The 288,358-nt window shown below is 41.4% G+C and overlaps 4 protein-coding genes across 4 annotated transcripts; 2 read left to right on the top strand and 2 right to left on the bottom strand.

The window, feature by feature from the left end:
* Window positions 1–53,423: 53,423 nt before the first annotated feature.
* Window positions 53,424–63,073, bottom strand: RBM43 (RNA binding motif protein 43; the record flags this gene model as incomplete). The annotated part of the gene is made up of 6 exons (XM_080689395.1): window positions 53,424–54,182; window positions 55,430–55,518; window positions 60,337–60,538; window positions 61,589–61,624; window positions 62,554–62,621; window positions 62,914–63,073. 6 exons carry the CDS (start codon window positions 63,071–63,073, stop codon window positions 53,424–53,426), a joined length of 1,314 nt encoding a protein of 437 aa, XP_080545521.1.
* A 4,040-nt stretch (window positions 63,074–67,113) lies between these two features.
* On the bottom strand, window positions 67,114–166,568 carry NMI (N-myc and STAT interactor; the record flags this gene model as incomplete). The annotated part of the gene is made up of 12 exons (XM_080689394.1): window positions 67,114–67,314; window positions 70,972–71,078; window positions 76,007–76,193; window positions 76,508–76,614; window positions 80,152–80,314; window positions 84,302–84,397; window positions 85,187–85,273; window positions 107,138–107,219; window positions 108,677–108,884; window positions 108,997–109,059; window positions 130,894–131,003; window positions 166,501–166,568. The coding sequence occupies 12 exons, from the start codon at window positions 166,566–166,568 to the stop codon at window positions 67,114–67,116; spliced, it is 1,479 nt and encodes a 492-aa protein (XP_080545520.1).
* A 5,269-nt stretch (window positions 166,569–171,837) lies between these two features.
* Window positions 171,838–196,019, top strand: TNFAIP6 (TNF alpha induced protein 6; the record flags this gene model as incomplete). Its single annotated transcript, XM_080689122.1, has 6 exons — window positions 171,838–171,931; window positions 179,304–179,441; window positions 184,175–184,336; window positions 186,259–186,487; window positions 191,513–191,553; window positions 195,850–196,019. The coding sequence occupies 6 exons, from the start codon at window positions 171,838–171,840 to the stop codon at window positions 196,017–196,019; spliced, it is 834 nt and encodes a 277-aa protein (XP_080545248.1).
* An 8,105-nt stretch (window positions 196,020–204,124) lies between these two features.
* RIF1 (replication timing regulatory factor 1) lies at window positions 204,125–280,743 on the top strand (the record flags this gene model as incomplete). The annotated part of the gene is made up of 35 exons (XM_080689771.1): window positions 204,125–204,228; window positions 204,857–204,932; window positions 206,900–206,996; window positions 209,688–209,815; window positions 209,905–209,999; window positions 213,468–213,657; window positions 218,714–218,806; window positions 225,210–225,348; window positions 226,701–226,852; window positions 229,173–229,290; window positions 230,471–230,644; window positions 230,867–230,977; window positions 231,957–232,019; window positions 232,151–232,251; window positions 235,405–235,506; window positions 236,017–236,087; window positions 237,194–237,374; window positions 240,565–240,672; window positions 241,034–241,183; window positions 251,236–251,335; window positions 254,258–254,522; window positions 256,313–256,355; window positions 262,886–263,088; window positions 265,246–265,345; window positions 265,880–265,996; window positions 267,372–267,523; window positions 268,418–268,501; window positions 268,595–268,649; window positions 269,682–272,870; window positions 274,894–275,037; window positions 275,335–275,412; window positions 275,502–275,617; window positions 277,330–277,483; window positions 279,820–279,928; window positions 280,529–280,743. The coding sequence occupies 35 exons, from the start codon at window positions 204,125–204,127 to the stop codon at window positions 280,741–280,743; spliced, it is 7,377 nt and encodes a 2,458-aa protein (XP_080545897.1).
* Window positions 280,744–288,358: the final 7,615 nt, after the last annotated feature.

Here is a 288,358-nt window from a genome sequence, read left to right as displayed (position 1 = left end):
CGTACATCATGTGTTTTAAAGAGATTCCATCTTCCCCCATCCCATCCCCTCTGATTGGTCACCTTAATTGCTCCTCCATAGGGCCCTTTCTTCAACTAAATTTCTTCCTATTACCCATTTCTTCCTAGTTTTTGCATATTAGGGAAAGCATCTAATTTTTTATTTTCTGTGATATTTCTCTGTGCATACCGCATTGCAAGTTCAGATCCCACTCTTGAAGGCCCCGGCACTGGCCTGGCCACCTGGCAGACACTGATTCTGGCCTCACTGGCTCCAGCACCAGCCTTGACTCATGGCAAGCTCCAATCCCAGCCTCAGAGGCCCCAGCACCAGCCTTGCCTCATGGCATGTCCCAACCCCAGCCTCACTGGCCCTGGCGCCGGCCTCACCCCCTCAGCAGGCTCTGATCCCGGACTCAGAGGCCCCAGCACTGGCCTTGCCTCACAGCAGGCTCTGATCCCAGCCTCGCTGGCCCTGGTACTGGCCTCACCCCTTGGCAGGCTCTGATCCCAGCCTTGAAGGCCCCAGCACTGGTCTTGACTCACAGCAGGCTTCAATCCCGCCCTCAGAGGCCCCAGAACTAGCCTTGCCTCATGGCAGGCTCCAATCCCCACCTTGCTGGCCCTATCACCAGCCTAGCTGCCCGGCAGGCTCCTATCCTGGCCTCAGAGGCACCAGCACCGGCCTTGCTGTGCATCGGGCTCTGGTTTCTGTCACTATAAGCAGGTCATCTACAGATGTTACCTTTTTTCTTCCTTTTTTTTTTTTTTTTTTTTTTTTTTTTTTGGTGGTACTGGGGTTCCTGGAAACCCTTCTACCTCCGGGCTACACTCCCAGAGACCTATTTTTACACATATTTTTATTTGGAAACAGGGTCTCTTAAGCCAGCGAGAACTGGCCTCGAACCTGTGTGATCCTCCTGTCTCCACCTCCCAAGTGCGGGGATTACAAGCGTGTGCCACCACGCCCGACGTTCTTCAATTTTTTTTTTTTTTTTTAATGAGAGTACATGTCTTTTGCGAAAGCTGGGACCCCAAATACCTAGTGGCAATGAATTTTGTCTTCCTTCCAAAGGCAGAGGTCCACAGCTTCACTTCTGAGAGCAGGCTCTGCTGCTCCACGTGCACCCTGGCCTCCAGCTCTGCGCAGAGGAGCACAGTGGCCATGAGAGCTTATGACTCCCAGAACACACAGTGTGGTGGCCCATCCCAGCTATGCAGGGCTCTCTCTGAAACCCCCCCAAACCCTTTTACCACTTAGCATGTTGTCCAGAATTCCCGAGCATGTGTGGCAGGAGCAGTCTACTTTTGGGGAGATTTCCTCAAAAGTTCAAGGTGGACTGGACTGAATATGTCTGCCCCTCCAAATTCTGGTCAACCACCACCACTGCCGCCACTGCCATCTTGGTTCTCCCCTGCACACCTTTCCCACACAGTTTGTTTTCCAGAATTCCCGAGCATGTGCAGCAGTAGCAGTATACCTTTGAGGATATTTCTTTAAAATTATGAGGTGGATTGGATTGAATCTTTGCCTCTGCCAAATACTGACCATCGCTGCCACTGCCACAGCCATCTCAGTTCTCTTCCGAGCACCTTATTCAAACAGCATGTTGTCCCAAATTCCCGAGCATGTGCAGTGGTAGCATTCTAACTTTGGGGCGATTTCTTCAAAAGATCAAGGTGAATTGAGTCAGATCTCTGCCTCTCCTGAATACTGGCCACTGCCATTGCTGCTGCCTCCACCATCTCAATTCTCTCTCAAACACTTTTCCCACACTGCATGTTGTCCAGAATTCCTGAGCATGCGCGCGGCAGTAGCATTCTACCTTTGGGGCAATTTCTTCAGAAGATCAGGGTGGGTTGGATCAGATCTCTGCCTCTCCCAAATACTAGCCTCCACAGCCACCGCTGCCACCGCTGCCACCACCACCTTCCTCCTGGTCCTCCCCTGAGCTCCTTCCTTGCATGATATGATGTCCAGAATTCTTAATCATGTGTGGCAGGAGCTGTCCCCTTCACAGGGATCTTTTTTTCCAAAAGTTCCAGGTGAATTGGATAGGATTTGTCTATATCTCCTGAATCCTGGCTACCGCTGCCACCATCTTAGCCCCTCTCCAGTATTTTTTTTAAATAAGAGAAGACAGTATGTGTGTTTTGAAGAGGTTGTGGGATTGAGTACTCAGCAGCAATGAATTTTATCTCCCCTCCAAGAGTGGAGGCCCACAGCCTCACCACGAAGAGCAGGATCTGCTGTTCCAAGCACAACAAGAACCCCAGCGCAGCATAGAGGAGCTCGGCAGCCAGGCGCACTGAGCTCCCCCGGATGCACGGCTCAGCTTCCCACCTGGTGCTTCAGGGCTCCCTCCACCACGTTCAGATCATTTTTCTTACAAGGTATGTTGTTATGAGTCCCCAGCATTCACGGCTGGAGTGTTTTTTTCTCTAATCCCTTCTGGGATGTTCTTCCAAAAATCACTTTTCTTGCGTGGCGGGCGCCTCCTTGTCATCTTGCTTCTAATTCCACTGTTATCCACTCTCTCTCCTGTATTCTAGATAGGAAGTCATGGCTGGAAATGTCTCCTTAAGTTGTCCCACTCAGATGTTAAACCAAAATCTGGTGTCCAGGGCTTCTCCAAGGAATGCATGTTTTTTCCCATGGCCGCAACTGCAGCCGCCGCCATCTTGACCGTCTCCCTCATTGGTAAATCTGACCATAAAATGTACACAGGCAGGAACCCTGCCTACCAGGCACCCCGTGCACCGTGCACTCAGAAGCTGTACACAGCAGACCATCTACAGTAGCTGAAGGAAAGGACCAGAGGTTACAATAACCCCAGGGCTGCCAGGTCTGGGGCAGGCCGCTGCATCCTCGCACAGGTGAATATGTAACAGTTATTCTTCACCGGAACATTGCTGGAGGGGAGAAAGAGATAGATATTCACACTGCTAGGGGTCCAGCCCACCCATCCCAGAAGGCAGGCCTGAAACTTTTAAATACTGTAGCTGAGACATTTGAGAATCTATGAATAATGTAGAATAATGTTTCTTTCCTAATGAAAAAAAAGAACAGTGAATTCTGGCCTGGTGGCACACACATGTGATCTCTGTACTGGTGGCACACACATGTAATCTCTGAGAGGCTGAGACAGGATGATTGCACATTTGGGACCAGTCTCAGAAACTTAGCAAAAACATGTTGGAAAATTTAAAGAAAAAAAAAATAGGGCTGGGGTCTAGCTCAGAAGTAGAACAGTAGAACACCCCTGGGTTCATTCCCCAGTGTGTGTGTGTGTGTGTGTGTGTGTATATATATACATACATATATATATGAGATAGTGTATATATATGCATATATATATGAGATAGAGATAGAGATAGAGATAGATAGATGATAGATGATAGATGATAGAGAGAGAGAGAGAGAGAGAGAGAGAGAGAGAAAGAGAGAGAGAGAAACAATACAATTTAAGCAAATCAAATTTTCTTTTGTTCCAGAATGTAAGAAAGAGGACTACTGGTTTAAGCTTCCTTTTTTTGTTTTTGTTTGTTTTATTTTGGTACTAAGGATTGAACTCAGAGACATTCTGCCTCCAGGTTATACTCTCAGCCTGATTTTTTTTTTAAACAGTCTCACTAAGTTGCCAAGGGCTTCACCATGTTGCCAAGACTGGCTTCAAACCTGCGATCTTTGTGTCTCATCCTCCCAAGTACTGGGATTATAAGCATGAACCACCACACCCAGCTAAGCCTCCTTTTTTTAATCACCAATATGTCTCAAGCCAATTTTTTTTTGAAAAAAGAAATAGGTTTTTTTAAATGGTTCTTTGGAGTTGATTTGACAATTACTGAAAACCAATTTTAGGCAAATTTTGGTAAATCAAATTAAAGAAAAAATAATATTGGAATACAACCAAGAAAACTAATATAATGATAAATACTATTATTTTAAGATAATATAACTATACCAGCAAATTTGAAGATCTAGATAAAAGGAATTATTCCTACGAAAATATAAATTAACAATACTAACTCAAGTAGACTTATTAAACTTAAAGGAATCTATAAACATAAAAACAGTTAAAAAAAAAAGTAGTAAAATACGTATCCCATTCTAAAGGCAGAACAAGATAGTTTTATAAGAAGGTATTGTGAAATCCTCAAGAAATGAGCAATTTCTATTTTTTATAAACCAAGTGGAATTTTTGCAAATAATACAATAGTCAACATTAATAAATCTATGAATACAAACTATATGCATTAAGATATTAAAAGAGAATTGTTTATGAGAGTTACTTCAAATAGGTTTAATAAATTTAACATTGATTTTCAATGTAAAAAATCTTATTAAGTAAAGAATAAGCGAAAATTGCTTAAATTTGATGAATGGCTTCTATCTGCAAACTGTATCAAACTTCATACTTGATGAAATGTAAAAAACATTCAAATTAATGTTAGGAATGAGACCACCATGTCTACCACCGATGCCCTTCCACAAGTGTCCTGTTTCACCTTCCCAAGCCAGGGCTTGTTATGTCTCTGTTGTGAGCATTGGTAGTTTACATCATTGAAGGTATATAGTCACATCATGAAGACCTCAGGTTGGAAAAAAAATAGTTGAAAAATGCAAACAACAAATATATAGAGATCAAACAGACAGAGAGAAGCAGACAGACAGAGAATTATTATCATTTTGCTTTGGTTTGTTTTTGTTGTTGTTTTTGTTTTCTGGTACTGAGGACTAAACCCAGGGGGATTCTATCTCTGAGCCATACCCCTAGTCCAGTTTTTTGGGTTTTTTTTAAACAGGATCTTTCTAAAATGCTGAGGCCACCCTCAAAGTTCTGATCCTCTTGTGTCAGCCTCCCAAGTACTGGGATTACAGGTATGTGCCACTACACCCAGCAATAATAAATATATTTTAAAAAGAAACATTGAAAATTCAGTATCCAAGTATTTGTTTTGGTTTGTTTGTTGTGGTACTGGGGCTTGAACCCAGGACCTTCTATCACTGAGCTACTCCTTCAGATCTTTTTGTTTTTTTTGTTTCTGAAACAGGGTCTTGCTAGGTTTCTGAGTCTTACTACATTGCTGAGGCTGGTCTCGAACTCAAGCACTGGGATTACAGGAGTGCATCTCTATACCCAATTAGTATCTAAATGTTTTGAGGTTTATTTTCTTCCTATAAGCCTGCTTAAGAAACTCTATCTACACGACATATAGTTCTTTGCTGTAAAGTTATTTAAAAATTAAATAAAATAATTTTCTTAAATAGAGTGCTTGACAGGAATATGAATCCAATGACAATTAGCAGAGTAAGAGCATTTTAATGCCTCGGGCTCCATCGAGGTTAGGTTAATGGCAACATAATTCATGGCAACGGAGCTAATTCAGGGGAAATGTTGTTACAATAAGAGCAGAGATCATAAGATCCATGGACATCAGGCCCTCCGCAGAACGGTGCTCATTGCGAACAGAAAATGCTGTCTGCACTTATTTTAATAAAAGCCTGTGACTTGTGCACAAGTAGGGGAGGTTTTTTTTTTTTCACTACATCAATTTTATGTATTTTAGGATTTAGATGGGAAGAAAGACAATTAGAATATTCTGGGTCTTTGCGACATAGCACCTCTGAAGTGTTTTAGAAAACACAACAAAAGAAATCTAGCAATATCGAATTATAACCCAAAGTAGAAAATAAATGTTTAGGAGTTAATATTGATATAAAACAGCTGGGCACAGTGGCTCACACTTGTAATCCCAGTACTTAGGAGGGTGAGGCAGGAGGATCGCAGGTTGGAGGCCAGTGCCGCAGTAACTTAGCAAGATCCTCGGCAACTTAACAAGACCCTGCTTGAAAATAAAAAATAAAAAGGGCTGGGGTGTACATATAGCTCAGAAGTAGAATGCCCCTGGGTTCAATCCTCAGTAGCCCACCCCCCAAAAAATTACATGCATAAGTATGAATACACATATGTGATGTATATAAAATAATTGAATAAATAATTACGGAGAAAGGACATATCTACCATGCAGAAGAATTCTAAATATTCTGTGCAGCTATCTGTGCGCAGGAAGGAGCATCACCCCCTCACCACGTGAGCTGCACATCGTGACTTCCTGCTAATATATGTAGTAAGAGAAGAGGCCAGGGACTCACATTCCAGGGGAGACGCCTAGAACACATCACCTCCTCCAGGTGGTCAAGGTCAGCGTCGGCAGGGCTAAATCGTGTTGACAACACGGCGCCTGTGGCCAGGCGAGGAGAGTGGCACTTCCCCTCTGCGCTCTTCCTCCCCAAATCCAGAACTCCCGTCCAATCGTCCAATTGTGAGGAAAACCTCCTCCGCAGGTCTCAAGGGAGGAGCTTTATACAAAACACCTGAGCAGAATTCCTCAAAATAGTCAAGGTCCTCAAAACAAGGACAGGCTGTGAAACTATCACAGCCAAGAAGAGGCTAAGAGGCATTACATTGACATCTAAATGTAACGTAGTCTCCTGGGTGAAATCTGGAACAAAAAAGGACATTAGACAAAAACTAAGGAAGTCTGAATAAAGCATGGACTTCAGTTAATTTATCAATATTGGTTCATGAACTGGGACAAGTGTGCCCTAAAGTAAGATGTTAATACTAGTGCAAACTGGGTGTCATGTAGTGGGAACTTTGGACTTCTTCACAATTTTACTGTAAATCTGAAACTGTTCTACAATTAAAAGTTCATTTTAAAACAACAACAACAATGCCAGGCATAGTGGTGCACCCCTGTAATCTCTATATTTGAGAGGTTAATCTCAGTATTTGTTTCTTTTTTTTTTTTTTTTTTTTTTTGGTGGTACTGGGGTTCCTGGAAGCCCTTCTACCTCCAGGCTACACTCCCAGACCACACACACACACACACACACACACACACACACACACACACACACACACATATAGATAGATAGATAGATAGATAGATAGATAGATAGATAGATTTTTTTTTTTTAAAACAGGGTCTCTGAAGCCAGCGTGGCTGGCTTCGAACCTGCGCGATCCTCCTATTTCTACCTCCCAAGCGTGGGGATTACAAGCGTGCGCCTGGCTAATCTCAGTATTTGGGAGACAGGAGACTGCAGGTTGATCCTGTGATCCTAGTATTTGGGAAGTGGAGATAGAAGAATCACAGTTTCAAAGCTAGTCTCAGCAATTTAGAAAAAAAAAAAAAAAAAAAAAAAACCTCAGCAACTTAAACCTTATTTCAAAGTAAAAAGTTAAAAAAAAAAAAAAGACTGGGGGTATAGCTCAGAGGTAGACAACCCCTAAGTTGAATCCTCAGTACAACAATAAATAAATAATAATAATAAATAAATAGGGCTGGGGTTGTATCTCATAGGTAGACTGCTCCAGAGTTCAATCCCCTAGAGGGGGGGGGCTTAAATTTGATGAATGGCTTCTGTGACCTATAGAAAACTTTATATTTGATTGTATGAAACATTCACCTTAATGTTAGGAATAAGACAAACACTTCTACATTGCTCTGTTTTTGTTTTTAATTATCCGACAGTCCCCAGAAAGTAAAATGACAAAGTAGACCCTTGACAAACACAAATTTAATATTCATTAGTTACTTTGACTAACAAATTAGCTGGGTAAAGAATTTTAAATAGGAGATCATTTTCCTTTATGGTTTTAAAGGTCTGTTTCCATTATCTTAGTCTCTAGTATTGCTGTTATGATAACAATGCCTTTTTAATTTCTAATTCTTTTTTCATTCCTCTTTCTATAAAGAGAGGGTGTTCTTATTGTCCCTGATGTCCTGAGATTTCATGATGAAATGCATTATGCAGAAAATAAGGTGGGTCCTTCACTAAAATAATCTATATGCTCTACTTCTGCAGTGTGTGTGCATGCGTGCATGCGTGCATGCGTGCGTGCGTGCGTGCGTGCATTACTGAAGATTGAACCAGGGCTTTTTTTTTTCTTTTTTTTTTTTTTTTTTGGCAGTACTAGAGATGGAACTCAGGGGCATTCTACCTCCAAGCTATACCCCCAACCCTATTTTTAACTCTTTATTTTGAAACAAGGTCTCACTAAGTTGCAGAGAACCTCACTAAATAGCTGAGGCTGGTTGCAAACCTGCTATCCTCCTATCTCAGCCTCCCAAATACTGGGATTACAAGCATGAGCCACCATGCCCAAGTTTCATTTTTTTTTGTATTTGTTTCTTTGTTCTTTGTGGTGCTGAGGATTGAACACAGGAGCATTATACATCCCAGATACACCCCCCAAACCCTATTTTTATTTGGGAAGAGAGTCTTGCTATGACACTGAGCACCTTGCTAAATTGCTGGGGGTGGCTTTGAACCTGAGATTGTCCTGTCTCAGTTTCCCAAGTACTGAGATTACAGGAATGCACCACCATGCCCAGCTATTTGTTATTTTGAAACAGGGTTTAGGTTTTTAAGCACTGAACTCAAATCTGTAATCCTCTTGCCTCAGCCCTCCAAGTACTGGGATTCTAGGTGTGTGCTGTCATGCCTGGCTCTGCATAACTTTTGTATATCTTTTTTTATGTGGGGGTCTAGGGATGAAATCCAGGGGCATTCTACATCTGAGCTACACCCCCTGCCCTATTTTTTATTCTTTATTTTGAAACAGGGTCTCACTAAGTTGCGGAGAGCTTCAGTAAATAGCTGAGGCTGTCTGTGAACCACGATCTTCCCAGTCTCAGCCTCCCGAATGCTGGGATTACACACGTGTGCCACCACGCCCAGCTTTGTATATCATTTTGTTGATGATTTTTCTCCTCTTCATTTTCTCTTCTATTTTAGAAACCTTATTGTTTTGCATTTGGACCTCCTGACCTGTTGCTCTAACTTTCCTGTCTTTTTTTCCTCTCCTTTTCCATTTGTTGTTTTCCCTCCACTTTCTGAGAAATTTCCTCAGCTTTATATTCGCATATTTTTTAGAGATTCCCCAAGAACAACCAACAGGAACAACTTAGAGGATGGGAGATTTATTTTGGTTCATGGTTTCAAAGGATTGAGTCCACACTTAGTTGACTGCTTTACTTTGAGTCTAAGATGAGATAGAACATCACGGCCAAGGAGTGGAGAGGAGGAAAGCTGGAAGCAGATGGCAGCCAGGAAGCAGAGAGAGAGAGAGAAAAGGGAGGGAAGAAGGTCCACCCTCCAGGACACCCCCTCCCCGTGACCTACTTCCTCCAACAAGGTCCCACCCACCTCTCAGTAGTCATTCAGCCACCAGTAGATTAACTCACCAGAAGGAGCCTCCTCATCTACCCACTGCCTAAAAGCCCCACCGTTGAACCTTGCCACGTTGGGGAACCTCGCTCTCAACACTTCAAGGGACATTCAGACACAAATCATAACACCCACTGCTTTAAGAGATGACTGTGTGTGTGTGTGTGTATGTGTCTGTGTGTGTGTGTGTGTGTGTGTGTGTGTGTGTGTGTGTGTGGTACTGGGGGTGGAACCCAGGGGCTTTTCTACCTCCAGGCTATACTCTCAGACCTATTTTATACTTTGTTTGGAAACAGGGTCTCACTAAGTTGCTGAGAGCCTCAGGAAATAGCTGAGGCTGGCTTTGAACCTGTGCAATCCTCCTGTCTCAGCCTCCCAAGTGCTGGGATTACAAGTGTGTGCCACCATGCCCGGCCAATTCAGATGACTTTCTTTGCACTTGCAGAGGCATCTGCTATAACTGAACCTCAGAGATTCCACAACAAAAATTAATTTGTTGAATTACACTGTTAGCTTGGGATTCAGTCATTTCAGAAAACGTTAGCCAGTGACCACTTTTTTATCTACTTACCAATTTTCTCATAGTTTCACCCATTTCCTCTCCCATCCTCTTGTCCTCCAGTGTTTACGATTTTAAGAAAAATACTGTTGTTGGGTGGGCATGGTGGTACATGCCTGTGATCCTAGTTACGTGAAAGACTGAGGGGAAAAGATCACAAGTTTGAGGCCAGCCTGGGCAACTAAAAATTTTTAAAGGGCTGGGGGTGTAACCAACGGGTGGAATGTTCCTGGGTTCAATTCCCAACATTAAAGCAATAATAATTACTCTTGTATTAGAGGGTTTTAGAGTTTGACAAAAGTGTGGTAGCTATCTACCATCCTTACCCAGAAAAAATGGCTTATTTCCTATATTTTCAAATTTAATGTCTAATTCCTTATGTCGGAGGTGACACAGTAGAAAGAGTGGGGATTTGGAATCAGTTGACCTGATCCAAATCCTGGATCTGTCACTTTCTTATGCGGCCATAAGTTAACTAACTTCTCTTCATTTCTATTTCTCTATTTATAAAATGAAAGCGTTAACACATGGACCTATTTTGAGGATAATATGAAAAAATTAAAGGCATCTATACAACTCATGTGAGATATAATGCTTAATAAATATTAGTACCTTTTCTCCATGATTAGTTGTTCAACTTGCCTTTCAGTAGCAGCTGTAACAGTCTGGTAATAACCTAATTCTGAACTCAGTTTCTGTAATGATCCATCAAATCACTCACTAGCCATCCTCTCCTGGATGGATCCTCTACACTTACCTGAGGATTTATTCCTGATGATGGCACTCTGGACCAGTTGGAAGCTATGCCATTCATTTGGAAATAGGCGCAAACTTTCAAATATTTTATTTTTAAAAAGACTGCATTGTTATTAGTCTTTTAGACAAACCTGCTTTTACTTTACTATGTCATTGATATTTTCAAATTTTCTCTTACAGAGTAAAATGAACTTTGGTTAGCTATCAGGACCTGGAAGACCATGTAGAATTTTGACCATCTGAGTGAGAGTTCTGTCCATGTCCTTGGAGATAAGAGAGCAGCTGGCTGCTGTCCTCTGAGTAATTACACTTTTTCCCAGCCCGCAGTGATGACATACCCAAGCCACCTGCAGCAAAAACATGCCAAGATTATAGAGTGAACTGAGCACCAAACGTTGCTGCATGCAATCAAGAAATGCAAATGACAGTGGCTTTTTAAATGCATTCATTGAATACCTAAACATTTCTTAAGCACCTATGATGTTTTAGGAATTGCCCTAGGTTGATCAGCAAATATGAGTCAGTAAAATCACATTTCAGTAAGAAGCCTATATTCTAGTTTGAGGAGATAAACAGGAAAATTACAAAGTGTATTTTTTTAATAGAGCAGGAAAGGGAGGATCATAACTATAGGAAAAAGGAATGTCATTTAAACAGACTGAACATGTCAGTGTGATCCCGAGAGCTCTCGGGAGTCAGAAACCAATTCTACACTGAAGACAAAGGTGCTAGATAGACGCTAGGTAACACACACAAGTGACGGTGAGCCTGGAGAAGCCTGGCAAAGATGGAGAGTCAGGAGTGCTGCCAGGCAGTGGATCTCATAGGCCCTCTCATCAGGCACCATCCCTGGCAGGCAGGGGGCCTCCTGCCATCTTGAACCCTTTCTGCATGCTCCAGACAATACTGGAGGTTCAGAGAGTCTGATTAATCAAGCTAGAGCCACATGCCTACTTAGAGGATAGATAACCTCCAAAATGCACAGTTGTCCAGAGGGGTAATTCTTTAACGGGAAATTAGTGTTTGTGCCAAAGTAGGAGAAATATGTAATCAACAAGCAAAACATAATACATTTCCAGTACAATAAGCACCAGCTCCCAAATGTCCTCATAGAAGAAGGTTAAAGGTATCAATCTGATTGAAGAGGCAACAGACTAATTCCTATTTTTCTTAATTCTTTGTTTTGGTAGCAATCACATTGTTTTCACTTCACTTATACACATGGAGAAGGATACTGGAGACTGAACACAGGGGGCGTTCTATCTCCAAGCTATACCCCCACCTCTTTTTATTTTTTATTTTGAAACAGGGTCTCACTAAGTTGCTAAGGGTCTTACTAAACTGCTAAGGCTGGTATTGAACATGTGATCCTCCTGTCCCAGCCTTCCTAATACTGAGATCATAGGAGTACCACCATACTTAAATATTTGAGTAGTGTTGAGGGTTTGCTGAAGATTTTTCCAGCCACACTTTAACCTGTTTACTAATCACAACCCAGATATCCCTGATTTCTATCACAGTTTGTTTAACCTTATTCTGAAATCCCCAGTAGAATTAGCTTAGCGAGATACTCACATGGACTCATTTCACTACATGCTTTATGTCATTAACATCTATTATTTCTGATGGAGATATAGATTTAACCCTTCAAAACATAAATAAAGCTAGGCGTGGTGGGGCATGCTTGTAATCCCAGTATTCGGGAGGCTGAGACCAGAAGATGATGGTTCGAGGACAGCCTCAGCTACTTAGTGAGGCCCTCCGTAACTTAGTGAAACTCTGTTCCAAAATAAAGAATAAAAAATATGGCAGGGAGTGTAGCTCAGAGGTGGAATGTCCCTGGGTTCCATCCCCAGATCCACAAAATTAAATAGATAAATAAATATTTTATATTTCTTAACTAAATGGGAAGTATAAGTATGAATCCACAAGGTTTTTATCTTCATACACACATTTATTTTTTTTGAAGATTTAAAGAAGTTTATTAAAAGATAGAAATACAAAGGATAGGTACAGCTCCATACCAGACTGGCATGGAGGGGTGACTCGAATGAATACACCAAAGGGATCACATGTGGACCAGACTTTTTATACCCATGACCTCCATCTTCACACACACATTTAACTACATAATATATTCACATTATATATATTTTTTTTTTCAAATTTTCAACTCTGTTAACTGAAAAGTTCTAGAAGCAATGAGCAACCCAGTAGCAAAGAGCACCCCTAACACATAGATTGTGGTCTTGAAATTCAGTTTCCTATAGGACAAATCAAGAATTCCTAAGGAAGTGACTTATTCCAGGTTAGGAGCAAGAAATGGACTGGGTAAGTAGAAAAAACATTATGGTACCTGATGGTAAATAACCCATCAACAACTGCTAGGATCGTGTCAGAAGAACTTGGAAAACAAATTGAAGAAGACCCCACTAGCAGAAAGGAGAATGCTTAATAGATATTGAGGGAATAAAGGCACCGAATTTCCATATGTCCACATTTCTGGGCTTTTAATTTTATTCTTTTTTTTAATTTTTATTGGTGCATCATATTCATACATCATATTGGGGTAAAAAAAACTTGTGTGTAGAGACATGCACACATCACTGATTTAACCCCTACCCAATTCCCACCCCATTCCCTCCCCTTCCCTCCCTCCCTTGCTTGGCTTAGTGGTTGACTTCGATATGTTTAAGTACATTGTGTGTTTTAGAGATTTTCCTCTTCCCCCCTCCTTACTCCTCATTTAGGTTGTCTTGTTTGCTCCTCCATAGGATTTCCTTTTTCATCTAGAGTTCCTCCTATGACCCAATTCTCCCTAACTCTCACATATTAGGGAAAGCATCCCATTTTTTTTGATGGCTGAGTAAAATTACATTGTGTACATATTCCACAGTTTTGTAATCCATTCATCTGTTGATGGACATCTTGGCTGGTTCCATAGTTTGGCTATGGTGAATTGTGCAGCTATGAACATAGATACACGTGCATTAGTTTGGTAGTTTGGTTTCCTTTCTTTTGGGTAGATACCCAGAAGTGGTATTGCTGGATCAAATGGTAGATTTGTTCCCATTCTTCTGAGGATTCTCCATCCTGTTTTCCAAAGTGGTTGCACTAATTTGCAATCCCACCAACAATGTCTTAGAGTTCCCACTTCTCCACATCCTCACCAGCATCTGTTGTTGTTTGTGTTTTGAATGATTGCCATTCTAGTTGGAGTTAGGTGAAATCTCAGGGTAGTTTTGATTTGCATCTCTCTGATTGCCAGTGATGTTGAGCATTTTTTCATGCATTTATTGGCCATTTGAATTTCTTCTTTTGTGAAGTGTATATTTAGTTCACTTGCCCATTTTGTTATTTGCAGATGATATGATACTAAGAAAACCCAACAAACTCAACAAAAAGGCTTATAAAACTGATCAACAAATTCAGCAAAGTATCTGGATACAAAATCAACCTTAAAAAATCAGAAGCTTTCCTGTACACCAACCATGAATCCACTGAAAAAGAAATTCAGAAAACGCTTCCACTCAGGATCTCCCACAAAAAAATAAAATACTTAAGAATAAATTTGACCAAGGAGGTAAAAGATCTCTACAAAGAAAAGTATAAAACACTGAAAAAAGAAATTGAAGAAGATCTTAGAAGACGGAAGGATCTTCCATGTTCATGGATTGACAGAATAAATATCATTAAAATGGCCATCCTCCCAAAAGTGATCTACAGATTTAATGCAATGCCCATTAAACTACCAAGATCATTTCTCACAGACATAGAAAAATCAGTCCTTAAATTTATCTGGAATAACAAAAAGCCCAGAATAGCCAAGGTAGTTCTCAGCAACAAAAACCAAGCTGGAGGAATCACAATACCTGACTTTAAACTATACTACAAAGCCATTGTAATAAAAATAGCATGGTACTGGCAAAAAAAAAAAAAAAAAAAAAAAAAAAACAGATATATAGACCAATGGAGTAGAATAGAAGACCCAGAAACAAGTCCACACACTTTCAGCCAATTGATTTTTGACAAAGGGGCCAAAAACGTACACTGGAAAAAAGACAGTCTCTTCAACAAATGGTGTTGGCAAAACTGATTAACCATATGCAGAAAATTGGAAATTAATCCCACTTTCTTACCCTGCACAAAAGTCAACTCAAGATGGATCAAAGACTTGGAAATCAAACCAGAGACCTTGAAGCTCCTTGAAGAGGGCATAGGTCCAACATTGCAACACATAGGCACAGATAAACACTTTCTCAACAAGACCCCAAAGGCACAACAAATTAAAAGGCGAATCAATACATGGGATTGCATGAAACTGAAGAGCTTCTGTTCAGCAAAGGAAACTGTCAAGAACCTCAATCGAGAGCCAACAGAATGGGAGATTTTTGCCACCTACCCCTCCGATGGAGGACTAATATCTAGAATATAGAGAGAACGCAAGAAACTTAACACTAAGAAAACAAAGCATCCAATAACAAAATGGGCAAGTGAATTTAATTTTGTTCTTAAGGTCTGTCTATTCCTGTATGAACCATACATGTTTTAATTTCCATATTTAATAGCATATTTTAAGGTATAATAGCATATTTTAAGGAACTAACCTTGATATTTGGTAATAAGACTTCTTTACTTTTTTTAAATATTCTTATTCTGGGATCTCATTTCATAGAAAAAAACTATCAATATTTTCTTTTGAGTTCTATTTTTAGTAAATTAGAGACAGCTGCCATATGGTATTAAGTAAACTCATTCATGAACAGAGAGTGATTCTCACTTATTTAGATCTTCTTTAATATTATTTAATAAATTTGTATCATTTTAGAAATACAATTGAATGCCCGATATGGTGGTGCACGGTTGTAACCCCAGTACTTGGGAGGCTGAGACAGAAGGACCTCAGGTTCAAGGACAGCCTCAGCAAGTGGTGGGAATCTAATCAACCTAGTGAGATCTTGCTTCAAAATAAAATAAAATAGAGCTGTGGTATAGCTCAGAGATAGAATGCTCCTGGGCTCAATTCCCAGTGCCACAAAAAAAATAAGATTTTATATATTCTTTGTTAAATTTATTCCTTAGTAGGATTCTTATAATTTGTGTTGCCATTGTACATGGGATCTCTATTCTAGTTTCATTTTCCTAATGCTTTTTTTATCTCTGAATAAAATGTCATGAACTATTTTATAATATGATATCTAACAACTTGTTTTCTTTTTAGTCCCAATTCTTTTGCCTTATCTACAAAGACAATCAATCATCTACAATTACCAGCCTTTTTTTTTCTTGACTTCCGATCTCTATACCTGTTTTATTTCTTTCTTACATGGTACTCTAGCAGGAGTCTGTGTGTAATGTCCAGCAGTCCTTGCTATCTTGTGACATAATTTAATGGCAGTGTCTCAGGAATAGACATTCCGATGACTTCAGGCTTTATTTATATATGGATAAGCTCTTGTACAAAATGTATACATAATAAGATTTAGCAAAAGTTTAAGCTGGAATGCTCTAAAATATAAGCAGTCCATCTTTGTCTGCATGTCAAAACTAAACATCTAGGCTCAATACCTGGAAGGGCTTGAATGAACTGCTTGACACCTAAGAATAAACTATTTGTAGATCACAGCTTTCCTGACACAAGCTGCACTTTATCACTTAGTAGAAAAGTTTTCAAATATAGAGTTTGGGGAGATGCAAAAGAGAACATACCTCAGTCTTCCGAAATCAACTCCAAATAAACAGCATGTCTGCTGAGCTGAGCTCAGTCTGGCTTTTATTTTATTTTTTCCAAACATGTCACTGCTAAGCACGGTGCTTACTGGGTGTTTGACAGATGCCCTCCTCCAGCTCAAGGAGGAGTTCTTGGTTTTGTAAATTACATTTACATTTTGTCTGTGGTTAATGTCTTTTGTTTCTGGAGTCAAATCGATTTAGACATGGTGGATTTGATCATAGCAAGCCGCTGGAAATTATGTTTGCTGATATTTTATTTAGTGTGTTCAGTTCATAAATGTTCTTGTCCTTGTACATTTTTATTTTTATCAAAATTATACAGTTGCCATAAAATGAGTTTGTGAGTAGAAAATTCTTTTTTATGCTTTTCAGTCATTTGTATACATGTAATCTGTATCTTAAGGATTATTACAGTTCATCCTTAAAACAGCTGAGCGAGGCCTGTAGTTTGCATTTTTTTTCAGGGTACTGGGGTTAAACCCAGGAGTATTTTTAACCACTGAACTATACCTCGGCCCTTTTTTTTTTTTTTTTTTTTCCTGTAACTGGGGGTGGGACCCAGGGCATTCTATTCTACCTCCGAGCTATACCCCTGGCCCTATTTTTCTTTTTTATTTTGAAACAGGATCTCACTGAGTTGCAAAGGGCCTCACTAAGTAGCTGAGGCTGGCTGCGAACTACAATCCTCCTGTCTCAGCCTCCCAAATGCTGGGATTACAAGCACACACCACCATGCTTGGCTGTTTTATTTTTTATTTTGAAACAGGGCTTCACTAGGTTGATGAGAGTCTCACTCTATTGCTGAGGCTGTCTTTAAACCAGCGATCCTCCTGTCTCAGCCTCCCAAGTACTGGGAAAAGTCATGGGCCACCATGCCCAGAAATTTTGCACTTCTTTATATGGGAAAATTTACTTTACTGATTGTTTTTGGTGCATATTGGTTTGTTCCAATATTATATTTCTTTAATCCAATTTGAATTTTTTTTAGAGAATTGTTTCTTTAAAGTTTCAAAAGCATTAGTCCGTGATAATCTCAGAAACATGTTAAACCTCTTCAGCATCAACATTTACAGCTCTCTTCTTCTCCCTAATATTTTATTCTGCATTCTCTCCTTTAATGATATGTATCATTTAGTAGTTCTTAGTAAAGTTATGGGCGTATGTAATTGTTCCAGTCTTGCATCTTCTGTTGGGAGTGAAGGTTTAGCTTGACACCGAAATCTAGGTTAATAGTTTCTCTTGGTGATTCCAATATTTTATATATATATATATATATATATATATATATATTTTTTTTTTTTTTTTTTTTTTTTTTTTTTTTGGTGGTACTGGGGTTCCTGGAAGCCCTTCTACCTCCGGGCTACACTCACAGACCTATTTTTTATACTTTTTTATTTGGAAACAGGGTCTCCTAAGCCAGTGCGTGCGGCTGGCTTCGAACCTGCGCCATCCTCCTGTCACCCCCTCCCAAGCGCAGGGATTACAAGCGTGCGCCACCACGCCCGGCCTAGATTCCAATATATTGCTTCACTATCTTTTTGGCTTCTAAATCTGCTGGTGTGAAATTTATTGTCTTTCTACCTATTGTTCCTTTGTAAATAATCTTTCCTTCTAGATTGTTCTGTACATTTTTTCTGTCTTTGGCAATGCACAATTTTATAATTCTATGTCTAAATGGAAAAGAGAAAATTAAAAAATAAAGAAAACATAAAAGCTATCTTCAACTAAAATAATGGCAGAAATTTTCCATAATAAATGTCTCCTTGGACTAAGAAGCATAACAATGCTCCAAACAGAATAATTAAAAATAAGTCCACTACACAGACTGTCAAAGTAAACAGAAATAACAAAAAGGTCACAAAACAGAGTCAGTATAATTTTAAAATAAAATTTGGCCGGGCATGGTGGCACACACTTGTAATCCCAGCATTTGGGAGGCTGAGACAGGAGGATCGTGGTCGAAGACAGCCTCAGCTATTACTTGGTGAGGCCCTTTGCAACTCAATGAGTCCCTGTTTCAAAATAAAGAATTAAAAAATAGGGCTGGGGGTGTAGCTCAAAGGTAGGATGCCCTACTGGGTTCCATCCCCAGAACCACAAATAAATAAATAAATAAATAAATAAATAAATAAATAAATAAATAAATTTAATTTGTATTTCTTTGATAATTTTTTAGAAATACCATTTATACTACCATCCCCCCCCAAAAAAGAAACAACCAAATGATTTAAATAAATTCAACAGAGCCGGGCGTGGTGGCGCACGCTTGTAATCTCAGTGCTTGGGAGGCTGAGACAGGAGGATCACAAGAGTTCGAAGCCAGCCTCAGCTGCTTAGTGAGTCTCTCAGCAACTTAGTGAGACCCTGTTTCCAAATAAAATATAAAAAAGGTCTGGGAGTATAGCCCAGAGGTAGGAAGCCTCTGGGTTCCACCTCCAGTACCACCACCAAAAAAAAAAAAAAAAAAAAAAAAAAAAATTCAACAAAAATAAGTGAGACCTCCACGTAAAAAGTACCATGAGCTGGAATTTGTGGCACACACCTGTAATCCCAGTACTTGGGAGGCCAAGACAGAAGAGTCATAGGTTTGAAGACAGCCTCAGCCATGTAGGGAGTCTCTCAGCAACCTAGCGAGATCTTGTTTCAGAACAAAAAATAAAATCAGGCTGAGAGTGTAGCTCAGAGATAGAATGCCTCTGAGTTCTATCCTCAGTTCCCTCTCCTCCCCCCCACCAAAAAGAAAAATCACAACTAGCAGATTCTATTGGCAGTTTACAATTAACAGCTGTAGCTGAGGAGATCTTGGCATCGATCCAGCCCTCCCTCTTGATATTTTGGTGACCTTAAATAAGGCCTCTTTAAACCTCAGACACTCCGTCTAGAGATAGGAATAAAACTAACCCCACAAAACGGCTGTGAAGAATGAATGGCATAATCCAGAACCCGCCCGTTTTCAGAATAAAACCAAAACTCCTAGCTGGACTAGGAGGTACACTTGGGAGTCTGAGACAGGAGGATTACAGGTTCAAGGCTAGCCACAGCAATTTGGCAAGACCCTATTTCAAAATAAAAAAGGCCAGGGGTGCAGCTCAGAAATAGAATGCCCCTCATTTCAACCCCCCGTAAAAAAGCACTGAGCTTCTTGATGTTTCGATCAGCTCAGAACCAATCTCTGCGGCCCCTGAAGTAAAACACTGACGGGCTTAACGCCCAAGTTATTTGACCCCACCATTCAAGCAAATGAGATAATATTACCCTGATTGATTGGTTTTGATCCCACTTTTGGGGCTCCCCTAGTCCCTATAACAGCTATACAGGGAGGAATGACCTGGTAAAAATCAGAGACACAAGTATAAAATCTACTTTATTTGAGTTACATGTCCCCAAACATTTGCTTACACAGTTTGCTCTTTGAACCCAAGAACAGGACTCTACACTAATTTCTCCTAAAGTTAGGAGACTTTTCCAGTTCTTCAGAAGAATTGAGGATTGTCAGTGTTGCTTTGTCTTCATATATCAGTGCCTACTTCCCATTTTCTGCTTTTTATAAATAATTAAATTTTCTCTGGGCATGGGGGCACATACCTGTAGTTCCAGTACTGGGAGGCTTGAAACAGAAAGATCACAGCTTCAAAGGCAGTCTCTGCAAAAAGTGAGACTCTAATCAACCGAAAAAGACTGTTTCAAAATAAAAGTAAAAAATAGGCTAGGAGTGTAGCTTAGAGGTAGAATGCCCCTGGGTTTGATCCCAATACCACAAAAAAATTAATTTCCTTCTAGATTTCTATTACTATGTCAAACACTAAAGACCTGATCAAAGTCTTACCAAATTTGGAGCTATATTTGGAATCTCCTAGACATAAAAAAATAAGTATTAAAATGTTTATTAAGCATGTCTGGCAAGACCCTAGAGAACACATCAAAACCATAGGCTATCACTCTTAAATGCACCTGAGATGTAAGCATTGAATACTAAGTTGATTAATGGTCTGAAAAACATCCCCTGTGGGTGGAAGAATTCTTTGAATAGAGAAAATAAACTATGGTTTCAAACAAGACCCACAAATCAAAAGTCATAAAGTTAAACTGTACAAATAATAGAGGCATTGGTTTGCAGCGGGGCTGTTTGTCATATGAGCAACTCTATGCACTGCACTGAGACATGACTGACAGCGGGAATTTATTTACTTGATAATGATTAAAGATATCTCTTAGCTTAGATGAGCCTACCATCTAGTAAGAAAATTTAAATGACTAACATCTTGCATTGCTGCCCTTTTTCTAAAATGTATTTTTTTTTCTTACTCTAATCCTTCATAACCTATAGTGATGCAGATGGCTGTATCATTTTGCTCACAGAGCACAATTTAGACATTGGCAATTACCACTAAGAACTAAATTCTTTATTTTGCTATGTGAAGTGCTTCATAATTTTTCAAAAAAAATGATAGCCCAATATAAATGGCTTTGGTTAAAATTAATTGTCTATTAAAAGTAATACCTATTGCAATTAATACAAAAGTAGAAGCAATATGCCAGCCTGTCATTATAGTTAATATTTATATCTTTGAAGGCTTAGGTATTTCTTTTTAAAGAACTACATGAAACAGTTTCCTTAACTTGAGACTTCAGGAGAGAAAAAAGAATCCATTGAAATTATTAAAAATAACTTCACAAAGCCGGGCGTGGTGGTGCACGCTTATAATCCCCGCGCTTGGGAGGCTGAGACAGGAGGATCGTGCAGGTTCGAAGCCAGCCTCAGCTGGTTTAAGAGACCCTGTCTCCAAATAAAATATAAAATAGGTCTGGGATTATAGCCCGGAGGTTAGAAGGCCCCTGGGTTACATTCCCAGTACCACCAATAAATAAATAAATAAATAAATAAATAAATAAATAAATAAATAAATAAAATAAATCGTCACAGAATATATTTGTATCGGCATATATTTCTCCATGTGTACTCAGTAATCAATCATTCTTTAAGTAACTACATTGTCTGCACAGACCAATAGTCTTTATACCACAGCTATCTTGTGGTCAATAATGACCTCGCACCTTAGGAGATTTGGGTAATAAAATTCCTTTCAGGCAAAATTTTGTTAAGTTTGCCTTGGAGGAAATCAATAAGGTGCTTCCTACTTATCTACTCTTTCAGGGCAACAACAGCAAGAAATAAAATAAGCCTACTTAATGTGCAAAGGATGAGCCTCATTTTTATTTTTTTTTCTTTCCTAGGTATTTTTTTTTAATTTTTTTTATTAATTTATTTTTTAAATTGGTGCATTGTAGTCATATATCAATCACATTGGAGTACAAGACTTGAGAGGATATACAAGCACACATCATCCAATTAGCCCTCCTCCAGCCCCCATCCCATTCCCTCCGCTTCTTTGGTGATTTACTTTGATACATTTGTTTATGTACCTCCTGCATTTGAAGAGGGCTCCGTCCTCCAGTATTACATACCCTCTGATTGGTCACATTAGTTACTTCACTATAGGGCCCTTTCTATAGCTCAACCTCTTCCTGTTGCCCTTTTCCTCCTAGTTATTGCTGATTAAGAGAAGCGTCTGATTTATATTTTCTGGGATATTTCTCAGTGCATGCTGCGTTGCAAGTACCGATCCCACTCTTGATGGTCCCAGTAGTGGCCTGGCTACTCAGTGGACTGATCCAGACCTCACTGGCTCAAGCAGCGGCCTTGCCTCATGGGAGGCCCCAGTTCTGGTCTCGCTGGCCCCTGCACCGGTCTAACCCCTAAGCTGGCTTTGGTCCCGGCCTTGGAGGCCGCAGGAGTGAACTTGCCTCATGCCAGGCTCCAATGCTGGCCATTGGCCCCTGCACCGGTCTAACCCCTTGGCAGGATTCCAATCCCGGCCTCGGAGGCCCCAGCACCGGCCTAGCCTCACGGCAGGCTCCAATGCCGGCCTCGTTGGCCCCAGCACCGGCCTAACCCCTCGGCAGGTTCCGTTCCCGGGTTAGGAGGCCCCAGCACTGGCCATGTCTCACGGCAGGCTCCGATGCCGGCCTTGCTGGCCCCAGCACCAGTCTAGCCCTTCGGCAGGTTGTTATCCTGGCCTCGGAAGCCCCAGTACCGGCCTTGCCTCACGGCAGGCTCCGATGCCGGCCTCGCTGGCCCCAGCACCGGCCTAACCCCTCGACAGGCTCTTATCCCAACTCGGATGTCCCAGTACCGGCCTTGCCTCACGGCAGGCTCCGATGCCAGCCTCACTGTGAGCCTCATTTTTAAATGCTGCTAGTCCAAATGAGAAACCAGTTTTTTAAAAGCAGTTTCAAGTCTTTTAACATTTTCTTGCCTATAGGGCAGGTTATAGTCTTCATATGTGAGTTTTTTACCAATTTTCCAGAGCGAATGTAAAACATCAGTTGTTTAGCATAAAGAGCAAATACCTGCAAGTCAAACTGTCTGGATTCAAATCCCAGCTCCATTGCTGATCTGCCACTTAATATTATATGTCTTAGCATATTCATGTAAAAGTATATTAAATGTGTATCTAAAATGGAGGTAATATGCCGTTCTCCTAAGTCAGTTCTTCTGGTAACTATCAAAGTCTCCTTGATGTCTCAGAATCATAGAGCATACACATAATTTTTTGTACCTATTTTCTCTCTTAGGGGCTACAGTCATGATTTGGCCAGACAATTCTGTTTCTATAGAGAGTTGCTATCTCAAGTTTACTTGCAATCAGAAAACTCACAGTCCTGATTAGAACTAACTAAAAGTCTGTAGACATTTAGAATCTGAAAACTTGTTTGCATGAACGTGCCTCTGGAAGTTATAGGTTTTTTCTGGAGAATCCATAAGGCATAGCACTGAGATGAAATTATGCATGCGGTCCATAGTCACAATAAGAGACTTGAAACGGGTGACCCAAAAATTTCAGTCCAAAGTTACAAAATGCGAGAATTTAATTTGTCTCTCACAGGTACTCTGTCACAGTGTACAAGGAGTCCAACTTTTCGTTTCACAAACTACAAGAATGAAACAAATTTTCATAGCTGAGCCCCAAATAATACCATATCATATAAAAAAATATTAGCGTGTTTGCAAATATCTTTATCTATACTGTGTCAAATATTGAGACTTGTCTTCTGATCACCATAAATGCTGAGCATCAAAAAATACACCAAGCCGGGCGTGGTGGCGCACGCTTGTTAATCCTCGTGCTTGGGAGGCTGAGACAGGAGGATCGCACAGGTTCGAAGCCAGCCTCAGCTACTGAGTGAAGCTCTCAGCAATTTAGTGAGACCCTGTTTCCAAATAAATTATAAAAAAAAAAAACACCAGGGAAAACTAAAAGGATTACTTTGGGTTACAGCTTATAGACTGTCACTTTTTCTTTCTTTCTTCCTTTCTTTCTTTCTTTCTTTCTTTTTTTTTTTTTTTTTTTTGGTAGTACTGGGGATTGAACCCAGGGGTGCAACCTCTGAGTGCAAATTCAGTCCTATTTTATTTTTTATTTTGAAACAAATTCTTCCTATGTTGCTGAGGGCTTCACTAAATTTCTGAGACTGGCCTTGAACCTGTGATCCTCCTATCTCAGCCTCTCAAGCACTGGGATTCCAGGTGTATGCCACCACATTTGGCTGCCAGTTACTTTAGTTTGTAATGAGATGTGTGTGTGTGTGTGTGTGTGTGTGTGTGTGTGTGTGTGTGTTGCTGGGGATTGAACATGGCATTATACCTCCAAGCTACAACTCCAGCCCTATTTTTTTATTCTTTTTTAAAACAGATTCTCACTAAGAGGGCCTCACTAAGTAGCCAAGGCTGGCCTTGAACCTGCAATCCTCCTGTCTCAGCCTCCCAAGTACTGGGATTAGACGTGTGTGCCACCATACTCGGCTTGTAATCAGATGTTAATGGTACAAATAACATGTCAAATCTCTACTCCCGTTTTTCCCTAGCCCCACCAAGAAAGAGGCCCAAATGTAAATTTTCTAAGGATGAGAATATTCAATACCCTCAAAAGAACACAGGAACTTGGTAGAGTGAGTTGTTTGGATGACTAGACACTCCGTATCTACAATTCAAATAAGCAATTGGCCTCTATGACCCCACACTGGGATGTAACAGGTTGCGGTTATAAATCAGGCCTTGGGCCATAATAAGTGTTGCTCAGAAAAATGGCTCTCGTTGCTGAGCTGTGACATGATACCTCAAGAAGAATAGATATGCTCTGTTACTTATCTCATGCCCTGAGCCATTTTCAGGCACATGGATATGATTACATGAAATGTTATATGCAAATGCCTAATGCCGTGCTGGGTACAGAATAGATTTTCAATAAATAAATGTTGAAATTGGCGATGACAATAATGATTAGTATTGGCAGAGACACAGAGGTCATGGCTGAGCCTTGAGTAAACCAGACTTCCTCCAACTACCTACTCCCAGGAAAAATGGGTTAAATCTAGTGGGAAACTCCCATGAAGTCTCTTGGTCCTTAGGATCCAATTGAGCTTTTTCCTAATTTAATTGTATGCCCTGAGACTATGACAATTCTATCGCTCTTGTCCTAGGACTTGAGGGCTAGTCCTTCAAGCTTCCTACTCAACACTTAAAGGTTGCATGAAATGTAGTCCTATACCTTCCAATCCCTTTCATGTTCCCCGTGACCCAATATGTGCAAAAAATGCACAGTCCAGAGCCTCTTTCAAGGAAGAACTTTCTCTTGGCTTTCAGTCCGCTGGTACTCCAACTACTGGCTGTCTCAGAGTCTCCCTGGGATGCAGGGAGCCGCCTTGCTATAGATAACAACTATCTGGTTTCTGAAGAAGGTGGGAGCATAAATGCTTGACCATTGTGGCCCATCGCAGGACAATTTGACAGCAACTGGCCTTAAGTTGGTCAAGGTTTGATGAAGTTTGCATCACAATACAATTTTTTCCTCTGCTCTTAAATGTTTTCTTCCTCAAGTCTCAGTCCCTCATATTTTTGCAGCCCAGGCTGATTTTTCAGTGCCTGATTTTAGAGAATCCAACCTGAGACAGCAAGGCTGCTCTGATAAACAAAAGAACAGTCCTCCTCCATAAGGTCTGTAACCTAATCCTTGGAATCTATGCGTATTTTAAATTACTGGCAAAAAGAACTTTGCTGATGTAATTAAGTTTTGTTTTGTTTTGTGTGGTTCTGCGGATTAAGCCCAGGGGCATTCTACCTCTTAGCTACACTCCAAGTCCCATTTTATTTTAAAATAGTGTCTCACTCAGTTTCGGAGGGCCTCACTAGGTTGCTGAGGTTAGCCTTGAACCTACAATCCTCCTGTCTCAGCCTACCAAATGCTGGGATTACAGGCATACACCACCATGCCAGACAACTAAGGTTTTTCAAATGATGATATTATCCTGGATAATTCAGGTGGAAACAATATGATACCAAGGATATTTATAAATTAAGGAAAGATAAGAGAGTCAGAATCAGAAAAGGAGATGTATCAAGGAAAACAGAGGTCAGAATGATGTGGTGGTCAGAAGGAGGCTATGATCTGGTAAGCATAGGAAGCCTCTAGAAGATGGAAAAATCAAGGGGTAAATTCCCCTCCAAAACCTCCAGAAGAATTGCAGGTCTGATGACACCTTGATTTTATCCAAATATGATTTATTTTATGCTTCTGATCTCTAGACTGTAAGAAAATTAATTTGTGTTGTCTTAAGTCATTAAGTTCTTGATAATTCATTGCAATAGCAATAGAAAATGAATACAGATGTTGATGCCTAGAAGTGAGGTGCTGTAAAACATACCTCGAAATATGAAAGTGGTTTTGGAATTTCAGCAATGGACAGAGGCTGAAAAAATTTCAAAGAACATCATAGAAATAAAACCTAGATTGCCCATAGTCTACTAATAGAAATAATAATGTTAATAGTAAGGATTCAGGAGGAAATGGGGACCATGATAGAGAAAACAAATATAATCCCAGGGAGTATGTAAATTGTTATGAAGAGACTATTGGTAGAAATAAGGACATTAAGCTAGGCATGGTGACACACACTTGTAATTCCAGTACTTGGGAGGCTGAAGCAGGAGGATTGCAGATTCAGAGCCAGTACCAGCAACCTAGCAAGACCCTGTTTTAAAACAAAAAATTAAAAAGGTCTAGCCAGGCGTGGTGGCGCACGCTTGTAATCCCAGCATTTCGGAGGCTGAGACCAAGAGGATCACGGTTTGCAGACAGCCTCAGCTACTAAGTAAGGCCCTCTGCAACTCAGTGAGACCCTGTTTCAAAATTAAGAATAAAAAACAGGGCAGGGCGTGTAGCTCAGAAGTCGAATGCCCTGGTGTTCCATCCTCAAAAACTCAAAAAATTAAAAATTAAAAAGGGCTGATGGTGTGGCTTGGAGGTATAATGTCCCTGGGTTCAATCCCTAGCACCGAAAACAGGAATATAAACATTAAAAATACTACCATGGGGGCTCATCTGGAAATTAGAAATGTATCACTGGAAACTATGGGGTCTTTTTACACAGTGCCAGAAAGACCAGGTAAATTCCATCTTGCCATTGAGTAGGAAGCAAAGTTACCAACAATAAGCTTGCATATGAAGTTAAGCTCTCCAAACCAAGTGGTGAAGATGCGTTCCCTCCCTCGCTTCTTAGAATAAGAGAAAAGAGGAAAAAGATTGAAGGAAGAATTGTTACAGAAAAAAGAGAAACCAGTTCTTGGTGAATTGAGAAACTCAACCTACTCAAATTTCAAAAAGACACCAAAATTAGTAGATTCACTATCACTGTGCTCTGGAAAGAATGCAAATGGCATGAGTGGACAAGTCCCTGTCACTGCTTTAGAAAGATCAGGTGGCCAGGGTATTCGGTCATGGAGAGATTTCTTTGAACAGATTACTCTTGCCACTCATGGGTCCCTTGAGCCATCTCAACATAAGTGAGGAATATCTACAGAGCAGCCTTTTGCCTAATAGGGTAAATTGCCATAACATACACTGTGGACCTGCAAGGTTCTTGAGAATATTAAAGCAGCAGGAAGACTGCATTCTTAAGCAAAAAGAAACTGCTACAGTGTGGATCTGGAATGTTCCCCCAAAGGCTTGGTCCCCAGGGTGGCAACACTGGGCGGTGGTAGGGATATAAACACAATGAAATTTTACTCAGCCATAAAGAAGAACAAACTTACATCATTTACAAGGAAATGAATGGAACATTAGGCTAAGTGAGATTAGTCAGTCACAAAAAGTAAAAATCAGATGTTCTCCCTAATATGTGGAAGCTAGGGAGAAAATGGGTCATAGGAGGAACTCTAGACAAGGAAAGAGAAACCATAAATGAGCAAATAAGACGACCTAACTGAAGAGGATGGGAGGAGGAAGAGGGAAGTTCCCTAATGTACATGATGTACATTCACAAACATATCAAAGTCAATCACTAAGCCAAACATGAGAAGGAGGGAGGGGGAGGGAGTGGGGTGGGAATTAGGGAAGGGCTAAATGAGTGATGTGTGCATGTGTGCCTCTACCATCTTGTATTTCATTAAGATATATAACTATAATGCACGAATATAAAAAAAGAAATGATGAGGCAAGATGTGTGGCCTAGTGGGAGAGCTTAGGTCACTGAGGTCCTTCTCTTTAAAGGGAACTATAGGATCCTGGTCATTTTCTCTTTCTCCTTCTTCTTCTTCTTCTTCTTCTTCTTCTTCTTCTTCTTCTTCTTCTTCTTCTTCTTCTTCTTCTTTTTCTTCTTTTCTCTCTCTCTCTCCCTCTCTCTCTCTCTCTCTTTCTCTCTCTCTCTCTCTCTCTCTCTCTCTCTCTCTCTCTCTCTCTCTCTCTCTCTCTCTCTCTCTCTTTTCCTGGCTGCCATGAGGTAAGCATCTTCCTCTACCTCACACTTCCCTCCAGAATACACTGCTTGACCACAGACCCTAAAGCAACAGAAAAAACAAATCATGCACTGACACCTCCAAAACTGTCAATCAAAATAAACCTTTTCTCTTTATAAAGAGATTATCTCAGGTATTTGTTATAGCTACAAAAAGCTGACTGACACAATTCATAAACATATATCTTCAATTTTCTCTCTGAAAGGGAAGAAAGAACTCAAAACTATCTTCATGAAAAAGAAAGGCTGATTCCTAGGGCAGAGCCTGGAGCCCAGAGGGCAGAGCTGCAAAACACAGAGGATTATTCCCAGGCCTTGAAAACTTGCATCCTTTTCGTCATGGATTTCAAAGTTCCTTAGGCTGGTGACTCCTTTGTTCCTTCCATGTCCTCTCCTTTTGAACTGGGCTGTTTTCCTTTGCTTGTCCCACTGTGTCGAGGGAGCAGACAACTTGCTTCTCATGTTTCACGGGTTCACAAGTAAAGATAGATTGTGCCTCAAGATGGGGTGTTCCCAGAGCCTCAGCCAGGTCTGATGAGAGCAGGACTTTTGCAACGATGAGAACTAGATGAGATTTGTTTTGTTTTGTTTTGTTTTGTTTTGTTTTTGTGGCACTGGGGATGGAACCCAGGGGCATTCTACCTCCAAGCTACACCCCCAGCCCTATTTTTTATTATTTATTTTGAAACAGGGTCTCACTGAGTTGCAAAGGGCCCTCACTAAGTAGCTGAAGTTGTCCTCGAACCGTGTTCCTCCTGTCTCAGGCTCCCAAATGCTGGGATTACAAGTGTGTGCCACCATGCCCAGCTAAATTATAATTTTTTTTTTTTTTTTTGGTGATACTGGAGATGGAACCCTTCTACCTCCGGGCTACACTCCCAGACCTATTTTATATTTTATTTGGAAACAGGGTCTCTTAAGCCAGAGAGGCTGGCTTCGAACCTGCATGATCCTCCTGTCTCTGCTTCCCAAGTGTGGGGATTACAAGCATGCGCCACCACGCCCAGCTAAATGAGACTTTTAAGTCTATACTGTAATTGTTTGAGACCTTTGGAGATAGGATGCGGTGAATATATTTTACACATGAGATAGACATAACTCTTTGGAGAACAAAGGTGGACTATGGTAGATAAAATAATGGCCCCCAAAGATGTCCACATCTTAATCTCCGAAACCTGTAAATATATTAATTATATATATATATATATATATACATATATATATATATATATATATGACTTTACAGATAAGAATAAGTAGAGGATCTTATGAGATAAGAATTGTCCGCATTATCTGGGGACACAATGTAATCACATTAATAGCAACATAAGAAAATAATACAGGTGCTTACCCAAGACATTTTTAAAAAATACTTTAGTCTGAAAGGTTTGCGTTAAATAGTAGTGTGTGATCAATTGATTTATAAATTAGTCGTGTTTTTTCCCAGAAAGTACTTGAACCACTAAAGCTTTAAAGTATGAAGTTACGCTGGGCCCCGGGCCGAACTGCGCGTAGCACGCCAGACCCCTGGAGAAACCAGGCCCAGTAAGACGCTGGGTTCTGGGTGGGGGTCGCGGGCTGGGCACGCCAGATGGGGCCCGGGTCGCGGGACTCTGGGCCCCAGGCAGAACTGCGCGTAGCACGCCAGACCCCTGGAGAAACCAGGCCCAGTAAGACGCTGGGTTCTGGGTGGGGGTCGCGGGCGGGGCACGCCTAATGGGGCCCGGGTCGCGGGACTCTGGGCCCCTGCCGAACTGCGCGTAGCACGCCAGACCCCTGGAGAAACCGGACCCAGTAAGACGCTGGGTTCTGGGCGGGGGTCGCGGGCTGGGCACGCCAGATGGGGCCCGGGTCGCGGGACTCTGGGCCCCTGCCGAACTGCGCGTAGCACGCCAGACCCCTGGAGAAACCGGACCCAGTAAGACGCTGGGTTCTGGGCGGGGGTCGCGGGCTGGGCACGCCAGATGGGGCCCGGGTCGCGGGACCCTGGGCCCCGGGCCGAACTGCGCGTAGCACGCCAGACCCCTGGAGAAACCAGGCCCAGTAAGACGCTGGGTTCTGGGTGGGGGTCGCGGGCTGGGCACGCCTAATGGGGCCCGGGTCGCGGGACTCTGGGCCCCTGCCGAACTGCGCGTAGCACGCCAGACCCCTGGAGAAACCGGACCCAGTAAGACGCTGGGTTCTGGGCGGGGGTCGCGGGCTGGGCACGCCAGATGGGGCCCGGGTCGCGGGACTCTGGGCCCCAGGCAGAACTGCGCGTAGCACGCCAGACCCCTGGAGAAACCAGGCCCAGTAAGACGCTGGGTTCTGGGCAGGGGTTGCGCGCGGCGCACAAAAGCCGGGCCCTGGGTCGCGGGACTCTGGGCCCCTGCCGAACTGCGCGTAGCACGCCAGACCCCTGGAGAAACCGGACCCAGTAAGACGCTGGGTTCTGGGCGGGGGTCGCGGGCTGGGCACGCCAGATGGGGCCCGGGTCGCGGGACCCTGGGCCCCGGGCCGAACTGCGCGTAGCACGCCAGACCCCTGGAGAAACCAGGCCCAGTAAGACGCTGGGTTCTGGGCGGGGGTCGCGGGCTGGGCACGCCAGATGGGGCCCGGGTCGCGGGACTCTGGGTCCCGGCCGAACTGCGAGTAGCACGCCAGACCCCTGGAGAAACCGGGCCCAGAACAGAAAAAGATAAAGAAAAATATCGGAGAGGTGGTAAGAAAGCCGTTATGGATGCCAGGACACTGGAGATGCAGACAAAACTTATCTAAATGCACTGGAACTTATGGAAAAATTCGCCGTGAAAGAGGACTGCTATTTCTCTATATTGTTAAGAATCTCAGACATCACATATAAGGAGAGAGTTTAGCGGAGACCAAGGAGAAATGCGGTGTTGAAAGAGTTCTTCGCGATGGTGGTGGAGACTTGTATTCAGGAGAAGCAGAAACCGGATCTTACCAACTTTATTTTTTTGGAGAAATTACACTAAATGTCGAATGCTACCATCACGCATGCTTAGGAACACTGGACAACTTTCAGAGTGGAAAAAGAGCCTGGGAAGGATTTGAAACGGTGGAGGCAGTGACAATGCCAGTGGCCAATATTCGGGGGAGGCAGAGATCTGATACATTACAACTGGAACCTTTGAAATAATAACCACAGAGACAGTGATCGGAACCTGCTGAGGGGTTAGGCGGGCGCTGGGGCCAGTGGCCGACATCTGAGCTTGCTGTGAGGCAAGGCCACTACTGAGGCCTCCGTGGCCGGGATTGGAACCTGCAGAGGGGTTAGACCGATGCTGGGGCCAGCGAGGCCGGCATTGGAGCCTGCCATGATGCAAGGCTTGTGCTAGGGCCTCCGAGGTCGGGTCCGGAACTTGCTGAGGGGTTAGGCCGGTGCTGGGGTCAGCGAGGCCGGCATCGGAGCCTGCCGTGAGGCAAGGCCAGTGTTGGGGCCCCCGAGGACGGGACCGGAGCCTGCTGAGGGGTTAGGCCGGTGCTGGGGCCAGCGAGGCTGGCATCAGAGCCTGCCATGAGGCAAGGCCGGTACTTGGGCCTCCGAGGCCAGGATAAGAGCCTGCCGAGGGGTTAGGCCGGTGCTGGGGCCTCCGAGGCCAGGATAAGAGCCTGCTGAGGGATTAGGCCGGTGCTGGGGCCAGCGAGGCCGGCATTGGAGCCTGCCTTGAGGCATGACCAGTGCTGGGGCCTCCGAGGCCGGGATCGGAGCCTGCCGAGGGGTTAGGCCGCTGCTGGGGCCAGTGAGGCCGGCATCGGAGCCTGCCTTAAGGCAAGGCCGGTACTGGGGCCTCCGAGGCCAGGACAAGAGCTTGCCGAGGGGTTAGGCCGGTGCTGGGGCCAGCGAGGCCGGCATCGGAGTCTGCCGTGAGGCATGACCAGTGCTGGGGCCGCTGAGGCCGGGATCGGAGCCTGCCGAGGGGTTAGGCCGCTGCTGGGGCCAGCGAGGCCGGCATCGGAGCCTGCCATGAGGCAAGGCCGGTACTGGGGCCTCTGAGGCCGGGATCGGAGCCTGCCAAGGGGTTAGGCCGCTGCTGGGGCCAGCGAGGCCGGCATCGGAGCCTGCCGTGAGGCAAGGCCAGTACTGGGGCCTCCGAGGCCAGGATAAGAGCCTGCCGAGGGGTTAGGCCGGTGCTGGGGCCAGCGAGGCCGGCATCGGAGCCTGCCGTGAGGCATGACCAGTGCTGGGGCCGCTGAGGCCGGGATCGGAGCCTGCCGAGGGGTTAGGCCGCTGCTGGGGCCAGCGAGGCCGGCATCGGAGCCTGCCGTGAGGCAAGGCCGGTACTGGGGCCTCTGAGGCCGGGATCGGAGCCTGCAAAGGGGTTAGGCCGCTGCTGGGGCCAGTGAGGCCGGCATCGGAGCCTGCCGTGAGGCAAGGCCGGTACTGGGGCCTCCGAGGCCAGGATAAGAGCCTGCTGAGGGGTTAGGCCGGTGCTGGGGCCAGCGAGGCCGGCATCGGAGCCTGCCTTGAGGCAAGGCCGGTACTGGGGCCTCCGAGGCCAGGATAAGAGCCTGCCGAGGGATTAGGCCGGTGCTGGGGCCAGCGAGGCCGGCATCGGAGCCTGCCGTGAGGCAAGGCCGGTACTGGGGCCTCCGAGGCCAGGATAAGAGCTTGCCGAGGGGTTAGGCCGCTGCTGGGGCCAACGAGGCCGGCAGCGGAGCCTGCCATGAGGCATGACCAGTGCTGGGGCCTCCGAGGCCGGGATCGGAGCATGCCGCGGGGTTAGGCCGGTGCTGGGGCCAGCGAGGCCGGCATCGGAGCCTGCCGTGAGGCAAGGCCGGTACTGGGGCCTCCGAGGCCAGGATAAGAGTCTGCCAAGGGGTTAGGCCGGTGCTGGGGCCAGCGAGGCCGGCATCGGAGCCTGCCTTGAGGCATGACCAGTGCTGGGGCCTCCGAGGCCGGGATCGGAGCCTGCCGAGGGGTTAGGCCGCTGCTGGGGCCAGCGAGGCCGGCATCGGAGCCTGCCGTGAGGCAAGGCCGGTACTGGGGCCTCTGAGGCCGGGATCGGAGCCTGCCGAGGGGTTAGGCCGCTGCTGGGGCCAGTGAGGCCGGCATCGGAGCCTGCCGTGAGGCAAGGCCGGTACTGGGACCTCTAGGCCAGGATAAGAGCCTGCCGAGGGGTTAGGCCGGTGCTGGGGCCAGCGAGGCCGGCATCGGAGCCTGCTGTGAGGCAAGGCCGGTACTGGGGCCTCCGAGGCCAGGATAAGAGCTTGCCGAGGGGTTAGGCCGGTGCTGGGGCCAACAAGGCCGGCAGCGGAGCCTGCCGTGAGGCATGACCAGTGCTAGGGCCTCCGAGGCCGGGATCGGAGCATGCCGAGGGGTTAGGCCGGTGCTGGGGCCAGCGAGGCCGGCATCGGAGCCTGCCGTGAGGCAAGGCCGGTACTGGGGCCTCCGAGGCCAGGATAAGAGCCTGCCAAGGGGTTAGGCTGGTGCTGGGGCCAGTGAGGCCGGCATCGGAGCCTGCCTTGAGGCATGACCAGTGCTGGGGCCTCTGAGGCCGGGATCGGAGCCTGCCGAGGGGTTAGGCCGCTGCTGCGTCCAGCGAGGCCAGCATCGGAGCCTGCCGTGAGGCAAGGCCGGTACTGGGGCCTCCGAGGCCAGGATAAGAGCCTGCTGAGGGGTCAGGCCAGTGCTGGGGCCAGTGAGGCCGGCATCGGAGCCTGCCTTGAGGCAAGGCCGGTACTGGGGCCTCGAGGCCAGGATAAGAGCCTGCCGAGGGATTAGGCCGGTGCTGGGGCCAGCGAGGCCGGCATCGGAGCCTGCCATGAGGCAAGGCCGGTACTGGGGCCTCCGAGGCCAGGATAAGAGCTTGCCGAGGGGTTAGGCCGGTGCTGGGGCCAACGAGGCCGGCAGCGGAGCCTGCCGTGAGGCATGACCAGTGCTGGGGCCTCCGAGGCCAGGATCGGAGCATGCCGAGGGGTTAGGCCGGTGCTGGGGCCAGCGAGGCCGGCATCGGAGCCTGCCGTGAGGCAAGGCCGGTACTGGGGCCTCCGAGGCCAGGATAAGAGTCTGCCAAGGGGTTAGGCCGGTGCTGGGGCCAGCGAGGCCGGCATCGGAGCCTGCCTTGAGGCATGACCAGTGCTGGGGCCTCCGAGGCCGGGATCGGAGCCGGCCGAGGGGTTAGGCCGCTGCTGGGGCCAGCGAGGCCGGCAGCGGAGCCTGCCGTGAGGCAAGGCCGGTACTGGGGCCTCCGAGGCCAGGACAAGAGTCTGCCGAGGGGTTAGGCCGGTGCTGGGGCCAGCGAGGCCGGCATCGGAGCCTGCCTTGAGGCATGACCAGTGCTGGGGCCTCTGAGGCCGGGATTGGAGCCTGCCGAGGGGTTAGGCCGCTGCTGGGGCCAGCGAGGCCGGCATCGGAGCCTGCCTTGAGGCAAGGCCGGTACTGGGGCCACTGAGGCCGGGATCGGAGCCTGCCGAGGGGTTAGGCCACTGCTGGGGCCAGCGAGGCCGGCATCGGAGCCTGCCGTGAGGCAAGGCCGGTACTGGGGCCTCCGAGGCCAGGACAAGAGCCTGCCGAGGGGTTAGGCCGGTGCTGGGGCCAGCGAGGCCGGCATCGGAGCCTGCCTTGAGGCATGACCAGTGCTGGGGCCTCTGAGGCCGGGATTGGAGCCTGCCGAGGGGTTAGGCCGCTGCTGGGGCCAGCGAGGCCGGCATCGGAGCCTGCCTTGAGGCAAGGCCGGTACTGGGGCCTCTGAGGCCGGGATCGGAGCCTGCCGAGGGGTTAGGCCACTGCTGGGGCCAGTGAGGCCGGCATCGGAGCCTGCCTTGAGGCAAGGCCGGTACTGGGGCCTCGAGGCCAGGATAAGAGCCTGCCGAGGGGTTAGGCCGGTGCTGGGGCCAGTGAGGCCGGCATCGGAGCCTGCCGTGAGGCATTACCAGTGTTGGGGCCTCCGAGGCCGGGACTGGAATCCTGCCAAGGGGTTAGACTGGTGCAGGGGCCAATGGCCAGCATCGGAGCCTGGCGTGAGGCAAGTTCACTCCTGCGGCCTCCAAGGTCGGGACAAAAGCCAGCTTAGGGGTTTGACCGGTTCAGGGGCCAGCGAGACCAGAACTGGGTCCTCCCATGAGGCAAGGCCGCTGCGTGAGCCAGCGAGGTCTGGATCAGTCCACTGAGTAGCCAGGGCACTACTGGGACCATCAAGAGTGGGATTGGTACTTGCAACGCAGCATGCACAGAGAAATATCGCAGAAAATATAAATCAGACGCTTCCCTTAATCAGCAATAACTAGGAGGAAACGGGCAACAGGAAGAGGTTGAGCTATAGAAAGGGCCCTATAGTGAAGCAACTAATGTGACCAATCAGAGGGTATGTAATACTGGAGGACGGAGCCTCTTTAAAATGCAGGAGGTACATAAACAAATGTATCAAAGTAAATCACCAAAGAAGTGTGGGATGGAGGGAGGGGGAGGGAATGGGACGGGGGCTGCAGGAGGGCTAATTGGATGATGTGTGCTTGTATATCCTCTCAAGTCTTGTACTCCAATGTGATTGATATATGACTACAATGCACCAATTTAAAAAATAAATTAATTAAAAAAATAAAAAATAAAAAAAATAAAAAAAAAAAAAATAAAGTATGAAGTTACACTGTGAATACATACGATTCATTAATAGATTGCATCTTGATGGAGGACACAGATATATCTGAGATCGAGATTTCTTAGTCTAAGCCAATTCTTGGTACCTTACCCACCCCATACAGCCTCTGGAAGGAGGCTAATTACAAAGCTGGACATTTCTGCCCAGGGCCTGGGACTCAAAGAAGAATTAGAAGCCAGATCAGCAAGGAAACATTGTCATGGCATCCCAGAGAAACAGACTAGCTCTGTATTGTCCCCTCCCAGCTGGAATACCAGCACCATCAGGACAGGGGCAGGATGCAGAGCGGACCAAAGGAACTGCCTTTTCTTAGAGTGCAGAAGGAGACAGCATTTGTTTGGACTTTCTTTTCACTCTGAGCAGAAGGTCCCGGCAATAAACATCTGGAAGCCTGTCCACTATAAATTGTTTGGGTTTCTTTTCCTCTGTTTCCCGAGGCAGTAGGGATATTAGACTCTTGGAATTCCACCTCTCATCTGCTTCCTTTCCAGTGACAGTTCATAAAGGAGGGGCCACACCGGGAATGAAAGCTAAGCAGCTATTTTTTTTTTTTTTTTGAGGGTCTGGGGATGGAACCCAGGGGCATTTGACCTCCGAGCCACACCCCTGCCCTATTTTTTTTTTTTAATTCTTTATTTTGAAACCGGGTCTCACTGAGTTGCAGAGGGCCTCACTAAGTAGCTGAGGCTGTCCGCAAACTGCGATCCTCCAGGTCTCAGCCTCCCAAATGCTGGGATTACAAGCATGCGCCACCACGCCCAGCCTAAGCAGCTATTTCTTAAAAAACCAGGGGAATTCAGGCTCCATATACCTCAGAGTGGGTACTAGAAAGAGAATTTTTTTCCCAAATTGTAGTAGTTTTGAGGCTCTTGAAGATCTGAACTAATAACGTAGGAAGTCTTGGGAGAAAGACTTAGTAAACAGTTATAAAAGTTGTTGAAGGGGCTTTTGTTGCTCATTTTGTTATTCTTAATAATGAAAATGGTTGCCGTGTATAGGTTTTATGCAAAGGTCCAATTTCTTTGCGCTCTCTCTCTCTCTCTCTCTCTCTCTCCATTTATATAGATAGAGATATATAGATATAGATAGATTTGTTTAACCTTACCCAAAACACTGCGTGATAAATATTACTACTGTTTTTTTATAAATAAAAAAATTAAATCCAGGCACAGTGTCACACACCTGTAATCCCAGTACTTGGAAGGCTAAGACAGGAGGATCACAGGTTCACAGACAGCCTCAGCAATTTATAGAGAGCACAAAAACTTTATTAGACCCTGTTTCAAACTAAAAAAAAAGTCTAAAGGGCTGGGGGTGTGCCTCAGGGGTAGAATGACCCTGGGTTCAATCCCGAGTATCAAAAAGAAAGAAAGAAAATTGAAGTTTAAAAATCTTTAATAAATTTGTGTTGACCTCTATCAAAAAGGCATAGAGGCAGGATTAGAACATTAGTGTATCTAAGCCCAGGATCCACATTCTTCACCACTATTTATTACTGCTTCGCTAGTTTATTTCTGTCTGAGAAAGAAATGTCAAATTTTGAATTAAAATTATTAAATGGAATAACATTTTGTTATAATAAAGAAAGTTTCCTTCATAATTCCTGTGAACCCGTAACCCTTCTCTGCGCGCAGCACTCTGAAGGACTTTGACATGTTTATGCCCTAAGTAATCACGGAAGAGGATGATGAGCTAAGTCCACACACCAGACCACACAGAGATACCACAGGTTTCATGGAGAAATGTTGGACGTTGCAATATTACCTTGAGAAGGTGGCCTGTGCAGGTCCCTCTCTTCTGAGGACTGAACCCCAAGATTTGTCAAGGGATTTTTTTCCTATAATGAACCAACAGTGGACATGGCAAATGTCCTGGAGAGGTTCTCCAGGGCCCCCCGTGGCCAACGTGATGTAGGAGCAGCTCAGCAGTGACGGCTAAGCAGGCAGGGCTGAGAGAGCCACCGCGAAAATCCTCTGGGGTCTCACTCTTCCCGGGAGGGTTTGGCAGCTCTAGAAAAAGGCAGATCTGGAGAGGCCTTGCAACTGTCAGTCAGCTAATGTGGCCATCATCTGCAAAGACAAGCCGACCCAAGAAGATCAAGGTTGTCCAGATGTGTGACCAGGAGGTGACAACCAAGGTCCACCCCCCCTCCCCACTCACTCACCACTCCCCCTCCCACTCAGCAGCTTTCGCTCCGCACTTCTAAGGGGCAGGCAGGCGAAGGTGGGCAAATCCAGAGACCTTCAGTTAAGCTTCTGACACTGGGATGTGAGGTTTGAGTTAAATGACGCTTAGTTTCAGACATCTGGAAGAGTCAAGGCTCAAACTACAAACTAAGTTCAATTATGCAAGGAAAGATCATATTTTCTTGCACAATTGAGTTGTTTTTCATAGGGAAAGAGTTCATTGTCGGTTTTCATTTACAAATTATGACAATTATTTTTTCAAATAATTATCTACCAATCCACCAATTAGGCAAAAGTTTTTGTTTTAATTCATCCAATATGTTTATATCTTCCCTGCTGTCAATTGCTTGTTAATATGCAAATCACTTTGAAGGTACTTTTGTTCTAATATTCTATACAATGTGTTCATAAGCCACTGAATCTATTTCTCTGGACAGCTTTAGACTGGTTTGGAAATTGTAAGTTTAGCTGGGTGTGGTGGCACATGCCTGCAATCCCAGTACCTGGGAGGCTGAGACAGGAGGATCACAGGTTCAAGGACAGCTTTGGCAACTCAGTGAGGGCCTCGACAACTTAGTGAGACCCTGTCTCAAAATAATAAATAAAATAGGGCTGGGAGTATATCTCAGGGGTTAAATGCTTCTGGGTTCAATTCCCAGTACCACACATACACACACATACAATTGTAAGTTTAAGTATATTTGGCAGGTTTTGATGGTGATGTGTACCATTTCTAGCAACAAAAATCATATAAAAATAAAAAATCTGTTTTCAAAATGCTCTCTCCAAAAACACATTTCTCCCATAAAGAAGTTATTTTCTCTCCCTCTTTCTCTCTCTCCCTCCCTCTCTCGTACTGTCACCCTTTCCTAGTAGAATCTAAATTTGTGCTTATTTTTTTTAAATAGATGCATCCCGGGGACAGTCTGATTATTGCTTTCACCCCTCTGTGTCAGATGGAAACTGCAAACTGGAAACAGGAGCAATGTTTTCTTTCCATTTTCTTGTTATTCATTGGTATCATTCATATTTTCTTTAGTCCACAGCTTCTTTGAAAGGTCTCTCTAATCCATTTGTCCACTTTGCAATGGTTAATTTAGTTAAAAGTATTCCGTGTAACCCGCATATCCGTAGTACTGGTGTTCATAACTGTCACAATTGCCCAAGCAAATGAATAACTGTGGGATCCTCTGTCACGTCCTCCAAATCAACACACAAGTCACATATTAGACATCCTCAACTACTTCTCACTTACATTAATACCAGTAGAAGTTGCCAGATTTTCTTCTCATACCCCAGTGGCTTATCTGGATCACTTCCTGGGTGCACACTTCTTATTTCAGACACCGCTGCTGAGTCAGCCCAAAGCAGTGTAGTCCCAGTGGCTGCCTGCACATGGAGAACTGGAGGGACCAGAGCGTCTGATTGGCAGTCCAAGAGATGGAGTCTCAGAACTGGAACATCAGATAGTGAGTCCTAGTTCAAGACGGAAAGACCAAGAAACTCTTCAGAGAAACAATGCTTGTGGTTGTGGTTGTTGTTGTTGTTGTTGTTTAGGAACTGGGGATTGAACCCAGGGACATTCTACCTCCAAGCTATACCCTCAGCCTTTTTATATTGAAACAGTATCTCATTAAGTTATTGAGGCTGGCCTTGTGATCCTCCTGTCTCAGTTCCAAAATAGTGGGATTATGGGTTTATACCATCACGCTTGGTTAAAAGTGAGTTTTTAATCTAAGAAATAAATACATATCAACTATAAATGGCAGCAAAGTAAGCCATAAAAATATATTATAAAAATATAATATCTGGACTTTTTCATTTATTTTTAATGGAATTTTTAGACACTCCCGAAAGTAGACTAAAAATAGTACAATAAACTCCTGATCCAACAATAATCACAATGTTGCCAGTTTTGTCTCTTCGATTATCCCCATTGTCCATACAGCACATACACACACACACACACACACACACACACACACACACACATACACACACAGTTATTGTGGAATATTTTATAATGAATTTTAGCATCATATAATTTCATGCAAAAATTTTTCTGTCCTCTGTGTCTTTTAACATTACCAAGGTACCATTATCACAACTAATAAAATAAACTATAAGATAATATTTAGTACCTGATCAGCTTTCCCTAAGTTAAATCATAAACATCTTTTTTAGGCTGGTTTGTTTGAATTATGATCCAAACAGTATTTAGGTAATAGGTCTCCTACGCCTCCTTTAACGTGGAACAGTTCATCCTTTAAAATCTGTGACGCTCACATTTCTATGTGCATACAATTGTGTCTGTGGACTCTGCTGAGCATTGAATTCACTCGGCTGATCTGCCCCTGGGCGAGGGTTGTTCCAGCGCCAGGACAAAGGAGAACGCCTCGCAAAGGGTTATGGCTCCCTCTAGTGCTTTTTCAGATTGTAACCACTGGTGAGTCACAAAGCGATTTAGAAAGAGAAAAATAACCCTACTGAAAAGAGTTGCCCATTTTTAACCCCTTTCGCTGAGTATTGCCAAGAGGCTGAGATTGCCATATGCACTACCATGCCCAGATACCAGTGAGTATTTTTAATGATGAGAAATACCAGTTACTGAATGCCAAGTACAGAATCAGAGGCTGAATGGTTTGGGGGAGGTGATTAGGGTATCCGTGCTGGAAACTAAACCCAGGGCCTTCTGCAGGTTAGGCAAGCACTTTGCCACGGAACTACACGCCCAGCCCCAGGAAATAAATGTCTACTTCCTCACCTGATTCCACATTCTATCATAGAAGATATCATATTTTGTTACTCAGAGGAAGACCATCATCATTTGTTCAAGAGTATCTCTCTGCAGTTTCCAATAAGGTTTTAATACCCCCTTTATGTCAAATTGCTACGGTTTCATTTTATTCATACTACATTGGGGTTAGAATTAGGGGTGTAGTCAGGGCTTTCTCTAAAAGCAATTAGTTGCTCAACAATTGTTTTTGTCATGGCATAAAATGAAGAAAAACTGAAAAAAAATGAAAGAAAAACATACACCCAGCTTATACTAATCCTTAAGACAAGGCCATACCAGCAAATGATGATAAGGGGAAATTATAAAACGTATTAAAATGATTGACGTATACTAAAGTAACATATTTTAGGATAATAATTAATTATACAAAGTATATAACTGTTTTTTTTTTGTTCTATTTTTTGTTTGGTTGTGTGTGTGTGTTGTGTGGTTTTTTAGGGGGGTTTTGTGGGGGTTTTTTTGGTGGTACTGGGGTTCCTGGAAACCCTTCTACCTCTGGGCTACACTCCCAGACCTATTTCATACTTTTTTATTTTTGGAAACAGAGTCTTTTAAACCAGCGGGGCTGGCTTCAAACCTACGCAATCCTCCTGTCTCCGCCTCCCAAACGCAGGAGGGATTACAAGCGTGTGCCACCACACCCGGTTATGACTGGTATTTTAAAAGAGAGAATGTTAGCCGGGCGTGGTGGCGCATGCTCGTAATACCCACGCTTGGGAGGCTGAGACAGGAGGATCGCACAGGTTCAAAGCCAGCCTCAGCTACTTAATGAGGCTCTCAGCAACTTACCAAGACCCTGTTTCCAAATAAAATATAAAATAGGTCTGGGAGTATAGCCCGGAGGTAGAAAGCCTCTGGGTTCTACCCCCAGTACCACCAAAAAAAAAAAAAAAAAAAAAAAACATTAAAAGAGAAAATGTTCTGAGTGTAGTGGTGCTCACCCATTATCCTAGCACCTAGGACACTGAGACTGGAGGATCACAGGTTCAAGGCCAGCCTCAGCAACTTAGCAAGACCCTATTTCAACTTTTTAAAATAATAAAATAAAATAGGCTAAAGTTGTAGCTTGGTAGGAGAATATCCCTGGAATCAAACCCCAGTAGCAAAACAAAATGGGCCAAAAGTGTAGCAGTGTACTCAGTGGTAGCATGCCTCTGGATTCAGTCCCCAGTACCACCAAAAAGAGAGAGAGAGATAGTAAGATACATTTAATCATGAAAGACTTATTTACTTTGAACAGCTTCACACTATCTGAGCATAAAGAAATGAATACATTTTCTGCTAACATTTCATGTTAAATCCTAAACATACTTTGGTATTTGTGTGCTTTAAAACTATCATTACTGTGCCACAGGTATTAAAAAAAAAAATACAACCCTGAAAGAAGTAAAGCCGAATCAAAGTTAAAAGAGAGGCAAGGTATAAATTGAACCCCAGCTCTTGAACACAAGAGGAACGCATCCAAAGAGCCTTTTATAGGAATCCTCGGAGTAGCAATAACTCTTCAAGACTGGTCTCTTGACATATAAGCACTCTTTTCATCTCTTTATCAAGAGAAAGCCAAAGTTAGACCACTTCCACCTTTGAATCCTTCACCAAAAGCTTGTTGGGGCGTGTGCACACAGCACCTAAAGAGATGCAGCCTCCCTCGGCCTGAGCGACCTGCAGGCTAAGCCTTAGGTAAAGTTTAAGAACTTCCGTAGTAGAATGATTCAGCAGAAAAGGGGCTAAGATGGCGCCTGGAGGAAGCTACGAAGGCCTGGTTTCCCCATTCATTATGGGTGGGGAGAGTGAGCAGTTTTTCTCTTTTTACCTTTAAAGGAGCTTCTGCACACATGAATGGCTCGTGTTCTGGCCTGGGATTGGCTGCGAACTACATGCTGGGTCCGTGAAGAGGTGATCTTTATCCCGATAGGCTAGGCTATTTCCTCATTGGAAATTCCCCTTGTGGTTTTGTGCTATATATATGTTGCTTGAAGAAGAATAAACAGCTCCTGCTTGACACATCTCCCGGCTCCATGTGTTACTGTTGTTCGGGGCCGTCGGCACTCAACCTTCCTTCTCAGCCCCACCGCTGACGGGCTGGACCCATCAAAAGCTAAGATTCCACAACAAAATCCAACATGGTTTGGACGAAGTGTCACTGCGGTCCCCAGCCCAGCCAGACCCGACTCGAGTGTGGGCAGGGCTAGTTTACTCTTCACTCTCCAGTGAATCCTGGGGTTTCATTCTAGAAATGACAGAAGCGAGTCCCACTTATAACTGGCTTTAATGTTTACTTCACTTTCTATCAGGCGGAGCTTGACAACACCTAGACAGCTCAGATCACGGGAAGTGTCCCAGCGTCAAATTGTTTTCTTTTTACAATAATATGTTGGGGAGGATAAGAGAAAGAAAGCAACTGTTCCCACCACAAATCATGCCTGAATGAGGACTTTTCTCCATATTTGGCCCAAAAAAAGAGACCACAGGAATGGGGCTGATAGAGGTGGGCCAGGGAGGTTGCACCACCACAGGTCAGGATTAACTTTCCACCTTCCACCTTTTCCCATCACCTCACCCCAACTAATGGCAGAGACAGAGAGGACAGAGTCCCCTCATCCAGGGAGCACATATAAGTACTAGGCTTCTGGAGAACCACAAGAGAGGCCGAGGTGGCGCTTTGGGAAATAGAAGAGTCTGGTCCTTCCACAAGTTCTCCCAGGATAATTGCTGACACATCCTCCCTGACATTATGGCCCCATCTTAGGGAAGTGGCTGTACAAATGGTTGATCATTGGCTCTTAGGCCCTATAAGTATCCACTAACACGCTGCCTTAGCAGATACTGAACCACCACTCCTGGGACAAACGCAGGGTTAGATTCCTATGAAGTTGTTGGTTACATTTTTGGAAACCGATCAACACTTAGCCTTGTTTTATGCGTGCTTCTGTTTTGAAAAAACCTTATTTAATATATATTGTTTTCCATCCGAGTTCCTGCAGCCAGGCTGGGTTCAGCCCACTTCTTGGGAGGTTGAGGTTTAAGTACAACGTGAAGCATCCGTTGGGGAGGTGCCTCTCTGTGAACAAGATCTGAAAAATCTTTCCAGACCAGGCCCAGTGATGGTAGAAAAGCCTCCCAAAGTGTGGAAAGGCCATGAGGACAGAAAGAAGTAGCAATGCCTCTTCCTCACATTTGGTCAGTTTTACTTCTTGATCCTGAAACAAATTCAACCCCAGTCTGGGATGCCTTGTTTTCCTTTGTCAACAATGTCATTCTACCCGCCAGGGCCTTGATGGGTCAGTCATACCAGAAACACCACAAAGAAGACTTCTTTGTCTACACTACCTGCTGTGATGAAGCACCGAGGGCCTGCTACACTGCTTTCCCTGGGGTGCAGAGCCCCATTTTACACAGCGTGCACTGCCCCTCCCTGACCTTCTCCCCCGCCCTTCAGGACCTGCCCTTCTTGCTGTCTGAGGCTTTCTCTCTGGTTCCTCTGGGCAGGAGGGGTCACATGGAGGCGGCCTCTTATAGCCCTCCCTTCCCCACTCTCCGCTCTCCTCTCCCATTCTATTTTAGACTTCTTGTCACAGCCAGTAATTGCTTTAGTTCCTGTTTCCTTTCTACCTACTCAAAGGGCTCAGGGCCTTCCATATTCCAGGGGTATGGGATGGGGGAGTTAGATGGAAAGGACTGAAATTGTGGAGAAAATAACAAGGCACAGTAATAAGAGGGAAACCATGATAAATAGATGATAGACAGACAAACAGAGATGACTCATGAATAATGAACTCCTAGACAATAGCCCAACTCATGTCTGGAGGAGGTTCATCTGGCACCATTATTTTCTGTCAGGCACCTGAAAGTCTTCTTGAGTTTGGGAACCCTATGCAGCCCTTCAGCTCTACATTTGGGGTCCATTTTAAACAGCGAACCCATCAACAAAAAGCATAAAAATGTGAAAAATGTAGTGATAAATAAGCCTAGAGAAGGACACTTGTTTATGTTCATAGAGGTTGAAGATCCTTGGGCATGACCTCCTGAGGTTAGAGAAAATGCCCCAGCAGCGCAGAGACACAGAAGCACACAATGAGGCAGACAGAGAGTGTATTAAGCAGGTTTATTATAATAAAGGGGAAAGGCAAGAGAAAGTGTTGCTTCCTGGAGAGAAAGGGGTAATCGCCTACGGGCCAAAATGCACTGAAATAATCAATCTTTAACCTCTTGGTGTGGAGGGGAGGGAGTAGTGAGAAACCTTGGAGTGGCAGGTGGCCACAGCTCTTTAGGCCTGGTGTTTTGTGTATCTGTTGTCAGCTGGGGAGGGGTGGGGCCGGGAGGGCATACACCTGTGCTTTGTTACACTTGAGGACACACACCTGCGTATTGGGTCATTTTGCCCAAGGTCATTCTGACCTTACACCAGGAGCAGATGTTAAAATAACAATCAACTGCCTTGTGGGCACATGTGTGACCTTGGGACATGGTATGTGCCCATAAATCATAGTGTTGGGCAGCTTTTTCTTTTCTTCTTTTTCTTTTTAGTGTGTGTGTGTGTGTGTGTGTGTGTGTTACTTACTGGGAACTGAACCCAAGAGCTTTCTACCACCAAACTATACCCCAGCCCTATTTTATCTTATTTTACTTTATTTTTAGGGTGTGTATGTGTGTGAGTGTGTGTGTGTGTGTGTGTGTGTGTGTGTGTGTGTGTTACTAGAGATTGAACCCAGAGGCTTTCTACCTCTGAGCTACACTCCTACCCCTATTTTATTTTTACTTTGAAACAGGGTCTTACTAAGTTATTAAGTGTCTTACTACTTGCTGAGGCTGCCCTGAAATAGAGCCTTGCTAAGTTGCTGAGGCTGGCCTCAAGCCTGCGATCTTCCTGGCTCAGCCACCTAAGTATTAAGATAACAGGCATGCACTACCATACCCAGCTTGGGCTTCTTCCTAAAATGTGAAGGGAGACTAGTACCTCCAGTCCTAATCAATTCCTGATTAGCTGTTTATAGTTGCTCTTCTCTCCCATCTCCCCTTCTCCCATTCCTGCCTACATCTTGCTAATCTACCTACGCTAACATTTACAGTAAGAGAGTTCAGACAAGAGGGTAGCATCACCCTGTCTACCCTCAGTGCAAAGGTGAGGGTCACAGCTCAGATGCTTTGCCATCTGTGTGTGTCTATGAATGAGATGACAAGGTAAGTACAGTGAGATGCCAAATTTATGAACATGAACATCATGAATAATGAGGACCAAGTATGCAGAAGAGAGAACTCTGTCCCTAAAGATGCTCACCGCCAGAGCAGGCCCATCATGTATGTAATGAATCTGCTGAGCCTCACTGGGGCAGTCAGTCCACTTTCTTCACCAACAGAAACTATGGCCAGATTAGCGATAGCCGCCAGTCACCTTGATGGCAAAGGCCACTAGACACGACCTGTTGAGCAAGCTGGGTTCCCAGGGTCAACTGGGCAAGTTTGGCCAGTGTCTTATTCAGCAAATGTCCCCATGATATTAGAATTACAGAAAGAGAGGACCTGAAAAGAAATTCTTCTTTTAATTGGGAAATAAAAATAAGGATTGGAGTCATTCATTTAAATAATAGAAAAGAATGTGGCCTTATCTTGTGCCCTACTGTAGTGAAACAGAATAAACCAATTAAAAGAGTTTTTTAAAAGCTGGGCATGGTGGCACATGCCTATAAGATCAGTACTTGCTAGGCTGAGATAGGATGATGCAGGTTCAAGATCAGCCCCAGCAACTTAGTGAGATTCTCAGTAACCTAGTGGGATCTTGTTTCCAAATAAAAAATAAAATAGGGCTGGGAGTACAGTTCAGAGGTAGAATTCCCCAGGTTCAATTTCCAGTACCGCACATACACAAAAAATAAAGAAAAGAAAGAAGAATTCAAGTTTAAAGAAGAGTAGGGTGTGGTGGGGCTTGCATGTAATCCTAGTACTTGGGAGGCTGGGACAGGAGGATTGAAGACTTGAAGCCAGCCTCAGCAATTAAGCTTAGATTCTGTTTCAAAATAAAAATAATATAGATCTGGAGGTACAACTGAAAGGGAGAATACCCCTGAGTTCAATCCCCAATACAAAAAAAAAAAAAAAAAAAAAGACTTCCGGGAAGATGGCGACCGAGAAAAGCGGGGCTTAAGAGCCCTGCTAACAACCAATTTCCATTACCACAAAACCAGCGCCTTTCATAGCCAGAAAACACCATCAACAGAAAAACAAAAAAACCACCAGGCTCCAGAGAGAAAGCTGACTGAGAACAGAGCTCAGGGCCACAGAGGAGACACACGCGCCCGAGGACGCGGCAGCAGCGCCATACTGCCGGCGGCAGCGGCGAACTCATCGGATGGCTACAGCAAGCCGAGGTGAGCCGCTGCGGAACAGCCAGGCGGGATCTTTCGGCGCAGAGAGGATTTAAAGCTCCCAGTGGCTGAGCTCAGCCCACGCTGCAGGGATTCAGAGTGGAAATAAAAACCAGAGAAGAAAAAATACGCCAGCCTCATGGCCGAGGGCGTGGCCGCGGCGCCATATTGCCACCGGCGGCGGCAGCAGCAGTGAATTCGCCGAATCCAGCACAGCTACATCTGCGTACTCAAGAACAGTGAGTCAAATTGTGGGCCACAGAGGAGAAATCCCAGTACTGTACCTCACTGAGGTACTCACTGTACCCAGTGAGGGAGTGGTGGTGGCAGAGATACCACACCATAGGAGAACGTGCAACCTGGCACCCCCCATAGTTTAAAGCAGCCTCTATTGACTCCCTGGGTCAGAGACTCTGTGATAAAACCCAGTAAAGGAGTAGTGAGGTCTGAGATACTACTGACTCGAGATCCAGAACACCTTAAGTGAAGTTATAGTGACCCAAGGGAAGAACCCAGAGAAGGCACAAACATCCGAAATCATGGGAAAGAGGAATAATACTGGAGCAATGAATGCCGCCCACAACCCCACAACATCAGAACCTGATAAAACAGAAAATCAGAGATTTCTAGAAGATCAAATCAGGAAAATAACTGTAGAAATAATAGAGGTGCTTCGAAAAGAACTCAGAGAGAGCCAAAAAGAGATAAAGGATGCAATTAATGAAGTAAAGGCCTCAATTCAAAGCACAAACAACCGATTAGACCACATGGAGAACAGAATCTCGCTCTTAGAAGATGAGCAATCCAAAAATGAACGCATGGTTTCTAATCTCGGAAAAAATATCCGACAGCAGGAATCTGACATTGAAGAAATATGGGCCCATCTTAAGAGAGCTAACCTAAGAATAATTGGAATAGAGGAGGGAAAAGAAAGTGATACCAAAGGGATCAACAATCTCTTCAAGGAAGTAATAGCAGAAAATTTTCCAAACGTAAAGCAAGAGGTTGATACACAGGTCCAGGAAACTTATAGAACTCCCTTTAGACAGGATCGGAGAAGAGGATCCCCACGCCACATAATTGTCAAAATGACCAATGTGGAAGCCAAGCAGAGAATCTTAAAGGCAACAAAAACAAAGGGCCAAGTGACATTCAGAGGCAAACCAATTAGAATCACTCCAGACTTCCCAAACCAAGTCATGAGAGCCAGAAGGGCTTGGAGTAACATATTCCAAACTCTGAAAGAAAACAACTTCCAGCCAAAAATTTCCTATCCAGCAAAACTTTCTATCAAATTAGATGGAGAAATAAGAAGCTTCCATGAAAAACAGAAACTGAAGGAATTTATGTCTTCAAAACCAGCGCTAGAGAAAATACTCAAAGAGATTAACTACAAAGAAGAAATAGGTAACACTCACCAGAACCAGAGAAACAAGATTTTCCATCCAACAGACAACTAAGATTGGTTATCTGTGGAGATTCATTATTTATGTTAGTCTTTTACCTATCTCTAAATTGTATTGTTTGCCTTTATTGTTGTTAATTTTTAGGATTTCTAGTTAGAATATTAATATACCTTCAGATATAGCATTTGGAAATATTTTATCCAATTCTATTAGTAACTTTTAACTCTGTTTACATTGTCTTTGGATATACAATATTTTTTTTTATTTTTTAGGGAGTTTGTATATTCTTCTGTTTCCTGTGCCATTGAAATCATATCCAAGAAATCACTGCCAATTTCAATGTTGTGAGGTTTTATGACCCAGATTTTCTTCTAAAAGTTTATAGTCTTAAGATTTATATTTAGGTCTTTTATCTATTTTGAGTTAATACTTGTATATGGGATTAGGTAAGGGTCCAATTTTATTCTTTTCCATGTAATTATTATTTTTCAACAATATTTAGTTAAAAGATTATTATTTCCACCACCAAATGTTCGTGGAAACCTTGTCAAAAATAACTTGACAATATAGGGAAGAATTTAGTTCTAGGCTTGTATTTAACTCCAATGGTTTATATATCTGCCTTTAGAACAGTACTACACTGTTTCAATTATTGTAGCTTTATATGGTTTGAAATCAGAAAATATATATCTGCTAGCTTTGTTCTTTTTCAAGATCGTTTTGGGTATCTAGAATTCATATTCCATATTAGGATAGATTTTTTTCTGAAAAATGAATATATAAATATATGATAGTTTCACCAAAAAAACAGAAAAAAATATGCTCTGGTAAGAAAGAAAGCAAAAAGTAATATTGAAATGTTATCTTTAAATCATCAAAAGCTTGGCATCAGACAAATGAAACTGTTATGTGAGATTATCATTTTTAATTTTGGATAAATTGCTATAATACTAGATGTCAACCACTAAGCCAAGCATGGGAAGGAGGGATGGGGAGGGAATGGGGTGGGGATCGGGTGGGGGCTGACTGGGCGATGTGTGCATGTATGTCTACAAAAGTTTGTATCCCACTATGATGTATGAATACAGTGCACCAATAAAATAAAAAAATAAATTTAAAAAAAAAAAAAAAAAAAAAAAGCAAAAGAGAAAATTTAAAGCAATTTTCTAGCTGCAAGGCATGGTTTACCACCTACAGCTAAGTGCCAAAGTACATCTGCCCCTGCTTAAAAATCAAGAGAGAAAGTTGAAAATTAAAAGAATCTACTCACCTAGTGTGGTGGTTCACGCTTGTAATCCCCGCTTGGGAGGCGGAGACAGGAGGATCACGCAGGTTCGAAGCCAGCCTCGCTGGCTTAAGAGACCCTATTTCCAAATAAAAATATAAAAATAGGTCTGGGAGTGTAGCCTGGAGGTGGAAGGGCTTCCAAGAACCCCAGTACCACCAAAAAATAATATAAAATAAAATAATCTACTCTTCTGGGCATAGTGAAGCATGCATGTAAACCCAGTACATGGGAGGCTGAGACAGATGGATCACAGGTTTGAAGCCAGCCACAGCTTCAGCAACTTAGACCCTTACAACTTAGTGAAACCCTGTTTCCAAATAAAAAAATAAATAGGACCAGGGGTGTGGCTCAAAGATAGAATGCCCCTGGGTTCAATACCCAGTGAAGAAATAAAGAAGAGAGAGGGAGAGAGAGAGAGAGAGGGGGGGGGGAGAGAAAGAAAGAAGAAGGAGGAGGAGGGAGAGGAGGAGGGAGGAAAAGGAGGAGGGGAAGAAGAAGAAGAAGAAGAAGAAGAAGAAGAAGAAGAAAGAAGAAGAAGAAGAAGAGGAGGAGGAGGAGGGAGGAGGAGGAGGAGGGGAGGAGGAGGAGGAGGAGGGAAGGAGAGGGGAGGGGAAGGAAAGGGAAAGGACGGAAAAATAATCTACTCTGAGCTGGTCCAGAGCATGCTGGAGGCAGAAGACTGAACAGAATCATACCAACGTTTCCTTTAAGGTAACTAGAGAAGAGTCGGGAATTTCCTTAACATAATAAAGCCAAAGCTCAACTCTCCAGGGATCAAGGGGTTAGCTCGCCTACTGTCCAGCCTCTATGGAAAGTGCTCCCTCCCCTCACCCCCACGCCCAGGCATGGAAAACATCAGGACAGAATTCGGACACTCCCTCCCCAAACTGTGTCCGCAGAACCTGAACCTGCTTCAGTTCCACCTTCCTCTCTTTGAGGAGAGCTCTTGGGAGGGCAGGCCCTTTTAGGAAGGATGTTTTGTAATATTAAGCACTTCCTTGCCAGAAGGAAGGCCTACAGAAAAAGGCCTAACGCGAAAGCACTTGTAAGGAAGACCTTTTAAATCACTTCACTTTATTTACTGGGAACTGGGTCACACTTCTTGTGACCGACAAGAATGAGAACCTCAAATACAAAGAGGAAGGCCCCCACCTGAGCACCTCCTAAGCATATCAGTACAAGGCTTGATGAGGTCACCCCTGAGGGAGGATAGAAGAAATAAAAGAAATAGGTTGAAAGGAGCATAAAGGGAGAACAAGGAACATGTAACTTTAATATAGAAGCCTGTGGCAAAATTCCCCAATACCCTTACCCTTCATGGCAGCCCCAAATGTCTGAGGAATTTATGAGTCTTTCCTAATTACCTGAGCACTGTTGTCCTTCGTGAAAGAGGTTGATCAGACAACAGAGACTACACAAAAGATCCAGAAAAGTCAGGCCTGATGGCACACATCTGCAATCCTAGTACTTAGGAGCCTGAGACTGGAGGATCACCGGTTCAAGACCAGCCTCGGCAACCCAGTGAGAACATGTTTCAAAACATACCAAAAAAAAAAATTTTTTTTTAAGGGCTGGAAGTGTAACCCAGAGGTAGTACATCATACTGGAAATTCACTCACTTTCAAAATACCTTAAACTGAGCTGGGTGTGGTGGCATACACTTGGAATCCCAGTACTTGGGAGGCTGAGAAAGGAAGATGGCAGGTTTGAGGCCATCCTCAGCTACTTAGTGAGGCCCTCTACAACTTAGTGAGACCCTATTACAAAAAAAGAATAGAAAATAGGGTTGGGGGTGTAGCTTAGAGGTAGAATGCCCCAGGGTTCCATCACCAGTACTCGAAAAGAAAAAAAGAAAAAAATACATATTTTTTTTTTAAACTATTTTGGGAAGGCTAACAATGCCTAAGATTAATCTTTTGTGTGACTTCTGTCTGGTCAACAGATATGTCTTCTGATTAACTATTCTTAGGTTGGATAATTAACAGCTCAAATTTGTTCTGTTGTTTTATTTTTATGGGGGGGAGGTGTTTGTTTTGGGGGGTTTTTTCGTACTGGGAATTGAACCCAGGGGCATTCTACCTCTGAGCTACACCCTCAGTCCTATTTATTATTCTTTATTTTGAAACAGGATCTTACTAAGTTGCAGAGGGCCTCACTAAGTACCTAAGGCTAACCCTGAGCCAGCGATCCTCCGATCTCAGCCTCCCAAGTACGGAGAGTACAACTATGTGCCACCACGCCCAGCTACAACAAACCTATTGATAAGATAGTGAGGGCCCTGTCAGGACCTGAAGATAACAAAAAATACCCTAAATCATCTTATAACCATCAAATGAGGTCATGCTCGCACACCTCCTCCTTCCTACTCCTCACGAGTCTCCTGTGTGAACTTCCAAACATCCCTCTCTTACCTGGAATTGGTCACACTCTCCTTGAATGGGTTGTTTCTTGCTTTCCTAACTCAATTTCCATCTATGTCTATTTATGTGCTAAAATTCTTTTCTGTCAAGTAACCCAAGGACCCTGCTGGTCTTGAGTCATGTTCCCCTTTCCACAACTAGAAACTCCTCTGGACCCTTCACAGAATCGACCCTTCTCCACTGACAATAGCTGTAATTTCAATTTTTCTAAAGTCACAAGTCAAGTAGTGTTGCTGACATTTGATCATAGGCCTATCAAGCTACAAAATCCTTGCTCACCATCCTTACACAATATAACACACAGGTTTGCCAATAAGGAAGCAATGCTTACTGCGTAGAGAGGAATAAAAAGAAGGTATTTAAATTAAATATGCACTTTAATTTATATATATATCAGTGACTACATGTTAAAATACTAAATATCTTAACATGAGTATTCTACCTCTAAGCTGCACCCCCAGCCCTATTTTATTTTTATTTGGAAACAGGGTCTCTCTAGGTTGATAAGAGTCTCACTACTTTCTGAGACTGTCCTCCAACCTGTGATCCTTCAGTCTCAGCCTCCTAAGCACTGGGATTACAAGCATGTGCCACCACATCCGGCTCTTTTCTTTTATTGTTTATTTTTTATTTTGAAACAGAGTCTTGCTGGGTTTCTCAAGTTGGTCTCAAATGTACAATCCTCCAGCCTCTGTCTCCTGAGTAGGTAGGTTTATAGATGGGCACCACCACATCTGGTTAGAAATATTTACTATCAAAGTAGTTTCCCAAGTGATTTTTGCCAGCATTCTAATTCTATATGGAGCAAACGAAAGCTTTGTAAATTTTAAGACATTGCCAATGGCGTAATAGTAACCATCCAAACTTCTCATTTGTTAGAGTTCAGGCTATTTCTTTCTCTAGTAATCTAGAGTTGCAGAGAAAATGAGATTTCTTCAAAGTCTAGGGTGTTTTTTTTACCAAAGTTTTATTTAGCTATTATCTTTATAATTAGATAGACTAAGTTAGATCCCAAGCCCATTTCTAGATAGCTGAAAAAATTCAGAGAAGAGTTTTAACTGCTCCAAATCCTGGCTCCTTCCCCTACAACATGAGAATAGCCGTGCTCTTAAGCAAAGATGGTCAAGGATGAAATGTGATAATGTGCCTCCAGCTAGCATTGCGCAGGGTGTAGCCATTGCTTCATGAGCAAAACAGCTATTGTCATCACTCTGGCTCAATTTTATTAACTAACCTTGTGCCCCAGTAATTTCATGACATCTTTCTTAAATAGATATGTGTCAGAAGACGATCCTATAACATCAATGTGTGTCGTATAAACATTAATCAGAACCCTATCGTATCTTGAGCGTAGTTGTTCACACGCCCGTTCAATATTTCTTCTCTTTCTACCTCCCTTTCCTTCCAAAGGAAATGTCTCTTTCCTGAGCTCAATGTGAAGAGTCTGAGCCCACTGCTCGACGAGTCCTTTCATACGTCGTACACTACTTGGCTGAGAACCAACCTGAGCGTTTTTTAGACAAACGGTGGTGACGTCACCATTCACCATCTCCTGACTTTGAATATGGAATTTGTTCAGTGTGGTTTCATAAAACCCACACTTCTGTTTCAGGTAAAGGTAAATATCTGTGTCGAGCACCAGCATTTCACAGCTTCCGGCAGTCTCAGGGGCTAAGCTCTTGAGTGTCTCTACTGAGTTACCGCTTCTCTGCAGACTCCTTTGGGAGATCTGTCTATTGCACCTTTTCCCTTCACTGATTAAATTCCTGTTTTTTTCTAAAAGAGAGTTTGCTTTTGATAGCAAAGACTCTTTGAGCCTCTTGATAGCCAGAAATGATCCTTCCACGAAGATTCTTCCATTGGGTTCCAAAGGACTGAAGATTAAAGTCGGGATTTTCCTTCTCAGGTCCCTTACCAGGCTTTCTAATATGATCTGACTCCCAAAAAGAGAAAGATCAAGGTTGGCCTTTACAGAGCTGAAGACCTAAAATTAAAAAGAGAAATTAAAATAGCACTGCCTAGTGGAACAGACCACGTGAACAAACACTTTTTCTGCCATCTTTTTGTCTCTGCAGCAGGTGCCCTAAATCAGACCCTAATGACTCAAACCAGACTTCTTGGCCTCTTAGACCCAGCAGCCCATCCAAGGAACCCATACTATTCAGAATTGTATTGACAGTCCCTCACTACATGCTCCCAAACAAAGGTGGTCAAATAGTTTTGAGAGGAAAAATGCTATTTGAAACAAAGTCTTATGCAGAGCCCATAGACATAAAATATTCTGATTCTGTTCTATAGACAGAAGTTCGCCTTAAGTTAGCCACACCCTCCCCCTCCCAGTTTAACATCTGTAAGGTAGATGCACAAAGTGCTGGGTTTCTTACAGAATACAGGGGGTTGTTCATTTTTTTTTAGTTGTTTTGCGATACTGGGGATAGAACCTAAGCTACACCCCCAGCCCTATTTTTTATTCTTTACTTTGAAACAGGGTGTCATTAAATTGCAGAAGGCCTCACTAAGTAGCTGAGGCTGGCCACGAACCTGTGATCCTCCGATCTCAGCCTCCCAAGTACTGAGATTACAAGTGTGCACCACCACATCTGGCCAGAATAGTATTTATTTATTTATTTATTTCATTTATTTATTTATTTATTTACCTTGTGGGTCTGGGGATGGAACCCGGGGGCATTTGACCTCCAAGCCACACCCCCTGCCCTATTTTTTATTCTTTATTTTGAAACTGGGTCTCACTAAGTTGCGGAGGGCCTCACAAAGTAGCTGAGGCTGTCCACTAACTGCGATCCTCCGGTCTCAGCCTCCTAAATGCTGGGATTACAAGTGTGCGCCACCACGCCTGGCTCAGACTAGTTTTTTAAAAGTAATGCTTTGAATTTTAACTTTTCTTCTTATTCCTACCTTTCTTACCCCTCTGAAACTCCTTTTTTAAAAATTTTTCATCCTAACTCTTTCTCCAAAATAAATCTTTAGGTAAGTGACATGTTCCAGGATGGCATAAGAGCTCAGCCACTTGAACGGCATTGAGTGGGACCCAAAGATATAGAAAAATAGAATTTAAAGACACAGGTTTGGCCTTTAATGCTAATTCAGGTTAGGGAGTTTGCATTTTCTTTCTAGAAGTCATGGAGTGAGAGCGCTTTCTGAGAGCAGAAAAGACTTCACCGAAGGCGTGGGACCCAAGACCATGGTACACATCTTCAGAACACACCTTACCTTTTCACTAAAAGGGGAGACCGTGAGTTGAGCAGGTCCAGTCTTTGTTGCCAGATAGTGTTTCTTTTGTCTTACGACATTCTCTGCAACTGAGGATAAACATTAGCATCAAAAATGTTTGTGACATAATATACCAAGAATTACTTTAATTTCTAAAAATAGAGATGTTTGACTCTATTACTTAGAAAGTAATACTTAGTAAGACTCTATTACTTAGAAAGTAATTACTTAGAAAGTTTTTTTCTACATTTTTGTCCTAAATCCGGCATTCACATAACTTTTCTTTATATTTTAACACAGTAAGATTCACAATTTTTTTTTTTTTTGGTAGTACTGGGGGTAGAACCCAGAGGCTTTCTACCTCCGGGCTATACTCCCAGACCCATTTTATATTTTATTTGGAAACAGGATCTCACTAAGTTGCTGAGAGCCTCACTAAGCAGCTGAGGCTGGCTTCAAACCTGCGCGATCCTCCTGTCTCAGCCTCCCAAGCGCGGGGATTACAAGTGTGCGCCACCATGCTCGGCTTATTTATTTATTTATTTTTGTGGGTCTGGGGATGGAACCCAGGGGCATTCTACCTCCAAGCTACACCCCCTGCCCTACTTGTTTATTCTTTATTTTGAAATAGGGTCTCATTGAGTTACAGAGGGCCTCACTAAGTAGCTGAGGCTGTCCATGAACCTCGAAACTCCAGTCTCAGCCTCCCAAATGCTGGGATTACAAGCATGCGCCACCACACCCGGCTTTATTTATTTATTTATTTATTTATTTATTTTGGTACTGAGGATTGAACTCAGTACATTCTACCTCCAAGCTATACCCCCAGCCCTATTTTTATTGATGTTCGTTCTTTCTTCTTTTCTTTCTTTCTTTCTTTCTTTCATTTGTTTGTTTATTTGTTTGTTTTTGTGGGTCTGGGAATGAAACCCAGTGGCATTCAACCTCCGAGCAATACCCCTTACCCTATGTTTTTGCAGGTCTGAAGATAGAATCCAGGGGCATTCTACCTCCAAGCTACACCCCCTACCCTATTTTTTTTATTCTTTATTTTGAAACAGGGTTTCACTAAGTTGCACAGGGCCTCACTAAGTAGCTAAGGCTGTCGGTGAACCACAATCCTCTGGTCTCAGCCTCCCAAATGCTGGGATTACAAGTGTACGTCACCACGCCCAGCTCCACTGCCCCATTTTTTATTCTTTATTTTGAAACAGGGTCTCACTAAGTTGCGAAGGGCCTCACTAAGTAGCTGAGGCTGTCCGCGAACCACGATCCTCTGGTCTCAGCCTCCTGAATGCTGGGATTACAAGTGTGCACCACCACACCGGGCTATTGTTCTTTTGTGGGGGTTTTTTTGTTTGTTTTTTTGTTTGTTTGGTTTTTTTTTGGTACTGGAGGTGGAACCCAGAGGCTTTCTACCTCCGGGCTATACATCCAGACCTATTCTATATTTTATTAGGAAACAGGGTCTCACTAAGTTGCTGAGGGCCTAAGTAGCTGAGGCTGGCTTTGAACCTGCGCCATCCTCTTGTCTCAGCCTCCCAGTGGCGGGGATTACAAGCATGCTCCACCACACCCAACTGTTGTTCCTTATTTGGAAACAGGGCCTCACTAAGTAGCTGAGGCTAGCCACAAACCTGTGATCATCCAGTCTCAGTCTCCCAAGCACTGGGATTACAAGGTGTGCCACCACCACCACCACCCCCGCCTTTATTTTTTATTTTAAAATAGTTTTACTAAATAGCTGAGGCCAGCCTCAAACCTATAATCTTCCTATCTCAGCCTCCTGAGTACTGAGATTACAGGTATGTGTTTTACTATGTGACTCTAACTGTATTTTTAAGAACACATATAGAGCCGGGCGTGGTGGCGAACGCTTATAATCACAAAACCTAAGAGCCACTGTGTTAATTCTGGTCATAGGAGCTCCGCTTTGGGATTTCAGGACAATGCTTTGTCCCAGTTCTCCTCCCCCATCGCTTCCCCTTCTCTACTTGTTGGCAAGTCCCAGACCTCAATACCTTAAACTTCTCTGCTAACCTACATCCACTTCCTGAGTGAGCTCAACTATTTCTTCATTTCTTTCTTTCTTTTTTTTTTTTTTTTTTTTTTTTGGTGGTACTGGGGTTCCTGGAAGCCCTTCTACCATGGGGCTACACTCCCAGACTTATTTTATTTTTGGAAACAGGGAACCTGCATGATCCTCCTGTCTCCGCCTCCCAAGCGCGGGGATTACAAGCGTGTGCGCCACCACGCCCGGCTAACAATTTCTATTTTAATACCATCTCTGCTTGTATCCTTTCCAAAACTCTGTCTCTACTTCATTATCTTAATAGGAATCTCAATGACCAAAAATCAAATCTTGATAACTATGTTCTTCCTGAACACACTCTATCCCAGTCTTCCCATCTCAGAAGATGACATTGAATCTGCCAGCACATCCCAAATGCCCCCCAGTGCCCATCGCCTGCCCTGCTGCAGCCTCTCACAAGCAGCGATGGCCAGTACGCTCCCAACACCTCTGCCATTGGATAATCAAAAAAAAAGGGCAGCTCCTTTGGGTCAGTCCTCTGCTCAGAGCCCTCAACAGCTTCCCATCTCACACAGAGTAAACCCACACTGCCTTGACCCATCAGTTACTGAGCACACACAGCCTCCGCTCTGTGGCCCCAGTCTGACCATATGGCTTACTCTGCCCCCTACTCTTTCAGGTGCAGGCACACAGGCCTCCCTGCTGCTCCTCCAAATGCCCAGCAGGCTTCCCCCTCGCAGAATTTTTACCAGTCCTTTGTTTAGCTTGGAATGTTCTTCCTCTTTATCTGCATGAATCTTTTTTAGCCGGGCGTGGTGGTGCATGCTTGTAATCCAAGCATTCGGGAGGCTGAGACTGGAGGATCACAGTTCGTGGACAGGCTCAGCTACTTAGTGAGGCCCTCCGCAACTTAGTGAGACCCTGTCTCAAAATAAAGAATAAAAAATAGGGCAGGGGGTGTAGCTTGGAGGTTGAATGCCCCTGGGCTCCATCCCCAGACCCACAAAAAAAATAAAAAAATAAAAATAAAAAATAAATAAAACAAAGTACTTCAGGCACGGGGTGTAGTGTGGTGGTAGAGCACTTGCCAAGCATGCACAAGGGCCCGAGTCTGATTCCCAGCATTACTGAAAGAATGCTTCCATACCCACGCTATAAAAAACAGCACTATCACCAGGCGTGGTGGCACACACTTGTAATCCCCACGCTTGGGAGGCTGAGACAGGAGGATCGCGCATGTTTGAAGCCAGCCTCAGCTACTTAGTGAGGCTCTCGGCAACTTAGTGAGACCCTGTTTCCAAATAAAAATATAAAATAGATCTGGGAGTGTAGCCCAGAGGTAGAAGGCCCCTGGGTTCCACCCTCAGCACTGCAAAAAAAGAAAAACAACAGCACTATCCATCACACTTTATCCCTTCTCTTTGCATCACATTATATATTAACATACATATACATTTACAAATGTAAATATAAATTATATGTTCATTCGTGTATTTGTTTATTCTCTGTCCACCCATGAATTTACACTTTATAAAGAAAACACTTTGTCTATTTCATTCATTGCCATCTCCTCAAAGCCTAGAATGTACTTGACAAACAATAGGTACTCAAAAAATATTAGGGAATGAAGACATGAGCCCTCTTTTCCCTCTATATCACCAATTCAATGAATAAAATACTCGCTTCCCCAAAAATACCACTGTCTCTTTAGAGAAGCAATGGGCAGCCCTCACGCCATTCCTTACTAAACATTCCCCCTAGGAAGGAATGAGCTGGTTGATGGCGACAGTGAAAGGAACTACAACCTGCAGTCTCTTGCATCTCTCCCTGGACCCTGTTTTCTCTGCAGCACAGTGAGGTCTGTTCCTCTGCTCATACTCCCATGCCATTATTACACCTCTAAGAGGCTGCCATGGAGACGGGTCTTTCTCTGGCAGTTTATTCTGCCAGCGTCTAAGCCCTAAGAAGGCTGACCCCGCGTGAGGCTGGGGAGTACGTGTGCTCTGCCCACCCAACTGTATCCCCCATGTCAGGGATGGGGCTGGGGAGCAGAACGGTTCCCTCTGATCTCAGATCCAAGCCGCATCTCATAATTCAAGTAATAAAGCAGAAACTATGCTAGAATATCCACTCGGTGATTTGAACACAGAGAAGCAGGGGGTATGATTATATTGTTGAAGCCAGATCAAAATCCTCAAAGTAGTTACCTTGTTTATGAGATTATATATCATTTAGGTGGGGTTCTTTTCTTTATTTCTTTCTGAGTTTTGCAAGTTTTCTATAATACTTGTATCCAAAGACAGAAACAGATTCAAAATGTAGGGGAAAAAATAAGTATTCAAAATTTGCCAGTCACTAACAACTTTATCATGCATGAGTCATTTTAATACAATCTTGTTCATACAGTGCGGACCACTATTATATTCTGAATAGGATAATTTTTAAACTACTTTAAGTTTTGTCAGTCCCATGAACCATTTTAACAAAATGTAATTTTAATTTCATTTAGAAATGTTTTTAAGATTCCTTTTTGTTTTTTGATACTGAGTTTTGAATCAGGGGGCATTTTACCTCTAAGTTACAACCAACCTTATTTTATTTTATTTATTTATTTATTTATTTATTTATTTATTTATTTATTTATTGTGGGTATGGGGATGGACCTCCGAGCTACACTCCCTGCCCTACTTTTTATTCTTTATTTTGAAACAGGGTCTCACTAAGTTGCGGAGGGCCTCACTAAATAGCTGAGGCTGTCCCTGAACCACAATCCTCCGGTCTCAGCCTCCCGAATGGCGAATGCTGGGACTACAGGTGTAGTGGTACAGGTGTGTACCACTACACCGGTGATCACAAAAATTTGATTTGGAAATACCTTTTTTTTCTTTGAATACTACATATGCAATTCCTTTGGTTCCTGTTGGATATATCACATCTTCAACATCTCCACCTTCGTTCTTAGTATCCTGGAAGTAGCTCTTCACTAGCATCCGATCATTAGGAAGGCCAATAGGAAGGCCAGCAACTGCAACGGTTCTTTCAGAAGCTTTGCATTCCTCCACATTCAAAACTGAAGCCTGTCAGAAAAACGCACATACCAACAGGAGATATCTTATTCAACAAAGGGGACAGTGTAACAGTATAACTATTTATATACGTTAAAAATATTTGTATTGGTGTATTGTAAATATACAGCTTAGTGAGGCTCAAATTTATTTATTTATTTATTTTTATTTTATATATTTATTTATTTATTTTTGCGGGTCGGGGAACAGAACCCAGGGGCATTCAACCTCCGAGCTACACCCCCTGCCCTATTTTGTACTCATTTTTTTTTTTTTTTTTTTTTTTTTTTTGGTGGTACTGGGGTTCCTGGAAACCCTTCTACCTCTGGGCTGCACTCCCAGACCTAATATATATATATATATATATATATTTTTTTTTTTTAAACAGGGTCTCTTAAACCAGCGAGGCAGGTTTCGAACCTGCACGATCCTCCTGTCTCCGCCTCCCAAGCGCAGGGATTACAAGCGTGCACCACCACACCTGGCGTTGTACTCTTTATTTTGAAACAGGGTCTCACTAAATTGCAGAGGGCCTCACTAAGTAGCTGAGGCTGTCCACAAACCGCGATCCTCCAATCTCAACCTCCCGAATGCTGGGATTACAAGCAGGCGCCACCATGCCGGGCTAAGGCTCACACATACAAACATATAAGCACACAGGTCTTAGTGTGCTTCCCTTCTGGTCTCACCTGGCTTCCCAGCCCTCCCCATACAAGCAACTCCATTGGGAGTGATGCCTTCATACGCAGGCACAGCATCTTTTGAACTGCTTCTTTCATCTGTTATTCCCTTTCCCCTCCCCACCTACTTCTCCAGCCTTCCACTATCCTATTGCTCACTTTCCTCAACAATCTAAAGTCCTTTTTGTTGCCTAGATTCTCTCTAGCTTCCACATATGAGAGCAAACATTTGGCCCCTGACTTTCTACAACCGGCTGATCTCACTTAGCATAACAGTCTCTAGTGCCTTCTATTTTCCAGCAAAGGACATGATTTTTGTTGTTCCTTATGGTTGAGTAAAATCTCACTGTGTGTATACATCACATTTCCATCATCCACTCACCTGTGGATGAACACCTGCATTGGCTCCATACTCTGGCTATTGTGAATGGATATACATGTATGATCACAGTGTTCTGACTTTAGCTCTTTGGGGAAGATGCCAAGGAGTGGCAGAGCCAGGTCATGGAGTGGTTCTATTCCTAGTCTTCTGAGGAGCTTCCACACACAGTGCTTGTACTAATTTGCAATCCCACCAACAGTCTAGACAAGTCCCTATTTACCACACCTCTCCAGTGTGTGCTGCTGTTTCTGTTCCTGATGATGCCATTCTAACTGGAGCTAGGTGGGACCTCAGTGGTTTTGATTTGCATCTCCCTGAATGCCAATGGTGTTGAGCTTTTTTTCCCCCATATATTTATTGGCCTTTTGTATTTCTCTTGGCTAAAATTCTTTTCTTAAGCCTTGAGCAGTGGCACATACTCACAATCTCAGTATTTGGGAGATTGAGACAGGAGGATGCCAAGTTTGAAGTCAGCCTCAGCAACTTTGTGAGAATGTGTTTCAAAAAAAAAAAAAAAAGTAAAAAAGGCTGTTTTTTATAGCTCAGTGGTAGATTCTCCCCTGAGAGAGAAAGGCTGGCTTTTCATCATCATCTCCGAATACAATACGGTATAAAGAGAAAAAAAATATTTTTAAAATAAAGAACTAAGGAGAAACAATCAGAAGGGTCATTCACTGCATTTCTTTGTTTCTTTTCTCAGAATTTTTTTTTAAGCTGGGCATGGTGGCACACGCTTGTAATCCCAGCATTTGAGAGGCTGAGACAGGAGGATGGCGGTTAGTGGACAGCCTTGGCTACTACTTAGTGATTTGCAACTCAGTGAGATCCTGTTTCAAATAGAGTAAAACACCGGGCTGGAGGTGTAGCTTTTAGGTAGAAGGCCCCTGGGTTTCATCCCCAATACTGAAAAAAAAAAAAAAAAAAAAAAAAAAAACATAGTTTATGTTCATTAACTGTGCCTTTACTCTGACCAGGTAAACAAACCTGCAGTTTTGCATCTCCCAATTGCTTTTGCATATCCAGAACACTAGGACTGCAGACAAGAAATTAAAAGGCTCTGCAACAGCTTTCAAGAAGGAACTTGATGAATTACATAAGACACACACGCGCACGCACGCAGGGTCGCAACGCTGAATCTTGAATTTTCTATTCTTCCTCACAAGCACAGATGGTGCAAACACAGAGGCCTTTGTGTCTCTAGAGAAATAAATAAGATCTCAAAAGAATACTGGCACGGGCCTTGGGATGCCCTCCGAACCCATCCGCTCTTAACCAAGTTCTTTTAAAACAAAGCCGCGGCCTTCATTTCTGGGTAATCTGGCCACCTGCGCCCCCAGGTCGAGGGCGGCCCGCGGCGACGCCCCGGCGCCCGGGCAGCGGGGAGAAGGGGCCCGGCAGGTGCGAGCTCCAGGCCGGCTGGTCCCCGGGTCGGGGGAGCTCGGACACCGCCCTCCCGGCAAAACCCAAAGGAAAGCGACTTGCCATGGCGGGAGATGTGCAGGAAGCCGGAACCCAGCGGGACGCAGATGGCTGGCGGGTTTTGGTTTCGTTTCTTGTTCCCGCTCCCCTGGAAACCAGGCAAGAAAGGGCGGCCGGTCCCCCCACCCGCCGTCCCGCCCCCGGCCTCCCAGAGGGCGCGCAGACCTGGAAGGCGGCCCGCGGCCCAGACCAGACGCCCTGGGAAGTTTTGCAACTCTTGGAAGCACTTTTCAGAGAGGCCAGCAGGATTCCCCGCAGGAATTTGGAGGTTTCAGGGTACTGCTTCCTGCCCCAGCCCAGCTGAGTCTGTGTATTCTTTCCTGAACCCTCAGTATCTCCCCAGCTGTTTTTCCCCAGCCGCAAAATGTATTTGTTACTGAGGATTGAACCCAGGGGCATTCTACCTCAGAGCTACACTCCCAGCCTTTTTGGTTCATTCATTCACCCACTCATTCATTCATGTTTATTTTTGAAACAAGTCTCACTAAATTGTGAGCATCTTGGTAAATTGCTGAGGCTGGTCTTGAACTTGTGGTCCTCCTGTCTCAGGCTGTCGATCCTGGGATTACAGGCTTGCATCACTGCACCCCTGAGTACTTTGAGTGAAAGACATTAAAAAGGGTCTTTGAAGGAAAATCTTACTTTCCTGGGCCCTCTGGTCTCCCACCCATTTTTTGCCCTCCAGACTGTCATAGGAATCAGAATTCCTCTTTCCATGGCCCAGGTGGGCCAGGGAACTAGAGCCCCTCTTCTCCCCAACCAGCCACTGAGGCTAGAAAGGCCACTCTCCCCTTCTCCCTTGAAGACCCCATTCCCCAGGGGATGACTTTTCAGACCTTCAGCTAGAACCGTTGTGTACCAAGACACAAACCAAGGTCCCTCAAAGCAGCAGCACAAGGAAGGTCGTGGCACCCTACAAACCCTTCCAACAGGAGGCAATGGCTCAAGAAACTCACAGGGCGCCGAGCCACACCCCGGCCCTCTTCATTTCATTGATTTCATTTTGAAATAGGGTCTTGCTAAATTACCATACACTAGCCTTGATTCTACACTAGCCTTGTGATTCTCCTATCTCAGCCTTCCAAGAACTGGGATTACAGGTGCATAGCAGTGCACCTGGATGGTACTGAAGTCTGAACCCAGAGCCTCGCCTATGCCAGGCAAGCACTCTACTACTCAGCTACATCCACAGCCCTTTTTCTTTTTGTTTGTTTGTTTGTTTGTTTTGGTACTAGGGATGAAACCCAAGGGCATTCTACCTCTGAGCTACTCACACAGCCCCATTTTATTCTTTTATTTTGAAAATGGGTCTCACTAAATTGTGGAGGGCCTAAATTGCTGAGGCTGACCAAGAACCTGCGCACCTCCTGTCTCAGCCTCCCAAGTACTGGAATTACGAGGGTGCGCCGCCACACTAGGCTTGTTTTTCATTTTATTTTGAGACAGAATCTCACTAAATTGCCTAGGCTGGCCTTGAACTTGGAATTCTCCTGCCTCAGGCTTCTGAGTAGCTGGGATTGCAGGGTATGACAGCATACCCAGCTATACCCCTGTTCTTCATAAACTACTTGGCCTCTGGTATTTTATTATGGCAACAGAAAACACATAGACATTCCCAACATTTTTGAGAGCCTTAAATAATCTTATAATTTCCAAAGGACAATAGACATGAGAGTTATTTAATGGTAAATATGAAGATTTACTATAAATCATACAATTTTTAGGCGCATCTTTTTATTCTTAGCAAAAAATACTAAAATAACGATTACTTCTGATGGTAACTTTTTCTTTCTTTTTTTGTTTTTTGTTTGTTTGTTTGTTTGCTTGCTTTTTGGAACTGGAGGTAGAACCTAGAGGCTTTCTACCTCCGGGCTATACTCCCAGACCTATTTTTATATTTTATTTGGAAACAGGGTCTCACTAAGTTGCTGAGAGCCTCACTAAGTAGTTGAGGCTGGCTTCGAACCTGAGCGATCCTCCTGTCTCAGCCTTCCAAGCACGGGGATTATAATTTCTAATCCCCGTGCACCACCACGCCTGGCTAATAGCAACTTTAAGACCTAAAATGAAGCTGGGCATGGTGCACATGCTTGTAATCCCAGTACTTGGGAGGCTGAGATAGGAGGATTACAGGTTTCAGCCTCAGCAAGTAGTGAGATTCTCATCAATCTACTGAGTCCCTGTTTCAAAATAAAAATAAAGCAGGGCTGGGGTATAGCCTGGAGGTAGAATTCCCCTGATTCAATCCCCAGGAACACATACACACAATAATAATAATAATAATAATAATAATAATAATAATAATAATACTACAATAATAATATTAGAAGTAATAGGCAAACAAACTTTTTAGTTTATTTATTTATTTAGTGCTGGGGATTGAACCCAGAGGCATTCTACCTCTGAGCTACACTCCCAACCCTTTTTATTTTTTATTTTGAAACAAAGAAGTTCTCCCTAAATTCCTGAGGTCCTCACTAAGTTGCTAAGGCTGGCCTCAAGCCTGTGATCCTCCTATCTCAGGCTCTGAAGTGCAAACCCCAAGCCACCACACCTGTCTTTCCTTTCACTTTTAGATGGGTAGGTTTAGAACCTAATCTAAAAGCTATAATTTCTAAATTTTTCTAAAAGCAATCATTTCTGTTTTACATTTGTTATTTAGTATAATTTTGTTTATTCTGTGATAAACCTGTCACTCCATCAACTAAACAAATAATGAAGTTTTATCACATTGTTTAGGTGTTCATGCAGAACCTGAGCATAGCCACCAGCCCAGAAACAGAGTCCGACTGGCTTTTAGAAGTAAAGCCATTGGGCCAGTGAAGCTTGTGTGTGAAAGAAGCAGAGGTCCAGTTAGTGGGTGAGGCCTTCTTGTTTCAGCAGGCAGGCATCTGAGTTGGAATATCTGCTTGGGGAACTGGAAGGGTAAGATGGTGGAGTAAGGGGTCACTTCTTTTTCAGCCTAGGTGCTCTATGATAGTCTGATATGAAAGCCATTAATAGATAATCTTTTCCGGTACTCCTAGCAAATATCTTTAGGAATTTTCTCTCTATTGCTGAGATCCTGACCACAGATAGCTACTGGGCTTTTACAGATAAAAGCAAGAATTCCTGCTTTTAAGTATGAATTGAATTATGCTTCCAGCTCTTCATGAAACATACTGTGTCAGAATAAAGGTTCTTTACCAACAAAGAACTGGGCTTTCTCCAAATAGAAACCTTCAATTTATCCTAAAGTTTTCTGCAAATTGAAAAGAGTAAAATGCTAATAACTGAGTCTCCAACTGAATCTTCAGCCCCAGAGGGCAGGAACGCGCATTGGCTTCAGGCCTTCCCCAGCCCCTAGCGGGACAGGTAATGAACCACTTGCTTTCTATTTACCTGGCTCTATATTCCAAGGTTTTCAGTCTCTCATACTGATTATTTCCATTGACAGAGTAAAAGAAAAGAAACACTAGTCTATACAGCTCTATTTGGACAGGGGAGGGATCAGAAGGAATCGGAGAAAGCTTGGCACTTTAAGTGAGGGCTAGTTAAAGAAAAAGACCAGGCCCCGCTCTGAGAACCTTGGAGTGGTGGAATGAAATATCCTGCAAGGTGGAATGCAATCACTCCTGAAGTCCCCTGCATCTCTGATAAAGTCTGCAGAAATCACAAACTGCTAAATGTTACTGCGTTTCTTTTGGACACTATGAAGCATCAAGTCTACATATTGGTGGGCACGGGGCCCAAACGGACTTGGCCCACGTGGCCTCAAGACAGGAGGAGCCACACGGGCACACGGACAGCAGGATCACTTAAGGTTGATTTCCACAGACACTGAACTCTTCCACGTAATTTAAGAACAAAACCGTTTTTAATACAGTGTACTTATGCATTTGTAAACATGCAGCAGAATTTGAAACTAAGAAGAATGCAAAAACTTGGGAGTATATTTTGTATCCAAAAAGAAATGGACACTGAAGAATTAAAGTTCTCTTTTTTAAAGAAAAAGATATTCATTTTTGTCAAATGTTTACAGTGTTTGGTCTCAAAAGCTATATATTTTATATGGCTCCCTTAGTCTGCTCTTCAAAATATGCTATGCAAGGTTGAACCAGTGCACACTTGACCACGTCTACTTCTCCACCTCCGTTCTTCTTCCGTTGAAAGTGAATGCTAACTAAATCCTCTACAATTTCTTCATCCATCCAAATGTTTTCCATTCCAGTCAGAAGCACCGTCCTCTTAGAGATCCCTGAAAACATCTATGAAGGAAAAAACACAGAAATTTCAAAAGTTTTGTATTCAAAACTACTTTCATCTGAGTGTGATGACACATGCCTATAATCCTAGTACTTGGGAGGCTAAGAGGAGGATTGCAATTTTGAGGCCAGCCTCAGCAACTTAGTGAGCCCTTGTTTCAAAATTTAAAAATAAATAAATAAATAAATAAAGTCAGGTGTGACGGTGCACACTTGTAATCCCAGTACTTGGAAGGCTGAGACAGGAGGATCGAAGGCCCACAGCCAGTCTCAGCAACTTAATGAGGCCCTCCACAACTTAGTGAGATCCTGTTTCAAAATAAGCAATAAAATAGGGCTAAGAGTATAGCTCTGGGGTAGAATGTCCCTGAGTTCAATCCTCAGTACCATTACATACATACATACATACATACATACATACACACATATATACATACATAGGCTGGGGGTATAGATTGTAGGGAGAATACCCCCTGGGCTCAATCCCCAGTACAAAAACAAACAGACAGACAAACAAACAAACAGAAAAACTTTAAATTCAGAAGCTATACTTAGTATCTGGACTTTTAGTAGAGACAGCCTTAGGAAGATTTTTTTTTTTTTTTTCAGTACTGGGAATTAAATGTGGGGGCATTTCACCTCCAAGTTATACCTCCAGCCCTATTTTATTTTTTTATTTTGAAACAGGGTCTCGCTAGGTTCCTGAGAGTCTCACTACTTGCTGAAGCTTTCCTGGAACCTGTGATCCTTTTGCCTCAGCCTCCCAGGTACTGAGATCACAGTGTGCTTCACCGCTTAGGAAGATTTTCCAGCAAGAGAATGTCAGATCTGAGCTTCAGAAAGATAACTCAGGTAGCCGGGCGTGGTGGCGCACTCTCGTAATCCCCGCGCTTGGGAGGCAGAGACAGGAGGATCGCGCAGGTTCGAAGCCAGCCGCGCGCGCTGGCTTAGGAGACCCTGTTTCCAAATAAAAATGTAAAAATAGGTCTGGACGTGTAGCCCGGAGGTAGAAGGGCTTCCAGGAACCCCAGTACCATCACCAAAAAAAAAAAAAAAAAAAAAAAAAAAAACCGTGAACTGTGCATAATCTTTAGCCGGGCATGGTGGCGCACACTTGTAATCCCAGCATTCAGGAGGCTGAGACCGGAGGATCGCGGTTCGCCGATAGCCTCAGCTACTTAGTGAGGCCCTCTGCAACTCAGTGAGACCCGGTTTCAAAATAAAGAATAAAAAATAGGGCAGGAGGTGTAGCTCAGAGGTCGAATCCCCTTGGGTTCCACCCCCAGACCCGCAAAAAAAAAAAAAAAAAAAAAAAGAGAAAGAAAGATAACTCAGGTAGCACCGTGAAGAAGAGAGGTATTCGAGGGGTATGGTAGCGAACATTTGTAACCCAAGTACTTGGGAGGCTGAGACAGGAGGATCAGATTCACAGCCAGCCTCAACAACTTAAGGCCCTCTGCAAATTCCTAAGACCAGGTTTTAAAATAAGAAATAAAAATGGGACTAGGGGTGTAGTTCAGAGGTGGTATGCCTTTGTGTCCAATCCCCAGTACCACAAAGAAAAAGAAAAGAGGTATTATAAAGAACAGCTTGAGAGACAGAAAGATGGACGCGGTAGTGAAGCAAAATGGAGAGTTAAAGATGAGTTCTAAACCGAGCGTGGTGGCGCAGCTTGTCATCCCAGCGCTTGGGAGGCTGAGACAGGAGGATCGCACAGGTTCGAAGCCAGCCTCAGCTACTGAGTGAGGCTCTCAGCAACTTAGTGAGACCCTGTTTCCAAATAAATTAAAAAAAAAAAATAGGTCTGGGAGTAGAGCTCGGAGGTAAAAGAAAAAAACATCCCTGGGTTCCACCCCCAGTACCACACACACACACACACACACACACAATATATATATATATATGTATATATATATATATATATATACAGAGAGAGAGAGAGAGAGAGAGAGAGAGAGAGAGTGGGAGTGTGTGTGTTCTAGCTTTCAGGGTTGTGGTGGTGCCATTTAATATCTGAGAAGAAATAGGAAACAAGTTTGGGGTAAAAATAAAGGGTTGAGTAAAAACAAACAGAATTTTTTTTTTCTACATATGTATGGGGAGGTGGGCTAGTGGAGATTGAACCCAGGGGCATTCTACCTCTGAGTTACACCCCCAAGCCTTTTTGTTTTGAGATGGGGGGGTCTCTCTAAGTTTCTAAGGCTGGCCTTGAATAGGTTCCTCCTGTCTTAGCCTCACAAGTACTGAGAATAGAGGCCTAGACCCCCAAACCTGGCTAAAAAGAAACAGTTCTAACTAATATCCAAGATAGCACAGACAGGAGAGAAACTTAGATAGTCACCACATACATAAATAAAGATTGTGCTATTCTTGAGTAATTTCCATTAAAATTTTGAATGATAAATTAAATCAGGTTGGACGTGAAAGCGCATGCTGATACATGGGAGGCTGCGGTGGGAGGATAGCAGGTTCAAGGACAGGCTTAGCAATTTAATGAGGCTCTCAGCAACCTAGTGAGAATCTGTTTCCAAATAAGAAATAAAATTAGTCTGGGGATGTGGTTCAGAAATTGAATGCCTCAGCCGGGCGTGGTGGCACATACTTGTAATCCAAGCATTTGGGGGGCTGAGACCAGAGGATTGCAGTTTGCGGACAGCCTCAGCTACTTAGTGAGGCCCTCCACAACTTAGTGAGGCCCTGTTTCAAAATAAAGAATAAAAAATAGGATAGGGGATGTAGCTCTGAGGTTGACTGCCTCTGGGTTCCATCCCCAGACCTGCAAAACAGAAAAGAAAAGAAAAGAAAAGAAAAGAAAAGAAAAGGGAAGAGAAGAAAAGAAAAGAAAGGAGAAGAGAAGAGAAGAGAAGAGAAGAGAAGAGAAGAGAAACAGAATGCCTCTGTTTCAATTCTCATTATCACAACAATAAAATAAAATCAGGGACTGCTTTGTGTTAAAATATTCTTTTTTGGGGGGTGCTGAGACAGAACCAGGGACATTCCACCTCCAAACTACACCCCTGGCCCTTTTTATATTTTGTTTTGGAACAGCTTCTCACTAAGACACAAAGAGTCTCACAACATTGCTGAGGCCAGTCTCAAATTTATGATTCTTCTCAAGGACTGGGATTATAGGCATGCATCACCACGCCCAGCTTGTAAAAAATTCTTCAAAACAAAAAAACTCATTCTGCACCAAGCAAAAAAATGAAGTGATGAAACTATTTTGATATTCTTCCCTGAAAAGATTCAAATAATAACTGACATAATTATTTATTTGGGGGGGTTATGGGTTTGTGCACTGAGTTCTCAAAATGAAAAACAAACCAAAATGACAGTTCAAGCCAAGCACAGTAGTAGGCTGAAGTTCCAGGTCAGCCTGGGCAACTTAGCAAGACCCTGTCTCAAAACATAAACAAACCAGCCGGGCGTGGTGGCGCACACTTGTAATCCCCGCGCTTGAGAGGCGGAGACAGGAGGATCCTGCAGGTTTGAAGCCAGCCGCGCTGGCTTAAGAGACCCTGTTACCAAATGAGAATATAAAATAGGTCTGGGAGTGTAGCCTGGAGGTAGAAGGGCTCCATTCCCAGTACCACCAAAACAACAAAAACAACAACAACAAAAAAAAAACATAAACAAACCAGCAAAAAATGATGACTTTACCTGATATTGTTTCAAGTGTCTTTCAATGTATGGGGAAACGACGACTCTATGGCAGCTTTGATTTATATAAAGAGGATAGTCTTTATTTTTCAAAATCTTGTCAGCAACTAAAAGTAAACAAAAAACATTCTTTTTAATATCATAAACATTCTAAACCAAAGTTGAAACGGAGTTCCAACAGAATAACATCAGAGAACACGGGATTGAGTGATTAAGTTCTAAGAAATGCTATGGCCCCCAATGAAGACTCCATTGTCCATCATTTTGAAAAACACAAGAACAAAGAATAACAAAGTTTCCATAGTTTCTTCTGACTTCTTTTTCTTTGAGGGTGGGTATTCTACCTTTGACCTACACCCCCAGCCCTTTTTTTAGTTTTTAGTTTTTGTTTGGAAACAGGATTTCACTAGATTGCTCAGAGTCTCACTACTGCTGAGGCTGTCCTCTACCCTGCAATCCTCCTGTCTCAAGTACTAGGATTACAGGCGTGCACCACCACTCCCGGTGGTTCCTTCTGTCTTCAACTATTCACTTTTGCAGTCAGTCAATACACAGGGGACTGCAGCATCCTCAGATACACCTACCTTGAGCTACATAAAATACAATAGACATTTCAGCCTCACATCATGGGAGGGAGGGCTTTTCAAATTCCAAGAAGTATAAATGGAAACTATGACTAGAATACTATATATATATATATATATATATATATATATATATATAGTGTGTGTGTGTGTGTGTGTGTGTGTGTGTGTGTGTGTGTGGTGGTGGTACTGGGAATAAAACCCTTCTACCTCCGGGCTACACTCCCAGACCTATTATATATATATATATATATATATATATATTTTTTTTTTTTTTTTTTTTTTTTTTTTTTTTTAAACAAGGTCTCCGCGGCTGGCTTCGAACCTGCTTGACCCTTCTGTCTCTGCCTTCCAAGCGCGGGGATTACAAGCGTGCGCCACCACGCCCAACACAGTCTGATTTTTTTAAAGCAGCACTTTCCCCCTAGAGTGGAGAAAGGTAGTACATCAAGACTGAACACAGTTTAACAAAAACAATTCTTGAGAATTTCCAACCACCTTTTAGAAAATCCCTTTCATTAGTCCATCTTGGGTCAGCAGTATGGCGCAGTGGCTAAGAAGCCAGGAACTCCCTGGAGAAGATAAAACCCTGGAGCACTGCTAGCCGAATGTAAAATGCCAGGGACTGTGGCACATGCCTATAATCCCAATTCCTGGGACGCTAAGGGAAGAGGTTTGCAGGTTTGAGGCCAGCCTCAGCAATTTAGCGAGACGCTGTTTCAAAAATGAATAATTAAAGAACTGGTGGATGGAGCCGGGCGCGGTGGCACACGCTTGTAATCCCAGCATTTGGGAGGCTGAGACTCGAGGATCGCAGTTCGCGGACAGCCTCAGCTACTTAGTGAGGCCCTCTGCAATTCAGTGAGACCCGGTTTCAAAATAAAGAATAAAAAATAGGGCAGGGGGTGTAGCTTGGAGGTCTAATGACCCTGGATTTCATCCCCAGACAAATAAATAAATAAATAAATAGCTGGTGGGGGAGGGTATGTGTGTCAGAGGTAGACCACCTGTGGGTTCTACCCCCAGTCCCATTTTTAAAAAATGATGCAGCTACTATGGGAAAAATATGGCAGTTCCTCAAAATATTAAACATAGAATTATTATACAATTGGTATAATCGAACCAGTAATTATATAACTTCTAGTTATATACCCAAAAGAACTGAAAGCAGAGACTTGAGCAGATAGGTGTGCACCAAAGTTCACAGCTGCGTTATTCACAGGTGCCAAAAGGTAGAAGCAACCCAACTGCGCACCAGAAATGAGGGATGAACAAAATGTCCGAGATACACAGCACAATGGAATATTATTCAGAATTTAAAAATGAATTTCTGCCAAGCGTGGTGGCGCACGCTTGTAATCCCAGTCCTTGGGAGGCTGAGACAGGAGGACCACGCAGGTTCGAAGCCAGCCTCAGCTACTTAGTGAGGCTCTCAGCAACTTAGTGAGACCCTGTTTCCAAATAAAATATAAAATAGGTCTGGGAGTATAGCACAGAGGTAGAAGGCCCCTGGGTTCCATACTCAGCACTGCAAAAAAAAAAAAAAAAAAAAAATGAAATTCTGAGCCAGGCATGGCAGCACATGCTTGTAATTCCAGTCCGTGGGAGGCTGAGACAGGGGGATCACAGGCTCGTGGCCAGCCTCAAATATTTAGTGAGGCCCTCCGCAACTTAATGAGACCCTTCAAATTTTTTAAAATTTCAGAGGTAGAATGCTCCTGGGTTCCATCCCCAGCACTGCAATAAATAAATAGTGCAGGCCCTGCATAAAATAGACTTGCTTTAATCATCTGTTTATTAGCTAAATGGCCCTGGGTATCTTGATTACTTTTTATATATACTGGGAGTTGAATCCAGGGATATTCTACCTGTGAGCTACACGCTCAGCCCATTTTTATTTTTTATTTTGATTCAGAGTCTCACTAAGTTGCTTATGGGCCTTGCTATGTGGCTGAGGCTGGCCTCCAGCCTGTGATCCTTCTGTCTCAGCCTCTTAGGTATTGGGATTACAACCAAGTGTCACCATGCCTGGCTCTTTCTTGCGTGTGTGTGTGTGTGTGTGTGTGTGTGCGTGCCTGGAAATTGAACCCAGAGTCATTCTACCTCTGAGCAAAACCCCCAGCCCAATTTTATTTCTTATGGAAACAGGGTCTCACTAAGTTGCAGAGGGCCTCACTAAGTTGTCTAGGCAGGCTTCAAACCTGCGATCCTCCTATCTCAGCCTCCCAAATCCTGGGATTACAAGTGTGCACCAGCACACACAGGTCTTGCTTACTTCTTGAAGCCTCAGTTTTCTTTCCTGCAAAATGGATATAATTACAGCACCCATCCTCATAGATTGTTACGATGAGTCTATTCCTTCATTGCTGCAGAAGCTACTCATTGTACCCTTCAGAACTAATTATACTTCCTTCTAACTAGAAAGAAGCCCTTGGAGGGAGGAGACCCCCAGATAGTATGTGAGCAGGTCCCCAAGCTAGTACTACCTCCTATTATAGACTGCTAAATTGTATTCTAATGCATATATAAGTCTCCCATGGATTTTTTTATACAAAAGAATCAACAAGAATCAAACAGATAAATTTAATACATAATTTTGAAAAATTAAATCTAAATCCTTGAATGTAAAAATTTCCACCACGTTATTGTCCACTTCTGAAATAGTATATTAAGGCAGGACGCAAGACCTTTTCTATTCATGGCTCTCTAACTACAAATACCCCCTCAGATGTCTTAACCATCATTCCAAGGCCAGCCTCAGGAATTTAGCAATGCCATCAGCAACTTAATGAGATCCTGTTTAAAAATAAAAAATAAGCTGGGCGTGGTAGAGCACTCTTGTAATCCCAGCATTCAGGAGGCAGAGACCTGAGGATTGCGGTTTGCGGACAGTCTTAGCTACTTAGTGAGGCCCTTCACAACTCAATGAGACCTTGTTTCAAAAATAAAAGATTAAAAAATAGGGCTGGGGGTGTAGCTTGGAGGTAGAATGCCCCTGAGTTCAATCCCCAGTACCTCAAAAATTAAATAAATAAAAAATAAAATAGGGCTGGAGTATAGCTCAGAGGTAGAATGCCTCTAGGTTCAATTTCCAGTCACACACACACACACACACACACACACACACACACACAGTGGGTATTACATTGTTCTGAAAAATCTAATCAGTCAACAACATTTTGTGTGTGTGGTACTGGACACCGAACCCAGTTCTCCTGCCTCAGCCTCTCAAGTAGCTGGGATTACAGGTGTGCACAAACATACCAGCTGGTAAAAGTCCATTTCTACCTCAAAATAGAACGAATGTCTAGCTCATCTTTCCAGTCTTCCCCACCATCCTCCCTAAAATAATTTCCTTTTATCTTTGTCAGTAATAATAGGTGAGATGGAAGAGATCATTTTATATTTTTATTATATTTATAATTTTTTTTTTTTGGTGGTACTGAGGGTGGAACCCAGAGGCTTTCTACCTCCAGGCTATACTCCCAGACCTATTTTATAGTTTATTTGGAAGGGTCTCACTAAGTTTCTGAGAGCCTCACTAAGTAGCTGAGGCTGGCTTCGAACTTGAGTGATCCTCCTGTCTCAGCCTCCCAAGCGCAGGGATTACAAGCGTGCACCACCACGCCCAGCTATATTTATAATTTAAATTAAATATATATACTTAAATTTCTCTGTCATATACCTACTTGTGACCTTAGGAAAGTTACTTATTTTCTCCAGGTTTCTGTTTCCTCATCAGTGACCATGACCTACTTCCAGAGTTATGTCACCATCAGAATCGATAACATGTACTGATATCTAATGTCATATGTGACATTGATATCATGACATGTGATCACACACTAAGAGTATGTAGTTATTTGTAGTAATATTTATCTATTCATTTCTAGTGGGGATTGAGACCCACTCATTAGGTCTTTAATTTTGTGTGTGGGGGGTGGGGGGGGTGGAACTGAGGATTAAATCCAGGAACAGACATTCTACCTCCAAGCTATATACCTTTTCACTTTTTATTTTGAAACAAGATCTCACAAAGTTGCTGAAGCTGACCTCAAACCTGTGATCCTCCTGTCTCAGCCTCCCGAGTACTAGGATTACAGACGTGTACCATCATGCCCAGCCTATTTATAGTAATATTAAGATTCTCAATCGCACTCAAAGAAATCATTTTCTGGACTCCAGCCTTTTATAAGATTACGAATAATTCCCAGCTATGCTAATAAATTTGAAATGCAGGAACTCTAATAAGGAATACTTCCAGAAATGGCAGAAACGGTTGAATAACATGTACTGATATCTAATGTCATAAGTGACAAGTGATCTCATGACATGTGATCACGTACTAAGACTATGTAGTTATTTGTAGTAATATTTATTTATTTATTCATTCCTAGTGGGGATCGAGACCCACTCAAGGATGGAGGACCTGGCTGTGAAAGTGTGCACACCTCCAACTTCCACGAAGGTGATCACCGCGCTGCGGGACTGCTTGTCATAGTCCACGCTCTCCACCTCCCCGCCTCCATTGCGGGACTTGCAGAAGCTCAGTTCCAGCTTGTCTCTCATCTGATCCTCAGGCAACTCATCAGGGATTCCAGTCACATTGATCTTCACTTTAGAAACTTCTACGTGAACCTGGGAAATGGTTTCATATTCAGAAATATGGGGGAGAAAAGTGCCCATGTTCCAAAGGTTTCCACAGAGCCGGGCGTGGTGGCGCACGCTTGTAATCCCCGCGCTTGGGAGGCTGAGACAGGAGGATCGTGCAGGTTCAAAGCCAGCCTCAGCTGGCTTAAGAGACCCTGTTTCCAAATAAAAAATATAAAATAGGTCTGGGAGTGTAGCCCAGAGGCAGAAGGTCCCTGGATTCCATTCCCAGTACCACCATAACAAAATAAATAATAATAAAAATAAAAAAGATTTCCACAAGGCTTTAGTCAGTGGCTTACCTGGAATCTGACTCCTGAGCTCAGTGGGACGGGCGTGGCTGTAACCTCCACATTTACATCATCTAACTGCAAAGAATGCTTCCCCATTTTTATTACATTTTGCGCAACTGAAAAAGAATTTGAAAAATATTAATTTCCAGTATTTTCAGAAATTTTTGTTTCCTGTTTAACAGTAAATTATGCTAAATGCTTTAATTTTCTTTAATTTTAAAGGATCTGATTTTAATTTTTACTTGGAACTTCCAAGCAATAATGCTCTTGCCACCAAAGTAGGATATATTAATGTCGTAATATATCAGCAAAAATGACAATGTGGAAATTCTCATCAAGTTCTAGATTTATCTTAAGATCTCTCCTCTTATCTCTGAGGAGATAAGCCTAAGAGTAATTCTTTAGAGATCCATATACCATTTCAATCCAACCACACAGCCTTCCTTTCTTTCTCTTGTTGATAGTATTACCAGAGAATTCCTCCTCTACTACAGAAAAGCTTAGCCAGAGATTCTTCTATGTTGAGTAAGCTAAAAGACCTCTTGTAGCCAGCATCATGTTTAAAATTAATTTTAATTTTAATTCTATCATTTCTCATTCCTATGTGACTAGCTCCATAGAGATCTATATTCGTTTTTGTCTCTGTCTTCCCAAGGATAACATAATAAAGACTACATATAAACTTGCTATCAAAGAGTGAGAATATTTTATCTTATTTTATTTGGGATTTCTTGGCCATATTTAGTAAGAAATTCTATTTTTGCTAAAATGATCTGAGATTGTTCTTTAAAAAGTGAAGGGCTCTGCTCTACCAATCACAAAGGTGTCAAGTCTAATTTATTCACACAAACAGGAAAGGTGTGGTAATACAATTATGCCAAAAATCATTAGAAATCAAAAGACCAGCTATTTGTCAACTCAAAAGGTATGTGGGTAGATCTTTCTTTTTAATTGTATGACATGAGTTTATAACATTTTGAGATGTTGCTATTTGGGAGCTGTTTATTTTAATTTATCATGAAGATAAGGGATGTTCACCCTCTGTCTTATTAAGTACACATGTGTTTATGACAACCAGAAAGCACATCACAGCTGGAGAAAGAGAGAAATAGGGCTAGAAGACAGGGCGTTGTCATGTGGGAATTCAGACTCACTGTACCACCACAATATGACTCTATAACTTGGATGATAATTCTTTTTTTTTTTTTTTTTTTTTGCTAATGGCAACAGACAACAGCCACAGAAAACATCAATGAAGTAATGGTTCAATGATGCTCTTTCTTTCCCTCCCACTCCCCACAAACCCCCAACATCTGGCAATCTGACGCAGCAGACAGGGACCACTGATGTCTCAACTTTTATGACTCTAACAGTCAAAAGCCAATGCTGCCTAACTGTGTTTAGAGCCAGCATTGTCCCAAGAGCCACGGCAAGGGTGGAAGGGGTGATGTAGCTGCTTCTGAAGCAATCCCAATCGCTGCATTCCCAGGTGATCGCTGGGCAGAAACCTGGCACCCAATTCTTCTTTAACCTCTGCCAGTTAAACCCCAGGTGCTACAGCCCGCTGCTGATGTGGCTCCTGGCTACCTCTGTCCCTCAGCTGCAGTGGTGGCCTTGGCTGGGTGATACTGAAATTTTGAAATGTCTTTCTTTTAAGATTTATCATCAAGCTACCATAGTGGACCAAGTGTCAGAAAACTTGGGTTAAAAGAAAAGATTCTCAGAACATAACCACTGTAATAGTCCCAAAGACCCCCTGGTCCCACCCAATAACTTCGCAAACACCAGAATGAAGGCCCGGCTAGTGGCCTGCTCAGAGGAATGTTGGTCCAGTGCAAAGTACAGGACTCAGGGTTTGGCTTTTCAGCTCTGCAATTTGTTAACCTCTGGACCTTGAGCATGTTACTGTCCTTTTTTTTTTTTTTTTCTTTTTCTTTTTTCTTTTTTTTTCCCCTACTAGGGATGGAACCAAGGGACATTCTACCTCTGAGATACATCCTCAGGCCTCGATTTTTTATTTTGAAACAGTCTCAGTACATTGCAGAATGCCTCACCAAGTATCTGAGGCTGTCTGCGAACCCGCTATCTTCCTGTCTCAGCCTCCCAAGTACTGGGATTAGAAATGTGCACCACCACACCCATGAAATTACTGTTCTTTAAGCTTATTTTTTTTAATTCACTGTGTGTGTGTGTGTGTGTGTGTGTGTGTGTGTGTGTGTGTGTGACAGAGACAGAGAGAGAGAGAGAGAGAGAGAGAGAGAGAGAGAGAGACTGAAAACTGAACCCAGTAGCATTCTACCTCTGAATATACCCCTAACCATTTTTATGTTTTATTTTGAGACAGGGTCTTGCTATTTTGCTACCCTCAAACCTGAAATCCTCCTATCTCAGCCTCCCAGGTACTTGGATGACAGACATGTACCACAACACTAGCTAGTTTTCTTTTCTTTATCTAGAAAATTCCTAACACAAAGCAATAATAACAGCTAACATTTATTAAGGGTTTACTACATGCCAGACACTGTGCTAAGTATTCTATCCACATTACTCACACAATACTCAAGGCAGCCCCATGAAGCAGGGACTACCATAAAGCCTGTCATAAAAATTGAAGGTTTATAAAGAACTCACTTCAAATCTTTGCCTCTAACAAGAGGCAAAGCTTGCACTCAAAGCCAGTTCATGAAAGCACCCCCGCCCCAATCAGGGGCCCACACTCTGGCAGGCTTTGTGAACATCAGATCCCATCCCAAATCTGGGGCCTGGGGGTATAGCTTAGAGGTAGAATGCCTCTGGGTTCAATCCCCAGTACTGAAAAAAAAATTATTACTATTTTCATCATTTAGAGGGAGCACATGGAAGAGAGAGATCCTGGGCTTGACAACACCTATCTTCCAGTCACAGAGTCATCACTTTTGAATGAGTGATAAATGTTGATCTTTAACATTATCCATCACACACATAAAAATCTAAGTATATAACACATTACACAGTTATAGCTTGGATCTAAAATGTCCCCCCAAAATTCATGTGTTGAAGAGTTGGTTCCCAGTGCAGCCGCGTTCAGAGGTGGGGCCTCTGAGAGGTGACTGGGTCTTGAAGACTCTGACTTCATGAATGGATTAGCCCATTGATGGGAAATGGTGGGAAGATTAGGGGGTGGGGCCTCGGTGGAGGAAGTAGGCCATTGGAGCATGCCCCTGAAGGGTGTATTTTGTCCCCGGCCCCTTCCTCTCCCTATTTTGCTTCCTAGCCACAGAAAGTGAGCAGCTTGGTCCACCACATCCTCCCGCCATGATGTTCTACTTCAGCCAAACCAGGAAAAGACAGCCAAGTGGCCAAGGACTGAACTCCCTGGAACTGTGGGCCAAACTTGTCTTTCTTTCTTTAAGTGGGTTTCTTTCAGGCATTTTGTCACAGTAATGGAAAGCTGACAACATGCACACTTAATGTCTTAGAGTCAATTTTCTTATTGAAAACTGCAGATATATGAAAAATGTAGATATCACATCTGCTTCAGTGTCACTACAAGGATGAGAAGAAATAGTATATATAAACATTACAAAGCCATAACAAAATATTTTAAAAGATTTTTGAAAATCCAAGTACTTTCCAAAAGCAACATGGTCACACTGTTTTAGGATTCGTCGTACCTTCTTCTTTTTCAAAGGTGATAAGTGCTTGTCCTTTTTGCAACTCATAAGGAACTTCTGAGCTCACTTCAAATGAACAGGAGATATTTAAATACTGGCTGTCATCCTTGGGATTCCCTGCTGATGTGAACTTCAACTTTGCTTCAGGAATATCCTCTTTAATCTAATTCAAACAAAAATGTTGATAAAAATTAAAGCAAGAAATAATTTAAGTCCTTCCAATGACAATGTCATTTGGTCATCCAATAATTCTTTCTCCACTGATTTTAGAACCTCATAGAATTTGACTGTTTTTTTTTTTATTTAACATCTTTAGTGACTTTTTCTTCCTATGCAAGTACTCAGTAATGTAATCAAATTCTGGTCCTTTATGAAATTATAAGTATATAATTTGCTCACTTTGTGTGTGTGGGGGGGGTGATACTGGCAGGGGGTGGAACCCAGGGGCTTTCTACCTCTGGGCTATGCTCCCAGACCTATTTTATATTTTATTTTGAAACAGGGTCTCACTAAGTTGCTGAGAGCCTCACTAAGTAGCTGAGGCTGACTTCGAACCTGTGTGATCCTCCTGTCTCAGCCTCCCAAGCGCTGGGATTACAAGTGTGCACCACTACACCCAGCTTAATTTGCTCATTTTTTAAAAATCAATGTTTAAACTGGTCAATATTATATAAAGTTTAATTTTATTTATTTATTTATCTTTAATTTTTTATTGGTTCATTATATTCATACATCATACTGGGGTAAAAAAAAACTTGTGTGGACATACATGTACACATCACCCATTTAGCCCCTACCCAATTCCCGCCCCATTCCCTCCCCATCCCTCCTTCCCATGCTTGGCTTAGTGGTTGACTTCGATATGTTTAAGTACATTGCGTGTTTTAGAGAATTTCCTTCTTCCCCCCTCCCACCGCCTCGTTTAGGTTGTCTTGTTTGCTCCTCTATAGGATTTCCTTTCTCATCTAGACTTCCTCCTATTACCCATTTCTCCTTAGCTTTCACATATTAGGGAAAACATCCAATTTCTTATTTTTTGTGACTGACTAATCTCGCTTAGCATAATGTCCTCCAGTTCCATCCATTTCCCTGAAAATGATATAATTGAGGTTTTAATGGCAGAGTAAAATTCCATTGATTACATCATTCATATAGATAAGTATTTTTTAAATAACTACCAATAATACACTATCTTGCAAGGAAATAATTAGATAATATATTTAATTTTACTGTAAGTCTACTGAATTATATGATATAAAGTTAACCTCATTTAAATTTCAACTTCTCCAACATCTGTCCATCAACTTTTTAACAATCACCACTACTTAGGTTTGCAAAGAAAAGTAAATGGATGCTATAATACTATCAACAAGAATTGTAACAGTAAAGATAAAGTTAGGTGGTTATACCTTTTTCCTTTTGTTTTGTTTTATGCAACTGGGGACAGAACCCAGGAGGTTTCCTACCTCTAAGCTACATCCTCGGCTTTATTTTTATTTTGAAGTAGTGTCTCACTAAGTTGCTGAGGGCCTCACTAAATTGCTGAGGCTAGCCTTGAACCTTATATCCACCTGTCTCAGCCTCCCAAGTACTAGGATTATAGGCATGTGCCACCATGCCTGGCTAAAGTGGTTATACTTAATGGCTTACAATCACTGGGATTTGCCCAGAATGCATGGGTCCTGGTTTGGATCCCCAGTACCACAAAAATAGGAAGGAAGGAAGGAAGGAAGGAAGGAAGGAAGGAAGGAAGGAAGGAAGGAAGGAAAAAGAACTAGGGATATGTCTCAATGGTAGAGTACTTGTCTACCATGCTGAATGCCCTGAGCTCAGTCCTCTTGCCACAAAAATAAAAATAAACGATAAAATCATTGATATTAACAGATATATGCAACTACACATAAATGCACAAATAAACCAAATATTTACATTTCTACTGCCCGTGATTATTTTACATTTCTCTTTCTCATTATTATTTTACATACCAAAATAAAAGGTGTTATCACAAAAAGATTAGAAGCATTCACTGAATAGCTTATCTTATCTTACACTTCTTTTATATCTTTATGTGCAACCTCACTAGAATTTCTGATTACCATAGGCTAACTTCAAAACAATCTGCAAGCCAGGCAGTGCAGCTCATGACTGTCATCCCGCTAATTGGGAGGCAGAGACAAGGAGATCACAAGTTCAAGGCTAGTCTGAGCAACTTAGCAAGACCTTGTCTCAAAAGAAAATAAAAGGATTGGGGATGTTGCTCAGTGGCAGAGAGCTTGCCCTAGGTTCAATCCTGAGCACAACAAACAAAGAGAGAGAAAGGGTAAGGGAGGGAGGGAGGGAGAGAGAGAGAGAGAGAGAGAGAGAGAGAGAGAGAGAGAGAGAGAGAAAGTGTTTTTGTCTTCCAATTGTGATTTCTCATACCCTGAGAAGCCAAGAGCTACTCAGAGCTACAGAAAAAAAAGCCCAACCCTAGTCCTGGCCACACTGTGGGAGAAAACTGCTCACTAAAGACCTGGATCTGAGTTTGGGCACACTCTGCAGTCTGCTTCCTTATCGCCTCTGATCTGGCCTATCTGAAAAATAACCAGATCCCTAGCAGTCATCTGCTGGAAGTTGCTCATCCCATAAACACAAGGATCCGCACCAAACCCCCATGTTCCACCGCCTATCTCCCATTTCCACAACAAAACGTGCCAATGTTTTATTTTATTTTTTTCCGGGTCTGGGGATGGAACCCCGGGGCATTCGACCTCCAAGCTACATCCCCAGCCCTGTTTTTTAGTCTTTATTTTGAAACAGGGTCTCACTGAGTTGCAAAGGGCCTCACTAAGTAGCTGAGGCTGTCCGCGAACCACGGTCCTCCAGGGTCAGCCTCCCAAATGCTGGGATTACCAACGCACGTCACCACGCCCAGCAATGTTTTGATTTTTTTAACAATATGGTTTGCGAAAAAGAAACAAGGAGTAAAAGTTGCAACTATTTCAAATACAGAAAAATTTGCCAGAGAATGTAAATGGTGAGGGTTAATTTATATCCAATTTTTTTTTTTTTTTTTTTTTTTTTTTTTGGTGGTACTGGGGGTAGAGCCCAGGGACTTTTCTACCTCCAGGTTATATTCCCAGCCCTATTTTATACTTTATTTGGAAACAGGGTTTCACTAAGTTGCTGAGAGCCTCACTAAGTAGCTAAAGCTAGCTTCAAACCTGTGCGCTCCTCCTGTCTCAGCCCCCCAAACCCTGGGATTAAAAGCGTGCGCCACCACGCCCAGCTATATCCAAATTTTTAAGCTGTGAAATGCATTTAAATTATCATAGCACCTTGGATGAAGAGAATAATAACAAGGACACAAGGAAAAGACCAAGTATTTGATCTAAAAGTAATTGGTAATGAACATCACTTTCCTTGGTTTTGTAAATTTTTGTTGTTGTTGTTGTTGCAGGTCTGGGGATGGAACGCAGAAGCATTTGACCTCTGGGCTACACACCCTGCCCAATTTTTTATTCTTTATTTTGAAACAGGGTCTCGCTGAGTTGCGGAGGGCCTCACTAAGCAGCTGAGGCTGTCCGCGAACCACGATCCTCCAGTCTCAGCCTCCCGAACGTTGGGATTACAAGCGTGCACCACCACGTCTGGCTTTTTTGTTTTGTTTTGTTTTTAATTTTTATTAAAGTGTACCTCGGTAGAAAAGTGTGTGTGTTGTAAGTACTCAGTATGATGAAGTGTTATAAAGCTAGCACACTTGTGTGCCTGGCACCCACAACACCTCCTGGGTTTCCACAGGTCTCCCTGTGTCCAAGGATACGCTCCTAACTCAACATCCTGCTTTGTGCCTTATTTAAACAGAAACATATGTACCCCCTCTTCTGCCGTTTTGGATTAACACTGTTTCGAGGGCTTCATATATGTTGTTGAGTGTAGTTGTGGTCTGGCCATTCTTGTTGCTAATAGTACTCAATTATATACGTATACCCCAATTTATTAATGTATTCCAATGAGGGAAGATCGCTTGAGCTGTTTTCCACTCGGGTCTATTACAGATCATGGTGTCCTGAATGGTTTTGTTTTTTCAATGAATTTTCTATAACTAAATCACTTTTTCTGTAAAGTGCATGACTATAATATGCACCTGTCCACAAGACAATTAGAGTACCTGGGAGTTTTTGTTGGCATCTTGTAACTCAGCTTCAAGCTTTTCAATCTCCTCCATTAGATGGAGATTTTCCTTTCTAATCTCCTCCATCAACCCCTGAAAAACATCACATAGTACCAAAAAAGTTAAATAGCTCTGCACTCATTTTTTTAATTAAACAAAAATGCTAAATTTTCTTACTCTGAGCAAATCAAAGAAAGGCAATAAACAGTCTCAGAATTAATATGCCCATAGGAAAAATACATTTATTGCATATTTTACCTCATCACCTTTCACTCCTCCTAACACTACCAAGTTCTTCTACTTCTATAATCTGAGCAAGGAAACTGCTTTTCACACAGGACCAAAGTCACAGAAATTTTTACATTTAAGGCAAAAACTAAGGCTCGAGTTTTCTGAATGATAGCTCAGTGCTCGTTCAGGTCTCCTCCTAGCTATTTGTGACTAGGATATTACTTTCCAATTTCACTCTAACTGTGGACATATTATTCTAGAGCAGCATAAAAAAAGCTAGCTACGATCCCATAGTTCACAGCATCCTTGACGTGGCACGCAGATGCCCTGGGGTAGCAGATCTGAGCTACCTGGACCTCTGTTCCCTCTTGAGTCTGTTCAGATCATTGCTAACCAATCTCTTAACTTCCAGGTGCAAATCCAAGAAATGAGAGAATAAAAAAAGCGACATTCATACAAGTAAGGTTAGAAATATGAATTTTCTTGTAAGACTTGATTAACATAACAAAAGTAAAAAAATTTTTGAAAATTTTGGATCCTAATAGCCTTCCAAATTCAAGAAAATACTGGGCACAGACATATTTAAAATACACTTAGCCAAAAAGCTAATAATACAAATTATTTTAATATCTAATAATTTTCTTTTTTTACCTCATTTTGTTTGATTATGATAATTTCTTCATCTGACCAATAGTCAAGAACTTGTGTGTTGTTGACTTTGTCAACGTCCATGATTTCCTAGTTATTAAAATAAAAAAACAACTTTTAGGGCTGGAAATGTAGCTCAGTGGTAGAGGACTTGCCTACCACATGTGAGGCCCTGGCACAATCCGTAGTACCACAAAAATAAATAAGTAGAGAGATAAATAAATAAAATGTTAAATACCTTAAGATAGTTTATAACATAAATTCAAGAAGAAAGATTTTTTTCTCTTTCATGAAATAAACATTCTTAGTTACTCTATCTTTTTTCCTATCATCAAAGTCTTTCTTATGTGACTGATATCCAAACCTCGTCTGTATTTCAAACAGCCTTCATACCTATAAACATATGAAAAGGTTCTAAGATTCCTCTGCTTTTCAATTCAATGACATACAGAAAACGAGGAGTATCAGCACCTCTTCGTAGTTCACATCCCAATCATAACACTATGCTGTTTTTAGAAAGTACTATTTCAATCTTCCAACCTTTTTCAGAGGTTTTGTTTTAAATATTTAATTTGCCAGGTTAGGGATTTAGCTCAGTGGCAGAGCGCTTGCCTAGCACGCGCAAAGCTGTGGGTTCGATCCTTGGCCCTGTAAAAAAAATTAGAAAAAGTAAAAAAAAAAAAAAAAAAAAAAATTACAAAGTCATAAGTACTTAATTTGCCCCACTGTACTTCCCAAATGTAAACAAAGCATAAAGGCTCCCGACAGGCTCATTCTCTACACAGCTGAAGTTCAATTTGGATTTTACTAAATCCTCTCCTCTGGGTCAAAAAACTTGGATGGGGGAAAAAAATTATGTCATTTTTGGTTTTGAGGTATGTTTTTGTTTTGTTTTGGTACTGGGGATTGAACCCAGGGATGCTCTACCACTGAACTACATCCCCAATGCCCCGTTTTGTTTTGTTTTGTTTTGTTTTGTTTTGTTTTGTTTTGTTTTTAGCTTCTGTAATTCTCCTGTCTCTGCCTTTCAAGTACTGGGATTACAGACAGGCACCACCATACTGGGCTAAAAATGACATTTTTTTTTTAATATGCTCTGAGACTTAGCATTCTTTTCAATGATAAAGATAGGCAACTACAGTAGTATTCATAGGACAATATTTCCATAGAACATTATAATTGTTGCAAATGTACTGAAATAATGTTTGTGTTTAACCCAGATTCTATAATAGCTATTAAATTCACTGATAGGTCTTGTGACTTACTATAATATTGAGACATATTTCTATATCAAAAGTTTGCTTAAATGTCCTGATAACCATATTTCAATTTAGCTGCTTTCCTTTCTAATTCTATGTATTTTGTATACTTAAAAACTTTGTGTTTTATAAATATACAGCAAGATATATGTAATATATAATAAACAAAATATATTCATATGTATGACAAAATTTTTTTCCTTTTTTTGTTTGCTTTTGTTTTGTTTTGTTTGGGATTTTTTTTTTTTTTTTTTTTTTGGTACTGGGGCATTCTACCTCCAAGTTATACCCCCAGCCTGATTTTATTTATTTGGAAACAGGGTCTATAAGTTGCAGAGGGGGGCTTGCTAAGTTGCCAAGGCTGGCCTCAAACCTGTGATCCTCCTGTCTCAAGCTCCCAAGCGCTGGGATTTCAAGCCTTCACCACCATGCCTGGCAGATATCAAGTATTTAAATTCTCTGTATCCGCCGGGCATGGTGGCGCACGCTTGTAATCCCCGTGCTTGGGAGGCCGAGACAGGATGATCGTACAGGTTCGAAGCCAGCCGCGCTGGCTTAAGAGACCCTGTTTCCAAATAAAAGTATTAAAAAAAAATAGGCCTGGGAGTGTAGCCTGGAAGTAGAAGGGTTTCCAGGAACCCCAGTACCACCAAAATAAATAAATAAATAAATAAATAAATAAATAAATAAATAAATAGTATTCTTGTAAAAGACATCTATTTCTTTTTAAAAATAAAAGAGTAAACTAGCAAAAATTTAGTCTTGTCTTAGTTTATTTAGTGTAACAACAGGGATGCCAGAAAAATAGGAGGTTGTGTAAAACCCAAGTCTTGATTTCTACTACTGTTCTGCAATGAAAATAACCAAGGCTCCTCAGAATAATACTGATTTTAGGCCCGGGCAGAAAATACACAAAAGAAGCCTGGAATATCTTTTATCTCACTGTTATCTCAGTGCATCCTATCCTATTATATGACTTGGATTTATTCCATTATCTACTTTACTATTTATTTATTTTGGTACTGGCAGGGTGGGGTTAAACCCAGGAACACTTCATCTCTAAGCTACACCCCCAACTCTTTTAAAGTTTTTGTTTTGTAACAGGGTCTGGTTGAGTTGCCCTGGCTGGCCTCAAACCTGCGATCCTCCTGTCTCAGACTCCCAGGTACTAGAATTCTAGTCATGGCCGACCATGCCCAGCACCATTATATACTTTAGTTATCTCATTATGTTGACATCTGCTAAGCACCCAGATTTTGACTTCTAATACCATTCTCTATTCAAAGAACTAGGACTTTTTTTTTTTTGGTGGTGGTGCTAAGGGTGGGAGGGTGGAACCCAGGGGCTTTTCTACCTCTGGGCTATACTCCTAGACCTTTTTTTTTTTTTTTTCGGTACTGGGGATGGAACCCAGGGGCATTCTACCTCCGAGTGACACCCTCAGCCCTATGTTTTATTCTTTATTTGGAAACAGGGCCTCACTAAGTTGCTGAGAGCCTCACTAAGTAGCTGAGGCTGGCTTCGAACCTGTGCGATCCTCTTGTCTGAGCCTCCCAAGCAGAATTAGGACTCTATAAATAAATAACTGCCTTCAGGACTGGGACAAGAAAACTGAAATAGAAGCCTAGGATTTCTTCATCTGGAATAAAAAGCCAGGACATGATTGAAAACTAATGAGGGCATATCAAAAGGACACAGATTCCAACTTCAGACTGTTTTCACTGATCAAATCTCAGAATGAATTAAAAATAAATAACGATAAATAATGACAGCCATTAGAGCTGTTGAGTAAAATGCAAAACCGTGAGTCTAAACCAACATAAGTGAATGATGAATAAGCAGAAGTTTTGGCAAAGAAAAAACTGAGTTTTGAAATACTTCCTCACAAAATGCCCATTCATTTCAAAGGGAAAAAGAGTAACTACAGTGGAGCAGCCTGACATTGAACCCAGGGGCATTCGGACTCCAAGCTACACCTCCAGCACTATTTTTTATTCTTTATTTTTAAAAAGTGTCTGACTATATTGCAGAGGGACTCAGTAAGTAGCTGAGGCTAGCCGTGAACCATGATCGTCCTGTGTCAGCCTTTCAAGTACTGGTATTATAAGCGTGTGTCACCCCCAGCTCGCCAGCTGTCATTAAAATATGGACATCAGCTATGTACAGTGGGCAAACCTATAATCCCAGTGCTCAGGAGGCTGAGACAGGAGGATCGCAGGTTCAAGGACAACCTTAGCAAGTAGTGAGACTCTCAACAACCTAGTAAGCTGAAAAAATAAAACAGGAATGGGGTATAGTACAAAGACAGAATGCAGTTGGGTTCAATCCCGAGTATCACTAAAATAAAATAAATAAAATAAAATATGGACATCATCCTGAATTATCTGTGAGGGTCAATGTAATAAAGAAGGTCCTTAAAGTAAAGGAAGAAGACAGTTGTGGTCATCTACGCTTGTGATCCCAATACTTAGGAGACTGAAACAGGAGGATCGCAGGTTCGTGGCCAGCCTCAGCAACTTAGTGAGACTCTGTCCCTGTTTCAAAATAAAAGAATTAAATAGAACTGGGGGTGTAGTTCAAAGGTAGAATGATCCTGAGTTCAATCCCCAGTACTATACACACAAAAAATAAAAAATAAAAATAAAAAATGAAAGAGGAAGAGTCAGAGTGAGACGTGAGGACAGAATGGTCAGAGGTGAGTGTTGCTGGCCTTGAAGGGGAGGGGTTTGGAGGAAGGGCTGCTAAGGTGGGCAGATTCTGTAAGTCAGAAAGGGGATTCATCCCAAGAGCTTTCACAGGGGCACCCCTGACAACTCTCAGACTTTAGCAAGTCCTGGATAGGAGTGTGTGTGTGTGTGTGTGTGCGCGCGCGCGCGCGCGCGCGCGCGCGCGCGCGCGCATGAGAGAGAGACAGACAGACAGACAGACAGACTGAGGACTGAACTCAGGCAGTCTACATCTGAGCTACACCCCCCGCCCTATTTTATTTTTGAAACAGAGTCTTACTAAGTTGCAGAGGGCCTCATTATGTAACCGAGGCTGGTCATGAACCTGGGATCCTCTTATCTCAACTTCACAAGTACTGAGATAACAAAAGTCTGCCGCCATGCCCGGCCCCCTGGATAGAACTTCCAACCTTCTGATTTTTTTTTTTTTTTTTTTTTCTGGTACTGGGGATGGAACTCAGGACATTCTACCTCCAAGCTATACCCCAGCCCTATTTTTTAATTCTTTATTTTGAAACAGGGTCTCACTGAGTTACAGAGGGCCTCACTAAGTAGCTGAGGCTGGCCTCGAACTGCAGTCCTCCTGTCTCAGCCTTCCAAATGCTGGGATTACAAATATCCGCCACCATGCCCAGCAAACAATCTACAGAATTATAAGATTAGAAGCCGGGCGTGGTGGTGCACGCTTGTAATCCCAGCATTCGGGAGGCTGAGACCGGAGGATCGCGGTTCATGGACAGCCTCAGCTACTTAGTGAGGCTCTCAGCAACTTAGTGAGACCCTGTTTCCAAAAAAAATATAAAAAAGGTCTGGGAGTATAGCCCGGAGGTAGAAAGCCCCTGGGTTCCACCCCAGTACCACCCAAAAAATTTCTTTTAATTAAAAAAAAATTAAAAAGACTAAAAATAGGGCTGGAGGTGTAGCTTGGACGTAGAATGTCCCTGGGTTGCATCCCTGGTACTGAGAGCGGGAGGTGGGGGCGGGGGGCACTCTACCACTAATCTACACTTCCTACCTCTTTTAGTCTATTTATTTTGAGACAAAGTCTCACTAAATTGGGAGGCAAACCTCCTCAAGAGCCAAAGCACTCCTTAGTTTAAAGATCTTAATTGGCTTTATTGTGTCTTTCTAGAATCTGGCAACACTTCATCCCAAAAAATAGGTAAGTGTTCAAGAGCTGGGCGTGGTGGTGCATGCCTGTAATCCTTGTACTTGGAAGGCCAAGAAGGGAGGATCACCTGTTCACAGACAGCCTCAGCTACTTAGTAAGGCCTTCCACAACTTAGTAAGGCCTTGCTTCAAAATAAAGAATAAACAATAAACCTGGAGATGTAGCTTGGGGGTAGAATGCCCCTGGCTAGGTTTAATCCCCAGTACCACAAAAAAAAAAAAAAAAAAAAAAAGCAAGCAAGCAAGCAAGAAGAAAGAGAAAAGAACAAGTGTTCAAATGGGCTGAAAAGAAGTTGGTTTTACAGACAGATAAGAGCAGGGGAGGGAGATGAGAGACAAAAGTAGATGACTGTTCATTTCAGTGTTACTTTGTGAAGCCGGGATCCCAGTACCTGACAGGCTGAAATAGGAGGATCTCAGGTCCAAGAACAGCCTCAGCAACTTGGACTCTCACCAACCTAGCAAGGCTCTGTTTCAAAACAAAAAATAAACAGGACTGGGGTTTTAGCTTGGAGGGAGAATTCCCCTGGGTACAATGCCTGGGTGCAGTCCTGCGGGAAGGGAAGAGAAAAGAAAATGGCCTGCTTAGGAAACGTGGCTGATAATCTTTCACAGGACAAATAACAACTTCATTTCCTTTGGTGACATGAAACTTTAGCATAGATTATTCCATGTTGATTTTTTAGTCGGCTCTCTTGGGGCCCAGTGCCTCAGGAGCTCAGTCCAGATAACAGCCTCCTATCGCTTTTATTTAACAACAGTATTCTCATTTTGGATGGCTTCTTCAAGAAAAACCTTGCATGTTCTGAAAGGTGAGAACTCTGTGCCTGCCAAGTGCAATCCCTTTTAAAAGTCCATTGCCCTGAGAACTTCCGCTGGAGACCCGCAGAGAAAACAGAGGGGACTCATACATCATTTTAAGTTTCAGTTTCCTAACTGAAGGAAGACGAACAGGCAACGGACCGGCCGGAGTCCCTGGCTCGCACAGAAGGCGCGGTGGGCCGGGGGATGGGGCCCTGGGGACTAGGAGGGCTCCAGGTCCCCGGCCAGGCAGGGGCCCCGGGACCCGGACCCTGCGCTCCCAACCCGCCCGCCTCCCTCCGGGGCAGCCAGGCTCCGCCGCGCCACTCACCGTCCTCCAGCCTCCTAGGTCTTGGGAGCCCCGAGCGTCCCGGGAAATCTCAGGCGTCTACTGCGTCCGCAGCGTGGCTTCTTACAAGAAAATAGAAAGGAAAAGGAAAAGAAAATTTCAGATGACGACCTGTCTTTAATCTTATCCGCAATACTGAACCTGCTGTCTCCAGTGAATTAAGCCAACTCACGGAAACACCAAGTAGTAACTATTTTCACTTTCGATTTTTAAGACGTGCTTGTTTTGTTTTGGCTGTGGGAGCAATGTCCCAAAAAAGTGTTTCTGAAGTTTCTCCCAACGCTAGTTTAAAGCCCAGCGTGGCGTGGACTTTACAGACTATACTGTTGGGGAAAATGGAGAGGAAGCTAAATCAAAGCAGTAATCTCCCTTCAGATTGTAAATCTCATTGTCATTTATGAAACATTGTATTTCTAGCTTAAAAATTTTTGCAAACAGCGCAAGATCAATGTCGCTTTGTCATTTCAACATCCCCTAAACCTGGAAGTTGGAAGAGCTGTGGTGTTGGGTTGGTTTCTATGACTCAAGACCCTTCAAAGTTTTCTTAGCATCTTTTGTTTTGTTGTGAAGCTTATAAACAAATACTTTATTAGATGTTAACTTTTCTTTGAAAATCAAAACATCTGGCTTATTTCAAAAACAGCAAAAGAACTACCCCACAGCTGTGCTTGGTCATAGGAGAGGTGGGGAAAAAAACAGATGAATCAAAATGGTTTCAAGACATAAATTCTAATTTGTAGTGCTATATAGTTAGTTATATATGGTAACAATATTATCTAAAATAACAGATGGGTAGAATAAAAATTCCTCCATATCAAGAATCTTGATGGAAATCAGCTTAAAGTGGCACTTATAAAGTGGGGGAAAAAAAGTGTTGACTGAGAAGGATTTCTTTGTTATCAGCCCCCATTAGAAGAGTATAAAAACTCCGTATGTCGCAACATTTAAAGAGAAGTAACTAAGCCAGGCGTGGTGGCGCACACTTGTAATCCCTGGATTTGGGAAGCAGAGACAGGAGGATCACACAGGTTTGAAGCCAGCCTCTCTGGCTTAAGAGACCCTGCTTCCAAATAAAAATAGGTGTCTGGGAGTATAGCCTGGAGGTAGAAGGGCTTCCAGGAACCCCAGTACCACCAAAAAAATTAAAAATAAAAAAAAATAAAAAGAAGTAACTAGACAGCTGGACCTAGTGGCAAAGGCTTGTAATCCCAGCATTTGGGAGGCGGAGACAAGAGGATCTTGGTTAGCACACAGCCTCAGCTACTCAGTAAGGCCCTTTGCAACTCAGTGAGACTCTGTTTCAAAATAAAGAATAAAAAATTAGGGCTGGGGCTTTAGCTCAGAGGTAGAATGCCCCTGGGTTCCATTTCCAGTACTGAAAAAAAAAAAAAAGGAAAAAGAAAAAGAAGTAATTTCTATTTTTAGAGGGAGCATTAATTTGTTAAATACAATTTAGAGAAGGCCATTCATTTCCCGTGCTAGACCCTATAGACAGACCATGCTGAAATACCATGTCACCACGACAAAAGGACATGATTTATTTCACCTTCCAAGAAATCAGGAGAAAGAGAGATTATAACCAAATCCCCAACCAGCCCGGTTTTAGCTAACATGTTAAGGAATCACCTCTGCTTTAGCCTTTATCAGGAACATAACTTTGAAATAATCAATTTTCTGTCCCATTTCTAATTTTTTCAACCTGTGGGTTTTTTTTGTTTTGTTTTGTTTTGTTTTTACCTGTAAAGCTAACATCCCCTGCTCAGCTTCTTAAAACCTAATTCTAGAAACACAAATAAAATTCAATTCGGTCTTTAAATTTGTTGCAATTTTTGTCTTTTGAAAAACTCGAGAGTTATTTACTCCAATCTCGTTTCTTCTTTCATTTCATTTATATTTTTGTTAGTAGACCAAAGGGACACTAAGCCTAGAACAGAGCTGATCTAATATAGACTCAGATCTTGTTAAAATAACAAAGGATGCCTTGTGATTCTAGTACTTGGGAAGGCTGAGGCAGGAGGATCACAGGTTCGGAGCCAGCCTCAGAACTTAGTGAGACTCTCTGCAACTATGGTCTGAGTTCAACTCTGCTTTAAAGCTGGTACTCTGCAAAGTGCTGGATTTTATAAAGATGAATGGGTAGCTCCTATACATGTTGCTATTATTAATAGCTGCAATTAACATACAGTACGAGTACGAACTCCTGGCTATTTTTTTTTTTTTTTTTTTTTTTGTGGGTCTGGGTATGGGACCCAGGGGCATTTGACCTCCGAGCTACACCCCCTGCCTATTTTTTGTTGTTGTTGTTGTTATTTTAAAACTGGGTCTCACTGAGTTGCAGAGGGCCTCACTGAGTAGCTGAGACTGTCCGCAAACCTCGATCCTCCCAAATGCTGGGATTACAAGCGTGCGCCACCATGCCCGACTCTCCTGGTTATTTTTTCATTTTTTTTCATTTTGACAACAGAATATGAGATATAGAGTTTATTCTCATTTTACAAATGAGGAAACCAAACCTTAAAGAGGGGATCCAGCCTGTAATCCCAGCTGTGTGGGAGGCTCAGGCAAAAAGATCACAAATTTGAAGCCAGACTGGGCAGCTTAGTGAGACCCTGTCTCAAAATAAAACTATAAAAGATCTGGAGATGCAGCTCAATGTAAACATCCCTAAATTCAATCCCCAGTACCAAAAAATAAATAAGTAAAAAAGGATCCAATATCAAGCAGTTAGTATGTAGTAATGGGAATGTCCTACTCCACTACTCTCAACCTCAAAAAGCAATGTCTCCAAATTTCCAAATTGTGTTTTGTGATACATGGAGAAAAAAGAATTCTATGGCCAAATATGATTAGAAAATACTGCAAACTAGATTCACTTTTGGAGAGTTGCAACACACATCAGCACATTGAGAGTTCTAAGTATGACAGGGAATGAATAATGCATGCATTAAAAATTGTAATTTCATTGAATCTTGAATTTATCAGTGTGTGCTGTGTGTGTGTGTCTGTGTTTTATTGGGAATTGAACCCAGGGGCATTCTACCTCCAAGCTATACCCCAAATCCATTTTATTCTTATTTTGAAACACGATCTCGCTAGGTTGATGAGAGTCTCACTTGCTAAGGCTCTCCTGGAACCTGCGGTCCAGCTGTCTCAGAGTCCCTAGTACTGAGATTACAGCTGTTCACCACCACACCCGGCTGAATTTATCAAATTTGACCAATATTTTTTTAATCTTTCTTTTTCTTGTTTTTTTAAGGAACAGCTATTAAAATCATGAGATGTTTCTAATGGAGCAATTTGAGTAATGCTTTACTAAATTAAACCATCTAGCATAAAGGTTATTTTTAGGTGTCTACCATGCACTTAATATTATGTCAGTGCCTCAGACATCTCATGCAAATCTACGCAAATATGAGATTTCAACATATGGCAGTGAGCTCTTCCCAGGCAGTGAGCTCTAGACCACACACACACACGTCAAGAGAAATATCCCAGAGGCATGTCCAAAGGACTTACTGTGTCCCCTTGAAATCCATATGTCAAAATCTGCCCCTACCCCGGGTGATAGTATAAGGAAGGGGATGGAGCCCACATGAATGGGATTAGTGCCTTTATAAAACAGGCACAAAGGAGCTTATTGACCCCTCCCACGTGATGAAGATTCACCGGGAAAGCACCATTTATGAACCTTAAAGATGACGCATCACCACCCATGCATACGCACACACACACACACACACACACACACACACACCGAATCTGTTGGACTTCCAGTCTCCAAAACCACAAGAAATAAATTTCTATTGTTTAAAAAAGTCACTAGTAGCTGGGTGCAGTGCGTACACTTGTAATCCCAATATTTGGGAGGCTGAAACAGGAAATCGCACAGGTTCGAAGCCAGCCTCAGCTACTTAGTGAGGCTCTCAGCAACTTAGTGAGATCCTGTTTCCAAATAAAGTATAAAATAGGTCTGAGAGCCGGGCGTGGTGGCGCATGCTTGTAATCCCCGCGCTTGGGAGACGGAGACAGAAGGATCGCGATGTTCGAAGCCTGCTGCACTGGCTTAAGAGACCCTGTTTCCAAATAAAAAATTATAAAATAGGTCTGGGAGTGTAGCCCGGAGGTAGAAGGGCTTCCAGGAACCCCAGTACCACAAAAAAAAAAAAAAAAAAAAAATAGGTCTGAGGCTGTAGCCCAGAGGTAGAAAAGCCCCAGGGTTCCACCCCCAGTACAAAAAAAAAAAAAAAAAAAAAAAAAAAAGAGCCACTAGTTTATAGCATCTTGTTATTAGCAGCCCAAAACAACTAAAACAGCATGAAATAACTGGCAAGGCTCCCAGAGTTAAGTGAGTATGCAAACCAGGAGAGCAACCTGCTTTCCATCATTGTATGCTTTTCCTTTTAGAAAAGGCTTAGTATACCATGGTGGGAAACTGTTCCAAGTCTAAAGAATATTGGCTTAAAAATTTATTGCTGCATGCTTGCTTTGGCAGAAGACTGGCTTTCTTCAGGGAAATAAAGCCAGTGATCTCGATGTCCTTCGCTAACCAAGCTCTGTCTTCCTGTCTCACTACACAGTTGCTTGCTTTGCTTAAAGGTGGAGGACTGCCCCAAGGAGGAAGCTGAAGACAACAGCCTCTGCCACTCTGAAAAGCTGCCAGATAACAACTTATTTTCTACAGCTTTTTTTTTTTTTTTTTTTTTGGTGGCACTGGGGGTGGAGGCTTTTCTACCCCTGGGCTATACTCCCAGGCCTATTTTATACTTTATTTGGAAACAGGGTCTCACTAAGTTGCTGAGAGCCTCACTAAGTAGCTGAGGCTGGCTTTGAAGCTGTGTGATCCTCCTGTCTCAGCCTCTCAAGCGCGGGGATTACGAGCGTAACACAATGCTCTACTCCTTAGCCAGACAATTAATGATTTGATGACTCAGCCTTAATTCTGTAAACCTGTAATAAAAGGAAGAGCTGAGTTTCACTCAGGAGTTTGGCTTTCTTGCCTTCTCCCCTCTCCCCTCTGAAACCAGGAATAAAGTCTCCAAGACCATTTTTTTGTTGTTGTTGTTGTTATCACACCATGCTGTTCTGCCAGGTGATCCAGTTTGCAGTTCAGTTCATCCTTGGGGAAATTGAAACACTTAACCCCAACATTGCACAAGAGCCTGGAGGCCTCAAACCAATCATGTAACACCATTCTAGTTGGAGAGAGAGGTTTGCTATTGGAAGACACAAATGGTAAAGGAAAATGTCACTTGTGAGTTTAAATACCAGGTTTTTATGCTTTTGGGGGGGTGCATCACTATGATATACATCATAGTGAGATTCAAAGTAATATATAAATACATGCTAAGTACCACTTTTTTTCTTTTTCTTTTTTTTTTTTGCAGGTCTGGGGATGGAACCCAGGGGCATTTGACCTCCAAGCTATACCCCCTACCCTATTTTTTTTATTCTTTATTTTGAAACAGGGTCTCACTAAGTTGCAGAGGACCTCACTAAGTAGCTGAGGCTGTCTGCGAACCAGGATCCTCTGGTCTCAGCCTCCTGAATGCTGGGATTACAAGGGTGTGCCACCACATCCGGCTTAAGTACCACTTTTAAGTTACCAAAGTTTCTCAGTTTTGGTTTTCTCACCTGTAAATGGAATAAATGGAAATGTCATAAATAAGATAGTGCTGTACGTCAAGGCCTAAGCCCAGTGCCCTGCCGTCTTAAGACCTCAGTAAATGGTAGCTGTTGCAATCTCTTACTATGGTAAACTTTTTTTGAATATTTTCCTTTTCTTTTCTTTTTCTTTAATTTTTATAGCACATTTCTTTCTTACCTACAAAAGAACTGATAAGACAAACACCATTTTTTAAAATTTCCTTTAGGTCACTTGTGATTATTAATAGAGTTATTAATAAAGTCCTTGCTGCATAAATAGTTGCTTCTAGCTATGGGTTAAGCATCAGAGTAGGTATCAGATACCCTGGGCCCAGTGTTATAATTCCTTGTATAGTTTTTCATGTTCATAAAAGTTTTTATAAGTAAACAAATATTATAACAAAGATCAAATATTTAGAAATAAGTCCAAGAAAAATGGTAATAGGTAGGGAAGAACTTTATCTTGCCGAATCTTGCCTGGGTCACTAATTTATCATATAAATAAAGATCAGTCAGAAAATTCTGTTGTGTTGAAATGTATAGACAATGTAGTATCACATACCTTTAATTCAGTACTTGAGAGGCTAAGACAGGATGATTATAGGTTTCAGAGCAGCCTCAGCACCACAGAGTCTCAGCAATCTAGTGAGACCCTGTTTCCAAACAAAATAATTAAAGAAAGGTGAGAGCATAGCTCAGAGGTAAAATGCCCTGAAATCAATCCCCAGTACCACACACACAAAGTGTTATTGTGTGTGTGTGTGTGTGTGTGTGTGTGTGTGTGTTTATTTTGTTGAGGTACTGAGGATGGAACCCAGGGGCATTCTACCTCTGAGCTATGCCACCAGCCCTATTTTTTATTCTTTATTTTGAAACAGGGTCTCACTGATTTGCAAACGGCCTCATTAAGTAGCTGAGGCTGTCCGGGAACCTGGATCCTCCTGTCTCAGCCTCCCAAATGCTGGAATTACAAGCACGCACCACCACACCCAGCAAGTGTTATATTTAACAATGTTGTAGAGAAGAATAATTCAGTTTTGCCCATAAACTTGAGGTTCAGAAATAAACATTGGTCCTTAATATTCAAGCCTGTAAGTTATCAAACAGAAAACCTCAAAATTATATTAAAGAAATTATTTTAAGAAAACCTGAGTCTGCTATTGAGGCTTTCTTCTTTGTCTAATTGCAAACCGAAAACTGCTGAGCCGGGCGTGGGTGCACACTTGTAATCCCAGCATTCAGGAGGCTGAGACCGGAGGATCACGGTACATGGACAGCCTCAGCTACTTAGTGAGGCCCTTCGCAACTCAGTGAGACCCTGTTTCAAAATAAGAGAATAAAAAATAGGGCCGAGAGTAGAGCTCGAAGGTCAAATGCCTTTGGGTTCCATCCCCAGTACGGGTGGGGGGTGGCTGCTATGACAGACTTTCATAGGATAGATTGATTAATGGTAGCATAAAGCCAACTGCTTGGTTTGAACTTAAAATCACAAGAAAATTGTCAAAGAATGTTGAGTATCTCCAAGAGGTAGCTTTAGAATGTTTGAAAAATACAAATATTAAATCCTTATTATTTTGTCATTTTTTTGTATCAAAAATCCCAAGTGATAACCAGCAAAGCATCCAAATAAATCAACACGAGGAGCCCAGTGTTTAAGAAAGCCTGTGTAGGTATAGTGAGAACACCTTAAGAAATAATAGAAGGTATTATTTTGCTTGACTATCTTTGTTTTTGTTTGTTGTTTCAGGTTTTGTTTGTTTGTTTTGCTGTACTGAACATTGAACTCAGGAGCGCTCTATAGCCCCAATTCCCCCCTCTCTCTCTCTTTTTTTTTTTTTTTTTTTTTTTCGATACTAGGGACTGAACCTCTGAGTTACACCTTCAGCCCTAGTTTTTATTCTTTATTTTGAAACAGGGTCTCACTAAGTTCAAAGAACCTCACTAGGTACCTAAGGCTGGCTGCAAACCTGTGATCCTCCTGTCTCAGCCTCTCAAGTTCTGGAATTACAAGCGTGTGCCACCATACCCAGCATCCCAGCCCCTTTTAATTTTATTTTGAGAAAGGTCTTGCTAAGTTGCTGCAGAGGCTGGCCTTGAACTTATGATTGACCTGCATCAACCTTCCCAATCACTAGAATTAAAGGTGTGTTCCACTTTGCCAGGCCTATATTTGTAGATTTTTTTTTTTCTGTGTCTGTTGATTTTGGTGGCATTGGAGGTTGAACCCAGGGTTTTTTAAATTTGTTTCTGGTTGATCTTACTGAGTCACGTTATATGTAAGAACACAACTTCTAGCTGGGCATGGTGGTGCTTGCCTATAATCCCAGTACTTGGGGGCTGAGACAGGAGGATTGCAGATTCGAGGACAGCTTCAGCAAGTAGTGAGACTCTGATCAACCCAGTGAGACCCTGCTTCAAAAAATAAAAATAAAAGAGGACTAGAGGTTTTGCTCAGAGGTTAAATGCCTCTGGGTTCAATTCCCAGTACAAAAAGAAAAAGAAAACAATACAACTTCCATTACTACATACCATAGTACAGTATATGGCCTCTGTGATTCCCCTTGAATTGTGTGCCAGAGTTACAAGAAAGAGAAAAATGGGTTTCTAAGCAAGATGATATCTCATAGACTAGAAATTCTCATTGAGAGTGCACATACACAGAGCCGGGCGTGGTGGTGCACGCTTGTAATCCCAACATCTCGGAGGCTGAGACCAGAAGATGGCTGTTCGCGGACAGCCTCAGCTACTTAGTGAGGCCCTCCACAACTCAGTGAGACCCTGTTTCAAAATAAAGAATAAAAAAAAAAAAAAAATAGGGCTGGGGCTGTAGCTCTGAGGTAGAATGCCCCTAGGTTTTATCACCAGTACTACAAAAAATGAAAGAGAGAGAGAGAGAGAGAGAGAGAGAGAAGAAGAAGAAGAAGAAGAAGAAGAAGAAGAAGAAGAGGAGGAGGAGGAGGAGGAGGAGGAGGAGGAGGAGGAGGAGGAGGAGGAGGAGGAGGAGAAGAGAAGAGAAAAAAGAAAGTGCACATACCCATTTGAATTCCATGGGTTTAGTATAGATTCTGCCGTTCCTAAGGTTCTCCGGTGATGCTGACCATGTGGAGACCATACTTTGAGTAAAGAAGCTGTTAGACTACCTGGTTCATTAAAGCAAACAATGATCACAGCCGGCTATGGTGGCACTCACTTGTAATCCCAGTAATTAGGAGGCTGAGACAGGAGGATCTCAAGTTCGCTGCCAGCTTCAGCTGCTTAGTGAGGCCCTCTGCGGCTCAGTGAGAACTTGTTTAAAAATAAAAAGTAAAAGAGCTGGTGTGGTGGCGCACGCTGGTAATCCCCGCACTTGGGAGGCGGAGACAGGAGGATCGTGCAGGTTTGAAGCCAGGTGTGCTGGCTTAAGAGACCCTGTTTCCAAATAACAATATAAAATAGGTCTGGGAATATAGCCCAGCGGTAGAAGGGCTTTCAGGAACCCCAGTACCACCAAGAAAGAAAGGAAGGAAGGAAGGAAGGAAGGAAGGAAGAAAGAAAGAAAGAAAGAAAGAAAGAAAGAAAGAAAGAAAGAAAGAAAGAAAGAAAGATAGAAAGGAGAAAGAAAGGAAGGAAAGAAAAGAAAAGAAAAACAATGACCACAAATGGCCCCTGCAGTGGGAGGGTTCCTTCAACCCCCAGCTCTCCCTCTCCCTGCCCTGCCTCAGTGGGAAGCCCAGGGCCTTCCTCCTCTTTGCCAGCCTGATTGGTGGGTCCATCAATGGAAAGTGAGGTATTTCTAGGAGTGTGTGGTGCCCTTTTCTTAAGGAAAGAACATCTGCTGTGGTCTCCCATGCAGTTTCTTTTAGAACGCACTGGCCCTAGGCCTGTGCCTGGGTCCCCATTACAGCTGCTCTGAGATGGAAAGAAAGAAATAAACTCTGAGCAGGAATAGTTTAAAATGACACAAGAAAATAGAAAGAGGAAGTAAGGAGAACCGAGAGAAAAGAATGGGACCAGTGTATCTGGGAACTTAAAAGGAATATTCTTTTCTCTTTCATTAATTATTCATTTCCATTTACTCTAAACAGCCTGACCTACTGCTCAGTGTAACAAGATAGAATGACCTCACACACAGCACTCATTTTAATAACAAACTGTCTGCATGGGGCAATTTGGTGATGTCTGATATGTAGAGCCAGGGTTAATTTATCCCTCTCAGGACTTCAACTCCTCCAGGGAGATTATAAATAAAAACAAGCTTCATCCCCAGTGAAAATAAAACATAAAAATGCCCTTTGGATCCTATTGCTTGGAGAGTTTCAGGTTTGGAATGGAAGCACGATTACGTTTGGGAAAGCTGACCTCAACTGTTTTGTAGCCTTTGAAGAGGGGAACTCTAATCTGGGTGCCAATACACAAATAAACTTTTCTTAAGTGGATGAACACAGCTGGTATGTCATCTGGTGATGGAAACCCCACTACCTTAAAATCATCAGGAGAACCAAGATGAATCTTTTTTTTTTTTTTTTTTTTTTTTTGTGGTATTGGGGGTGGAACCCAGGGGCTTTTCTATCTCCGGATATACTCCCAAACCTATTTTATATTTTATTTGGAAACAGGGTCTCACTAAGTTGCTGAGAGCCTCACTAAGTAGCTGAGGCTGGCTTCGAACCTGTGCGATCCTCCTGTCTCAGCCTCCCAAACGCTGGGATTACAAGCTTGCGCCACCACGCCCGGCTAAGATGAATCTTTAAAATAAGGTTTAAAGACCCTTATTATGATCTTGGGAATATAGAATAGGTTTGACACAGAACAGGCACTAAAAAACAAAAAAACAAACAAACAAACAAAAAAAACAGTTAACTGTCAGGCATGGTGGCGCATGCTTGTAATCCCAGCGCTTGGAAGGCTGAGACAGGAGGATTGCACATGTTCAAAGCCAGCCTCAGCTACTTAGTGAGGCTCTCAGCAACTTAGTGAGACCCTGCTTCCAAATAAAGTATAAAATAGGTCTGGGAGTATAGCCCAGAGGTAGAAAAAAAAGCCCCTGGGTTCCACCCCCAGTAACACACACAAAAAAAAAGTTACTACGGCATATATATATATATATATATATATATATATATATATATATATATATATATATATTTAGCTTCCTAAGGGTCAGTTTCCTCAAATATAAAAGTGTTAGCTTTCCATTATGATGACAAAACACCTGAGACAATCAACTTAAAAGGAAAAAAGGGTTTTTGGCTCACAGTTCCAGAGGTTTCAGTCCATGGTTGCTTGGCCCTATTGCTTTGGGTCTATGGCAGCTCAGTGTAGCAAGGCTGGAGAATGTGGTTGAAGAGACCTGTTTACCTCATGGCAGCTCAGACGCAAAGAGAGAAACAGGAAGAGGTCAGGTTCTCAATATCCCCTTCAAGGGCACAATCCCAGTGACCTAACCTCCTTTCACTTGGCCCCAAGTCATTTTTTGTGGTACTGGGGATGGAACCCAGAGGCATTCTTCCTCTGAGCTACACCCTCAGTTTCATATTTGATTCTTTATTTTGAAACAGGATCTCACTAATCCTGTCGCAAGGGGCCTCACTAAATAGCTGAGGCTGACTATGAACCTGAGACCCTCCTGTCTCAGCCTCCCATATGCTGAGATTACAAGCATGTATCACCATGCCTGGCTTTAGTTCCTAGTTATTTGGTCAATCAATTTTCATTTAAAAATATGGAGGTGGGTATGGTGGCGCACAACTGTAATCAAAGTACTTAAGAGGCTGAGACAGGAAGACAGCCTCAGCAATTTAGTAAGACCCTCAGCAACTTAATGTAACCTTGTTTCAAAATAAATAATAGCCGGGACTAGGTCTGGGAAGATAGCCCAGAGGTAGGAAAGCCCCTGGGTTCCACCCCCAGTACCACAATAAATAAATAAATAAATAAATAAATAAATAAATAAATAAATAAGTAGGGCTAGGGAGCCTGGGGTGTAATGGCACACATCTGCAACCCAAGTACTTGGGAAGCTGAGACAGGACTGCCTCAGCAACTTAGTGAGAGCCTGTTTCAAAATAAAAAATAAAATACAGCTGGGAAGTTGAGTGTGCTAGCACATGCCTAAAATCTCAATACTTGACGGATGAGATATAAAGAGTACAGTTTCGACGGCAGCCTCAGCAATTTAGTTAGGCTCTTTGCAACCTAGTGAGACCCTGTTTCCAAATAAGAAATAAAACTGGTCTGAGGGTATAGCTCAGAGGTATAATGACTCTGAGTTTAATTCCATATATATATATATATATATATATATATATATATATATATATATATATATCAGGATTCCACAGAGAAACCACAGCAGTAAGCTGCAGATATAGACAGACAGAAAGGGATGGGAAGTCTCATGATCTGCCATCTGCAAGCTAAGGACTCAGAAAAGCCAGCCAGCGGTGTATTCCAATCCAAGCCTGAAGTCCCGAGAATCAGGACCTCTGATGTCTGAGAGCAGAAGATGGATGTCTTGGCTCAAACAGGGAGAGGGAATTGACCCTTCCCCCACCTTTTTCCTCTATTCAGCCCTCGACAGATGGACAGTGCCCACCCACGTTGCTGAGAGCCCATCTTTACTCAGAATACTGATTCAAACAAGGCTCTCTGGACACACCTCACAGACATGCTCAGAAATAGTGATACCAACTTCCTGAGAATCTCTTAGCTCAGTCAGATTGGGACATAAAATTAGTTATCACAGTCTTCATTTGGAGAAAGAAAATACACTATGGAGCCTATTTTGGAAGAATATCATCTTGGGCATGATGAACTGTGTCACAGTCCTCCAAAGACACTTAATAATGAAGCCTGCAAATATGCCTTGTGAAAGGCCTGGGCAAGGTGTGCTAAAGTACTGAGAGAAGGGAGGGGTCACAAATGGCCCCTTAGGTTTTTGGAAAAGGAGCTTAAGTGGAGATATGGTAGAAAACACTAGTGCTGGTGTTCAGCCAGTATGTTTTGCATGTTCAGAGTTGCTAAATAATAAAATCCTGCCCCCATCCCAGTGCTTCTGTTGCCCTGGCAGGACATGTTCCTCCATCATAAATTCTCCACCCTTCTCCATCGACCTAGGATCCAACAACTGGAAGACCAAAGCCTGGCCCAGAAGGGATTTTCAGGGACACTGTTCCTGTATTCTGGTCCTATCGTCCATATTTTGACCATTGCAATAGCATTTAAAGTGTGAAATGTATTTTTGCTGAAAGTTCACATATATAATCATGACTGAAATGATAGAAAGGAGAGGAAGAACATCACTGAAAATGGAAAGTGGAAAATACTAAGAGGGAGAAGAGGCCCTATTTGTTTTGGAGTCGAGTAGCAAACTCAGTTGGATAATGATAATATTAGAAAGATAACTGTAGTTAGCCTGACATTGTAACAGCTTCACGTTGGGAGTGTGGGGAGGGAGAGCATATTTTATGCTTTGAAGTTGGGACCAAATACTGGAGGTCATCTGTAAGTGCTTAACATGTGGATGACATGATGAAAGTTGCATTTTTAGAAGAAAAAAATGTGCAGGATGAAAGAAATCATTACTAGGGTAGATTCCATGATTAACCATCATGAAAAACCCCTGTGGGAATGAATTTACTATGGATTCTCATGCAAGACGAGGATGTGGGGAGATGTTGGCTATAGCATGAGGAATGAAACTGGACAGAATATTTGAAACTGATTCTGAAGAAATCTGGGCCATATGGTCACAGTGTCGGTAGGAATGCAGATAAAGTTAGAGCCTACAGGAGGGGCTCTAGGAAGAGCAGGAAAGCTCATATTGCAGTTTGGGGTAACTTCAGGGTAGTAGGATACATACAGATTACACAAAAGTCACTCCTATTATTTGTCTCTCTTATATGTCTTTGACTTACTTGCTTTTTCCTTATTCCATTCAATTCTAGACCAGCAACGAACCATATCTTGGAAGCCCAGAATCCTTTCCCAGCATGTACCATCCAATTCCAGGGAACACCAGGCAACACAATGCCCTGCTCATTGTATGTCATTGCCCTGGTGAACCTACTCACGGCCTACATTTTCTTGTTATCTAGTTATTTCCTCCTATCCAAAAATCACCCCCTTTAACTCTTCTAATTATAACTTAAAATCAGAAGATAATATTAACACTAATAATATTTAGTTTTGCATTTGCTATTCGAAAAATGCTTCTATGTACATAGGCTCATTTAATTCTCACAACACTCTATAGTTGTTAGATAAGCATTGTTACTTTCATTTTTATTGTGACGGTTTGGGAAACTCTGTGTGTGTGTGTGTGTGGCAGTACTGGGGATGGAACCCAGGGGCATTCTACCTCTGAGCTATGCCACCAGCCCTATTTTTTATTATTTAATTTGAAACAGGGTCTCACTGAGTTGCAAAGGGCCTCCCTAAGTAGCTGAGGCTGTCCGTGAACCGCAATCCTCCTGTCTCAGCCTCCCAAATTCTGGGATTACAAGCATGCACTACCACACCCAGCTTTGGAAACATCTTTTTAAAGGTCAAGTGTTGACGATTTAGTCATCCATTATGAGGTTGTAGACCCTTCAAGAATTGGGGCCAAGTATCCTGGCATAGTGGCGCACGCTTGTAATCCCAGCATTTGGGAAGCTGAGACAGGAGGATCATGGTTCGCAGCCAACCTCAGCTACTTAGTGAGGCCGTTTGCAACTCAGTGAGACCCTGTTGCAATATAAGAATAGAAAATAAGGTTGAGGGTGTCGCCTGGAGGTAGAAATACCCTGGGTTCCACACCCAGTATGGCAAAAAAAAATAATAATAATAATAATAATTAGGAACTATATGTATCATAAAGCAGTCATCCCAAATTAGAGAGCAAGGGAGTAGCAGGTGCCCTTGGGAATCTAATGAGAGCTAAAGATTCTCTTCCCAGAAACATCCACATACACACAAATTTCAGAAATTTAGATATTTACTGTTGGCCATTCATAGACTCCTGGGAGTCCATGGACCTTAAGTTAAAAATACTAGTTTAAATGGAATTTTATGAGACTAAAACATTAACCTAAAGAGTTGACCTTAATGTTGCCTTAATAACCTGGTGAGGGAGACACTATAGAAATGGTCATCTTTAAAAATACCCTTTTTTTGTTTTTTTTTGCAGTACTTGGAATGGAACCCAGGGACATTCTACCTCTGAGTTACACCCCCTGCCCTATTTTTTATTCTTTATTTTGAAAAAGGGTCTCACTGAGTTACAAAGAGCCTCACGAAGTAGCTGAGGTGTCCGTGAACCACGATCCTTTGGTCTCAGCCTCCCAAATGCTGGGATTATAAGCGTGCGCCACCCTGACTGGCTAAAAATACCCTTTAGGTTATGGTAGTTAAGGTGCTCTCTCCTGCCTTCTCCCTGGGAGGCGAGACTAGCAGAACCCACATGCTGGCAGGGGCAATCCAGTCTCCTCCTGGAATCTTGCTCTGCAGACCGAGGGTTTCAGCTAAGCACGAGCATTACCAGTCATACTCATGGATGTCAAATAAAAAGTGCCAGTAACAATCTGGGTGGAACCACACACCTGCCAAAATATGAAAAGTGTGATTCATGTTTAACTGGGAGCAAAAGGAGACATAGGAAAATGTAAGAAAACTTTGCCTTAGACAGGACATTTCTCATTACAAAAGTAATTCTAGGGGTAGAAACTAAAGTGTAGCATGAGACACAAAATAGTGAGATCATAAGCCAGGTGTGGTGGCTCATGGTTGTGATCCCAGCATCCGGGAGGCTGAAACAGGAAGATCGCGGTTCGAGGACAACCTGAGCTACTTAGTGAGGCCCTCTGCAACTCAGTGAGACACTGTTTCAAAATAAAGAATAAAAGTAGGGCTGGGAGTGTAGCTCAGAGGTAGAATGTGGGTTTCATCCTCAGTGTGGAATAAATAAATAAATAAATAAATAAATAAATAAATAAATAAATAAATATAGTGAGAACATATCCAGCAAAACTGCAGGATGAATTCCCACCAAGTTACACATGTGAGTCAGAGCTGGGACTTTCAGCAGTTCCCAGAGGCAGTTAATGAACCTCTGTGTCATAAACTTCTTTCTGAAAGAAAGAAAAGAACTTATTCATGAGGAAATTTCCCTGCCACAGTACAGTCATAAAAGTTTAGAAAAATTAAACTTTCTCATATTTCATTCTGATTGGCTTCACTTTGGGGGAAAAATCTTTTATATACTATTAATCTTTAGATTGGTTTTCACTGTTTGCAACTTCTAGGCTCATATTATGACAACAAAAATGCTGTTGAAGAACCCCAGAGCAGAATAATGAGGGGAGAAAAAAAATAGTTCAACCCATTCTAATGAAAATTACAGCCAACCTAAGCTTTTCTGGTTACAAACCAAAGTAATATTGCTGGGAGACACACAAAAAAAAAGTCACAATTTTCCAAGAAATTTCTAAAGAAATGACATCAGTCGTCTGGCAGTTGTAGGAGAGCGGGTGTGCGACTAAGAGGTTGTGACTCAATGGTAATAGTTTTTCATCTGCTTTGACGACTGTAATAACATATGAAAAAGTATCTGAAAGGAAGAAATTCATTCCCTCTATGTCACTTTGATAGTGCTATACCCTATATCACACAAGGGTGTGTGTGTGTGTGTGTGTGTGTGTGTGTGTGTGTGTGTGTGTGTGTTTGAGGACAGCCTCAGCTACTTAGTGAGGCCCTTTGCAACTCAGTGAGACCCTGTTTCCAAATAAAGAATAAAAGTAGGGTTGGGAGTGTAGCTTGGATGTAGAATGCCTCTGGGTTCCATTTCCCGTAGTGAAAAAGAAGGAAGGAAGGAAGGAGGAGGAGGAGGAGAAGGAGGAGGAGGAGGAGGAGGAGGAGGAGGAGGAGGAAGGGGTAGGAGAAGAAAGCCGGGCGTGGTGGCGCACGCTTGTAATCCCCACTCTTGGGAGGCTGAGACAGGAGGATCACACGGGTTCGAAGCCAGCCTCAGCTACTTAGTGAGGCTTTCAGCAACTTAGTGAGACCCTGTTTCCAAATAAAATATAAAAAAGGTCTGGGAGTATAGCCTGGAGGTAGAAAGCCTCTGGGTTCCACCCCCAGTACCACCAAAAAACAGAAGAAGAAAGAAGAAGGAGAAGGAGAAGGAGAAGGAGAAGGAGAAGGAGAAGGAGAAGGAGAAGGAGAAGGAGAAGGAGAAGGAGCTCCTGGGTCCAATTTCCAGTGCCACACACACACACACAAAAACAAAGTCCCAATACCTTAATTCAGTATGACCCTCATTTTAACTTGTTTCCAAATAGGGCCACACTATTTTTTTTTTTTTTTTTTGGTACTTAGGATTGAACCCAGGGACATTCTACCTCTGAGCTACACCCCCAGCCCTGTTTTATTCTTTATTTTTGGAACAGTGTATCGCTCATTTGTGGACAGCCTCCCCAAGTTGTTGAGGCTGTCCTCAAACCTGTGATTCTCGTGTCTCCAGCTCCCAAGTGCTAGGAATACAGGTGTGCGCCACTACACCCGGCTTCTCACAAGGATAGATTCTTACTGAAAATGTTGTGATGGTGTGATGAGAGATCCAGGGGAGCTCAGGCAGTGCAGAGAAACACTGGGAGCATCTTCCCTGGTTCTCTTCTGCAGCTGGTTTAAAAACCAAGCTGCTAAAAGCAGGGAGCTGGGTGAGAAGGGTGAGACGGCAGGGCGCGGCGAGCAGGGGCTCCTGTCCATCTTCTGCTGCTTCTGATCTGTGGCCAAACCTGCATGGGAGTGAGAAACACACTTCTCTCCAAGCATCAATCTTAGTTATTAGGCAAAGAATGTCAGTAGCGTCAAGCCTGCTGTTGTAGCACCTTCATCTAGTCTCCCCACCAAAGACCATCTGGCCAGTAAGGATGGAATGGCTAACCACAGTGACCGTGGCAGTGTGAATACCTGTTGAATAAGGTAATATGAACTTACTTACAGCTTTAAGCTCACTTTTTTCCTACTTAACCACAACCTTGGCCCCAGTGTGCCCTGTTTTCTAGGAGAACAGCAGATAAAATTTAAAAAAAAAAAATTGCAAAGAATAACAGGCTATCAATAAAATGGAGAGCCGGGTGTGGTGGTGTACTCTTGGAATCCCAGTACTGGGGAGGCTGAGACAGGAGGATCGCAAGTTTGCAACCAGCCTCAGCTACATAGTGAGGCCCTGCACAAATTAGTGAGAACCTGTTTCAAAATAAAGAATAAAAAATAGGGCTGGGGGTGTAGCTCGGCAGTAGAATGCCCCTGGGTTCAATCCCCATTTCCACAAAAAATAAATAAAATAAAATATACATAAATAAATAAAATGGGAAAATGTTGAGAAATTTTCGAGCAATATAGTGGTTAATTTTTCCAGGCCACAAAAGCAGACTGAATTTTGTTTGTTGGTTTGGTTTGGATTGGTTTGGTTTAGTCCGTACTAAGGATTGAACTTAAGGGTATTTATTCTCTCTCTGAGCTACACCTCCAGCCCTATTTTATATTTATTTATTTCCTTATTTATTTATTTTGCAGCACTTGGGATTTAACCCAGGGGCAGTCTATCTCTGAGCTATATCCCCAACACTATTTTTTATTCTCTCTCTTTTTTTTTTTTTTTTTTGTGGTACTAGGAATGGAACCCAGGGGCATTCTACCTCCAAGCTATACCTGCAGCCCTATTTGTGTGTGTGTGTGTGTGTGTGTGTGTGTGTGTGTGTGTGTGTGTGTGTGTGGTACTGGGGATGGAACCCAGGGGCCTTCTCCTCCAGGCTACACTCCCAGACCTATATTATATTTTATTTGGAAACAGGGTCTCTTAAGCCAGCTGAGGCTGGCTTCGAACCTGAGCGATCCTCCTGTCTCAGCCTCCCAAGCGCGGGGATTACAAGTGTGCGCCACCACGCCCAGCTTGGAATTTTATTTTAAAAGTAGAATGTCCCTGGGTTCAATTCCCAGTAGCACACACATGCGCATGCACACACAATTCTAGTAAATTCTATTTTCATATGAATCCTTGCATAATGTTGTAAAATAATGTAGATAAAGTCTCTGTCTTTATGCAGATTAATTGTTCAGATTCTTGGGAAAAGAGAGAACAGCATCTTCACTTTTATCAGGAATCGAGGTCCCTCCTTACGCGGGAAGTGAGCTCAAGTTACTTCATACGAGAATTCAAAGAGAATGCCAGAAACTGGAGAGAACTTGATCATTGTGTGTGCCAGTTTAAAGTAAAGAGGAAGGGGAAAGAGACAAGAAAGTAGGAAGAAGAGGAAGATTCCTATCCTGGGCACTCGGTCTTTTATGTAAATAACTCTTAGAGCCAGTTTCCCCCGACACACACTTAAAACACGTTATAATTCTGACCTTCTAACCTAATTTCTAGAAACTCCCTTACATTAATCATTTCAGTGCAATTAGCCTCCCTGCCTTCATTCACAGAATCTCAGAAAGAAATCAGAGGTTAGCTCTTTCAACTGCGTATCAGATCCCACATCCACTATTCCCATATCTGGTCTTTAAGTCAGACCGACACCTCGCTTAGTGGAGCTGTCACCCATTTTCCCTGTTAAACCCATAGAATATTTTTCAGTAATAAAGTTATTCAAAAAATAACCTAAGAGCCGGGCATGGTGGCGCACTTGTAATCCCAGCTGACACCGGAGGATCACGGTTCGCGGACAGCCTCAGCTACTTAGTGAGGCCCTCCACAACTTAGTGAGACCCTGTTTCAAAATAAAGAATAAGCCGGGTGTGGTGGTGCACCCTTGTAATCCCCGCGCCTGGGAGGCTGAGACAGGAGGATCGCACAGGTTCGAAGCCAGCCTCAGCTACTTAGTGAGGCTCTCAGCAACTTAGTGAGACCCTGTTTCCAAATAAATTATAAAATAGGTCTGGGAGTATAGCCCAGAGGTAGAAAAGCCTCTGGTTTCCACCCCCAGTAACACCAATAAATAAATAAATAAATAAATAAATAAATAAATAAATAAATAAATAAAAATAAAGAACAAAAAATAGGGCAGGGGGTATAGCTCAGAGGTCGAATGCCCCTGGGTTCCATCCCCAATACTGCCAAAAAAAAAAAAAAAAAAATTGCAAGAGAACAAATAACATGAACTTTTTTGTGTGGTGGTCTGGGGATGGAACCCAGGGGCATAACTGGGATTACAAGCATCTGCCACCACACCCGACTAACAGGAATTAAATTTTAAATGTATTTGGGAAAATTGAATTTTAGTCCAACAAATAAAATGAAGGAATTGATGACTCTGTGTTTCCAAGGAAAAGGAGATTGATACATGCATTTGATGCTGCGATTACAGAGCACAAGGGCTGGGATATCCTTGGGGACAGCTATCACTTTTCCCTTTGCTGGAACCCCAGTCAGCTCTCTAGTCATTCAGCCACATTGAGCTTAGGGATTACTGTCTGACAAGCATTGGGCTGAATCTGGGTGGGAGTCAAAGACCAAGTCCCCACCTTAAGGCATGCACATTTTGCATTTATTTTCTTTCTTTCTTTCTTTCTTTCTTTCTTTCTTTCTTTCTTTCCTTTCTTTTCTCTCTTTCTTTTCTTTCTTTTCTTTCTCTCTTTCTTTCCTTCTTTCTTTCTTTTTTTTTGTGTGTGTGTTACTGGGGATTGATCTCACTGGCTTTCTACATCTGAACTACACCCCCAGCCCTTTTTAATTTTTTTTTAAACAACAGCATCTCACTAAGTTGCTGAATTTCTTGGTAAATTGCTGAGACCGGCCTTGAACCGGTGGTCCTCCTGATTCAGCCTCCCAAATACTGGGGTTACAGATATGCACCCCCACACCTAGTTTTTCTCTTTTTCTATTTGAGTAATTTGGAGATTGAACCTAGGGGCATTCTACTTCTGAGCTACACTCCAGCCCTATTTTTTATTCTTTATTTTGAAACAGAGTCTGACTAAGTTGTGGAGGACCTCACTAAGTAGCTGAGTTTGGCAACAAATCTGTGATCCTCCAGCCTCAGCCTCCTAAGTACTGGGTTTACAAGTATGAGTCACCACATTCAGCTCTATTTGAGTAATCACTTAGTGATAGGTTAAATCCCAGTAAAAAAAAAAAAAAAATATATATATATATATATATATATATATATATAATAAAATAAAATGGGCCAGGAGCCAGGAGTGGTGGTGCATGCTTGTAATCCCAATATTTGGGAGGCTGAGACAGGAGGATTGAGATTTGTAGCCAGCCTCGTCTACTTAGTGGAACCCACTGCAACTTAGTGAGAACTTGTTTCAAAATAAAGAACAAAAAAAAATAGGGCCAGGGGTGTAGCTCAGAGGTAGAATGCCCCTGGGTTCCATCCCCAGTACCACACACACACACAAAAAGGATCTATGTACATATGTGAGGATAGCAATGTCAATCTCAATAGTACGGGGGGTACAGAGGAAAAGCCCACCAAGGGTTGTGTGCGTCTATGTGACTATCAGTATGAACTATATTATTATGATATATGATTTTTTTTTTTGGTGGTACTGGGGTTCCTGGAAGCCCTTCTACCTCCGGGCTACACTCCCAGACCTATTTTATATTTTTATTTGGAAACAGGGTGTCTTAAGCCAGAGAGGCTGGCTTCAAACCTGTGCGATCCTCCTGTCTCCGCCTCCCAATCGCGGGGATTACAAGCATGCGCCACCACGCCTGGCTCGATATATGATTTTTAAATAGAATGAAATTCATTAGACTATGTAGAGGGGCAAGAAATATGAGTCATGAACAAAATCTCAGCAAATATGAGTTTTATTGTATAAATAGAAGAGCCCTGCCGGGCGTGGTGGCGCACGCTTGTAATCTCCTCGCTTGTGAGGCTGAGACAGGAGGATCGCACGGGTTCGAATCCAGCCTCAGCTACTAAGTGAGGCTCTCAGAAACTTAGTGAGACTCTGTTTCCAAATAAAATATAAAATAGGTCTGGGAGTATAACCCGGAGGTAGAAAGCCCCTGGGTTCTACCCCCAGTACCACCAAAAAAAAAAAAAAAAAGAAAGAAAGAAAGAAAGAAAAAGAAAAAGAAAAAGAAAAGAAAAAAGAAAAGAAAAGAAAAAGAAAAGCCCTAACAAAACACTATGAAAGAATAAGCAGGTACAAAGAGAATCCAATCGTAGTACTTTAGAGAGAACCATCACTGGGATAGCAGCAGTAACAACAGCAGCCCAGTGTCCATTAGCGATGCATAAACAGATGCCAGAGAATATACTAAGGGCTTCACCAGGATCCTCCCGCCTGCTCCTCAGCACTACCATGTGAATTCGACTTTCTAATCTTCATCTCACAGACAGGAAAAGGACATTTAAGACAGGATAAGCACGTTGGGCCAGGTCTCCTAGCCGAGAAGTGACAGAGCTGGGGTTCCAGACTCTGAAATCCAGGTAACTATTACTTTATGGTGCCACTTAGTTTTAAGGAATAGTGAGTTGTAGGGCTTTATTCTTCTTTTAAAATAAGAAGACGTCATGCAGCATCTCTGAGTACTCTGAAGATAAGAGTCCTGGAAGGAAATTGAGGGAATGTGTTTTTTAGCCTTTGAGAATTGGTTTGTTTTTTTTCTACTCAATGAAAAATAGAGGCTCTATCCAAATCTTGTATTTGTTCTTGCCAGAACAAGGAAAAATAATGGAGTTGTTGTTGTTTGATACTGGGGATTGGACCAGGGGCTTTTTACCTCTGAGCTAAACCCCTAGCTCTTTTTATTTTATTTATTTATTTTTGAAACAGGGTCTTACTAAGTTGCCAAGTTTGACCTCAAAGCTGCTATCTTCCTATCTCAATTTTCCAAGTACTGGGATTATAGGCATGCACTGCTATACCCAGCTTAAAAAAACAAAAAACAGAAAACAAAACCCTGAGCCAGGCAGGGTGACACATGCCTGTAGTTCCAGTTCTTGAGAGGCTGAGACAGGAGGATTGCAGATTCAAGGACAGCCTCAGCAACTTAGTGAGACTTTCAGCAATTTAGTGAGACTCTGTTTCCAAACAAAAGTAAAATAAAATAGAGCTGGGGTTATAGCCTGGAGGTAGAAACCCCTGGGTTCCACCCCCAGTACCACATACACACATACATACACAAAGCTCTGTGTGTGTGTATGGTTTTTTGGGGGGTAAGGGAGGGGGGAGTGCTGAGGATTGAATCTAGGGTATTCTACCTGTGAACTACAACCCCAGCCCTATTTTATTTTTTATTTTGAAACATGGTCTTATTAAGTTGCTGCAGACCCTGCTAAATTGCTCAGGCTGGCCTCAAACCTACAGTCTTAATATTTCAGCCTCACAAGTACTGGGATTACAGTCACGTACCACTACACTAACACAGGAAAAAGTTTTAAACATAATTGGTGGGCATAGTGGTACATGCCTATTTATTTATTTATTTATTTATTTATTTATTTAAGTGTTAGAGATTGAACCCAGAGGCATTCTACCTTTGAGCTACACCCCCAGCTCGCTTTTATTTCTTATTTGGAAACAAGGTCTCGCCAGGTTGTTGAGAGTCTCACTACTTGCCTAAGCTGTCCGGAACCTGAAATCCTCTTGTTTCAGCCTCCCAAGTACTCAGATTACAGGTGTGTGCCACATGCCCCACTGGTACATGCCTATAATCCTAGTTCCTGGGAGGCTGAGACAGCCAGTCTCACTCAGCAACTTATCAAAAACCCTTAACTTAGCAAGACCCTGTTGCTGCTTTCGTTTTGTTTTGTTTTGTTTTTTGGTGGTGCTAGGGTGGAACCCAGGGGCTTTTCTACATCCTGGCTATACTCCCAGACCTATTGTTTTTAATACTTTTTGGAAACAGGGTCTCACTAAATTACCTAGAGCCTCACTAAATAGCTGGGGCTGGCTTTGAACATGTGTCATCCTCCTGTCTCAGCCTCCCTAGCGCTGGGATTACAAGCGTGCGCCACCACGCCCGGCTCTTCTTTTTGTTTTTTTTAATACTTGTATCGGTGCATTGTAATCTCACATCCTTATGTTGTTCAGATTGATAGGGACATACCTGCACACAGCACTTGGTGAGTTCCCACACACACTCCCTCCCCTTCCCCATATATGATTTTGAGAGAGGCGTTAGTAATTTCACATCTGTATATGTGTTTTCCTCACTGATTCTCTTCCCCGTCCCCAACACTCAGCTCTAGACTCCCTCCACCGCTCCACTGGGGTTTCTCCTCCACTAACTAAAGTCCCTCTTCTATCCTGATTCCTTCTTAGCTCCATATATTAGAGAATCCTTCACTTTCTGTGACTCTCTAATCTTACTTAAACATATGTTCCAGGTCCACCCATTTTCTGCAAATGACATAATTTTGTTCTGTTGAGTAGAATTCTATTGTACGTATATCCCATAATTTTGTAATCCATTCATCTATCGATGGAAACCTAAGTTAGTTCCATGATTTTGCTATTGTCGATTGTGCTGCTATAAACATGAATATGTATGTGTCACTATAATATTCTGATTTCAATCCTTTGGGACAGATCTCCACACTGATCCCCACAGTGACTGAACTAATTTGCAATGCTACCCACAGTGTAGAGGAGTTCCTGTTTCCCCACATCCTTGCCAGGATTTATTGTTTGTGTTCTTGATGATTGCCATTCTAATTAGGGTTAAATAGAATCTCAGTGTAGTTTTGATTCGCAGCTCCCTGATTGCTAATGATGTTGAACATTTTTTCATGTATTTATTGGCCATTTATATTTCTTCTCTTGTGAAGTGTCTATTTAGTTCCGTTGTTCATGTCTTGATTGGGCTATTTGTTTATTTAGTATTAATTTTTAAATTATTTGTATATTCTGGATATTAGTCCTCTATCAGAGTGGTAGCTGGCAAAAATCTTCTCCCATTCTGTAGGCTCCCTCTTTAGACTCTTGATGGTTTCCTTTGCTGAAAAGAAACTTTTTAATTTAATGCTGCCCCATTTATTAATTCTTACTTTAATTTCCTGAGTTTGGGGGGTGTTTCTGAGCAAGTTTCTACCAATATATATTGTAGTATCAGGCCTGTGCTCTCCTTCTCGTAATTTCAAAGTCTCTGCTCTAATTTCCAGGTCTTTGGTCCATTTTAAGTTGACTCTTGTGAAAGGAAAGAGGCTAGAGTTTAATTCCATTTTTTCTACAAATGAATAACCAGTTTTCCCAACACCCTTTTTGACACCTTTGACAAAAATTCATAGGCTGTAAGCGTAAGGACTTATTTCTACATCTTTTGTTCCACTGGTCTATGTATCTGGTTTTGTGCCAGTACTATGTTGCTTTTATTACGATAGTTCTGTAGTATAATTTGAAGTCAGGTACTATGATGTCTCCTGCATATTTCTTATTACTGAGAAGTGCTTTGACTCTTTTGGGTCTTTTGTTTTTCCAAATGAATTTTAGGATTGATTTTTCTAGCTCTGTAAAGAATGACATTGGTATTTTAACAGAGATCACATTGAATCTGTACAGCACTTTTGGTAAAATGGCCATTTTGATAATGTTTATTCTGCCTACCCAAGAGCATGGGATATCTTTCCATCTTCGTGTGTGTGTGTTGGGGGGGGGGGGTTACTGGGGGTGGAACCTGGGGCTTTCTACCTCTGGGCTACATTCCCAGACCCTTTTTTTTTTTTTTTTTTTTTTTGCGGTACTGGGGATGGAAACCCTTCTACCTCCAGGCTACACTCCCAAACCTGTTTTATATTTTTTATTTGGAAACAAGGTCTCTTAAGCCAGCAAGGCTGGCTTTGAACCTGCAGGATCCTCCTGTCTCTGCCTCCCAAGCGTGGGGATTACAAGCGTGCACCACCAATTCCTTATTTATTTATTCCTTATTTATTTATTATTCCTTATTAATTCCTTAGTTTGTTTGTTTGTTTGTTTGTTTGTTTGTTTGTTTGTTTGGTGGTACTGGGGTTCCTGGAAGCCCTTCTACCTCTGGGCTACACTCCCAGATCTTTTTTTTTTTTTTTTTTTACATTTTTATTTGGAAACAGGGTCCCCTAAGCCAGGGCGCATGGCTGGCTTTGAACCTGCGCGATCCTCCTGTCTCTGCCTCCCAAGCGCGGGGATTACAAGTGTGTGCCACCACACCCGGCCTTTTATTCCTTATTTTGAAACAAGGTCTCACTGAGATGCAAAGGGCCTCACTAAGTAGCTGAGGCTGTCCTTGAACCGCAATCTTCCTGTCTCAGCCTCCCAAATGCTGGGATTACAAGTGTGTGCCTCCACACCTGGCTCCAGACCTATTTCTTTTTAATATTTTACTTGGAAACAGAGTCTCACTAAGTTGCTGAGAGCCTCACTAAGTAGCTGGATTGGCTTTGAACCCGAGTGATCCTCCTGTCTCAGCCTCCCAAGCTCTGGGATTACAAAATGCGCCACCACACCCAGCTTTTTTCATATTCTAAGATCCTCTTCAATTTCTTTCTTTAGTGTTTTATAATTTTTATTATAAAGGTCTTTTATTTCCTTGGTTATATTTATTCTTGGGTATTTTATTGTTTTTGAGGTTAGTGTGAATGAAATTGTTTCCTTGATTTCTTTTTCAGTGGATATATAATTGGCATACAGAAAAACTTGATTTTTTTTTTAGATTGATTTTGTAACCTACTATGTGGTTGAATTTGTTAATCAGCTCTAGAAGTCTTTGGTTGAGCTTTTTAGGTCATAGGAATATCCTGTTTGTAATCCCTGCACTTGGGAGGCTGAGAAAAGAGGATCGCACAGGTTCAAAGCAGGCCTCAGCTACTTAGTGAGGCTTTCAGCAACTTAGTGAGTCCCTGTTTCCAAATAAAATATTTTTTAAAAAGAGGTCTGGGAGTATAGACCGGAAGTAGAAAGCATCTGGGTTCCAACCCCAGTACTACCAAAAAAAAAAAAAAAAAAAATCAAAATAAGGGGGGGTGGGATGGGGCTAATTCCAGAATTTGGGAGTCAGAGACTGAAAGATCACAGTTCATGGACAGCTTCAGCTACTTAGGGAGGCCCTCCGCAACTCAGTGAGACTCTGTTTCAAGATAAAGAATAAAAAGCCAGGCATGGTGGTGCATGCTTGTAATCCTAGAATTTGGGAGTCTGAAACAGGAGAATCACAGTTCATGGACAGCCTCTGCTACTTAGTGAAGCCCTTTGTAACTCAGTGAGACCTTGTTTTAAAATAAAAAATAGGGCTGGAGTGTAGCTTGAAGGTAGAACACCCCTGGGTTCCATCCCAGTACCGCAAAAAATAAAAATAAAAATAAATAAAGAATAAAAAAATAGGGCTGGGGAGGGTGTAGCTCAGAGATAGAATGCCCCTGGGTTCCATCCCTGGTACTGAAAAAAAAAAAAAATAGGTCTGGGGGTACAGCTCAGAGGTAGAACACCCCTAGGTTCAATCCCATTACAAAAAAAAAAAATTAAAGGAGATCATTTTCTTAATTAACAATAAATAGTATATAATATGAACATAGCAAAATAGAGAAAAGAAAATCCCTTTCCTAAAATTTTTTTATTGTACTGGTGCATTCATATTGGTACATTCATATATGTGTATAACATTATTTGATCTGATTCCTTCTCCATGCCTCTTTTTTCCCTCTTCTTAGCAAAAAAAAATTTTTTTTTTTTCAGGTCTGGGGATAGAACACAGGGGCATTCGACCTCTGAGCTACAGCCCCTGCCCTATTTTTTATTCGTTATTTTGAAACCAGGTTTCACTGAGCTGCAGAGGGCCTCACTAAGTAGCTGAGGCTGTCCTCGAACCGCGATCCTCCGGTCTCAGCCTCCCGAAGGCTGGGATTACAAGCGTGCGCCACCACGCCCGGCTTTTTTTAGCAAAAAATTTTTAAGAATTTTTATAAGCCTAAATTTTAAAGATTCAATTTCATTTTCATAGAGCTAAAAATGGTACGAGACTCAAAATATCAAAAAGCGGGGAGGCTGTTTTTTGTTTCAAAAATTGTTGGACAAGGGCCAGTAGAGGGACACTGGAGAGACATAGGAGAGACAAAAGACACTAACATGTGCCAGGAATGGTAGTGCATGCCTGTAATCCCAGTACTTTGGAGGCTGAGACAGGAGGAACTAGGTTCATAGCAGCCTCAGCAATTTAGCTAGGCCTCAGCAACTTAGTGAGACCTTGTATCTTTCTTTTTTCTTTTCTTTTCTTTTTCTTTTTTTTTCTTTTTTTTATGGTGCTAGGAATTGAACCCAGGGGCATTCTATCTCTGAGCTACACTCCCAGCCCTTTTTATTTTCTGTTTTGAAGCAGGGTGTCAGTCACTAAGTTGCAGAAAGCCTCACTAAGATACTGAAGCTGGCCAAGAACCTTCAATCCTCCTGTCTCTGCCTCCCAAGTACTGAAATTACAAGTGTGGACCACCACACCTGCCTGTGAGACCCTGTTTCAAAAGAAAAATAATATAGGGCTGGAGTTGTAGCCCAGAAGTAGAACGCCCCTGGGTTCAATCCCCAGTACAGAAAAAAAAAAAAAGAAAAGAAAAGAAAAAGAAAGAAAGAGAAAAGAAAAAGAAAGGAAGAAAAGAAAAAAGACACTAGCACTCACCTGCCACTGAATGTGTGTTAGCAACATGAGTGCCAGTATGATACACTATATATTATGAGTACCAGTTAAGAAAATGATTTTTCCTTTATTATGGCCTGGTATGAGGCAGCAATGGGACAACACCCTTAGGAGTCGTAGAAACCCTTTTGTCCAGCTGAGATTTTACCAGGCAAATAAGACTTCCAAGGGTCTTATAGGTGCTCTCAGATTGTGTCTTTATTCTTTCCTACCTTCCTTTTTTTTTCCTTCTTCTTGATATTTCTTTATCTTTTTTCTTTTTGCCTTCCAAAGACCAGGTATGAGAAATTATCTTGTTTTCCAACCATAATTCTTGGAATTCTCATATCTCCTCTGCATCCTGCTTACAAAGAAAACAGATTCTTCCCTGGTCCTTCCTTCCTTCCTTCCTTCCTTCCTTTCTTTCTTTTTCTTTTTCTTTTTCTTTCTTTTCTTTCTTTCTTTCTTTCTTTCTTTCTTTCTTTCTTTTTTTTTTTTTTTGTGGTACTAGGGGTACCCAGAGGCTTTCTACCGCCGAGCTATACTTTTTATATTTTATTTGGAAACAGGGTCTCACTAAGTTGCTGAGAGCCTCACTAAGTAGCAAGCCTGGCTTCGAGTCTGTGCGATCCTCCTGTCTCAGCCTCCCAAGCATGAGGATTACAAGCGTGTGCCACCACACCCGGCCCTTCTTTCTTTCTTAATGGTTTCCTTTCAAAGTCAAAAGAAAGCCATTTGGCACCTTTATGATCTCATTAGCTGATTATAATTTATTAGGTACATTTTTTCCCCAAGTTACAGCAGGTGACGGTTTCACATGTTCTTCAAGGACATTAAACCAGTTGCCCTTTTTCTAGTCCTAACAGCAATTATCCTCACTGCTCTTCCAGGCTCCGCTTACAGTCTCCTTGTTAGCCTTCCAGCCTCTGCCCACTGTCTGATTGCAACAGGGACCCGCTACTGACCCCGGCAACTAACAGATGGCCCATTTTCAGAGCTGACATTTTTCCTCTTCCCCCATTCCGTCACCCCTTAATTGTTAACAAATAGAATGTCCTTATCCATTTACTAGAGGAAGGAGACCTGGCGCCTGAGAATCTGAATAAGAACTGACTCAAGGAAGACTCAAACATGAACTGTGTCCCTTCTGATAATACACCAGCATGACCCTGGCCTACGAATCTGAATGAGAACTGACTCAAGGATGACTTAGACATGAATTGTGTCCTTTCTGATAAGATACCAGCATGAACTTGAAGAGCTAACTCTGAGCTACACTTCCAGCCCTCTTTCACTTATTTTATTATTTTTTATTTTTTTGAAAGCAGGTCTTGCTAAGTTGCTGAAAGCCTCAGTTACATTGCTGAGGGTGTTCTCAAGACGATGATCCTCCTGTCTCAGCCTCTCAAGTACTGAGATTACAGGTGGGCACCGTCACACCCGGCTAAGGGCTAACTCTGCAAAGGGACTTGATTCCTTTGTTCTGGGAAAATTCAAGGCTTGTTCCTGAACACTGAAGTTTACTGGATTCTCCAATTTTCTAACAAATCAATAAATTTCTTTTTCCTTCTTCTTAAAGGCTTATCCTAATTATTTGATCTGGGAAATTGGAAAAGGTACCATGATTTAGTTACAGGATCTCAAAGCTAAGGATTGATTAACTTTTTGCATGTGTGTTGGGGGAGAGTACTGGGGATTGAACTCAAGGGCATTCTACCTCCAAGCTACACCCCTATGCCTTTTTTGTTGTTGTTATTTTGAAACAGGGACTCCTGGGTTACTGAGAGTCTCACTACATTGCTGAGGCTGGCTTCGAACCTGCAATCCTCACATCTCCACGGCCTAAATACTGGGATTACAAGCTAGGATTCTATTTTTATTGCAACAGCATCTCAATTTCTGTTTTAGTTATCTATTTTTGCATAACAAACCAACCAAAACCACTCTATTATTGTTTAGTGAATTTAAATCACAATAACTTATTTTTTCTTCTGATTGTGCTGGTTGGTGGCTCTGCTGGTCTTATACAAGCTCTGGGCTGCCGGCCTAGACCATAGTGCCAGCTGGTGATGTTTGGAAAGCGTTGCTCGCCTCCCTATTGTATCATTGCACTCCATGATCCTCCCTGCTGCCTCCACTAGCTCTGCTCCATCATTTTTCAGCAGACTAAAAGGTGTGTCTTCACAGTGTGGTCATTAAAGCCAAACCAAGTTCCAGGAGGTAGAGAAATTGACTCCCATTCCTGATGAATTTGTTATCAATCAGCCAAGGGTTCAGTTAGGATAGAAATCACAAAAAGGCAAAGCGCAGCTAACTCTGAGCTCTACTCCAGCCCTCTTTTTTATTATTTTATTTTATTTTATTTTATTTTATTTTATTTTTAGTGTCTCAGCTCTCAGCGCTTAGTACTTGAGGTCCTGGGTGCCAGCAGCATTGAGGTTGGCATGCTCAATTCAAGATAGAAATCACAAACAGACCACTGGGTATGGTGATGCATGCCTGTAAGCCCAGTACTTGGGAGGCTGAGACGAAAGGATTGCAGGTTTGAGGTTAGCCTCAGCAGCTCAGCAGAGGTTAGCCTCAGCAACTCAGCAAGACCTTGTTTCAAAATAAATATGGGTTGGGGGGCCGAGCATTGTGGCGCATGCTTGTAATACCAGCATTCCGGAGGCTGAGACCAGAGGAGCCTCAGCTACTTAGTGAGGTCCTCTGCAACTTAGTGAGACCCTGTTTCCAAATAAAATATAAAATAGGTTTGAGAGTACAGTCCAGAGGTAGAAAGTCCCTGGGTTCCACCCCCAGTACCACCAATAAATAAATAGGGCAGGGGGGTTTAGCTCATAGGTCAAATACCCCTGGGTTCCAGACCTTCAAAAAAAAAATTGGGTTGTGGGTATTGCTTGGAGGTAGGTCTCTCCTGAGTCAATCCCTAGTATCAGAAGAAGAAAAAAATAACAAAAGGGCAACATAAATCGACTTGAATGAGTCTCTGTTGGGGCTTATGCTGCAGCACAAAGAAGGCAGTGCATGGGACAGTATCCCCAGACTGACTGAGGATGAGAGAGGCACAACCTAGGTAGGCAGAAGCAGCAGGCTCACACAGGTGCACAGTTAGCCGTACCTATAGAATTTCTGCAACACCCTGCTAGTTGTGGTGGTCTCTATGCACATGTGCAAGGATGGTCTGTATTTGGCCATTTTGGGGAAGGGCACGTGCTCATCACCGCCACCCCAGGAAGCTATAGGAAAGTCCCCACCAAGTCCAAAGGGAAGCCAGCAGTGCTGTGCCACACAGGTGTTCAAAGCAGCTGCTGCAGCAGAAGCAGCAGTGGCCACACAGTGATGGCAGGTTCACTGGCTGCTGCGGTAGCCCAGAAGGGGCGGTGCTAGGCAGCATCTCTCAGGGCACCAGGAGCAGCAGCATCCAACGTGCTGGCTTCCAGAGCAGTAGCAGCTGAAGCAGTGGTTGCCATGTAATGATGACAGCCTCAGCGGTTGCCACGCACCTGGATCAGCAGCTGCTGCTACTGCAGTGATCCCAGCCCTGCCTGCAGTTCTCTGCAGACTTGTAGGTGCCCTGGCCCCATCCCCGCCCCACCAGCATTGTATCCCATAGGCTCAGTGAGGCTGCCTGACTGGATCCCGAGGCAGCAGTGATGGTCAGCTGAGCATCCTGGCATGAGAGCGCCTGCTCCCACCAGCCCAGGCAGCTTTGGCCATTGCAAAAATCACCCAGTACTGCAAAAAAAAAAAAATTTTTTTTGTTTAATCACCTGTGTGTGCACACACACACGCGCGCGCGCACACACACAGAGCAGGAAATACAAATACAGCAGGAAAAATACCTTTGAGGAAGAAGGGTTGGGCTCTTCCTAGTCTGTCTCAATTGAGTAGAAGATCAAATTACATGAGGATGAGGTTAGTTAAATTTCCATCATTGTGACAAAATACCTGAGATAATCGACTTACAAGGAAGAAGGATTTATTTTGGCTAATAGTTTTAGAGATTCATGATCGCTTAGCTCCATTGTTCCCAGGCCTTTGGTGAGAAAGAACATCATAGTGGGGACCGCGTGGTGGACCAAGACTGCTCGCCTCGTGGTGGCCAGGAGGCAGAGAGAAAGGGACTGGGAGAGGGAAAGACAGTCTCCCAGGGACCTCCTCCCCATTACATTCTTCCTCCAACATGCACCGCTCCTCAAAGTTTCAAACACTTCCAGCTGAAGCCAGGTGTGGTGGCGCACGCTTATAATCCCAGTACATGGGAGACTGAGGCAGGAGGATCCGGGTTTGCAGCCAACCTCAGCTTAGTGAGGCCCTCCACAACTTAATTAGAACCTGTCTCAAAATAAAGAATAAAAAATAGGGCTGAGGGTGTAGCTCAGAGGTAGAATGCCCCTGGGTTCCATCCCAGCACCACAATAATTTAATTAATTGATTAATTTTGGGGGGGATCCTAGAAGTTGAACCCAGGAGCATTTTGCCTCCGAGCTATAACTCTCAGCCACTTTCTATCTATTATTTTGAAACTAGGTCTCACTAAATTGCTGAGAGCCTTGGTAAATTGTAGAGATTGTCTTCAAACCTGTTCTCCTCTATCTCAGCCTCCCAAGTACTGGGATTACAGGTGTACACCATCACACCCAGTTTATGTTTTATTTTTTATTTTATTTTACTTTTTGTATGGTACTGGGGAGTAAACCCAGAGGCTATTCTACCCAATTGGGAGGCTGACCTTTGATCCTCCTGTCTCAGCCACCCAAATACTAAGATTACAAGATAGCACCACCATGCTTAGATTTCATTTTTATTTTGAACAGGGTCTTACTAAGTTGTGGAGGCTGGCCTTGAACCAGCAATCCTCCTTTCTCAGCCCCCCCCCAACTACTGGTGTTAAAAGCATGTGCCACCACATCCAGATAAGTAGTAAATTTACAAATAAAATCACCAGGTATAGTGGTGCATGCATGTAATCCCAGTATTTAGGGGACTGAGACAAAAAGATCACAGGTTTGAGGTCTCTGCACTTAGCAAGACCCTGTTTAAAAATAAAAAATAAAAAGGGTGGGGGATGTAACTCTTGGATAGAATAAATAAACAAAACATATGTTCACAAAAGGACTATACAGAATATTCATAGCTGACTTATATATAATAACCAAAGTTTGGAAACAACCCCCATGTCTATTATAAGAGTTACTGCTACATTATAGACTACCCAAAAACTTAGTGAATGACACCATTCCTTAGCCGGACATGGTGGCACGTGCTTATAATCCCAGTATTTGGGAAGCTGAGACAGGAAGACTGGCCTCAGCTACTTAGTGAGGTCCTTTGCAACTCAGTGAGACCCTGTTTCAAAATAAATAATAAAATAAAATAGGGCTGGGGGTGTAGCTCAGAGGTAGAATGCCCCTGGGTTCCATCCACAGTACTGCAAAAAAAAAAAAAAATTACTTGTCTCTCAATTTCTGTTGGTTAAGGATCTCAACAAATCTGGGCATGGTGCTAGCTAGATGCTTGTAATCCCAGCATTTGGGCAGCTGAGACAGGAGGATCCGGATTAGTAGCCAGCCTCAGCTACTTAGTAAGGCCCTCCACAATTTAGACACTGTTTCAAAATAAAGTATAAAAAATAGAACTGGGAGTGTAGCTCAGAGGTAGAACGCCCCTGAGTTCAATTCTCCATACCACAGACACAAAAAAAGAAGCGTCTCAGCAAAAAGAAGCGGTCTCTTCTCTCAAAGATTTCAATAAACATCTTGACTTGGGTTGTAGTCATCCCACAGCTCTACTAGGAGAAAGAGCCACTTCAAGACCTGCTCATCTGGTTGTTGGCAAGACTCAGTTCTCACATGCTGCTGGGCTCTTGCCCGAGTTCCTCACGGGCTGTTGGCTGAGGTTTTCCTTGGGTCCTACCACGTGGACCCTGCCAAGCCCCAGCTGGCAATATGGCAGCTTGCCTCAACCGAGCAAACATAAAAGAAACAGAGAGAGGCCTTTTATACCCATATCTTGGGATGAACTATCATTGCATTTTATATTCATTATAATAAAGTCACTACTCCAAGGGAGAGGACTGCACAAGAATATGATACCAGGAGGTGAGGATTACTGGGAACCATGGCTGTCAAGAGGAAGATAAGTTTTATTTATTTTATATTTTTACTTATTATTATTGGGGGGGGGCTAGGGATTGAATCCAGCAGCATTCTATTGCTGAACTATCCTCCAAGTCTTTTTTATTTTTTGTTTTGAAATAGGATCTCACTAGGTTGCTGAGAACCTAGCTAAGTTGAGACTGGCCTTGAACCTATAATTCTCCTGTGTCAGCCTCCCAAGTACTGGGATTACAGGTGTGCACCTCCATGCCTGGCTTCAAAAGATAGACTTGAAAATGGTACTAGTTTTGCTGGGCGTGGTGGCACACACTTATAATCCCAGCGCTTGGGAGGCTGAGACAGGAGGATCGCACAGTTTTGAAGCCAGCCTCAGCTACTTAGTGAGGCTCTCAGAAACTTAGTGAGACCCTGTTTCCAAATAAATTATAAAATAGGGCTGGGGGTGTAGCCTGGAGGTAGAAAGCCCCTGGGTTCCACCCCTAGTACCACAAAAAATAAATTAATTAATTTAATTAAATGGTAATAGTTCCATAAAATGAAATCAGTAAAAAGGGGGGGGGGCACCAATACCTGTAGCAACAAAAATGAATCTCAAGGAATTTCACTTGATCATATAGGGCATGTGGGCACTGTGAGGTCTGGTCGGAAGAGGACGAGAACAAGAGACTCCAGGCTGGGAAAGTAAGGAGAAATGCTTCCTGCCACCCCCTCCCCAGCCCCATAAATTTACCTGCCCAGGCCCAGTGCCAAGCGCACCAATTGGAGGAATACATGACTGCTTTGCCCTCCCTCTCTCCTGATGCCCCATAAAAAAACCCTAGTCTATAAGGAAGGGGCTCCTGATTCTTTCCTGTACATCTCCCTCCCAGGCTTTACTCCACTTAAAAAGCCTGTTCTGGTTTGTCCACCTGTGTTCTCTTTATTCCCATATCTCCTGACAGAGCAAAATAAATTCATTGTGAAATACATCTGAGGGGCTGGGAATGTAGCTCAGTAGTAGGTTGCCTGCCCTGCTTAGCATGTGGGAGGTCCTGGGTTAGGTCTCCCAAACCACAAAAGTAAATAAAGTCCCCAAGAAGGAAAAATTAATCTGCAGCAATGGAAATGAGAACAATGCCTAAACCTAAGGATTTGGCGAGTGTCTTAGTCTGTTTGGTGCTATTTATATTAGAATACTCGAAGCCGGGCGTGGTGGCGCACTTGTAACTCCAGCATTTGGGAAGCTGAGACAGGAGGATCACAGGTTCTCAGCCAGCTTCAGCTACTACTTAGTGAGGCCCTTTGTAACTCAGTGAGACCCTGTTTCAAAATAAAGAATAAAAAATAGGGCTGGTGGCATAGCTCAGAGGTAGAATGCCCCTGGGCCTAGTACTGCAAAAAAAAAAAAAAAATCCAAACTAGGTAATTTATAAAGAACAAAATGTACCTGGGTGTGGTGGCACATGCTTGCAATCCTAGTACTTGGGAGGCTGAGACAGGAGGATTGCAGGTTCAAGGCCAGCCTCAGAAACTGAGTGAGATATTCAGCAGTTTAAGAGACTTTATTTCAAAGTAATAAATTAAGAACCAGATGTGGAGGCCCACGCTTGCAATCCAGGCTGAGACAGGAGGATTGAGGTTCTCAGACAGCCTATGCTACTTAGTGAGGCCCTTTGCAACTCAATGAGACCCTGTTTCAAAAATAAAGAATAATAAATGGGAAGTACAATGCCTCTGGGTTCCGTCCTTAGTACTGCTAAATAAATAAATAAATAAATAAATAAATAAATAAATAAATAAATAAATGGCTGGGCGTGGTGGCGCACACTTGTAATCCCAGCATTCAAGAGGCTGAGACCAAAGGATCATGGTTCCCAGATAGTTTTGGCTACTTAGTGAGGCCCTCAGCAACTCAGTGAAACCATGTTTCAAAATAAAGAATAAAAAATAGGCTTGGGGTGTAGCTCGGAGGTCAAATGCCCCTGGGTTCCATCCCCAGACACACAAAAATAAATAAATAAAAATAAAGTAACCCAGTCTTATTTCTTAAAAACACAAGTAATATCAACATTCTGACTTTTTTAGTCAATTACAATGAAAGCTTATTAGTCTAACATCATCTTCCTGAAACCCCAAAACCTAGACGTGGTGGAGGAATAAATGAGAAGATGCTGAATCACCAGAGAACAGCTATTAAAAATGCAATCAGTTGAAGTCTATCCCACTGGGGCTTTTCCCGTAAGTAGCACATTATAGGAAACGCCCCATCGAATAACTCTGTGGTTTTGCTTTACTCACAGGATTGTATGTTAGATCTGTGAGAAAAAAAAAAAAAATGTAAGACAGAGTTACTAAAGGTATTAAAGACCTACCTGGACGTGGTGGCACCCTAATCACAGTACTCGGGAGGCTGAGACAGGAGGATTGCAGGTTCAAGGATAGTCTCAAAAAAACAGTGAGACTTTCATTAACCTAGCAAGATCCTGTGTCAAGACAAAGCTAAAATAGGGCTGGGGGTGTCGCTGAGAGGTAGAATGTCCCAGGGTTCGATTCCCAGTACCACACACCAAAGAAAAGGTCTCAAAATAATGTTGGGCATAGTGGTACTGGCCTATAAGCTTATAATTCTACTTGGGAAGCTGAGCAAGGAGGATCATAGGTTCAAGGACTGTCTCAGGAACTCAGCAAAACTCTCAAAGACCCTGTTTCAAAAGAAAATATAATCCAGGCATAGTGGTGCACATTTTTTTTTTTTTTTTTTTTGTGGTACTGAGGATGGAACCCAGAGGCTTTCTACCTCCGGGCTATACTCCCAGACCTTTTTAATATTTTATTTGGAAACAGAGTCTCACTAAGTAGCTGAGAGCCTCACTAAGTAGCTGGGGCTGGCTTCGAACCTGTGCGATCCTCCTGTCTCGGCCTCCCAAAGCACGGGGATTTCAAGCGTGCACCACCACGCCCGGCGGTGGTGCGCATTTGTAATCCCAGTACGTGGGAGATTGAAACAGAAGAATCTCAGGTTTGTGGCCAGCCTCGGAAACTTAGTGAGGCCCTCTGCAACTTAGTGAGACCCTGTTTCCAAATTTAAAAATAAAATAAAATAGGGGTGTAGCTCAGTGGTAGAATGCCCCTGAGTCTCATTTCTAGATCATAAAAATTAACATAAATAAAATAAAGCCAAACATGGTGGTGCCCGCCTGTAATCCCAGTACTTGGGAGACTGAGAGGCTAAGACAGGAGGATAACAGGGTCAAAGCCAGCCTCAGCAATTTAGCAAGGCTCTTGGCAATTTAGTAAGACCTGTTTTCAAATAAAAGTAAAAATAGGGCTGAGTGTGTAGTCTGGAAGTAGAATGCCCCTGGGGTCAATCCCTAGCACCACAGACACACACACACATACCAAAAAAAAAAAAAAACAAAAAACTAATATTTTTTTTTAACCTTAGGAAAAAAATGTAATGGGTCTGCATGATATCATGTCTGACCAAAATATAGTAATGGAAAGAAGGGGCCCTATTTTTCACTAGTAATAAAAATAAGCCTAATATTAGTCAACCACCAAGTATACCTTGATGATATTTCTCACTAGTATTTCCATACTTAAAAATTAAAAGATCACATAATACACAGGAGATCTTTATAGAAAGCAAACAGGTTGAAAATTTTTGTTTCCTAAGTCTTAAAAGATTAATGTCTTATTTTAGTGAAAAGTAAAATCATTCATGGGAAAAAGGCATTCTTAACAATTTTTCTTTCTTCCTTTTTTTCACACTTCCTTTTTACCACTGTTCTCATAGTTCTCACCTTTCTCAACATAAAATATTATTTTTATTATTTTGAATCTCTGTTGTGAGCCATAAAAAGGCTTTCTCTTTATTAAACATTATATGTATATGTATATTTAACATGTAAGGCTGGGCGTGGTGGCGCACACTTGTAATCCCTGAGCTTTGGAGGCTGAAACAGGAGGATGGCACAGGTTCGAAGCCAGCCTCAGCTACTTAGTGAGTCTCTCAGCAACTTAGTGAGACCCTGTTTCCAAATAAGATACAAAAATAAGTCTGGGAGTATAGCCCAGAGGTAGAAAGCCTCTGGGTTCCACCCTCAGAACCACCAAAAAAACAACAAAAAAAAAAACAACAAACAAAAAAAACTTGTGACCTTCCTGTCTCAGCATCTCAAATATTAAGATTACAAGTGTGCACTACCATGTCTGGCAATAAAAGAACTTGTACAAAATAGAAGTTAAAGTTTCCAGGCATGGTGACGCATGCTTATAATCCCAGTACTTGGGTGACTGAGAAAGGAGGATTGCAGGTTTGAGGCCAACCTCGACAATTTAGAGAGGCTCTCAGCAACTTAGCAAGACCCTGTTTCCAAGCAAAAAAAAAAAAACAAAAACAAAAAACAGTGTGTTGAAGATGTAGCTCAAAGGTAGAGTGCTCCTGGGGTTCATTCCCCAGCAACCCTTCCCCCAAAAAGTTAAAGTTAATTTGTCTCTCACATCCCATTCCAAACATAAGGATGTAGCAGTCTCAGTTTCAAGAATCCAGCTCAGCCAGGCGTGGTGGTGCACACTTGTCATCCCGGCATTTGGGAGGCTGAGACGGGGGGATCATGGTTGGCAGACAGCCCCAGCTACTTAGTGAGGCCCTCCTCAACTTAGTGAGACCCTGTTTCAAGATAAACAATAAAAAATAGGGCAGGGGGTGTAGGATCAGAGGTAGAATCCCCCTCAGTTCCATCCTCAGTACTGAAAAGAAACAAAAAACAGGAGAACAGATAGCGAAGAACAAGTGAAGACAGCGCCACAGCTGTCTTCTGCCTACTGGGGAAGACAGATGATCCATGAGTTGAGTCCTTTGGAAGCAATCACCATTTGTATTTATATTACAAGGCAGGAAATTTCAGCTGCCATAGAAACATGGCAAAGTAAGACACCACTTACCCTCACTGGCACCCCAAATCTCACTGAAGTGATGGTTGTATAAAAGCGTAAAAGGAAAACTTCAAAACTTCACAAGCACTGAGGGCACGGGAGAAGAGCTATAGCAGCCAAGAGATGGTAGCAAAACAGACGCGCTAAGTGACCGAGCAGACTCACGGAAGCTGAAACCAAATGTTTGCAGAAGGGCTGGAAGAAGGAATGCCAAAAAGCACATGGCGTTGGTTGCCAAACCCTTCAAACGTCCAGAAATCACAGCCACAAGTTGTCTGTGAAAGTGGGAAGCGGATGAGAGTTAGAACATGACCAGCCACTGGCTTGCACAAAAGCCGTCTATGGTATTAGGATACGGAATTTGGCTTTTGCTCCCAGTTCCTGACAAATAACTGACCTACCTCGTCTCATAGTAGGTCTCACACCCTCCTCATTTCCCAAAGGCCCTGTGCCACACCCTGGGGGCAGAAGTGCTGCAGAAGTCAGGAGGAATCTGAACAGACGGGCTCTGCTGGGTTTCTCTGCCCAGTCTTTTAATGGTGATCAAGCCTTTGCAATGAAGTCTCCATTAAAACCCGAAAAGACAGGATTGGAAGAGCTACCGGAAGCTAAATACATGGAGGTCCTGAGGGGGTGGCGTGCCCAGAGAGAAGCTCTACGCCCCTCTCCCTCACCCTGCCCCACCCAGCTCTTCTCTATCCTTCATAATATCCTTTTTTGTGTGTGTCTGGTACTGGGGGTTGGAACCCAGGGGCTTTCAACCTCCAGACTACACTCCCAGCCTTATTTTATAATTTATTTGGAAACTGGGTCTCAGTAACTTGCTGAGAGCCTCACTAAGTAGCTGAAACTGGCTTCGAACCTGTGCGATCCTCCTGTCTCAGCCTCCCAAGCGTGGGGATTACAAGCGTGCGCCACCACGCCTGGCCTCCTTCATAGTATCTTTTATGTTAAACTAGAAATGTGTTTCCCTGAGTTCTATGAGCAGCTCAAGCAAAATCAATTGAACCAAAGGAAGGATTCAATCCCTGTCCATCAGTGCCAACCTTGTGCATTCACTTGACTTGCACTATATATCTTTAAACAATGTAGAAAGACACATGAAGCTGGGCGTGGTGGCATATACACTTGTAGTCCCAGTATTTGGGAGGCTGAGATGGGAGGATGGCAGGTTGGAGGACAACTTCAGCAAGTAGTGAGACTCTCATCAACCTAGCAAGACCCTCTTTCAAGATAAAAATAAAATAGGGCTGGGGTGTAACTTGAAGGTAGAATGTCCATGGGTTCAATCTCTAGTACCATTTAAAAAAAAATAGACAAATGAAGCTGGGCATAGTGGTGTACACTTGTAATCCCAGTATTTGGGAGGCTGAAACAGGATTGCAGATTCATGGCCAGCCTCAGCTACTTGGTGAGACCCTCGACAACTTAGTGAGACCCTGTTTCAAAATAAAGAATAAAAATTAGGGCTGGGGGTATAACCTGGAGGTAAAATGTCCTTGGGTTCCATCCCCAGTACCACACACACTCACAGACAAAAAGACAAATGAGTAATGTATGATGGCACATACCTATAATTCCAGTACTTGGGGGCCTGGGAAGATTGCAGGTTTGAGGACAGCCTCAGCAATGTTCTGAGACACTTAGCAACCTAGTTAGACCCTATTTCAAACTAGCCGGGTGTGGTGGCGCACGCTTGCAATCCCTGCGCTTGGGAGGCAGAGACAGGAGGATCATGCAGGTTCGAAGCCAGATCCACTGGCTTAAGAAACCCTGTTTCCAAATAAAAAATATAAAATAGGTCTGGGAGGGTAGCCTGGAGGTAGAAGGGTTCCATCCCCACCAAAAAAAAAAAAAAAAAAAAAGAATTTCTGAGGTTACATTCTCCAGATAGCACTTTGAAGTGACATATATTTAATTTTAATTTTAACATGAGACTATATGTAGATCTACATAACTATATTCTAAAATAGATATGAAAAGACACCAGCTCTAGAATGGCTAGCGTTTATGGACTCCTTTGCAAGCAAGCACTTTAAAAGCTTTAGTAAGCCATCAGGTTTTTTATATTCCCTCTTGAATTAAGGCATATAGAGTCTGTGTTTGAAGACTTCTACTGTGTATAACAAAAGCGTCTGACTATTAATACATTATTCAATCAAATGATATGAAAAATATGATCAATCCAAAACATTAATAATCAATTAATTATAATTATAACCAATATTATAATTAATAAACATTAATAAATAAAGTGAAGGGAGTGTATATGTATAGATATGAAAAGGTCTCCGTGCTATACTGGATAAATAAAAACACATGTCACAGAGTAACATGTATAATAAGACCACAGACATGTAAAAATAAAGATCTATAAATGTGTGACTAGCTACTTAAGGATAAAAAGTCACAACCCAGTATGGAAGAACACACACATCTATCTATAGGGAATGAGAGGAGAATAGGTAGGTTGGGTGGAATAAGGATTAGAGAAGAGGAGAAGAGGTTTTTCTGGTCTTACCTTATATGTTTCTATATTCAAAATTATTTTTGTTTTGTTTTGTTTTTGGCACTGGGGTTTAACTCTACCTGTGAGTTACACCCCCAGCCCTATTTTAATTTTATTTTTTAATTTGAAATAAGGGTTTTGCTAGGTTGCTGAGAGTCTTGATACATTGTCAAAGCTGTTCTCAAACCTGTGATCCTCCTATCTCAGCCTCTCAAGTGTTGAGATTACAACGCCATGCCCCACTCAATTTTTTTTTCTTTTTTTCAGAACTGAAGATTGAACCCAGGGGCATTCTACCTCTGAGCTATACCGCAAGCCCTATTTTTATCCTTTATTTTGAAACACAGTCTCACGAAGAGTGGAGGGCCTCACTAAGTAGAGGATGGGTGCAAATCTGTGATCCTTCTGTCTCAGCCTCCCAAGTACAGGGATTAAAGACGTGTGCTACAACGCTTCACTCAAAATTATTTTTATATTCAAATTGTTTCAGTTCTTCCTTTTTCTTCTTCTTCTTCTTTTTTGGTAGTGGGGATTGAACCCACTATCTCCAAGCTATACTCCTAGCCCTTTTTAAATTTTCTGTTTTTAAACAGGGTTTTGCTAAACTGCTGAGAATCTCACTAACACTTTTCAATCTATCTGTCTCAGCAACCCAAATACTGGGATTACAGGGGTACACATAACCTTCATGGTTTTTTTGTTTTGTTTTGTTTTGTTTTTGGTGGTGGTGGTATTGGGGATGGAACCCTTCTACCTCCGGGCTACACTCCCAGACCCACTTAATACTTTTTATTTGAAACAGGGTCTCTTAAGCCAGCAAGGCTGGCTTTGAACCTGCGTGATCCTCCTGTCTCCACCTCCCAAGCACGGGGACTACAAACCTGTGCCACCACGCCCGGCTTATATATATATATATATATATATATATATATATATATAATGTTTTTTTTTTTTCCTTGCGGGTCTGGGGATGGAACCCAGGGGCATTTGACCCCTGCCCTATTTTTTTACTCTATATTTTGAAACAGGGTCTCACTAAGTTGCGGAGGGCCTCACTAAGTAGCTGAGGCTGTCCACAAACCGTGATCCTCTGGTCTTAGCCTCCCGAATGCTGGGATTACAAGCGTGCGCCACCATGCCCGGCTTTTAGTACTTATATTTTAAGATATGGTGTGTGTGTATGTGAGTGTGTGTGTGTGTGTGTGTGTGTGTGTGTGTGCGTGATTAGATTGCTGCCAACAACAAGTAAGTGTCTCACTATTGGGCCAAAAATGAATTAAATTTATTTGGTTTAACTGAGTTCATAGGCGTGGTATAATATTGGGAGCCCAAATAAATTATTTCTCACCCAATTTATTGGACTCTTTTAGATTTGTGTTGTTTTTCGGGGATTGTTCCCAAATATTTCTAAACAACTCTCTTGGCATTTTAAACAAAGGCAAATCTGGTCCTCATTAGTGAGTCATTCTGTTTGGCTCTGGTAGGACAGACGTGAGATTGCAAAGGCCTGAAAACGGGCCTTTGCCCTACTCTTAGACTGTAAGCAGGAGAGATCAAAAGAGTCCACCATTGTTTTCATAGGCAGAGCATACTGGAAGCCAGCTCCTAAGGGGGCAGGCCCTTTGTGTTTATTTCTGCACACCTGTGGACTTTCGTCTTTTGATCCCAGCCTCCGGTGCCCTTGCAAACTGCCTTCCTCTGGCTGCAGTGCCTCTCCGTTCTGGCTTTTGTTTGCAAGCAACTGAAACATGGATGGCTCTTTTAAATAAAAGGGGAATTGATTAGAACATCAGAGCTAAGTTAGTGAAAGTCCAGATGGGCAGGCTTAAGAAACAAACAATCTCAGGAAAGATGCATGATCGGGTCAAACAAGAAACCTAGGCAACAGACACCCAAAAGGACATCAAGGTCTCTTCGATAAATGTGGCTTCCATCTGTTCCCACAACCTTCCTTCCCTTGCATGACAAAGTACTGAGGAGTGACCCAAGGTCACTGTCAGCTGAATCTGTCAAGTCCAAGGTGAGTCCGTGTGGTGGTGGTGCATGCCTGTAATAACAGTATTTGGGAGGCTGAGACAGGAGGACCACAGGTTTGAGGACAGCATGTAATAACTTAGCAAGACCCTGTTTCAAAAAAAAAGTCAGGGGAAGTAGAATGGCTTGGAAGTAGAATGTCTCTGGGTTCACTCCCCCCCCCCCAAAAAAAAGCTGATGCGAATCTCCCTTTTTTTATTCAGTGGCAGCACTGAGGATTGAATTCAGGGGCATTCTACGTCTGACCTACAGCTCTTTTTTTATTTTTTATTTTGAGACACGATCTGCCTAAATTGCTAAAGGTCTCACTAAGTTGCTGAGGCTGGCCGTTAACCTGCCATTCTCCTGTTTCACCTTCCCAAATACTGGATATACAAGCATGTGCCACCACACCTGGCTCGGATCACTCTTATCAACCACAAGAATTTACATCCAGCTCTTATAGGCAAAGGTAGTGGCTTTAACAAACATATTAATATCCTTTTCCTTCTGAAATCCTGCTAAAATGGCCCTAAATAATTATATTACTAAAGATCTCAATTGAATATGAAGATTTTGGAAGCTAGAAAGCAGATGTGAAATTAACAGCTATCCTAGCAGGAAAAAGAGCTAGATCCTATTTTAGTGGTGGCATGGTCTAAGCAAAGTAAATATCTTGTGCCAGAGAGAAAAAGAAAAATATTCAGGCACGGAGAGTGCCATACCGCCAAGTAGTGGTTAAATGTGAGGATGGGTTGAAAGTCTCTTGAGAGCCAGGCATGGTGGTGCACGCTTGTAATCCCCGCGCTTGGGAGGGTGAGACAGGAGGATCACACAGGTTCGAAGTCAGCCTCAGCTGCTACTTAGTGAGGCTCTCAGCAACTTAGTGAGACCCTGTTTCCAAATAAGTATAAAATAGGTCTGGTAGTATAGCCCAGAGGTAGAAAGCCCCTGAGTTCCACCCCCAGTACCACCAAAAAAAAAAAAGTCTCTTGAGTCCTAAGAACTCCTAGACCCAGATCCCAAATCTAACCAGTTTGGGTACTGTCCTTTGGGAAATAAAAACAACATTGGAAGAGCCTCCCAAAATGGAGTTGGGAGGCCATTAGGAAGCAGGACTTGTGGGTGATGCCAGTTACTGCCTAGGGGTGTAAACTTTGGTCACCTTCAAATGGCAGGCATCTAGAACAGAGCATTGCATCATGCCAGAGACTCAAGAGGGACATCGAGAGGTTATTGAAAAAGTCAGATGTGGCAGCCCACATCTGTAATGCCAGTATTTGAGAGGCTGGGATAAAAGGATTGGAGGTTTGAGGCCAGCCTCAGCAACTTAGTGAGACTCTGTTTCAAAATTTAAAAAATAATAAAAAAAAACAGAGATGTTTCCAAATAAACAAAAATTTTAAAAAAAATAGAGGTGAAGCTTAGAAGTAGAATGCCCCTGGGTTCAATCTCCAGTACAAAGCCGGGTGTGGTGGCACACACTTGTACTCCCAGAGTATTTCAGAGGCTGAGACAGGGCGATCACAGGTTCTAAGCCAGTCTCTGCAATTTCGCAAGGCCCTCTGCAGGTTCGTCCGTATAAAAAAATCAGGCTGGAGGTGTAGCTCAGAGGTAGAATGCCTCTGGGTTCAATTCACAGTAACACACACACACACACACACACACACACACACACACACACCACTGAACTTTTGTGGACATTTTTGTTAATTATAAACATTCTTTTCCTTTTCTTCTATTGGTCACATAGCCCCTCTCACGCAGCACTTGTTCTCAACTTCAACAGAAGTTTCCCCACAAATAACACCTACTGCTCTAAAACAAATCACCACTATTTGCTCAATATAAGGTCCCAGTTTCCCTGCTTTCTTCGGAGTACAGATTTAGATCTATTTGAACCTGTGTTTTCTGAATTACAAATACATTTCGTTTTCTGCCAGTTTCTGAGTCTGGATTGATCAATACACTTCTCCTATCCCTAAAGAAAACTAGAGAGTTTTTGTTTTTCTTTTGAAGGGAATACAATAGGGGGGGGGTGTCCCTGGATATAATACATATCTGTGACAATAGAGTATGGAGCTAATGTTGTCAAAACACGAGATTCAGTGAATATTTTCATAATGAGTGCTGAGGCCTGGCCTTCTTCCCCCACAAAGCTCTCAGGACCTAGCAGTCGAGCAAAGCACTTCCAAGCAAGGAACTACCTTCCAAGCAAGTACATAGCCTTCTAAGCAAGTACACTACCTTCCAAGCAAGGCACTGGAAGATTCAGGACCAGCCCAAGGGATCAGACACACAAACAGTACATTGAGAGTTTCCCAATGGTTCAGCCCACCCCAAATCACCCTAAAAGAAGGTCACAGGCAACAACACTCAACCACGCACTTGGCACTTTCAATCATGTTTTACTCCCAATTTTTAAATGTGAGTAAATACCCATGAGTTATCAGAATTCAGAAAGTATTTAATATGAATAAAGATGATGAAAGCTGGGTGTGGTGGTGCACGTCTGTAATCCCTGTACTTGGGAGGCCGTGACAGGAAGATTCCAAGTGAGAAGCCAGCCTTAGCAACTTAGTAACACTGTTTCAAAATAAAAAAGGACTAGGGGTTGTTCAGAGATACAATGCCCCTGGGAAGGAAGGAAGGAAGGAAGGAAGGAAGGAAGGAAGGAAGGAAGGGAGGGAGGGAGGGAGGGAGGGAGGGAGGAAGGAAGGAAGGAAGGAAGGAAGGAAGGAAGGAAGGAAGGAAGGAAAGGGAAGAAGAAAGGAAATCTTAAAGGAGGGGTCAGGTATGGTGGCATATGCCTGTAATCCCAGTACTTGAGAGGCTGAGACAAGAGAATCAGTGAAACTCTCAGCACCATAGCACCATAGCAAGACCCTGGTTCAAAATAAAAATGAAATAGGGCTGGCGCTATAGCTTGGAAGTTGAATGCTCCTGGGCTGAATCCGCAGTATAGGGGAAAAAAAAGTGTAGTCAAAGGGGTCTTATACAGCCAAGTGTGGTGGCTCACACTTGTAATCCCAGCATTTGGGAGGCTGAGACAGGAGGATTGCAGATCACAGACAGCCTCAGCTACTTAGTGAGGCCCTTTGCAACTCAGTGAGACCTTGTTTCAAAATAAAGAATAAGAAATAGGGCTGAGGGTATAACATGGAGGTAGAATGCCCCTGGGTTCCATCCCCAATGCCTCAAAGAAAAAAAAATGTGGTACTTGGGATAGAACCCAGGGGCGTTCTACCTCTAAGCTACTCCCCTGGCCCTATTTTTTAGTCTTTTTTTTTTTTTTTTTTTTTTTTGAAACAGGGTCTCACTGAGTTGTGAAGGGCTTCACTAAGCAGCTGAGACTGTCCGCAATCCAGGATCCTCCTCTGATCTCCACCTCCCAAATGCTGGGATTACAAGCATGGGCCACCATGCCCAGCTAAATGTAAATATCTTTTTTTTTTTTTTTTTGGTACTAGGGGTGGAACCCAGAGGCCTTCTGCATCTGGGCTATACTCCCAGACCTATTTTATATTTTTATTTGGAAACAGGGTCTCATTAAGTTTCTGAGAGCCTCACTAAGTAGCTGAGGCTGGCTTCGAACCCGTGCTATCCTCCTGTCTCAGCCTCCCAAGTGCGGGGATTACAAGCGTGTGCCACCACGCCTGGCTAAATATCTACTTTTAAAATGGTTTATTCAGCTGGGTACAGTAGCTCAAACCTGTAATCCAGGTACTTAGGAGGCTGAGACAGAAGGTTCATAAGGTTCAAAGACAGCCTCAGCAAATAGCAAGGCTCTCAGCAATCTAGACAGACTGTTTCAAAAGAAAAGATAAAATTGGGCTGGGGATGTACCTTGGAGGTAGAATGCTCCTGGTTTCAATCCCTAGTACCAAAAGAAGGAGAAGGAGGAGAAGGAGGAGGAGGAGGAGGAGGAGGAGGAGGAGGAGGAGGAGGAGGAGGAGGAGGAGGAGAAGAGGAGGAGGAGGAGGAGGAGGAATTGCTGAGGCAGACCTCAAACTTACTATCCTCCTGTCTCAGTCTCCTAGCTACTGTGATTACAGGCTTGTGTTACCACAACCAACCAGGGCTGGAGATGTGACTCAGTGGTACAGCACTCATGCTTGAAGCCTGGGTGTAATCCCTAGTGCTGAGAGAAAGAAAAGAAAAGAAAAGAAAAGAAGGAAAGAAAGAGAAAGAAAGACATGACCAGACTTAATAACAGCATAAGAAGCTAGAGGCAATGAAGCAATGTCATTGCAATTTTGAGGAGGGTTGTTTCTGAGAATTCTATATTTACCCACACTATCAATAATCTCATCAAGGATCAGGTTGGAAGCCAGCCTTCACAATTTAGTGAGACGCTCAGCAACTTAGCAAAACTCTTTCAAAACAGAAAAATAAGCCGAGCGTGGTGGCACAAGTTTGTAATCCCAGCATTCTGGAGGTTGAGACAGGAGGATTGAGGTTGAGGACAGCCTCAGCTACTCAGTGAGGCCCTTTGCAACTCAGTGAGACACTGTTTCAAAATAAAGAGTAAAGCTGGGCTTGGAGGCACATGCTTGTAATCCCAGCATTCTGGAGGCTAAGACAGGAGGATTGCGGTTCATGGACAGCCTCAGCTACTTGGTGAGGCCATCTGCAAATTAGTGAGACCCTGTTTCAAGACAAAGAATAAAAAATAGGGCAGAGGGTGTAGCTCAGGGGTCTAATGGCCCTGGGTTTCATCCCCAGGCCCCCCAAAATAAATAAAGAGTAAAAAATTGGACTGGGGGTGTAACTCAAAGACAGAATGACCCTGGGTTCATTCCCAGTAACACACACACACACACACACACACACACACACACACACACACACACACACAGTGTTAACATTTAGAATAATGGCTATCCCCTTTCCTCTCCCAACCCTATACCATCCCCCATATCCATGCTGGTGATTGAACCCAGGGGCTCGCATATGTTAGGCAAACACTGAGCCCCATTCCAGTGGCCCTTTTTATTCTGAGATAGGGTGTCATTAGATTTCCCAGACTGGCCTTGAACTTGAAATCCTCCTTCCTCAGCCTCCTGAGTAGCTAGATAACTGTCAAGTTTTAAATACCCAATATATCTTATCTATTGTCACTATTAATTTTATTGTTTATTGTTATTAATGGAGACCTATTAACAATCAACATGAAATAAAACATTGACAAACTGACAGACTTTGTATTTTCTAAGTTTCTTTCTTCTTTTCCAATAAGATTCCTCAATCTAAATATACAAAATAAAGCCAGGCGTGGTGGCGCACGCTTGTAATCCCAGCATTCAGGAGGCTGAGACAGGAGGATCGCGGTTCGCGGACAGCCTCAGCTACTTAGTGAGGCCCTCTGCAACTCAGTGAGACCCTGTTTCAAAATAAAGAATAAAAAATAAGGCAGGGGGTGTAGCTTGGAGGTCGAATGCCCCTGGGTTCCATCCCCAGACCAGCAAAAAAAAAAAAAAAAAAAGCTAAAGAAATAAATATACAAAATGTACTATAAAATCTTATCAGCATAAATAACAATTTTCCACTGACTCCCAGGGACTTTTCAAATTTTCTCCAGATTAGCAATACGTCATTGAGAATAATTTTTTTTATTGGACTTAATAGTAGCGATGTGTAATTCAGAAGTCGTATGACTGGGCAGAGTTAACTCTTAGGAACTGGCCCTGTGCTACCATTTCCAGAAATATGTTAGAGCCTTAATCTTGTCTCCCATGAAATAATTCAATCTGATTACCACAGTGAGACACTTTGCAAAACAATCCCCAGAGGTGCTGATTGGGATGGGGTAATGGGTTGGGTGGGTGAGGTACATCATAATAGGATAATAAAATTGGACTGCCCTCAAAATGTGATCATATCAGAGTCTGCAGATGTGGCTCGATGACAGAGTGCTCATCTGGCATGTGGAAAATCCTAGATTCAATTTCCAGCACTCCAAAAAAGAAAAATGTGTGTGTGTGTGTGTGTGTGTGTGTGTGTATGAATTATATTACATATAAAATAAATATATGTGATTATTTCAAATCCAAATAGCCACTACCATTTATATATAAGCTTAATTATATATAAGTATATATAATACATAAATATAATTATTTCAAAAGCAAATAGCCACTACTATATAAAAGATACCATTCAACATTTCATCTAAAAAATCATTATTAAAGTAAACCAGCCGGGCGTGGTGGCGCATGCTTGTAATCCCCGTGCTTGGGAGGCTGAGACAGGAGGATCACACAGGTTCGAAGCCAGCCTCAGCTGACTTAAGAGACCCTGTTTCCAAATAAAAATATAAAATAGGTCTGGGAGTGTAGCCCAGAGGTAGAAGGCCCCTGGGTTCCATCCCCAGCACCACTAAAAAAAAAAAAAAAAAAAAAAAAAAAAGTAAACCACACGTGGTGGCGCACACTTGTGATCCCAGCTTTCGGGCAGCTGAGACCGGAGGATCGCAGTATGGGAACAGCCTCAGCTACTTAGTGAGGCCCTCCACAACTTAGTGAGACCCTGTTTCAAAATAAAGAATAAAAAATAGAGCAGGGCATATAGCTCGGCAGTCGAATGCCCCTGGGTTCCATCCCCAGACCCCCCCCCAAAAAAAAAAATCAAAGTAGCTGCCAGGCATGGGGCACACACTTGTAATCTCAGTACTTGAGAGGTTGAGACAGGAGGATTGCAAGTTCGAGGCCAGCCTCAGCAACTTGTAAGGTACTCTGCAACTTAGGGAGACCCTGTTTCAAAATAAAGAATAAATCAGGTGTATTGGCGAACTCTTGAAATTTCAGCATTTGGGAGGCTGAGTCAGGAGGATCATGGTTCATGGACAGCCTCAGCTACTTAGGCCCTTTGCAACTCAGTGAGACCCTGTTTCAAAATAAAGAATAAAAACTAGGGCAGGAGTTGTAACTCAGAAGTGGAACGCCTCTGCGTTCCATCCCCAGACCCGGAAAAAAAAAAAGAAAAGAAAAGCCGGATGTGGTGGCCCACGCTTGTAATCCCAGCGTTCAAGAGGCTGAGACAGGAGGATCGCACAGGTCCAAAGCCAGCCTCAGCTACTTAGTGAGGCTCTCCGCAACTTAGTGAGATCCTGTTTCCAAATAAAAATATAAAATAGGTCTGAGAGTCTATCCTGGAGGTAGAAGGCCCCTGGGTTCTGTCCCCAGCACCAATAAATAAATAATAAATAAATAAATTCAGATTGCAGAAATGAAAATCAAAGAATGAGATGAGCTAAGCAATGTTCGCCTGCATCATGACTTTTCCTAACCGCACACCCACACATACAAAAAGACAAAACAAAAAACATCAGGGTATGGTGGCACACACCTACCATCTCAGTACTTGGGAGACTGAGACAGGAGAATCCCAGGTTTGCAGATAGCCTCAGCAACTTTGGTCCTCGGCAACTTAGTGACACCTTGTTTCAAAAAAAAAAAATTTTTTTTTTTATTTTTTTTCCCCATTTTATTTTTTATTTATTTATTTATTTATTTATTTACTTACTTACTTATTTTTTTTTTGTGGGCCTGGGGATGGAACCCAGAGGCATTTGACCTTTGAGATACACCCCCTGCCCTATTTTTTATTCTTTTTTTTTCTTTTTTTTTATTGGTGCACTGTATTCATACATCATAGTAGGATACATACTTTTGTAGACATACATGCACACTTTTACCAGTCAGCCCCCACCCAATCCCCACCCCATTCTCTCCCTATCCCTCCCTCCCATGCTTGGCTTAGTAGTAGACATCTAGTATTATGGCAATTTATCTAAAATTAAAAATGATAATCTCACATAACAGTTTCATTTGTCTGATACCAAGCTTTTGATGACTTAAAGATAACATTTCAATATTTCTTTTTGCTTTCTTTCTTACCAGAGAATATTTTTTTCTATTTTTTAGGTGAAACTATCATATATTTATATATTTATTTTTCAGAAAAAAATCTATCCTAATATGGAATATGGAGTCTAGGTACCCAAAACGATCTTGAAAAAGAACAAAGCTAGAAGATATATATTTTCTGATTTCAAACCATATAAAGCTACAATAATTGAAACAGTGTAGTACTATTCTAAAGGCAGATATATAAACCATTGGAGTTAAATAAAAGCCTAGAGCTAAATTCTTCCCTATATTGTCAAGTTATTTTTGACAACGTTTCCACAAACATTTGGTGGTGGAAATATTAATCTTTTAACTAAATATTGTTAAAAAATAATAATTACATGGAAAAGAATAAAATTGGACCCTTACCTAATCCCATATACAAATATTAACTCAAAATAGATAATAGACCTAAATATAAATCTTAAGACTATAAACTTTTAGGAGAAAATCTGGGTCATTAAACCTCACAACATTGAAATTGGCAGTGATTTCTTGGTTATGATTTCAATGGCACAGGCAACAGAGGAGTATACAAACTCCCTAAAAAAAAAAATATTGTATATCCAAAGACAATGTAAACAGAGTTAACAGTTACTAATAGAATGGGATAAAATACTTCCAAATGCTATATCTGAAGGTATATTAATATTCCAACTAGAAATCCTAAAAATTAACAACAATAAAGGCAAACAATACCCTTTAGAGATAGGTAAAAGACTAACATAAATAATGAATCTCCACAGATAACCAATCTTAGTTGTCTGTTGGATGGAAAATCTTGTTTCTCTGGTTCTGGTGTGTGTTACCTATTTCTTCTTTGTAGTTAATCTCTTTGAGTATTTTCTCTAGTGCTGGTTTTGAAGACATAAATTCCTTCAGTTTCTGTTTGTCATGGAAGCTTCTTATTTCTCCATCTAATTTGATAGAAAGTTTTGCTGGGTAGGAAATTTTTGGCTGGAAGTTGTTTTCTTTCAGAATTGGGAATATGTTACACCAAGCCCTTCTGGCTCTCATAACTTGGTTTGGGAAGTCTGGAGTGATTCTAATTGGTTTGCCTCTGAATGTCACTTGGCCCTTTACTTTTGTTGCCTTTAAGATTCTCTGCTTGGCTTCCACATTGGTCATTTTGACAATTATGTGGCGTGGGGATCCTCTTCTCCGATCCTGTCTAAAGGGAGTTCTATAAGTTTCCTGGACCTTTGTATCAACCTCTTGCTCTATGTTTGGAAAATTTTCTGCTATTACTTCCTTGAAGAGATTGTTGATCCCTTTGGTTTCACTTTCTTTTCCCTCCTCTATTCCAATTATTCTTAGGTTAGCTCTCTTAAAATGGGCCCATATTTCTTCAATGTCAGATTCCTGCTGTCGGATATTTTTTTCTAGATTAGAAACTATGCGTTCATTTTTGGATTGCTCATCTTCTAAGAGCGAGATTCTGTTCTCCATGTGTTCTAATCGGTTGTTTGTGCTTTGAATTGAGGCCTTTACTTCATTAATTGCATCCTTTATCTCTTTTTGGCTCTCTCTGAGTTCTTTTCGAAGCACCTCTATTATTTCTACAGTTATTTTCCTGATTTGATCTTCTAGAAATCTCTGATTTTCTGTTTTATCGGGTTCTGATGTTGTGGGGTTGTGGGCATTAATTGCTCCAGTATTATTCCTCTTTCCCATGATTTCGGATGTTTGTGCCTTCTCTGGGTTCTTCCCTTGGGTCACTATGACTTCCCTTAAGGTGTTCTGGATCTCGAGTCAGTAGTATCTCAGACCCCACTACTCCTTTACTGGGTTTTATCACAGAGTCTCCGACCCAGAGAGTCGATAGAGGCTGCTTTAGACTGTGGGGGGTGCCAGGTTGCACGTTCTCCTATGGTGTGATATCTCTGCCACCGCCCCTCCCCCACTGGGTCAAGTCCCAGGGAGTACAGTACTGGGATTTCTCCTCTGTGGCCCGCAGTTTGACTCACTGTTCTTGCGTACGCAGATGTGGCTGTACTGGCCTCGCTGAATTCGCTGCTGCTGCCGCTGGTACCAATATGGCGCCGCTGCTATGCCCTCGGATGCGGGGCTGGCGTTTTTCTTCTTGATTTTGATTTCTACTCTGAATCCCTGCAGCGTGTGCTGAGCTCGGCCACTGGGAGCTTTAGATGCTCTCTGCGCGGAGAAATCCCACCTAGCTGTTCCACAGTGGCTCACCTCGGCTTGCTGTAGCCGTCCTGTGAATTCGCCGCTGCCGCCGGCAGTATGTAACTGCTGCCTCGTCTGCCGCGTCCTCAGGCGCGAGGCCGGTGTATCTCCTCTGTGGCTCTGTTCTCAGTCCGCTTTCTCTCTGGAGCCTGGTGAATTTTTTGTTTCACTGGTGATGGTGTTTTCTGGCTATGAAAGGCGCTGATTTTGTGGTAATGGAGATTTGTTGTTAGCGGGGCTCTTAAGCCCCGCTTTTCTCGGTCACCATCTTCCCGGAAGTCCAAAATTTTTTTTTTTAAAGGGCTGGGGGTATAGCTCAAAGGTAGAATGCCCCTGGTTGGGGGGGGGGGAGAAAGAAAGAAAGAGAGAAAGAGAGAAAGAAAGAAAGGAAGAGGAAGGAAAGAGAGAGAGAGAGAGAGAGAGAGAGAGAGAGAAAGAGAGAGAAAGGAAGGAAGGAAAGAAGGAAGGAAGGAAGGAAGGAAGGAAGGGAGGGAGGGAGGGAGGAAGGAAGGAAGGAAGGAAGGAAGGAAGGAAGGAAGGAAGGAAGGGAAAAGGTAAGCAGCAAATCTAACCCAGAGACAAATAATGAGGAAGATAAAGAGGAATTTGTCCCAGGAGATAGGGAACCCAGGTTAGAATGTGTGGAAGAGTGGATGCAAGATGGCTGGGCAGGACAAGAAGCTTGGAATGTCACACCATGACTTATCATTTTATAGTTACAATAATTATATTGACTTTTGAGAAAAATTTAATTTTAATAAAGAAGTAATGTTTGCCACTTTTTTTTTTTTTTTTTTTTTTTTTTTGCAGGTCTGGGAATGGAACCCCAGAGGCATTCGACCTCTGAGCTACACTCCATTCCCTATTTTTTATTCTTTATTTTGTTTTTTGCTTTTTGTTTTTGGGTGGTTTTTTTTTTTTTCTAGTCTGGGATTGGAACCCAGGGGCATTCTACCTCCGAGCTATACCCCCTGCCCTATTTTGTATTCTTTATTTTGAAACAGGGTCTCACTGAGATGCAAAGGGCCTCACTAAGTAGCTGAGGCTGTCCATGAACCACGATTCTCTTGTCTCGGTCTACCGAATGCTGGGATTACAAGTGTGCACCACCACACCTGGCCAATTTTTTATTCTCTATTTTGAAACAGGGTCTCACTAAGCTGCGGAGGGCCTCACTAAGTAGCTGAGGCTGTCCATGAACCGCGATCTCCCAGTCTCAACCCTGGGGATTACAAGTGTGCGCCACCACGCGGGGCTCAATGTTCGCCACTTTTACAAATGAATTTCAAAACCCACTCACCTACAAGCACAGCAGGAAGAGAGGCAGAAATGAGGAAAATTTGGGATGGCTTTTGTGTGTATGTGGAGCAGAGGATTCAGGCATGACAGGCAAGCACTCTAGCACTGACCACACCCCGGGCTCAGCAGTTTTCAAAAAACACAATATCTGAGTCTCTTCCCTGGCTCAGGACAACACTCTTCTCCCTCAAAAGTCTCTTCTCCCAACTCATCACCTCTTCCATTTGGGAAGTCTCTGGGCAGAGTACAGGCACCTTCACATGCTGCTGAGCACATTTCTTCTGACCCGTGGGAGGGACAAAACCAAGAAGGAAAAGAAGGAAGACGGGGAACTCCCCTCGGAAAATCCAAAATGCAGTACTCTCTCTTGGAATGTCTTTCTTCTCTTTATTTCATCAAGCTCTATGTGTGTGTGTGTGTGTGTGTGTTAGAAAAAGAGAGAAGGGAGGGAAAGAGAAAGGGAGCAAGAGAAATGAGAAAGAAAGAGAAAAGAAAGAAGACAGGCAGGAAGGGAGGGGAGGTATGGTAGAGGGCTGGGGGTGTACCTCAGAGGTAGATGCCCCTGGATTTAATCCCCAGCATAAAAATAAACAAAACAAAAGAAAACTCCACTATGTGTATAGATCACATTTTTATCTGCTGATGGACACCTAGGTTGGTTCCATAGCTTGCTTATTGTGAACTGTGCTGCAAAAAAAAAAAAAAAAAAAAATTGGGTATGCATGCATCACTATATAGTATTCTCACTTTATTATTTTTTATTTTTTGTAGTAGTAAGGATGAAACCCAGGGGCATTCTACCTCTGAGTGACACCCCCAGCCTATTTCTTTATTCTTTATTTTGAAACAGGTTCTCACTGAGTTGCAAAGACCCCCACTAAGTAGCTGAGGCTGTTTGCAAACCCGAATCCTCCTGTCTCAGCCTCCCAAATGCTGGGATTACAAGCATCTGCCACCATGCCCAGCTCAGTATTCTCACTTTTTTTTTTTTTTTTTGCGGGTCTGGGGATGGAAGCCAGGAGCATTCGACCTCCAAGCTACACTCCCTGCCTTATTTTTTTATTCTTTATTTTGAAACCGGGTCTCACTGAGTTGCAGAGGGCCTCACTAAGTAGTGGAGGCTATCCTCGAACCGTGATCCTCCAGTCTCAGCCTCTGAAATGCTGGGATTACAAGCATGTGCCACCACGCCCGGCTTAGTATTCTCACTTTAAAATAATAAATTCTGCTGGGCGTGGTGGCACACGCTTGTAATCCCCAAGCTTGGGAGGCTGAGACAGGAGGATCGCGCAGGTTCGAAGCCAGCCTTGCTGGCTTAAGAGACCCCGTTTCCAAATAAAAGTATGAAATAGGTCTGGGAGTGTACCCCGGAGGTAGAAGGGTTTCCAGGAACCCCAGTACCACCAAAATAATAATAATAATAATAATAATAATAATAATAATAATAATAAATACTAATTTTTTTTGCAGGTCTGAGGATTGGACCCAGGGGCATTTGACATCCAAGCTACATTCTCTGCCCTATTTTTTATTCTTTATTTTGAAACAGGGTCTCACTAAATTGAGAAGGGCTTCACTAGGTAGCTGAGGCTGTCCTCGAACCTCAATCCTCCGGTCTCAGCCTCCCAAATGCTGGGATTATATGTGTGTGGAGCTTAATTCTTCTTTTTAACCTCTTAATTTGTTATTCAGTGTTCTTTTTTTTCTTTTTTCTCTTTCTTTTTTGGTGGTACTGGGGTTCCTGGAAGCCCTTCTACATTCGGGCTACACTCCCAGACCTATTTTATACATTTTTTTTTTTTTTTTTGAAACAGGGTCTCTTAAGCCAGCATGGCTGGCTTCGAACCTGCGGGATCCTCCTGTCTCCGCCTCCCAAAGGAGGGGATTAGGGTGTACTCATTCGAGTCATCTCTCCATGCCAGTCTAGTATGGAGCTTTTCCTGTTTTCTGTATTTCCATCTTTTAATAAACTTCTTTAAATCTTCAAAAAAAACCAAAACAAAAAATTTTAAAAAGGAGGGGATTACAAGCGTGCGCCACCACGCCTGGCCTGTTATTCAGTTTTCTCTTGGGTATATTCTGCTACCCAGGTCATTTGTTTGCTAAGTTTCTATTTCAATTTTTTTTTTTTTTTTTTTTTTTTTTTTTTTTTTTGCGGGTCTGGGGATGGAACCCAGGGGCATTTGACCTCCGAGCTACACCCCCTGCCCTGATCTTTATTCTTTATTTTGAAACAGGGTCTCACTAAACTGCGGAGAGCCTCACTAAGTAGCTGAGGCTGTCTGCGAACTGCAATCCTCTGTTCCCAGACCTATTTTTATACTTCATTTGGAAACAGGGTCTCACTAAGTTGCTGAGAGCCTCACTAAGTACACTCAGTAGGTGAGGCTGGCTTCGAAACTGTGTGATCCTCCAGTCTCAGCCTCCCAAGTGCTGGGATTACAAGCATGCGCCACCACACCCAGCTTTCCTGCTTCTCTTTTATACAATTCTTTTCATGTTTTGTGATTGCTTTCCACTCTTAGGTTTTGATTTTTTTTTTTTTTTCAGTATTATGGATGGAACCCAGGGGCATTCTACCTCCAAGTTACACCTCTAGCCTATTTTTTATTCTTTATTTTGAAACAGGGTCTCACTGAGTTGCAAAGGGCTTCACTAAGTAGCTGAGGTTGTCCTCGAACCTTATCCTCCTGTCTCAGCCCACCAAATGCTGGGATTACAAGTGTGTGCCACCAGGTCAAGCTAAAGGTTTTGATCTTTTTTTTTTTTTTTTTTTTTTTCGGGTCTGGGGATGGAACCCAGGGGCATTTGACCTCTGAGCTACATCCCCTGCCCCATTTTTTATTCTTTTATTTTGAAAGAGGGTCTCACTAATTTGCAGAGGGCCTCACTAAGTAGCTGAGGTTGTCCACGAATGGTGATCCTCTGGTTTCCCATTTTTTATTCTTTTATTTTGAAAGAGGGTCTCACTAATTTGCAGAGGGCCTCACTAAGTAGCTGAGGTTGTCCGCGAATGGTGATCCTCTGGTTTCAGCCTCCCAAATGCTGGGATTACAAGCGTGCGCCACCACAACCGGCAGGTTTTGACCTATTAATTAGACTTCTTCTCAAACTAGTTGAGTTTGGTGCCTGCCTTTTGTGATGTGTGTGAGAGATACTGGGAATTGAACCCAGGGGCAATCTACCTCTGAGCTCCACCCCCAACCCTATTTTATTTTTATTTGGAAACAAGATCTCACTATGTTGCTGGGAGTCTCACGACTTGCTGGGGCGTCCTAGAACCTGCTATCTTATTCATCCTGCCCAGTGTTGGAATTATAGGCAGGCACCAATACGCCCAATTTCGCTTTTGTGATTTTGATTTTCCTTTTAAGGATAGCACTGTTTCGTTTTCAGCTCATATGTGTATTTTTGTTTTCTTTTTTTTTTCTTTCTTCCTTCCTTCCTTCCTTCCTTCCTTTATTTCCTTCTTCCTTTCTTTCCTTCTTTCTTTCTTTCATTCTTTCTTTCACGGTACTGGGGACTGAACCCAGGGAAGCCCTATCTCCAAGCTACAACACCCCCAGCCATTTTTTATCTTTTATTTTGAAAAAGGGTTTTGCTAGGTTGTTGAAGTTCTCACTAAATTGCTGGGGCTGGCCTCAAACATGTGATCCTCTAGTCTCAGCCTCTCACTACTTGATTTACAGGCTTATATGTTTCTTTGGGATCCCATGTTTACCTTTCTGAGAAACCCCTGTCCTTGGTTACAGTAGCTTATCTACTAGTAACATTAGTTGCTCTTCTCTTCAGAGGGTAAACAGTCATTCAAGATACTGCCCCAGAGCCAGGAGTGATGGCACACATGTATGTAATACCAGTACTTGGGAGGCTGAGACAGGAGAATCACAAGTTCGAGGCCAGTCTCAGCAACTTAGTGAGACCCCATTCTTTTTTTTTCTTTTTTTTCTTTTTCTTTTTCTTTTTTTGTACTGGGGATGGAACCCAGAGGGCTTCTACCTCCGGGCTACACTCCCAAACCTATTTTATATTTTATTTGGAAACAGAGTCTCACTAAGTTTCTGAAAGCCTCACTAAGTAGCTGAGGCTGGCTTCGAACCTCATTTCAAAATATAAAGGTCTAGGGTCCCTGCGTTCCATCCCCATTACCCACACGCACACATACATACACACTGCCCTTTGCCAGGCATGGTGACGCTTGTAATCCCATTACTTGAGAGGCTGAGACAGGAATATTGAAGGCTAGGGGCCAGCCTTAGCAATTTAGTGATACCCTCAGCAACTTAGCAAAAGAAAAAATAAGGGTTGGGGTTATAGTTCAAAGGAAGAATGCCTTTGGGTTCAATCCCAGTGCACCTTCCCCAAAGAAATCCTTCCCTTAAAATAGATTAAAGCCCCAAATCTGCCGGGCGTGGTGGCGCACGCTTGTAATCCCAGCATTCAGGAGGCTGAGACCGGAGGATCGCGGTTCGCCGACAGCCTCAGCTACTTAGTGAGGCCCTCTGCAACTCAGTGAGACCCTGTTTCAAAATAAAAGAATAAAAAATGGGGCAGGGGGTGTAGCTCAGAGGTCAAATGCCCCTGGGTTCCATCCCCAAACCCACAATAAATAAATAAATAAATAAATAAATAAAGCCCTAAATCTATAGATAAGCAAATGCAGGCCTGCAAACCAGGCATGTTAGCACATACTTGTAATCCCAACACTTGGGAGGCTGAGATAGGAGAATCTCAGGTCATAGTCAGCCTTAGTTACTTAGTGAGACCCTGTTTCAAAATAAAGAATAAAAAATTGGGCTGAGGGTGTAGTTCAGAGATAGAATGCTCCTGGGTTCAATCCCTGGTACCACACACACAAAATAAATAAATAAATGCATGTGATTTCCATGGAGTGAGAAAAGTTCTTGAACGAGAGGACTTCTGAAAAGTGTCTTCAAAGTTGAAGTTACTAAGGAAAGAAATATTTCTGGGAAGTTGCTTGCCCCCCAAGAGGTGACCTCAAGACTTCATGATAAAATTCAAAGGCCTTAGCCCGGCGTGGTGCGCACGCTTGTAATCCCCGCGCTTGGGAGGCTGAGACAGGAGGATCGCACGGATTCGAAGCCAGCCTCAGCTACTTAGTGAGACCCTGATTCCAAATAAAATATTTTTTAAAAGGTCTGGGAGTATAGCCCGGAGATAGAAAGCCTCTGGGTCCCAACCACAGTACCACAAAAAAAAAAAAAAAAAAAAAAAATTCAAAGGCCTTAGCTTTGCAAAAAAGAGTTGGCTGGCTCCTCCCAGCAGCCTCCTCTTCCACCACCCCCATCTCCTATTCCACCCCCATGTCCCACAGCTGCACTGCACATCTGGCTGTTGCCAAGGGATAATTGGTTCAGTTTCCCAACCTCCATATATGTTTCCCTTTTCTTGGAACATTTTGGCCCTGGCGAGTTTGTCTCACCAAGATACTAGCACAGTTTAAAGATAATCCTTTGTTTAAAGAGTGCATTCATCACTATGAGCTACTATGTCTCATCCCAGTGTGTGCGATGTAATCTTGCTTTTCTAGGGTGCTGAAGCAGTGATTTATGCGCCAGCTTCCCCCTTGACCCTACAGCCATCAATATCTCTGATCACTAGTTGAACAATGACAGTTATTACATAGATGTAAAGGCTTCTTTCAGCAAACCACTTCTCCTTTCTAGGAGATAACATGTTGACCTAATTAATGACGTGGGAACGTGAGAGACAGACTTGGGTCTTAGTCTAGATTATGATAATGTGACCTTGATGGGTCAGTTTAATTTCTCTGGGCTTCCATTTCTACATCTTCAAAATAAGGATGTCAGAAAGAGCCTCCCTGAGGATCACACAGGTTCGAAGCCAGCCTCAGCTACTTAGTGAGGCTCTCAGCAACTTAGTGAGACCCTGTTTCCAAATAAAAATATAAAATAGGTCTGGGAGTATAGCCCAGAGGTAGAAGGGTAGAAGGCCTCTGGGTTCCACCCTAGTACCACCAAAAAAGAAAGAGCCTCCCTGGGTTTCAAATTATGTAAAATGTCTAGGTTACTTTAATTAATTACTCAGTAACTGCACTATTTATTTATTTATTTATTTATTTTGGTGTTGGGATTGAACTCAGGGGTATTTTACCTCCAAACTACACTCCTAGCCTTATTTATTTATTTATTTATTTAGTGTGTGTGTGTGTGTGTGTGTGTGTGTGTGTGTGTGTGTGTGTGTTAGGTACTGGATATAGAACCCAGGTGCATTCTGCCTCCGAGCTACACTCCAGCACTATTTTTTAATTTTTATTTTTATTTACCTATTTATTTATTTTTTGCGGGTCTAGGGATGGAACCCAGGGGCATTCGACCCCCAAGCTACACCCCTTGCCCTATTTTTTTATTCTTTATTTTGAATCAGGGTCTCACTAAGTTGTGGAGGGCCTCACTAAGTAGCTGAGGCTGTCCGCAAACCGTGATCCTCCGGTCTCAGCCTCCCGAATGCTGGGATTATAAGCGTGAGCCACCAGGCCTGGCTTATTCTTTATTTTGAAACAGGGTCTCACTGAGTTTTGAAGGGCCGAAGTAGGTGAGGCTGTCCTCAAACTGCAATCCTCCTGTCTCAGCCTCCCAAATGCTGGGATTACAAGTATGCACCAACATGCGCAACTTACTGTATGTATGTATGTATGTATGTATGTATGTATTTGTTTATTTATTTATTTATTGTGGTACTGGGGGTGGAAGCCAAGGGCTTTTCTACCTCCGGGCTATATTCCCAGACCTATTTTTACTTTTTTAATTTATTTTTTAATTTATTTATTTGGGGGGGGGTCTGGGGATAGAACCCAGGGGCATTTGATCTCCAAGCTACACCCCCTGCCCTATTTTTTTTTTATTCTTTATTATGAAACCGGGTCTCACTGAGTTGCAGAGGGCCTCACTAAGCAGCTGAGGCTGTCCGCAAACCGTGATCCTCCGGTCTCAGCCTCCCGAATGCTGGGATTATAAGCGTGAGCCACCAGGCCTGGCTTATTCTTTATTTTGAAACAGGGTCTCACTGAGTTTTGAAGGGCCGAAGTAGGTGAGGCTGTCCTCAAACTGCAATCCTCCTGTCTCAGCCTCCCAAATGCTGGGATTACAAGTATGCACCAACATGCGCAACTTACTGTATGTATGTATGTATGTATGTATGTATGTATGTATTTGTTTATTTATTTATTTATTGTGGTACTGGGGGTGGAAGCCAAGGGCTTTTCTACCTCCGGGCTATATTCCCAGACCTATTTTTACTTTTTTAATTTATTTTTTAATTTATTTATTTGTGTGTGTGTGTGGGGGGGGGTCTGGGGATAGAACCCAGGGGCATTTGATCTCCAAGCTACACCCCCTGCCCTATTTTTTTTTTTTTATTCTTTATTATGAAACCGGGTCTCACTGAGTTGCAGAGGGCCTCACTAAGCAGCTGAGGCTGTCTGAGAGCCTCCAGTCTCAGCCTCCCAAATGCTGGGATTACAAGCGTGCGCCACCACGCCCGGCTCCTACCTATTTTTTTTTTTAATTGGTGCACTGTATTCATACATCATAGTGGGATACAAACTTTTGTAGACACACATGCACACATCGCCCAGTCAGCCCCCACCCGATCCCCACCCCATTCTCTCCCCATCCCTCCTTCCCATGCTTGGCTTAGTGGTTGACATCTAGTATTATAGCAATTTATCCAAAATTAAAAATGATAATTTCACATAACAGTTTCATTTGTCTGATACCAAGCTTTTGATGACTTAAAGATAACATTTCAATATTTCTCTTTGCGTTCTTTCTTACCAGAGAATTTTTTTTCTATTTTTTTAGGTGAAACTATCATATATTTATATATTTATTTATCAGAAAAAAAAATCTATCCTAATATGGAATATGGACTCTAGATACCCAAAACGATCTTGAAAAAGAACAAAGCTAGAAGATATATATTTTCTGATTTCAAACCATATAAAGCTACAATAATTGAAACAGTGTAGTACTGTTATAAAGGCAGATATATAAACCATTGGAGTTAAATAAAAGCCTAGAGCTAAATTCTTCCCTATATTGTCAAGTTATTTTTGACAAGGTTTCCACGAACATTTGGTGGAGGAAATAATAATCTTTTAACTAAATATTGTTGAAAAATAATAATCTCATGAAAAAGAAAAAAAAATGGACCCTTACCTAACACCATATACAAATATTAACTCAAAATAGATAAAAGACCTAAATATAAATCTTAAGACTATAAACTTTTAGAAGAAAATCTGGGTCATAAAACCTCACAACATTGACATTGGCAGTGATTTCTTGGATATGATTTCTATGGCACAAGCAACAGAAGGGTATACAAACTCCCTAAAAAAATAAAAAAAAATATTGTATATCCAAAGACAATGTATAATCCAAAGACAAAGTTACTAATAGAATGGGATAAAATATTTTCAAATGCTATATCTGAAGGTATATTAATATTCCAACTAGACATCCTAAAAATTAACAACAATAAAGGCAAACAATACAATTTAGAGATAGGTAAAAGACTAACATAAATAATAAATCTCCACAGATAACCAATCTTAGTTGTCTGTTGGATGGAAAATCTTGTTTCTCTGGTTCTGGTGTGTGTTACCTATTTCTTCTTTGTAGTTAATCTCTTTGAGTATTTTCTCTAGTGCTGGTTTTGAAGACATAAATTCCTTCAGTTTCTGTTTGTCATGGAAGTTTCTTATTTCCCCATCTAATTTGATAGAAAGTTTTGCTGGGTAGGAAATTTTTGGCTGGAAGTTGTTTTCTTTCAGAGTTTGGAATATGTTACTCCAAGCCCTTCTGGCTCTCATGACTTTGTTTGGGAAGTCTGGAGTGATTCTAATTGGTTTGCCTCTGAATGTCACTTGGCCCTTTGTTTTTGTTGCCTTTAAGATTCTCTGCTTGGCTTCCACATTGGTCATTTTGACAATTATGTGGCATGGGGATCCTCTTCTCTGATCCTGTCTAAAGGGAGTTCTATAAGTTTCCTGGACCTGTGTATCGACCTCTTGCTCTATGTTTGGAAAACTTTCTGCTATTACTTCCTTGAAGAGATTGTTGATCCCTTTGGTTTCACTTTCTTTTCCCTCCTCTATTCTAATTATTTTTAGGTTAGCTCTCTTAAAATGGGCCCATATTTCTTCAATGTCAGATTCCTGCTGTCGGATTTTTTTTTCTAGATTAGAAACTATGCGTTCATTTTTGGAATGATCATCTTCTAAGAGTGAGATTCTGTTCTCCATGTGGTCTAATCGGTTGTTCGTGCTTTGAATTGAGGCCTTTACTTCATTAATTGCATCCTTTATCTCTTTTTGGCTCTCTCTGAATTCTTTTCAAAGCACCTCTATTATTTCTACAGTTATTTTCCTGATTTGATCTTCTAGAAATCTCTGATTTTCTGTTTTATCGGGTTCTGATGTTGTGGGGTTGTGGGCGTTCATTGCTCCAGTGTTATTCCTCTTTCCCATGATTTCGGAAGTTTGTGCCTTCACTGGGTTCTTCCCTTGGGTCACTAGACTTCACTTAAGGTGCTCTGGATCTCGAGTCTGTAGTATCTCTGACCCCACTACTCCTTTACTGGGTTGTATCACATAGTCTCCGACCCAGGGAGTCAATAGAGGCTGCTTTAGACTATGGGAGGTGCCCGGTTGCACGTTCTCCTATGGTGTGATATCTCTGCCACCGCCACTTCCCCACTGGGTCAAGTCCCAGGAAGTACAGTACTAGGATTTCTCCTCTGTGGCCTGCAATTTGACTCACTGTTCTTGAGTACGCAGATGTAGCTGTACTGGACTCGGTGAATTCACTGCTGCTGCCGCCGGTGGCAATATGGCGCCGCTGCTATGCCCTCGGCTGTGAGGCTGGCGTATTTCTTCTTGGTTTTGAGTTTCACTCTGAGTCCCTGCGCGTGAGCTGAGCTCAGCCACTGGGAGCTTTAGATTTTACCTGCGCCGAAAGATCCCATCTGGCTGTTCCGCAGCGGCTCACCTCGGCTTGCTGTAGCCGTCCGGTGTACTCGCCGCTGCCGCCGGCAGTATGGCGCTGCTGCCGCGTCCTCGGGCGTGAGGCCCGTGTATCTCCTCTGTGGCTCTGAGCTCTGTTCTCAGTCTGCTTTCTCTCTGGAGCCTGGTGATTTTTTTTGTTTCTCTGGTGATGGTGTTTTCTGGCTATGAAAGGCGCTGATTTTGTGGTAATGGAGATTGGTTGTTAGCGGGGCTCTTAAGCCCCGCTTTTCTCGGTCGCCATCTTCCCGGAATTCTCCTACCTATTTTTACTTTATTTGGAAACAGGGTCTCACTAAGTTGCTGAGAGCCTCACTAATTAGCTGAGGCTGGCTTCGAACCTGTGCAACGCTCCTGTCTCAGCCTCCCAAGCACTGGTATTACAAGCATGCGCCACCACACCCAACTGGGTCTTGCTAAATTTCTAAGGCTGGCCTCAAAGCTGCAATTCTTCTGTCCCAGCCTCCCAAGTACTGGGATTAAAAGCATGTGCCACCATGTCCAACTCAACAGTCTGTTATCTATCAGGCATATTTTGGGCACTGTAAATTCATGTATCTTTAGCCCAGTAAATGACAAATAATGAATGAAAATAAAAGTGAATGCATAAATAAGTAATAATACTAGATTGTGGCCAGGCATGTTGGTGCACGCTTGTAATCCCCGCGCTTGGGAGGCTGAGACAGGAGGATCGCACGGGTTCGAAGCCAGCCTCAGCTACTTAGTGAGGCTCTCAGCAACTTAGTGAGACCCTGTTTCCAAATAAAATATAAAAAAGGTCTGGGATTATAGCCTGGAGGTAGAAAGCCTCTGGGTTCCACCCCCAGTACCACTAATAATAATAATAATAATAATAATAATAATAATAATAATAACAATAAAGTTGTGATAAATTTAGTGCCAAGATGTGTGTGTGTGTGTGTGTGTGTGTGTGTGTGTGTGTAGTGCTAGGGATTGAACCCAGGGGCATTCTACCTCTGAACTACACCCCCAGCCCTATGTTTTGTTTGTTTATTTGCTTGTTTTTATTTGGAAACAGGGTCTCACTAGGTTAATGAGTGTCTCAGTACTTGTTGAGAATATCTTTGAAACTGCAATCCTCCTGTCTCAGCCTCTCAAATATTGGCATGACAAGTGTGCACCACCACACCTGGCTTTAGTGCCAAGATTTAAAATTGGGTGATGCCAGGCGTGGTGGTGCACGCTTGTAATCCCCGCGCTTGGGAGGCTGAGACAGGAGGATTGCACAGGTTCGAAGCCAGCCTCAGCTACTTAGTGAGGCTCTCAGAAACTTAGTGAGAACCTTTTTCTAAATAAAATATAAAAAGGCCTGGGAGTATAGCCCGGAGGTAGAAAGCCTCTGGATTCCACCCCCAGTACCACCAAAAATAAATAAATAAATAAATAAATAAAAATAAAATAAAATTGGGTGATATTGAGGGGACTTTTGGGAGTGATGGAAATGCTCCACGTCTTGAACGGGATAGTGGTAGATAGAACTGAATGCACTGAGCCGGGCGTGGTGGCGCACGCTTGTAATCCCAGCATTTGGGAGGCTGAGACCCGAGGATCGCGGTTCGAGGACAGCCTCAGCTACTCAGTGAGGCCCTCTGCAACTCAGTGAGAGCCGGTTTCAAAATACAGAATAAAAAAATAGGGCAGGAAGTGTAGCTCGGAGGTCGAATCCCCTTGGGTTCCACCCCCAGACCCGAAAAAAAAAAAAAAAATAAAGAACTGAATGCATTGTTAGGATTTATAGAATGAATCCTTATAAAGAATGACTTTACTGGTGGTGCATGCCAGTACTTGGGAGACTGAGACAGGAGGTCACAGGTTCTCGGCCAGCCTCAGCCACTTAGGGAGGCCCTCCACACCTTAGTGAGACCCTGTTTCAAAATAAGGAATCAAAAATAGGGCTGGGTGTATATCTCAGAGATAAAGTGACCTTGGGTTCAATCCCTTGTAATACACACACACACACACACACACACACACACACACACACGCGCACACACACACACACACACACACACACACGACTTTACTGAATGTAAATTATACCTTGATAAACTTGAAATGGAAAATAAATAAGGTCCTATAGCCAGGAGTGTTGGCGCACAACTGTAATCCGTGTACTTGGGAGGTGGAGACAGGAAGACTGCAGGTTTGAGGCCAACCTTAGCAATTTAGGGAGACCTTGTTTCAAAATTAGAAATGAAAAAATAGAGCTAGGAGGTTTAGCTTAGAGATGGAACACCCATGGGTTCAACTTCTAGCATAAAAAGGGAAAATCATTTTTTAAAAAAGGTACAGTACCCGGGCGTGGTGGTGCACACTTGTAATCCCCACACTTGGGAGGCTCAGATAGGAGGCTTGTGCAGGTTCGAAGCCAGCCTCGCTGGCTTAAGAGACTCTGTTTCCAAATCAAAGTATAAAATAGGTCTGGGAGTGTAGCCTAGAGGTAGAAAAGTCCCTGGGTTCCACCCCTAGTACAAATAAATAAATAAATAAATAAATAAATAAATAAATAAATAAATTTACAGTACCTGCAAAATCCCTCCAGTGTGAACAAGACTGGCATGTTCAGATTAGAGCAGGATGGCTGTTGTTGGGGAAGTAGACAAGAGCCAGTGTGTTTGGGCAGCAAAAGGGGACAGGGCTGGAAACCATGATGAGACTGATGTTATTTTTGCTGCTACAGAAAAAAAGGGGCTTGAAGCATGGGAGTTATGAGGTCTGATATGTGCTTCGCAAAAGTGAGGATTACTGGAGTTTAAACCCGAGACCTCACACATGCTAAGCATGCCCTCTACGTCCCGAGCCCCCTGGGCTTTGAAACAAACATTCAGGTTGCTATGCAGAGAATGACTTCTTCAGGACCAGGAGTGGAACAAAGGAGAGAGGAATCTATTAGAATAGTGTAGAAGATTACACTGTCACATAGCGTGGTAGCATAGAGAGCCACAGACCAATTAGTGTTACTGTATTAGTTAGTGTAATAATAAATCTCACTCTTGATGTTTTAATGCAGAAGAATTTTGTTCCGGATTGATGTTGCTGACCTCTATCTGGTCACATATAGAATGCAGCTTTTTTTCTTTTCCATTTTTCTTTTTTTTTTTTTTTTTTTTTTTTTTTTTTTTTGGTACTGGGGATTGAGCCCAGAGCCATTCTACCTTCGAACTACACCTCCAACACTATTTATTATTTATTTGTTTATTTATTTATTTATTTATTTATTTATTTTGGGGTGCTGAGAATTGAACCCAGAGGTATTTATTTATTTATTTATTTATTTATTTATTTATTTATTTTGGGGTGCTGAGAATTGAACCCAGAGGCATTTTACCTCCAAGCTATGCTCCTGCCCCTATTTTATTATTTGTTTATTTGTTTGTTTGTTTAGGTACTGGGGATTGAACACAGAGGAATTCTACCTTTGAGCTATACCCCCAGCCCAATTTATTTCTTCTTTGGAAAGAGGGTCTTATTAGTTTGATGAGAGTTTCACTACTTACTGAGGCTGTTCTCGAAACCTGCGATTCTCCTGTCTCAGCCTCCCAAGTACAGGGATTACAGGTGTGTGCACTTGGCTTATTTTATATTTTGAAAGAAAGCCTTGCTAGGTTGATGAGAGTCTCACCACTTGCTGAGGCTGTCTAAAAGGTTGAACTGGGGGTGTTGGGGCTTGGGGAGACCGCAAAGGAGGCAAAGCACCCACCAAGGTAACAAAAATCTGTTTTAATCTGAAAAAACTCAGCACCTCCGGGATTCAGGGGGTTCTGGGCAAGGTCAGCGGGTCAGGGAAGGGACCGATGAGCTATATGCCTGGAAAATCCCTCTGCATAGTCCAGATCGGCCAGCTGAGTCGCCCACATGGCAGGCTGGAAATTATGTTGCTTTTAAACTGGTATTTTTTTTGGGGGGGGGGGTAAGTGTGAGAACGCCGATTATCTCGCAACAGCTGTAGTCTCGGGAAGCCTGGAGTCTCAAAGTACCTGGACTCACAATATCTCTGCCTTCAGGGTTCCACCTCCTGTTCCTGTCCCTGCTGAGAGATCACATGGGAGAAGGGAGGGACCCAACTTATCACTGTCCTCAAACATGTGATTCTCCCAAGTACTGGGATTATAGATGTGTGCCACCATGTCTGGTTGAAAATGCTGCTTTTTTGTCCCGCTCTTTGTGTGTGTGTTTGTGTGTGATGTTGGAAATGAAACCTGGGGTATTCTACCTCTGAACTACACCCTCAGCCCAACTTTGTGTGTGTGTGTGTGTGTGTGTGTGTGTGTGTGTGTGTGTGTCTGGAGATGGAACCCAGGGGCATTTGACCTCCAAGCTACACTCCCATGCCCTGTTTTTTATTCTTTATTTTGAAACAGGGTCTCACTAAGTTGCGGAGGGCCTCACTAAGTAGCTGAGGCTGTCCACAAACTATGATCCTCTGGTCTCAGCTTCCTGAATGCTGGGATTACAAGCGTGTGCCACCACACCCAGCCGATTTATTTATTTATTTATTTATTTATTTATTTATTTATTTTTGGTGGTACTGGGGGTGGAACCCAGAGGCTTTCTACCTCTGGGGTATACTCCCAGACCCATTTTTATATTTTATTTGGAAACAGGGTCTCACTGAGTAGCTGAGGCTGGCTTTGAACCTGCGCAATCCTCCTGTCTCAGCCTCCCAAGGGTGGGAATTACAAGTGTGCGCCACCACGCCTGGCTCTTTTATTTTCCATTTTGAAACAGGGTCTCACTAAGTTGCTGAGGGCCTCAATAAGGCTGGCCTTGAATCTGTGATCCTCCTATCTGCCTCCCAAGTATTGGGATTATATGTGTGTGCCACCAGGCCTGGCTTCCTTCCACTCTTCTGTAGGGCCTCAAAGTTCTCCTCATTCAGTCATCAGATGGGAATGAGCAACTACCTGCGGGCAATTTCTCTTTGCCTGGTCTGAAAGTGTTAGACTTCACTTTAACTTGCATTCTGACTGCTAGAACCTAACCACACGACTGCACACAATAGCAAAGGAAATAGAGAAACAGGCAATGCCTGTGCCCAGTGGAACCTGCTGTGGTGAGGATATCACAATCTCTACCAACATTTTGTGGGGGAGGGCGAGACCACAGGACAGAGAGATAGTTTGGATGAAAGGGAGGAATCACAAATGAAACCTAGGGCTGTGTGTTGTGGCGCACGCTTGTAATCCCAGCATTCGGGAGGCGGTGACCAGAGGATTGGCAGTGTGAGGACAGCCTCAGCTACTTAGCAAAACCCTTTGCAACTCAGTGAGACCCTGTTTAAAAAAAAAAAAAAAGACTAAAATATAGGGCTGGGGGTGTAGCTCAGAGGTAGACTGCCCTAGGTTCCATCCCCATACCGCAATAAATAAATAAATAAATAAATAAATAAATAAATAAATAAATAAATAAATATTTTTTAAAAATAGGGCTAAGGGTGTAGCTTGGATGTACAATGCCCCTGGGTTCCATCCCCGGTACCACAAAAAATAAAAAATATATATATAAATAAAGCATCTTTAGGCCAGGCGTGGTGGCATATGCTTGTAATCCCAGCATTCAGGAGGCTGAGACAGGAGGATCGCGGTTCACAGACAGCCTCAGCTACTTAGTGAGGCCCTCTGCAACTCAGTGAGACCCTGTTTGAAAATAAAGAATAAAACATAGGGCTGGAGGTATAGGTTGGAGGTGGAATGTCCCTGGGTTCCATCCCCAGTACCACTAAAAAAAGAAAGAAAGAAAGAAAGAAAGAAAGAAAGAAAGAAAGAAAGAAAGGAAGGAAGAAAACCTAGGACTTCCACCCTCTTCTTTGTGGTGACTGGAAACAAAGAAAAAGACCTAGGAGATATACTTGGTTCCTCTTCTTTTCTTGGAAGGAGAACAAAGTGGAAGACAATGCAAAGATCTTGCCCAGTTGAGCAGCACAGGAAGGCAGAGGAGAAAGTTCTCTCTTAGGGAGGCTGTCCTGAATGAGAGAGATTAATTTTTTTATTTTTTATTTTTTTTTTGCGGGTCTGGGGACGGAACCTGGGGGCATTCGACCTCTGAGCTACACCCCCTGCCCTATTTTTTTTTTCTTTATTTTGAAACCGGGTCTCACTGAGTTCCAGAGGGCCTCACTAAGTAGCTGAGCCTATCCGCAGACCGCAATCCTCCAGTCTCAGCCTCCCAAATTCTGGGATTACAAGCGTACACCACCACGCCCGGCTTTATTATTTTTTTTAAGAATGATGCACACTAGCCGGGCGTGGTGGCACACTCTTGTAATCCCCGCGCTTGGGAGGCTGAGACAGGAGGATCGCACGGGTTCGAAGCCAGCCACAGCTACTTAGTGAGGCTCTCAGCTACTTAGTGAGACTCTGTTTCCAAATAAAATATTAAAAAGGTCTGGGAGTATAGCCCGGAGGTAGAAAGCCTCTGGGTTCCACCCCCAGTACCACCAAAATAAAAAATAAAAAAAAAGAATGATGCACCCAGACTGGCTAATTATATCTAATGCTCGAGGACACAGCTATGAGTACTGTTAGCAGCAGATAAATATTACTCTGTGTGTGTGTGTGTGTGTGTGTGTCTGTTCCTAGGGAATGAAACCAGGGACACTACCTCCAATCTACAACCCACTCTTTTTTTACTTTTTATTTTGAAACAGGCTCTCACTAAGTTGCTGAGGCTGACCTGGAACCTGTGACCCTCCTATCTCAGCCTCCCAAGTACTGGGATTACAGGCAAGTGTCACCACGCCCAAGTATATTACTCTTTCCATCATGATGATGATGATGATGATGATGATGATGATGATGATGATGATGATATTTTGCAATGCTAGGGGTTGAACCCGGGACATTCAACCTTCAAGCTAGAACCACAGCCCTATTTTTTTTTGAAACAGGGTCTCATTAGCCAGGGGTGGTGGTGCACACTTATAATCCCAGTACTTTGGAGGCTGAGACAGAAAGATATCAGTTTCAAGGACAGTTTTAGCAAGTAGTGAGACTCTCATCAACCTAGCGAAATCCTATTTCAAAATAAAAAATAAAATAGGGCTGGGGTTATAGGTCAGAGGTAGAATACCCCAGGGCTCAATTTCGAGTGCCTAGTAACACACACACACACACACACACACACACACACACACACACAACCCAGGGTCTGGTCAGGTTTCTGAGAACCGTGCTAAATTGCTGGAGCTGGTTTCAAACCTGCAATCTTCCAGTCTCAGTGCCATGCCAATTAAGTTAATGTCTTTAAATATATGTATATGAATTATAACTTTTCTTATTTGTTATAGAAATAATATATGTTTATTGGATACAAATTTTAAAATGCAAAAAAGAACAAAAAGAAAAAAATTAGAAAATATCCAACCATGAAGACATAATTTGACCATGTAGTGATATCTGGCATTTGCGTGTATGCCCTTCTGGACATTTCTTTTTCAAAACTTTTTTACTTTATCAAGATTGGATCCAGCCGGGCGTGGTGGTGCATGCTTGTAATCCCAGCATTCGGGAGGCTGAGAACTGAGGATTGCGGTTCGCGGACAGCCTCAGCTACTTAGTGAGGCCCTCTGCAACTCAGTGAGACCCTGTTTCAAAATAAAGAGTTAAAAACAGGGCAGGGGGTGTAGCTCGGAGGTCAAATGCCCCTGGGTTCCATCCCGAGTACCACAAAAACAAACAAAAAGATTGCATCCCTTAACTTAATATTTCAGAATCTACTTTTTTCATTTTTCATTTTTGCTGCACTGGGGATTGAATCCAAGGCCATGAACATGCCAGGCAAGTGCTTTTCCAGGGAACTACATCCCCAGCCCTTTTTCTTTCTTTTTTGTAACGGGCAAAGATTTATTTCCCAGAACTCCGGTACCACCCTTCTCACTCCCCTTATGGTCTGCTGCTTCCTGTCATGGGATCTGGTAGGTGTGTCACTCAGCATGAAATTACAATGAAATTTGAGGTCTTCTAGAGTTCATCTGGATGGCCATTTTAGATCTGGCTGGTTTCAGCCAATTCTTATGAAAAGAATTTTTTGTTTTGTTTTGTTTTGCATGCGAGGATTGAACCCAGGGCTCACACTGGCTAGGCAATCACTCTACCACTGAGCTATGTCCCCAACCGTGTGTGTGTGTGTGTGTGTGTGTGTGTGTGTGTGTGTGTGTATGTGAAATTTGGGATTGAACATAGAGGGATTCTACCTCTGAGCTATACCCCCAGCCTAATTTTCTTATTTGGAAACAGAGTCTTGCCAAGTTGATGAGCTTCTCACTTGCTGAATCTGTTCTCGATCCTGTGATCCTCCTATCTCAGCCTTCCAAGTACTGGGATTGCAAGCATAAGTCACCACGCCCAGCTTTCCCAGACCCTTTTTGTATTATTTTTAATTAATTAATTAATTTATTTATTTATTTATTTTTGCGGGTCTGGGATGGAACCCAGGGGCATTCAACCTCCAAGCTACACCCCCTGCCCTATTTTTTATTCTTTATTTTTAAACCGGGTCTCACTGAGTTGCAGAGGGCCTCACTAAGTAGCTGAGGCTGTCTGAGAACCTCCATCCTCCGGTCTCAGCCTCCCGAATGCTGGGATTACAAGCGTGCGCCACCACGCCCGGCTCCTTTTTGTTTTTAATTTTGAGACAGGGTTTCACCATGTTGCCCAGCTGTCCTCAAATGTAGGATCCTCTCGCCTCTGTCTCCCGAATAGCTAAGATTACAGGTGTGTGCCACTGCACAGGTGTGTGCTCTGAAGAGAAACTTCCAACCACCAGGGACTTGTTCTCAAAGATAAGCACAGTTAGGGTGGGATTAGGGCACCCCAGGCTGTGTAAACATTGTACTGAGTAGCAAAGTATTTCTTTATATGCCAGAGAAAAACAGAACTCTGGGTCATTAGCATTCATAGCTTCATCTAGGATATAATATATATAATTTCTGTTCACTTCTCATTGGCTAAAAATAATTGCATGGTCCCACTAAGCCACAGATGGCCATAAGTACAATGCTTCCATGCTGGTAGAAGGTAAAGGGCTGGCAATATTTGCTAAAGATTACTAACAACTATCTTTCCACATAACTCTGGGAAGTTCAGTGTCAGTTCCAGCTCTCTTTCTAACTTGTTTCCCTATAAACTTGAAGGCACATTATTTTGTTCATATTCCCAGTCTAAAAGCTTTGGGCTATAAAATTATTAGATATCTCACTTTTCCAAAGATTTCCTATTGTTCTACTTATGCTCCTTTCTTCTTCCTGTAGAAGCTGGCACTCATATTAAATGAAGAAATAAAATGTCTCATGCATTTCACTTCTTTATTTCTTTCTCTCTTTCGTTCTTTCTTTCTTTCTTTCTTTCTTTCTTTCTTTCTTTCTTTTGGTGCTGGGGATTAGACCCAAGGGCATTCTCCTTCAAGCTACAACCCACCCCAAGATTTATTTTATTTTTATTTTGATACAGGGTCTCACTAGGTTGATGAGTCTCACTACTTGCTGAGTCTGTCCTCATACCTGTGATCCTCCTGTCTCAGCCTCCCAAGTACTGGAATTAAATGCATAAACCACCATGCCCAGCACACTTCATTTCTTTAACCCATTCTAGGTCATTCAGATGAATTGTACTCCTTTTTTTTTTTTTTTTTTTTTTTGTCCTGGGGATTGAACCCAGGGATATTCTACCTCTGAGCTACACCTCCAAGTCTATTTTATATTTTATTTTGAAACAGTATCAGTAAGTTGCTGAAGGCCTCATTAAATTAATGAGGCTGTACTAGAAACTGTGACCCCCCTGTCTCAGTACCTTCTGTCTTCAAGTGCCTTGTGGAAGGTACTTGGGATGTACAGGATGTTACAGGTATGTACCACCATACCCGACCCTCCATTTTGTTTTTGGTACTGGGCATGGAACCCAGGGGACTTCTACCTCCAAGCTATACTCCCCAGACTGATTTTTTATTCTTTGTTTTGAAACAGGGTCTCACTGAGTTGCAAAGGGCCTCACTAAGTAGCTGAGGCTGTCCTTGAACCACAATCCTCCTGTTTCAGCCTCCCAAATGCTGGGATTACAAGAGTGAGCCACCATGCCCTGCTCCTCCATTTTTTTTTTTTTTTGTTTTGTTTTGTTTTGTTTTGTTTTAATCATACAAGGAGCCGGGCATGGTGGCACACGCTTGTAATCTCAGTTCTTGGGAGGCTGGGACAGGAGGATTGCACAGGTTCAAAGCCACCCTAGGGTACTTAGTGAGGCTTTCAGCAACTTAGTGAGACCCTGTTTCCAAATAAAGTATAAAATAGGTCTGGGAGTATAGCCCAGAGGTAGAAAGCCCCTGAGTTCCACCCCCAGTACCACCAAAAAATAAATAAATAAAAATAAATAGTACGAGGAATAAGTCTTATTTCCTGGATTCCCACCCTCCTTGAGATGGGAATCCTAGGATGGGTGGAGCATCCTGTGTTCTGATATTCCATGTTCTTACTGGCAGGGTTAGAACTGTCTTCTACTGACGAATTTTGCAAGTCACTGAGCTTGCCTTCTTTTCCTTCTTCCAAGATTACAAAATATAATAAAGGATATAATTTATGTTTTAGCCTTCGTATTGTGTCAGAAGTGCATGCTCCCTCTGTTTTAAAGCATAATCAGACATGTGATTGCTTATAACTTTTCTTTTTTCTTTCTCTTTCTCCCTCGTCTATACTCACCCTTCATCTTTTATCTGTCAGCTAAAACTGAGCATGTCAAAAGGATTCAAAATACCTCATCGTATTCTCTTTGCAGATGTTTGAATTTCTACTTTATGTTTTTTGTTTTGTTTTGTTTTCTGTTAAGTTTGTGCAATAATAGCATCTCTTGTGTGTGTGTGTGTGTGTGTGTGTGTGTGTGTGTGTGTGTGGTCCTGGGGGTGGAAACCAGAGGCTTTCTACCTCCGGGCTATACTCCCAGACCTATTTTTATATCTTATTTGGAAAGCGGGTCTCACCAAGTTGCCGAGAGCCTGTCTCAGCCTCCCAAGTGCGGGGATTACAACCGTGCACCACCATGCCCGGCTCAATAATAGCATCTCTAACATACTGTGCCAGCCGATGTGCCAGACATGGACAATTCATGTCTGCCCCATCAGGCATGGAGTGTCCCCACTAAGCTCTTAGGTATCTGGTTTCTACTGAAGCTTATTGGGCATTAGAATCTGGGGTGGGGAAAAGGGAAGAAAATGCCTCTGCAGAAAACATAGTCTTGCTGGGTTATCATCCAGTGAAGGCAAGTATAAAATAAGTCAGTGCGTCCTGCATGGTAGTACATGCCAGGAATCCCATCTACTCAGGAGGCTAAGACAGGAAGATACTAAATTGGAGGCTAGCCTGGGCAATTAAGCAAAGTATATCTCAAAATAAAGAATAAACTGGGCCGGGCGTGGTGGCACACGCTTGTAATCCCTGAGCTTGGGAGGCTGAGACAGGAGGATCGCACAGGTTCGAAGCCAGTCTCAGCTACTTAGTGAGGCTCTCAGCAACTTAGTGAGACCCTGTTTCCAAATAAAATATAAAAAAGGTCTTGGAGTATAGCCCGGAGGTAGAAAGCCTCTGGGTTCCACCCCCAGTACCACCAAAAAATAAATAAATAAATAAATAAATAAATAAATAAATAAATAAATAAAATAATACACTTCTTTTAAAAAATAAAATAAAATAAACTGGGCAGCCAGGTGGTGCACACCTATGATCCCAGTACTTTGGAGGCTGAGACAGGAGAACCACAGATTCTCAGCCAACCTCAGCAACTTAGTAAGAACCTCAGGAACAGTGAGACCCCGTTACAAAAAGTGAAAAACAAAAACAAAAACAAAACAAAAAAAAACGGGCATGGTGGTGCACGCTTGTAATACCAGCATTGGGGAGGCTGAGACCTGAGGCCCTCTGCAACTCAGTGAGACTCTGTTTCAAAATAAAATTTAAAAAAAAGGGCAGTGGGTGTAGCTCGGAGGTCAAATGCCTCTGGGTTCCATCCCCAGACACGCAAAAAAAAATTATCTTTTCTTCTGCAACAGAATTGAACAATCCCTTAAAATCAGATCCTACCTCATTAGGCATTGTTCTCTATTTCCTTGATGACAGGCAGGACAAGGTTTTCAAACACTGTACAGAGTTAAGGATAAATGTTTATATTCTGCTTGCAAGCTGGGGGAGAAATCTTTCATCCTAGATTGGGTTAATCTGTCCAAGCATCTCATTAAATTTTTATGTTAAAACAAATTGAATGCTCACATCCTGCTATGCTTGGAGCTTCATTAAAATGTAAATGAACACAGGAGAGGATATGCTGTTAGCTACCAGGTCTAAGTAAAGATTAATTGCCAATGTTTTCCTCCGAGTAATTTTTCATAAATAAAAGCTAGGGGACCAGGAGCGATGGTGCATGCCTGTAATCTCAGTGCTGGAAAGGTGCAGTACGTGAGTCAGGAGGATCACAGGTTCAAGGCCAGGCCCAGCAAGTGACCAAGGTCCTCCACAACTTAGTAAAACCCTGTTTCTTTTTCTTTTTTTTTTTTGGGGGGGGGGGGTGTGGTACTGGGGTAGGAACCCAGAGGCTTTCTACCTCCGGGCTATACTCCCAGACCTGTTTTCTATTTTATTTGGAAACAGGGTCTCACTAAGTTCTGAGAGCCTCACTAAGTAGCTGAGGCTGGCTTCGAACCTGTGCGATCCTCCTGTCTCAGCCTCCCAAGTGCAGGGATTACAAGTGTGCGCCACCACGCCCGGCTGAAACCCTGTTTCAAAATAAAAAATAAAATAGACTGAGGGTATACCTTGGAGGTAGAATGCTCCTGGGTTCAATCCCCAGTACCAATAAATAAATTAAATAAATAAATAAATAAATGGGCTGAGAGTGTAACTAGAGGTAGAATGTCCCTTGGCTTAATCCCCAATGCCACAGAAAAAAGAAAAAGAAAAAAGAAAAAAAGAAAAAACTGGGGGAAATTAAGTGTTTGCAAGAGATGCAGAAATGTCATGACCAGAGAATGTGACCAAACGACAGGAAGGGCTATGATGCTTTTGCTGTAACAGCGCATGAATGACATTAAATTTACTTCCTAAACCACAAACTTAAAACACTCATCTAATTTCACTTTCTAGAGAAACATCATGATTTGTTTCTTCCAACTATCTATTCATCCAATCTTCATGGCCATGCCTACGTGCTCCATAGTCTCGCCCACATGGTCTAGTCTTCACCCTTCTCTTTTGCACCAAATTTAAACCCTCTAACCCAATCGGTAAACTTTCCCTCCTCTCTTATTTGCCATAGAGATAGAGACGTTCAAACCCTAAGAAATGGTTGCATAGCTTAGTGAGTGTCCAGGAAATTCTGTACCTTTAGCTACAACTCTACAACTACCCTTTTTTTGTAGTTGTTTTGTTTTGTGGTACTAGAGATGGAACCCAGGGGCTTTCTACCAGCTACACTCCTAGACCTATTTTATATTTTATTTGGAAACAGGGTCTCATTAAGTTGCTGAGGTGGATTATAAGCATGTGCCATCACGCCCGGTTTACAACTGCCCTTTTGAGGAGAGATGAGACAAGGACAAACCTGTGATGTTCAGTGCATTACTAGGGATTGAACCCAGGGTGGTTCTACCTCTGAGCTATACCTCAGCTCTATTTTATGTTTTGAAACAGGATCTCACTAAATTGCTGAGGCTGTTCTTAAACCTGGAATCCCCCTGTCTCAGCCTCCCAAGTAATGGGATTACAGGGGTGCACCACCATGTCTGGCTTGAGAGTTGGCTCTTTCAAAGGGAGCCAATATTGTTGGAGGAACTAAGACAGCATGGGAGAACTGGGTGCTATGACGCAAGAAAATGGAAGCAGTTTGGCCCAAAGAGTAGAGACTTAGTAATGAAGAACAGAAAAACCGGAGTTGCCAATAAATGGCTATTAATCAACAACAGGAAATGCCTCCATCAGCAGCGGTGGGAATATTACCAGACATGTTACCCAAACAGCTTGCTTTTTTGTAGAAAAGAAGAAAGGTTTGGAATACTTAAAGGCATAGTGACTTTATTGTGGTAATTATTACCTATTATTTTGATAATCTTCAAAGTCAGAGTGATGGGGAGAAGTTCAGGCCATATTTTTTCTGTGTGTCTTTCCCTTTCTTTATTTCTTTCTTCCTTTCTTCCTTTCTTCCTTTCATTTTTGTGGTACTGAGAATTGAACCAAGGGGAAGCCCTTTTACTTTTTGTTGCTGAGGCGGTTCTTGAACCTGTGATCCTCCAATCTCAGCCCTCCCAGTACTGGGTTTACAGGCATGCACCACAACACACCAGCTCATATTTTTCTTAACTTTATTACTGTCTACACATCTTTCGTCCAACACTCCAAGGATGTGTGACCTAGGCAAATTTATATAATATTAGTATACTTCAAAGCTGTTTGCATATCCAAAGGCTCAGATATTAAACTATTTTTTGGGGGGAAGAGGGGTAGCTGATATATTTACCAACCCCCACCACCACAACAACAAACCAAAGATTTTGCCTTAGGGTGAAAGCAGACAAAGAGTAAGGAAGACCTGCATCACTGGAGATGGCTCAGGATTTGCCAAACTATGCACACATTTCCTTTTAAATTTGGCTATGTTTAGGGAGAACCAAGATAACATTACCAGGGTCAGGTTAAAGATTAGTACTTAACCACAAACCCCAAACCCCATAATTAACATTTCAAGTAAGACATTGAAGCTTTCTCTTAAAATTCCTACTGAAATTTGACTTTCTTTTATTCATTCCTGAATCTGCACCAAGTTCCCCAAACTTCCTAATAGGAAGTGTTTGTGACTGACTGACAGAGTCAATGAACCTCTTTCTGCGTAAGTGAATTTTAAAGCGTAGATGGTCATCCTAAACCCTCGGTATGGGCGGCCAATGCAAATGAGTCAGAGGGCTGGCTCCAGACACTGAGTTAATTGTGTAACTCTGCAACGGAAAATGCCATTGGAGAGTACTTGCTGACCTCACAGCTGAAAAAAACTATTTAAAAGATGTGGAAACCAGATGTTTCAGTCACATTTCAGCCGCTGCTCTGAGAATTTATCGTTCAGAAACCCCTGTCAGCTGTTAACTGCCCTACAACTGAAGATATGATTGTCTTAATTTACTTATTCGTCTTGCTGTGGGAAGAAGCCCAAGGATGGGGATTCAGGAATGGAATTTTTCATAACTCCATATGGCTTGGTAAGAAACTTCACTCATGAATTTCTCATTGGGAATGTTAATTCTTTGAAATCAGGAAGGGATGAATTAAAGAAAATTTTAAATCTGTCAGGCTTATGTTTTTAAAGAAATTGCTTAAGAAAGATAAAATGCCATTGAAATGTCATTTTTAAGTGTTCTTGCCTTCTAAAATTTAAAAATAGCTGTTTATAAAATGAATTTGTTTGACAGAATATAGAGATGGAGATTTTTATTTATTGTGAAAATACATTTAAAATTTTTTCAAAGCAGATATGGTAGTGTAGTGATGAGTATTTATTTAACAAATTAAAACCACCAGTAGGTTTGTTTTTATTTGTATTGCATTTTCAGTTATATTTCAGATGAATTGGGATATGTAACTGTTTTACAGTCATTGTTCATTGTGCTCTGAGCTGTAAGATATATCTTAGTTTTTCCAAATATCTTTTGACTGTTTTGACAAAGGTAGCTTACAGTGTGGAAAAGAAATTAAAAAAAAAAAAAGCTTTCTACTTCGGACTACATTCTTACCACTTTGATTCTTTTTTCCCTAAATACTTATAAATATAAATTCATATAAATACTTTTCTAATCCCTTTGTTAGGCAAGCAATGTTTCTTTTGTTTTATTAAATGTAAGTAATGACATAGGCCAAATGGTAGAGATAAACAATGGACCAAAAAAAAAAAAAACCAAAATGCAGAAACTGCTAAACATGCCTTATAGTACTCTAACTCTTATGATATGCATTGGTAATGCTTTACATTCATTATTGTGTTTAATAGAGAAAATTTTGTATTGCTTGCAGGAAAATAATGATAGATTCTTCCACAGAATAAAGAAATAAAGAGAAAGCAAAATTAACCTACAGCATGGTTTTATGCTTGCTAAGCAGCACATGGTTGTAGACTCTTTTCCCTTTCAACATGTTTCTCTCTGGTAATAACTGCAGCCATGAGGATTTCATTAAAAAGCCCAATTTGTAATGCGCAGCCTTGCCGCCCTTTTTTTTTTTTCCTCCCAGCTTGAGCCAGTGAACTAGTTTCAATGTGATGTACGTAGGCAAGATGGGTTTTGAAATTTAGCAAAGAATGAACAAATCTCTTTGTTGAATTTCATTGCACAGAATTGAAATTGAGGACATTTGTACATATTTTTCACACACAGATGAAAAAAGTCATACAGCTGTAAGAATTAAACTCATGAGAATAAACTTTGAAATGCTATCAAACTTTTCAGTGATCAAGTAATTTGGATTTTTTTTTAAGTGATACCGTATATTACAAAAATATAAACCTTGCTTGCAGAAGAACCACCCCAGAGGGAGAGATAAGCAAACCCAAATCTTTGTTAATAGCATGCTGCAAATCTGAGGCTCTAAATAATTGCAAATTGCTTCAATCTGGGACAAAATTATTGACCAGTCAGCCTAGCACACATTTTTTACAGTTGGTTGGGTCAATATAATGTTAGAACTATTTAGGGAAGAAAGAGAATTGTATTAGTAGGCAGGAATCTGCCAGCATCTATCAAAGAGAGGATGCTTTAGCTATATTATCTTCTAGTTCTTAAGTAGTAATTTAAAATGAAACAAACAAAAAAAACCACTAAAGGATAAGAGATTTGGATCAGTTTACATAGATCATGAACATTGAAAACAGTAATTTTTTTTTTCAGCCTTTGTATTGAATCTGAAAGAGAAGGGAAAAGAAAAACAATATACTGTGAACTTCTACTAGAGCCCAGGAACATTATTCCTTTTTTTTTTTTTTTTTTTTTTTTTTGTAGCACTGTGGATGTGGCTTGATCGAGGGGCATTCTACGTCTAAGATATACCCCCAGCCCTATTTATTTATTTATTTATTTATTTATTTATTTTGTAGTACTGGGGGCGGAACCCAGGGGCTTTTCTATCATCAGGCTGTACTCCCAGACCTATTTTATATTTTATTTGGAAACAGGCTCTCACTAAGTTGCTGAGAGCCTCACTAAATAGCTGAGGTGAGGCTGGCTCTGAACCTGTGCCATCCTCCTGTGTCAGCCTCCCAAACACAGGGATTATGTATTTATTTTAAAACAAGGTCTCACTAAGTCAATTAGTCTCACTACTTGCTGAGGCTGTCTTTGAATTAGTGATCCTTTTGTCTCAAACTCCCAAATTCTGAGATTATAAGCATGTGCCACTATACCTGGCGTCATTACTCCCATTTGATAGATTAAGAAACTGAGGCTCAGCCAAAAATTTATGTAAGTTTACATAATTCCTCCATGGTAGAACCACCAGCAGCAGAAACCAGAGCCGACATTGTACTATTGCAACTTGCTAAAAGAAAAAATAAAATTTTTAGCTTTAAAAAATAAAGCCGGGCATGGTGGCGCACGCTTGTAATCCCCGCGCTTGGGAGGCTGAGACAGGAGGATCGCATAGGTTCGAAGCCAGCCTCAGCTACTTAGTGAGGCTCTCAGCAACTTAGTTGAGACCCTGTTTCCAAATAAAATATAAAAAATAGGCCTGAGAATATAGTCCGGAGGTAAAAAGCCTCTGGGTTCCACCTCCAGTACCACAAAATAAATAAATAAAATTTAAAAAATAAAAAATAATGATAAAGTAAAATATAAAATAGGTCTGGGAGTGTAGCCTGGAGGTAGTAAGCCCCTGGGTTCCATCCTCAGTACCAGGTACAATAACCTATGCCTATAACTCCAGTACTTTAGAGGTTGAGACCGGAAGATCCCAACAGGTTTGAGACCAACTCATAGTAATTTAGGGTACTGGGGATGGAACCCAGGGGCATTCTACCTCCAAGCTATACCTCCAGCCCTGTTTTCATTCTTTATTTTGAAACAGGGTCTCACTGAGTTGCAGAGGACCTCACTAAGTAGCTGAGGCTGGCTTCAAACCTGTGATCCTCCTGTCTCAGCCTCCTGAATACTGGGATTACAAACGTGCACCACCACACCCAGCTTGGAAGGAAAATTTTAATTGGTTTCTAAAAAAATCTCCTAATTTTTATTGCAAATTATATAATTTTTATATTTTAATTTTGGAATAAAATATTGATGAAATTAGTTTGAAAAAAATCTTAGCACCCATTAAGTCCTATCAATTTTGTGTGTGTGTGTGTGTGTGTGTGTGTGTGTGTGTGTGTGTGACACTAGGGATAGAGCACAGAGGCATTCTACCTCTAAGCTACCCCTCACCTCTATTTTATTTTTATTTTGAAACAGGATCTCACTAGGTTGATGAAAGTCTGTTTGCTGAGGTTTTCCGTGAACCTGAGATCCTTCTGTCTTAACCTCTCTATTACTAGGATTACAAGCATGTGCCACCACACCCAGTTTCTTTAATTTTTGTTCAGATAAAGATTCTTATTCTATATTTTTGGAGAACTGATACAATTTTAACTTATTTATTTTTGATAGTACTAGGAATGGAATCCATATGCCTTCTATCTCCAAGGTACACCCCAGACCTACTTTATTTATTTTTATTTTTATTTATTTTGTGTGTGTGTGTGGTACTGAGGGTGGAATCCAGAGGCTTTCTATCTCCAGGCTATACTCCCAGACCTATTTTATATTTTATTTGGAAACAGGGTCTCTTAAGCCACCGAGGTTGGCTTTGAACCTGTGTCATCATCCTGTCTCTGCCTCCCAAGCACGGGGATTACAAGCGTGTGCCACCATGCCCAGTGAGACCCTGTTTTAAAATAAAAAAATGTAAAAGGGCTAGAAGCCAAGTATGGTGGCACATGCCTATTATCCAGTATTTGGAAGCCTGAGACAGGAGGATTACAGGTTTGAAATCAGCCTCAGCAATATAGTGAGGCGCTCAGCAATTTAGCTAGACTCTGTTTAAAATAAAAAATGCTGGGAGTATAGCCCAGAGGTAAAAGTCCCCTGGGTTTTACCCCCAGTACCAATAAATAAATAAATAAATAAACAAACAAACAAATAAATATAAAAAGGGCTAGAGATGTCGTTCATAGGTAGAATGTAGAATGTCCCAGGGTTCAATCTCCAGAACCACACACACACACACACACACACACACACACACACAAATACACACACACATACACGCACACACACAAATAACAATATCTCTTACAGTATATAAGTAAACTAGACATGCCCTTTCGATACCAAAGCTTTCAGCGTTAACTATTTCAATATCAAAGTGCTGAGTAAAGTGGTTCATGCCTGTAATCTCAGTACTTGGGAAGCTGAGACATGAGGATTACAGGTTTGAGGCCAGTTTCAGCAACTTGATCCTGTTTCAAAATAAAAAAAGGCTGGGAGTATAGCTCAGAGACAGACTGCCCCTGGGTTCAATCCTCAGTACCAAAGTGTATATGGGGAGGGTGTAAATATATATATTACTCATGTTGTCCACTAGTGTCCAAATTCCTTGAGAACCTGGCAAAATCTCATGGTATTTCTCAAGATAACTAAAATTGTAAACTAGTACAAGTTGACTAAGGCTTTGCCATCTGAAGGACATCTGGGCAGCAGGTGATTTACAAAGGGAAAACATATTAACTGGCTATGACGACGTTGTTGGTATTCTCTGGCCTATGAGCATCAGATTGACTAAGGCTAAGTGGTAGGCTGTTACCATCTAATGAAGGTAAGGGCAGGAGACAGGAAAAGCAAGGTACATGCCAAGCGCCATCTCACATTGAACCACAGCAAGTTTAGTTTGGAAAGGAGAATAGGAATTGAATTAGAGTTGTGTTTCTTTGGGCTTTTCTCTGTTTTGCTTTTTGGTTTTTGGTTTTTTGAGATTGAACCCAGGGTCATTCTAGCTGTGGTCTCTACCCCCAGCTCTTTTTATTTTTTATGTTGAAGCTGTCACACTAAGTTGCTGAGAGTAGTCTCAAACCTACGCTCCTTCTGTCTCAGTCTTCAAAGAATTGGCATGTGCCACCGTGTCTGGCCTAGAATTGTTTTTGTTTTAATTAATTAATTTACCAATTAATTAATTTATTTTTTTACAGTACTGGGAATTGAGTTCAGGGACATTCAAGCTCTGAGCTACACTCCTGACCCTATTTTTAGTCTTTTTTTTCCTTTATTTTATTTATTTATTTATTTATTTATTTATTTATTTATTTATTTTATTTGTGGTACTGGGGATTGAACCCTGGGACATTCTACCTCCATGCTACACTCCCAGCCTATCTTTTATTCTTTGTTTTGAGACAGGGTTCCACTGAGTTGCAAAGTGTTAGTTGCAAAGGTTTGCAAATGCCGGGATTATAAGTGTGCACCACTACGCCCGGCTTTTTATATTCTTTGTTTTTCTTTTTTCTTTTCTCTCTTTCTCTCTCTCTTTCTTTCTTTCTTTCTTTTTTTTTTTCCAGTACTGGGAATGGAACCCAAGGGCATTATACCTCTGAGCTGCACCCCCAGCCCTATATTTTATTCTTTATTTTGAAACAGAGTCCACTGAGTTGCAAAGGGCCTCACTAAGCAGTAGCTGAGGCTGTCCACGAACCAAGATCTTCCTGTCTCACCCTTCCGAATGCTGGGATTACAAACATGAGCTACCACACCTGGCTTTTATTCTTTGTTTTTATTTTTTTAATTTTTTTGGTAGTACTGGGGGTGGAACCCAGAGGCTTTCTACCTCCGGGCTATACTCCCAGACCTTTTTTATATTTTATTTGGAAACAGGGTCTCACTAAGTTGCTGAGGCTGGCTTCGAACCCGTGAGATCCTCCTGTCTCAGCCTCCCAAGCGCGGGGATTACAAGCGTGCGCCACCACGCCCGGCTTATTCTTTATTTTTGAAACTGGGTCTCACAAAGTTGCTGAGGGCCTAAGTAGCTGAAGCTGGCTGAGACCCTGAAATCCTCCTGTCTCAACCTCCCAAGTACTGGGATTATAATCGTATGCCACTATGCCTGTCTTAGAATTATGTTTTTAATACCACTGGATCTAATAATAACAATAATAATAATAATAATAATAATAACAACAACAACAGTGGATCTATATTTGTTATATGCCAAGAAATATGTGTTCTCATTGGCAATGATCTTAACAGTACTAACTGCAAAGTTTAAGGGACAAATAGTTAACTATAACCTGGGAAACTATATATTAGAGCTATTACAGCTAACCTTATGGCCATTGTCATGGTAATCTCTCCATTTCATTTCTATGGCAGAAGACACCCCAAACTCAAAACAATTAATTTTTTTGTGTGGTACTGGGGGTGGAACCCAGGGGCTTTTTGACCTCCGGACTATACTCTCAGACCTATTTCATATTTTATTTGGAAACAGGGTCTCACTAAGTTTCTGAGAGCCTCACTAAGTAGCTGAGGCTGGCCTCGAAGCTGTGCGATCCTCCTGTCTCAGCCTCCCAAGTGCGGGGATTACAAGTGTGCGCCACCACATATGGCCAAAACAATTAATTTAAACCAGGTGTGTTTGTATACATTAGTAATCCCAGTGCTCTGGAGGCTGAGACAGAGGATTCGAGTTTCCTAGTCAGCCTCAGCTACATAGTGGGGCCCTCTGCAATTTAGTGAGACCCTGTTTCAAAATAAAGAATAAAAATGGGGCTGAGGGTGTAGCTCAGAGGTAGAATGCCTCTGGGTTCAATCTCTAGTACCACAAAACAAAATAAAACAAAACAAAACAAAACAAAAAAACAATTCATCTAAACAGAAGACAACTCATGTATGATTTATCACCGCCTAAAATATTTTGGGAACAACATGTGAACTAAAAAACAAGAACAAAATAAATGGAAAAAGAAGTTAGAAACTAACTAGTAATTAACTGTGCAGTTTTTTTTCTACTGTGTTTGAAGCCATTTTTTTTTTCTTAACAAACTGTTTGCTTTGGTTTCTTGCAGTTTTTTTATTTATTTACTAAAGTCTCAATTACATGGCATTAGTCATTTCCCTCAAATGGATATTCTGGCTTATTTTTCTCCATCATTGTAAGCCTACATAATGGTTTCTTCTTTAGTTTTGTTCCTTCACTTCCTTTTTTATTTCCTATTTCTAACTTTCCCAAGTTTTTATGACTTAGAGCTAAATGACATCTGAAACCTTATCCTTGCGGAGAGTATAAAAGTATAAATGAAAAACTTGATTTCAGGCTATCAAGTCAGACACACAATTTAGCCTCAAGTTTTTGCTTATGCTCCCCCCCCACTCCAGTGCCCCTAAAATTCCCCCTCATTCATCATTCTTTCAAAACTTTCTAACAATGAAAACTTAGCTACCCATGGCAGCCGACCTAGAAAGTTCTTTGGCAGGAACAATAGCTGACGTAATCTTACAGCTGAAGCAAATTTCCCTTGTTCCACAAGAATGGATACTCAAGCGCTGATGACATTTTGTGACTTCCCAGAACAGGCAGCGGGCGTGTACCACAGAGAGTCGCGGTCTGGCAAATACAAGCTCACCTATGCGGAAGCCAAGGCGGTGTGTGAATTTGAAGGCGGCCGTCTCGCCACCTACAAGCAGCTAGAGGCAGCCAGAAAAATCGGTAACTGATTTATTTGACCAATATTTTTCTTCTTTGTCAGCCTTGGGGGAGAAATTTCACCTTTCCTATAACCCCTAAAAAGACGTCTCTCTCCAGCCCTCTGGAGAGTTCCCTAAGTCCTAGGACATCTTGGGCTGTCTGTCCTCGCCTCTCCTCTCTACCTACAGGTAGAGGTTTCTAGTACTAGCATCTGACCCGAGGTCACAGTGCAGTGAGAACTAATAAAATAGACATCGAAAGAAAATGAAGACCTTGTTATCTCCATATCACTTAAATCTCTCATTAATTTTAGTGCAATTTCTACTCATTTTTAATATTGTTCTACCTCTTTTTGACTTCTTAGCATGGGTTTCCTCAGCTACTTATTTACTTATTTTTGGTGGTACTGGGGATGAAACCCAGGGGCATTCTACCTCCGAGATACACTCCCAGCCCTATTTTTTATTCTTAATTTTTTGAAACAGGATCTCACTGAGTTGCAAAGGACCTCACTAAGTAGTAGCTAAGGCTGTTCGTGACTACGATCTTCCTGTCTCAGCCTCCCAAATGCTGGGGTTAAAAGTGTGCACCACCATGCCAGGCTTTTCTCAGCTATTAATTCATGTTATTATGTTGAGTTTCACAAAGAAATTTACTTGGTAGAAGAAATAATGGATTTAGAGATTTTTTTCGATACTTTTTAACATTAAATGGGAGAAGGTGCTAGATGGTGGCTCACACCTGTAATCCCAGCACTTGGAAGAGTGAGTCAGAAAGATTATAGGTTTGAGGATAACCTCAGCAATTTAATAAAAAAGGAACTGAAGAGCCGGGCGTGGTGGCGCACGCTTGTAATCCCCGCGCTTGGGAGGCTGAGACAGGAGGATCGCAGAGGTTCGAAGCCAGCCTCAGCTACTTAGTGAGGCTCTCAGCAACTTAGTGAGACCCTGTTTCCAAATAAAGTATAAAATAGGTCTGGGAGTATAGCCCGGAAGTAGAAATCCTCTGGGTTCCACCCCCAGTACCACCAAAAAAAAAAAAAAAAAAAGGAACTGAAGTTGGTGTAATCTCAGATATCATTATTATATTTTAAAATCAAGCCGGGCGTGGTGGCGCACTCTTGTAATCCCAGCATTCGGGAGGCTGAGACCTGGAGGATCGCGGTTCGCAGACAGCCTCAGCTACTTAGTGAGGCCCTCTGCAAATCAGTGAGACCCGCTTTCAAAATAAAGAATAAAAAATAGGGCAGGGGGTGTAGCTCAGAGGTCAAATGCCCCTGGGTTCCATCCCCAGACCCGGAAAAAAAAAAAAAAAAATCAAGCGATGGAAATATCGCCTTTATTCTCTCATTTGTCAGATTTACAGTACCTCTTCTTTCCTTTTAATTTTTAGCATTAAATTAAAAAAAATAAAATTGGGAGCACCAAAAATAAATAAATAAATAAATAAATAAATAAATAAATAAAAATAAAAAAGGAACTAAGAGAGCCCAGCATGGTGACCCATGCCTGTAATAGTACTTAGGAGGCTGAGACAGAATTGCAGGCTCAAGATCAGCCTCAGAGGCTGGGCGTGGTGGCGCACGTTTGCAATTCCCGCACTTGGGAGGCTGAGACAGGAGGATCGCAGAGGTTCGAAGCCAGCCTCAGCTACTTAGTGAGACTCTCAGAAACTTAGTGAGACCCTGTTTCCAAATAAAATAGAAAATAGGTCTGGGAGTATAGCCGGAGGTAGAAAGCCTCTGGGTTCCACCAAGAGTAACACACACACACACACACACACACACACACACACACACACACAAAACACCAGCTTCAGCAACATAACAAGACTCTCAAGAAAGTAGCCAGATTGCTTCAAAACCAAAACTAGCTGGGCATAGTAGTGCACACTTGTAATTCCAGTACTTGGGAGGCTGAGACAAAAGGATCACAGGTTTGCAACCAGCTTCAGCAACTTAGTGAGGCCCTTTTTAACTTAGTGAGACCCTGTTTCAAAATTTAAAAATAAATCAAATAGGGCTAGGGATGTAGCTCAGAAATAGAATTCCCCTGGGCTCAGTCCCCAATAACACACACACATGCGCGCGCGGGCTGGGGTATATCTCGGAGGTAGAATGGACCTGCATATAATCCCTAGTACAGAAAAAAAAAAGGGGGGGGGGAGAATGCATTTGTACTATAGGATCAAAACCTATGAGAAAAGGGGTAAGCGAGCTATAAAATGACAGAAAAAAGAAACCACAACGATGTGAGGAGATCTGGTGAAAAGTCCAGTAATTGCCAGGCACAGTGGCATATGCCTGTCATCCCAGCTACTCCAGGGGCTGAGACAGGAGAATCGCAGGTTCAAGGCCAGCCTGGGCAATTTTGGCGAGACCCCATTTCAAGACAAAAAATAAAAAGTGTTGGGGACAGGTATTTAGTATCGGGAGGGAGGAAAGCGGGGAGGCAGGAGTCGGGGGCACAAGTACTGTGTGCGTGTGTGTCATTGTCAACATGATTTACTTTATGATGTGAGACTATAATGGACCAATAAAAACCAAATAATAAATTGTTGGTAATGTAATTCAGTAGTAGAGTACTAGAGGAGGAGAAGAAAAGGAAGGAAGAAGGAAGGAAGGAAGGAAGAAGGAAGGAAGGAATTAGGTAATTGGAGCTATTTGCTTCCTTATACAAGAACGGACCGCTATTGTGTCTCCTGGGCTATTACCAGAATGGGTCACCGCAAATTAGAATCCCTGCCTTTAATGACAGAAAGAAAAAATGCCTGGCAAAGCTTGTGTGTGTGTGTGTGTGTGTGTGTGTGTGTGTGTGTGTGTGTGTTACTGGTAATTGAAGTCATGAGCATTCTACCTCTTGCTACACCCTAGCCCTATTGGGGGGGGGGGTCTGGGGATGGAACCCAGGGGCATTTGACCTCTGAGCCACTCCCCCGCCCTATTTTTATTCTTTATTTTCTTTGTTTTTTGTTTTGTTTTGTTTATTTTTGGGGGGGGGTGTGGTACTGGGGGTGGAACCCAGGGGCTTTTCTACCTCTGGGTAATACTCCCAGACCTATTTTTTTTTTTAATATTTTATTTGGAAATAGGGTCTCACTAAGTAGCTGAGGCTGTCTTCGAACCTGTGTGATCCTCCTGTGTCAGCCTCCCAAGCGTGGGATTACAAGTGTGCGCCACCACGCCCGGCATTTATTCTTTATTTTGAAACAGGGTTTCACTAAGTTGTGGAGGGCCTCACTAAGTAGCTGAGGCTGTCCCGCGATCCTCAGGTTTCAGCCTCCCAAATGCTGGGATTACAAGCGTGCGCCACCATGCCCGGCTTCCCAGCCCTATTTTTTATTCTTTTTTATTTTTATTTTATTTTATTGGTGGTACTGGGGTTCCTGGAAACCCTTCTACCTCTGGGCTACACTCCCAGACCTATTTTATATTTTTATTTGGAAACAGGGTTTCTTAAACCAGTGAGGCTGGCTTTGAACCAACGCGATCCTCCTGTCTCTGCCTCCCAAGCTCAGGGATTACAAGTGTGTGCCACCACGCCCGGCTTATTCTTTATTTTGAAACAAGGTCTCACTAAGTTGCACAAGGCCTCACTGAAGAAGCTGAGGCTGGTTGCAAACCTGCGATCCTCCTTTCTCAGCCTCCCAAGTACTGGAATTACAAATTGCATCACCACACCTGGTTTATTATACATTACCCAAGACAAACATACAATTATCCAGTAGCATCAGTAAGGAATTGGTTCTAAGATTCTATGGATCCCAGAATCCAAGGATGCAGAAAGCCTTTATATGAAATGGTGTGGTCTAGAAGTAGTGGCAAACACCTGCAATCCCAGTACCTAGGAGGCTAAGACAGAGGAATCAGCCTTAACAACATAGTGAGACTCTCAGCAATCTATTGAGACCCTATTTCAAATAAAGAACTCAAAAAAAAAAGGTGAAACTAATAGCTTGGAAGTAGACTGCCCTGGAAGTAGAATGCTCCAGTACCAACACACACACACACACACACACACACACACACACACAGTATAGAATTTTCATATAGAAATGCCTATTCTCCTATTTTCTTTCTTTCTCTTTTTTTTTCTTCTTCTTTTTTTTCTTTTTTTTTTCTTTTTTTTTCTGTTTTTTTTTTTTTTTTTTTTTTTTTTTTTTTTTGGTGCTGGGGATGACACCCAGAAGCATTCTACCTCCAAACTACACCCCCAGCCCTATTTTTTATTCTTTACTTTTCATTCTTCATTTTGAAACAGGGTCTCATTAAGTTGCAGAGGGCCTCACTAAATAGCTGAGGCTGTCCGCGAACTGCGATCCTCCGGTCTCAGCCTCCCGAATGCTGGGATTACAAGCGTGCGCCACCACACCCAGCTCAAACTTTTTAAGAAGCCATTTTTTTTTCATTTTACATGAACTGGAATTGGACAGCTGAGAACAGATTGTTGCATTGTTCCTTTTTTTTTTTTTTTTTTCCGGACTAGGGATGGAACCCAGGAGCATTCTACCTCCAAGCTACACCCCCAGTCCTATTTTTATTCTTTAGTGGGAAACAAGGTCTCACTGAGTTGCAAAGGGCCTCACTAAGTAGCTGAGACTGTCTGCGAACCGCCATCCTCCGGTCTCAGCCTCCCAAATGCTGGGATTAAAAGGGCTACCGTGCCCGGCCTGCAGTGTTCATTTTTGTTAAGATGACCTCTGCTCAGCTGAGGGACTTCATCCATTAAGTCCATAACCCTTTATTCCTCTTGCAGGGTTTCATGTGTGTGCTGCTGGCTGGATGGCCAAGGGCAGAGTTGGATATCCCATTGTGAAGCCGGGCCCCAACTGTGGATTTGGGAAAACTGGTATTATTGATTACGGAGTCCGTCTCAACAGAAGTGAAAGATGGGATGCCTATTGCTACAATCCACATGGTTCGTTAAAAATAATAATTGATGTTTTGCAAAAATAGTTATACAATAAACAATGACAGTCAAAACAACCAAACATAAAAATCAGTTAAATACTACTAAGAGGTTGTTAAAATGAAATGTTAAACTGGGCACAGTGGTGCACATTAGTAGGCTGTGACAGAAAGATTGAAAGTTCCAAGCCAGTCAGGGCAACTTAGCAAAACCTTGTTTCAAAATAAAAAATAAAAGGTATAGTGGTGCACGCTTGTAACCCCAGTACTTGGGAGGCTGGGACAAGAGGATCACAGGTTTGAAGACAGCCTCAGCAAGTAGTGAGACTCTCATCAACCTAGCAAGACCCTGTTTCAAAATAAAAATTAAAAAGCCGGATGTGGTGGTGCATGCTTGTAATCCCACCATTCGGGAGGCTGAGACTGGAGGATCGCAGTTCGCGGACAGCCTCGGCTACTTAGTGAGGCCCTCTGCAACTCAGTGAGACCCTGTTTCAAAATAAAGAATAAAAAAAATTGGCCAGGGGTTGTAGCTCGGAGGTTAAATGCCTCTGGGTTCCAGCCCTAGACCTGCAATCAATCATTCAATCAGTCAATCAATCAATCAATCAATCAATCAATAGGGCTGGGTATGGGTTTAGCTTGGAAGTAGAATGCCCTTGGGTTCAATCTCCAGTACCACCAAAAGGGAGGGTAGCTCAGTGATAGAATACACCTGGGTTCAAACTACCTATCTCTAGTACCCCAAAGAAAGTTCAATTTGGCCAGGTGTGGTGGTGCACGCTTGTAATCCTGTGCTTGGGAGGCTGAAACAGGAGGATCACGCAGGTTCGAAGCCAGCTTCAGCTATTGAGTGTACTGAGTGAGGCTCTCAAGCGTGTGTCACCATGTCCGGCATTGTTTTTATTTTTATTTTATTTTTTTGCAGTACTAGGAATGAAACCTAAGGCATTCTACGTCTGAGCTACACTCCCAGTCCTAATTTTTATTCTTTATTTTGAAACAGGATCTTACTGAGTTTCAAAGGGCCTCACTAAGTAGCTGAGTCTCTTTGCAAACCACAATCCTCCTGTCTCAGCATCCCAAAAGCTGGAATTACAAGTGTGCGCCACCATGCCCGGCTCCCAGCCCTATTTTTTATTCTTTATTTTGAAACAAGGTTCAGAGTGCCTCAGTAAGTAGCTAAGGCTGTCTGAGAACCTGTGATCCTCTTGTTTCAGCCTCCCAAGCACTAGACTAGACAAGCATGTGCAACCATGCTGGGCTTTGTTTGTTTGTTTTGTTTGGTACTAGGGGTGGAACCCAGAGGCTTTCTATCTCTGGGCTATACTCCTAGACCTATTTTATGTTTTATTTGGAAACAGGGTCTCACTAAATTGCTGAGAGCCTCACTAAGTAGCTGAGGCTGGCTTCGAACCTGTGCGATCCTCCTGTCTCAGCCTCCCAAGTACAGGGATTACGTGCGCCACCCCACCCGGTTTTTTTGTTTGTTTGTTTTTAAAATAGAGTCTCACTAAGTGGCTCAGGCTGGCCATGAACCTGTGACCCTCGTGTCTCAAGTCTCCCAAGTTCGGGGATTACAGGTGTGTACCACCACATATGTATTATACTATAGATGCTGTTACCAATTTCTTTACTATTTTGTAAAAAGTAATAATGTCGAAGAGCCAGGTGTGGTGGCGCACGCGTGTAATCCCCCACGCTTGAGAGGCGGAGACAGGAGGATTGCGCAGGTCTGAAGTGGCGCTGGCTTAAGAGACCCTGTTTCCAAATAAAAGTATAAAATAGGTCTGGGAGTGTAGCCCGGAGGTAGAAGGGCTTCCAGGAACCCCAGTACCACCAAAAATAATAATGATAATAATAATGTTGAAGAAGTGAATATCATTTTCAAGTGAGGATAATGATTTTCCGTTCTTTTGCCTTCCATTTCAGCAAAGGAGTGCGGTGGTGTCTTTACAGATCCTAAACGAATGTTTAAGTCCCCAGGCTTCCCAAATGAGTATGACGATAATCAGATATGCTACTGGCACATCAGGATCAAGTACGGCCAGCGTATTCACCTGAGTTTTTTGGACTTTGACCTTGAAGATGACCCTGGTTGCTTGGCTGACTACGTTGAAATATATGACAGCTATGATGATGTCCACGGCTTTGTGGGAAGGTACGTGTTGTTTGCCTGTGCAGTTGTATGCCCATTCCATATTCGTGTTCTGCTTCTTTAATTTTTTTCTCTACTGTCCCTATAATGTTGATTTTCCAGTATTTCTACTCTTTGGCAACATTATATCCTTCTCAACAATGATTTTTCTTAATTGGCTGCTACATTTACTTATTAAAGTAGTGACAAGTCAGGAGTGGTGGCATGTGTCTGTAATCCCAGTATATGGGAGGCTGAGACAGGAGGATCCAGGTTCACAGTCAGCCTCGGCAATTTAGTGAGGCCCTCAGCAACTTAGTGAGACCCTGTTTCAAAATAAAGAATACAAAATAGGGCTGCGGGTGTAGCTCTGAGATAGAATTCCCCTGGGTTCTATCCCCAGTATCACCACCAAAAAAAAAAAAAGAAAAAAAAAAAAGGTAGTGATATCTGCATTTGATAGTTGTAAGAATTCTTTAGAAGCCAGGCATGGTGGTATACATCTGTAATCCCAGTACTTGGGAGGCTGAGACAGGATGATTGCAGATCTGGGGATGGCCTGAGCAAGTGGTGAGACTCAGCAATCTAATAAGACCCTGTTTCAAAACAAAGCTAAAATAAAAAAATTTTTTTTTCACTTACGTATGTATAAAAACTTCAGGATTTGAATAACAATAGGAGAAAGAAGAGATATATGAGTTGAACTTTTGTGGATTTTTTTTTTTTTTGGTGTGTGTGTTCTAGGAATGGAACTCCCTTGGGGGCATTCTACCTCTGAGCTATAACCCGAGCCCTATTTTATTTTGTTTTCAAAACAGAGTTTCACTAAGTTGCAGAGGGTTTCACTAAATTGCTGAAGCTGGCCTGGAAACTGCCATCCTCCTGTCTCAGCATCCCAAGTACTTGGATTACAAGCATGCACCACCATGCCAAGCTGCCAGACCCTGTTTCAAAATAAAAAATAAAATAGCCAGGCGTGGTGGTGCACGCTTGTAATCCCCATGCTTGGGAGGCTGAGGCTCTCAGCAACTTAGTGAGACCCTGTTTCCAAATAAAATAGAAAATAGGTCTGGGAGTATAGCCCAAAGGTAGAAAGCCTCTGGGTTCCACCTCCAATACCACTAAATAAATAAATAAATAAATAAATAAATAAATAAATAAATAAAATATGGCCAGGGTGTAGATCAGAGAAAGAATTCTTTTTTGTTCAATCCCCAGTTCCATAAAAAATTAAAATTAAGCCAGACATAGTGGCGCATGCTTGTAATTCCAGCATTTGGGAGGCTGAGACAGGAGGATCACAGTTCAAGGGTAGCCTCAGCTACTACTTAGTGAGGCTCTTTACAACTCAGTGAGACCCTGATTCAAAATAAAGAAGAAAAAATAGGCTGGGGGTGTAGCTCGGAGGTAGAATGCCCCTGAGTTCCATCCCCAATACACCACAAACACACACAAAATTAATTAAAATTAAATTAAAGAAAAAAAGTTGGGAGCCGGGTGGTGGCACACGCTTGTAATCCCAGCATTCGGAGGCTGAGACCAGAGGATCGTGGTTCGCAGACAGCCTCAGCTACTTAGTGAGGCCCTCTGCAACTCAGTGAGACCCGGTTTCAAAATAGAAGAATAAAAAGTAGGGCAGGGGGTGTAGCTCAGAGGTCAAATGCCCCTGGGTTCCAGGATTCCATCCCAGACCCGCAAAAAAAAAAAAAAAAAAGAAAAGAAAAAAAAAGAAAAAGAAAAAAAGTTGGATGTGAATCCGGGCGTGGTGGCACACACTTGTAATCCCCGCACTTGGGAGGCTGAGACAGGAGGATCCTGCAGGTTCGAAGCCAGCTTCAGATGGTTTAAGAGACTATGTTTCCAAATAAAAATATAAAAATAGGTCTGGGAATGTAGCCCGGAGGTAGAAGGCCCCTGGTTCCATCCCCAGTACCAAGAAAGAAAGAAAGAAAGAAAGAAAGAAAGAAAGAAAGAAAGAAAGAAAGAAAGAAAGAAAGAAAGAAAGAGTATTCTTAGAAATCTGATTACTAAAGTAGGCAGGGTGGTGCACACTTGTAATCCCCATACTTGAGAGGCTAAGACATCAGATTTCAGGTTCGATATCAGCCTCAACAATTTAGCAAGGCCCTGTTTCAAAATAAAAAATTAAATAGGGCCGGAAGGTAGTTCAAAGGTAAAATGTCCAGGGGTTCATTAACATCAGTACATCCCTGACACAAGAAATATAATTACTATTAATTAGAGATTTATTCACTTATATTTTTAAAATTATATAAAAATGAGTCCTTGCTTAAAGAAAATAAAGCGCCAAGCATGGTGGCACCTGCTTGTAATCTCAGTGCTTGGGAGGTTGAGATGGGAGGATTGCAGGTTTGAAGCCAGTGTCAGCCATGTAGTGAGGCTTTCAGCAACTCAGTGAGACCCTGTTTCCTAATCCAAAATAAAATAAGCCGTGTGTGATGGTGCACGCTTGTAATTCCAGCATTTGGGAGGCTGAGACAAGAGGAGGATCACGGTTTGCAGACAGCCTCAGCTACTTAAGCCCTCTGCCACTGAGTGAGACCCTGTTTCAAAATAAAGAACAGAGCCGGGCAAGATGGCGCTTGGGAGGCTGAGACAGGAGGATTGTGGAGGTTCAGAGCCAGCCTCAGCTACTTAGTGAGGCTCTAGGCAACTTAGTGAGACCCTGTTTCCAATAAAATATAAAATAGGTTTGGGGGTGTACCTGGAAGTAGAAAGCCCCTGGGTTTCATCCTAGTACCACAATAAATAAATAAATAAATAAATAAATAAGTAAATAATTAATTAATTAATTTAAAAAAGGACCTGATATGATAGGGGATATTTTCCAAATCTTTCTCCCCTAAAATCATTTTGTATCTTTTTTTTTTTTTTGGGGGGGGTCTGGGGATGGAACCCAGGGGAATTCTACCTTCAAGCTACATCCCCAACCCTATTTTTTATTCTTTATTTTGAAACCGAGTCTCACTGAGTTGCAGAGGGCCTCACTAAGTAGCTGAGGCTGTCCGCGAACTGCGATCCTCAGGTCTCAGCCTCCCGAATGCTGGGATTACAAGCGTGAGCCACCACGCCCTGCTCATTTTGTATCTTTTTGCATTATTTTGTATAAATGTGTCACAGTAAACAGGATTCTTTAAATTATCCCAAACTGCTATTTCCCAGCTAGAAATGTCAACTTTCTTGAATGTCCTCATTTTTTTCTCTTTTTCTTCCATCGCCAGCACCAGCAGTTGGCATTTTTATATACTCTAATTTCCCTCCAAATCATAAAATTATCACAGTGCTTCTGCAACAAAAAAACAAAGATACATTGAGTTGCAATTCTATAAGGTCTTTTTTTTTTTTTTTTTTTTTGGTGTGGTACTGGGGACGGAACCAAGGGATCTTCTATCTTCAGGCTATACCCTGAGACCTATTGTGCATTTTTTATTTAGAAACAGGGTCTCACTAAGTTGCTGAGAGCCTCACTAAGTAGCTGAGGCTGGCCTTGAACCTGTGCAATCCTCCTGTCTCAGCCTTCCAAGTACTGAGATTACAATCGTGAGCCACCACACCCAGCTCTATAAGGTCTTTAAGTAGACAATACTGCCAGTGGTGCTGGTGCACACCTGTAATCTCAGTACTTGGGAGGCTGAGACAAGAGGATCACAAGTTTGAGACCAGCCTCAACTTAGTGAGACTCTGTTTCCAAATAAAAAATTAAAAAAAAAAATAGGGCTGGTGTGTAGCTTAGAGGTAGAATGCTCCTGGATTCAGCCTTTGGTACCAAAAATAAATAATACTAGTCACGTTACTCCTGCACCAACCTTTGCAGTGCACTTGATTTTAATTTATTCATCATTACTACTCGATATGGAACTTCCCATTCTATTCTTAAATGATTAATATGGCTTTATTATTTTTTAATGATGATGATTATTTTTTGTGGTGCTGGAATAGAACCCAGGGGCATTCTACTTCTGAGCTATACTCCCAGCCTATTTCATCTTTTATTTTTAAACAGGGTCTCCCAAGCCGGGCGTGGTGGCGCACGCTTGTAATCCCCGTGCTTGGGAGGCTGAGACAGGAGGATCGCGCAGGTTCAAAGCCAGCCTCAGCTACCTAGTGAGGCTCTCATCAACTTAGTGAGACCTTGTTTCCAAATAAATAATAAAATAAGTCTGGGAGTATAGCCTGGAGGTAGAAAGTCTCTGGGTTCCACCCCCAGTACCACCAAAATAAATAAATAAATAAACAAACAAACAAACAAACAGGTCTCCCTAAGTTACTGAGGTTGGCTTTGAAACCTAAAATTCTCCTATCTCAGCCTCCCAAGTAGTGGGAATACATTCACGTATGCCACCATGCCCAACATTAAATTTTATTCATTTATTATTGTGTTACAACCTTTCTATGAAGGGTAACCTATTAAACTTTCCATTTATTTTCCTTTTCTTGAGTATATATTTTATGGTAACAGAGTTGAAAGATGACACCTTGAAACTGTAGAAGATGGGAGGGGGTGGTAAGAATTCTATCTAAAAAACAAACAGCAAGAGTCCAAAGAAGTCTGAAATTTGGCATATTCCTTTTTTATCTAAAACAGCTTACTCCAAGAATAATCAAGTTAGTATTTTCTTTTCTTAGCACAACTTATTTCTAGCCAGCTCTTTGTATTTTTATATTAGAGATACTAAATAATTTTTCTTGGCTTCTTTCTTTCTTTCTCTTTCTTTCTTTCTTTCTTTCTTTCTTTCTTTCTTTCTTTCTTTCTTTCTTTCTTTCTCTTTTTCTCTCTTCCCTTCTTTCTTTCTTGTGCTGGAGATTGCACCAAGGTATATTCTACTCTGAGCTACACCCCCTAGCCCTTTCTATTTTTTTGTTTTGAAATAGGGCTGGGGATATAGCTCAGAGGTAGAATGCCTCTGACTTCCATCCCCAGTACTGCAAAAAGAAAAAAAAGAAAAAGAAAGCATTTTATTATCAGTAGGGCCAGCTAAATAGATATATAATATTTTTTCATGTGACTTCTTCTCTCTTCTCTTTCAGATACTGTGGCAACGAGCTTCCAGAAGACATCATTAGCACAGGTAACATTTCAATTCAAGGAGCAAAACTTCTATTTGTTTTTTTGTTTTGTTTTGTTTTGTTTTGTTTTGTTTGCTGTTGTTGTTTTACAGTGTCCCTGAAAATGAACAACTTTGTAGTTACTCTCATTCATATATATATATATGGAGGACAGAACCCAGGGGTGTTCTACCTCCAAGCTACACCTCCAGCCCTTTTTTTTTCTATTTTTTAAAAATCATTTATTTACTTTCCTTGTGTGTATAGTACTGGGGATTGAAACATAGGTGCATTCTACCTCTGAGCTACACCCTCAATTCTATTCTATTTTATTATTTATTTATTTATTTATTTGAGGATTTGGGGATGGAACCCAGGGGCATTTGACCTCCGAGGTACTCCCCCTGCCAATTTTTTATTCTTTATTTTGAAACAGGGTCTCACTGAGTTGCAGAGGGCCTCACTAAGTAGCTGAGGCTGTCCGCGAACTGTGATCCTCCGGTCTCAGCCTCCCAAATGCTGGGATTATAAGCATGCGCCACTACGCTTGGCTTTTATTTAATTTTAAAACAGGATCTCACAAAATTGCTGAGGCTGGCCTGGAATCTGCAATTCTCCTATCTCAGTTTCTCAAGTACTAGGATTACAGGCATGTGCCACCATGCCCGGCTCTATTTTTTATTTTGAAACAGGGTCTCACTAGGTTGCTAATAGTCTCACTAAATTGCTGAGGCTGACCTTTAACCTAAGATTCTCCTGTCTCAGCCTCCCAGGTACTGGGATTATAGGCATTGCCACCATGCTTGGCCTCTGTCTGTCTCTTGCTCCTTAACTCTGGTTTCTTTCACAATACAAAAAATATACATATATGTGTGTGTATGTATACACACATACACAAAACAAAACATATTTATACACACATACACCCCCCTATACACACACACATTTTGAGGCCACTTTTCACTTTTGGGGTGTGTGTGTGGTACTGAGGATGGAACCCAGGGCATTCCACATTCAAGCTACAGTCCTAGCCCTATTTCACTTTTTGTTTTGAAACAGGTCTCACTATGTGGATGAGGCTGTCTTCGAACCTGTGATCCGTCTCAACCTCCCGAGTACTAGCATTACAGGCATACACCACCATGCCCATCTCAGTAATATTTTGATGATTAGGCAGATCCTCCAAGCATGAAACAAGTGCAGTGTGGCAGCTGGAACATGAGCTCTGAAGCCAGACTGCCTGGGCTCAAACCTGGCTTTGGACGAGATACTTGGTATCTCTGAGCCTCAGTTTCACATCTGCAAAATAAGCATTGTTTGCATGTTTGGGTGTGTGCTGAGTGTAGGTGTGTATGTGTGTGTTTGTGGCTGGGGCTTGAACCCAAGGGCTTTGTACATGGTACAAAGCCTTGGTAGGCAAGCCTACTACCGCTGAGCAGCATCCCCAGCCCTTTTTTCCTTTTCCTCTCTCTCTCCCTTCCTTCCTTCCTTCCTTTCTCTTTCTTTCTTTCTTTCTTTCTTTCTTTCTTTCTTTCTTTCTTTCTTTCTTTCTTTCTTTCTTTCTTTCTTCTTTCTCATTACTGGGGATTGAACCCAGGGGCATTCTACTTCCAGCTACATTCCCAGCCCTACATTATTATTATTTTGTGTGTGTGTGTGTGTGTGGTACCAGAGGTGGAAACCAGGAGTATTGTACCACTATGCTACACCTTATTTGTGAGTCAGGGCCTCTTAGTACTAAGTTACAAAGGGCCTAGCTAAGTAGCTGAGGCTGTCCAGGAACTGTGATCCTCTAGTCTCCGCCTCCCAGAACGCTGGGATTATAATAGTGTGCCACCAAACCCGGACCCAGCCCTACTTTTTATTATTTATTTATTTATTTATTTATTTATGCGGTACTGGGGGTGGAACCCAGAGGCTTTCTACCTCCAGGCTATACTCCCAGACCTATTTTATATTTTATTTGGAAACAGGGTCTCACTAAGTTGCTGAGAGCCTCACTAAGTAGCTGAGGCTGGCTTCAAATCTGTGAGATCATCCTGTCTCAGCCTCCCAAGCGCAGGGATTACAAGCGTGCGCCAACACGCCCGGCCTTTTATTATTTATTTTGAAACAGGACCTCCCTAAATTGCAGAGGCCCTTACTAAGTAGCTGAGGCTGGCTGCAAACCTGCAATCCTATCTCAGCCTCCCAAGCATGAGCCACCATACCCAGCTCTTTTATTTTTACTTTTTTTTTTTTTTTTTTTTGTGGTACTGGGGATGGAACACAGGGACATTCTACCAGCCCCCCCCCCTTTTTTTTTTGAAAAAAGGTCTCACTGAGTTGCAAAGGGCTTCACTAAGTAGCTGAGATAGCCAGGAACCGCCATCCTCCCATGTCAGCCTCCCAAACGTACGCCACCATGCCTGACTCATCTTTTTTATTTTTTTGAGACAGGGTCTCAGTAAGTTTCTGAGGCTAGCCTAGAACTTGTGATCCTCCTGCGTCAGGAGGAGGCAATTGGAGTAATAGGTATTCCCTATTTAGCTCTGTGGCTTTATAGATAAAGGAAAATTATATATAATATACATTACATATAAAATGTATATATATATAAATTTTTTGTGTGTGTTTATAATTAATTCTGGGTTTGGGGTGTTGAGAAGGCCATACCTGCCGAGCGTGGTGGCGCACGCTTGTACTCCCAGCACTTGGGAGGCTGAGACAGGAGGATTGCACAAGCTTGAAGTCAGCCTCAGGTACTGAGGGAGGCTCTCATCAACTTAGTGAGACTCTGTTTCCAAATAAAGTACAAAATAGGTCTGGGAGTATAGCCTGGAGGTAGAAAAGCCCCCAAATTCCACCCCCAGTACCTCAAAAAAAAAAAAAAAAAGAAAGAAAGAAAGAAAAGAAAAGAAGAAGAAGGCCATACCTATTCTGGCATGGTGGTATAGGACTGTTATCCTAGTACTCTGGAGGCTGAGACAGGAGGTGATTACAGGTTCAAGGCCAGCTTCATTCAGCACCTTAGTGAAATCCTGTTCAAAATTAAAAAAGGCTGGGGATGTAGTTCAGAGGTAGAATGTTCTTTGGTTCAATCTCCAGTACCATAATAAAAAAGAAAGAAAAAACAACTTTGGGAATGTAGCTCAATGGTAGATTGTTTGCCTACTACTATGCAGGAAATCCTGGGTTTGATTCCCAGTACTGAAAAAAAAAAAAAAAAGAAAACTGTATATCTTATTTTATGTAATTTTCCCTTTTATGTTTAGTACATTTTGGTCTTTATATGTAGGTAAAATATATTTTGGTATTCAAAAGTAGGGATCTAGCCGGGCGTGGTGGCGCACGCTTGTAATCCCCGCCCTTGGGAGGCTGAGACAGGAGGATCGCACAGGTTCGAAGCCAGCCTCAGCTACTTAGTGAGGCTCTCAGCAACTTAGTGAGACCCTGTTTTAAAATAAAGAATAAAATAGGTCTGGGAAGCCGGGGCGTGGTGGCGCATGCTTGTAATCCCCGCGCTTGGGAGGCTGAGACAGGAGGATCACACAAGTTCGAAGCCAGCCTCAGCTACTTAGTGAGGCTTTCAACAACTTAGTGAGACCCTGTTTCCAAATAAAATATAAAAAAGGTCTGGGAGTATAGCCCAGAGGTAGGAACTCTGGGTTCCACCCCAAGTACCACAAAAAAAAAAAAAAAAATGTTTTCCAGTCATGATGGCACACGCTTGTAATTCCAGTACTTGGTAGACTGAGACAGGAGGATTGCAGGTTTGAAGCCAGCCTCTAGCAATTTAGTTAGACCCTGTTTCCAAATAAAAAATAAAGTAGAGCCGGGCATGGTGGTGCACGCTTGCTTGGGAGGCTGAGACAGGAAGATTGCACAGGTTCAAAGCCAGCCTCAGCTACTTAGTGAGGCTCTCAGCAACTTAGTGAGACCCTGTTTCCAAATAAAATGTAAAATGGGTCTGGGAGTATAGCCTGGAAGTAGAAAGCCTCTGGGTTCTACCCCCAGTACCACCAAAAAATAAATAAAATAAAATAGGTCTGGGATTGTATCCCAGGAGGTAGAAAAGCTCTTGGGTTACACCCCCATTACCAAAAAAAAAAAAAAAAAAAAAAAAAAAAAAAAAAAAAAATCAGACTCTAAAACTCTAAAATAAAATCAGACTCTAAATTTTTGTTTTGTGTTTGTAATTAATTCTGAGAATCCACCTCTGAATGCTGGGAGCCTTGTTCATAACTTCTTATATTTGCTTGTGAGAATGGTGAGCCTTAGATGCCTCGGTTGATTCCCAGGGGAGTAACCTCTTGGTGTTTTTTTGTGCCCCCCCCCAGGAAATGTCATGACCTTGAAGTTTCTGAGTGATGCTTCCGTGACAGCAGGAGGTTTCCAAATCAAATACGTTGCAGTGGATCCTGCATCCAAATCCAGCCAAGGAAAAAATACAAGTACTACTTCTACTGGAAACAAAAACTTTTTAGCCGGAAGATTTAGCCATTTATAAAACAAAAGAAAAGGTTTTTCCAAATGTGCAGCGTTTTATGTTTGCACCTTTGGGAATCTCTTTGATCTCTCACATTTATATTGTTATCATCTATGTTTATTTATTATTTTTCTAAATGTGAAAGCAATATCTAATTTGGGGGATAATTGAAAACTACAGAAAATTTCAAACGAGAAAATAAAGTCTCATATTCTCCCTACATAGAGATAACTAGGGTTAGCATTTTAACATATTTTTCTATCATTTTTCTACTTGTGGTATATGTATATATGTATCTATATGTATTTGCATTTGAGATTTGGGGATCTTGCTCTACGTACAGTTTATACCCTGATGCTTTCCTTTTACACCATAAACTTTATAATCAAAACATTTTTTCAAATCATTGAATTTTCTACACAAACATGATTTTAAGCAGCTGTAAAATATTACATATGATTGTTTAATACCTTATTTAAACCTATCTCTATTGTTGAAATTTTAGATTGTTTTCATAAATATTGTGATAATAAATAACCTTGGATACACATATTTGTGCAGTTCTTTAATTTTCTTTCTTTCTTTCTTTCTTTCTTTCTTTCTTTCTTTCTTTCTTTTTTTTTTTTTTGCTGTACTGGGGAGGGATGGAACCCAGGGGCTTTCTATCTCTGAGCTACACCTCCAGCCCTATTTTTTATTCTTTATTTTGAAACAGGGTCTCACTGAGTCGCAAAGGGCCTAAGTAGCTGAGTAGGTCCTTAAACCATGAACCTCCTGTCTTATCCTCCCAAATGTTCGGATTACAAGCCTGTGCGCCACCAAACCTGGCTAGATCTTTAATTTTCTGTCACAGTTATTTAGAAGTAGAAATACTGGATCAGAGGCTAATTAAACAGAATTTTCTTTTTGGTCCTGTTAGCTGAAAACATAGGCATTCAACCCCTGAACTATACCCCTAGACTTATTAATCTAATTTATTTTGGGGGCACTGGAAATGGAAATGGAACCCAGGGGCATTGGACACTGCCAGTCCCTTTTTTTTTTTTTTTTTTTAAATTTGGAAACAGGGTCTCACTAAGTTTCTGAGAGCCTCACTAAGTAGCTGAGGCTGGCTTCGAACCTGTGCGATCCTCCTGTCTCAGCCTCCCAAGCGCGGGGATTACAAGCGTGCACCACCATGCCCGGCTCCCAGTCCCATTTTTATTCTTTATTTTGAAACAGGGTCTCACTAAATTGAGTGTCTTCCTTAAGTATCTGAGGCTGGCCTTGAACCACTGATCCTCTTATCCAATCAGGCTGCAAGCTGGGCGTGGTGTTGCCTGCTTATAACCCCTTTTTTGGGAGGCTGAGACTTGAAAATCCTGGTTTGAGAACAGCCTCAGCTACTTAGTGAGGCCCTTTGCAACTCAGTGAGACCCTGTTTTTAAAAAAATAAAGAACAAAAAATAGGACTGGAGGTGTAGCTCAGAGGTCAAATGCCCCTGGGTTCCATCCCCAGTACCAAGAAGAAAGAAAAAAAAAAGAAAAGAAAGAAAATCAGGCTGAGGGTGTAGCTTGGAAGTAGAATACTTCTGCGTTTAATCTCTAGTACCAAAAGGAAAAAAAAAAAACAGGCTCACATTAAGTTGCTCTTGGATCTTGCTAAATTGCTGAGGCTGGTCTCCAATTGGTGACCTTCCTGTTTCAGCCTCTCAAGTACTGTAATTATTGGCATAAGTCACCCAGCCTGGGCTATAATTTTTCTTTTTGTTAGGCAAAAATGAGAAAAAAGTGGTTTAAATTTGCACAAATTTGCCGGGAGTGGTGGCGCACGCTTGTAATCCCAGCGCTTGGGAAGCTGAGACAGGAGGATTGCGCAGGTTCAAAGCCAGCCTCAGCTACTTAGTGAGACTGTCAGCAATTTAGTGAGACCCTGTTTCAAAATAAAGTATAAAAAAGGTCTGGGAGTGTAGCCCAGAGGTAGAAAGCCCCTGGGTTCCACCCCCAGTACTGCAATAAATAAATAAATAAATTCTCACAAATTTGAATTTGTGAGATTGATCACAGTATAATTTTGGGCCAATTTTATCTTGTAAACCATTTTTCCCCATGTTTCCTTTCACTGTGTGTGTATGTGCATGTATGTGAGGATACCAGGAATTGAACCCAGGAAGCTTCTACCTCTGACCTACACCTCTAGCCTTTTTTATTTATTTATTTTTATTTTTTCATTTTTTTTTCAGGTCTGGGGATGGAACTCAGGCATTTGACCTCCGAGCTACACCCCCTGCCCTGTCTTTTATTCTTTATTTTGAAAGAGGGTCTCACTAAGTAGCTGAGGCTGTCTGCAAACCGCGGTCCTCCTGTCTCAACCTCCCAAATGCGGGTATTACAAGCGTGTGCCACCATGCCCGGCTAGCCTTTTTTTTTTTTTTTTTTTTTTTTGTGTGTGGGTTTGGGGATGGAACCCCAGGGCATTGACCTCCGAGCTATACCCCCTGCCCTATTTTTTTTATGCTTTATTTTGAAACCAGGTCTCACTGAGTTGCAGAAGGCCTCACTAAGTAGCTGAGGCTGTCCGAGAACCGCGATGCTCCGGTCTCAGCCTCCTGAATGCTGGGATTACAAGCCAGCACCACCACGCATGGCCTTTTTTGATTTTAAAACAGGGTCTGGCAAAATTATTTGAGGCTGTCCTCAAATCTGTGATTTCCACATCTTGACCTCCCAAGTACTAGGATTGCAGGTGGGGACAACCATACCTGGATAGCTTTTCACAAGCATATCAAGTGAGTAGAATTATACTCATTTTATTTTAAATTTTATTATTTTGTGGTACTGGGGATTGAACCCAAAGGCATTTTACCTCTGAGCTTCACCCCTAACACCTGTAGCCCTTTTTATTTTTTGTTTTAAAAGTAGGAGTCTGTCTTTGAACTTGAGATTCTTCTGTCTCAGCCTTTCAAGTACTGGGATTACGGGCATGCACTTCCCTGTCTAGCCCCTTTTTTATTTTGAAGCAGGGTCATGCTAAATTGCTGAAGATTTTATTAAATTGCTGAGGTTGGCTTCAAACTTGAGATCTCCTGTCTCAGCTTCCTAAATACTGGGATTGTAGGTGTGTGTCACTATGTCCAGCTCATAATTTTTTTTTTTTTTCAATACTGGGGATGGAACCCAGGGGCATTCTACCTTTGAGCTACACCCCCAACCCTATTTTTTTATTTTTTATTTGGAAACAGAGTCTTACTGAGTTGCAAAGGGCCTCACTAAGTAGCTGAGGCTGGCTGCGAACCTGTGATCCTCCTGTCTCAGCCTCCCAACTACTGGGATTACAAGCGTGCACCACCATCCCGGGCTTCCAGCTAATAATTTTTAAATGACCTAACATTCAGTCTCCCAGTAAAACACACACACACACACACACACACACACACACACACACACACACAGAGAGAGAACTAACAATAAAATATAACAATTCTGACAATATTTTGTAAAAGGGGTATGTGAATGTTGTTGGTCATTCTCATGTTAAAATTATTTTACTGTATTCATCCTTCCTGTTGACCACAGGTAGCTAGAACTGCAAGAGGGGGTTTTACTGTATTATTAGGGGAAAACTCTTTCTTTCTTTCTCTCTTTCTTTCTTTCTTTCTTTCTTTCTTTCTTTCTTCTTGCAGTACCATGGGCTACACCCCCCATACCTAATTTTTTCTGGAAGCACAACAGGTGTTTATTAGGCAGCTCTGCATCTTATTTATTAATTAATTAATTTATTTTGGTGGTACTGGGGGTGGAACTCAGAGGCTTTCTACCTCTGGGCTATACTCCCAGACCTATTTTATACTTTTATTTGGAAACAGGGTCTCACTAAGTTGCTGAGAGCCTCACTAAGTAGCTGAGGCTGGCTTTGAACCTGTGCGATCCTCCTGTCTCAGCCTCCCAAGTGCAGGGATTACAAGCGTGCGCCACCACGCCCAGCATTGCATCATATTTATATCATACAAAAATACTAAGAACTTTGCTGGGCATGGTGGCGCATGCTTGTAAACCCCCCCCCCCCCCCCCCCCGCGTTTGGGAGGCAGAGAAAGGAGGATCCGGCTGGTCCAAAGCCAGCCTTGCTGGCTTAAGAGACCCTGTTCCAAATAAAAATATAAAATAGGTCTGGGAGTGTAGCCCAGAGGTAGAAGGGTTTCCAGGAACCCCAATACCACCAAAAAAAAAAACAAAAACAAAAGTAAGAACTTTATAACCCACGTCAGCAGTACACATCAGGCATGCACAGCATGCAACTAATGTAAAAGTATACCTGGCACTTATTCTTTACTTTGAAACAGGGTCTCACTGAGTTGCTGAGGGGCTCACTAAGTAGCTGAGGCTGTCTGTGAACCACAATCCTCTTGTCTCAGTCTACTGAATGCTGGGATTACAAGCTGCGCCACCACAGCCGGCTTATTATTATTATTATTATTTTTGGCGGGTCTGGGGATGGAACTCAGGGGCATTCGATCTCTGAGCTACACCTTCTGCCCTATTTTTTATTCTTTATTTTGAAACAGGGTCTCACTGAGGTTGCAAAGGGCCTTACTAAGTAGTGAGGCTGTCGGCGAACTGCGATCCTCCAGTCTCAGCCTCTTGAATGCTGGGATTACAAGTGTGTGCCACCACGCCCGGCCGGTTTATTCTTTATTTTGGAACAGGGTCTCACTAAGTTGTAAAAAGTCTCAGTAAGTAGCTGAGGCTGGCCGTGAACCTGCGATACTCCTGTCTCAGCCTCCCAAGTACTGGAATTACAAACATGCAGCAGATCTTTTCTTCTTTTCTGGAACCCAGGGGTATTCGACCTCTGCGCTACACCCGCTGCCCTATTTTTTATTCTTTATTTTGAAACAGGGTCTCACTAAATTGCAGAGGGCCTCACTAAACTCAGGTCTCAGCCTCGGGAATGCTGGGATTACAAGCATGCACCACCACACCTGGCCTGTTTTCTTCTTTTCTATAAAAGAAAAGTTTAGGATGGTTAGCAGTCAGGTCTGAGGGGTGCTTGGGGAAAGTTCTGGGTGGGGAAGAGGATTTGTTTTTATAATCTCTTAGCGCTTCCCACCAGATTAAGTGCCAAAGTGCAGGGTGGGGCAGTTACTGGGATTAAAGCTGAAACTAGTTCCCCTCTAGGTGGCCTCTGCAAACACAAATGACTAAACAATCAATTAATGAGATACTCTTTAGCAGCTCTGTAGGGTGGAGGCAGGAGCATTTAAATCCCCTTGGAGGAATGTGTGTGGTAGGACTCTGTGTGTGTCTAAGATGCCTGCCACTCTGCCTCAAGGTGATTGCCACTCCCTTCAGCTCCAGAGTGGCCTTTCCCATTTTAAAACAGTCAAGGTTTCAGAGAGAGCTCTGACTGCCAAACCCACCTCACAACTAATGACAAAGCCCATCTTCAAGGTCAAAGCAGGTCAACTGGGGCAGCACCTAGAAACCCATGGCCAGTGACTTCTCGCCCAGCCAGCCTATTTTTCAGTTCTCTCGTGCCTGAGTGGAGATCACTTGGAGGCAATATGGAAATGTGCAGCAATATATTTAATAATGACTACTAACTTCACTAAGATTTACTGTAGAGCCGGGCGTGGTGGCGCACGCTTGTAATCCCAGCATTCGGGAGGCTGAGACCTGGAGGATCGCGGTTCCCGGACAGCCTCAGCCACGTGATGAGACCCTCTGCAACTCAGTGAGACCCGGTTTCAAAATAAAGAATAAAAAATAGGGCAGGGGGTGTAGCTCAGAGGTCAAATGCCCCTGGGTTCCATCCCCAGTACAGAAAAAAAAAAAAAAAAAAGATTTACTGTAAGCTAGGTGTGGCGGCACTGAAGGATCACAGGTTCAAGGCTAACATCAGCAAGCAATTTAGTGAGACCTGCGGCAGTTAAGGGAGACCCAGTTTCAAAATAAATAGGAGCAGGGAGGTGGTGCACCCTGCAATCCCTGTACCTGGGAGGCTGAGAAAGGGGGACTCCTAGGTTCAAGGACAGCATCAGAAACCTAAACAAGACCCTGTTTCAAAAACAAAAAATAGCTGGGTGTGGTGGCACATGCTTTTAAACTCAGCGCTTGGGAGCCTGAGACAGGAGGATTGCACAGGTTTGAAGCCAGTCTCTAATTTTTAGGGAGGCTCTCAGCAACTTAGTGAAACCCCATTTCCAAATAAGGTATCAAATAGGTCTGGTAGAAAAGCCCTTGGGTTCCCACCCAGTACCACAAAAAATAAAACAAAATAAAAATTTAAGTGTGTAGCTCTGTTGTAGAATGCCCTTGGTTCAATCTCCAGTAACACACACACAAATAAATGAATGAATAAAAATAAAATAGGGCTGGTGGTGTAGTTTGGAGGTAGAACAATTTGAATTCAACCTCCAGTAACACACACACACACACACACACAAATAAATAAATGATTTAATGTAGTTCCTTCAAGAAGAAAGCCCAGGCCAACTTCTGCCCTTCAACACCTGGATCTTGAAAGAAGAAAGCAGACCCTAGGGAGTTGCTGAAATCTACCCAATCGCGGGTTGAAGGGCAGCGGAGCTCAGAAATCTGCACTTTAATAACTTCTATTTTCAGGCCATTGTTATGTATGCTTAAAACAAGAGAACCGAGTTGGGCGTGGTGACGCATGCTTGTAATCCAGTACTTGGAAGGTTGAGACTGGAGGTTCGTACAGGTTCAAAGCCAGCCTCAGCTACTTAGTGAGGCTCTCAGGAATTTAGTGAAACCCTGTTTCAAAATAAAATATAAACCGGGTGTGGTGGCGCACTCTTGTAATCCCAGCATTGGGAGGCTGAGACCAGAGGATCGCGGTTCGCAGACGGCCTCAGCTACTTAGTGAGGCCCTCTGCAACTCAGTGAGACCAGGTTTCAAAATAAAGAATAAAAAATAGGGCAGGGGATCTAGCTCGGAGGTAGAAAGCCCCTGGGTACCACCCCTAGTACCAAGGGGGGGGGGACCGTGAGAACCAATTAGCCTCTCCAACCTTTTTCTTTTTATAACTTAACCTAACCAGATGGAGGTATTAAAGGTCTTATTTTTACAGGGAAGGAAACTGAGGTTCAGAAAAGTTCTTTGGCTTGCGAAGGTCACACCGACGCAGAGGCCGAATTCCGACAGAGTAGAGCTGCAACTCTCAATCTTAAACCTAGGTTTCCATTATCTCCTTCCGGTAAATGAATTATTAATATCTCAACAAGCACTGATCCTGAGATTTTAAAACTTAGTCTGAAGCCTGGCGAGGTGGTGCACGCTTGTAATCCCAGCATTTGGGTGGCTGAGACGGAAGGGTCGCGGTTTTCGGACCGCCACAGAGACTTAGGCCCTTTGCAACACAGTGAGACCCTGTTTCAAAAAAAAAAAGAAGAAAAAATAGGGCTGGGAGTGTAGCTCAAAAGGTAGGATGCCCCTGGGTTCCCTTCTTAGTACCGCAACACACACACACACACACACACACACACACACACACCCCTTAGTCTGAAGGCTCATTAAATCTAGTTCAGTAACTTTGGGCCGTTCCTTTACCTTCAGAATTTCAAGTCCCTTATTTTTAAAGAAAAAACACCTGGATGTGAAGGTGACCAGGGGCGAGGCGGGGCGAGGCGGGGCGAGGCGGGGCGAGGCGGGGCGAGGCGGGGCGGGGCGGGGCGGGGCGGGGCGGGGCGCGATCGATGCTTCCGGCGCGCCGCGGCCTGTTGGATTGGCTCGGCCCTCTCCCGCCAGGCCTGCCCCGCTCCCGCGCGTTCCTGGGCCCGCCCCCGCCGCCATCTTGGTCCAGGAGGGAGCGGGCCGCACGCGTGAGTAAACACTGGGAGCCGGGGAAGTCGGGCTCTGGCTGCGCGGGTGCCGCGGGGTAGTGGCGGAGAGCACTGTCCCTGGCCGTCGTACGCGGGCTAACGCGGCGGCAGGCCGCCTCGCCGCCGGAGGCTCCTCCCGCCCCCGCCGGTCTCCTCCCGCGTTGGAAGCTGCCCGGGAAAGTGGTGGCGGGAGCGAGCGCGCGGCGAGGGAGGCCGGCGCTGCGGCCTGCGGGCGAGGCCGGGCCGGGGGCGCCCCGGCGTCACTGGGTCTTCTCCTCCTCCAGCCCGGCCTGAGGGTGCCGACATGACGGCCCCGGGTCAGAGCGCCCTCGCGCCGCTGCTGGAGACTTTGGAAGACGCCGCCGCCTCCCTGGGCGAGCAGACCGACGCCTACCTGACCCTGACCAGGTGCGCGCGCGGGCGCGTGGGGGCGGGGAGCGCCCCCGCACGAGTGCCCGGGGTCGGGCGGGTCGGCGCGGGGGAGCGGCGGGGGTGCTGCAGCTGCGGGCGCCCACCGTGTGTGTTTGGAATGAAGGCGACTGCACGTGAATCTTGCAAGCGAGGAACTTATGATTGAGCTCGAGTGTTTGGTGGAATGTTTTTCGGGGAAAATCCTTGATGCATGGAGAAAATGGCAAGCCAGAATTGCTTTTTAAATAGAACACTACCCTGATGGTTGATTTATTTGCAGAACGAGCCAAAGGAAAGCTTAAGTTTCCTTTTTTTTTTCTTAAGGGATTTTGTGAAGTTTACTAAGTTTGTAACTAGGGATAGGGATTTCGATTCCGTTTTCACGTTATTGAAACTGTCAAAACTTAAGTACACTGCAGAGGCAAAAAGTAATTCTGCTGTTATCACTTGTTTCTGCTGTGTATTGTGTTATGTATTCCATGTTTCTTTACGTATCTTAAGGATTAGGTCAATTCGCTTGCAAGGGTTTGAAAGTAATTTTTGTAAAAGTTGTATAGCTGTTGTAGGCGGTCAGTACAGTACTTTTGTTCTTTTGCCTAAGCTTGTGTTCTATCTGCTTTTTAAGTCGAATGACTGAAGAAGGAAAAGAAGTCATTATAGAAATTGAGAAAAATCTTCCTCGGCTGTACAAGGTTTTAAAGGTCTGTAATCTATCACTTTTTCATTTTGGATGTTAAGCTGCCCAGTTCTCTCAAAACCTTTTTTTTTTTTTTTTTTTTTGGTGTTACTGGGGGTGGTACCCCAGAGGCTTTCTACCTCTGGGCTATACTCCCAGACCTTTTTTTAAATATTTTATTTGGAAACAGGGTCTCACTAAGTTGCTGAAAGCAGCACTAACTAGCTGAGGCTGGCTTCGAACCGGTGCGATCCTCCTGTCTCAGCCTCCCAAGCGCGGGGATTACAAGCGTGCACCACCACGCCTGGCTAAAAAAAAATTAAAATATAAAATAAAAGCAACAACATTGACTGGATTATTGTACTTTTTATTGACTAGTTGCTGTTAATCTCCTGCCTCAGTTCCCATGTGGTTGGGATCATAGGTGTGTGCCTCTGCACCTGGCTTACTTTACATGCTTGCATTATTCATATCTCTTTTCTCCCTTCCTCCATTAATTACCTTCTTTCCTTCCTTTCTTACTCTCTTTTTCCCCCCTCTTTCCTGCAGGGGATCAAACAAATGCTTCAAGGTGGAGCCATCCTTCCCATTCGATTCCCTATTTAACTTTAATTCCACTTTTGCAGATGGGAGAGGTACCTCTAATTTCTCTAAAGTTCCCCAAAGCCACTTTAATCCAAAACCTGTACGCTTATTTTAAAATTAGTGACCCAAGATTATTTAATCTGTTTTCACTTTTGGGGAATATGTATTATGAGAAAGTTTTTTAAAATAGTAATTGCTTTTTTGTATTCTGTGAATAACATTTGTATTTTTTAACTTTACTCACCCTTAGTTCTTATAAATTGTGCATTGTTAGAAAGCCGTTATGGTTATTATTCTTGATTGTTGACAGTGAGGTGGCAAAATTCAATATCAAACTAAACCTGTGTTCTTGTTCTAACTTGACCAGTGACTTTGTGACCTTCCTCAACACTTTTTATTTCTTGTTTTTTAAATGAAATCAACCTCCAGTGCTTTTTAGAATTCTTATTCCTAAAACCCTGTTATTCTGCTTTTTATTTATTTATCTATTTTTTGTAGTATTGGGGGTAGAACCCAGAGGCTTTCTCCCAGAAAATAGGTCTGGGCTATACTCCCAGACCTATTTTATACTTTTTTGGTGGTACTGGGGGTGGAACCCAGAGGTTTTCTACCTCCGGGCTATATTCCCAGACCCATTTTTTAAATATTTTTTTGGAAACAGGGTCTCACTAACTAACTGAGAGCCTCACTAAGCAGCTGAGGCTGGCTTCGAACCTGTGCGATCCTTCTGTCTCAGCCTCCCAAGTGCGGGATTACAAGTGTGCGCCACCACACCCATCTTGATTATTCTTTATTTTGAAACTAGGTCTGAGTTGCAGAGGGCCTCACTAAGTAGCTGAGGCTACCCAAGAACCGCAGTCCTGTCTCAGTCTCTCAAATGCTGGGATTACAAGCATGCGCCACCATGCCCAGGTTTTGTTTTGTTTTGTTTTTTGACAGTACTGGAGATTAAATCCAGGAATATTCTACCTTCAAGCTACAAGTACTCTAGCCCTATTATTTATTTATTTATTTATTTATTTGCAGTACTGGGGATGGAACTGGGGCAATCTACCTCTGAGGTACACCTCCAGCCCTTTTTTAATTCTTTATTTTGAAACGGTCTCACTGAGGGCCTCACTAAGTAGCTGAGGTTGTCTGCAAACTGTGATCCTCCTATCTCAGCCTCCCAAATGCTGGGATTATAAGTGTGTATCACCATATCCAGCTTAAATATGTTCTTTTAATTGATCTTCATGTAGTTCCTCCTTTCTTTGCAAAACTATGTAGTTAGCTTCGCTATCTTCCTATTCTGCATGTTCTTAGAAGTTTGTTGATTAAACTAAATGTAATGAACTTGCTTGTTTTGTCATTGACTTGATTTTTAAAAATTGATTTATAGTTATATTTGTTATTTTGTTTTTGTAGACTCACATTTCCAGTCAAAACTCAGAGCTGAGTAGTGCTGCTCTCCAGGCCTTGGGGTTTTGCTTATATAATCCCAAAATTACCTCAGGATTATCAGGTAGATAAATTTGTCACCATTAATATTTTTTGAGTTCAGCTGTATAAATAATTTAACACTGTTAAAAACACTGTTACCTCTTGGTTTGCTTTACAGTTTGTAGTGTAAGATTTGCCTTATTTTTGGTGGTATTAGGGTTTGTTTGTTTGTTTGTTTTGTGGTACTGGGGGTGGAACCCAGGGTCCCTCCTCGGAGCTACGCCCTCAGCCCTATTTTTTGGTAATGGGGGTGGAACCCGGGCGCGTTTCTACCTCTGGGCTATATTCACAGACCTATTTTTTATATTTTATTTGGAGACAAGGTCTCACTAAGTTGCTGAGAGCCTCACTGAGTAGCTGAGGCTGGCTTCGAACCTGTGTGATCCTCCTGTCTCAGCCTCCCAAGTGCTGGGATTACAAGCATGTGTCACCACGCCTGACTTTATTTTTTTATTCTTTATTTTGAAGAGGGTCTCACTGAGTTGCAAAGGGCCTCACTAAGTAGCTGAGGCTGTCCGTGAACCCGGATCCTCCTTTCTCAGCCTCCCAAGTACTGGGATTACAAGCATGCGCCACCATGCCCGGCAGTACTAGAGATTATTAACAATATAAAAATCCTACACCCTAGAATACTCCCGAGCAATATAGTATTTTGTAATTTTTTTTTTTTTTTTTTTTTGGTGGTACTGGGGGGTGGAACCCAGAGGCTTTCTACCTCTGGGCTATACTCCCAGACCTATTTTATATTTTATTTGGAAACAGTCTCACTAAGTTACTGAGAGCCTCACTAAGTAGCTGAGGCTGGCCTCAAACCTGTGGGATCCTCTTGTCTCAGCCTCCCAAGCGGGGATTACAAGCGTGCGTCACCATGCCTGGCTCTTCTTTGTGTTTTTTTTGGGGGGGGTTTCTAGGGATGGAACCCCAGGGGCATTTGACCTCCGAGCTACACCCCCTGGGCAATTTTTTATTCTTTATTTTGAAACCGGGTCTCACTGAGTTGTGGAGGGTCTCACTAAGTAGCTAGGCTGTCTGCAAACTGATCCTCCGGTCTCAGCCTCCCAAATGCTGGGATGACAAGCGTGTGCCACCACGCCTGGCTCTTATATTTCTTTTTTTTGGTGATACTGGGGGTTGAACCCAGAGGCATTCTACCTCTGAGCTATACCCCAGCCCTATATTTATTTATTTATTTATTTATTTATTTATTTATTTATTTATTTATTTATTTTTGTGGGTCTGGGGATGGAACCCAGAGGTATTTGACCTCCGAGCTACACCCCCTGTCCTATTTATTTTTTGAAACAGGGTCTCACTGAGTTGCGGAGGGCCTCACTAAATAGCTGGTGCTGTCCACAAACCACAGTCCTCTGGTCTCAGCCTCCTGAATGCTGGGATTACAGGCATGCGCCACCACGCCCGGCTCCCTTTTTTGTTTTACATTTTGAAACAGGGTCTCACTAAGTTGCTGAGGGTCCCACTAAATAGCTGAGACTGTCTTCAAACCTGTCATCCTCCTGTCTGAGCCTCCTCCCAAGTACTGGGGTTAAGCATGTGCCTGTCTTAGGTGTAGGATTTGTATGTTGACAATTTTTATGTTCCTAGTAACACACCTATTATTTCATTTGTGTAAAATGCCTGCTTTGGAGTCTATTTACTGTTTCTTTTTTTTTTTTTTTTTGGTGGTCCCGGGAATGGAACCCAGGGGCCTTCTACCTCCGGGCTACACTCCCAGACCTATTTTATATTTTATTTGGAAACAGGGTCTCAAGCTAGCTGAGGCTGGCTTCGAACCTGTGCAATCCTCCTGTCTCAGCCTCCCAAGCACGGGGATTACAAGCGTGTGCCACTACGCCCGGCTTTTTTGTTTTATCTGAATATAACTTTCCCTCCTGATCTGGGTTTTATGTTTGTGTTTTTGATATATATCAGCAGTGGTTCCCTGTTGTTTCTCTAGATAAGCATTTAACTTTTTTTTGTGGTACTGGGGATGGACCCCAGGGGCATTCTACCTCCAAGATACATCCCAGCTCCCTTTTGTGTGGGGATGGGGGTAGGGGTGGGGGTGGGGGTACTGGGGGTGGAACCCAGGGGCTTTTTTTTTTAACCCTCGGGCTATACTCTTAGACCTATTTTTTCTTTAATATATACTTTATTTGGAAATAGGGTCTCATTAAGTTGCAGAGGGCCTCACTAAGTAGCTTAGGCTGGCTTCGAACCTGTGCAATCCTCCTGTCTCAGCCTCCCAAGCTCTGGGATTATAAGTATGTGCTACCACCACGCCCGGCCTAGCATTTAACTTTTTTGATTCAAGACTATTTTTCTCTCTTTTTTTGTTTTTATTTTTGGTGGTACTTAGGTTCCTGGAAGCCCTTCTGCCTCCGGAGTATAGTCCCAGACCTATTTTTTATATTTTTATTTGGAAACAGGGTCTCTTAAGCCAGTGTGGCTGGCTTTGAACCTGGGTGTTCCTCCTGTCTCTGTCTTCCAAGTGCAGGGATTACAAACATGTGCCACCATGCGGCTATTCTTTTCTACTTTTATATTTGAGATTTTAAAAATTGTGAACTAGGGTTGGAGAATATAGCATGGTAGCAGAATGCTTCACTAGCAAATGTGAGAACCCTAGTTTTAATCCTTAGTGTGTATACACACACACATACACACGCAAGAGATTATAAACTAGTCCATGTAATTAAAATTCATTACTTTTCAGAGGCAAATATTCAGGAACTTCTGTCAACATTGAATGATATTGTTAAGAGTTCAGACAAAAATGTACGTACAAGGGCACTTTGGGTGATATCAAAACAGACATTTCCTACAGAAGTTGTTGGGAAACTGGTGAGTATTGTTTTTGTATGTTTTAATGATATGCCAATAAGAACAGTTCTGGTATGTTTGATTTGTATCCATTTGGTTCTTTCTTTTAGGTATCCAGTATAATAGACTCATTAGAAGCAGTTTTTAATAAAGGAGAGATACATTCTGCCGTTGTTGACTTTGAAGCTTTAAACGTTATCATAAGGTATGCATTTGGATGCATATTCCAGTTTGTACTTAGGAGGCTGAGAAAAGAGAAATTGCAGGTTTCAGGTCAGCCTCAGCAACTCAGGAGACCCTGTTTGAATATAAAAGCCAAAATAGGGCTGAGGGTGTAGCTCAAAGTAGAATGGCCCCTGAGTTCAATCCCTAAAGAGAGTGTGAGTGTGTGTGTGTGTGTGTGTGTGTGTGTGTGTGTGTGTGTGTGTGTGTGTGCACCACACATGTTAACAGAAAGAAGGTAAAATCAAAACAGATGTGCCCATAAATTACAAGGATTTTTTTTATTTTTATTGGGACAGTGTGTGTGTGTGTGTGTGTGTGTGTGTGTGTGTGTGTGTGTGTGTGTGTGTGTTAATAGGAATGTAACACGGGGCATTCCAACTCCGAGCTACACCCCCAGCCCTGTTTTTTATTCTTTATTTTGAAACAGGTCTCACTTAGTAAGGCAAAGGGCCTTACTAAATAGGTCAGGCTGTTTGAACCTCTATCCTCCTCTCTCAGCCTCCTAAATGCTGGGATTACAAGCGAGTACCACCACACTTGGCTTGATTGTTCTTTTATTATTGAAACAGGGTCTCACTAAGTTGCTGAGGCTGGTCATGAACTCATGGTTCTCCTGTGTCAGCCTCTTGAAATACTGGAATTATAAGCTTGTATTACCACCCCCTGCTCTGGGACAGTTTTAGAAGTTAAGTCTTAGCTTTTTGCTGATGCAGTTCTTGTTTTAAAAATTACCCCATTAGAAGGGTTTCCAGGAACCCCAGTACCACCAAAAAAAAAAAAAATTACAGTCGGGGTGGCGCACGCTTGTAATCCCAGCATTTGGGAGGCTGAGACCTGTGGGATCGTGGTTCACAGACAGCCTCAGCTACTTAGTGAGGCCCTCTGCAACTAGTGAGACCCGGTTTCAAAATAAAGAATAAAAAAATAGGGCAGGGGGTGTAGCTCGGAGGTCAAATGCCCCTGGGTTCCATCCCCAGACCCGCAAGAAAAAAAGGAAAAAAAAAATTAACCTCATAAAGCTTTGGAGGTTTAACATATAATATAAACTCCAAGTGTACTAGAGAGTATTTAGGAAAGCTCTCAGTTTCTTAGCAGGGAACAAGAAAATCCCTTACTTTTTTCCTACCCCTCTCTATACTCTTTTAACAGAAACACAAACACTTCCCTTTTTTTGGGGGGGGTGGTACTGGGGATGGAACCCAGGGGCCCTCTACCTCCGGGCTACACTCCCAGACCTATTTTATATTTTATTTGGAAACGGGGTCTCTTAAGCCAGCTGAGGCTGGCTTTGAACCTGTGTGATCCTCCTGTCTTAGCCTCCCAAGTGCGGGGCGGGGAGGTGGGGAATTACAAGTTTGTGCCACCATGCCGGGCTCTTTCTTTGTTTTCCATTTTGCAACATTTTCTTCAGTTGCTGAGCTATTAGTATTCTGAAGCTGTGATTGCTGTTCAGATTATGTCATGGATCTTTGGCTGTCTTTGCCTGTAAGGGTGTGGGATTTAGCTGGGTGTGATGATGCATGCCTGTAATTCCAGTACTTGGGAGACTGAGCCAAGAGTATCATAGGTTCAGAGGCCTTTTAATATAGCAAGGCTCTTAGCGAGACTTTGTTTCCAAATAAAAATAATAAAGGGCTTGGGACTTAGAGCAGAGGTAGAGCACTCCTGGGTTCATCCCCAGTAAGAACAAGCACATGTGCATGCACACATGCAGTGTCGAATATAATAGTGTAAATAATTAGTAATTTTTTCCATTTAAGGAAGTTTTTTCTTATTTAAAAATTTTATAAGCTGGGCATGGTGGTGCACGCTTGTAATCCTTGTGCTTGGAAGGCTGAGACAGGAGGATCGCACAGGTTCGAAGCTAGCCTCAGCTACTTTAGTGAGGCTCTCAGCAACTTAGACCCTGTTTCCAAATAAAATATAAAATAGGTCTGGGAGTATAGCCTGGAGGTAGAAAGCCCCTGGGTTCTACTCCCAGTACCACCAAAAACAAGTAACTAAATAAAAAAATTTACAAGTCAAGCGTGGTGGCTCATGTTTGTAATCCCAGCATTTGGGAGGCTGAGAAAGGATCATGGTTTGAAGACAGCCTTAGCTCCTACTTAGGCCGTTTGCAACTTAGTGAGACCCTGTTTCAAAATAAAGAATAAAAAGTAGGGCTGGGGGTGTAGCTTGGAGTTAGAATGTCCCTGAGTTCCATCTTCTGTACCGCAAATATATAAATAAATAAAATAAAATGCCAGGCATGCTGGGCATGGTGGTACACGCTTGTAATCCCAGTACTTAGGAGGCTGAAACAGGAGGATCCGGGTTTGAGGTCAGCCTCAGCTACTTAGGCCCTGTTTCAAAAATAAAAAATAAAAACAAACAAAATGCCAGGCATAGTGACATATGTTGGTAATCCCAATATTATTCGGGAGACTGAAATAGGATCACAGGTTTGAGGCATGCCCTATTATCATCTAATTGAGACTTTTTTTGTGTGTGTATGTGGTGCTGAGGATGGTGCCCAGCAGCATTCTACCTCCGAGCTTTATCCCCAGCCTGATTTTTTGTTTATTTTTGAAACAGGCTCTCACTAAATTGCAGACAGAGGGCCTCACTAAGTATGTGAGGCTGGCTGCGAACCCTGATCCTCCTGTGTCAGCCTCCCAAGAACTGGGTTACAGATGTGCGCTACCACGCTCAGCTTGAGACCTTGTTTTAACAATGGAATTTTTTTTTTAAGGAGCTGGATATGGTGGCTCATGCTTGTAATCCCAGTGCTTGGGCAGCTGGGTCATGGGTTCACAGCCAGCCTCAGCTACTTAATGAAGCACTCCACAACTTAGTGATACTGTTTCAAAATAGAAAATACGTGTGGAAGTGGGTGGGGGGGAGGGGGCGTGGTGGTGCATGCTTGTAATCCCTGTGCTTGGGAGGCTGAGATAGGATTGCACAGGTTTGAAGCCAGCCTCGGCTACTTAGTGAGACCCTGTTTCCAAATAAAATATAAAATAGGTCTGGGAGTGTAGCCCGGAGGTAGAAAGCCTCTGGGTTCCACCCCTAGTACCACCAAAAAAAAGAAAAAATAGGTCTGAGGGGTGAAGCTTGGAGGTAGAATGCCCCTGGGTTCAATCCCCAGCAACACAAAAAAAGGGGGGCTGGAAAGATATAGCTTGGAGGTTGAATGTCTTCTGGATTTAATCTTAGTACCAAAAAAAAGTTAAAATTTATTTCAAAACATGTAAGTGATAGAGTTCTTTAGGTGAATGCTTGCTCAGGATGCATAGGATCCTGTGTTCAATTTCTGGTACCAGAAAATAATTATTATATAAACAGTAAAGAAATGTAAAACTTTGATCTCTTACTGTATGTATAAAATAGGCATACTGTGCTTGTTTTCTGATACTGTAGACTTAAAGTGATGTCAAGCTAGTTTATTTCATAGATTTCTTTGTTACAGGCTAATTGAACAAGCTCCAGTTCAGATGGGAGAAGAGTCAGTGAGGTGGGCAAAGTTGGTCATACCTTTAGTGGCTCATTCAGCACAAAAGGTTCATTTGCGGGGTGCCACTGCGCTGGAAATGGGAATGCCATTGTTGCTTCAGAAACAACAAGAAATAGCATCTATTACAGAGCAGCTTATGACTACTGTGAGTATCAAGTTATATTAGGATTTTACTTATTTATTTATTTATTTATTTTGGTGGTACTGAGGGTAGAACCCAGGGGCTTTCTACCTCTGGGCTATACTCCCAGACCTATTTTATATTTTATTTGGAAATGGTCTCACTAAGTTGCTGAGAGCCTCACTAAGTAGCTGAGGCTGTCTTTGAGCCTGTGCAATCCTCTTGTCTCAGCCTCCCAAACGTGGGCATTACAAGCGTGCACCACCAAACCTAGCTGTAATAGGATTTTTTGAATTTTACATAGACATTCTGTACTGACCTTGAAATTCAGTCTGGCTTCTTATAGCTCTCAGAGAGACTTAAGTTAGTATGTACAAATTGCTCATAAAATAGCACAGAAAGAAACTTTGTATTCGATTTTACACAGTATTCAGTCCCAGTGAATTGAAAGGAATTACATTTCTGAAAAAAAGAGTAATCCATTCAGTGGTATTTGGGTTGCTCTTGTATAATTTAGGTATATTGATTTATCTAGTCAGTACAATTTTCTAGTTATTATATGTTCTCAATCCTGCAATCCTCCTGTCTCAGCTTCCTAAGTACTGGGATTACAGGTGTGCACCATCATGCTCAGGTCAACCTTTGTTCTAGTAATATATTTATATTTTATATTCAGTGCACTGTTTTAGGCACAGTGACTGTAGTAGTGAACATAAAGGTTTGTGGAGATTCTTTTCTTTCCTTTTTTTTTTTTTTTTTTTTTGGGTGGGTCTGGGGATGGAACTCAGAGGCATTTGACCTCCGAGCTACACCCCCTGCTCTATTTTTTATTCTTTATTTTTGAAACAGGGTCTCACTAATTTGTGGAGGGCCTCCCTAAGTAGCTGAGGCTGTCTGCAAAGCACAATCCTCCAGTCTCAGCCTCCCGAATGCTGGGATGACAAGCGTGTGCCACCATGCCCGGCTGGAGATTTTTTTTTTTCTTAATTTTTTTTTATTGGTGCATTGTATTTATACATCATGATGAAGCAAAAAACTTGTGTAGACATAAACGCACACATTACCCAGCCAGCCCCCTCCCAGTCCCACCCCACTCCCTCCCCATCCCTCTCTCTCATGCTTGGCTTAGTGGTTGATGATGATATGAATTAGTACATCGTGTGCTTTGAAGAGTTTCCTTCTTCCCTCCTCTCTTCCCCACAGTTAGGTGGCCTTATTTGCTCCACTGTAGGATCTCCTTTTTCACCTGGAGTTCCTCCTATGACTCCTTTCACCTTAGCTTTCACTTATTTGGGAAAGCATCCGATTCCTTACTTTTTGTGACTGACTAATCTCGCTGAGCATAATATCCTCAAGATCCATCCTTTTCCCTGAAAATGATGTAATTGTGTTTTTTTTTATGGCTGAGTAAAATTCCATTATGTACAAATCCCACAGTTTTGTAATCCATTCATCTGTTGATGGACATCTTGGCTGGTTCCATAGTTTGGCTATGGTGAATTGTGCAACTATGAACATAGATACACATGCCTTAGTTTGGTAGTTTGGTTTCCTTTCTTTTGGGTAGATACCCAGAAGTGGTATTGCTGGATGGAATGGTAGATTTGTTCCCATTCTTCTGAAGATTCTCCATCCTGTTTTCCAAAGTGGTTGCACTAATTTGCAATCCCACCAACAATGTTTTAGAGTTCCCACTTCTCCACATCCTCACCAGCATTTGTTGTTGTTTGTGTTTTGAATGATTGCCATTCTAGTTGGGGTAAGATGAAATCTCAGGGTAGTTTTGATTTGTATCTGATTGCCAGTGATGAGCATTTTTTCATGCATTTATTGGCCATTTGAATTTCTTCTTTTGTGAAGGGTCTTTTAGTTCGCTTGCCCATTTTTTTTATTGGATTTTTTAGTGTTGTTTCTTGAGTTCTCTGGATATTCTAATGTAAAAAAAGATGAGTTACAAAGTGAAGAATGCTATGGAGAACAGGGACAGGATAGAGTACCATCAAAGAGGAATAATAAAGTCATTGGAACATAAAAATTAGGACCTTTGAACATTGATTTGAAGGAAGTTTGGAAGTTTGCCACATAATTTTCAATATTGGATATTATTGGGTAGAATGATATCCGGTTAAAAATCAGATAATATAGCCAGACGTGGTGAAGCACACTTGTAATCCCAACTTGTAATCCCAGCATTCGGGAGGCTGAGACCTGAGGATCGCAGTTCACGGACAGCCTCAGCTACTTAGTGAGGCCCTCTGCAACTGAATGAGACCCGGTTTCAAAATAAAGAATAAAAAATAGGGCAGGGGGCCGGGCGTGGTGGCGCACGCTTGTAATCCCCGCGCTTGGGAGGCTGAGACAGGAGGATCACACGGGTTCGAAGCCAGCCTCAGCTACTTAGTGAGGCTCTCAGCAACTTAGTGAGACCCTGTTTCCAAATAAAACATAAAATAGGGCTGGGAGTATAGCCTGGAGGTAGAAAGCCTCTGGGTTCCACCCCCAGGACCACAAAAAAAAAAAAAAAAATAGGGCAGGGGGTGTAGCTCGGAGGTCGAATGCCCCTGGGTTCCATCCCCAGACATGAAGAAAAAAAATCAGATAATACTCAATAAATGTTATCTAATACTTTTTAAGTAGTGTTCTTGTTCCTGCTGAATCACTCCTCTGTTCTTAATACAGCCAGAATAGTATTCAGTAAAATCTTTTCCAGGCAAGAAAACCACAAGTGTAAAAGGTCTTAGGTTTGATGGTGCAGTGCAGCCTATAATCCCAGCTAATGAGGCAAAATGATCATAAGTTTGAGGCTAGCTTTCTGCAACCTAGTAAGACCCTGTCTCAAGATGAAAAATAAAAAGGGCTGAGGATGTAGCTTACTGGAACAGTATCCCCTGAGCTCAATCCCCAGTACTGCAAAAAGAGGAGCTACTCTTAATGGTTGTGCACTCAATTGGTATTGGGAGAATAGTGTGGGCACTAGTACAGAAGTGGGAGCGAATGAGGATCAGAAGACCTCAGGATGAGAGGGCCCAATCACACGAGAGCTTGAGACAATAGTAAGGAAAGGGTTTTTACTTTTTTAAATTATTTAATTGTACTGGGGGATTGAATCCAGTGGCTCTTCATTGTACCCCATTTTATTTTATTTATTTATTTATTTATTTATTTATTTATTTATTTTAGTGGTACTGGGGATGGAACCCAGGGGCCTTCTACCTCCAGGCTACACTCCCAGACCTATTTTATATTTTTTATTTGGAAACAGGCTCTCTTAAGCCAGCTGAGGCTGGCTTCGAACCTGTGCGATCCTCCTGTCTCAGCCTCCCAAGCGTGCGCCACCACTCCCGGCTTCTCTTCCCCTTTTTAAATTTGACTTTGATACAGGCTTTCTCTACTTTGCCCAGGCTATCTTCTAACTTGGGGTCTTCCTGCCTCATTTTCCCAAGTCCTTGGCATTGCAAGCATATGCAACTACACCTTGCCATATTTGAATTTGTGTGTGTGCACACATGTGCACTAGTTACTGAGGATTGAACCAAGGGCATTCCATCTCTGAGCTGCCTACTCAGCCCTTTTTTATTAGTTTTTTTTTGTACTGAAGATTGAACGTAGAGGCATTCTACTCTGCACTATACTCCCAACTCTATTTTATTTTTATTTTGAAACAGGGTCTTGCTAGGTTGATGAGTCTTACTACTTATTGAGACTATCCTCCAACCGTGATTTTCATGTCTCAGCCTCTGAAGTATTGGGATTACAAATGTGTGGCATCACCATGCTTGGCTTATTTATTTAAAAAGAGGGTTTTGCTAAATTACCATGCTCTGGCCGTGAAATTGTGATCCTTCTGCTGCCTCAGCCTCCCAAGTCCCTGGAATAAGAGGTGTGAGCCAATGTACCTTGCCATATTTGAAGTTTTGAGCTAAGGACTAATATATACTGACTTGGGTTTTAAAGGGATTATTCTGGCTGTATGGAGAACCAAGGGGGTGATTGAGCAGGAGCAGAAAGACTAGTTAAGAATTATTACAATAAATCAGGCAGGCAGCGAGCAAACCGTTTTCCTATTAGAAATCTGGGAATTTACTTTTTAAAATTCAAGACCTGCTGGGCGTGGTGGCACACACTTTTCATCCCAGCTTTTGGGAGGCTGAGACCAGAGGACCGCGGTTCGTGGACAGCCTCAGCTACTTAGTGAAGCAGCTTTGCAACCCAGTGAGACCCTGATTCAAAATAAAAAAATAGGGCTGGGGGTGTAGCTCAGAGGTAAAATGCCCCTCCCTACCTTCCATCCCCAGTAACACAAACAAAAGAAATAAATTCAGGGCCTTTTGGTAATATTAAACTGTAAGTAATTCCAATATCTTTAAGAAATATCTTATTGTGATACATTTATTCACACCCACCCCCCTTTTTTTGCGGTACTGGGGATGGAACCCAGGGGCATTTGATCTCTAGCTATACCCCTGCCCTATTTTTTATTCTTTATTTTGAAACCGGATTTCACTGAGTTTCAGAGGGCCTCACCAAGTAGCTGAGGCTGTCCACGAACTGCGGTTCTCCGGTCTCAGCCTCCCAAATGCTGGGATTACAAGCGTGTTTCACCACGCCCGGCTATATTTATTTACTTTTAATAGCATATATAAATGTCTATAAATTTGAGCTAAATTTTGTCAAGATACTGTTGTTCATGAAGCTTTTACTGTATATTTTAGTTTTCAGTTGAGAAGATTAATATTGTCATTTGAATTCTAGTTAATGAGGTGCAGGCTGGAGTTTTAGAAGAAACTATACCTGGTAGAAAAGAAAAGGAAGAGCTGGATGGATAAATGGGGGGTGGCCAGATAGTGACAAAATGAGCATAATAAATGTTAATGGTAGAATCTAGGTGATGGTATTTGAATATTTACTCTAAAGCCTTTTGAGGCTTGCTATATGCCTCATTTTTTTTTTTTTTTAAATTTGGCAAGGTGGAAAAGGTTACTTGGGAAAATTTAGGTAATTATTTCTAGGCCACGATGACTGGTTACTAATTTTTATCTCTCAAGAAACTATTTGGTAAATATTTTGCTCTTGTTTTCAGAAATTAATCTCAGAACTTCAAAAGCTTTTTATGAGTAAAAATGAGACTTACGTGTTAAAATTGTGGCCTTTGTTTGTCAAACTTCTTGGAAAGGTAAGTGCCACCGTTAATTCTTATCTGACAGACATTTGTTCATAAGCTTTTCTTTTGTTCAGTGCACCCTCATTTTCATGTTTGCCTTAATTGCAAATTTGCCTGCTCATTTGTTCTTTTTTTTTGTGTGTGTGGTACTAGGGGGTAGAACCCAGAGGCTTTCTACCTCTGCGCTATACTCCCAGACCCATTTTATATTTTATTTGGAAACAGGGTCTCACTAAGTTGCTGAGAGCCTCACTAAGTAGCCGAGGCTGCCTTCGAACCTGCGCGATCCTCCTGTCTCAGCCTCCCAGGCGCGGGGAGTACAAGCGCGAGCCACCACGCCTGGCTTGCCTGCTCATTTGTAAACTAAATCTACTTGTTTGGCTTTCACATTTTTAGACATGAAGAGTGGTAAAGATTTTTTTAAACGTGGTACTAGGGATTGAACCCAGAGGCATTCTACTTCTGAGCTGTATCCCCAAGTACTATTTTATGTTATTTTATTTCTGTGGTGCTGGGAATTAAACCCAGGGGCATTCTACCTCACCTACACCCCCAGCCTGATTTTTTTATTTTTTATTTTGAAACAAGGTATCACTAAGTTGCAAAGGGCCTCACAAAGTAGCTGAGGCTAGCCATGAGAAGTAGCTGAGGCTAGCCAATGAACTAAGTGTCTTAGCCTCCCAAATACTGGGATTTCCAGCATGAGGCACTATGCCCATCTCTTATTTTGAAACAGGGTTTTGCTAAGCTTGAATGAAGCTGGCTTCAAATATGGGAAACTCCCTGTTTCAGCTTTCCAACTACTGAAATTACAGACATGTACCACTGTGTTGTGTGTGGCTAAGAATTTGAATCACCTAAATGTATATTCTCAGCAAAATTCCACAAAGGTTGCATTCTTTTTTGTTTATTGATGTATTTAGTGACCCTGGGGATTGAACCTGGGGGCATTCTATCTCTGAGGCACACTCCCAGCCCTGTTTTATTACTATTTTTTTTGAGGCAGTGTCCCTAAGTTGTGATGGCCTCCATAAGTTCCTGAGTTTGGTGACGAACCTTCAGTCCTCCTGTCTCAGCCTCCTAAGTACTGGGATTACGGCCTGTGCCACCATGCCTGGTTCCCCAATAAAAACTACCCATTAAGCAGTTCTCTCCTCCCCTGCATCCCTAGTAACCTCTATTGTAGTTTGTGTCTCTGAATTTGCTTATTTTAAGTACCTCATATAAGCAGAATCATACAATATTTGCCCTTTTGTGTTTGGCTTATTTTACTAAGCATAATATTTTAAGGATCCAGCCATGTTGTAACATACATTAAAACTTCATTCTTGCCGGGTGTGGTGGCGCACGCTTGTAATCCCAGCATTTGGGAGGTGGAGACTGGAGCATCAAGGTTTGCAGACAGCCTCAGCTACTTAGCGAGGCCCTCCCTTTGCAACTCAGTGAGGCCCTGTTTAAAAAAAAACAAAACAAAACAAAAAGTAGGGCTGGAGGTGTAGCTCTGTGGTAGAAAGCTCTTGAGTTCCATCCCCAGTACTGCAAGCAAAAAAAAAAAAAAAAAAAAAAAGCATTCCTGTCATGCTTGAGTAATGTTGTAGTGATGTATATACCACTTTTTTTGTGGTGCTACAGGTTGGACCCAGGCTTATTACCTTTGAGCTACATTCCCAGCCCTTTTTATTTATTTATTTAAACTATTTTTTTGAGAGTCTGGGGATGGAGTCTGGGGCAATTCTACCTCCAAGCTACACCCCCTGCCCTATTTTGTATTTTTTATTTTGCAACAGGGTCTCACTGAGTAGCTGAGACTGTCCGCAAACTGTGATCCTCCGGTCTCAGCCTCCAGAATGCTGGGATTACAAACGTGTGCCACCACGCCTGGCTTATTTTTTGTTTTGAAACAGGGTCTCACTAAATTTCCAAGAGTCTCATTCCATTGCTGAGCCTGTCCTCTAACCTGTGTTCCTCCTGTTCTAGCCTTCGAAGCACAGGGAATATAGGTGTTTGTTACCATGCCTGACTTTATACCACACTTTATTTACTTACTTATCTGGATGAACATTTGGGTTGTTTCTTCCTTTTGTCCATTGTGAATGTTACTGCTGTAAACATTGATGTGAAAATACCTGTTGGGGTCCTTACCTTCAAGTTCTTGGATTTATTAAGAGTAGAATTGCTGGGTGATAAAATAGTTCTATGCTTAAGTTTTGAAAAACTGCAAAACATTTTTTTCACAGCAGTTGAAATACCATTTAATGTTACCTTTAGAAAAAATGTACCATTTTACATTACCTCTAGAAGAAGGGATGCACTAGAAGTCCGGGATACACTAGGGGTTTATTTTCTCAATATCCTTTTCAGTGCTTTTAGTTTTTTCTATAATAGTCATTTTCATGGATGTCAAGTGGTATCTCACTGTGGATTTTTTCTTTTTTGGGGGGGGGTGCTGGGGATTGAACCCAGGGACATTCTACCTCTGAGCTAGACCTTTAGTCCTATTGTATTTTTTGTGGTGCTGATATTGAACCCAGAGGCATTCTACTTTTGAGCTATACCCCCAACCCTATCTCATTTTTTATTTGGGAAGGAAGTGTTGCTAAGTTTTTGTGAGAGCCTGTAAATTGCTGAGGCTGGCTTGGAGCTTGATATCCTGTCTCAGCCTAAGTACTAGGATTACTGGCATGTACCACCACACCCAGCTTAATTTTTTTTCTTTTTTTTTTTTTTGTGGTACTGGGGGTGGGACCCAGGGGCATTCTACCACCAAGCTATGACCCCAGTCCAATTTTTATTCTTTATTTTGAAACAGGGTCTCATTAAGTTGCAGAGGGCCTTACTAAGTAGCTGAGGTTGGCTATGAACCTGTGATCCTCTTGTCTCAATCTCCCAAGCACTGGGATTTCAAGCATGTACCACTGTACCAGCTTTTTTTTTTTTTTTTTTTTATGGTAATGGTGATTGAAATTCTTGTCTCAATCTCCCAAGCACTAGCATTTCAAGCATGAACCACTGTACCACCTTTTTTTTTTTTTTTTTTTTTTATGGTACTGGTGATTGAAATTCTACCTCTAAGCTACATCCCAAGCCCTTTTTTTTTTTTTTTGAGGGTCTGGGATGGAACCCAGAGGCATTTGACCTCCGAGCTACACCCCCTGCCCTATTTTTTATTCTTTAATTTGAATTTAATTTTTATTCTTTAAATTGAATTGCAGAGGGCCTCACTAAGTAGCTGAGGCTGTCCGGAAACCGGGATCCCTCCTGTCTCAGCCTCCTGAATGCTTGGATTACAAGCCTATGCTGCCATGCCTGGCTTTCTATTTTATTTTTTTATTTGGTAACAGGATCTTGCTAAGTTGCTCAGGCCTATTCTCAAACCTATAATCCTCTGGTCTCAGCCTCTCAAGTACTGAGATGACAGGGATGTGCCACCATGTTCATTGTAATTTTTTTCCTACTGTCCTTTTTTTATTGTTCATTGTTAGCGTGTAGAAGTAAAAATTATTTCCTGGGTGCTCTGAGCACACTACAGTAATTATTAGTCCTTGGGTTGCTGAAACAGGAGATCTACAGGTTAGTGAGACCCTCATCAACTTAATGAGACCCTGTATTAGAATCAAAAAGGCTAGAGAAGTACTCAGGTAGAATGCCCCTGGATTCAATACCCAGTACCAAAAGAAGAAAAAAAAAAGTGTAAGTGATTTGTTGATCTTGGACTCTGTAACTGCCGACTTATTACTTGAGTAGATTTCTTACGCATTTTGTTTGTTCTTTTTTGTTTAAAGCACCGGATTTAAGAGACCTGTGCATGTGAGGCCGGCACTGTGAGCACTGAGTTATGTCCCTAGCCCTTTATGTTTATTTATATTTGTGATACTGGGGATTGAACCTGGTGTATTCTACCTCTAAGCTACAACCCCAGCCCTACTTTATATATCTATCTATCTATCTATTTATTTATTTATTTATTTATTTATTTTGAAACAGGGCCTTTATAGGTTGATGAGAGTCTTAATAATGCTGAGGCTCTCTTTGAATTTGCTCTTCCCCCTTAGTCTCCCAAGTACTGGGACTACAAGCATGAGCCACCATGCTGGCTTTTTATTTTTTACTTTGAGACAGGGTCTTGGCTAAGATGCTTAAGGTGGCCTTGAACTTGGGATTCTCCTGCCTCAGCCTCCTGAGTAGCTGGGATTACAAGAGTGCATTACTATGCCTTGCTAGTGTGGTTGATTCCTCTCTGCCCCCTCTGGGTTTGGGGATGGAAGCCAGGGGCATTTGACCTCTGAGCTATACCCTCTGCCCTATTTTTTATTCTTTATTTTAAAACAGGGTCTCACTAAGTTGGGGAGGACCTCACTAAGTAGCTGAGGCTGTCCTCGAACCGTGATCTGCTGGTCTCAGCCTCCCAAATGCTGGGATTACAAGCATGTGCCACCACACCTGGCCTGATTTTTTTTTTTTTTTAAATCTTGCATTTGCGAAAGTCTTTTTTTTTTGGTGGTGCTGGGGGTGAAACCCAGGGGCTTTTTACTTCCCGGCTATACTCCCAGACCTATTTTTTTCTATTTTATTTGGAAACAGGGTCTCACTAAGTTGCTGAGAGCCTCACTGAGTAGCCGAGGCTGGCTTTGAACCTGTGCTATCCTCCTGTCTCAGCCTCCCAAGCATGGGGATTACGAGCCTGCTCCACCATGCCCAGCTACAAGTCTGTCTTTCACTAATTGTCATACCTGCTCCAGTGTGTCTGAAAAGTTTTTTTTTTTTCTTTTTTTTTCCAGAGGCATTTGACCTCCAAGCTATACATACCCTCTGCCCTATTTTTTATTCTTTGTTTTGAAACTGGGTCTCACTGATTTGCAGAGTGCCTCACTAAGTAGCTGAGTCTGTCTTGAGAACCGCGACCCTCCAGTCTCAGCCTCCCGAATGCTGGGATTACAAGCGTGTGTCACCACCCCCAGCTTGAAAAGATTTTTATTCATTTTAGGGTGTAACATCTTTTCCACTAATATTTTTTCTCTACATATTTATATAGGAATAGATTGAATATCTTTATCGAAAATCCAAAGTGCTCTAAAATCCAAACTTTTTTTATATTTATTTATTTTGAAACAGGGTTTCACTAAGTTGGCAAAGGACCTCACTAAGGAGCTGAGGCTGGTCGCAAACCGTGATCCTCCTGTTTCAGCCTCCCAAATACTGGGATTATAAACGTGCACCGCCACACTCGGCATTCCAAAATTTTTATAACCTTACTTTGGAACAAGTAAAAAATTCTATACCTTGATCATATGAGAAGTCTGTCAAAACATTGGAACAAGGCGGGAGTCGTGGTGTGTGCTTATAATCTCAGCATTTGCAAGGCTGAGGCTGAGGATCGAGATTGGTGGAGAGCCTCAGCTATTTAGTCCCTTTGCAACTCAGACCCTGTTTCAAAATAAAGAATAAAAAATAGGGCGGGGCTATAGCTCCGAGTTAGAATGCCACTGGGTTCCATCCCCAGGACTGCATAAAAAAAAAATCAGTGCACTAAAAGTATTGTGCAAGATTACCTTTACAAATAAACTTTGTGTTTAGACTTGGTTTCCATCCCCAAGATGATCTTGTTGTGTACATGCAACTCTTCCAAAATCCCAAATATTTCTGGTTCTAGCCATTTTCAGTGAGGAATACTCAGCTGATACCTGGTGGTTTTTTTTTTATTCATAAAATTTGGAGTTTATCTAACTTTCTAATTTTTTCTGTTGTATTCTGTACTACCTACTTCACTGAGCTGTTTATAATTTTGTGTCTTGAAATTTTAGGGGTGTCTGGGGCTGGAACCCAGGGGCATTCTACCTCTAAGCAACACCCCTTGCCCTATTTTTTATTCTTTATTTTGAAATAGGGTCTCACTAAGTTGCTATTCGCTGAGGCTCTCCATGAACTGTGATCCTCCGGTCTCAGCGTACTGAATGCTGGATTACAAGCGTGCGCCACCAAGCCCGGCTTGCGTCTTGAAATTTGAATGTGTATATGCTATTCATTATTTTCTTAAGTTCAACATTCCTAAGACTTTACATGTCTGTTTATCTATTTTTTTTTTGTGGTACTGGAAATGAAACCCAGGAGCTTTCTACCTCCAGGCTATACTCCCTGACCTACTTTATATTTTTATTTGGAAACAGGGTATCACTAAGTTGCCAGAGCCTCACTAAGTAGCTATGTGATCCTCCTATCTCAGCCTCCCAAATACTGGGATCACAAGCATGCGCCAGCTTACATATCTGTTTTGTTTTGCAGGTAATGTGCCTTTTGTCTCCCTGTTAAATTATGAACTTTCTAAGAGTATATATTAAGTGGATAAATGAATAAAAATGTGGCCATATTTTGTTTCATTCAGATAAATAATTTCTAAACAATTTTTTTCTTTTATTAGACCTTGCATCGAAGTGGGAGTTTCATCAATTCTTTGTTACAGCTGGAAGAACTGGGATTTCGTAGTGGAGCACCCATGATTAAAAAAATAGCTTTTATTGCTTGGAAGAGCCTAATAGATAATTTCGCTTTAAATCCAGGTATATACATTATTTAAAGTATTTTATGTCTTTGTTTTCTAATTTGACTTCGTATTAAAACTTACTATCAACTTTTTAAGGGAACAAAAATAAATTTGTAGTGAAAATAGAATTTAAAGAAACATGATTGAATATACTCTTAGCCGGGAGTATTTGATGCACATTTGTAATCCTAGTACTAAGGAAGCTGAGATGAGGATCACAGTTTCACAGGCAGCCTTAGCTACTTAGTTGGACCCTTGGAAACTTAGTGACCCTGTTTCAAAATAAGAAATAAAATAAGGTTGAGGGTGTAGCTAGAGGTACACTGCCCCTGGGTTCAATCCCCAGTACAGCACACATGCAAAGTCCTAATAAAATTAAAGTTATTCTAAAAACTGAACAGAGTGCAAACATCTGTGGTTTTCTAGCACTGGTGTATATAATTCACGTCTCTGTGTTTGTGTGTGGTAGCAGGGCTTGAACCCTTGGATATTCTGCCTCTGAGCCCAACTCTTTTATTTACTTTTTTGTTTGAACCAGTGGAGTGAGTGTGTGTGTGTGTGTGTGTGTGTGTGTGTGTGTGTGTGTGTGGTTTTGGGGGGTGGAACCCAGGGGCTTTCTACCTCCAGGCTATATTCCCAGACCTAGTTTATATTTTATTTGGAAATAGGGTCTCACTAAGTTATTGAGAGCCTCACTAAGTAGCTGAGGCTGGCTTTGAACCTGTGCGATGCTCCTATCTCAGCCTCCCAAGCCCTGGGATTACAAGTGTGAGCCATCATGTCCAGCTTGACTGTGTCTTTTAAAACTATGTCTTGAATCTAAATCTGTTTAGATGTATACAAAATATAATCAGTGGCCTTGACAGTAATGATGATGGAATAAATTACTGGTTCGCTAAAGAAAATGGTAGTCCTTTTGGATATAATGTGTAAATGTGTCTCTATTTCTTTGTCAAATGGAGATAATAAATTGCTAAAATAGCACTCTTTCTCACTTTTAGCATTCTGCACTGGATAATGTGTTGCTTGGGGCTTTCTGGTGTGCTCTAAGAAGTTTGGCAGCAAGCTAGGTTTCAACCCACTTGATACCAGAAACATCCCTCTAATTGTGATAACCAAAAATGTAGATATTATCAAGTTTCTCTGGTGTAATATCATCCTTGTCTCACAGAATCCAATAAATATTGCCTATTCATATTCAGTAGTTTTAGTTCCTTTATCCTGAAGTTTGTAAAGGACCAAGAACAGCATAAGGATTTATTTTAATTTTTTCCCCACCAATTCTCTTTTGGAAAATGGGACTTTGCCTTCTTATTTTAAAAATTTAATCTTAATTTGTATTTACCTGTGTTCTTGTTTTCTTTTAAGATATACTATGTAGTGCAAAAAGACTCAAGTTGTTAATGCAGCCTTTGAGTTCCATCCATGTAAGGACAGAAACTCTAGCATTAACAAAACTAGAAGTCTGGTGGTATTTACTGATGAGACTTGGACCTCATCTACCTGCTAATTTTGAACAGGTAACATTACAAGTATTAATATATGTGATATTTTTAAATTAATGTTCTAAAATTTTTACCAGTCTGATCCTTTAGTGTTATTTTTGCTGTGTATTAATAGATTATAGTATATGAAAAATAAAGATTTTTTTTCCCTAGCTTAGAACTTGTGTTTAAGCCGGGCATGGTGATGCATGTTTGTAATCCTAGCATTTCAGAGGCTGAGACCCGGAGGATCGCAGTTCGCGGACAGCCTCAGCTATTTAGTGAGGCCTTCTGCAACTCAGACCTGGTTTCAAAATAAAGAATAAAAAATAGGGCAGGAGGTGTAGATTGGAGGTAGAATGCCCCTGGGTTCCATCCCCAGACCCGCAAAAAAAAACCCCACAAAAACTTGAGCTTTTTTTTTTTTCCAGAGGGTATTGTATTCTCAAATGGCCTGAAATGGAGCCTTTTCAATCAGTAAATTGAGAAATACTTATCCTTACTGTAGAAACATTAACTTTTTATTTTTTGTGGTACTGGGGATGGAATCCAGAGGCATTCTACCTCCAGGCTACAACCCAGCCCTATTTTATCATTTATTTGGAAGTCTCACTAAGTTGCTGAGCTGGCTTCTAACCTGTGTGATCCTCCTGTCTCAGCCTCCCAAATCCTGGGATTACAAGCCTGTGCTAGCACGCCCAGCTCAAACATTAACTTCTAAAAGGACTTTTTTCCCCCAGAGGATTTAGTACATAACCAATCAGCTTTAATGAAATGCTAACCAGTGTTATACTGGGTAGAGGAAAAGTTGGATTATTTCTTCTTTCCTTTTTCTAGGTTATATTTAAGTTTAGAGAATTTTTTTTTTTTTTTTTTTTTTTTTTTTGTGGTACTGGGGATGGAACCCTTCTACCTCCAGGCTACACTTCCCAGACCTATTTTATATTTTTATTTGGAAACAGGGTTTCTTAAGCCAGCAAGGCTGGCTTCGAACCAGCCGATCCTGTGATCCTCCTGTCTCCGCCTCCCAAGGGCAGGGATTACAAGCATGCCCCACCACGCCTGGTGAATGATTTTACTAATCTGGGTTTTAAAGTCTTTTCCAACATTTAGATAACATTTATCTAAATTTCTTTTTTCAGTACTGGGGACTGCATCTTTAGCTCTTTTTATGTATGTATGTATTTAATTTTTTTTTTTGCGGTACTGGGGATGGAACCCAGGGGCATTCTACCTCCAAGCTACACCCCCTGCTCTATTTTGTATTCTTTATTTTGAAATAGGGTCTCACTAAGTTGCAGAGAGCCTCACTAAATAGCTGAGGCTCTCTGTGAACCGCGATCCTGAGGTCTCAGCCTCCCAAACACTGGGATTACAAGCATGTGACACCACTCCCAGCTAGCACTTTTTATTTAGGACAGTCATGCTCAATTGCCTAAGAGGGCCTGGAATTTTTTGCTTCTGCTTCAGTCTCTTGAGGCTGAGATTAAGATGTGTACCACTTGCCCAGCCTAAACTTTTTTTACTTCTTTTTGTTCAATTTTTGGGGGTGGTCTGAGGATGGAACCCAATGGCGTTGGACCTGTGAGTCACACACCCTTCCCTATTTTTTATTCTTTATTTTGAAACTGGGTCTCACTGAGTTACAGAGGGCCTCACTAATTACCTCAGGCCATCCGAGAACCACGATCCAGAGGCGACCCTCTGGTCGCAGCCTCCCGAATGGCGGGATTACAAGCCTACACCACTACGCCTGGCCCAATCTTTTTTTTTTTTTTTTTTTTTTATGGACTGGCCGTGAACTGTGATCCTCCTGTCTCAGCCTCCCAAATGTAGGGATTACAAGCACACACCACTAAACTTGACTTCCTATTCTTTATTTTTTTGTGTGTGGTACTGGGGGTAGAACCCAGGGGCTTTTCTACCTCTGGGCTATATTTCCAGGCCTATTTTATACTTTATTTGGAAATAGGGTCTCACTAAGTTGCTAACAGCCTCACTCAGTAGCTAAGGCTGGCTTCGAACCTGAGCGATCCTCCTGTCTCAGCCTCCCAAGCGCTGGGATTACAAGCATATGCCACTACTCCTGGCTTTATTTTCTATTTTGAAATCGGGTCTCTAAATTAAGTAGCTGAGGTTGTTTGCAAAGCTGATTCTCCTGTCTCAGCCTCCCAAGTACAGGATTATAAGCATGTGCCCCCATGCCTGGCTCAAAACGTTTATTTTCAAAGTTTTTCATATTTTCATACTAGCAGTAGCAGAAGAATTAGAATTGCTTCTTAAGGAAATTTAGGTTTTGGAAGACTTTTATGACAGTTGTACAGTTTATAAAGACTTTTTGTTTTCACCCCAATAGGTTTGTGTGCCTCTAATTCAAAGCACAATAAGTATTGATTCTAATGTTTCACTTCAAGGCAATTCATCTCGTGTAACCACTTCTCCAGGTTTAAGTCCAATGACTCCTGTACACAAAGGTAAGAAGTAGATGTCTTTTTTCTTATTTGAAAAGGCTTTGAATGAAAGTGTTTTTGCTTATTAATCATAAAGTGAAGTACTTATCATTTTTGGATCCTATATAAAAAAATCCAGTATTCTTTTTTTGTTACTGATTACTATTTTAAGTGTATTGTTGTGACTGGAAAAGATGCCTGCTTTTTGTACTACTTAATAGGAAATGTTTTGCAAACAACTCATAATGGCTAATATAAAACAACATAGAAAAATTTTGTGCTTGTTTTCACACTAGAATCTTAGAGCTTTTATTAAAAACAGGTCTGCCGGGTATGGTGGCACATGCTTGTGATCTCAGCATTTGGGAGGTAGAGACCTGAGGATTGAGGGTTGCGGACAGCCTTAGCTACTTAGCGAAGCTCTTTGCAACTCAGTGAGACCCTTTTGCAAAAGTAAAAGACTAAAAGTGTGGCTGGGGTGTAGCTTGGAGGTAGCATGTCTCTGGGTTCCAAACCCAGTATTGATTAAAAAAAAAAAAATACAGGTCTAGCAGAGCACAGTGGCACATGACTAATCCTAGTACTTGAGGGTATGACAAGATCACAGGTTCAAGGCCAGGCTCAGAAACTTTCTGAGACCTTCAGCAACTTAGTGGGACCGTGTTTCAAAAATAAAAGCTGAATGTGGTGGCACATGTCTATAATCTCAGTACTTGGGAGGCTGAGACAGAAGGATCATAGGTATAGTTACTTAGTCTCTCTGCACCATAGTGAGATCCTATTTCAAAATAAAGAATAAAAATTAAGGCTGGGGATGTACCTCAGGGATAGAATGCCCCTGGATTCAATCTCTAGTACTGCTAAAAAAAAAAAATAATTGTTATTATTACTTAAAAACCTAAAAAACCAGAAGGGGAGGGGGCATAGTTGAAGGTTCAGTCCTCAACACCGACACACACACACACACCACCACCACCCCAGCATGGTGGCTTACTACTGAGATAAGACCGGAGGATTGCAGGTTCAAGGCCAGCCTCAAGAATTTAGGGAAACTATCAGCATAGGGCTGGGACTGTAGCTCAGGTAAAATCCTCCTGGGATCAACCTCCAGTACCACAAAGATAGATAAAAGAAATATATGCATTTGGGTAGCTAATGTGAAATAATCTTGTATAACTTGACCTGTCTTTCTTTTATTTTTAAGGTACTTCTCCATATGGAGTTCCTGGAACTCCACGCATGAATTTGAGTTCAAATTTAGGTGGAATGGCCACAATTCCTTCCATTCAACTTTTGGGACTTGAAATGTTGCTTCATTTTTTGTTGGGTCCAGAAGTACTGAATTTTGCTAAGCAACACAAACTTATATTGAACTTAGGTATTTGTTTTTAAAATAATTTTATTTATTAAAGCTCAGTGTGTTGGGGCAATGAGATACTTTTTCATTGCCCAATCATAATTCTATAATGATGTATGAAATAAGTGCAAATTGTTTTAATAAAAATATCAGTTTAGACCATCAAAAATTTTATATTGGGAAATGTATTTTATAAATTTTTATTTTGCATAATTGTCTTTTATTCTTTTTTTTTTTTTTTAGAGCCACTTGAACATCCGCTAATCAGTAGCCCATCTTTCTTTTCCAAACATGCACATACACTTATCTCTGCAGTTCATGATAGCTTTGTTTCAGTTGGAAGAGATGCTTCTGGTAAATATTTAGAAATATTTTTAGTATTCATAAGTGTTTTATAGAACAGTAAAATAGTAATTATTTTGTTGATGCCACTTATTTACCAGATTAGTCACCAGAAACTTAATCCATTTAATCCCCAAAACAACTTCTGTGTTAGTCCATTTTATAAGTGAGAAAACTTTATCATACAGAAATGTAAATATCTTGTGTAAATTCATAAATGGTAGAGCTTTGCTTCATGTTTAGATTCTAAATTTAAACCCCTGTATTCATAGTTTTATCAAATAATGAAGAAAAGAAATTTCTAATTGAAATTATTTTGCTGCAGAGTAACTCATGGCTATAATCCCAGGTATTCCAGGAAGCTATTGTGGGAGGTTCTCAAGTTTAAGGCCATTTTTGGTAATTTAGTTAAAACCCATCTAAAAAAATCATAAGGAGCCTGATGCAGTGGCACGCACTTGTATTTATAGTACTTGGAGGCTGAGACAGGAGGATTACTTTAGGCAAGCCTTAGTAACTTAAGACCCTGCTTCAATATTAATGTATAAAGGGCTGGGAGTGTAACTTTGAAGTAGAATGCTTGTGGATTCAATCCCTAGTACCAGTGAAAATGGCATCGTTGTAAATGTATTTACAAGAGACTGGGCGTGGTGGGGCTCCCTTGTAATCCCAGGGTTTGGGAGGCTGAGATAGGAGGACCACACAGGTTTGAGGCCAGGTTCATATACTTAGTGAGGCACCCAGCAACTTAGTGAGACCCTGTTTCCAAATAAAGTAAAAAATAGGTCTGAGAGTATAGCCCAGAGGTAGAAAAGCCCGTGGGTTCCACCCCCCAGTACCACACACAAAAAATTAAATGCATTACAGAGATGAGTACCACTAACAGGTTACATTCAAGTTAAGTATTTTTCCGTTTATTTCTTTAGTATAAGGAAGGAAGGGGAAGGCTTTTACTATGTACTTCATTGGAAGTACTTATTTTGTTTGACAGATGCAGTTGTCAGCGCTATCTGGAAGGAGCTAATTAGCATGGTTAAGTCAGTTACTGAATCAGGTAAGCACTATTAATAATAGGATTTTTATATATCACCCAGTGAATTCCACATTAATATACAGTGCATTTATTTTTGGTTTAGTAAAATTATTAAAGAAATTTCATAGCTCTGTATTTATGCTTTTTGATAGGCAACAAAAAAGAAAGACCAGGTTCTGAAGTTTTGACTGTTCTACTAAAGTCTTTGGAAAGTATAGTGAAGTCAGAAGTGTTTCCTGTATCAAAAACACTGGTAAGCATACATAGAAGTTGGACTTTAAAAATGTCATATTTTAAGCTGGGCGTGGTGGTGCATGCTTGTAATCCCCGTTCTCGGAAGGCTTAGACAGGAGGATGGCACAGGTTCGAAGCCAGCCTCAGCTACTTAGTGAGGCTCTCAGCAACTTAGTGAGACCCTGTTTCCAAATAAAATATAAAATAAGTCTGAGAGTATAGACCAGAGGTAGAAAGCCTCTGGTTTCCACCCCCAGTACCACCAAAAGTCTTATTTGAAGCTAATTTTTTTGGGGGGAGGGGGGTACTGGGAATGTAATCCTTATACCTCTGGGCTACACTCCCAGACCTATTTTTTATGATTTTTGTTTGGAAGCAAGGGTCTCTTAAGCCAGTGAGGCTGGCTTCGAACCTGTACGATCCTCCTGTCTCCACCTCCTAAGCACGGGGATTACAAGCGTGTGCCACCATGCTCGGCCAAAACTAATTTTTATATTTATATTTTGAGATCAGGTTTGGGGACAAACTTTTTGCAGGGACACCGAGGATTGAACCCAAGGGCATTCTACCTCTGGGCTGTACCCCTATCCCTTTTAATTTTTTTAGCTTGAGACGGTGTCCCTACATTGCTACCGCTGGTCTCGAACCCACGATGCTCCTTTCGCAGCCTCCCAGGTACTGGGATTACAGGCATGCACCACCACACTGTGCCTTTTGTTTTTATTTTGGGACAGAATCTTAAATTACCACCCACTCTCTTTAAACCTGTGATCCTCCTGTCTCAGCCTTCCAAGTAGTGGGATTATAGGCATGCACCATTCCACCTGGCCGTTTCCTTTTTTAATGGTACTGGGGATGGAATCCAGGGGCTCGAGGATGGTAGGCAAGCATTCTACCAGTGAGCTATGCCGTCAGTCTTTATTTATTTTAAAATAAGTAGCCAATTTTGGCCTCAAATTTTTTGATCCTCTTGCCTCAACCCCCTGTTAAATGAACTCTTTAGCCAAGATAATTTTGGTATTAAAATATGCATATATCATCTGGGCGTGGTGGCTCACGCTTATAATCCCAGCATTCAGGAGGCTGAGACTTGGGGGATTGAGGTTTGCGGACAGCCTCAGCTACTTAGGCCCTCCACAACTTAATGAGATTCTGTTTCAAAATAAAGAATAAAAAAATATATAGGGCAGGGAGTGTAGCTTGGAGGTCAAATGCCCCTGGGTTCCATCTCCAGACCCACAACATAAATAAATAAAAATATGTGTATATTATTTTCACAATGCTATTGGTCAAGTGCCTCGCTTATGCTAGGAAAACATTTTACCACTCATTATACCCCTGCCCTTAAGTATATTTTCTCAAAGATACATAGTAGGGGAGGAAAAAGTGAATTGTATTTAATTTTTGTAATAGCTACCCAAAATAAGTTGCATATTGAGCAAATAATACCCTTATTTGGATTCTGTATGTATGTCCTTTATGTTCTGTGGCAAGTAAATGTACAATGGCACTTTAACATAGTAGTTAATAGCCAGGGCTTTGGGCCAATTTGGTTTAATCTCCATCCAGCTCTTTAGTAACTGAGTAAATTTGGGCAATTTTATCTTCTCCCTTGGAGTCACTGGTGCATTTGCAGAGGGAATGTTGTAGTAGTTGATGATTAAATGAGTTGATACATGCTAAACACTGTGGGTCAGGCACAAAATAAATGCAATCAGTATTAGCATGTTTCAAAGAAGAATATGTAAAACCATGTTTTCAGTAACTCTGTGTGTGTGGGGGGGGGGTTCTGGGGGTGGAACCCTGAGGCTTTCTACCTCTGGGCTATACTCCCAGACCTATTTTATATTTTATTTGGAAACAGGATCTCACTAAGTTGCTAAGAGCCTCACCACCACACCCGGCTAGTAACTTAACTCTTTATTATACCCTCATGGTACATAGTTTGTTTTAATACTAGTATATATAGTAAGAGTAATTTGGTAGGCCCAGTCATATTTGAGTTAGCAATTTGAAACCCATTTAGCAATTCTTTGAAATACTATCTTTCAACATTATTCAGCATATTATTCAATATGAGTTTTAACAGTACTACAAATAGGAATAGCTTAAAAGTTAATTTTTAGAAAAATAGTAGAGCTGGGTGTGTTGGTGCACGTTTTTAATCCCTGTGCTTGGGAGGCGGAGACAGGAGGATTGCGCAGGTTCAAAGCCAGCCTTGCTGGCTTGAGACCCTGTTTCCAAAAATAAAAATATAAAAGTAGGTCTGGGAGTGTAGCCTGGAGGTAGAAGGGTTCCATCCCCGGTACCACCAAAAAAAGAAAAATAGTAGAATAAATAAATTATAGACATTCATTCACATAGTATTATGTATATATTATGTGAACATTCCACAAGATAAAATGAAACTTACAACGTTTAATATCATTAATGATTTACACATTTAATAAATTATTAAATATCATTAGTGGTTTAAAATATTTTATGTATGTGGCTGGAATGTAGTGGTAGAATGTGGGCTCAGTCCCCAGTACCACAAAACAAACCAAAAAAGAGAAAGAAAAGGAAGGATGTGTATAATCAGACCAGGAGGATACTTCTCTGCATTTGCACATATGGACATTTGGAAGTTCTGGGAAAATAAACTCCCAACTGGAAGCATTTAGTATTGGTAAAGTGCTTTCCATGTTTCTGTATTTGAACTTTTAAAGCTATTGTAAATACATATGTGGTATTGAATTTGTTACAATAAAGAATGAGCCTTAGCCGGGCGTGATGGCACACCCTTGTAATCCCAGCATTTGGGAGACTGAGAGCTGAGGATCACGGTTTGCGGACAGCGTGAGGCCCTCAGCAACTCAGTGAGACCCTGTTTCAAAATAAAGAATAATTAAAAAAAAAAATGGGCAGGGTGTGTAGCTTGGAGGTCAAATGCCTCTGGGTTCCATCCCTAGTCCTGCCCCCCTAAAATAAAATAAAAAGAGAACCTTACTTTTTTATTAAATTGTTGGGGGAAAAGTTGGCTTTTACTAAATGAAATGACTTTGTAGTACTGGGGATCCCCACTTGGGGCCTCACCTATGCTAGGCAAGTTCTTTATTGCTGAGCTACATCTGCAACCCATCCAGTGACATTTTCTTGACTAATGATTGTAACCTTTTGTTTTTCCTAGGTCCTCATGGAAATTACAATTAAAGGACTTCCTCAGAAAGTATTAGGTTCACCAGCATATCAGGTTGCTAATATGGATATTCTTAATGCAAGTATCTTAAATGTAATGATACAATAAAGATTGGACACAAAAAGTTCTATGATGGTTCTTTTTCTTAAGGTGATGCTGAGATTGTAAAGTTCTGAGAATATTGGGAATATATTCACCAAGTTAAAAAATGGATAGACAAATTATAAGTTAATATAAAGAATTAAATATAGTATTATACCAACAGATAAAATATTTTCCTAGATTAAATAATGGATTCAAGAAGGAACATTTTCTATTGGTTTACTGGTAATAGCATTGGTTACTGTTATCAGTTCAGTAGGTTTAGGAATATTAGCTTAATATTTTGAAATGTTCTTAATGTCTGCCTGATAGAGGAGGAAGTCTTGGAACTGTTAGGTTGATACCCTTTTTATGTCTTGAATCTCACCAGTTTATTTCTCTTGTGAATGAAAGAACTCCAATTAGAATATGATAATACTAATTCTTATTTGTAGTTTTTTCAAATAAAGTTGCTTTCATAGTTGTCATATCCTTGACTTCATTCTCTTTTTTTTTTTCCAGGGTACTCCAGCTTTGTTCTTAATTCAGTTAATTTTTAACAATAATCTTCTGGAATGTGTATCCGATGAAAGGTAGTAAGTTTGTACTTTAAATAACCTGGGGGCTGGGTATTCAACTCTGTGGGAGAGTGATTGCCTAACATGCTCGAGGCCCTGTATTCAATCCCTAGCACCACAAAAACATAAATAAGTAACCTTCACTGGGCATGGTCAGGCATGCCAGTAATCACAGTCCTTGGGAGGCTGAGACAGGAGGATCATAAGTTTGAGGACATCTTCAACAAGTAGTGAGACTATCAACAACCTAGCTACACTTTATTTCAAAATAAAATAAAAAATAAGGCTGTGAGTATAGGTCAGGTTGAATGCTCTGGGTTCAGTCCTCCTTACCAAAAAAAAAAATAACCTGTAAATTTGTTATTTTGGGGATGCTTATTTAATAAGTGAGACTCTTTTATTTTATTTTTTGTTTGTGTGGTACTAGCAATGGAACCCTTGTACCTCCGGGCTACACTCCCAGACCTATTTTATATATTATTTGGAAACAGGGTCTCTTAAGCCAGTGAGGCTGGCTTCGATCCTGTGTGATCCGCCTGTCTCTGACTTCCAAGCTGGGGTGGAAGGGGATTATAAGCGTGTGCTACCATGCTTTGCTACCTATTTATTTTATATTTTATTTGGAAATAGAGTCTCACTAAGTTGCTGAGAATCTCACTAAGCAGCTGAGGCTGGCTTCTAACCTGTGCAATCCTCCTAAGCATGGGGATTACAAGCGTGCACCACCACACCCGGCAGTACTTTATAAGTTTTAAGGTTAAAAGCAAGAGCTGGGCGTGGTGGTGCACACTTGTAATGCCAATACTTGGGAGGCTGAAATGGCGGGCGGGGGCGGGGATCACAGATTTGAGGACTGTCTCAGCAAGTAGTGAGATTCTGATTAACCTAATGAGACTGTTTTCAAATAAAAGTAAAATAGGGCTGGGTGTAGCTCAGAGGTAGAGTTCCCCCTTAGGTTCAATCCCTAGTGCCACACATAGACACACACTCACAAATTAAAAGTCAGCCTAAGGCTTGGAATTTATCATTTCTTGAATTCTTGGCAGTTTGATAGTAATGTATGTACACTTGATATATTTCTGGAAATAGGACTGAATAATATTGTCATTTTTTTTTTTCAGGTTTTTTCTCAACCTGGAAACACTTGTAGGCTGTGTGCTTTCTGGTCCAACTTCACCACTAGCTTTTAGTGACTCTGTATTAAATGTTATTAATCAAAATGCAAAGGATTTGGAAAACAAGGAGCATCTCTGGAGAATGTGGAGTATCATAGTCACACCATTAACTGAAATGATTAATCAGGTATATTTTGTGTGCTGTTTATTTTTTCTTAAATTTAAAGACTGCCCCCCCCCCCATTCTTCTTGTTAGAGTAATTTAGAAAGTAGAGAATGAGAGAGAGAGAGAGAGAGAGAGAGAGAGTGTGTGTGTGTGTGTGTGTGTGTGTGTGTGTGTGTGTGTGTGTACACACACATACTGGGGATTGAACCCATAACATAGCATATCTAGTCTGGCATTCTACCACGGAGCTTTACTATTACTGATCTTGAACTTGCTGTCCTCCTGCCTGTGCCTTTCTAGTATTTGGGCTTAAAGACATGGCCCCAGCTAGAAGTTTGATTTTTTTAATAGAAGACATTAGATATTTTTTCTTGTCTAGTGGGTGAATTTTTTACTTTTTGGATTGATTTTTTTTTTCTTCTTCTTCATTGACATTCTCTTTTAACAGAAACAACTAATAGGGACTAAGCAGTTCTGTTTTCTCTAATTATAAAACTAAAAAAATCATGTATCATTGGTAAAAATTTTGCCTTGAGTCTCTTCTCTGGTTGTACTAATAGGGAGTAATGGTCATTTTCAATAGGCATGTATTCTGATGGTAAAGCCACAATACCTCAAAGCCACGAGTTCCCCTAAGTCAGTAATATGTTAAAAGTTGACTGTTTATTAATTTTTGTGGTGCTGGGGATGGAACCCAGGGGCATTTTACCTCTGAGCTACACCCCCCAGCCTGGTATTTTTTTTTCTTTATTTTGAAACAGGGTCTCTAAGTTGCAGAGTGCCTCATTACGTAGCTAAGGCTGGCCACAAACCCAGATCCTCCTGTCTCAGCCTCCAAGTACTGTGAATACAAGCGTATGCCACTATGCCTGGCTTATTCTTTACCTTTAAATACTGAAAAGGCATCAATAACTATCAATAGCATAGGGCACAGGCTCACTATTTATGGATGAATTTTCTGGGCTGTTTACTTTGTAAGTCAAATAAAACTGAAGTTTCTAGAATTTTATACATTATAGTGAAATAGGTTACTCCAACTAGCATACTATTAACCCATTTTGTGTTTAGAAAAAAAAGTGCAAGCTGGGCAAGGTGGCGCATGCTTGTAATCCCACCATTTGGGAGGCTGAGATGTGGGGATCAAGGTTCATGGACAGCCTCGGACACTTAGTGAGGCCCTCCGCAACTTAATGAGACCCCGTTTCGAAATGAATAAAATATTGTGCGGGGGGAGGGTGTAGCTTGGAGGTAGAATGCTCCTGGGGTCTATCCCCAGTAACGCAAAAAAAAAAAAAAAAAAGTGCAACTTACTACCACATTTATTTAATTTTAAATAAACTCTTTTGAGGCTGAAGTAGATCCCACTGCATCAGCTACAGTGTTTCTGCTTTGAGTGTATATAGTTGACAACTTATTTATAAGAATGTCAAACAGATTTGATCTTTGAAATCTGCCTTTTATTGACCAGCACATGTTCAAGAATTGTAGACAAAGTACAGGCACTGAAGCAAAAGTAAAAATCTTTAATCATAATAAGATGTATTCCCCCTTTGGTACTGGGCAAGGAACCCAGGGGCATTCTACCTCCAAACTACACCCCCAGCCCTATTTTTTTTGTTGTTGTTGTTGAAGATTTAAAGAAGTTTATTAAAAGGATAGAAATACAGAAGATAGTTACAGCCCCATGCCAGAATGGCATGGGGGGTGGTCCGAGCCAATTCACCACCTCAAGATACAGCAGGAGGACAGGACTTTTTATACCCATGACCTCCATCTTGTTTATGTAATTCTGACATAGTAAACATCTTCATAAGGTTCCTTCCTCAGCAAGGTGTGGCAAGGTGTCTCCTTTCATGAAGGTTGACCCCCCTCCTCCCATCCTAGCTAGCTTATCTAATCATGTAGATCTGTCTTTAGACAGAGAAAGTCCTAGTTCCCTCTCCTAATTACTTTTAGCTAAGTCAATCTTAAGTTTCAGTAGCTGTTTGCTTCCTGACCAAAGCCAAGCCTTTCTCCAGGTCTGCTATTTTGACAGTCATTTCTGAAATATATTTATTAATAATCAGAGCTTTCTCAAATCTTCCTAAGCCATTCCCAATACTGGTACATTCCCCCCTCTGTCTAGCCCTATTTTTTATTCTCTATTTTTGAAACAGGGTCTCACTGAGTTGCAAAGGTCCTCACTAAGTAGCTGAGGCTGTCTCTGAATAGCAATCCTCCTGTCTCAGCCTCCCTAATGTAGATTACAAGCTGAGCCACCACTCCTGGCTAGCATAATACTTTTTTGCATTATTAGTACAAAAGGACTTTCAGATTGTCATTATCAATATCTTTCATTTATATATTTACAAAACTCATTTAGGATTTAAGCAAGTTATCTCAGGGTAAATGCTACAGTGGCAAACACTGCCACTATCCAGTATTCTTGAAACAAAGAAGAAAGTTAAACATACTTCTTTAGAAGAAAGATAGCACATTATATTTCTAAATAGCTTCTCACTGAAGACTAGCAGGGGCTCTTTATAAGTTTTCACTTAAATGCTGTGTATTTATAGTAAAAGGTTTTGAGGAGTTGCATCTAGTATTCTTTTTAAGTACTTAAACTTAGTGCATTAGTTTCCCATGGTTTCTCAACAAATTACAACAAACTAGTTACTAAAAACAACCAAGGTTTATTTATTTGCATTTGCTTTTTTTGCTGGAGACTAAAGCAGGGCCAGACAAGTCTTCTATCACTCAGCTATTCCCCCAGCCAACAAGGAAGTAATTTATTTTTTCACAGTTGTAGAAGTCAGGAATGTAGGCTCAATCTGTTTGGTAGGTTTGCTTACTTTTGAATCGCTGAGGGAGAATTTGCTCCATTTCTTTTTTAACTTCTGGTGGTCCCTGACAGTCCTTGAAACTTTTTATATTGTACCATATGACTTCAGCCTCTGCCTCTATCTTTATGTGGTTTTCTTCAGTGTCCAAATTTTCTTCTTTATACCACTGATTGAATTCAGGATTACCCTACTGTAATATGACCTCATCTTAACCTAATTACATCAGCAAAGATTCCCAAATAGGATCATATTCAAAGGTACCAAGGAGTACGAGGGCAACATCTCTTGAATATGTTCTTGTGGGACACATTTCTATTATAAATCGACATGTTGCTTTGCAGGATTAATATTAAATGGTAATTTGTACCTTTTTGTTATTTTTATTTCAGACCAATGAAGTGAATCAAGGTGATGCCTTAGAACATAATTTTAGTGCCATCTATGGTGCATTGACTTTGCCAATCAACCATATTTTCTTAGTGCAGACATTTCCTGTGGTAAGGTCATATCAAAGTTTTATGTGTAAGAAATTTGTGTTTGTCTGAAAATACTGCCATTTTATTCTTTATATGAATTCCAACAATAATTATTCTTGAAATAAAACCTCATACCACTTATTAGCTTGGAGGAAAGGAAAATGAAGAGTGACGTTCCTTTTGACTTGTTAATTGCTCCTAGTGCAGTATTACTAAATCTCTTTAGTTAGAATTTTGGGATGATGTAGCAAGGTCTTATGACCATATGCCAGTGTCTTCCATGACATTTTAAGTACTTCACTGTTTTTTTAAAACCTTAAAGATAGATGGATTCTCTGATATTTATACATTCGCAAAAATGTTTTTTTTTTATTGTTATTAGGCTGCCATGAAGACTTTACTTAAAACTTGGTCAGAATTATATAGAGCCTTTGCGCGCTGTGCTGCTTTGGTGGCCACAGCTGAAGAGAATTTGTGCTGTGAAGAACTGTCTTCTAAGATAATGTCCAGTTTGGGAGATGAATCCCTTTCAGTAAGTGTCCTGATACTGGCATTTTTTTTTATTTATTTAAAGGATTCAAGTGAATGGGAATAACATTTTTGAACTATCATTTACTAATGCTCCTATTGTATGAGGCTAAGTTAATTCAGAAACTAAGTATAGACTTTCTGAAATAGTTTTGTGTCTTTGTGCTCTCAGGCCCATGTTTTGGGACCATTAAGAGTGAAGCTGTAGCCAGTGGTGGTGGTGCTCACTTGTAATCCCTGCATTTGGGAGGCTGAGACAGGAGGATTGCAGTTCTCAGACAGCCTCAGCTACTTAGGCCCTTTGCAACTCAGTGAGACCGTATTTCAAAATAAAGAATAAAAAATAGGGCTGGGGGTGTAGCTCAGAAGTAGAATACCCCAGGGTTCCTTCCACAGTACCACCAAAAAAAAAAGAGTGAATCTCTTTTGGGTGTGCCATACCCCCAGCCCTGTTTTTTTTTTTTTTTTTTTAGTTTGAAACAGGGTCTTATAAGGTTGCTGAAAGTCTCAATACTTGCTTAGGCTGCTCTTAATTGAACCTGTGATCTTCTGTTTTGGCCTCTCCAGTACTGGGATTATAGGTATGTGCCACCATGCTTGGCTGTTAGATCTTTAAAGTCATTCTGTTCGGAACTCTTTAGTCTGAAAAGTAGTCATCACTTGTTATCTGTGGGGATTAGTTTTAGGAAATGCCTAGGATACCAAAATCCCAGATGCTGAAGTTCTTCTATAAAACCACAGACCATTTGTATATAATGTTGCACATCTTCCTATATACTTTGTTTATATTTTACACTGGGGATGGGACCCAGGCACATTTTGCCTCTGAGCTACACCTCCCAGCCCTATTTTTTATTCTTTATTTTGAAACAGTGTCTCACTGAGTTGGAAAAGGCCTCCCTAATAAGTAGCTGAGGCTGTCTGTGAACCACAGTCCTATCTCAGCCTCCCAAATGCTGGAATTATAAGCATGTGCTACCACACCAAGCCTCCAAAAGTCTTTAAATCATCTAAATTACTTATACTTAATAAATGATAAGGAAAAGTGTATATGTTCATATAGACTCAGTTTCTTCTCCTGGAATAGTCATGCACTCAACTTAATGATGGAGATGCCTTCTGAGAAATGGATCTTAGGAAATTTCTTCCTGCGTATATTAATAGTACTTCCATAAATCTGGATGGGATAGGTCATACACTGGCCGTGGCTTCACCATGAGAATGTAATGATTTGTACTATTGACTACTACAAAATCACTAGATGATAGGACTGCTAAAATGTCACTAGGAGCCGGAGGTGGTGGCATCTACCTGTAATGCCAGTACTTCGGAGGCTGAGATAGGATCTCAAGTTCATGCCACCCCCCCCCCCTCAGCAACCTGGTAAGGCCCTCCACAACTTAGACCCTGTTTCAAAAAGAATGAGCTGGGTGTGGTGGTGCACACTTGTAATCCCAGTACTTTGGAAGCTGATAACAGGAGGATTGTAGGTTTATAGCCAGCTCCTCAGCAACTTGGTGAGGTCTTCTTCAACTTAGACCCTGTTTCAAAATAAAATAAGCTGGGTGTGGTACCTCACACTTGTAACCCTGGTACTTGGGAAGCTAAGACAGGAGGCTCGAAGATTCTTGGCCAGCCTCAGCAGTTTAGGCCCTCCACAACTAAGTGAGCCCCTGTTTCAAAATAAAAGAATTAAAATAGGGCTGAGTGTATAGCCCTAAGGTAGAAGGCCCATGGTTTCCATTCCCCAGTACCACAAAAAAAAAGATAAAAGAATAAAATAGGGCTAGAAGTGTAGCTCAGATGTAGAATGCCACTGGTTTCAGTTCCCAGTACTACAAAAGAAAAAAATGTCACTAGGGATTACTTTAGTTCCTTTATAATCTGTGTGTGTATGGAGGTGGGGTATTGAGGATTAAACCCAAGGGTATTCTACCTCCAAGATGTGCACCTTTAGCCCTATTTTTAGTTTTTATTTTTTCATTCTCTTCCTCCATATCCCTTTCTTTCGCATTTATTTATTTATTTATTTATTTGCCTGCCAGGGATTGAACCCAAGTGCATTCTTCCTCTAAGCTACACTCTCAGGATGATTTTATTTTTTATTTGAGGAATTTTTATTGTATTAAGGAATTTTGGTTTGTAGTTATTTACTGCTGCATATAATTCTGTGATTTTTCTTCACACGAGCTATTGTTTATTCATACAGATTATTTGTGCTATTTCTCCCCTACATTTTACTAATATCTAGCATGAATTTAAATGAGGATTAAAAGAAAATAAAAATATATTTTGTTAAATTTTTATTGTAAAAGATACTAACGAAATTTTCTATTCTATAAAAGCAAAACATAAATTGGGTATGGTGGTGTGCACCTATCTATAATCCCAGTATCTGGGAAGCTGAGACAGGAGGATTGCAGGTATGAAGACAGCCTCAGCAAGTAGTGAGACTCTCATCAACCTAATGAGACCCTGTTTCTTTTTTTCCTCCCCTGTTTAAAAATAAAACAACCGGGCATGCCTGGTAGCACCCATTTGTAATCCCAGTGTTTGGGAGGCTGAGACAGGAGCATCCAATTTCGTGGACAGCCTCAGCTATTTAGTGAAACCATTTGCAACTCAGACTTTGTTTCAAAATAAAGAATAAAGAATAAAAAATGGGGCTGGGGGTGTAACTTGGAGGTAGAATGCCCCGGGTAACATTCCCAGTACTGCAAAATAGGTAGGTAGGTAGGTAGGTGTGTAACTCAGAGGTAAAATGTTCCTGGGTTCAATTCCCAGTACTACAAAAACAAAGTAAAGTATGTAAGTTGTTTTTTGCTACATCTCCTCACCAGTGGTAACCACTATCAGAAGTTAGTTGTGTGTGTGTGGGGGGGGTGGAGGTACTGGGAATGGAACCCAGGGGCCTTCTACCTCCGGGCTAATCTCAGACCTATTTATTTTATATTTTATTTGGAGACAGGGTCTCTTAAACCAGCTAAGGCTGGCTTCGAACCTGCACGATCCTCCTGTCTCAGCCTCCCAAGCGCGGAGATTACAAGCATGCGCCACTACGCCCAGCAGAAGTTAGGTATTAATCTTTTAGTGTTTTAAGTGCATTTATTTATTCATACCTCTGCTTTAATTTTTTTTTTTTTTTTTTGATACTGGGGGTGGAATCCAGGGGCATTCTACCTCCGAGCCACACCCCCAACCCTTTTTATTCTTTATTTTCTGAAACAGTCTCTCACTGAGTTACAAAGGGCCTCACTAAGTAGCTGAGGCTGGGTTCGAACCTGCATGATCCTCCTGTCTCGGCCTCCCAAATGCTGGGATTACAAGTCTGCGCTACCATGCCCGGGTTGTTTTTAAATATTAACAATTCTGGCTATTGTATTTTGATATAATAGTGCTTGCAGTGTCTTAAAAATATAAATAAGTTTTTACTCATAAAACACTTTTATATAACATTGTTTTGTAGCACTTATAATTTTTTTTTGGGGGGGCGGGTCTGGGGATGGAACCCAGGGGCATTTGACCTCTGAGCTACACCCTCTGCTCTATTTTTTATTCTTTATTTTGAAACTGGGTCTCACTAAGTTGCCAAAGGGCTTCTCTAAGTAGCTGAGGCTGTCCTGCTAACCCCGATCCTCAGGCCTCAGCCTCCCAAATGCTAGGATTAAGAGAGTGCTCCACCTTGCCCAGCATTTGTAGCATTTACAATTTAAAGCCAATCTCAGCAAGGCTTGGTGGTGCACACCACCCAGCATCCCAGCATTTGAGAGGCTGAGACAGGAGGATAGTGGTTTGCAGACAGCCTCAGCTACTTAGTGAAGCCCTTTGCAACTCAGACCCTTTTTCAAAATAAAAAAATTAAAAATAGGGCTGTGGTTATAGCTCAGAGGTAAAATGCCCCTGGGCTCTATCCGTAGTACCACAAAAAAAGTAAAAAAATAAAAGCCAGTCTCCTCTCAGTCTCCCATAATGAGCTGCCTTTTTTGTCTAAGGGATCTTATCTATATTAGGTTTGTTGGATTTTATTTTATTTTACTTTTTGCTACTAGGGATTGAACCCAAAGGCATTCTACCGTCAAGCTACACCCCCAGCCCGAGCCCAATTTTATTTTTTATTTGGAAACTGGGTCTCACTAGGTGCTTGAGAGCCTCAATAAATTTGTCAAATCTGGCTTTGAACCTGTGATCTTTCTGTCTCAGCCTTTCTGGGATTACAAGTGTGTGCCACCACACCTGACTAGGCTTGTTAATTTTTATCATAGTACCTTGTTATTTCCTTTTTAACTCTGGTGTGCCTATCCAGAGGCTTGAGAGACTGACTCAAGAGAATTGTAAATTCTCAGTAACTTAGCAAGTTCTTGCTTAAAATAAATTTGTAAAGGGGTTGGTGATCTTTTTCAGTGGTAGAGCACCCCTGGGGTCAATCCCCTCTTCATCTGAAAGTTTACCTCTGTGATATGTAATTTCATTCACACTCTCTGAATAGTGATGTTTGTCTTGGTAGTATTTATCTGTCTAATGTATAGACACCAGATGAATTATTTGCTGAATATTTTTATATTTGGTTGGGAAAAAGCTGAGCCTGGATTTTCTTATAAAATTGCCTTAGTTAGGCTGGTACTTTTGTTCTTTTCCAGAAGAAATCTGAGGGTCTGTTAAAAATGCCTTGAGATTTTGCTTGACCTGAATTGCACTGAATTTATAGATTAATTTAGAAGACTTGATATAATACCAAATTATTTCTTCTTTTTTTTTTTTTAATGGGTCTGGGAATCGAACCCAGGGGCATTTGACCTCCAAGCTATACCCCCTGCCCAATTTTTTATTCTTTATTTTGAAACAGGGTCTCACGGAGTTGCAAAGGGCCTCACTAAGTTAAGCTAGCTGAGGCTGTCTGCGAACTGCAATCCTTCAGTCTCAAGACTCCGGAATGCTGGGATTACAAGCGTGCGCCACCACGCCTGGCCCGAATTATTTCTTCAAGGGACATTTGTGTTCATAATTTGGTCTTCTATTAACCTAATTTACTGTTTTTAAACTTATTTAGCTATTATAGTGTCCTTCTTCCCCTGTATTTGGTTGTTGCCAAAGTATATAAAAGCTGTTGCTAATACATTTTCTTTTTTTTTTTTTTCCTTTCTTTTTGGTACTGGGGATGGAACCCAATGGCTTTCTACCTCCTGGCTATACTCTCAGACCTACTTTATATTTTATTTGGAAACAGAGTCTAACTAAGTTGTTGAGAGCCTCACTAAGTAGCTGAGGCTGGCTTTGACCCTGTGCGATCTTCCTGTCTCAGCCTCCCAAGCATGGGGATTACAAGCCTGTGCCACCACGCCCGGCTTTAATACATTTTTTAATATAATACTTTTTTTGTGTGTGTGGGTCTAAGGATGGAACCTAGGGGCATTCAACTTCCGAATTACACCCCCTCCCCCTTTTTTTAAATTCTTTATTTTGAAACCAGGTCTCACTGAGTTGCAAAGGGCCTCGCTACGTAGCTGAGGCTGTCCGCGAACCGTGACCACCCGTCTCAGCCTCCCGAATGCTTGGATTACAAGTGTGCGCCACCATGCCTGGCTAATGCATTTTTTAATATTGAACTAATATTCATTTGAGATATACTTGTTGGTCACAGTGCTATTAAAGCATCACTGGATTAGTGTTTTAAGTGGCCTGCTTATATTTATTTCAGTGAGAACAGTGTTCTCCAATTTTTGTAGGGCAAAACTAACCTCTTATGATGATTTAGAAATGGCTGTAGCTTTTTCTGTTGACTACCAAATTAAATACTATAAAAAGATTGCTTTATCTATAGTCATATTTGTTTTTGTCTTATTTTGCCTCTTTTGGCTGGGCATGGTAATCAAAAAACTCATTTTCCCCCATCAGTGCTAGAGATCATACCCAGAGCCTGTGCATGCAACCTCTTGACAGACATCTCTAACACTAAAGGCTTAAGATAAGCATTGAGTTTTATTTATTTGTTGAGTGCTGGGGATTGAACCCAGGAATGTTCTACCACTGAGCTGTACCCTAGCCCTTTTTATTTTGAAGTTCTCGGAAAGTTGCCTAGGCTGGCTCAGAACTTGTGAGCCTCTTGTGTCAGCCTCCCAAGTGATTGGGATTACAGGCATATGCTATGACACCTGGCTATATGTCTTTCTCTGAGTAATATTTACCCAGGTTTTTTGTTCATTTTTAATTTTTTTCTTACTATTGAGTTGTTTAGGTTTCTTATGAATTCAATGTTGAAGTATCAAATGTATCTTTTGGTAAACACATTCTTCCATAAGTTGTCTGTTCATACTTTCTGTTGTCTCCTTTGCTACACAGAAGCTTTTAGAGTTCAGTATTTTCCTGTTTGTCTGCTTTGGCTTTACTTGCCCTTTGTGACTTTGCTGGTATATTGGAGAAATCATTGGTAAAACCACTGTCAAGAAGCTTTTTCCCTGTATGTTCATTTAGTAGTGTTAAAGGTCTTAATATCATCATTTCAATTTGAGTCAGTTTTTGTATGTGGTATAAGGGTCTTTTTTCATTTTTTTCCTGTGTAATGTTTTTTCCAGTTAAGTTTTTAACAAGAATATCTTTTCCCCTTTGTATGCTTTTGGCACTGTTGTAGGTCCATATTATATGTGGAGCTTTTTGTTCTGTTCTGTTTTTTTGGCTTTATGTTCTGTTCCGTTGCTCTATAAGTGTGTTTTATTGCTAGTGCTTGATACCAGTAGCTTTGTAATAATGTTATTATGGTTTTTCCTTTGTAGTATTTTTGCTTAAGATTACTTTGGTGCTTCAGTGTCTTTGAATGCTTTAACTAAAATGCCTTTGGGAAATCGATGTGGATTGCATTGATTTTGAGGATCTTTGGGTGGTCTGGACATATCTGTTTTCAGGTCTGAACATGGTATGTCTTTCACTGAGTTATGAAGTAAAGTTATTGTTGAATTCTTATTCTCTACTGTTGGAAATGCATAGCTGAATACTAAGCTAATCTTTTTCTTTCAAGTACTTTTCTGTAAGTTTAGGAAGATTTTTTTTTTCGGTTCTGGAGATGAACCCAGGAACATTCTACCTTCGAGCTACACCTCCAGCTCTATTTTTTTATTCTTTACTTTGAAAGAAGGTCTTGCTAAGTTGCTGAAGGCCTCACTAAGTAGCAAAAGCTTTCCGCGAACTGCAATCCCTGTCTCAGTCTCCCAAATGCTGGGATTATAAGCGTGCACGATCAGGCCCAGATTGTTTTTTATGGAACACAGCTGCTGCTTCTGCTGCTGCTGCTGCTGCTGCTGCTTCTTCCTCTTCTTCTTTCTTCTTTCTTTCTTCTTTCTTCTTCTTTCTTCTTCTTTCTTCTTCTTTTTTTTTTGCAGTTCTGAGGATAGAATCCAGGGGCTTTCTACCTCCAGGCTACACTTTCAGACCTATTTTTTGTTTTATTTAGAAACAGGGTCTCACTAAGTTGCTGAGAGTCTCACTTAAGTTGCTGAGCCTGGCTTCGAACTTGAGCGATCATCCTGTCTCAGCCTCCCAAGTACTGGGATTGAAAGTGTGCGCCACCATGCCAGGCTGGAACACAGCATTTTTAATCTTAAAGAAAAGTGCCTTTAATTTAGGAAAAATTGCCCTAAGTTTTACTTGGGGTGTTTTTTTTTTTTTTTTCTATTTTCAAGTACCATTTTTATCTTATTTATTTTGTGGTACTGAGGATGGAACCCAAGGGCATTCTACCTCTGAGCTACACCCCCAGCCCTATTTTTTATTCTTTATTTTGAAACAGGGTTTCACTGAGTTGCAAAGGGCCTCACTAAGTAGTAGCTGAGGCTTTCTGCTTACCACTATCCTCCTCTCTCAGCCTCCCAAATGCTGGGATTACAAGTATGTGCCACCATACCCAGCTTTCAAGTATCATTTTAGTTATTCCTCAAGTTTGTTTTTCTGTACATCTGTTTATGTTTTGCTTTGTGTACTTTTTTGGAGCTTGATATTTCTACCTTTCTTCATTCCTTTAGGGTATGAATATTGAGATATATTATTTTAATATTATATTTGCTTTAAATAATATATTAATTCCCTCTTAGAATACTTTGTGCTTCTGGCATTAGCTCTTCATGGATTAAGTTCAGTTTGTATTGAGCACACTTCTGTTATGGTGCTAGATCCTCATAATTGTGTGTATATTTGTCAATAATGGTTAATATTGAACAATGTTTTTGGCTGGAATGTGTCTTTTCACCCAAGAGAGGATCCTTGTTTTTCTGGTTGATGCCACATTGTGGTTACAGATGTCCTTTATCTTGTAATTGTGAGCAAAGAGAAAGCATCTGGGTCTTATATCTTTTTCTCTGTGATTATGTAATGTATCATCTGGACTCACCTTCCCATATGGTTTTCAGAGATAACTGAAGCACTGTTTTCCTCCTCTGGTATTTTTACCCTGTGACAGAGGATGTTTTTAGGACAGACATGTGTTGGCAAAGTGAATAAATGGTAGGATATTAGAGAATAAAGGGTGAAGTCAGTCAGTTTTATAGATCTTTAGTTTAAACAGGCTTCTAATCAACCAATTAGCTTATTTGTTAAACATCACTAACTTCTGTTACTCAGAAGTTTATCTAGGAAAGTTACTGTTTTTGAGTTATTCTTTGTGGCTTATAGGCCTGGGATTTCCTTAATTCTTAGTCTCTTCCTTGTCTTCCTCCTACCCCAATTTCTAGATAGTCTTTGAGTCTACATTTATTTTTATTTCATTTAGATTAGAAAAGAAAGGTTGTGGAGGTGCATTGCTCAGCAACTTTTCTCTCTCTCTCTCTCTCTTTTTTTTTTTTTTGGCGGGTCCTAGAGGAATTTGACCTCCGAGCTACACCCTCTGTCCAATTTTTTATTCTTTATTTTGAAACAGGGCCTCACTAAGTAGCTGAAGCTGTCCGCGAACTGTAGTTCTCCTCTGGTCTCAGCCTTCCAAATGCTGGGATTACAAGCCTGCACCACCACGCCCAGCTTGCTCAGCAACTTTTATTTATGTATTTATTTTAGTGGTATAAATTTTGGGGGATTTATTTTTGAGGATTGAACCCAGGGGCATTCTGCCTCCGAGCTACACTCAAGCCCTATTTTCTATTCTTTTTATTTTGAAACAGGAACACACTAAGTTACAGAGGTCCTTACTAAGTAGCCACGGGTGGCTGCTGCAAACCTGGATCCTCCTGTCTCAGCAGGAGGATTCTGTCTCTGGCTATACTTCCAGACCTATTTTTTCCAGGTACTGAGATTACAAGCATGGGCCATCACACCCTGCCTTCTTTTTATTTTTCTATTTCCACTGAGACTAATAAATACTTTTTTGGGGGTGGTACTAAGGATTGAACCCAGAGACATTCTACCTTTGAACCACATGCCCCCCCATCCTGATTTTATTTCATATTTGGAAATGGTCTTGCTAGGTTGATGAGTCTCACTACTTGCTGAGGCTGTCTTTGAATTTGCTATCCTCTTGTCTCAGGCTCCAAGTACTGGGAGGCTAATTTTTCACTTCTATTGTGAACATTCACGTTTTAAGGACATCTTGAACGTGTGTGTGTGTGTGTGTGTGTGTGTGTGTGTGTGTGTGTTAGTGGTACTGGGGTTCCTAGAAACCCTTCCACCTCCGGGCTACACTCCCAGACCTATTTTTTTATAATTTATATTTTTATTTGGAAACAGGGTCTCTTAAGCCAGTAAGGCTGGCTTCGAACCTTTGCAATCCTCCTGTCTCTGCCACCCAAGCGGGGGGATTACAAGTGTGCGCCACCATGCCCAACTGAACTGTTTTTTTTTTTAATCTTAAGAAACATATAGTATTAAGCCCATAGTAGCTAATTAGAAAATATAAATTTATAAGCATATACTTGACCATATGTGATTAAAAACTATGGAATAGTGTTTTGGTTTTTCAGTATTTACTAAATAATATTTGGTGTATGTGGGGAGTAAAAGTATATATTTTTTATTGCCTACTATTGTTGGATATTATGCCAGTAGTTGAAAATATCTAATTATGATATTATTATTCTTTCCTAGAATTTGTTGTTCTTGGATAGGATCATTCATGTTATTACTGTAATGGTTGACTGCATTGATTTTTCACCATATGATATTAAATATCAGCCCAAAGCAAAATGTAAGTATCTTCTTTACCTTTATTTGTTCATCTACTATTTCATAAACATTGCCAAACAGCTGTCAGAGAAAATACTGATAGCGTTTCTATCTCATTTAACTGATTTTTTTTAATCATGTTTAACCATGCTAGAAATTTGGCACACATGTTGCATTTTCTTTTTCTTTCTGACAGTCTTTTCTTTTTACAACACAGATTTTACTTATACCATGTGATATGAGAGATTAAGGCACTTTTTAAAATATTCTCATTTAGATGCCTGATTTGAAATATCCATTTAATTGACATGAAAATTATGAAATGAGCTAATTGATTATGGTTTTGTAAAAAAAAAAAATTTGTGTGTGTGATACTGGGGGTGGAACCCAGAGGCTTTCTACCTCCGGGCTATACTTCCAGACCTATTTTATATTTTATTTGGAAACAGGGTCTCACTAAGTTGTTGAGAGGCTCACTAAGTAGCTGAGGCTGACTTTGAACCTGTGCGATCCTCCTGTCTCAGCTTCCCAAGTGCAGGGATTACAAATGTGCCACCATGCCCAGTTGTAAAAAATTTAAAATTTAAAAATCTCAGTTTTTATCATTTTAGTTAAAATTGGCCAATTGGAATTATAAGAAATCACTTAAAACTATATGCTTTGGTTAATTCTGAATTATAGCAGATACTGCCAACTATGATTTTTTTTACCTAATAATCGATGCTTTGAAATAAAATACATCCCCTTGTGTCTATATGTTTTAGAAGATAAGATTATCAGACATTATCAACGGTTTTTGATGTTGCGATTTACTATTTTTTCTGTTTGAAGAGTAATTCTGTTAGGTCTGTCATTAATGAATTAGGTAAATATTTGTAAAATAAAATGCTTTTAGAATGTTTTAGTTTTTTTGTTTTTTACTAAATAGAATAATATCCCAAATAGAATATAGTAAAAATAGTTTTTAAATGTGTATGAATTTCATCTATCTTGTGCTGACCAGGACCTCGTTTATCACCATATTGTATCAGAAATAAATAAAACCATCTGAGTACCATGGTTTATTAAAAATACTAATTTTATGTTATGGGTGTGTGTGTGTGTGTGTGTGTGTGTGTGTGTGTGTGTGTGTGTGTGTGTGTGTGTGTTACTGGGAATGGAACCCAGGGGCTTTTCTACCTCCCAGACCTATTTTATACTTTATTTGGAAGTAGGGTCTCACTAAGTTGCTGAGAGCCTCACTTAATAGATGAGTCTGGCTTTGAACCTGTGTGATCCTCCTGTCTCAGCCTCCCAAGAGCGGAGATTACAAGTGTGTGCCACCATGCCGGGCTTTATGTTATGTTTTAAAGTTGTTAATATTATGTTAAGTATTATAGTTTATAAAAATTATGCTACTTTAATGTTATGTTTTAAAATTATGTTAATTAGAAATTATTTTCTAGCTAGGCATAGTAGCACATACCAGTAATAATACTACTTGGGAGGCTGAGACAGTCTGAGCAAGTAGCAAGACTCATTAAATTAGTTAGACCCTATTTCATAATAGAAATAAAATAGGTCTGGGGATGTAGCTCAGAAGTAGAATGCTTCTGGGTTCAAACCACAGTACCAAGTAAAATAAATGAAAATAAATAAGAGATCATGTAGTTTATAAGAATGACTTGTTTGAGAGAAATGTATAATTTTGGAATGTGTATAATTTATCATGGCAAGAGAAATAATGGATTTATTCCTACAGCTGTCTGGAGATAAGTAATATAAGAAGAGTACTAAGCAAACTCAATGTATTTATATCTTTTTCCTAAATCCAAAAAGTGGGTTGTAGACTTTTGAATTCTTTTTAGCATTTATTCTTTAAGTTGTTTTTGCTCTTTGTAGGGATTGGTGTGCTATAGATGAGCCTGGAAATAGTAAATTTTAATGGAAATTTTTTATCTTAAAAGTTTAATTCAGCCTGGCGTGGAGGCGCATGCTTGTAATCCCAGCATAAGGGAGACTGAGACCAGAGGATAGATCACATTTCACAGACAGCCTCAGCTACTGAGGCCCTCCGTAACATAGCGAGACCCTGTTTCAAAATAAAGAATAAAAAATTAGGACAGGGTTTGTAGCTCAGAGGTTGAATGTCCCTGGCTTCCATCCTCAGACCTGCAGCAGCACAACAAAAGTTCCTGGGAGTTATTTGATTTAATTTAGGATTTAAAAAATTCTGTTGTATTTTAAATATATCATAATGAGGTTCAGAGTGATAGCAACATGCATGCACATAGTATTTAGAGCATCTCCTCCCTATCTGCCTATCTTCCCCCCCCTCCCTGTATATGTTATTGAGATTAGTATTGGTAAATTTTTTGTATGTACATGGCATTATTTGAACTATTTCCTTCATCGGGTCTCCTTAAAACTTGGTTGTTAGCCAGGCGTGGTGGTGCATGTTTGTAATCCCAGTATTTGGGAGGCTGAGAATGGAGGATCACAAGGTAGCAGCCAGATTCAGCTACTTAGTGAGGCCCTTTGCCACTTAGTGAGACACTGTGTCAAAAAATAAAGAATAAAAAAAATAGGTCTGGGAGTGTAGCTCAGAGGCAGAATGCCTCTGTCCAAAAAAAAAAAAGAAGAAGGATTCTAAGTAGAAAAAAATTGAGATGTAGTTTATAGTTCCTCATGGTAAATTAGATTCGTTTTATAGGATTTTTGTTCTAGATCTGACATTTTCAGTTGTTTCTGATATTCCTTGGTAAAGGTACTATTCTAATGATACTTCTCCATTAATGATACATTAAAGTTTATTTTGGGTATCAGTTAACAAAAGTATGTGTATTTGAAAAGTATGTGTATTTGATATATCTTGCATTTAAGTGTGAGATATTCTATAAGTAGACAGTATGACACTGTTTTCAAAGTACTTAATTTTTTCCTTTTCACTTCAATTATGTCTTAGCACCACAGAGATCTTCAGATTGGTCCAAAAAGAAGAAAGAGCCCCTAGGGAAATTGGCTTCTTTATTCAAACTTACTGTAAGAGTGATCTATTCTTTCCACGCTCTGAGCTTCAAGGAGGTCTATTCTGATACCCTACTTGCTATTGGCAACTCAGTCATCAGCATACTTTCCAGTGTACTTGGACATATTTCTTTGCCTTCTATGATTCGGAAAATATTCGCAACTTTAACAAAACCTCTGGCATTATTGTATGAAAACTCAAAGTAAGTATTTGGGCTTAGATTCTTTGAATTAAATACACAATTTATATAGAGGAACAACTTTTGTTTGCTTACCTGCTTTGTTGCAGATGGTAATCTTGACAGTCTTGAGGGGCATAAAATTTTAAAATATTTTTTCTTTAGCCAGGCTTTGGAATGCACAACTTTAATCATACTACTTGGGAAGCTGAGACAGGAGGAGCAAAAGTCCGAGGACAGCCTCCGAAGATAGGCTTGCAGCAACCTAGTGAGACCCTGTATGAAAATAAAAATAAAATAGGGCTGGGAGATAGAATGCCCCTGGGTTCAATTCCCAGTACCACACACACACAAATTTTTTTTCATTAAACATTTTGGGATTTTTTTATTCTTTATTTTTGAAACAGGGTCTCACTAAGTTGCACAGGGCCTTACTAAGTAGCTGAGGCTGGCTGTGAACCTGCAATCCTTCTGTTTCAGCCTCCCAAGTAGTAAGATTGCAAGTGTGTACCAGCATACCGGACTCTTTTCTTAAATATCTTACGCTAGACAAGGTATTGTACACCTGCAATTACTCGATACTTGGGAGTCTGAGACAAAAGATTACAGGTTCATATTGACAAAGTATTGGGACTAAGCAAACCTAATGAGGCCTTGTTTCAAAACAAAAAAATCGTCCTGAGGCTATACCTCAGAGGTTGGATACACTAGTACCACACACATATACACACTTAAAAGATAGTCTAAAGAGAATTGAGCTGGGCGTGGTGGCGCACGCTTGTAATCCCCGTGCTTGGGAGGTTGAGACAGGAGGATCGCACAGGTTCGAAGACAGCCTCAGATACTTAGGCTCTCAGCAACTTAGTGAGACCCCATTTCCAAATAAAATATAAAATAGGTCTGGGACTATAGCTCAGAGGTAGAAAGCCCCTGGGTTCTACCCCCAGTACCAAAAAAAAAGTATAGAAATTTGAGATATAATTTGAAAGTCTTTTTATTTTTCATGTTCTCTTTGCTCTTTTCAGTTTAGTGCATGCATGCTTTTTCAGAATTGATTGTGGAAGCAAGCATATTAAATATATAATAGATAGGAAAAACACTTGACATGCTACTCTGCAGTTATGCATATGGTGTGCAGGTAACATATTGTGTGCCTCCTACCCATATACACAAAATCCTCATTCTGTAAAATGTCTGCATTTAATTATAGGGTATTTTAATTTTATTAAACTTTTTATTAGGATTGGTGAACGTATGGTAGGTATTTATATCTTTCATAAACAGGTGAACGTTATTTGTGTGTTAAATCATTTCCTGCATTGGCCAGTATTTCTATAGAACAAGATAGTTTAAGTGATAATGTTGGTTCAAAGGATATGCATTAAAATTATGAAGTTACCCTCCAAAAGTTTGAATTAATTTTGAAACCGGTTCGCTAGAATGACAAGAGTCTCACTACTTTGCAAAGCCTGTCTTGAAACCTGTGATCCTCCTGTCTCGGCCTTCTAGGTATAGGGATTTTAGGCCTGTACCACCAGGCCCATCTATTAAAAGCAGTTGTAAAGGATTCCTTGTATTATTCATAGCAAGTTTGTATGGCTCCATCATAATAGCTTATCATTTATAAGTTAAATATACAGGAACAGTTTTAAAGAACAGACTATAAATTGCAAAATATATATTCATAATTTATGAGCTCAAATCAGACATTTTTCTCTCAATATATGTTTACCTCTTGTTTTTTATGGTTATAGTAGCTCATATAGTATAGCATAATAGATAATATGGTAATTGTTACTTGTTTTTCTTCCTAGGCTTGATGAAGTTCCTAAAGTATATAATTGTCTAAACAACAAGGTAAAAGTAGACAAGTGTCCATAAAACATACATTCATAATGAGAAAATTAAAGAGTTTAGCTGATTGTCTTCCTTTATGTAGTTCTTCATATTTTTAAAGGGAATATAATACCATTTTTTTAGAAAATTTAATAGGATATGGGCAAATTCACAAGTAGCCTTTTTATTTATTTATTTTTATTTTTTTTCTTTTAAATTTTTTTATTGGTGCATTACATTCAAACATCATATTGGGGTAAAAAACTTGTGTGTACAAATATGTACTCATCGCTGATTTAACCCCTACCCAATTCCCACCCCATTCCCTCCCCATCCCTCCCTCCCTTGCTTGGCTTAGTGATTGACTTCGCTATATTTAAGTACATTGTGTGTTTTAGAGATTTTTCTCTTCCCCCCTCCTTTCTCCTCCTTTAGGTTGTCTTGTTTGCTCCTCTATAGGATTTCCTCTTTCAAGAGTTCCTCCTATGACCCATTTCTCCCTAATGCTCACATATTAGGGAAAGCATCTGAATTCCTTTTTTTTTTTTTTTTACTAATTTCACTTAGCATAATGTCCTCCAGTTCCATCCATTTCCCTGAAAATGATGTAATTGAGTTTTTTTTTTTGATGGCTGAGTAAAATTACATTGTGTACATATCCCACAGTTTTGTAATCCATTCATCTGTTGATGAACATCTTGGCTGGTTCTATAGTTTGGCTATGGTGAATTGTGCACCTATGAACATACAATGCATTCATTAATTTGGTGGTTTGGTTTCCTATCTTTTGGGTAGATACCCAGAAGTGGTATTGCTGGATCAAATGGTAGATTTGTTCCCATTCTTCTGAAGATTCTCCATACTGTTTTCCAAAGTGGTTGCACTAATTTGCAATCTCACCAACAATGTCTTAGAGTTCCCACTTCTCCACATCCTCGCCAGCATCTCGTGTTGTTTTTGAATGATTGCCATTCTAGTTGGAGTTAGGTGAAATCTCAGGGTAGTTTTGATTTGCATCTCTCTGATTGCCAGTGATGTTGAGCATTTTTTCATGCATTTATTGGCCATTTGAATTTCTTCTTTTGTGAAGTGTCTATTTAGTTCATTTGCCCATTTTGTTATTGGATGCTTTGTTTTCTTAGTGTTGAGTTTCTTGAGTTCTCTGTATATTCTAGATATTAGTCTTCTATCGGTGGTGTAGGTGGCAAAAATCTTCTCCCATTCAGTTGGCTCTCGATTGAGGTTCTTGATAATTTCCTTTGCTGAACAGAAGCTCTTCAGTTTCATGCAATCCCATGTATTGATTCTCCTTTTAATTTGTTGTGCCTTTGGGGTCTTGTTGAGGAAATGTTTATCTGCGCCTATGTGTTGTAGTGTTGGACCTATGCCCTCTTCAAGGAGCTTCAAGATCTCTGGTTTAATTTCCAAGTCTTTGATCCATCGTGAGTTGGCTTTTGTACGGGGTGAAAAAGTGGGATTAATTTCCAATTTTCTGCATATGGTTAACCAGTTTTGCCAACACCATTTGTTGAAGAGACTTGTCTTTTTTTGTGTACGTTTTTGGCCCCTTTGTCAAAAATCAATTGGCTGAAAGTGTGTGGACTTGTTTCGGGGTCTTCTATTCTGCTCCATTGGTCTATATATCTGTTCTTTTGCCAGTACCATGCTGTTTTTATTACAATGGCTTTGTAGTATAGTTTAAAGTCAGGTATTGTGATTCCTCCAGCTTGGTTTTTGTTGCTGAGAACTACCTTGGCTATTCTGGGCTTTTTGTTATTCCAGATAAATTTAAGGACTGATTTTTCTATGTCTGTGAGGAATGATCTTGGTAGTTTAATGCTCATTGCGTAAAATCTGTAGATCACTTTTGTGAGGATAGCCATTTTAATGATATTTATTCTGCCAATCCATGAACATGGAAGATCTTTTCGTCTTCTAAGATCTTCTTTGATTTCTTTTTTCAGTGTGTGTGTGTGTGTATAATATATATATATATATATATATTTTTTTTTTTTTTTTTTTTTTTTGCGTGTCTGGGGATGGAACCCAGGGGCATTCGACCTCCGAGCTACACCCCCTGCCCTGTTTTTTTTTTTTTTATTTTTTTATTTTGAAACCGGGTCTCACTGAGTTGCAGAGGGCTAACTTAGTGGCTGAGGCTGTCCGCAAACCGCGATCCTCCGGTCTCAGCCTCCCAAATGCTGGGATTACAAGCGTGCGCCACCACACTTGGCTATATAATTTTCTTTGTAGAGATCTTTTATCTCCTTGGTCAAGTTTATTCCTAGGTATTTTATTTTCTTGTGGGAGATCCTGAGTGGAAGTGTTTTCTGAATTTCAGTGGATTTATGGTTGGTGTACAGGAAAGCTTCTGATTTTTTAAGATTGATTTTGTATCCAGATACTTTGCTGAATTTGTTGATCAGTTCTATAAGCCTTTTGGTTGAGTTTGTTGGGTTTTCTAAATATAGTATCATGTCATCTGCAAATAGTGAAAGCTTAAGTTCTTCTTTTCCTATTTGTACTCCTTTGATTTCCTTCTCTTGCCTTATTGCTCTGGGTAGAGTCTCTAGTACTGTATTGAAGAGAAGTGGTGATAGTGGACATCCTTGTCTCGTTCCAGTTTTTAGGGGGAATTCTTGAAGTTTTTCCCCATTTAATATGATGTTGGCAGTGGGCTTATTGTAGATTGCCTTAATAATGTTGAGAAATGTTCCTTCTATTCCAATTCTCTGCAGTGTTTTTTTTATCATAAATGGATGTTGGATTTTATCAAATGCCTTTTCAGTGTCTATTGAGATGATCATGTGATTTTTGTCTTTGATTCTGTTTATATGATGAATTACATGGATTGATTTTCGTATATTGAACCAGCCTTGCATCCCTGGGATGAACCCTACCTGGTCATGGTGTATGATTTTCTTTATGTGGTTTTGAATGCGTGTTGCTAGTATTTTGCTTAATAGTTTTGCATCCAAGTTCATCAGAGATATAGGCCTGTAGTTTTCCTTCCTTGAACTGTCTTTATTCAGTTTGGGTATTAGTGTGATGTTGGCTTCATAGAATGTATTTGGGAGAGTCCCGGTTTTTTATATTTCATGAAATAGTTTGAGTAGTATTGGGGTTAGCTCTTGTATAAAGGTTTTATAGAATTCACTTGGGAAACCATCTGGTCCTGGGCTTTTCTTTGATGGTAAGCTCTTTATTGCTGTTTCAATCTTTTGTTTGTGTTGTTTCTCTGGGTCTTCTTATAGTTGATTTCCAGTTTCATTCCATTATGGTCTGAAATGACACAGGGAAGTATAACATTTTTAAAATTTGCTAGTGCTCATTTTGTGTTCCAGGATGTGATCTATTTTGGAGAAGGTTCCATGAGCATCTGAGAAAAATGTAAACTCCGCTGTAGTTGGGTGACATATTCTATATGTGTCCAACAGGTCCATTTGGTTAATGGTGTTCTTTAGTTCTGAGGCAGCTTTACTGACCCTTTGTCTGGAAGATCGATCTAGTATTGTGAGAGGTGTGTTGAAGTCTCCCAGTATTACTGTGTTGGGATTTATGTGTGACTTCATGTCACAAAGAGTTTGATTTATGAAAGTAGCTGCCCCTATGTTTGGGGCATAGATGTTGATCATTGTTATTTCCTTTTGCTGGACTATTCTTTTTACCAGTAAAATGTGACCTTCTTTGTCTCTTCTAATAAGTTTGGGTTTGAAGTCTAACTTGTCTGATATCATAGTTGCTACTCCTGCTTGTCTTTGAGCACCATTAGCATGGATTACCTTGCACTAGCCCTTTACCTTGAGTTTGTTCCTATCTTTACTTGTAAGGTATGTTTCTTGTAAGCAGCAGATGGATGGATTCTGGCTTTTAATCCATTTTGCCACTTTATGTCTTTTTATTGGGGAGTTGAGGCCGTTTACATTCAGTGTGACTATAGAGAGATAATTTTTAATTCCCAACATGTTAAGATCTTATTTCTGTTTGAGATACTGTTTATTCTTCTTTGCTTAGTTGTCTGCTGGATGGGAATTCTTGTTTCTTTGGTTCTGGCGTGTATTACCCATTTCCTCTTTGCAGTTAATCTCCTTGAGTACTTTCTCTAGCGCTGGTTTTGAAGACATAAATTCCTTCAGTTTCTGTTTGTCATGGAAGCTTCTTATTTCCCTATCTAATTTGATGGATAGTTTTGCTGGGTAGGAAATTTTTGGCTGGAAGTTGTTTTCTTTCAGAGTTTGGAATATGTTACTCCATGCCCTTCTGGCTTTCATGACTTGGTTTGGGAAGTCTGGAGTGATTCTAATTGGTTTGCCTCTGAATGTCACGTGGCCTTTTGTTTTTGTTGCCTTTAAGATTCTCTTCTTGGCTTCCACATTAGTCATTTTGACAATTATGTGGGGTGGGGATCCTCTTCTCTGATCCTGTCTAAAGGGAGTTCCATAAGTTTCCTGGACCTGTGTATCGACCTCTTTCTCTGTTTGGGAAATTTTTTGCTATTACTTCCTTGAAGAGATTATTGATCCCTTTGGTTTCACCTTCTTTTTCCTCCTCTATTCCAATTATTCTTAGGTTAGCTCTCTTAAAATGGGCCCATATTTCTTCAATGTCAGATTCCTGCTGTCAGATATTTTTTTTTCTAAATTAGAAACTATGCATTCATTTTTGGAGCTTCATTCAAGAAGTGAGATTCTATTCTCCATGTGGTCTAATCTGTTGTTTCTACTTTGAATTGAGGCCTTTATTTCAATGATTGCATCCTTTATCTCTTTTTGACTCTCTGAATTCTTTTCGAAATACCTCTATTATTTCTACAGTTATTTCCTGATTTGATCTTCTAGAGATCTCTGGATTTCTGTGTTATCAGATTCTGATGTTGTGGGGTTGTGGGCATTCACTGCTCCATTGTTATTTCTCTTTCCCTTAATTTTGGAAGTTTGTGCCTTCTCTGGGTTCTTCCCTGGGTCACTCCGAGTTCACTTAAGGTGCTCTGGATCTTGAGTCTGTGGTATCTCAATCACCACTACTCCTTTACTGGGTTGTATCGCAAAGTCTCAGACCCAGGGAGTCAATCGAGGCTGCTTAGACCGTGGGGGGCGCCAAGTTGGGCATTCTCCAGCCGGGAGTTGTGACTGTGGTGTGATATCTCTGCCACCGCCACTCCCCCGCTGGGTTGCACTGCTAAAATCTCCAACCCAGGGAGACTATCTGCACAAGTCCCTGGGAGTGCAGTACTGGGATTTCTCCCCTAGGGGCCACAATTTGACTCACGGTTGTTGAGTGCGCTGATGGAGCCTTAATGGACTCAGTGGATTCGCAGCTGCCACCACTGGCAATATGGTACCACTGCTACGCCCTTGGCTGTGAGGCTGGCGTATTTCTTCTCTGGTTTTGAGTTCCACTCTGAGTCCCTGCCAGGTGTGCAGTGCACAGCCCTTGGGAGCTTTAGATGTTCCCTGTGCCGACAAAACTGCTGAGTGCCACCCGGCTATTCAGCAACTGCTCACCTCGGCTTGCTGTCCACCCCTCCTTTCTGGAGCCTGGTGGCTGGCTGAGTGTGTTGGTCTTTAGCCGTCCGGTGAACTTGCCGCTGCCACTGGCAATAAGTCGCTGCTGTCGCGTCCTCGGCCATGAGGTTGGTGTAGTTCTCTGGTTTTGAGTTCCGCTGAGTCCCTGCGGGGTGTGCTGATCCAGGCCCTTGAGAGCTTTAGACGCTCCTTGCGCCGAAAAAACTGCTGACTGCCGCCCGGCTGTTCAACAGCTGCTCCCTTCGGCTCACTGTCCACCCCTCCTCTCTGGCGCCTTGTGGCTGGTAGAATGTGTTGGTCTAGAGCCATCCGGTGAACTCGCCGCTGCTGCCGGCAGTAAGGCGCTGCTGTTGCGTCCTAGGCCACGAGGCCTGCGTACCTCCTCTCTGGATTTGAGCTCCGTTCTGAGTCTCCCTCCTCTCTGGAGCCTTGTGCAGCACTCCGTGCCACGGCTCCGGCCGCTCCGCGCTGCAGCACTTCGGGCTGGTTTCTTTCTGGTGTCTCGTTTTTCCAGCCCTCTTTTTCTCTGTCCCTTGTATTTACAGTTTTTATTTCTTTGCTGGTGGTGTTTTCTGGCTCTGAAAGGCGCTGGTTCTGTGGTAGTAGAGATCGATTGTTAGCGGGACTTGTAAGTGCCGCTTTTCTCCGTCGCCATCTTCCCGGAAGTCCTCACAAGTAGTCTTTTTAATGAAAGGATTGATTAATGTTATTTTAGAATTATGGAAGCCATCAAGTCCTGTCTATTTAAGAGCACTTGAGTCCAAAGTTTTGTATTTGGAAGTTAACATTAACTTAAGCTGGCAGTTACTAATTCCTAGTATAATTGTTATAGACACATAATGCTTTGTCAATGAAAAATAAACTCAAGGTCTAACTGCAGTATGATAAAGTAAATATACCTGATATTTTTATGACTGTGGAGGCTTGCTTAAAATCAAATTTTAAAAATTGAAATGGTGACATGTTCTTTATTTGATGCTTGGTATACTTTGTTTTTATTTTTTATTTTTTCTCCTTTTTCCCTAGTTAGAAAAACTATTGGGAGAAGTTATTTCTTGTCTACAGCACACCTACACTGGGATTTATGACAGTGAACTACTCGAACAGCTTTCCCCACTACTATGCATGATATTTCTGCACAAGAATAAACAGATTCAAAAACAAAGTGTTCAGTTCTGGAATGCCACATTTGCTAAAGTGACGGTGTTGATTTATCCTGAAGAGTTAAAGTATGCTAACAGGATTTTTATTTAGTTGCCTATTACTATATTATGACAAATGAAAATGAGTATTTCAATATTAACATAATTTTTCTTATGAGCAATTGTTATTGTGAATTTTCCTGAAATATTATTTAGAGTACATGGTACTTAATCATTGTTTAGCCTTTTTTTTTGGTACTGGGATTGAACCTAGGGGCATTCTACATCTGAGCTATACCCACAGCCCTATTTTTTATTCCTTTATGTTTGGTTTTTTGTTTGTTTATTTATTTATTTAGTGGTACTGGGGGTGGAACTAAGGGGCCTTTTACCTCTGGGCTGCACTCCCAGACCTATTTTATATTTTATTTGGAAACAGTCTCACTATGTTGCTGCAAGACTCACTAAGTGGCTGAGGCTGGTTTCAAACCTGTGCCATCCTTCTGTCCCAGCCTCCCAAGTACTGGGATTACAAGTGTGCACCACCACTACTGGCTCTATTTTAGTTTTAATTTTTTGTGGGTCTGGGGATGGAACCCAGGGCCATTCCACTTCCAAGCTATACCCCTGCCCTATTTTTTATTCATTTTGCTACAGAGTCTCACTTAGTTGCAGAGGGCCTCACTAGGTAGCTGAGGCTGTCAGTGAATTGTAGTCCTCTGGTCTCAGCCTCCCAATGAGAATGCTGGGATTATAAACGTGTGCCACCATACCTGGCTATTCTTTTATTTTTGAAACTGAGTCTCGCTAAGCTGCTGAAGGCCTCACTAAGTAAAAGAAGCTGGCTGTGAACCTGTAATCCTCCTGTCTCAGCCTCCCAAGATGGGACTACAACCTTTTTATTGAATCTTAGAATTAACTTACAAGCATGGCATGGTGGCACATGCTTGTGATGCCAGCATTTATTTGGGAAGCTGAGACAGGAGGATCACGGTTCGCAGATAGCATCAGCAACTACTTAATGAGGCCTGTAGCAACTCAGTGAGATCCTGTTTCAAAATAAAGAATAAAAAATAGGGCTGGGGGTGTAGCTCAGGGAGAAAATGCACCTGGGTTCCATCATCAGTACCGCCGGGGGGTGGGGGGGTCCTTTTACATGAAGGACTAATTAGAGAAATTTTAAATTTTTCTTAATAAAAAAAACAAAAGCCAAATGTAGTGGCCCACACTTGAATCCTAGTACTTGGGAGGCTGAGACACAATTATTGCAGGTTTAAGGTTAGCGCAGTATAACTTAGGAAGACCCTCTTTCAGAATAGAACAGGTTAGGGGTGCATCTCAATAGTCAAGCCCTTTGGCTCAATACTTCATATCACTGAATGAATAACTTAAAAAAAAAAAAAAAAGAGCACCGGGTGTGATGGCGCACACTTGTAATCCCAGTACTTGCGACGCTGAGACAGGAGGATCACACAGGTTTGAAGCCAGTCTCAGCTACTTAGTAAGGATTTCAGCAACTTAGTGAGACCCTGTTTCCAAATTAAATATAAAATAGATCTGGGAGTGTATGTATCCTGGAGGTAGAAAGCCCCTGGTTTCCATTCCAGTACCACACACACACAAAAAAAAGTGAAAAAAACAAGAGCAAGAAACTGATTATTAAAGCTAAACATTTATCTTTTGTTTGAAATTTTCCATAATAAACATTTGTAAATTTTGTGACTGTTTAAAGAAGAAAATTTGGAAACTGCAAGATACAGAGAGCAATTGAAATATTTTCTAATTTCACTTACTTGTATATATGTGTAGTAAGAAATGGTATTTAAGCCAGTTATATAGCAACACATATCTGTAATCCCATCTGCCAGGAAAGCAGAGGCAGAAGGGTGTGAGTTCAAGTCAACCTGAGCAACTGTCTCAAAATAAAATTTAAAAGGCTTTAAAGCCGGCATAGTAGCATACAGCTGTAATCCCAGTACTTGGGAGACTGAGACAAGAGGATAAAGGGATTGAGGATGAGGTAGAGGTAGAACCCCACCTGGGTTCAATCCCCAACACCATAAGAAAGGAAAATCTTAGTTTAGGAATGTAGTTCTGTGATAGAGCGCTTGCCCAGCATTCAGAAGGACCTTGTTTTAATACCCAAAGAAAATATCCATGCAATTAATATAATTTTGTTAATATCACCAGTGCCTACTAGTATGTTTGACTCAATGTATATATATTTATGTACATTTTTTAAAGACCAATACTAAGAGAAGCCAAGCAAAAATTTTTACTTCTGTTGCCTGGTTTGGAAAGTGTCGGAATGATGGAGGAATCCAGTGGACCATATTCAGATGTTGTAAGTTGATTTTTAACTCTTGAGTGATGTTTGACTTGTTTACTGTAGGTGATAATCAGAACTTGAACAAAGAATTCTGTAACATGGTTTTTTCCATATATAGGTGTGCATAGATATACAGGCCTAGTATGAATTAAGAGCTGAAACTTTAGAGATTTGGCTAAAAATTTCCAGCTCAGGCATTTATATATACTGTATTATAACAACTGTTATTGTTAAGATACATGGAAAATATTATTTTGGAAAAAACAAGTAAGTTACTAGTTAACACTTAAGCAAATGCTACCTCTTATTTTCTCGTTTCTTTGTATCAAATTCTCATTCCTTATGCTAGAAGAAAACCTACCTTAGCAGGATGGCATTGATACATGCTTGTAATTCCTTTAGTTTCACTCTTGTGGGCTAGAAGAGTCAGAAGAAAGTTGAGGTTATCTGAAATGAGTAGTATTCATTAGAGTGAAATTTCTAAATTTTTGTAAAGAAGTACAATAGAGTTGTGCTAATTGAAACCTTTTTTTTTTTTAAATAAAACAGACAGAAAATTCACAATTAAATTTGAAGATAAGTGGCATGGAAAGAAAATCAAGTGGAAAAAGAGATTCCTTTTTGGCACAAACGAAGGATAAAAAAGAAAACGATAGACCAAGCAAAGTATGTTTTCAAAAGTATATTTAAAAGAATTTTTTAAAATAGATTGTTAGGCAACTTTTAGTCAGAAAAAAGCTGAAAAAGACTTATTACTAAGATGGGATTATGAGAGATTGCATTCTGGAAGGACTGCTAAGTATAGCTTTAGATGGTAGTTCCTCTCTGCTCTCTGTAATAGTTTACTTCATGCTAATACTTGATGTTACATGTAATTATTCCAGGCAGTAGCCTAATTGAGATTGACATATTTAGGTTAAGAGAATATTTTAAAAATACTGTTTAACTTGTTAATGTAGAACTTAAAAGTTTGAGTTGAAAGATAATTCTTTGGTAAGAAATCTACTTTAACTTGAAATCTCTTAAATTACCTGTTACTAACTAAAGGACAATAGGAGTTCTCTCATGACCTTCAAACAAGTATGAGTTTTTAAGAATATTGTAAAGTTGGCCCTGGCAAAATGAGAGAAACATGTTATATTTAAGGAGTGATGTGTTCTTGTAGGTTAATAAAAACAGAATGAAGACAAGGATTGCAATGAAAATTTAGAGGCAATATTTTGGTGTCAGAAGTTTTGATATATAGAACACATATATTGGCAGCCTTATTAAACTAGTTCATTGTTTTTTCTTTTGCAGTACTGGGGGTGGAACCCAGGGGCTTTCTGCCTCTGGGTTACACCCCTAGCCCTATTTTTATAATTTATTTGAAAACAGTGTTTCACTAAGTTGCTGAGAGCCTTACTAAGTAGCTGAGGCTGGCTTTGAACCTGTGCTATCCTCCTGTCTCAGCCTCTCCAGCGCTTGGGATTACAAGTGTGCACCACTACGCCTGGCTCTAGTTCATTGTTATAACTGAGCATGACAGATACACTTCTTGTAGGCCAGTTGATTCCTGTGTTGGTCCGAAAAGCCTGTTTGCCCATGCTTTGTAGTTAAGCATTACTTAATGGTATTTTGTTGTTGTTGTTGTTCAGGAATTGAACCCAGGGATACTATACCACTGAGCTATATCCTCAGCCTTTTTTGTTAACTTTGAGACAGGGTCTCTGGCATCAAACCTATTGTCCTCCTTTCTCAGCCTCCCAAATATTGGGGAGGTTTGATATTTGCTGGCTTAGACTTCTTTTTAAAATTAGCCTAATAGTATTTCTTTTTTAAAAAAATATTTATTAGAGGTAGAAAAAAGTGAAGAACATTATAGTAATTTGTTGTTGTGAATATTATATGGGCTTGAAATTCAATCTTCTTAATAAAAAGTACTTGGGGGGTGTGGGTCAGAGTTAGAATGCCCCTGGGTTCAATTCCTGTTAACAGAAATAAAAATTGATAGATCATTTGAAACCTCAAAACATACATTTATCCTTTTTTAAATCCACAGCTAAAATTAGAATCTTCATCTCCCAAAGTAAAGAATGAAATGTTTTTGGAAGAAGAAAAGTCTACTGACTTTGTATTTATACCTCCCGAAGGAAAAGAAGCAAAGGAAAGAGTACTGACTGAACATCAAAAAGAAGTATTCAAAACAAAACGGTTTGTAGGCTTTTTTGAACTGGGTATTCTATATTTATACTTATATTCATGCAGCAAATTACAATTTTGATTTGAAACTAAGATGCCATCTATTTTAAATTTTGAATTTGGTTGTATGTGGTACTGAGGATTAAATCTAGGGCTTTTCACAAGCTAGGCCAGCACTATGCCACTGAGTTTACATTTCTAGGTGCCCTATATGGCTATAAGTTATATTTCATAATATATGAAGCTTCCTGCTGACATGCAAAAAAAAATTTTTTTTTTTTTTTTTTTTTTGTGGTGGTACTGGGAAGTCAGTCCAGGGGCATTCTACCCCTGAGCTACACCCTCAGTCCTATTTTTTATTCTTTATTTTGAAATAGAATCTCCCTAAGTTGCTGAGTGCCTTACTAAGTTGCTAAGGCTGGCTATGAACCTGAGATCCTCCTAAATACTGGGATTACATGCTTGTGCCACCATGCTCTGCTAACATGCAGATGTTTATAAACTGAATTCCCTACTGAGGTAGGTTGGAGGAGAAGATAATTTCATGGGAAATCTAGAATATAGCCATCTGAATCCTGATTTTTATATTCTTTGTAAAAGAGTTTGGTAGAGTTGTAAATATAATTTCTTTTTCTTTTTTTTTTGGTGCTGGGGATTGAACCCAGGAGCATTCTACCTCCAAGCTATACCTCCAGCCTGATTTTTTTATTCTTTATTTGGAAACAGGGTATCACTGAGTTGCGGGCCTCATTAAGTAGCTGAGGCTGTCTATGAACCCAGATCCTCCTCTTTCAGCCTCCTAAATGTTGGAATTACAAGCATGCACTACCACCTCTGGTTTGTAAATCTAATTTCTAATTGTAGGAATCTCATCATATTTTTAAAGTTATACAAAATCTTTTTCAGGTGTGATATTCCTGTCATGTATAATAATCTGGATGTTTCACAAGATACCTTATTTTCAAATCAATATAGTCAAGAAGAGTCTATGTAAGTCTGGAAGTTATCAGACTTTTATAACTAATTTTCCCCTAATTATAATGTAACTAAGAATAATCTAATGTATATAATTATTTATCTTAGGGAAATGTCTACTCTAAGTGAAAGAACAAAGGAAGATTCCACGGTGATACATAAGGTATATTTAGTATTTCATATTTCAGGATTTTTAGAATCACCCTGGGGATTGAACCCAGGGGCATTCTACCTCCAAGCTATACCTCTAGCCCTATTTTTTTTTTAATTTATCTGGAAACTGGCTCTCACTGAGTTGCAAAGGGCCTCACTAAGTAGCTGAGGCTGTCTGAAAACCTCAAAACAGTATATCACCAAGTTGCAGGCAGTCTTACAAAGTAGCTGAGGCTGGCCAAGAACCTGCTATCCTCCTGTCTCAGCCTCCCAGATACTGAGATTACAAGCTTGTACCACTATGCCTGGCTAGATCCTCTTTTTTGTTTGTTTGTTTGTTTTGTTTTTATTTTTAAAATGTAGAGTCTCTCTTTTTTTTTGGTCGTACTGGGGTTCCTGGAAACCCTTCTACTTCCAGGCTACACTCCCAGACATGTTTTATATTTTTTATTTGGAAACAGGGTCTCTTAAGCCAGCAAGGTTGGTTTCGAACCAAATGTGATCCTCCTGTCTCCTCCTCCCAAGCACCGAGGTTACAACCGTGCACCACCATGCCCGGCCTAGAATCTCCTGTTAATTCCCAGTTGTATGCCAGTAGAATTTTAGTTTTGTTTGTATATTTGAAATGTGTATGGCTTTTATAGAATTTATGTAATTAAGATATGAATAGGCTTCTATTACTTTTTTTTTTTTTTTGGTGGTACTGGGGGTGGAAACCAGAGGCTTTCTACCTCTGGGCTATACTCCCAGACCTATTTTATACTTTTATTTGGAAACAGGGTCTCACTAAGTTGCTGAGAGACTTACTAAGTAGCTGAGGCTGGCTTCGAATCTGTGCGATCCTCCTGTCTCAGCCTCCCAAGCGCAGGGATTACAAGCGTGCGCCACCACACCCGGCAGGCTTCTATTACTTTTGGGGTCCTTAAATGCCTTATGTTAAAAGTTGGTGATTATCTTTTGAATTACCAAAATTTTGTACTAAATTTTCCTAGAATGTCAAGCTTGTTTGCTGGTTAATCTCTATGTATTTATTTCTGTCCAGGAGGAACATATGGATACTGACAGTGCTATTCCTCAAGATGTCGTGGAGAACTGTGGTATGGATGAACGTCTTGAAAACACTTCTTTTTCAAATGAGTGTGGTTCTGTTGACAAACCCAAGCCAGAAATAATGAGCAATAATAATAATGCCAGAAAAAACACTTTAATTCCATCAAAGAAAACTCCAACTGAATATACATCTAATGCAGAAAAGTCATTTGTTGTCAGCAGTAACTCAGTTTCAAATGCCACTATTTCTGGAACTCCACCACAGCCTACAAGTCGGAGGCAAACCTTTATTACCTTGGAGAAGTTTGATGGTTCAGAAAATAGACCTTTCAGCCCATCCCCCTTGAATAATATGTCATCAGCTATTACAGTAAGAAATAATCAGGAGAACATGACTAAAACAGATACTCCACAAAACACAAAGACAAGAGAAGTGACTCTGGCAAAATCTGATTCAGAAAAAATAATGAACGGAATTAAGAAATCAGGCCGGAGATCAAATAAAACTGAACAGTCAGGGAATAAAAGATCTAAGCCCTTAGGGAATTCTGAGCAAGAAAAAAGTACTCGGGAACCTACTGAAGACATCTTAGCATTAGAAAATAACACACATGGTTTGTATAATCAAACAGAATGTGCGATAGAAAATCGGGTTTTTTCTGTAGTGGAGCATGAAGACACAAAGCCTAAACCAACTATTGAAAATGCTATTTTCTTAGAAAACAAAGTAGAAGAGGAAAATGTAGGGATTAATTTAGACTCCAAAGAAAATACACCCCCTGCCATAATACCAGCAGACCAAATAGTAAATGAAGAAAGTCAGGCTCAAATAACTCCAAATCAAAAAACCCTTAGACGGTCTTTACGGCGACGTTCAGAAGTAGCAGACTCTCCCATTGATAGCCAAGATAAAGAAAATAATAATCAAAAAAAACAAAGACCTAAAGAAGAAGAAAAACCTTTTGAGAAGAGTCTGTTGCATGTAAAAGATACGTTACATAAGCAGAAACTTAGTTCTGAACATACTACACAGGAAAGTGTAGTTGAGAAGGAAAATAAGTTACATGAGAATACTTCTGGGGAAACGAGTGTTAATGGTGAAATTGACCAAAATAAGAGAAACCCAGATCTTGAGAATATTAATTCTGAAGGTGATAGTAGTGCTCAGAACATTGCAGATACGTCCTCTGAAAAACCTTTAAGAGGAAGAACACGTTATCAAACAAGAAGAGCATCTCAGGGGTTTCTTTCCAGTATTGAAAATTCAGAATCCGATAGTTCTGAGGCAAAGGAGGAAGGTTCTAAAAAGAAGAGATCTGGGAAATGGAAAAATAAAAGCAACGACAATGTTGACATTGAGGAACAAGAAGAAAAAGTGGTACAACAAAAATGTATAAAAGTGGAAAATGAGATGCATGATTATAATACAATTTCTGAAGTAGATGTGGACATAAAATCTCAGATTTGTGAGATAGGTGAAAGTAATACTGTAAGCCTTGAGGACTCTGCAACATCTTCAGGTTCATTGCAAGATTCTGATGATGTGCCAAATACATATGAGAGGAAAAGCAGGACTAGCAAATGTTCACAAAATTCATTTGTAAGTCCGTCTGTGCCAGAGTCAAATCTAAGGACTAGAAATGCCAATAAGAGACTAAATAAGGGAGATTCTGATAATAGAGTGGGAGGATGCGCAAAAATAGGGACATCAGACATTTCTACGCTTTCTGAAAAATGTGTCCAAATACTTGGATGCCAACACAAGAGAAGCCGGAGGGTGAGGAGGTCTAAAGGTTGCGACTGCTGTGGGGAAAAATCACAGCCTCAGGAAAAGTTAGTCATTGGGTTAAAGAATACAGAAAATTGTGATGTAACAAGTAATGAAACAAAAACAGATATGCAAATACCGGAAACCAAATCAGAAGTTTATAAAGTTAATCAGTATTCTGAAGTAAAAATTTTAGATGAACATCCCAGTGTGAATTTTGATTTGGGTCTCAAGGAGGAAAATGATACTAGTAATTTATTAGTTGTATCCAAAACTGAGTTGAAAGAAAATACTATTAAATCTGTTGCTTTTGAAATAGAAGATGTTAAAGAGGGAACTTACACGGATTCTAGTGAAGCAGTGTCTCTTGAAAGCCAAGAGCTGTCTAATAAACTTAAAACTGTGGACTCATGTTTAGACAACTCCATGGACATTTCACATAGCTGTTCTTTGGACACCAAAGAAGGAAAACCAGAAGCTACTGATGACAGAGATCTGAACATCATTAACGTTGAAGAAAATGCATATAAAGCAATAGTTGAATCTAATGCAGAAGTAGAAGCTATGGATGTGGATGTAGAAAATGTTAAATCTGAAGTTAACTTCTCTGAAAAAGAGACCACCAAAACTGATATTTATAAAGTGGCAGAGGAGGATAATAATAAAAGAAATGATGAACCTGAAGCAGACACAGCTGAAGAGCCAAACACTGAAGAAGAAGCTGAGGAACTTAATTCAGCCATTGGTCTTTCTGATAACATGACACCTATAAACGTGAGTGCAGAGACTATTTCTGAGCAAATAAGTGAGGCTCTACATCAAGAAAGTAATGAATCTGATCTAGGCTCATCCAAAGAAATCAATACTGAAATGGAAAATTATGAAAAAGCAGTGTTTGGTAGGGTGAATATTGAAACAGACAGTGTTAAAGAAACGGAAGACAGGGGTATGACTGCAGAAACAACCAACCCAGAAGAAGCTAAAACAGAAATACTGAATGTAGAAACTGACATTCCTGACGAACTTGAAATGAGCACTGAAGAAAGAAAGGTGGACTCCATTAAAACTGAAACAAATACTGAACTTAATATATCTGAAGTAAAATTAAGTGACAATCAAACAGTAGTGGAAAGTGAGATTTTACAGGAAGCTGACCATACTTCAGAGGCAGTAGAGGAACCGTTACAGTCTTTGATACCTGAAACAGCTACCTCTGATCTGGTAGCTGAAGATAATAATGCATCTCCTCAAAAATTAAGGGAACTTGATCCTTTACTTGTGTCAGCAAATGAGAGTCCTAGTGGCATGCAGACACGCTGTGTGTGGTCACCTTTGGCTTCTCCATCCACCAGTATTTTAAAGAGAGGACTAAAAAGACCCCAAGAAGATGAGATTTCATCACCTGTCAACAAGGTAGGAGGAATGAGATTGAGTATTAAATGAGTCTAATACTTGGTTGAAATATTTGGCAATACTGTATAGGGTGGATAACAATTATATTTTCACTTGCATTAATTATTAAGCATGATTACTAGAGAAAAGGGCCAGTAGAATTATAGATGTTAAAAAAAAGGAGACTAAAATCTTATAGCTATTCCTTCATTTCATAATATTAAAGATCATACCCTAAAACTTTGTGTGTTATTCTCCTTAGGAAAAAGTGGTGAGACTTCCTCTGAGGATTTTCTACTTCGCATAGTATAATATGAGGAAACAGACTGGAATTCCAGGAAGACTTAGATTTTGTCTTCATGAATTTCATGCGTGTTTTTTTTTTTTTTTCCTTTTTATATTTCGTAGTGCCAGGGATTGGACCCAAGACCTCACTACACCCATAGACCCTCATTTTTAATTTTATTTTATTCATCGTGGGGTGGGGGGGTGTGAAGGGGGTGTACTAATGCTCTCCCCCCCCCTTTTTTTTTGAAACAGTTTCATTAAGTTGTTGAGGGTCTCGATAAATTGCTGAGGCTGGCCCCAAACCTGCAATTTTCCTGTCTCACCTTTCCAAGTACTGGAATCAGAGGTGTACACCACTGTGCCCAGCTATAGTCCCTTGTCTGACTATCTTTTGGTGTAGGAAAAATGGAAAATACGGAGTGTATATTAGCTCCTGGCCCTTTACTTCTCAGTTTATGAAAAGGAGGGAGGGAAGCAACATGTGCTGGCATAGATCAATTTATCCTCTAGCAAAGTAGGTTTTCTTTGCTAGTTATATTGACAATTCAGCACCTTAAATTTTGAAATTGAGGCTGCTATTCTCAAATGTGTATTTTAAATATGTGAGTGTATAAGCATGATACTTGATTTTTGCCTTCAGCAAGTAGTGTGTTTTGTTTTGTGGCATTGAGAATTGACCCAGGGACATTCTACCTCTGAGCTACACCCCAACTCTATTTTATTTTTATTTTGAAACAGTGCCTCAGTAAGTTGCAGAAGACCTTACCAAGTTTCTGGCTATCTTTAAACCAGTGATTCTAATGTCTCAGCCTCCCATGTACTGGGATAATAGGTGTGCATAACTGTACCAGGCTTACATTTTGTTTTAACTTCTTAATTTCTACTCCTCGTGCTCTTAAGACTTTTGTTCTTTAAGAATTTAGAGATCGCTCCATTTAGGTAGATTTTTGTTTGTTTGTTTGTTTGTTTACTTATTTATGACACAGAGAATTGAGCCCGTGTGTTCTCTGCCATTGAGGTACTTTCCAGCCATGTTTATTTGAGACAGTGTCTCACTGAGTTGTCCAGTCTCTCCTCAAACCTACAATCCTCCTACCTTAGCCTCCCAAGTAGCTGGGATTATAGGCATGTTCCACCATGCCCCACTGTTTAGGGAGGTTTAACAGCTTGAGTCTTTTGTTTTTTGAAACAATTATTTCAGTTTTAATATTTTATTTACTTATTTATTTATTGTGGTACTGTTTTCTACCTCTGGGCTATTCTCCCTGACCTCTTGTCTTACTTGGAAACAGAGTATCACTAAGTTGCTGATAGCCTCACTAAGTAACTGAGGCTGGTTTCAAACCTGTGCCGTCCTCCTGTCTCAGCCTCCCAAACTGGGATTATAAATGTGAGCCACCATTTCCGGCCATTTTAATATTTTAAAATTAACTGGCATAGAAGTTTTCAAACTTTATGAAGATGGGATACACTGGAGTTGATTTCATCAATATTATTTAGATTGTTTATATAAGTCTTAATTTTCTTTTTGTGGTATTGGGGAACTGAATAGGGCCACTGTACCACTGAGCTACATCCCTGGCCCCTTTATGTTTTATTTTTTATTTTTTTCCTTGAAACGGTCTCACTAAGTTAACAAAGCTGGCTTTTTATTTTTTATGTGTGTGTTTATGTGGTACTGGGTAACCTCATAATGAGATTTATGGTGTTTTAAAACTTTTAATTTTGTTAAATAAATCCTCGTGTATGTTTTTAGGTTCGCCGTGTGTCCTTTGCAGATCCAATATACCAAGCAGGGTTGGCAGATGACATTGATAGGCGATGTTCTGTTGTTAGGTCTCACTCTTCAAGTAGTTCTCCCATAATAAAAACTGTTAAAAGTTCACCTGTGCAGTCTAAGGTAAGCCATAGACATTTGTTTTCACATATAATTAATTGTACATAAATTGTCTTTTTAAATTAAGAAACCAAACTTCATTGTTCTGGTTTTTCTCCTGCTTCATGGTAAGGAGACATGAAACATGGTAAGAAGCAATGTTGATCTAGCAAGTAATTGATTAAGTAGTTTATTTTCCTTTTATGTTTTCTGGAATTTTAAAACAAGTTTTTAAAATAATTTCAGTGTAAATTATAAAAATTAGATTATAAATTATAGTTATTTAGGGTCTGAGTTTCTTTTTTCTCTCCTCCTGTCTAGCATAGTACCACTTCAATCAAAGGATTTCTGTCCCCAGGATCACGTAGCTCTAAATTTAAGAGCTCAAAGAAGTGTTTAGTAAGAAGTGCTTTAGTTTTCATGTAACTTTATATTTTCATGTTTAGGCAGGTGACTTCTATTTAACTCCTTTTAAAATGTATTCTAAGATTACAGAAATGGCCAAAGAATCCATGCCATGCCCAACAGAAAGTGTTTACCCAGCTTTAGTGAACTGTGCAGCACCAGTTGACATCATTTTACCTCAGATAACGTCAAACATGTGGTAAGTGATTAGTTAGGTTTCTGGTTATATGCCAAGTTGCCCATTATTTAAGAGGAATGTTTGAATGGGGAGTGTTGTCATGTTTAGGATTGTCATGTATTCTTCCTGCACATATTTTATTTCAGAAATAAATAAAAATGCAGCTTAAATGGTAGGCCACAGGGCAATATTCGAGGCATTTATCATAATATTTGTTTAATATTTGTCAGGTACTATGGTGAAGCCATTTTATGTATATTGTTTAAATACAGTGGATATGAGTGTTGTGTGTGTGTGTATCTACTATGTATTGAATCTAGGGGTAATGTACCACTAAGGTTTATCTTCGGTCCTTTTAATTTTTGTTTTGAGACAGAATCTTGCTGAATTGCCATAGCTGGCCTCAAATTTGCTATTCTCCTGCCTTAGGCCTCCTGAGTAGCTAAGATTACAGATGTGTACCATGGGTTCCAACCTGTGGGTGTCATTTCTACCTTGTGAAATGAAACTTAAAAAGTTTAATCCAAGATTGCACTGCTAAAACTAAAAGTTTGTTTCCTTTAAGTTGTATATCTTGGAAATTTAAATGCTTTTGGTAGACAGTTCTGGATACCATATCTTGATTTAAGAGAATTGTTTTGGTAGTTTATGAGATCTTAATATAATTTTCCTTTAAATTTTTAGACTGCCTTTTATAGCATATTTCTCTCCTGGACATGAAGTGTTCTTAAACTCCTCCAGGAAATAGTATGTGTCAGACATATACCAAGTCCACTTCTGAGTTTAAAAGAGGGTACTTTAAAACTAGTCTAGATTAGGAAAGGTTAAAAACAGTGAGTATTAAGCTAGGCATGGGGGGGCACCCAGTACTTGGAGGTTTGCAGCCAGCCTCAGCTACTTAATGAGACTCTTTGAAACTTAGTGAGACCCTGTTTCAGAATAACAAAAAAATAGAGCTGGGGGTGTAGCTCAGAGGTAGAATGCCCCTGGGTTCAATCCCTAGTACTGTAAAAGGAGGTTAGGGGAGTGATAGGCCTAAACTATAGATAAAGCTGGGCATGTTAGCTTATTTTTTGTCTTCCTGTTCTACCCATCTTTATCTATCTGTGTGTGTATAAGAAGGTATATATATGAGTACAGTCATATGCTCAAGGAAATCTAATGTAATATAATCTAACAAAGATGATTACATCTTTACTATATAGAGAGTAGTAAATGCGGCATACATACGATTTTGTTTCCTGTATACTATTTTTTAAGCCGTGCATACATATTAGTTTAAACTCCTATTTTGAATTAAACATATAGCCAGGCGTGGTGGTGATTACTTGTAATCCCCACGCTTGGGAGGCGGAAACAGGAGGATTGCGCTGGTTTAAGAGACCCTGTTTCCAAAAAAAAATGTGTGTGTGTGTGTGTGTGTGTGTGTGTGTGTGTGTGTGTGTGTGTGTGTGTATGTATGTATATATATATATATATTAGACACGCGTATATATGTATGTATACATAATAGGTCTGGGAGTGTAGCCCGGAGGTAGAAGGGTTTCCAGGAACCCCAGTACCACAAAAAAGAAATTAATTAATTAATTAATTAAACATATATATATGCCACCCTTAATGTGGGTTTAGGTTGGCTATATAAAGTTAGTTATGATTGAGTTTAAATGGAGAAGTTAAATTGGATATGCCTTCACAATTAAAAACATGTTCTTTTTCTCTCATTTTCTTTTCAGGGCAAGAGGCCTAGGACAGCTTATCAGAGCCAAGAATATAAAAACGATTGGTGATTTGAGTACCCTTACAGCTTCTGAAATAAAAAGTCTTCCAATTCGTTCTCCAAAAGTTTTTAATGTAAAAAAGGCCCTCAGAGTGTATCATGAACAGCAGGTAAAACCTTCAGGTGTTGCTTATGAATTATGTAATAATGTGACATGTAACAACATAGAAAAATTCGTATTTAAACTATTTTTGCTTAAAATTCCATTTTATGGTACCTACACCCCACCACCTTCAAGAGGTAAGTTAAGAGGAGAGCACTTTGTAATCCCACAGAGAAGTTTGTTCCTTTTTTTGTAATGTACCTCAGATTTCTGTTAGAATTCTTTTTGTTTTATTTTTGATGCTGGTGGTTGAATCCAAGGGCATCCTATCTCCAAGCTATACCCCCCCCCCTTTATTTTGTATTTTGAAATCGGATTTTTTTTTTTTTGCCAGGCATGGTGGCACACGCTTGTAATCCCAGCTCTTGGGAGGCTAAGGTAAAATGGGTCTGAGAGTATAGCCTGGAGGCAGAAAAGCCCCTGGGTTCTACCCCCAGTACCACAAAGAAAAGAAAAGAAAAAGGATTTTTTTTAAGTTGCTGAGGCTGGCCTTGTACCTGCAGTCCTCTTTCTCAGCCTCCCAAGTACTGAGATTACAGGTGTCCCCCATGGCCTTCAGCTTTCTTTTATTCTTTGAATTATTTTATCCGTTTCTCCTTTTCACTTCCACCACCAACTGGTGGTTGATTCCCTGGCTGCTTTCCAAAAACATAGGTGCTCAAATTCAAATATTTATAAAGTCTTTACAGTCTTGTAGGTCACAGTATTTTTTTATTTTGATGTCTAGTATTTTTTTATTTTGATTTTTTTTATTTTGATGTCTAGTCACGTTTGTGACTCATTTTTAAATATTTTGGCTTTGGACAATTTTCAAGATTCTGATGAAACCTTAGATTCTTCCTCCTTATAAAAATGTGTACAGAAAATTTTATATGCAACTCCAGAATTCATAGACTTAGCTGAAACACATCCACTCAATAGTGATTTTTTTAGCAAGTTCAGTTTTTGTTTTCTCTATCTGCCTATTACCCCCCCCCCATACCCCCTTGCCCTTTTCATTTTTTTAATTTTTGAAGTAGAGTCTCACTATTTGGCTCAACACTGGTCTTGAACCTGCAATACTTCTGTTTCAGTCTCCCTAGTGTTCCCCATGCCCAGTATATGTTCGTGATTTTTTTTTTTTTTTTGGCGGTACTGGGAATGCAACCCAGGGGCATTCTGTCTTCGAACTACACACCTAGCCCTATTTTTATTCTTTTTATTTTTAAACAGGGTCTCACTGAGTTGCTGAGAGCCTCACTAAGTAGCTGAGGCTGGCTTCAAACCTGTGCAATCCTCCTGTCTCAGCCTCCCAAACTCTGGGATTACAAGCTTGCGCCACCATGCCCAGCCCTGAAGTCATATTCTATCACTACTTACTTCCATTCCTATGTTCAAAGCCAGCCTCAGCTACTTGGTGAAACCCTGTTTCAAAATAAAGAATAAAGCTGGGTGTGGTGGCGCATGCACAAGAGGATTGCACAGTTCGAAGCCAGCCACGCTGGCTTAAGAGACCCTGTTTCCAAATTTTAAAAAAGTATAAAATAGGTCTGGGAGTGTAGCCTGGAGGTAGAAGGGTTTCCAGGAACCCCAGTACTACCAAAAATAAAAAAAAGAATTTTTTAAAAATAGGGCAGGGGTTGTAGCTTGGAGGTCTAATGCTCCTGGGTTTCATCCCCAGACCTGCAAAAAAGTAAATGAATAAAAGAAGTTTGTGTATTATTTAACCCTGACAATCTCTGCTGAGATTTTTTCCCCCACATTTCTAATTTTTGTTTTGTTTTTATGGTACTGAGGATGGAACTCAGGGACATTCTACCTCTGAGCTACACCCCCAGCCCTATTTTTCATTCTTTTTTTGAAACAGACTCTGAGTTGCAAAGGGCCTAAGTAGCTCAGACTGTCTGCAAACCACAATTCTCCTGTCTCAGCCTCCCAAATGTTTGAATTATAAGTGTGCGCCACTATGCCTGGGTAAGGAAATACCTTTTTTTTTTTTTTTTTTTTTTTGGTGATGGTACTGGGGATGGAACCCTTCTACTTCCGAGCTACACTTCCAGACCTATTTTTATATTTGGAAACAGGGTCTCTTAAGCCAGTATGGCTGGCTTTGAACCTGCGTGATCCTCCTGTCTCTGCTTCCCAAGCACAAGGATTACAAGGTGCGCCACCACGCCCAGCAAAATACTTCTTAATGATATTTTTTGTGTGGCTAAGTAGAACCTAGTTTTTTAGTTCTTAGCAATGTTAGTTATTGTGAGCTGTGGTATTGCTGATATGTTTTTTCAATGCTTAACACTATTACTACTACTGAATGTAACTTGCTTTTCTGTTTACTTTTTATTGTCAATGTGTATAATGAAGGTAAAGTCTCGTGGACTGGAAGAGATTCCTGTTTTTGATATTTCTGAAAAAACTGTAAATGGAATAGAAAATAAATCTCTTGTAACTGATGAAGACAGACTTGCCTCAGGTATATTTTTAGCAAAATCAGATAATGTTATTTATTTAGAAGATCTATTATTTTCTTCTTCCTCTTCCTCTTCTCTTCCTCCTCCTCCTTCTCATTCTTGTTCTTGTTTCATCTTGTTCTTCATTGCTGGGAATGGAACCCAGGGACTTTCTACCTCTGGGGTACACTCTCAGACCTATTCATTATTTTTTATTTGGAAACAGGGTCTTACTATGTTGCTGAGAGCCTCACTAAGTAGCTGATGGTTTTAGCCTCCTGAATGCTGGGATTATAAGCGTGCACCACCACGTCCGGCTAAGTTTTCTCTTTTTGTCAACTTTTAGGCCATCAAGGTCTTCAATAAGGATATAGACTATACATTCTATAGCAGTTATGTTAATAAAAATAAAATGGTTGTTTCCTTATTCTACAGAACAATATATGATAGACTTTTCTGTGAACATTATTCCCTTGAGTAGCAAGGACACCTCATTGCTTTCTCAATTGCAATCCTACGCATTGTTCTTTTTCTTGATTTGATAGGAGATACATATAATTTCATTGTTAACTGTTACAGGTTTAATATGCTTATTTTTTTTTTTATTTATTTTTTTTTTTTAGATTTGATTGATCCTGTTCCTTTAGAAACTCCATTATCTAAAAATCTTGTGGCACAGATAAGTGCTCTTGCTCTTCAACTGGATTCAGAAGATCTCTGTAATTATTCAGGAAGCCAGCTATTTGAGATGCATGAGAAACTTGGTACTATGGCAAACTCTATAATAAAAAATCTACAGTCACGTTGGAGATCACCAGACCATGAAAATTCTATTTAGTATTTTAAGAGAAAATCAAAGTTTTTAAAACATCACCATATTTCTTGATTGATAAACAAATCCTGAAATACTGCATGGTTTCAACAAGTAGACTGTTTGCAAAGTTGTTAGTATTTCAAACCATGAAGGCCAGTAACTTTTATGTAAGTTCAGTTTTATAAGTTCATTAGGTAAGCTCCTTTTCCTACCCCATATTTCCTTGGCTGCTACACATAGATTTTCAAGAAATTACTGAGATTTGAAAGCAAAGGTAGAAACATGCATACATTTTATTTTATACTTTTATAAACTCATGAATATTTTGGTGAAATATATAATGGAAAATAAGTAAAGTTGAAAATTTTTATTTGAATTTTGCTGAACTGATGAAGATGTTTATACTTTATTCATGTTTATTGTACCTGAGGTTTAGGAAATTTGTTGGTAAACACCTCAAACAAGATGCAGAAGAACTGGAACTTTCCCTTACAGATGTCACCTTTGGACAACTTTAAGAAAAATAACAAAAGTTCCAGTTTTTTGAGGTTAAAATATTAATGTAGAATTGAATAGGATTCCATTCATTTGTACTAGCAAATATTTGTGCAGCAGCATTTGCTTGTGGAATTTTACTCATAGTAGACATAGTATTCATTTTAAATGTATGATTGTACATTATGTATAGACGACATTGATTTTAATTTATAAATTTCAGTCTCCATTAGTTACGTGAATTTTTCTGCAGCTTGTGAATACTTTTGTTTAATGGAAGCATTTGTATATATTTAATACTGAAATATCAGTATGGACAGTAGAAGCAGTTTGTGGGCTTGCTGCAGATTTTGTAGGCTTATGTATTTACATATAAAACAACAAATAGTTTTGTACTTAGTTAATAGTTAAAACACTGAGTTTAGCTGGGCAGGGTGACACACGCCTGTAATCCTACTTGGGAAGGTGAAGTAGGAAGGTCATTAAGTTCAAGGCCAGCCTAGGCAACTTATCAAGACCCTGTCTCAAAATAGAAAAATAAAAAGACTGGGGATGTAGCTCAATTTTAGAGCATTTGCCTAGCATGCACAAGGCCCTGGGTTCAATTCCCAGCCCCCAGTACCACATAAAAAAGAAAAAAATGTTTATTTTCTAAAGTATCTGAAATGGGAAAATGTTATTGAGAAACTTTACTATTCATGCCTTCCCCCCCTCTTTTTTTTCTTTTTCTTTTGGTTTGGAAAAGGATACCAGCCACTAGAAAGTATGCCTCATTACATTTCTTCTTAATGGAGAGTTAGTCTGAATATTTTCATTGTAAGTTGGACTATAAGAAGTCTAGAGATTATCTGCTTTATTCACATGCACCGAAAAGTAAACTTGGAAAACATTTGAAACTGTCCTTTTTGTACATGTATGTTTTGCCTAGCTAAAAAAAGATATATAATTAAAACATTTGTAAATTTTTACCAACTAGTATTAGTGCCTGACTTCCTATATTTGTTTCTTCTTGCTAAGAATGTATCTCATTGGTTCTCTTGATAGGACTAGTGAGTGATCTTCTTAGTTTAACACTTACTCAGCACATAATCCCTCCTTGAAAAGACATGTTTCTATAGTAACTCAGAGATTATCCTTGTGTCCACTTTATTTAAGGTCTCCTTTATCCAGCAGAGATCTTTTTTCAGCTTCTATGAGAGTTGATATCTTTTTTCATAAGTATAAAGTATCATTACAAGTATTTTTGGAACTAAGTATGATAATATATGTATATTTATAATATGTATATGTGTGCATAATAAGTATAGTTTAACAACAGAATTATAGTTTGGGTTTTTGTTAATCCTATTTAACAGTAAAGGAGCACATAAGGTTTTAGTGAACAGCTATGAATAAGAATGGTGTGTGTGTGTGTATATGTTTGGGGGAAGGGTAACTACTTTAACACAGACACAGTTCAGAGTCAAAATTATCTCATTTCATGACTGCATGCCTTAATGTTTATATGACCTATAAACTTGCTGGTAGAGTAAAATTCTTTGAAAGCTGAACAGTACAGCAAAAGTGAGACCAAAGTAACTACTCTTTAGTTGCTGAATTTGATCCAAGCACAAGTATTAAAGTGTATTATGGTCAGTGATGCGTTTGAAAGTATTTTAGAGCAAAGGCAAAATCTTTATTGTTGATAAGGTTTTTAAGCATATATTTGAGTTACTTTACTTTGAGTATTCCCTCAACTTTCTACAAATTTACCCCTGAATGATTCCTGATAAAGCAAAAAGAGTGTTTCATGATCAGCTTCAATGTCTCCTTTCATTATTAAGATGTTTTTCCAGATCTTTTCTGATGGTTAATAAAACAAGTGGCAAATAATAGTACTCAAATGTGATTTTTAAATTATTTTATGCATTTTATAAGGATACTTGTGGCATTCCAGAGTATATTATTTATATATAAATATAATTAACAGCAGTTAGTTGTATCTATTGTTAAAGATGCTCTGCTGTTTCAATAAAACTTTAAAAGTGATAGTTAAGCTGAATGTGATGGCACACACTTGTAATCTCATTACTTGGCATGCCCAGACAGGAGGATCACAGATTCGCAGTCAGCCTCAGCTACTTAGTGAGGCCCTCTGCAGCTTACTGAGACCCTGTTTCTAAAAGAATTTAAAAAATAGGGCTGGAGGGTTAAGGGGATGTAGCTTGGAGGTAGCCCCTGGGTTTAATCCCTAATAGCACAAAAAAGAAAAAAAGTGCTAATTAACATTGTCCAAGGATTCTTTTTTCCTGTATAGTTTAAAGGTAGTTAGAAATTCTGCTGTATATTTAAGGACAATAAAGAATTGGTGCAGCTCAGTGGTAGGACCAGTGTTCAATTCCCAGTACCACACACACATACAAAAACTGGCTTAGACTAAAAAGTAGGGCTTAGATTAAAAATTGGTGTAGCTTGGAGGTAGAATGCCCCTAGGTTCCATCCCCAATACTGCCCCCCCAAAAGTAGCTTATTTAAAATTTAAGAGAAAGTATTAATTAATTTAACATTTTCCCTTAATACCATGCCTCCTGAATTTCACCTAATTTCAATAAGAAAGTCTAGTTTTCATCTCATTCTTCATAACTGATTTTCAGAGATAATTTGTTAGCTGGGCTAGGAGGTTATAAAACAGCAATTGCTGGCATTATTAGGCTAAGACTTGTGCTCATTGTGACAACCTATGTCAATTTTATCCTTAGGCTATCTGATGACTCTAAAACCCTTATAAACATTAGGTTAAAGTTTTGTATAAGTACCGCGCACTAACTGATTGCGCCACTGGAGCACTCTAGGTTGAAATTTTGAAACAAGTACTTCTCAAACTCTTGAGGAAAAGATGTGGATTCTGACACAGCAGTTCTGTGATGTGGCCTGCGAAACTGAGTCCAAGCTTATTTGGACTCCTAGGGGGTTCAAATAAGTGGTATTATTGCTGGACTGTAATTGTAGTAGATTGTCCCAAGAGGTTTCAGGCTGTTGAGTAGGTTTTGCTAAATCCAAGCAAATTTATGTCCTTAGTATTGTGACAAAAGAAAAAAGACATTCATAGCTTTTCAAGTTTAAGAATTGAGGTTGCAGCTGGGCATGGTGACACATGCCTATAATCCTGATACTTGGAGGCCAAGACAGGAGGATCAGTTATTTGGGCCCTTAGCACCTTAGCAAGACCCTGTTTCAAGGAGAAAAAATAAATAGGGGTAGAGGTGTAGATGGATGCATAAACCCTTGAAGTTTTCGGGCTAAACTTTTTTTTTTTAAGGGTAGAATTTCATATGTTTTTAAACTTGAAATAGAGATTATTTTTTGTTGTTGTTGTGATACAGGGGTATTCTACCTCCAAGCTACACTTCAGCCCTATTTTTATTATTATTATTATTTTTTTTTTTTTTGGGGGGTGGTACTGGGGTGGAACCCAGAGTCTTTCTACCTTCAGGCCATACTCCCAGACCTATTTTATATTTTATTTGGAAACAGGGTCTCACTAAGTTGCTGAGAGCCTCATTCAGTAGCTGAGGCTGGCTTCAAACCTGCGCAATCCTCGTCTCAGCCTCCCAAGTGCGGGGATTACGAGCGTGCGCCACCACGCCCGGCTCAGCCCTATTTTTATTTTGAAACAGGGTCTCACTAGGTTGTTGAGAGTTTCACTACTTGCTGAGGATGTCCTGGAATCTGTGATCCTTCTGTCTCAGCCTCCCAAGTACTGGAATTAAAAGCATGTGCCACCATGCCTGGTAGGTTATTCTTAATAGGCACACTTAAGAGTTAAAGATTTTGTGTTATAAAGAACCTTTTTTTTTTTTTCCCCCTTTGGGTCTAGGGATGGAACCCCGGGGCATTTGACCTCTGAGCTACAGCCCCTGCCCTACTTTTTATTTTGAAACAGGGTCTAACTTAAGAGGTCTCACTCCTGTCTCGGCCTCCCAATGCTGGGATTACAAGCATGCGCCACCACACCCGGCTTATAAAGAGCCTTAATACAGCAGATTAGACATGATATTTCTTGTCAGTTATGTTCTCAGTCTTACTGTTTATGACTGAGATTTTATTAATAAGACACACTACCCTTTCCCCCTAAGATTCATTTGGCCGGTAAGTTAGCAATGCCATAATGCAGTTTTATCTGAGGGACATGCCTTGTCTTTTGTGTGTGTGTGTGTGGGGGGGTACTGGGGTTCCTAGAAGCCCGTCTATCTCCGGGCTACACTCCCAGACCTATTTTATTTTTGGAAATGGTCTCTTAAGCCAGCACAGCTGGCTTCGAACCTGCGCGATCCTCCTGTCTGCCTCCCAACCGCGGGGATTACAAGCGTGCGCCACCACACCCGGCCCATGCCTTGTCATTTTACTGAGGACATCTGGTGACGTGATTTGCTGCTAAGTTACATGGTTGAAAATTCCTGTTTCATTGTAAAGTGAGTTCGAAAACTAGAGTTGAATAATTTCAAAAAGTCAGTTTTTTTCAGAATTCTGTTTAGAGATCAGATTTTTCTCACGAATTTAAATATCTTATTTAAGAGTTCACTCAGTCTTATAATTAGGTATTAACCATTTTTTCCTTTGTGTAGAAGCTTTGCCATCTCCAAATAAATATACGATGAGCTAAACTGTAAATACTCACTCCCCTGAAAAATCCTATTAAAATAAAAACTCCATTTACCTGACACTATAAACTTGAAGGCAATATTTTCAATTGCTGATGCCAAAAGGAAGAAAAGCCTATTTAATTTTTATATTCTTACTGAAGAGTGCCATCTTTGCTGATTTATAATTGTGGATAAAGTGGTTTTTCACATAGCAAGCACATATGCTGGTAAAAATTGATCCACTGGGGAGGTAATGAAGACAAAGGAAAAATACTGAGCTAAAATTTTAATCATAAAGTTATGTCAGTGTAGGAACAAGCAGTGCTATGTACTTTAAAAATATCTGGGAGCCAGTGGTCCCTGAGAGCTATTCTATACATAACACAGCAACATAATTTATGTTCATAAATAACCTGAGGGATTGTTTTTAAAATATATTAACTTATGGGCTGGGGATGTAACTCAGTGGTAGAGTGCTTGCTTACCATGCACAAGGCCCTGGGTTTGATCTCCAGCACCACCAGGAAAATAAGCAATACATGGACTTAGTATTCCTCCTCCAAGCAATAAATTAATTTCTAACAAAAGACATCTAAAGTTATTTTTATAGAATGAAAGTTTTCTGAAAGAAAATGGAATTAAGATCAGAATTAAGAAACCATAGGTTGGCAGTCTTAACTAATGTTTTTAGAGAAGGGATTGGCAAGCTGCAGCCTGACACCTGTTTTTTGAACAGCTCATGAGCTAAAACTGATTTTTACTTTTTGTGTGTGGTATTAGAAATTGATCTCAGGGATATTCTACCTCTGAGCTACATCACTAGCCCTATTTTTTAAGTTTTATCTTGAAATACAGGATCTTGCTAGGTTGAGGAGTCTCCCTACTTGCCGAGTGTCCCCAAACCTGTGATTTCTCTCAGCCTCCCAAGTGCTGGAATTGCAAGCATGTCCACCACGCCTGGCTGCATTTTTTAATTGGTTGGAAAAAGTCAAAAGAATATTTAGAGGCAAATGGAAATTAACGAAATTAGTTTCTGTGGCCAGAATAGTTTTATTGGAACACAGCCGTTGTGTTCCAGTACTGTCTTTGCCTTTGACAATGCAGAGCTGAGCACTCTCACTAGAGACCAGCCTACATCTAAAGTTTTCACTCTGGCCCTTTAAAGGCTTGCCAATCCCTGTCATGGAGGATAGATTGGTTATTTGTCTCACTGGTGGACTGGTATCTGGACTCACTGTTACCCTTGTTAGGTTTCATTTACAAAATGGATTTCCCCAGTTTCATTTATGGTTTTTACTACTAATGGAGTACCTTTATACTGAGATGGTACTGTTTATACTCCACACACACACACCTTAAACGTATAGTTATGTGTTTGCCGTACGTAACTTTAAGGGACTTTGGTCTGAAGGAAAAGCATCTAACACTAATATGTTACACCTGTGAAAGATTGTGAACCAGGAATTTGCTTTATGTGTTTGAGATCAGTGATTTCAGCCTTAACACTACCTCCTGTGGATAGCTCTAACAATGAGCTTAGAAAAAGACTGATAGGAGCCAAGCCCAGTCATTTATAAACCCGATAGTATTTTTGTCACCAACATTTGGTAGATGCTAAGAGAGCTTAGTTTTACATTGATAAAAAAACATTTTATATCATAGTCTTTCAAACAAGTATTTGTTAATTCTTTCATTACTTGCTCTAGCAGATGGTAAATAAGGGGCACCCAGTTTTATTATGTTATTTAATGCTTTATAAGATGTTTGCAGCAGGTAGACCTACACTTATAAAGTGAGTATTTGTATTTCTGGTTTACTATGACTGTATTGAGGGAGAATCTGTTTGATCCACAAAAACCTTCCATGAAAATCAGAATTGACTTATTGTGAGTTGAGTTGGAACTTTTTTTTTTTTAAGAAATGCACTTTTGCCTAAAATAAAACTATAAAAAATAAATTCTGATGCTTTCTTTTGCTTCTGTGTGTGTGTGTGTGTGTGTGTGTGTGTGTGTGTGTGTGTGTGTGAATGACATCTGAAATTGAGTTAAGACTAGCATGATAGGCCAATTTAAGTGAACATTGCATTCACTTCACAAACATGAACTATTTATATTCTTTTTGCTATTGGGGGTTGAACCCAGAGGCATTCTACTTCTGAGCTACAGCCTAATCCCAAATTTTATTTCTTATTGGGAAATGGTCTCACTGGGTTGCTGCAAACCTTGCTAAATAGCCGAGGCTGGTTTTGAAGCTGCAATCTTACTATCTCAGCATCCCAAGTACTAGGATTACAAGAGAGCAAAACCACGCCCAGCTCCCATTTATATTCTGCCCCACCCCCGGCCAGCACTGGGTATGAACCCAGAGACATTCTACCTCTGAGCTTCACCCCCAACCCTTTTTTTTTCTGTTGAAGTTGGCATAACGCCCAAGCAGCTGAGGCTGGCTGTGAACCTGCAATCCTGTCTCGGCCTCCCAAATACTGATATTACAAGTGTAGGCCACCATGCCTGACTTCATTC

This window comes from Muscardinus avellanarius (assembly GCF_963383645.1).
Source record: "Muscardinus avellanarius genome assembly, chromosome: 2".
In the NCBI taxonomy this organism is placed as follows: domain Eukaryota; kingdom Metazoa; phylum Chordata; class Mammalia; order Rodentia; family Gliridae; genus Muscardinus; species Muscardinus avellanarius.
This window is presented reverse-complemented; position numbering and strand designations above follow the sequence as displayed.